We start from the raw sequence: 288,358 nt of genomic DNA on the forward strand, positions 1-288,358 counted from the left end.
GAAATAATACAAAGAGAAGGACTCACATGTTAGTGATTTCATTTACTACCTTTCAGGTTACTGAATCATTTCGGAGGATGTGTTTCCATAACAACCTTATTATAATCGCATGCCTGCCAGAGGCAAATATATAGACCCATGTTTCAACTTCCTGTAGTCACACACTTCTTGAAAAATACTGAATGTGCAATTGTCCCCATCATTTAAAATCATTTAATGACAAAGCAATGGTCAGGTGCCCCAAATGGTTTTTTTTCATACCCACTAGCAATATTTGTTAATATATTCTTTGCCATACGAACTTCTAAATGTTCACTTCAAAATAGCAGGGGAGAATAAGTATTCACATTTTATTCAATAGAAGTTTTAATAGGAAGCAATAAAATACAATAAAGTAAGTGTCTATGATTTAGAATGAGAAATACCTGCCTTTGAAAGCTCATTTACTAGCTGTCTGACCTTGGGAAAATTCCTTAATCTCTCTGAACCTCAGCTCCCTCAGCTTTAAAACAGAGATAAAAGTAGGTACCTAATTGGGTAGACATGTGTAAAACATAGCATATTGCTTGACTCACGTTGGAGACTCAGTGTAGCTGCCCTCATGATCCCTTGTTATTACTAAAATAGCAATCTGGAGAGGGGCGGAAGATGGCGGCGTGAGTAGAGCAGCGGAAATCTCCTCCCAAAACAACATATATCTATGAAAATATAACAAAGACAACCCTTCCTAGAATAAAGACCAGAGGACACAGGACAATATCCAGACCACAACCACACCTGAGAGAACCCAGCGCCTCGCGAAGGGGGTAAGATACAAGCTCCGGACCCGCGGGAGCCGAGCGCCCCTCCCCCCAGCTCCCGGGGGGAGAAGAGCAGGCAGAGCGGGAGGGAGACGGAGCCCAGGACTGCCGAGCACCCAGCCCCCGCCATCCGGGCCAGAGTGCAGGGCGCTCGATACTGGGAAAACAGGGCAGCAAGAACAGTGAGCGGGCACTGGAGGCTGGGCGACAGAGGACATAAGAAAAGTGCGCGACCATTTTTTTTTTTTTTTTGCTTTTTTACTGCTTTGTTTTGGCGAGCGCTTTTTGGAAGTCTTAAAGGGACAGGGACCCCAATACTAGGGAAACAGGGCAGAAAGACCGGTGAGCAGAGGCCTGAGGCTGGCACCGGAGAATAAAGAAAAACGAACGACCACCTTTTTTTTTTTAATTAAAAAAATTTTTTTTTTTTTTTAATTAAAAAAATTTTTTTTTCTTGTTTTTTTTTTGTGGTCGTTGTTTTGTTTTGGCGGGTGCTTTTTGGAAGTCTTAAAGGGGCAGGGCGGGCCACTTAATCCAGAGGTAGGGAATCCGGGATCTCTGGGCACCCTAACCCCTGGGCTGCAGGGAGCAGGGAGGCCCCTTACGGAGATAAATAGCCTCCCAGCCGCTCCTGCTCCAACGCGACTCCACCACTTTGGAGCAGCTGCCCGAGCCAGGCCACGCCCACAGCAACAGCGGAGATTAACTCCATAGCAGCCGGGCAGGAAGCAGAAACCCTGTCTGCGCGCAGCTGCGCAGCACAAGCCACTAGAGGCCGCTGTTCTCCCAGGAGAGGAGGGCCACAAACCAACAAGAAAGGAAGTCCTTCCAGCCGTCACTCGTCCCAGTTCTGCAGACTATTCCTATCACCATGAAAAGGCAAAGCTACAGGCAGACAAAGATCACAGAGACAACACCAGAGAAGGAGACAGACCTAACCAGTCTTCCTGACAAAGAATTCAAAATAAGAATCATAAACATGCTGACAGAGATGCAGAGAAATACGCAAGAAAAATGGGATGAAGTCCGGAAAGAGATCACAGATGCCAGAAAGGAGATCGCAGAAATGAAACAAACTCTGGAAGGGTTTATAAGCAGAATGGATAGAATGCAAGAGGCCATTGATGGAATTGAAATCAGAGAACAGGAACGCATAGAAGCTGACATAGAGAGAGACAAAAGGATCTCCAGGAATGAAACAATATTAAGAGAACTGTGTGACCAATCCAAAAGGAACAATATCCGTATTATAGGGGTCCCAGAAGAAGAAGAGAGAGGAAAAGAGATGGAAAGTATCTTAGAAGAAATAATTGCTGAAAACTTCCCCACACTGGGGGAGGAAGTAATCAAACAGACCACGGAAATACACAGAACCCCCAACAGAAAGGATCCAAGAAGGGCAACACCAAGACACATAATAATTAAAATGGCAAAGATCAAGGACAAGGAAAGAGTGTTAAAGGCAGCTAGAGAGAAAAAGGTCACCTATAAAGGGAAACCCATCAGGCTAACGTCAGATTTCTCAACAGAAACCCTACAGGCCAGAAGAGAATGGCATGATATATTTAATACAATGAAACAGAAGGGCCTTGAACCAAGGATACTGTATCCAGCACGACTATCATTCAAATATGACGGTGGGATTAAACAATTCCCAGACAAACAAAAGCTGAGGGAATTTGCTTTCCACAAACCACCTCTACAGAACATCTTACAGGGACTGCTCTAGATGGGAGCACTCCTAGAAGGAGCACAGCACAAAACACCCAACATATGAAGAATCGAGGAGGAGGAACAAGAAGGGAGAGAAGAAAAGAATCTCCAGACAGTGTATATAACAGCTCAATAAGCGAGCTAAGTTAGGCAGTAAGATACTAAAGAGGCTAACCTTGAACCTTTGGTAACCATGAATTTAAAGCCTGCAATGGCAATAAGTACATATCTTTCAATAGTCACCCTAAATGTTAATGGGTTGAATGCACCAATCAAAAGACACAGAGTAACAGAATGGATAAAAAAGCAAGACCCATCTATATGCTGCTTACAAGAAACTCACCTCAAACCCAAAGACATGTACAGACTAAAAGTCAAGGGATGGAAAAACATATTTCAAGCAAACAACAGTGAGAAGAAAGCAGGGGTTGCAGTACTAATATCAGACAAAATAGACTTCAAAACAAAGAAAGTAACAAGAGATAAAGAAGGACACTACATAATGATAAAGGGCTCAGTCCAACAAGAGGATATAACCATTCTAAATATATATGCACCCAACACAGGAGCACCAGCATATGTGAAACAAATACTAACAGAACTAAAGGGGGATATAGACTGCAATGCATTCATTCTAGGAGACTTCAACACACCACTCACCCCAAAGGATAGATCCACTGGGCAGAAAATAAGTAAGGACACGGAAGCACTGAACAACACAGTAGAGCAGATGGACCTAATAGACATCTATAGAACTCTACATCCAAAAGCAGCGGGATATACATTCTTCTCAAGTGCACATGGAACATTCTCCAGAATAGACCACATACTAGGCCACAAAAAGAGCCTCAGAAAATTCCAAAAGATTGAAATCCTACCAACCAACTTTTCAGACCACAAAGGCATAAAACTAGAAATAAACTGCACAAAGAAAGCAAAGAGGCTCACAAACACATGGAGGCTTAATGACACACTCCTAAATAATCAATGGATCAATGACCAAATCAAAATGGAGATCCAGCAATATATGGAAACAAATGACAACAACAACACTAAGCCCCAACTTCTGTGGGACACAGCAAAAGCAGTCTTAAGAGGAAAGTATATAGCAATCCAAGCATATTTAAAAAAGGAAGAGCAATCCCAAATGAATGGTCTAATGTCACAATTATCGAAATTGGAAAAAGAAGAACAGATGAGGCCTAAGGTCAGCAGAAGGAGGGACATAATAAAGATCAGAGAAGAAATAAATAAAATTGAGAAGAATAATAAAACAATAGCAAAAATCAATGAAACCAAGAGCTGGTTCTTTGAGAAAATAAACAAAATAGATAAGCCTCTAGCCAGACTTATTAAGAAGAAAAGAGAGTCAACACAAATCAACAGTATCAGAAACGAGAAAGGAAAAATCACGACGGACCCCACGGAAATGCAAAGAATTATTGGAGAATACTATGAAAACCTATATGCAAACAAGATGGGAAACCTAGGAGAAATGGACAACTTTCTAGAAAAATATAACCTTCCAAGATTGACCCAGGAAGAAACAGAAAATCTAAACAGACCAATTACCAGCAACGAAATTGAAGAGGTAATCAAAAAACTACCAAAGAACAAAACCCCCGGGCCAGATGGATTTACCTCGGAATTTTATCAGACATACAGGGAAGACATAATACCCATTCTCCTTAAAGTTTTCCAAAAAATAGAGGAGGAGGGGATACTCCCAAACTCATTCTATGAAGCTAACATCACCCTAATACCAAAACCAGGCAAAGACCCCACCAAAAAAGAAAACTACAGACCAATATCCCTGATGAACGTAGATGCAAAAATACTCAACAAAATATTAGCAAACCGAATTCAAAAATACATCAAAAGGATCATACACCATGACCAAGTGGGATTCATCCCAGGGATGCAAGGATGGTACAACATTCGAAAGTCCATCAACATCATCCACCACATCAACAAAAAGAAAGACAAAAACCACATGATCATCTCCATAGATGCTGAAAAAGCATTTGACAAAGTTCAACATCCATTCATGTTAAAAACTCTCAGCAAAATGGGAATAGAGGGCAAGTACCTCAGCATAATAAAGGCCATCTAGGATAAACCCACAGCCAACATTATATTGAACAGCGAGAAGCTGAAAGCATTTCCTCTGAGATCGGGAACTAGACAGGGATGCCCACTCTCTCCACTGTTATTTAACATAGTACTGGAGGTCCTAGCCACGGCAATCAGACAAAATAAAGAAATACAAGGAATCCAGATTGGTAAAGAAGAAGTTAAACTGTCACTATTTGCAGATGACATGATACTGTACATAAAAAACCCTAAAGACTCCACCCCAAAACTACTAGAACTGATATCGGAATACAGCAAAGTTGCAGGATACAAAATCAACACACAGAAATCTGTGGCTTTCCTATATACTAACAATGAACCAACAGAAAGAGAAATCAGGAAAACAACTCCATTCACAATTGCATCAAAAAAAATAAAATACCTAGGAATAAACCTAACCAAAGAAGTGAAAGACTTATACTCTGAAAACTACAAGTCACTCTTAAGAGAAATTAAAGGGGACACTAACAGATGGAAACTCATCCCATGCTCGTGGCTAGGAAGAATTAATATCGTCAAAATGGCCATCCTGCCCAAAGCAATATACAGATTTGATGCAATCCCTATGAAACTACCAGCAACATTCTTCAATGAACTGGAACAAATAATTCAAAAATTCATATGGAAACACCAAAGACCCCGAATAGCCAAAGCAATCCTGAGAAAGAAGAATAAAGTAGGGGGGATCTCACTCCCCAACTTCAAGCTCTACTATAAAGCCATAGTAATCAAGACAATTTGGTACTGGCACAAGAGCAGAGCCACAGACCAATGGAACAGACTAGAGAATCCAGACATTAACCCAGACATATATGGTCAATTAATATTTGATAAAGGAGCCATGGACATACAATGGCGAAATGACAGTCTCTTCAACAGGTGGTGCTGGCAAAACTGGACAGCTACATGTAGGAGAATGAAACTGGACCATTGTCTAACCCCATATACAAAAGTAAACTCAAAATGGATCAAAGACCTGAATGTAAGCCATGAAACCATTAAACTCTTGGAAGAAAACATAGGCAAAAACCTCTTAGACATAAACATGAGTGACCTCTTCTTGAACATATCTCCCCGGGCAAGGAAAACAACAGCAAAAATGAGTAAGTGGGACTATATTAAGCTGAAAAGCTTCTGTACAGCAAAAGACACCATCAATAGAACAAGAAGGATCCCTACAGTATGGGAGAATATATTTGAAAATGACACATCCGATAAAGGCTTGACGTCCAGAATATATAAGGAGCTCTCACGCCTCAACAAACAAAAAACAAATAACCCAATTAAAAAATGGGCAGAGGAACTGAACAGACAGTTCTCCAAAAAAGAAATACAGATGGCCAACAGACACATGAAAAGATGCTCCACATCGCTAATTATCAGAGAAATGCAAATTAAAACTACAATGAGGTATCACCTCACACCAGTAAGGATGGCTGCCATCCAAAAGACAAACAACAACAAATGTTGGCGAGGCTGTGGAGAAAGGGGAACCCTCCTACACTGCTGGTGGGAATGTAAGTTAGTTCAACCATTGTGGAAAGCAGTATGGAGGTACATCAAAATGCTCAAAACAGACTTACCATTTGACCCAGGAATTCCACTCCTAGGAATTTACCCTAAGAACGCAGCAATCAAGTTTGAGAAAGACAGATGCACCCCTATGTTTATTGCAGCACTATTTACAATAGCCAAGAATTGGAAGCAACCTAAATGTCCATCAATAGATGAATGGATAAAGAAGATGTGGTACATATACACAATGGAATACTACTCAGCCATAAGAAAAGGGCAAATCCAATCATTTGCAGCAACATGGATGGAGCTGGAGGGTATTATGCTCAGTGAAACAAGCCAAGCGGAGAAAGAGAAATACCAAATGATTTCACTTATCTGTGGAATATAAGAACAACGGAAAAACTGAAGGAACAAAACAGCAGCAGAATCACAGAACTCAAGAATGGACTAACAGGTACCAAAGGGAAAGGGACTGGGGAGGATGGGTGGGTAGGGAGGGATAAGGGGGGGAGAAGTAGGGGGGTATTAAGATTAACATGCATGGGCGGAGTAGGAGAAAAGGGAGGGCTGTACAACACAGAGAAGGCAAGTAGTGATTCTACAACATTTTGCTATGCTGATGGACAGTGACTGTAAAGGGGTTTATAGGGGAGACCTGGTATAGGGGAGAGCCTAGTAAACATAATATTCGTCATGTAAGTGTAGATTAGTGATAGCAAAAAAAAAAAGGGCAGTTCCTGTGTGGTAACCTCCAACGAGTTCTACACAAGGGTATAAAGGGCATATAAAAGTGTAGGCAAAGGGTCTGTTTGTGTTTATACAGAGGATCAAAGCCTAATTGGGCTACCCCGAAAATGAACTAAGATACGATATGAAAAAGAACTTCCAACATCTGCACTCTCTGGAAGACTCATGCCAGAAGATGATCATCAAAAAACCCCAACAAAGATCCACGCACTGCTACAGTTGTAGATGCACTCATCCCACCAGTTCCTGGACTTGCCATGGGAATGAGGAAGGAGATATCTAAGCTGGCCTGTGCATACAGTAAAACAACAAAATTGGACTGGATCTATACTGTTGGAACTCAACCAAGAATTTGGAGAAGTGCAAATTGTAGCGCTCCAAAGTCTTACAACTACAAACTATTTACTGTTAAAAGAACATATGGCATGTGAACAGTCCCCAGGAATGGGTTGTTTTAATTTGTCTGATTTCTCTCAGACTGTTCAAGTTCAGTTGGACAATATCCACCATATCATAGATAAGTTTTCACAAATGCCTAAGGTGCCTAACTGGTTTTCTTGGTTTCACTGCAGATGGCTGGTAATTACAGATATGCTTTGGTTATGTAACTATACTCCTATTATGTTAATGTGTGTGTGCAATTTAAGTAGTAGCTTAAAACCTATACATGCTGAAGTTACTCTACAAGAAGATATATCAAAGAAATAATCAATCTTCCCATGTTTTATTCCGCCTGCTACTTCTTTAGCTTTTCTTCTTCCTTCCTAATTACAACCCTTAAATAGAATTCGTGCCTCATATCAAATTTACCGAGTATCATAATTCTTCCAAGTGGTAAAGATACCTCAAGACAAATGCTGGGCATAGAAGCCACAGGGCATAAATATGCAAAGAAGTAAAAAGCTAACTTTTTCAAACAATAAGGCTTCTCTCTCACTTACCAACTTCACATTTCCCTGTATGGCCCCGGAAGATGACTGGTTAGCCAGAGACGGGTAAGATTCCTCAAGGGAGGAACAACCTAAGACAGGCACAGTCGCAGGGGGGCCATCAGGTGAGAAATTGGGGATCAACAGAGGTGAGGCTTAGAACCTCACCCCCCCGTTCTGAGAGAAATGTTCTGCATACGTGGATGTTTTATTGCCCTGGTCTAGCTTGGATTAACACATAGTCTACAGGCACACCCCTGATCATCTACATTTGCTCTCTTACAACACTAAACTATGTTTTCTACCTTTATCTTGTATCTACCTACCACTTCAGCATTTTATTAAAAATAATAATAATAAAGAGAGAAATGTGGTATCCACATATAAACCAAGTATAAAAACCAAATGAATATTCATATTTGAACTGACTGTTTAGAGTTCATAATGCATGAGCAAAACTGAAAGTTTCTGTGATGACTGCCCTTGTACTGTTCACTATGTAACTTATTCATTATGTAAGAATTTGTTCTACATGTAAAAACTTGTTTGTTATGCCTCAGAAGATTGGAGACTGACAAAAATTAGGCTTGGGGTGGATTAATGATTGTGCATTGAGCATTGACTCCCCTATACAGAATTTTATTGTCGTTAACAACCATTTGATCAATAAATATGAGAGATGCCCTCACAAAAAAAAAAAAAAAAAAAAAAAAAGGACAGACTTCCAATGGTAAAATAAATTAGTAACCGGGATGTAATGTATAGCATAAGGAATATAGTCAAGATATTGTAACAGCCTGGTAGGGTGATAGCTGGAACCTAGAATTATGTATATAAATGTTCTACCACTGTGTTGTACACTTGAAACTCATGTAATGTAATACTGTGTGTCAACTACCCTTCAATAAAAAATAATTATTTAAAAAAAAAAACAAAACAAAACAAAAATAATAATAATAATAATAAAGAGAGAAATGTGGTATCCACATATAAATCAAGTATAAAAATCAAATGAGTATTCATATTTGAACTGACTGTTTATAGTTCATAATGCATGAGCAAAACCAAAAGTTTCTGTGATGACTGCCCTTGTACTGTTCACCATGTAACTTATTCACTATGTAAGAATTTGTTCTCCATGTAAGAACTTGTTTGTTATGCTTCAGAAGATTGGAGACTGATGAAAATTAGGCTTGGGGTGGATTAATGATTGTGCATTGAGCATTGACTCCCCTATACAGAATTTTATTGTTGTTAACAACCATTTGATCAATAAATATGAGAGATGCCCTCACAACAACAACAACAACAACAACAACAAAATAGCAATCTGGTTAACTTCTGACTTCATGGCTAGTGGCTTATTGAATGCGCAGTTCAGGGGCCAGAGCTTAGGCTCGAGCCAGTAACACCTGTATTTGAATCCTGGGTGCTCTGTGAGGTCCAAGAAAAGCCACTCGACCTCTGGAGGCGGAGCCCCTTCCAATGGGAAGTCTGAATGTGAATGCCTACCTTGCCAGGTTATTTCAAAGACTGAATGAGGTCATTCTTCTGGCACATGGTAAACATTCACTCAGTAGTAACCCCTAGTATCAGTCTGATCATCACAGCAGTAACTGAAAATCAGACCACCATGTGGCTTGTATGCCTTGGAGTAAAATACCGTCGCACACGGGCGTGTTGGAAAGGATCATCTTCAGCCGCCAGGCGTGGCATGTCACACTAGGAGGCCAGGATTCACCAAATGTCTGCATGCAGGCAGTGTTGGTGATTGCAGAACCCGGAACCCAGCCTGTGAATATCCCCAGCACTCAAAGACCCAAAGTATCTGGCAGATACTACAGATTTTGAGAGCTGGAAATTTAAAGCAACCGCCTTTTGCTGTGTAAACTGTGTGGAAGGATAGAGTGTGAAGGTCCCCCCAGTCTCCAGATCTGCTGTTGGGCAAAGCACGCGGCCCTTGGAGACTCAGCTGCTGTCCCAGTCTGTCCTGTAGACAGTTCCGGGGGGCCTAGTTCCAGGGCCTACTGCAGACGAGCAGTAGGGGCCCTAACATATGTTCGTCCCTGTACGTTACAAGTGGCTGCTTTTAACACACATGCACAGAAGGCAAGAGCAGCATCACGTTCCAGAACGTCCTGCAGAAACCACAGGAACACGCCTGACATCTCGTTCATCAACAAGTTTTATTTCCTACAATTGAAATAGTTCAGATCTGAACTTCCAAAGCTGCAGCAGGCCGGCTTCCCCCGGAGCCCAGGGAAGAGGGGCGGGGGCGGGACGAAAGTGAACAAAGGTAGGGGGTCTCGGGAGAGGCGGTTGGGCCGCGCTCCCTGTTTTCTCCGACAGTCACACAGCAGGTCTGGTGACAATGCTGAGGGCAGGTCGGAGGTGTGGATAGAAACGACGCCGCAGAAGGACGCAGAGGCACGGAGTCATCAAGCCCCCGGCAGATGGGGGGGTCCTCCCGGTTCACCTCGGGGACGGGGGCACGATGGCGGGCTAGGGGCTGGCAGCGGAGGCCTGGGGCTGGGTCTGCATTTAAAAAAATCCTTTGGTTAAAAAGGTTTCCTGAACTATGCGCCTTTTCTTTTGCCTGGGTAGTGTTTGCCTGCGGGTGACCCTACAGCGCTGGGGAGCGGGAAGGGGGTTGGCCAGGGTCCCCGCGGACCTGCCGCGTGGCCCCGAGGTCGAAGCGGGGCCGACGGGCCGACGGCGCGGCGCCTTTCCGTCTCACGGGCAGAGCCACCAGGCCGAGCAGGGCCGCCGACTCCAGGGCGCCCGGCTCCTGTCCCGGGGCTGCAGCCGCGGGTGCGCGGGGGGCGCCCAGGACGCACCCTCCGGGCCCGGGGCGGGCGGCGGCTACGGGGCCTCCAGGCGGCGGGCGTCGCCCTCCTGTCCCGGCTGCGCGGCGGCGGCGGCGGCGTCCTCCACGGTCACGAGCAGCGGCTCGGCCGCCGGGCCGTCAGGGGCGGGGTCGGCCTGCGTTGCCGCCTCGTCGCGCTGCTCGTCGGGCGGCTCAGGCGCGGCGGCGCGGCCGGCGGCGTCCTTCTCGATCTCCCACAGCCCCTCGCTGAAGCCACGCCGCCTGCCGGGCTTGCCGAGGCGCTGCTTGTGCTGCTCATACGGGAGCAGCTGCCGGGCGCCCAGCAGCGCCGTGTCGTGGGTGCCGAAGAAGAACACGCGGTAGCGGCCGGCCGCGGCCGCCTGCTCCACCCGGGCGGGCCAGTGCGCGTAGCCCCGGAGCTTGGCGAACACCAGGTCCCCGCGCCGGTACTTGCGCCGACGGCAGCGCGGCATGGCGGTGGCGGCTCTGGGGCCCTATGGGTCCGCGGCCGGCGTGCGATGGCGGTTGGGGAGGGCGGGTACCCCGGCCGGGCCGCGCGCCCCTTGGGACAGCGGTGCCGGCGCGCGGCCTGCAGGCCCAGGAGCCGCCCTGGTGGCGGGGCGAGGCCTGCTCTGCGCGGGAAGCTCCACACCCTGCGCGGGACCGGGGCGCTGGCTGCTCGGGGACCCCGCAGGCTGCGCGTGGGGCCGGGACGTGGGGTGTCTGGGTCTGCCCTCACCTCCCCGCAGGCCGGCCGCGGGGCAGCACTCGTGGGAACCAAGCTCTGCTCCCGCCGACGTGCTGGGGACCCAGGTTTCCCAGGCCACGGACTCAGAGTGTCGTCGTGGCCCAAGGCGGCTCCAAGGAGAGAGGCTCGGGGCGCCCGGGCTTGTCACGGCGCTGCGCCCCGTCGTTGCTGCCAGCCGGGAGCCGCACCCCAAGGCCTGGGCCCCTGGACACACCGCTGCACAAAGGCCTTCCGGCGTCGCCCATGGGCGTGACTGGCAGACGGCCTTCCAAGTGTGACCCGCGCGGCCCGCGGGGAACCGGGAGGATCAGCGCTCCGCACAGAGGGGCACCGGGAGGGTCGGCCTGCATAGCCTCTGGGTTTGTTTCTGTGCAGGAAGGACCCACTGGACACTGGACACCCCCGGTGGTGGGTACCTGCTCGGGAGAAAGAAGTTATAATAGGATGCACTCAATCATTGTAAACAAGTTCTTTTAGCTTTTCTGTCACGCTCATTTCTTAGAATGTTTATCTGTCTGAAAATAGCAACAGTTTCACCACCACTTCATTCCCGATGTGACACTGCGCTACGAAGAAGCAGCATCTGGCACGTTCCCTCTGTCGGTGTCACATAAATACCATGACTCAAGAGCTGCACAGTGGCCGTAGGCGGTGGCGGGACCCACAAAAAAAAGGAGCGTGAGGTCCTGTAATGGTCCCGACTGCAGACGCAGCCTTCCTCCTCCGCAGGGTTCTGCGCCCTTTAACGGGTCTCATGCCCAGTTGACCAGGGAGGAGACGGTCCGGTTGGCATGTCCGGAATGGGTATTAGGCCCTCCCGTCGGTCTGAAATTATGAGCAAACTAAAAACCAGTGGCTCTTACTGTGTGATCCCAGGGAGAGGGTCCGGGCTGGCATAGCCAACGCGAGAGACTGTTGTTGGGCAGTTGAACCGCAGCAGGTGAGCAGCTGATGTGAGGGTATTTGGGGCTTTGAGGGCTGAGCAAATAACCAAAAACCTGCCAAAACCTGCAACAAAAAGTAAGGAAATGGAAGCAAAAGATCCGTAGAGAAGGATCTAGATCTGCAAAGGGTGATAGACATTCTGTCACCCAAAGGTGCATCGTTCTGCTATCTCTGTCCTTTGCCCACTAATGCACCATGTGGTGCCAATGGGCTGGGCTTTAAAATTTAATCTAAAGACATACAGCACCAGAGACTACATGAAAAGAAATGCAAGCTAGTCTTGAAAAGCTAAATGATGTGATCTTCACCTAACTCTGAAGGGATTCCAGCAGAAATCAGTGGGAGTACGGTTAGTAAGCTAATAGGAGGAAGAGTGGATATACTAGAATTCGGGAATCCCTCACTTGTTTACAAGCCTTGTAAGGCTGGGAGTAGACAGAAGCTTTCTGAGCCTCTGCTATATGATCTTAACGTGTTTAAAGTAATATATAGAAATTATCTGAGGAGCACTGTAGGTACAAAAGGCTAGACAATGGGTCTGGAAGCCCATGCTGTACTAACAACTGTGACGCAGAATTTCATTATGTGTAGGATTAGGCTATTATTATTAGGCTAAAGGAGGGAAAAGTGTGTCAGAGGGTTAGAGCCAAAGAAAAGGGCACTGGAGAAAGAAGAAAGCCCTCTGCCGGCTGAATTCCCCATTTCCTATGGAATCACACATCCAGCAGGACTTCTGTATGAACGAAATAAAAGTTTTTACTTGGGAGTATTATTTTTAAAAAACAGTTGTAACTCCGGCAAAAGGAAATCCCACGGCAAAATACCTTTGAAACCGACATCAGTCACAGGGAGAAATAAATTTAAGAAACGCGTTTATTGCTTACAAGCAACCTTCCCATGTCTCTCTCAGCCCAGATGCAGCACCAGAGCAAAAAATTCCACCCAGCGTTTCTGGTCCTTCGCTGGCCCTTGTAATTGCCTATTGACATGGAGATGGACCACTTCTCTCCACCCCGTGGATACACATATCGATATGGAGATGAACTAAAGCCAGCCGAGAGATTCTGGAAATACTGCAGTTTTACCCACAGTATTCCCCAGTTGAACTTACCACCTAAAGGCAGCTTATTCTAAAGGGAGCACGAGACGAAAGTGGTGCAAGCCGAATGGGTTTGAGGAGTGAGATAGAGACACTTTCACAGGTACGCATTCCTTTTATACCTGCATCTTCGGTGACATAATTAAATGTGATCATGGCTTCTTGTACCCTTGAAACTCGTTGCTTTTAAATTTATTGTCTCTTTTGTTCAAAGTGAGAAGAGCAGGGGAGTGCTGTTCGTGGTGACTTGGTTAGATCTAGATTTGGCTCTGATACAAACAAAGCCCTCATGGGCAAACTCCACCTGTGAATTCCCGGTAATGAGCTGTCCATGAGCTCAAATGTCTCTCACAAGTCAGGATGTTTTCAAAATTAAATGTACCAAGAACACCTGTTCGTAAAAAGGCCCTACTTTCAGCAGCAACGTACTTATCAAAGCCCCCTTAGACCCAAACACGGAACACTTCCTAGTTTCCTTTTCTGGAAAACTAATGATAGGTTTAAAAGCGGCTTGGCAACAATTAGGAGACATGGACACTAAAACAAGGTAATTGTGGGAGAGAGGAGAGATACCTAACTGATGGTTTCTTGTTTAATTAGTTTTAAATTCAATTAGTTTGGTATAAACTATGATTTAAAGTAATGTAATTATTTTCTATGTGTTTTTGTCTCCATTAAAAAATATTAGCTGCCTCTAGGCTTATACAACAGAAATGTTTATACATGATTGATATTTGGGCTAAGACATTTTTTTTTTTTAATGTTCTAGCAGACATAATTATACAGCTGATGACCTTTCCCCCACCTCTACCATAGGTAGAAAATCCCCCTGGTGTCTTTTTTTAAAAGTCACAGGAGGCGCACTACCTCTCTGTTTTGCCACCTCTATGTTTCATCAGGGTCCACTTAACCTTTAATGCCTCAGGATTTCTGAAACCCAAGGGGTTACTGGCTTGGACATAAACTCACTATCAGTGGGGATGTCCTGGGGCTAACGGGTAATTTAAGGAATGTTCCCAAGCAGCTGCATCATTATCAACTTGAAGAGTGAGTCAAATCTGTACCTGCCTTTGGTGATGGGATTTGGGGAGGGAGAGACAAGGGTATAGGTTTTGCAAGTGGTTATTGCGTCCCTGCAATTTGGCCCCCCCTTGACCAACCATTAATGCTATGGGGTGGCATAAAGGAGGGGCAAATGGACAGATCAGAATTGTTTGCAAAACTGCTGCTTTAGTGGCCCTGGGAAGAAAACTGCCACTATAAAATTAATAAAAGTAGTTGGTTAAGAATAATTATATTTCATTACACTGATGTGTTGGGGGCCTGAAGATTTTTAAAAATGCTCTTTGGGAAAAAATTATTTTAAATAAAATGTGTTGCAATATATGAATATTTAAAAAATTTGAATCTTGCATGATAATATATCCAAGCTCTGCCACATGAAAATGTATGAGTTATTTTTTTAATCTATATAATTAGCAAAGTTTAAACAAGTTACCAATGCTGGTGAGTATTCAGTAATTGGGGATTCAATGCATATAACATGGACCATTTACATAATTACATAATTAGATGGCCATATTTTGTGTCTTAAAGGTCTTTAACATACAATTAGTTGACCTGGAAAATGCTTACAATATGAAGTAGAGTGAAACGACAGAACAAAATGTATCTCCTATTTGAGAGAAAGGCTGTTTGAGAAAAACAGAACAGTATATGTCAAACATGTTGCCTGGCATCTATTAAGTGTTCAGTTACTATTAGCAAATACTATTAAAATCGCCAGTACTAGCTCTGTGTCGTTAAAAGGACAATCTATTTTTACATTACATTTTACATATTTTTTGTTACTATATTTTTTCCCCATAAATTGTTTCTGGCCCTAAATTTAGTTTGACAACTTGCCAATGTTCCTTTAATTTTATTATAATCATGTACTTTTTCTTATTTTTTGGAAAGGATGTGCTCTACACATAAAAAAGACACATTTTTGAGAGACTCGCGATGAACGACGCCGTGTCCGCAGCGAGCGCGGAGGTCAGCTCTGCGGCTTCAGTGTCGCACTTCCGCCATCGCAGGAAGACCTCGTTAAATGGTTAAAATGGCCAAAGGTTTCAGAAAGCCAAGCTAACGTTTTTGCTGATGTGACCTCAGAGGTCACCTCTGTTGTCTCTTACTCTTCCTTTCAAAATAATTACCAAAATACTAATATTTGGGAATAAGTGACTTATGCCATTTCCTTTTAACGAAAGCATCTACAATGGGCATGATAATGAAAAGGAGAGAATTTTTAAACAAAGATGCTGAATTTTGAATTTATGAAAACAGTGTTTGGAGATGGACCATAATTTTGATTAATCAGTTTTTTTTCTATTTCATTATTACACAGTGACTTTAATTTTTCACTTAATTTTGGTTAAAGATAACTTGTATTGAGTTGGTAGTGATCTTTCTCACCAAAGAATTATTGGAAGTGAATGGTTTTGTCTTTTTAAACACTAGGAAAGATATATTTAACCGTCAGAACAATTTAGGTTTTTCTATACTAGGGAATGTATATCATTTGTTGAAGTACATAAGTACTCTAGGGAGTTTGCTGGCTTTATATAAATTCAGAAACTCATAAAGCATGAAATAGAGACCAAGTAAAAGACTATCAGAGCAGTAAAAAATTCTGCATAACTTTCCTAAGCCATCATCTGAGCTCAGTGAGATCTCCAACAAGCAATGCCTCTCCCTTTAGTAGTTTGTTCCTTTTAATGCAGGGCTGGTCATGAAAACACACTTCTAAACGCCTCAGTGAAATGTCCTGTATAGCACAGACGATGACACTTCACACACTTTGCTAGCACTTGTCTCTTTGGTCACTCTTCATCGTGAAAACTCTTAGACAAAATGTAGAATTCTGGATACTTGTAAAACAAATATTTAAATAAGACAGGATAGCCTTCTCAAATAATGACTCTATAGCATCTTACTACGCTTATGGACAGTGACTGCAATGGGGGTTGCGACTTGATAATAAGGGTGAATGTTGAAACCACAATGTTGCTCGTGTGAAACCTTCATAAGATTGTATATCAATGATACCTCAATTAAAAAAAAGATTGTATATCAAAGATACTTCAATAAAGAATAAAAACAGGATGGTCTTCTCATCTTTGCTCTTGGAACTCAGATGACAAAAACCCATACTCTAGTACTACTTGTCAAGGTGTCACCATAATGAGAATATATTCAGAATAAGTAAAGCTACAATGAAGCTGCTACTTTTTAACTATAATTTATTGAGCACTTACATGCACATGCTGATAGAAACACTTTACGTCTATTTTCTCAACTCATTCTTAGAGCACTTTTCTATACTGCTTTCCCCCCACCACCACTTTTTCTTTGCCAGCCCACCTACTCATTGTGAGCACAGTCATTGAGGAAACACCACCTGTCATCAACCAGAGAAGCTGGTTAAGAGACAAGGAGGAGACAAGAATACTAAGAAAGCAGAAATGTCATGGGTCACAGAAGGGTCAGGAAAAGGAGATAGAGGAAACTGTCAGTCCCTAGAGCACCTTCAGTTCCCGAGCTTTTCCCTGCAATTTGAGTTGGGTTTACATGTATCCTTACATTAAAAACAGTGGGTCAAATGTGTATCTGCTTTCGATGATGGAATTTAGGGTGAAATGAAGGTGCTGATTTAATCTTAGGGGTGTCTGAGTGAACCTCTGTTTTTTACAATAAAATGTGTGTCAGCAGAACAGTAATTATCCTGATCATATATGATGGGCAAACATTTATAATAGTAAAATGAGATTAGCCACACATCCAGGAGTGTTGGCATAAACACGGTCTCCAACATAAATATAACTGATAAAATGCTGCTTTTTGGAATGGCCAGCCTTTCTTTTTCTCCTAGATATTTATAACTCTAAACTCTAACTATGTAAGAGAATTTTTAAAAGAGTTTTCAAAGGACATGTATTCTGATAATTTTATCAGCAGCTGTCTAGTTCCTCATGGGTGACCAAGCTTTTTCCTCTGTTAGTAATAATAAAGTTTTCTGTGGACAGATAAATTGCAAAATGCTTAAGTGTTAAACTGGATAATTAGTATTAATAATGATTAATAACACTTTAAACAACTATAATTTTGGAATAGTTAATAGAGTTATTTTGTCTTTACTAATTTTAGTTGCTTTACACACTTTCAATATAAGTGAAAAAAATGAAAGCATATTAACTTTTTTAAATTGTGAAAGAGACTAATTTGGTTTTGTTCATTTTTCTGCTTTTTCTTCTCACTGCTTTACAGGACTCCTGTGACATGACAGGCAGTTTTTAGGCTGCATATGTAGAAAACGGTGAAAAGTAAAATCCACAATTCAGTGTGTCTTTTAGGACAGCAGTTCAGTTTATGTGTTATCTGAGTGCTCGGTGTGTGCGAGTAGAAAGCTGGTGCTGCAGGGACGATGACACGACACAGAACCCTCCAGCCAACGGTCCCACTAGGTGATCTGTTATATCCATTCTTTGATATATTTTGAAATATTATTTGCGACTGGCTTTATAACTTACACATTATTTTTATATATACACTATATACTCAAGCAAGTTTATTGTTTTGCTCAGTATTTCCATATACTTGCTAATATTCTGTGTGCTTTATCTATTTATGATAAAAATGTCAAAATTTTCCATGTTATTTCTAGGTCTGTCAATTTCCTTTACATTAAGTTTGTTTCTGCTTTGTACATTTCAAGGCTCTATTGTTAGATACCTACATATTCTTTATTTTTGCGTTGTTTTACTTCTATGAGAACTTTTGTTTCATTAGAGTGACATTTCCCTATTGAAGGCTCTTGCTTTAAATTCTACTTGGTGTTAGCATGCTGCAGCAGCTTTTTGATTAGCGTTTGACTATTAGAGCTTTTTAATCTTCTTTGCCATCTTAACTATACCCTTGAAACCAGTATATGAGCAGATAGCTTTCAATCCGATATTAAGAGAATTTGATCTTTTTAACATTTTGTGATGAATTCTGTGTCTACCAACTCATTCTGTGATTCTGATTTACCATGCCTTTGCAGGGTTTTTTTTTCCAAGCTGTTCTGTCTTACTGTGGATTGATAAAGTTAGTATCATGATCATTATCATCCTCATATTTGTTCTTCTCCTTTGCTGGTTTGGTAACTCTCTTCCTCTAACATTATTGTTTAACATATATAACTGTACATGTTTCTAACCAAATCTAAAGACTTCAGAGTGTTCTAAACACCCCTAACACTCCCATTTGCAATTGCCTAAAATTCTACCTTTTTATGATTTCATAATGGTTATTTTTTTAAATTAGTATATTAGATTTATTCACACATTTTATCACTAATTTCTTATGCAGTCTTCCTTTTAATAAAGAAACATGTCACTTAGTAATTGTGCTAGTGAGGATATGGGGTAGTAGATAAATTCTCTGGGCTTCCTATAGCTAAAAATATCACCTCACAAAGAGTATATTAGCTGGGTATATAATTTATGTTTAAAATTGTATTCCTTCCAGTGTGACGGCATCACTGCACTGCCTCCAGCGTCCATCGCTGCGGGGCTGACTCCTCTTGAGGTGCCCTGTCTCTTTTTTAAACTATCAAGTCTTTCCTTTATCCTTGATATACTGCAGCTTCACAAAGACATGTAAGGGCTTTTTTCTATTTATTATGATAGATACATGGTGGAAACTTTTACTCCAAATTCATGTCTGTCCTCAATTCTAGAAGACTCTTGTGTTTTTAAAAATATTATCTCAGACACCCCCTCAATTATTTTGCTGGGACACTTATATGTATACGTATATTAAATTATCATGATTTATAGCCCATGTCTCATGTATGTGTTAAATTTCTACCAACTATGTTACACATTCTGTATAATTTTTCATAACTGAATTTGCATTTATTCTGTATCTGATTAAAGAGTATCCCAATTATCATATAAATACTAGTTTTCACTTTAAGAATTCCTAATTTTTTGTATCTACCCTTCATGATTTCATTTATATCTATTTTGGTTTCATAATTTCTCACTCTTCTTATGGGGTTATTAAATTCTCCATCCTTTCAGAGATTCTAAACATACTTATATTAAAACCACTGCTGACACTTTTCTTTAATTTTCATTCCATCTGGCATGATGTCATTTCCTACTGCCAAGTGGCAGCGTGGCTCAGGGCTGCCTGCCTGCCGGGACCGTCTGCTGCTTTGCGCCTCCCTAGGAGGCACCACTATAAACACCGTGTCCCCACAGTTAGCAAATAAGGGCCTTTCGAAGCTCTACGTCCAGTGTCAGGAGGCCCCCCACCACACAGCACTGAGACCAGCTCTAGTGTCCACTGCATTCAAGGGACCTTATCTTCTACCCAGGTCTCCACACACCTGCAGTGTTAGCTTCTCTTAACATTTTGCATTTCATTCCATTTCCAGTGCATTGGTACATTTAGTATTTCCAAGCCATTTAAATGAATCTTTTATATTTTATCTGCTATTTGCCATACGTTGAATCAGAAAAGGAAGGTCTGAAAACATGAATTTATAACATCTTAATCAGGTCTCAGGAAGTTATACAAAGTCACGCATACCTGTTCCCTTAGCAGTTTGCAAGTTAACTGAGGAGGAAAGAGTCTGTGCATGAAATATTTAGAGAATCCAAAACAGATTCTAATAAATATGAAAGCTTGATATTTATACATCAACAATCCAGGAGACTTTTTGGGAGTGGTAAGATTTGAGATTTTTCTTAAGGAATATGATTTGAATGAACAAAAAAATATATGAATTTTAACTTCCTTACAGATTCACTTTATTTTGTGCCTTAAAGATGTATTTTATGTCCCTTCCATAAGTGGTTTTGAGGGATACAAAGACAGTGTGTTAAACTGTAGAGCTCTGGGTGCATAATCAAGTGGGGATATTGAGAGAAAACTATTTGATTGAGGTCCTAGCAGTTTCATTAAATAACTTATCTTAGGAGTCATTTAGTTTTGGAGATGCTGATGCAGGAGATGAAAATATGTGCATGTATCTAAGTCCCCTAAGAAATATTAAGACTGTAACTACTGTATTATTGCACTTAAAGAAATATTTTTAATGTATTAGCAATAACTAGTTGGATCAGTACTGATTCATTTCCCAGAGAAATCCAGTATCTAAAGCTGAGAATATCTTATTTCCCTCTGTGCCTGAGTTCCCGCTTTAAGCTACTTCATCAACTTTTCATGCCCTCAGAAAAACCTAATAATAGTTGCACCGCATAATGCTCTAATACACCTCTGATGCCTGCTATTCAGGGCCCTTCCTAGGGGTTCGTGATATATTCCAAGAGCCAGTGAGTGATACTAACAAGAGGTAAGTCGTTCCCAAATAGGCTCACAATTTATTTAATGCCTCTGCTTCAGTCTCTCTTTTTCATGCTACACCTAAGTCCACAGAGCCATTTTACAGAAATAATAATTGTCATTGGTCCTGTGCCTGTTACTTCCAGGGGTTAGCTTGACTCAGTCTCGTAACATTCTAAGTGAAGAAAAACATGTGGCTCTTGCGCTGCGCCGAGAAGAGCAGCTTCAGGCTTTACCACAGGCACTGGTAAGTCTACAGACGAAAGACTCAGCCGTTTCAAGGAGGGCATGGAAAACGGGAGACAGGAAGATTAACCCACCAGACGTGTGTGTTTTAAGTCAACTTGACTTTCATTTATTGCAACCCTGACATTGGAATAAACCTGGTATATGTATTTTCAAAATGCAACCAAGTGGTAAAACATGATATCTTTCTTTAAAGCTTTTTTAATCGAATGCACCTGGTGCTTTTCTCTACCAATTTATGTTAAAGCCACACACAGGCAAGCAGAACCTAATTAACCACTAAAGCAATAAATAAAGCCTTTTATAAGACCAAATATTCTCTGGGTCAAGCCCATGAACTACATGAATTATAAATATGTGTATGTATGTTTGTATATGTATATGCATGTATATGTATATGCATGAATGTTTGTTTATATATGTATGCATGTGTATCTGTACATAAATATAAATGTAAATGTTTACAATACACACCCTATAATTAACCTTTGTTGTAACTGTCAACTTGTGTGATTGAATACTAATGTCATAGAGATGTCTTCTGTGCAGTGGTCTGATCTTCCTAAGTGATGAGAGGAAATCTCTAATTATATAAAGATTGGATCATATTAAGTTTAAAGTTAAGATTCTTTAAAATACATGAAAAATAATTGTTTCTACAATGGTCATTAGCTGAGTCCTCTCATTCCACAGGCAGCTGTTTGGATCACAAACACTGTTAAGAGACAGTTCTGATCAAACCCCCGCAGTCCCCACGGGACCTCTGGAGAACAGGGAGCTGGTGCAGAGGCTGAAGGCGAGAGCAGAAGGCCAACTTCACGCCCCCCCACCCGACACGACCGTTGTCAAAACCAGGGCCCCGGCGAGCCTGGCTGTTCCCGGCTCCCTCTGCTGCGGCAGCAGAGGCCCTGGGAAGAGAGACCTTGGGCTCTCGTGGTCTCTTCAACTTAGGAGTTTTGCCCCTGGAACCTGCACTCCGTGAATGTAGGGTGGTTTCAGTTCAGTCTCACAGAACTTCATTGAGCATTTACAGGTACAGGGAGTGCGTAATGAACTGACCCGAACCCCATCTTCCAGGAGTTTATGGCTAAAAATGCTCTCATCTTGCCTTTCCTCTTGATTGTCACTGCCATGGTGACTGCTGTCATCACAGACCACTGCAGGACTTGACCTCAGTGCGCAGTAGTTCCAGACGGGCCAGTATCTAAAGCTAGGAATATCTTATTTCCCTCTGTGCCTGAGTTCCCGCTTTAGGCTACTTCATAAACTTTTCATGCCCTCAGAAAAACCTAATAATAGTTGCACCGCATAATGCTCTGCAATTAAAAAAAAAACGGGTGTCCGGTTCTTTTGAAATGATCTCCTGTCTGTATTGTCTTGATTTCAAGCACATTTCTTTTTCTGTTTATTTTGGTCTCTGTTGTCCATGTTGGAGTCTTTCCCTCATGTGTCTGCTAGTGATGTCTGTCCGCCTTTGTTCCAGAATGAGGCCCAGAACTGATGCTCAGAAGGTCTCGAGTGGGCGTGAGGCTCGTTCTGGGGCGGTCTGCACTGCGGGGGGATCCTGGCGGCTGGCTGTTTTATTGGGGACTTCCAAGTGGCATTATCTGTCGGTCTCTCTTCTCCAACTGGTTAGTTTCCCAGAAGGGAAATGTCCTTCATGTTGTTTCAGGAGCGAACAGAGTAAAAAGTTAAGTTCCCTTTTTGCCATGCTGGTAAGTAATCAGCAAAATGCTAAATGGGAGTCTTCTATGGAAACACTCTCACATTTTAAAACAATAGACTTGAGATAAAAATGTATGAGTACCAGCCTCTGCTTGGTGTCTGTCATTCCACACATACTCAGTTTTTATGAGTTCAGTAGTTACATTATGATTTGATGGTTTTTCCCTTTCAGTGAAATAGAATGTCAGTGCTATTTTCAGTCTGAGTAAAATATATTGAAATTTGCTTTTCAATACCCGAGAACAGTCCTCTTCAAATCTGTACATTGTTTATGAGGAAATAATTGCTGAAGTGAGTGCCTTAGTTACGTAGATTACACTCACTTACGTAGATTAAAAGTGGTCACAATCTGGATCCGAAGTCTTTTAACTGAGTCTGCGTGTGTCAAACACACCTGGGCTAAAATCCTGTGGGTTAATTTCAAGTTTATTTCCAAAGGATTCTTATTTCTTCCAAATATTGCTCACACTTCCAAATGTGAATTTTACATACTTTCCTTCTGAATTTGCTGCTGAACATGTTATTTTGATTACTGTTGTCAGGAAGTATCTCAATATTTTTCCTCCTCAATTGCTTCTTCAGCAGATTCTCCATTAGTCGCGGCTGCAACAGTCCGTGCACGAAAGTGAGAAGAAACATGGCTTCTGTGTATTGCTGCAGTTTCCTGTTCTCTAAACCACTGCTCACCTGTGTCAGCGGGGGCAGGGCTGAGTCGGCCGCTCCAGGAGGGCGGATAGAGCGAAGCCATTGACGAGGCAACAGGGGCATGTCCGTCAACAGCTGTGAGCATGGGTTCCAGAGTCGGACCTACCTGGCTTCGAACCCCAGCTGCTCCACTTGTTAGTCTTGTGACCAATTACTTCATTTTTCTGAGCATAGCACATCCTCATCTGTAAGATTGTGGTAATAATAGAAATTCTCGCTCATATGCCTACATGTGAGTATGTGAAATTAAATGTAATAAAGTTTGAAAGGCATTTAACTTGTGCTTCAAATGTGGTGTGCACCCAGTAAACATTAGCAACAGCTGAAAAACACCAATATTACTACTACTGTATCAAAGTAGGGTACACATGGCTGCGGAGAGAAAATTAATCATGTAATTTATTCATACATTTGACATTTATTGAGCGCCTTCTAAGTGCCAGATGTTATTCTAAGCACTGATGTTATAAAATGCCTCCACCCACAGAGTTTACTTACATTTTAGTGGGAAACACAATAAGATATGATATGACAGGATATACAATGTCATACTGATAATACAGAGTTAAAAGGCTCCAAAGGAAAAATAAAACAGAATAAGGAATGCAGAAGGCTTTGGTGTGATGTATGCTCTTTATACAAGGTAGCAGGGAAGGCTTCTCGGAGGAGGAGACATTGGCATGCAGACTGGAGTAGACTAGGCAGATTCCTGTGGGAAGAGCTTTCCAGCAGTAGCCTGGGGTATGCAGAGGCCCAGCATGTGAGCACAATCGCGAGGTTAAAAGAATAGCAAAGAGGCCATGTGACTACAGCTGGGGAGGTGGTACCTATAGGCAACAGGGGCAGACAGACAGACAGGGGCCAGGAAGGTAAGACCTTGGACATGATAGAGACTTTTGATTTTACTCTAAGCATGATTAGAAACAATTGGCATATTATGCCCAGGGAATGAACATGTTTTGACTTATGTTACATGTACACATGGCTTAAACCCTCTGTGGGAATGTTGCTGAGCCCCTCAAGGTTGTTCTGTCACTTGTTCTTGCAAGGGTTAAAGAGACAAAGAGTATAAAAGCAGTAAACACAATGTTTGGCATGAACTACATGCTCAATATCCTTAAACACTAGAAATTCCTCTTCAACTCAAAGTCTAGGACAAGAAAAGACACAAGGCCAGTTTCAACCAGTGCTTCCTTTCCCAGTGGGTAATCTCAGCTCCCAACCTTACCTCTGTTACAGACATTCCTAGGAAAGCCTCTTTTTCCCCTACAGGACTCCTAACATTGTGCTTTCCTTAAGAGGCATTACTTACACTGGCATTGACTAACAGAGATCACTTGTTACCAGCCGGTGACACGTTGAGCAAATGGGGAACAGGACTTGCATTGTGACTGATGGGCTGGTAAAGGGAAGTGGATCTCATACGGGCCCCTATGCAGAGAGAACCCCTCATGGGCCCAGAAGAATCTGCACAATCTCTGGACCTGGGCTTGGAAAGAGACAGCTAGAAAACAGTAACCTGGGGGTGCGGATGAGTAAGATGCTGTCTTCAGAGGGTCCTACCCTCTGGGCCGGGATTCCTTTCCTTTCTCCACTTGTGAGAAGTCTGTGTCACACAGGGCACACACACAGTGATGGCACATTCATTCCAGAGGCCGAGCTCAGAGCCAAGCTCCTCTCTGATCCAAGGTCTGACACCGAGGCTTCCCTGGACTTCGTGTTTCGTTTTGGGAAGAGCATCTTCCAGTCTTGTTGGTCCTTCTTAGCTTCATCTTTCACTATATTTGTATCGGGCCACTGCCTTTCAGTGACTCAGCTCACGGAGAGCCTAGGCTATGGATTCCTTGTCTGTCTAACGCAATCAATTGTGAAAATCTAAGGGAGGCAAACAGCCTCCACAAAATATATACTTTCTTTTCAAAAATGCCTCCTATCTTGGACATTATTTAACTCATATATTACAGTAAGTGTTGGGAAAAATTGTCTAATGTAATTATACCTGAATCGCTAGTGAAATCTGTAACAAACTCTCATCATAGAAGTGTTCTCTAGGTCTGCTCCACATAGAAATCTATGTTACTTTTGCATGACATGACCTAGCATGTTGACAGCAGGTGTGGCTCCATGAGATGAAGTTTCAGCATAGACTGAAAGTCAGCATTCAGCCACCGGCTCTCCAAAGCTGAAAATGGATGGAAATCAGTCCGGACTCAGTCTTGACCTTGGAGGGATGGGTGCATTTCCACTCTAGCTTCGGAGACATGCACTTCTGCCTCGGTATTCTGAATTATAGTTCCAAACAGACCAACGGTGGTCTGGGAGGCATTATGACTTTCACATAATAAAGACTGATGCTCTACACCTCTCAAATGAGAGTATAGATGATATTTTGTTTTGAGTCATATGGGCTTATTCCCCAGGTTTTTTCTCTTTTTTCTTTCTCCACAGAAAAGTCAATGTTAGCTATCCACTGCTGTAAATTCTCCTGCAGCTATTCCAGTTAAGCTATCTAGGAAGCAGTTTTTATCCTTTTAAATATTCCAGATGCATCTATTCCTTTTTAGGTAATAGTTGGGGAATACATTATAAATAAATTAGAAAATAGTTTCCATCAGATATAGTCTCCCTCAATCTTGCTTGCTTCTTCCTGTTAACTGTTATATTTCTACTCATTTTTTCTGCATTCTGTTGGAAGGTAACCATTCTAACAATATTCCTCCTAATTTCTATGTCCAATGACCTCTCAAATGTTCCTGATTGTACAGTACATCTCCTCTGCATTTTAAAATGTTGGTCACTCATTTCTCCTCAGAAGTTACACCAGCCTTGGTTCCCTTGCCGCACTCAAGTATTCTGATGGTTGTTCTACATCAAGCAATATGGTGGTTGTCAAAAACAACTAAAATACAGTCATAAACTGGATGGAGTCCTCAGTCTAGCAAACAAACCTGTGCACCAACAGAAAACACAAATCCTTCTGATTTTTTATTATCCTTTCCTAATAATAAGGCAGACTTTGTCCTGACAAAAACCACTTAGGTTTAACCAAAACTATGTTGTGTAAACATCTCTTTACATGTCCTGCTTAATTGGCAGGAAAGCAAAGGAAATCCTCGAGGCCAGATAAAAGTGAAATTGTGAATCAAGAGAGGTAAACAAACTCTGGAAACAGTGCTTTCCTTGAAAGCTGCCAGATCTTGGATTGTGATGGCAGAACAGAAACATAATTAGGAAAAAAAACATGGTATGCAATCGAAGTGGATGTCTAAGCAGAGAAGGCCCCCCTATCTGCCCACCGTAGCCCACTCTCTGACTCCACATAAAACTTAAACTTCTGACATATAACTTCCTCATAAATACCCATTTTTTAAAAGAGGAAAATCTGGGGTACCCAGATTCACAAATTCCAAACAGGAATATGTGCAAGGAAATTGTCACTTCAACACAATGTAATGGGAAAAAAATAAAATACAAGGGAAAAAATCAGAAATAACAAATATCAGAAATGAAAGGCAGAAGGTAATGAAATAATATTGTAAAGATATCAGGAGAAAATACCTCACAATCTAGAATTGTATACCCAGTTAAACTATCTTTTAAACGTTATGGCAAAGTAAAGACATTTAGATAATTTTACCAAAATATATCCCTCATAAATATTCCTTCTAAAGGCCACTTTTAAGAAGAGGAAAAAAATAAGCCAGAAGAAATGGTGAAAAAAAGAAAATGCTACACATTTGGGTAAACACCAACAAACATTATATAAATCAAGAATCACATCTACTTTGTAGGGGTAATAAAAACAAGATTGAATTGAATACGTATTATAACATAGCATGTAAATCAGAAGGTGGTAATTGGAACTAAAGTATCTTAGTTTTATTATTCAGCAGGATGGAAATTATTTTTATTAATTTTAGCATTTGGAAGTTTCTAAGCTAGAGTAATAATTAAAATAGTAGAAATATAATCTGCAACTAAAAGACAGTAAAAGAGACTTCCACTCCTATCCAGGATAGAGTAACAGCAAACAGATTTACCTTCCTACCTTAAACAAAAACACAAAACCAGACAAAACATCTGAAACAAAAGTTTCTGCAACTTAGGCAATGAGAAACAAGAAAAAAAAATCAGGTAAGCCTTACAAAACCCCAGTTTACTGCCATGAGAAAGTTTTCAGACTGTGGCACAGGAAGAGATAAACTCCCTCAAAAACTCCCTGAACTGAGGAGATAAGCTGAGAATATAGGAGTCCAAGTCAGCCCGAAGTCTCGGAGCAGAGTAATGGACAAAAAAGAGCATTGTGGGAATAGAACTCCAGAAATCTGCAGCAGATCCCCCTTGACTACGGATCAGTGTGTGCATATGAGGAAACGGGAAAGGAACCACCTAAAGGAAATAGAGGCAAGAGTGCCTAGCATTTACACAGAGCTAGCAATAGTGCCTGTTACCACCAGCCAGACTGGAAAACCTCGTTTCATAGGGCATTTGGTTAGAGGCTTCATCAGGGTTCTGCCTCAGCAGTAGGGGAAAATCTGTCCTAGACTGAATACTGCTCTTATCCTACCTAACATATCTTAAAGCAAGATTTGATCAAAATGATTTTAAATTGCATCTGAGATTCAATTTAAACTTAATTGCACCCCAGACCAAAGCTCAAGAATATGTGTAGATATTTTTAAAATTCTCAGTACCCAATAAGATAAAAATACACTATGCTCAGTATCCAATAAAAAATTAATTAGCATGCAAAGAAATAGGAAAATATGACCCATAATGCTTATAAAAATCTCTCAATTGAAACAGAACTTATAGAGGTGTTAGAAATAGCAAAATATATTAAAGCATATGTTCAAAAAGTTAAGGAGAAATTTGCAAAAAAAAAAAAAAAGCCCTAACTGAACTTCTAGAGATGAAAACTACAATGATGAAAATAAAAATATGCAAGATAGAAATAATGGAAGATTATACATTGCAGAATGAAACACTAGCAATAGAAACTATCAACAATTAAACACAGAGAAAAAATAATTTAAAAATAGACAATCAGTGAATTGTAGGACCAGTTCACGCAGCTTAATATGTACATTGTTGGAGACCTCAAAAGAGAGAGGGGTGAACAGGAAAGAAATCTGAAGAAATACTGACTTAAAAACCATTCAATTTTGTAAACACCATAAACCCACAGATCTAAACTCAACAGAACTCAAGCATAAAAAAACATGAAAAGAATACACCAAGGTGCAGCATTATCAAATTTTTCAACACCAGTAGTAAAGATAACAGCTTTCTCTTCATGATAAAGGGCAAATATAAAAGTTTACAGGTAACATCATACTTATTACAGAAATACCAAATGTTTTCTCCCTAACATCAGGAACAAGACCAAAAGGTCTGCTCTCATCACTTCTATTTAGCATCATGCTGGAAGCATTAGCCAGCGCAGTAAGGCAAAGGAAGGGAAGAGAAGCACCCAGGTTGCAACGGGAGACATGGAACTCTTTATTCATGAACAGTATGATTATTTATGGAGAAAATTGAACGAGGTCAACAAAAAGGTTATAGGTAATGTGGGCTAAGAAAGGTTGCAGGATAAAAAGGTCAGTGAACACAGAGTCCTGGGCAGATGGTCAGATGGAGGGAGCCTGAATCTACCTTCTCGCATCTACACACTGAATCTACACCTGCACACAGAGCATTTCACCCTGAAGGAGAATGGAGACCGAAGTGAACACCTTCTATACAAGGAAGGACAGAAAGATCACATTTAAAAAAATGGCAGTAGAGACAGTGATATGGTATCCATGGGAACCCCGTGCCAGCTTGGTTCAAACCTTTATACCAGTTCATGGAGAAGTAACATTTTAAAAATATTGAGTCTTCCAATCCACAAATATATTACTTCCCTCCAGTCTTCTAGATTTTTATAATTCATTTTAATAACAATTATAACTTTTAGAGGAGAATAATTGTGCAACTTTTGTTAATGTTTTTGATATAATTATTAATGTAATTGCTTTTTAAAATTTACTCTCTATGGTTCCTTACTCCTAAATAGTAATTGCTTACTTTTACAGCATATCAAATGATCTTTTGACTTTACACATTATTTCTAATAGTTTATAGATTGTTTTATAAGTTCTAGATAACACCATCATTATATATGTGTTACGTGTTTGTTAAGAATTTTATCCTGAAAGGTGTTAAATTTTACCAAGTGCTTTATCCACCCTTTGAGTATTATTTTGCTTAGGAAATCTGCATTTATTACAACAGAGGGATGGGCCTGAAATTGTCCTTTTCTATAATATTCTATTTAGCTTTTGGCATGAAGGCTTTGTTGTCGGGAGTGATGTCTTCAGGATGGCGACAGCTCGCCCCTGACCTCAGTCCCTCCCACAAGAAGAACGAGCAGCTACCCACAGGCAGACACCACTGCACAAATCTCAGAACACTGGGGTGCAGCAGAACAACAGCCCCCTGCCCCTTCCCAGGAAACACGGAGACTGAGAGGGCTGCCCAAGAAGGGTGAGGGGACTGGCGACACTCACACATTGTCCCTTGCCATGCTGGCGTGGCCCCAGCAGAGCCTCCCTGGGCCTGTGGTTTCTCCAGAGAGATGAAGAGAGCCCAGGGTAGACATCCAGACCCCCCAAGGTTGCAGGATGCCTCGTGGGAGGCCCATGGGAGTCCTGCCTCACAGATGCTGTTAGAGGAATCTGTGGGGCTTGCCCACTGGAATTAGGACTAGGACAGAGACGGGGAGCAGAGCTCACAGCAGCCACCACTCAGATCTTGGCAGACCGAGTTCCTTCTCACAGAGGGGCTCCAGTAGAGATGCAGCCAGTGGCTCTGGCCATGGGCAGGGCCAAGCTGTTGTCCTGTCTGGACCTTGGTGTACATTTCTGCCTGACTTGGACCCCCGTTCAACAAGCCCTACAGACTCTGGAGTCTGTTCTACCCCTGGATCAAGTCTGTAGTCCTGCCCACTGCAGAATACAGCCCCCAGCCCTGTCCAGCCAGGAAGCCTAATCAGAGCACTCAGGAAGCACAGTAGCCCCTCCCAAGACCAGGGAGCTTGACTGACAGATGTGCCTCATTCTGGATCCCAATATAAGCCATAATAACCATGGAGCCTGTTCTACGACAAAGCTTAAGCAAGGAAGCAAATCTGGAGCCCCACCCAACTGCTGAGCAGGAAGCCTGACCAGAGAATCTGGGCCGCCACAGAACACATCCTATAATCGTGCTTCAGCAGGGAACCAAGCTGGAAGTCCTTCTGGCTGCTCCCAGCCAGGAGCAAACACTCTGCAGGAGAGCTCAAGCAGTGGCCTCGCCCACATAGAGACCCACCTGCCCAAGGACATTGCCAGCTGACCATCCAGAACCCCAGGCCAAGCTGGCTGGGGACAGACTGCCTTTGTCAAGGCAGACCTGTAGTGTCTGAAGAGGAAATCTCTTACTCAAATGCACAGACACCAACATAAGGAATCAAGGATCATGAGGCAGGTAAACAGCACACCACCGAAGAAAACTCATAAGGCTTCAATAACTGACCCTAAAGAAATAGAGGTCTGTGAGCTGTCTGACAAAGAAGTCAGAATAATCCTTGAGAAATTTAGTGAACTGCAAGGATGCAGACAACTCAACAAAATTAGGAATCAATGCATCACAAAATGAAGAGTTCAACAAAGACACAGAAACCACTAATAAGACAAGACAAACTCAGAAGTCCTAGAGCTGAAGAACACAGTGACTGAACTAAGAATTTAATAGAGAACTTCAAAAACATACTCAACCAATCAGATAAGAAGCAAGAAATAAAGGATCTACAAAACAGAAAACAATGAAATGTCAGTAGTTATCAATAATTGATTTTACATTTGTGGATTAAACTTTCCAAACAAAAGACATGGCATGGCTAAGTGGATTTAATAAAAAAAACTTTCAAGGATATGTTGCCTGCAAGAGAGTCAAGTTAGCTTTAAAGATTCACATTGGTTGAGAGTTAAGGGATGGAAATAATATTCTTCAATCAAGTGGTAATCAAAAGAAAGCAGGGAAGCTATAGCTATCTCGTACAAAATAGACTCTAAGCCAAAACTGACACACAGTTGTGCTGGTATTATAAACCAACTTGGGAGTGTTCCCATTTGTTTTTTTAATTCTCTGCAAGATTATGTGCAAGTTTGTTGTTATTTCATAGTTAAAATGTTTTGAAAACCGTACTGGTAACACCATCTGCCACTGGAAATTGTATATGTATGTGTGTCAGAAGGCAACAGAAGAGCAAGATTCTAATTATAGATTCTATTCCATTAATAGATACAGGATTATCTGCACTTTCTTTTTCTTCTTGCTTCAGAGTTGACAAACTTTTTCTAGCAATTTGTTCCGTTCATCTTAATGAATGGATGAAATATATAATCCATTATAATTAATCCAATATAATAATTATAATTATTCCAATATAATGTCCTTGTATTATATTTTCAACATTTCTGGGATCTTTAGTGGTGTCCCCCTTTTATTCCTGATGTTGATAATCTGTTTCTTCTCTCACACGCACACATCAGCTTTTTTTCTTGGTTAGTTTCTCTTTAGGTCTATCAATTGTCTTACTTTTCAGAGAAGGATATTTTGACTTAGTGGGGTTTTTCTGTTTCATTCCTTTCTGCTATTTTATGTTTTTTATTTTCTTTATTCTCTTAGGGATTAATTTATTGTTCATCTTTGTCTTGAAATAGTAAGTTCATCAAACTCCTGTCTTTCAAATTTTCTAATGTATGAAATGCAAAACTGCACATTTTCTTCTTAACTTAGCTTTTACTCCATCCCAGTCATTTAATATCTTATTTTCATTACCACATAGTCAAAATATTTATTTCCCTTTGGTTTCTTTTTTACCAACATATTATCTAGAAGTGGATAGCTTGATTTACTAGAAGTTGAGTACTTTTTGTTTATCTTTTGTTACTGAATTTAGTTTCATTAGGGTCTTGAATCCTCAAGATTGTAATTTTGTTCTCTGTTCCTGTAAGATTACCAAAATCTCTTTTTATTATTCTGCCTCTTAGTAGAGTCCATCTGCCCAAGCCTTCAGATCTTTAGTCTTTTGCCCTATATACAGAATCAGCAAATATCCTGAAGTTAAAGTGAATTTTCTCTTCTCTTCATGGTTTTGCATTCCCAGAGATTGTTTTCCCAAAAGTCTTGGTTGCCACAATAGTTCCCCAGGTCCTTCAAACAGATCAGTTTTCAGACTCAATTTTCCCCACTTTACTGGTTCTCAGTGAGAGCCGAGGTCTAGCCGAAATGACAGCCAGAATAAAAGCCTTCATTTTTTATTTTATATTTGTAAATTGCTGTTCTTAAGACCATCACCAAAATGGTATGTGTTTTGCCACCTCAAAACATAGAACTCCCTGTTTCCATCTCCTTCGTTGTTACTAGTGGCATACTTTGTGCCATTATCCAACTAGTGTGTAAGTTCTTGAAGGCAGGAGCCAGTATCTGGCTATAATTTCCTGTAGAAATCTTAGAAATCTTGGTATATATAGTTAAGGGAGAAATTTAAAAGGAAGTGGAAAGAAGCACTGAAAGAGAGATAGGATAAAATAAGCCAAAATGAAAAGAGGAAAATATGTTTTTCAGAAAATGACTTTTTTCATTTTACGTAGGGAACAATAAAATCTTATCCCCCAATCCTTCAGAGCCCTTCACAATTTCATGTCATGTCACCATATGTATCATCAACATTTGCTTGATTAATTAAGAAGAGTGGGAATGCCTCTGATTATTTTTCTTCTGGATTTCATTGATCAGCATGCCTCTTTCTTCCCATCACTGTATGTCAAAGAAAAATATTGAATTGCATTTCTTACCAAAAAGCAGTTTTTACTGGAATGTTCTCATTGAGATGCAGGGACTGATATATTTTTATCAGCATTTCCCCAACTAGTTACATCATGTTACTTTGTATACTTTCCCATTGACAGTGATGTTATGAAAAGCCATAGTGCATGCTGGGTAATGCAGACTTCAGGCATTCACACTCCATTAATTAATTCATCACCTAAAAGCTAAGTATTGATTTTTTAATGGTTTTACAAATCTATTTAAGCTTCTGTGATGTGATTAAGAGGATGTGTGTTTACTGTAAATTATCCAACAAATACAATAGTATTACTCTCAGAAACAGCAAACAGTTTAGATTCTGAGAGGACAGGGAAAAAAGTTAGTTAAAATATTTCTGAAATACCAATTATTTAATAGCTGTTATAAGCCATTAAAATATGGCATTAAAAATGAGCTGTTATTTCAAACCATGCTCACTGTTTCTTGATTTGTGGTAAAATGAAATCTTACAGTGATGATTTTTTCTGTAATCCTACTACAAATTATAATGAAATAAATATCATTTTTTAAATTTAATTATTAGAGTTGGTCAGAAAATTTTCGCTTTAGGTCTTATTATGAAATATGGAGGATGTGGATCATTTTGACTGTTGCCATTTTGATTCCTAGAAAATGTTTTGGCTTGTATGATGTTTTGGCTTTAAGCCATAGAGAAATGTATGTACTTGTAGTATTTCCTTTGTCTTTTATAATAATGGAAACAAAGTCATGCAATGTATTCTTTAATTATTAAAATAAAGAAGGTTTACCTCATAAATCTACTAAAACTAGACACTGTGTCATTTATAAGATAAATACATTTTGAATAGCAATATGGAAGAATACAGTGTTCTGGGAACCCTGGGAATTGCATTCAGAAGACATGATTTTATGAGTACATTTGGAAAAGATAAGAGTCATTTATGTATCTGCACGAAGTTAAACATTCTCTCCACTGATATTCAGCATGAACTGCCATATAAAGTATCCGATGATATTCAGCATGAACCGAACTGCGACATACAGTGTGACAGTGACATGTATGCTGTGGCTTATCTTGGGGGAATTTTACTACAAAATGCATAAAGATTCTGGAAATATTTTACCAAAACCCTACCATTTTTTCCTGCAATAGTGGGATACAACCTGAAAATCAGTTAACCTTGAAACAGTTCAAACAATGGTAGTACACTTGACTGAGGACTGCAGAGAACATTTTCTAAAATGGAAATGGGAAAACTGGTCATTAGATAATTATGTGGCTGCTTATTGTCTTTTACTTCATACTCTTGAGGAAGAGACTGCATTATTTTTGCTGGGAACAGTTGTTGCTATTACTCAGTTTTTAGATGATAACCAACTGGTAATGGGATATGGGAGGCTATTTGAAGCTGCTCATCGTGCAGAGATAAAAAAGGTTGCAGAATAATCGTGCGAGTCTTTTGATAACATTCATTAGCAGCAGAGTTATGGTTGGTATATATCTGTGACTTTCTTAAGTCAAAGTTAGTTTTTTATTCTCAGGGTCAAAAAATGGGGGAGAAACCAACATCAGAACCTCATATTTTATGAATAAGAAAAAGATGTTTTTGTAACTAAAACTAAGTATGTGCAGTCAGTTCTGACTTGAGGAAGGACATGCCCTTTTCTGAGGTTTGGCTGCTTCCTAGCTCTCCCCAAATAATCATCATTTGGCATTTCTTAAAAAGTGTTCATAATTAGGATTTTAAAAAGGGTTTTGTAAGTTATGGAGAAATCCTCTCATTTGTGGTTAACTTCAAATAAGTTTTTGGACGCTCAAAATGAAATGAAATAGTTACTTACATTTTCTGCACACAGCTTTTCCTTTCTGCATCTGTGTCTTCACATAAATACAAACCCACAATCCTACTTAATTATGTGGCCAACAGAGTGTCACCAGACCTCTACTACTTAAGTTCCCATTTTTTTAAAGGTACTCCATACAATGTACATTTCTCAATGGGAAATGGACATGGACCCCTACACAACAAGGTATCGTCTCATGAAGAAAATACCAGAAAATTCAGATCTTGGGGAAAGAGAAGATAATAAAATGTGCATTCCAATATCAGAATGTGAGAAAGACTAGTCAAAAGGAATTCCAGAAGAAATCCTTAGTGTCCAACATCCACCACAAGTGCTAAATATGACAGATTCTAGGGCATCCCCCCAGGTGGGAATGGTTAGTGTGATGGTCCAGCAAAGGCAAACGGAGGACATACAGAAGACATCTGGGTTCATAAACACGATTCCAGAATGGAGAGAGTCCTTGGGTGTGTCTGATTGCAAGACTGGAATGTGCTGCTCACCGGCTGTGAGATATACATATCTATGTATCTAAATCTATCTATTTACACACACACACACACACACACACACACACACGTATTTTTCCCCCTCATCTCCAGTTACACAGGTATAGGCCAGTGACTTCATAAATATTTTAACTTGTTCTCTAAGGAATTAATGCAAAATAGCCTTTTCAAATCCACAGTATCAGTAATAATTTTAAAAGCTATCTCATGAGTGCATGAATAGAGGGATATTCAAAAGGAGTAGATGGTATTTCCATTATTGCTCATGCAGTTGATTTGATAGACCTCAGGCTACTAATGGACATACAAGAAAAAGATCATTGTTAATCTTAAAGTATAAGCAGCCAGAGAAAACACTTTGTGAGATTCTTAAGGATAAGGTTCTGGGTAAATTATTCAATTGATGTTTATTTATTCAACGAGTGTTTTCTGAGCACTTACTATATATGTCAGGCACTATTCTAAGAACCAGGAAATGGTAGTGGATCATTCAGACAAAACCTCTGCCTTCACAGAGCTTCCAACTTAGTGAGGAGACAAGACAATAATCCAACAATAAAGGGGTGAATAGGGCAAATGTCTGGGGAGATAGAGTGGCGTACACTGTACAGCAGGGTAGCCTGGAAGACCTTGTTAAGAATTTTATTGAGCTCACAGAGGAGCACTTCTCTGCTGGAGACAAAATCCCCCTTACACAGCGGGGTATTTCTGTTACCCACACATTATCCGCAGGCAGCCCTTGACCTCATCCTGTCGCAGGGGACGACCTGTCCAAAACGCCTGTAATCATGCACCTGAAATCTGTAGGCTGAGGCCAATATGCAAATCCCAGGGTGGTTATCTATGAGCGCCTAGTCCTCCCCTAACTGTGGCCTGGAGCTGGTGATGGGTGCTGTCTGCCTCTCAGTCATCTCATCTTTACAATGGGATTGATAACACTCTGTGAGAACCGGGAGTATATCTGTCAGGAAGTTGGTGGGGACTAAATAAACTGTAGTAATTTGGCTTCATAATTATTTATAGTATATGAAAGGTAAAATGTCCCAATGAGTATGTTTTTAACGAATTTGCATCCTCTGGTCACTAAAGTAGGCTGTTGGGAGCTTGAGAAAAAGACAGATACTCCACCTGGGGAGCAGTCAGAGGGCTGGAAGTCACCTTCTCCAAATTAATAATTTTCTCCCTTCTCCTTGAAAGTCAGTGTTGGCAAGTGAACAATCTATTGAAAAGTATGTACGTGCCATGACTTGGCATCAGGGAACTGATTAGAAAAAGCGCCCTGGATCAGGAAGGGGCTTGCGCCGGACATCAGGCGCTGTGCGAGACCCCGAAGAGACAGAGCTGTCAGGCACGAAGGCCATTCCAGGAGGAGAAACCCTCCCACGGGGACATGCGAACAACGGGCAAGGGCCCGGGTACCAAAGCGGTGGGATGGGTCCAGCGGCGCGTGTTCCGAGGGCTCCGACAGCGGCTCCGGCTGCACCCCCGGCCCCGCGGCCGCGCCCCTCCATCCTGCGCGCTCCTCTCCCCTCCGGCAAGTCGGCCGACGCCCGGCGCTCCTGCCACCTCTCCGCCCGCGGTCTCGGCCAGTTGGGAGAACTGACCAGGAGATTCAAGGGCAAGCAGAGAAGGAGGCGGGCGGTTAGTCCGCACACCCTCCCCGTGCTTTGCACGCGTTCTCCGGAGGCAGACGCGCTCCTCCAGGGCCGAGGCTCCTGCTGGAGATCCAGCTTCCAGAGGCTCGGGGGGCCGGTTCCTCCTCCGGCCAGGAGCGCCGACAGCGCCCTCGCTGGGCCCGGGGGCCTCAGCACATGGCCCCGTCAGCCTGACCACCCCTCTATGGGTGGTTCGCTTGGTGATGTTTATTTTCAGCGAAATCCTTTCCGGTATGCTGTCTCCCTCCTGCACGGCCTTTCAAGATGTGTCCACTTTGGCCAGAATCGGTTCTAGAGCAGAATAAGAATTAAGCAGCACTCTTGATCATTGGGACACGACTGCATTCTCGTGGCGAACAGTTTTATCCTTCATGAGAACCGCTGACACCCAGCCTCTCCCAAAAATCTTGGCAAATGGCTGCTTAATTGGAAAGGGGCTGATAGACTCTATGCTCCGGAGTACTGCATGGGCCTCTGGGCGCTGCCCTCTGGCCAGAACAAGTGCCCGGCCGAAGGAAAGGAGCACAAGGGGCCTGGCCCAGCACTGCAAAGGTGCCCGGTCCTGCGACCTAAGGCATGTGGATCAGTTCTCAGGCCCGGGTGCTGCCTGCTCGAGAGTCTTGGTTGCTTATCTAGGTTTCTGGGAACTAGAAAGTAAAGAGAGCCGAGCATAGAGTCGGAAAAGGCCCTCAGGCAGTGGTCCAGGCTGGAGTTTATTTGTGGGTCGGGCTGACTGCGGCGATCCAGATGGGCATGTGTGTAGGGGTACCTGTGCATTCCGGAAGTCAGGCTCAAGAGGGGCTCCTCAAGAAATTTTGAACGCTAAGAAGTATTGGTGAACTATGAACAGTATCATTGAGTATTATTAAATTGGGTCATGTTAGAATCATAAAATAGAACAACAGTTCTGAGGAGTGTGTGCGAAATGAACACACATGTTCTATAGAGCAAAACATGCCGGAGAGCAAAAGCCGTTTACCACGCCTCACCGCACACACCGAGATTAAAACTCCTGTTCAGGAAAGGGACAGTGGGAGGCATCCGGCAGTTGCCGGTTTGCAGTATTATTACGGTGCTGGCATCATAAAGTTTCCTGAACTGGCAGAAGGGAGGTTCTGGATTTTGCATTTATCTCCACAGCTCTGGGTTCTGTTTTCCAGGCAAGGGGTCCATGTTCGTTATCGTCCATGGCTACATCTGAAGTGGGCATTAGGAGATGTGCCCTCCTGAAGGCGGGACAGCTTCGAAACACGCCCCTGCTTATGGAAGGGTGGGAATCAAGTGTCTTTTAACTTTTAACGAAGAGATTTTTTTACTCCCAGCTTTTGGTGTCTTAGGCAGTATGATTCCTGCAAGAATTTAAGTCTTCTGTCCTTTCTTCTAGTTAGTTCTAGGTGCCAATATTCACACACAGTATTTTCCTAGCAGCAACTCTCAAACCTGCCCTATTTCACTGCATCCTTCAACCCCAGCACACCTCTCTCCCTACAGAGTGGAGGCCACTTTGGAACTACCAACCTAGCAGAGCACATGGCAGGCTGACAGTGGCCAAGGGACTGGGGCTCAAGGGGCTCTTGTCTCTCAAGGATGGTTTTCCTCCCCTCGTTTCCTGCATCTGGGAGCAGTAAAATTTTCTAATTCTTCAAGGTCTCAAAGTTCTAGGCTTTTTCTGTTTCTTTTTGTTTCTGCTTACCAAATGGCCATTTTTCTTGTGATCTTCTCTTTTTCCTGTAATATGTTGCCAATTACATTGAACAGTAGCCAATAATCACTAAGAGTTCAAACATTTCCAACTACTTCTAGATGCCTATTAAGAGTAGAGTGCCTCGCTTCACTGAGTTTATAATCGAATTGGGGAAACAGGATATATATAAAAGCAATTGCAATTAAAAATATGAATTTCAGTATTAAAAGAGCAGTGATTGATTCAGAAATTAAGTTTTATTACAGTTCAAAGGAAGTAATGGTCACATCTATCAAACAATGGGAACCATTGTAGACTTTTGAGGGAGGAAACAGCATAATCATAAAAGAGTTTTAGAAAACTTCTCTGTCATAAGCCTATGTGCGTGAGATGAAAAATGTGATATGGGCAGTTTCTCAATGTACAGTTTCTCCTGGGGCTTCAGTGGTGTTTTGAGACGATGCTGGGACTGAGACTATCAACAGTACTTTAGAGACAGAGAGGATCCTCATGATGATCAGATTTCTCATTAGCTAAGAAATGTCGGACAGTCTGCTGAGGGAAAAGTTGGTATTCCTACACACTGCATGTACTTATAAATATCTACTGATACTTTGTCGAGCACTGAGAACTCACTGAATGATAGCTGTAATGAAGTGTGAAATAAATTATGGTCTTTGTTGGTGATAAAGAATATTGTGCTGAGCAAAAGATATATTTATTATGTAGCCTTAATACAAAGTACCTGCTGCAATGAGCAAATGAAAAACCAAACAACAAGAAGCCAAACATTCAAATTAATTTGTTGTTTACTTTAATCCCTGCTATGAAAATTAGCTCTTGTGGTCTTGTGTCATGATAGCTCATCATGTCTGCATGTCTCCCTGGTGACTAATGGTGTTGAGAAGCGGCCACGTGCTTTGAGCCACATGAATATTTCCTTTTGTGAAGAGCCTGTTCAAGACTTTCACCCTTCTATTGAGCTTGTTGTCTCTCTCTATTTTTTAATTGATTTGAAGGTGTGCTTTATGTATGTGGTATATGATTCCTTTCTCAATAACTGTGACATAGCATCTTCTCTCAATAGGTGACTTGCTTACGCATGCTTAATAGAGTTGATGCAAAGTTTTGTGAAATACAATTTATAGGATTTTCTTAGTCTGCTAGCGATTTAAAAATTTTTGCTACTCTAAAAACAATGTATCATTTTTTTTCTAGAAGAGGTCCACTGACTACAGTCCATCAACCAAATCCAATTCACCATGTTTCTACATGAACCATGATCTAATAATGGGTTTTACATTTTTTAACAGTTGAAAAAAATCAAAAGAAAACTAATACTGTAATGTCACACAAACATTATATAAAAATCAAACTTCAGTGTCCATAAATAATTACTAAATTATCATCAAGCCCATCTATCTACATACTGTCATTGGCTGTTTTCATGTTATAACATCAGATTGAGTACTTGCAACAGATAGTATAAAGCTCAAAAAGCCCAAAATATCTGGTACTTTAAAGAAAAAGTTTGCCAACCCCTGCTCCAGCAGGTTGATTTCTTTAGTGCTTACACTACATATATGAACCCTCTTGAATAAACTTTGTGAGGTAGAGGTCAAGGCTTACTTTTTATCCCTGGGAATATCTCACTCCATTGTCATTTACTCAAACACCTGTCTTCCCTCATAGATTTCATTAGCACCTTCGTCATAAAGCAAGTGACAATATATGTGTTCTATAATATATAGACTGCCATATATACATATTGTTAATAATACATGATAATGCATGTACTATATGTGATAAAGCATTATATATTATGTATCATATATTTATGTGATATTATAAATATTACAGTTCTGGACTTTATCCTGTTGCACTGATTTTTTTATTTCTACATGAAGATACCCTTAATGACTAGCTTTATAGCAAAACTTAAATCTGGTACTGTAAATCCTCCATTTGTTCTTGTTCAAAATTATCCTGGAAATTTTAGGTCCTTTGCATTTCCATGCAAATTTTAAAATCAACTTGTCAGTTTCTAGAAAAACAAATCTAGATTGGGATAGTTTTGAAACTATAGATTAATTTGGGGAAAAACTGTATCTCAAAAATATTGAGCAGTCTAATCCTTAAATATGGTAAATATTTATTTAAGTCTTCTAGGACTTCTCACTGAAATGTTTAGTAGTTCCAAATGTGGAAATTTTGTACATCTTTGATATATATTTATTTCTAAGTATTTGATGTTTTGTGCTATTACAAACAGTACTATTTTAAAATTTCATTTCCTGATGACATGCTACCAGTATATAGATATAATTTATTTCTGTGTATTGACTTAGTGTCATACAATCCTACTAAATTCACTTGTTAGCTCTAATGGTTTGTTTGCATATAACTTTTTCTCATTGTAATGCTTAGGAACATAGTTTAATATTGAATAGAATGAGTGTTAATTGTTCCACTTTAGAGAAAAAGCTTCAGTAGTCACCATGAAATTCATTATTAGCTGAAGATGTTTTGTAGATCATTTATCAAATTGAGGAAGTGCTTTTCAATATCTGGTTAGCAGAAGGCTTTTGACTATGAATGTGTTGAATTGTTTCAAATGCTCATTCCAAATATATTGAGATGATCATATTTTTTCCCTTTATTCTGTTAATGTGGTCAATGATGTTAAATTGTCTTCACCTTAATTTGCTCCTGTATGCCTGGAATAAATGTCACTACACTGTAATACTTTAGCCTTTTTATGTATCTATGGATTTGATTCACTAATGTTATCTTTAGGATTTTTGTATCTGTATTAGTGAGGGCTAGATTTAATCCAACTCATATAAGTAAATTACATTAAATGAAAATGGGCTAAAGATGACAATTAAAAGACAGAGATTAGCTGACTGGCTAAAAACACAAGTTTCTATCTCAAGAGACAGAGATTCTTGTACATGCACACCTAAGAGTCTGCTCCTCCCACCTCAAGGAGGAAGAGCTTTAGGGTGGGGTCTGGGATCACATCAGCAAATATAAATCAATTTGAATGACTGTAAAACTACCAAATGCCTTATTTAACAATGTACATTATTCAGCTATGTTTTTGTTCTCTAGATAGAAAAGCTCTTATAGGACTTCAGGGTTCTCCAATCTGCCTCTATTCTATCCTCTAATTTATGTTCTGCTTCCTTTCTATATGAATCTCTGTGTTCTCCATGAAAATTCAGCATCCCAGCTTATGTATGGCCTACAAGACCCCTTCATACAAAAGGTTAACTTCTACCTCAGTGCACTGGCTTATGCTATTCTAAATACTCGATCATATGCTCATTATTAAACCATTCCTCTTGAAGTTAAAAGGCTAGTTCCAATTCTCTCTTCATTATGAAAACATCCCTATTACATTGAGGTATCACTGGTTTCCATAAAGTCTTTAACTGATACCAGGTAGTAGGCATATTTTCTTGGTTAATACTGTACTTGCACCTGTCTTATGTCCATGTGAACTGTGTGTACTCAACAGAATTATCATGGGGTTAGGAAAAGTCATGGCACCACAGCTTTCAATATTATGAAATAATACATTTGCTTTGGTACTAAGTTAAACAAAGTACATATAAAGCTTTATGTAGAGTTATCTAAAACATTTTACCATATAGGACACATTGAATAGAGGAAAATAGTTTACATGTGTGACAGTGGTTACTTTAAATGGTGGAATTAGGTGATTGTCTTTCCCCTTTTTATTTTTGTACATTTTCAATGCTTTTCATAATAAACTTTAAAAAAAATCTTTCATCATAAAATGCTAACTACGGACAAGCTGGATGACGTGTATGTGTGGGTTGAATCTTGGTAAGTGTGTACGTTGGGTCTGTGGGTTTCTGTGTTTGTATATGTATATATGTATGTTTCTGCCTCGGGTAAATTTGCTCTTAAAGGCAAAAAGAGACCTTTAAGAAAAGTTATTTAATGTCTCCATTTTGTCTTCTATAAAAATGAGGATAACAATACAATTTCTTTCAGAGAGAAATATGAAGATTAAATAAGTTAATGTTTGAAAAGCATGAATGAGGGGCCAGACATGTAGAAAATGCTTGAGATATGTTCGGTTTCATTATTGCTATTACTATTGTTATTATTATTACATAGTGTGGGTGGCTTATAAATAGGAATATATGCAGATAGATACAGAGAGATAATAGCAAGATGACAGGTGATGGATCCACAGATTCCAAGTAAACTGAATTAAACATTAACAATCATTAACTCTCAGTGATTGGATTATAAGAAAAAATTCTCTTTTACATAAGCTTTTAATTTCCACTATTAGAAAAAAATAAAGTTTCAAATGGAGAAGTCCCTTTTCTTTGAAAAGTTCTCTTTTCTTTTCTTTGAAGTGAATATAGTATTTTGTTTGCCTGAAATGGTAATGACGTATCTAAGAGAGACATTTTAAGAGCTAGATGCCACAGCACAGGGGAAACGCGATGTACAGAGATCTCTCCTTTGCTTTCCACAGCTGCGTTCATAGGAGATTTACCTTTGGGATGAACTATTTTAACGTCTTGATTTATGGGGTTTGCAGGACAATATACTTTGACCTGTGATACTTGTGTGCAAAGGCAAAAAGAGGCCCAGCACACATATTCAGTTGACCACATTCAGTTTTGTGTCCAGGTCACAAGGATACTTTAGGTAAGTGTGGACTATGGGGACCCAGGGGGCTGTCACCAGAGGGCTGTCACTGACCTGATCCGGAAATAATTATGGTCTGTGGGCTCCTATCAGATGGAATCAGAGAAAAGAGTCACACGCTGGGTTCACTGGAGGAAGACCGAGTCAGGAGCAGAATTCCTCACCAGGTGGGGACTTGCAACCCGGAAGCTGCTGCCCTACACACAGCACGGCCGGCGGGGACACAGTGAGCCATGAAGGCACCTTACAGGCATTCCTCCTGGCACCCGAGGGGTAGTGAGGTATTGAAAAGTTCGTAGATGTTGGGAATGTTTCTATATGCTCCAGGTGGACTATGTTAAGATTCAGGGGGTACAATTGGCCATGGAATACTGAGAGAAGAGGACAGCACTTCCCTAGTTCAGAGAAAGCTTCCCAAATCCTAAAATGCACAAGTATTTGGCCGTGTGGCTGCTCATATGAGGTTACTGCGTCTCACTGGCAGATGTCCAGAGACTTACTGCCTCAGGAGAGTCAGTACCACCCTCAGTGACAGTGCATGTGGTAGCTCGCTGGGATGCCTGCAATGGCACCACGGTGGGCTGCCTCCGAACCCAATGCCACCCTCCGCAGGTAAGGGGCTCCAGAGGGTGGCTCGGAAGATCTAGTAATAATTTGTACCAAAAGAGTTCTTTTCTTTCCCCAAAGATTTTTATATATAAAAGTAATGGAGATGACAGGCCAGTGGCTGAGCCTTAACACTCCACCGCTTTGAAACAGATTCATTCAGGGGTGTTAGTGGGAGAGTCCAACCTAAGGCTGCCAGCAGGAGAGATGAAGGAGTTTACTGCAAATAACTCCATGGGGGCAGAAAGTCCAGTGGACAGCTGTGGTCCAGTATGAAAGGCCAATTAGTAGTGAGAAGCACTGTTTCTGAGAACATTTGTCACTAAGCTGTGTGTCCCAGCCCAGATCCTACGTAATAGAGCAGCATAAGCCTCAGAAATACTTGAAGGGATGGAGCTAGAACTTTTTTAAAGAGCTGTGTTTGCAGTTACCATTAAGTAAATGTGTAACACTATGCTATCTAAAGGCATTAAACCACTGCTTGGAAAACAGCCTGCCGTACACTCTGATAACTCCAGAGAATTCTGCAATGCTTTGGCAATAAGCAGCGTCTGTGTGTCTTAGAAGCGGAGAGGCTTCTTGCAGCCCAGGAGAGCTGCACAGAAGAGCAATATTACATAGCAGTTGGCTGGACCTGTTTTATGCTTTATCTGAGACATCTCCTGGATAAAACTTTTCAAAACTGTAGTTCCTGAAAATGTTGTGTGTGCATACTGGTAGAAGAGGGGAAAGCACAACACTTGCCAATGATAGGGTGTAAAAGATAAGAGTTCCACAAAGTGTCTTACAAAACTTAGCTTGTCACCAGAGTTTTCAGAGACTGACACCTTCATGTTCTATTTACTGCAGGAAAAAAATTCCAGTCTAAACTTTAGTTTATTTGATTTAAAAATGAGAGAAAAATTCCATCATTATCATCCATGTTGAAGATGCATTATCTGAAACAAATTGCCTCTGAAGAAATTAAGCCAGAAGCTACTATAAATCAACATTTTCATCAAGGAAGGCAATATCAAAGGGCCTATTTTCTTTGCTATAAAAGATAGGAAAGATAGTATGAAGAACTGGTCAAAAATCACCCAAACTTTTACTGAGTCAGGACGGCAGAGGGAACCATTCACTGAAATTAAGGTGCATCTTGAATTTTCTAATAAATACGGTCAAAATCACTCGGCTTCAGAAGTTATCATGAACAGACAGAGATAAAAGCAAAAACACTTCATTCATAGAGAGACTCGATGCCTATCTGTCAAACTCCTGCCGTCTGATTCTCCATGACTGTGTGGCTCAAGGAGATTATTTTTTCCAAAAGCAATTAGGTTGCCAGACACATTAACCTGCCTCTGTTCTATGATCTTTTAAGTGCACTTCTACTCATCTATAATCGTTCTCCAAAAGCTACTCATTTCTAAACTGTTCCATCATTTACACTTGAAACTGATTAAAATTGACAGAGGTCCAACATGACACCATGAATGATGGTATCGCCAGTAACTAACGCTTCACGCGAGTGATGGGCTGGCAGGGAAGGGGTCTTGAGATAGAAAAGTGGGATCAGAACATTTTCAAGACATAGGAAATCTTTCAATCTAAAACTGCAATTATATATTCCATTTTGCAAAACCCTCTTGAAAATAGTTTAATGAATAGATATTTTCTTCTCTTTAGTAGATTTTCCCCAGCCGCCAACTTTTTTGAGTGTGTTGTGAAGCCTTCTGTTTCATTTTCCCATATTTTTGAGCTCCTTTCTTAGCTCATGCAATGTCTCATGTGTACAACTCATTTTATATTTTCTGTAGTATGAAAATATGTCTTCCCCATAAAGTAGAGAGGTCATTTCTTCAGTGATGCAACTTCCTCAGCAAATACTGCTTATTCAGCTGCACTGAAAATAATCAACTTTCGAAATCGTTTTGGTTCATTATTTGAAATTAAATTCCAATTGTCTGAGAAATCCTATCCATACTAATTCAACAGCCTGAATCAATGCTGGGCTTTAATTCTTTCAGATGCCAGAAATGGGTTTACCCAGAAATTCATTGCAAAAAAATGGCAAACCATTGTAGTTTTTGTGATGTGAACACCTCATCTTTTGATTTATCTTCAGCTTAAAACACTTTGTTGTAGATGTATTCGGATATAAAGAAATGAAGAACATATAATATAATTTAGTGATTAAAGATGATGATTTGTTGGGTTTTATAACCATGGGAAAGAAGACTAGACCTCATAGGAAAGGTAAGAATAATTAAGAGATAAACTGTTTTATTACATCATATTACTGTTACCAGGTTTTTGTTCTTAATGAGTTTGATTCTCCCTGTAATAAGATGAGAGTCCGGCAGTATAAACTGCAGTCCAGCAGAAATTAGTTATTCTACAAAGAGACACAGCAGGGGGACCGAGTTTCTGTTTTGAGGCTGAAAAGGATGCTCTGGGTATCTCCCGAGAGCACCGCTCAGTGTGGGCAGCCAGTGCTGGGTGAAAGAAGGTGGCTGGGCACCCGGAGCGCTCTCCAGGTCACTGTATATGATCTGTATGTGTTTTTCTAAAGTTTGCAATTCACAACATAGAAAAACATTATTCTTCCTTTTGTGAGTTTAGCATTGATAGCAATCGGTTACCTTTCACACTCCTCAGATGAGTTGTTCTAGGGTTCTAAGAGGGGAGAGCCCTATACCTCATTGGAAATCCCAAATCTCTACTGTCAGAAACATGACATTTGAGGTGTCCAGTTGCCTGCCATCAACTCCAGTTTTTCTCCTGAACAATACAATTATACATATGCCTGAGTGCTTCTCTTCCCAGCTTTACCTGCCAAGGACAGCTGGCCTGACCTTGGCCACACCCAAGCTCCTTCCTCACCACCCCACAACATAACTGATTAAAAGATTCACAGTCAGGATGTATTCCCCACCTCCAGAATAATGTAGTTCCATTATCCAAAGGTACTGAGTGTACTTTGACATGGAAATGACATGATTAACTGAAGATACCCATTTTTGGAATATCACACACCAAAATCAAATCTAAAATAAGTTCCACTGCCCCGTCGTAATTTAATCTGGTCTTTGCATGTACATTTGGATTGTAGGGCAGAGCTGTGTGGCTGAATTATGTTCCAGAATACAGGAATCTTATTTCTACTTGTTTGATTTATTATTTTAAATTAATGGCATATTGTAATACTGAACTCTAAAGCAATGAACTGCAAAATTTTGCCTGTGTACTTTCAAACATTTTTTTCCCAGTTTAGTCCTTTACTGGACAGATATTCTATGCCTGCCTAATTGGAGCACATTTACTCATTCGTCATCAGACTCCAAACTTAACTAAGTTAACATATTTTATTTAATCTTCCCCAAAGGAAATATACTGAACTCTACTAAAATAGCAGGCATTTTTGGATAAAGAGGTTTCACAATAAATCACACACACAACTAACACTTTCATATCCTGTATATAAGTAAGAAAAACAACTACCCAACTAGTTTAAAGTATAATGAACCATAACCTTCCTCCCACTCATGAGTACTTACATTTAATTTCTTGTTACACCCTTTAAAAGAAACGTAAAAATACCCTTTGTCTTAAAATATCACTTTTAATATTTATTAAAGTATTGCATAAATGTATTTTGTTAAATGTATACGTTGGGAATAGAGGTTTCTTAGCTCACGAGGAGGCATGTGTCCAAAGCCAGTACTTAGTAGGAATGTAAGAAGTTTTAAAAACTCATGATTTAACATAAGGAGGAAAAGAAGGCAGTGAAGCCTGGCCCAAAGGGGGAAATACAACCAAATATATTTATTCTACTAAAAACTTGAGGACAGAAATGACATAGTTGGGATGTTCTGCAATAGATGTTTAGCAGTCTCCCATGTTTTTATTTAAAATGCTCATTAGGTACTGATGCAGCCTGGTTTCAGGCAAGGAAGAACTACGAACACGTGGTCCAGGGATATGAATTCTGAAAATAGAAGATGGACTATGTAAACAGCAGATGAGCATTTTAGAATAAACTGTTATAAGAACCAGAACCAAATTGAGGGATAAAACACCCATAACTCAACCACTAATTTTGACTCTTCAGCATAAAGCATATTTTTGTTAGAAGTTTCGTTCTAAGATGAAATAAAAATTTCATTTTTCAGGACCTCCTGTATTAAAACATTAGTTCTTGCGTGAGTTGACTCATACAACTTTTCTATATATTCCTCCTCATTGATTATTATCAACTCTTAGTTGCATTCCCTAAACTTTAGACATCAAATTTTCATAAACAGCCAGACTAAATTGTCAGCTGAGTAAAAAATAGCTGAGCTCGTTATTAATATTTCAGGTAAGAGGTTGCTATATTTGAATTTTCTAATGTGACCTCTTTTCCACAATCGTGTATTATTTAGGTGGTAGGTCAACTTTTCATTGTATGTATTTTGACAGCTTTTCTTCATATGTGCAATCCTAGTGAGGATCCAACCAGCAGAAGCTACTCACTTCAGGAGGCACAGTAGCGGAGGTGAGACAGGACGCTGTCCTCAAGAAGGAACAGGGAAAACAGAAAACACACACCATAAAATAAACGCACGTGAAGCGTCCCGAGGCTGTTTACAGTGGGAGTGGTTCTGTGCTGGTTGTGGAAGGAAGCGTGTGAACTGTCATGCCAGGTGACCACAGTTTGAATCCTGGCTGTACCCTTAGTAACTCTGTAGCTACGGGCAGGTTAGAGACTTCTTCAGAGCTCCAGTCTCCTCATCTGCAGAACTGGAATGACTATGTGAGTTACAGAGCTACAGTTAGGATTAGACATTGTGTATATAAGCTTCCTGACACGTGGCAGCTGTTGGGAGACAATTCTCCATGATCGTCTCATGTCTCTGCGCAGTCCAAGCCCTCTGAGAAAGGCGTTCGTGTCAATGTGCGCACAAGGAGACATTCCAGGAAAGTAAAGTCTGAGACATCTCCCTCCCCAGAGACACCCCAGGATGACAAGGGTAAAGGCCTTCCCCACTCCCCTGCCCCAAGCAGATCTGCTCACTGCCCCTCCACAGTAACTCCCAGAGGGCCTCCACCCTCTTCCCCTGGGGCATTTGCTTACATCCCATGCAAGGTCTCAACCTTCTCTGGAGGAGAGAATGGACACCTCGCCAGCAGCCCTACGTAAGACCAGAGCTTCTGGCTCTCGAGTTCATTTCCTTTGATGCATAAGGGATAATACACGGTGCTCACCACACCCTCCTGTGGGACTTGGGGCATGGGGGTGTCCACACCGAGGCATTGCCTTCCTGCTGCTCTGTCATGAGTAATAAACAGCTTTTGTCTCTGACCTAGATACATATAGTTGGTGGATAGATAAAGATAGATGATTGATAGATAGATGATAATACATAAACTGGAGGGTTAAATTTTTAGCTAGAAAGTACTATACAATTTCAAACCATTTACAATTTTTGGCTTTGCACTAGTTACTCAGAACTTCATCATTATCTTTACTAATATATTAGTAGTTTAAGGGGCATCATTATTATCAAAGAAAGCATCAAAGATGAGGTAGAATTTGAGCTGAGTCTGTAAGGATGCGCAGAACGAAACCTTGCAAAGGGAATGTGAGAAAGCACTTCAGATATCAGGAATAATACAGAAATGACTATATGCAGAGGAGGAATTTGCTGGGCTCACTGTAGAAACAGCAATTATTGATTTTGGTGAAGTACAGGTTACATAAAGTAACAGCAAAAGGAAATAGGTAAAGAAAGCTTGATTTGAGAGTGTGTGTTGCCTTATCAGGTAAAGAGCTTGAAAAACAGAGAGCAACGGAAAAAGAAAAATAATTGCACTTTCAGCAGAGAGAAGGACATTCAAATTAGACTTTGAAAAGCAACCCCATTAGTAGCATGTACCCCAGAGAACTGAGTGAGGAGAGACTGATGGGGATGTTTCCAGTCGCCCAAATGAGAAGTAACATGGCCTAAAACCAGACATGGCAGAGGAAATAGGACTGGGAGAGGCCAGGGCAGAGAGCACGCCTGGGTCTTCGCTCAGGTCAGGATTTTCCTGGCTTTTGTTCTAAATCTTTCGGAATGCACACAGTAGACCTGAGGGTCACACTGCATGTCGTTTTCTTACGGTTTCAGAATGAACTAAGTTCACAACTCTTAGCTTAGCAGAAGTGAACCAAGCTTTACAGAGTTTGTCAAAGTAAGTTCAGCTGCAGGTGACCAAAAACCCTTGTATAACAGTGTCCCTAAATGGCCTCCACCCCCCAAAGCCTGCAGTGTGACTCTCCTTACGGCCAGAGATGGCTGAAGTCCAGCCTTTTCACCCTCTTAGGCTGGACAGCAAGATGGAAATGGGGGTGAAGGAGGCACACTTTAGGTAGATCATGACGGAAACCTCCACTTAGGTCTCTCGAACAAAACACTGCCTGCGGTCTACACAGACCTCCAAGGAAGGAGGGGATATGTCATATTTTACTGGCAACAACTGCCCAGATAAAAACTGGTTCTGTTATTAAAGGCAGGGGCAGATGGGCATCTGGAAGGCAACTGTGCGGAGCGGCGCTATGAAAACCGAGTCCCCGCGGTCCTCCTGGGGCTGCAGAGAAGGCTCAGTGCTGGCCCCTGAAGAGTGGACGGGCACAGACCACGTTTCCACAAAGTGGCACCAAGTGCCCAATGGCCTGTCAACTCGGAACTCACCTTTGCCGACTCGTATTGCCTAGAGGGCCTAAGCCACCATTTCAGCAACTGGAGCGCTTCGTGACCAAATAAAATGTAAAGGGAAACTTCGAGGCTGTTCTATATTCATTTAATAATTTAACAAGCTTGGTTTGTTATTCAGAATCTACTTGGCGAATGTGACATCTCACAAGGTAAGATGGAAGGCGGTGCGCGTCATAGCCACGAAGGACGTCCCGGAGGACGAAGGAAGCTTTTAGAAATATTGGGAGGGGAGCGAGGCTGTGAAGAAGGGCAGGACTTGGGGTACACAGAGGTGGGAGGGGCGGGGGAGGGCATCGCAGGCGAGGAGAACACAGGCAGAGCAGCTGGGGGGCCTGCAGGAAGCAACTCCCGAAACATGGGCTGCGGGAGGAGTGCAGACGGCGAGCTAAAGGGCTCAGGACGGGGTCCCCAAAGGCTTCCCCCTGAGCCCCGGGGCCGGGTCACTCTGGGCACCGGCCCACCCTTCCTGCCAGAGGCTCCCTCCCGGAAAGGTTAGCTCTGGGCGGGCAGAACAGCCGCGCGGGGGGCCCTCTCCGACAGCCTGCCTCCAGGCGGCCCTGGGGGCAGATGGACTGGCAAGGGCGCCCTGGGCACAGGGCCCCAGCTGCGGGAATGGAGGCCCCCCCAAGGCTACCTTCTCTCAGCCGCAAGCGGACTGTCCTTCCACTTCGCAAACACTCCATTTCCCACAACTAATAGGACTGAAGGAACTGAAGTCCAACAAATGTTTTGGCTGCTAAGATACTATGTGGCTGTGCACATTGTGAAAGCCTCAATAAAATGTTTATTGGGCACATAATGAAATCTAATTACATTTAAAGCAAAACAAAATGTGTACACAAGACCACCGTGAGCCCTTCATATAAATTCAGACCTGAAACAAACTCAGTAAAATCCATGAACTGTTCTTTGGCAAGGCTGAAGTATGACTAAACGTGCTATTTTCACAAAAATATCTATAAATACAGCTTCGAATGGCTAGGAATAGGAGCAGATGGAAGATGAGTCTACTTTGACATATGACGGCATTTTTTTAAATCACATAATCTAAACAGAATGCTGGAAAGTAATTAAATGCTCAGGTAAATCAGCCACATCATTGGAAACTCAATTTGCTTTTATTTTACATGCCTTTGCATTCCCAGAAATAAAATAGCATAAAGTCCACTGCAGAGAGAATTTAAAATCACATGTGACCATTTTCCCTGTTCTACTTGCCTGTTTCTCCCACAAAACCTTTTGGTTCCAGTGAAAGCTAAAAACACAAGTAAAATTGCATCGGCCCTGCTCCGCCTATGTTCACCGGACACCAGGACATCCTTAGAAAGCAGAGAGCAGTTTCCTTCTGCCCTGGAGCTCTGCAAAGGCAGTCAGTAAATATCAGTGACTTCAGGGTTCCTCTCATTGTCTATCCCCAAACTCAGTTTGAGGTACTGGTTTAAGATGTCACCTTTTTAGCCTTCTCAGCCGAGGTACAGGGAAGTCATGCCATGCGGACAAACTCCAAAGACCCTGCTTTGCATTTTCAGACCTTGTTATGTTTAAACCCAATTCTCCAACCTCAGTGACACTTCCTCCAGTCCGAGACCTGCTGCGAGGCTCAGCTGTCCACTGCTGTTGATTTCTCCTGTCCTCAATGGTCCAATCACTTGGGCAGGTTAGATACATACCCGCCCTCAACAACAGGCCATATTCATATATGAACACATCTGTGACACATAAAAATATGTGCCAACTATAAAAATATGTAAATATAAATATATAAATGCACACAATACATACAATGTATACACAGACAACTTCCTCTTATGTGACGTGATCATATCCTTTGCCCCCTCCCTCCATCTTTTCCTCCTCTCTTCCATCTTTTCTGAATTTCTAATATCTGTTCTACATCTTTTAGCTTTATTTATAGAGTCTTCAGCATTTCATTATTTTTTTTTTCTTCATGGCTTTTGCATCTGTATCTTGATAAAGAACATATCCCAACACAGATCGTTTGTGAGCATATTCTTCTACATTTCATCCTATGATATTTATAGTGTTGTGCTTTTACATTGTGAATTTTCTGAATGCCAATCAGGATTATGACTTTTTAATAAAAAAGGACAATGACTTGTCACTAGGCTGTAGAATATTTCAGGTTGTTCCCATTTCAATGTTCTAAATTAGCAAATTGAGCAGATTCTCCAACTCAATATTAATGACCTTTTTGACGATTCTCATGCCAAAATGACAGAAATCTAATTCGGTCCATTCTTTGACATGTTTTGTTATCATCAGCACAAACCTGCTGTTGCCTACAACCACTTCTCCCTGTCAAAACTGTCTTGGCTGTTCTTGCACATTTTCTCATCCAAGTGAAGTTTAGTACCAACCTGTAACGTCATCCGAATAAAGCTTCAGGGATATTACCTGGGAGTGCTTTTATGAAAAGATTAATTTAGTGGAGAATTGGCCTAACAGATCTACTACATATAATCCAATTTTCCTGGTAGACCTATAAATACTGGGCTCCTAACCCCTGCACAGCTACAAAGCCCCTCAGCTCCTCGAGGTTAATGATGGCATGCGATCGAATTGGCACAGAGCGCCAATCTCTTGTATTTTTATAGTTCTCTGTGGGCTTACTGTGCTATTCAATCAGTGGTGTTTTGTACGTGTGCCTGCATCGTGATCCAGCCACAGGAAGGCTCAGGACCACCCCCATGCCGCTAGTGTGGACACGACGGTCACAACGTCTGACGGAGTCAGCACACACACCAAAGCTTTATGTCTTCTGCTCCTTCTCCTGCTTCACAGAGCTGTTAGCTCACCCTCTTAAAAAATACTAGAATAATTTGCTTTTTTTTCAATGAAAAGCTGGACCAGTCACTGTTGAGAGAGAATATATACAATCCACAAAATATTATCTTCAAAACGAACATGATATTGAACTGAAAGGACTTATAGGATGTATTGGGTAGCACTTCTTTGCTTTACCTTTGAAGAAATTGAGGCCGAGGAAGTGAAGCCTTCTTCAAGAGAAAATTGTATCTGTTTCAAGCACATGTTCTGACTTTAGTCTCTGGGAATTTCTCCCTGCTGAGCTACCATACCTAAAATAAAATAAAGTGGCTCTGAGGATGTCCACACCCAGGAACTTCCAGAGATGGAGTGAGAGCTTCTCCGAGAACTCACTGCTCTGCCGGCTCCCAGGGTTGGCACTGCCCGCTGGGGAGGCCCCTCCGGATCTCCACTAACTGTAGCACATCTTTATCCACCCGGATCACCAGGATTGACAATGTTCTGCTTTTAACCTGAAGGGACAGGAATTATGGCATGTTCTCTACCTACTAGTAATAAACAAAGGCTAAAAACATAGGAACCAGACTTAACTATGTTTACTGTCTGTGTTTGCTTTGGTCTTAAAGTGTGTTTTCTGAGAAGAGACAATTAGCCGCAGATTATGTTAGCACCTTGTTTTTTAGCTCCTCTTTAACTATCTTGGCAGCTACTTCTCTGTGCATTAATGGGTGGTGTTTAAGTCATCATCCCATCTGAGCCTTCCTTATTTTCAAGCTGGTTTATCACTAGAAAGGACAGATTTTGTCTAGGAACTGCTTCTCAAATTATCCAATTCTGTAGCACTTTCAAATATTTTTGTGCACTATGAAACCAAAAACAGTGTCACAAAGCCTTCCAGGTGTCTATCTTGCACACAATTTTCTTTTTATTTCTCAGTGAAGTTGTTTTTACAGAGCAAAATTAACGTCTGGTGACATAGGGCTGTTCTTCCATCTCGGACATGCCATCATTGGCTGCTAAGATGTATTTAACAGAAGGTGTCGATACGGTGTCAACACTTAATTTTGCAACAATCCAGGTAACTCTCTTGCCCCAAATCTTCCTCAATTTTCTTTCATTCAGACCCTCTCAGCAACCTCAGGCATGGATGAATCTAGCCTACACGGTTGCAAATGGCTAAAAAATATCACAAGATTACCCATATTGGTTCACTGTGATTCATGATTTCTAACCCCAGCTGGTCTTAGTTGTCAGACTGTCTGTATTTCCATGTTTATCTTCCCCTTTTTTTTCTTTGCTGTTTTAAACCTTTAACACCCGCCTCAGACCTTAATTTTTTGCCACCTTCTCACTCACAGGAGGTGATCTTGTCAGTTTCTTACCTAGGCAACATCAACACCCCCTGCTTCCTGCCACCAATTCCTTATTTTTGTCATTTTACAGTAGAAGATTTCCTGTCATTGTACAAAACCCAATCCTTCCCCTGTGCTCTGAGTCCAATCAACTTGAATTTGGTGCACATGAGCCTGTATGTTACTACACGTCCTTACGTGTCCTTCTCCATCACTAGCTCCCCATGGGTAGTGACCTTGTCTGTCATGTCCCCATTAGCCTAGAAGAGGCCATATGACACAAAAATAGGTGCTTTATAATGTTGAAGGTGAGAAATACTCAGAACTACTTTTTAAAGTTCTGTAACAGAATTCAGTAAATAGTTACACTCTGCTAAGCAACAGTACACATTCTCAGTATCTCTAAACTGGATGAAATGCTAATGGTATTCAGCCCCCAACTCATGAGGATTGTTTTGTCCATATAATCTGCCCTTCTTGACCTTCCTTCCTACTTTTGGCATTTTTTGAACCTGGCTTCTTGGCTTTGATTCTCCCTGGTCACCCTGCCTTCAGATTCTGGCTTGATCCACATTTACAACCTACCATGGAATTTCCCTGTAATGAGTTCTACAGCTTTCCAGGACCTGCCCACTTCAGCATCTGCTCATCACAGCCACACACACCCATGCAGACGGGCTGCCTCAGGCCTCCATCTCCCTGAACTGGGATTTTTTCAGGTCCACCACCCCCAAAAACAAACCAAACACAAACACCTTGAAAATATGCAGAGTATAAAACATGTACTGCAGGAAACGACAAGAATGGCAGTAATGAGGCCTTGGAAGGAAACAAAATCTTGCGAGTCCCTGGAGGCTGCTCTGCACTGTGACCAGAGGAGGAAGGCGGCTGACGCTACTCGGAGGAGGAACCCAGGATGCTGCAGGCCTGCTTTCCCCTTCCTGGGACCACGACCCTTGCATCTGACTGAAGGCCCGCCCTTGGGACGTCATGCAGACAGCGGAAGACCCCACTGGGGTAGGAAGATGGGTAAGAGTACAGGTGAAGACTGACTAGCATCTGACAATCTCTTCTCTGTCCCACACCTCCCCACCGGGGTCAGCGGGACACACTCCTCTTTCGAGTATGTTCCTCCTTGATGGTTTGATGGTGAAACAGGAAGAGCTTCTTGGTGGGGTGAAATGAAATGGGGGCTATTGATTCTGTTCTTCCAGCCTGGGGATTTCCATCCAAGGACCCATCCGTCCTTGAACTCTTAGTTCTTTCAGACCAAGTCTAACCTTAGGCATGTCCTGAATTTTCATTTCCAAACATAATAGATGATACTCCGGGCAAATGTATGTATGTTTAAGAAATCCCCAGACTTTCCTAAGGTTGAATATGAACTATCGATTGGTAAGGGCCCAGAATTTCATTCTAGGGTAACCCAATTTTCTACCAATGCCTCATCTTTCCAGAGTACACAAGGTGAGGTGCAGGACATGGGGCATATGATTATGGATCCTCAGGAATTCTGCACGGTTCCCACAGAAGATGGCTTATATTCACTCTGGGATGTGGAGCAAATATGCAAGAAACCATGTGGGAGATGCTAAAGAAGATGGGCAACCCAATCGAGAATAAGACTCATAGACACCCATCTTAACCAAGCCCAAACTACCAAAAAAGAAAGACTTTTCTCCTAACTGATATGTTTACTTTGCAAACACAATAGGCTAAAATAATCATTTTAAAGTTCTGATCCCAAACCCCTAATTTTAATCTAAGGACACTGGCCTAAAAAACTGGGACAAAAACATCACTATGGAGATGAAGTTAAAGCCTGGACATGCCTGAATAGATTCAAGAAAGGCCAAATAGTTTTGTTTGTGACGCCATGAGTTGCTTTCTTGGGAGATTTAGTAGAAGGAGGTAGTGAGCTAAAAGTACTGCATTTTAAAGATATAATCTTATTGGGAAAACAACACATATGAGGAAAAGTGTACAGGATACAAATGTTCAGGTGAGGACCACCCTAGTCAAACAAAGAAACTATTACCAGCCCCTAGAAATTTTATGAATTTTATGAATGTCCCAATCCTATCCTCTTCCTCCTCCTTAAATATAACTGCTACCCTGCCTTCCATACTAATCATTGTATTGCTTTACTACTTAAATACCCCTCCATTTACAATTCAGTAAGGGCTTTCTATAATCAAAATCATCCAGTACTTATTCCTTCAGGTCTTGTTTCAGTGGATCAACTTTATGTTGATTAAAACCCGTTGATGGTGGTGTTTATAACCTGCAGTTTGTTCATTTTCAACAATTCATCAATTATCCATTCCCCTACTGATGATATTAGGGTTGTTTTTACTTTTGTGATTGTTTTGGAAACTCTTCTACAAGTTTTGTACTCCTGTTTTCTGGTATGTGCGTGAATACATTCCTCCAGGACATACCCCTAGGACTGAAATTGTTGTATTATATGGGAATGCTCATCTATAGCTTCACCAGAAAAGGGAAAGCTGATTTCCAAAGAGGTTACACCAATTACAGATCCCACAAGAAATTCTTGAGCATCCCTGGGAAAGTGGCGGCAGGCTTCCTCGTGGTAGCCGTCTCCATGACTCCACCTTGGCTTTCCCGACGGTTAGGGGCCATGTGGATAGCCTCTTTAGGGACATCCTCATCAAGATAAAGATAACGGCCCACTTTTCTATGGAATCGCTCATTTTTTTCCTTACTGATTTGTAGTTTAAATGACTTTTATCAAGATCACATACTCAATAAATGGTAAAATTATGTCTGAAACTCTGAGCCAAATAAATGTTCTCGGTTGCTGTTGCCTCCCCCAAACACCTACAGAATAGCTTATGGAAAAAGCCCAATAATTATAGTCATTAATGAATACATGGTTCTGTGTTTTAAAAATATTGCAAGTTTTCAAATAAAACATATTAGGAGATACACACACACACACACACACACTTTAAACTAATCAAACAAATATTCATGGATTGTGAAAATAATCTCACTTACTAAAGAGGCAAATGAGCAGTTACTGAACATCTGTCCACTGCCTACCAAGTAAGACTAGTTGTATATGCATATATTATGTATCGTGGTGCTAAGCATATGTAGGTCTGTACTTATAAGGAATGGTAGATAGAATATAGCCCTTGAACCCTTTTGATCTCATATGAGAAGAGATTTAGTTAAAGTCATAACAGATAACTCAGATTCATTAGTGTGAGTGGATATTATATTCATACAACTGTATGTACGGCCATGATGATGACACAAAGCTATTGCTTTTTAACAACTGATTAAATTGAAAGGTTGCAATATGTGAGCAGAAAAATGATCTGAAGACATAAAAGTCATGAGATTTTATTTAAATGAACTCAAGTATTTGTTCTCTTGGTTTTTTCTCTCCTGTCCTCACTCACTCTCATCTCTTCTGTTTTTATTGTATGGATCTTGCAAAGGTGGAACTACTTTAATGTATAGGAAGTCGGAGCCTGCACGAGAGTGGCTGAAAGGAGCCAAGAACAGAGAGAGAGGAAGGGTTTTCTCTGGCCACTGGCTTGGGGTTCCACTGCCCTGGTCCAGGGGCACATTCACCTCCACCGCTCAGAACAGCAGACATGGGGAGCGAGGCCCTTGGTGAGGGCTGACAGAGAAGCCAGTACTGTTGGGCTGCAGGCGTGAGCCCTCACTTAGGGTGTGTCGTTTGTCTCTGTCAACACTAATGATATTTAGAAGCCTAAAGTGACAGGTACAGCAACTGGCTGGGGAGTTTAAAAATTAATACCTTCAAGTTTCACTTTCCCATCCCCTCCAGTCTCAGCTCCTTCCCTGGGAAGGTGAGCTGCAGGAGCCCCCCATATGCCAGCATATGCATGCCCAGAGACGAGCCCACACTCCAGAGGCCTGGCAGAATCGCCTTACAGCACGGAGAGGACTACAGCTCAGGTGCCCTTTTGAACTCCAGCAAGACAAACGAACCTGAGGTCCTGCTGCTCCAGACCAGAGCTGACCACTTTCCAGGCAGCAGTGTGAACGCAAGTGCCCACCTGCCCACCGGCATCTGCCGGGAGTGTGGCCATGGAGGGCTGAGATGTGTGGTCCACATGGGGCATGCTCATGGACAAAGCAAACGCGGTTTGAAGGAGACCAATCTCCAAAAACCATCATAAAGTATCTGCAAGATTTTATGTAGTGGGGCTGCATTTTTTTTACAGACGAAATAAACCATCACAAATCAACTGCATTTGGAATACGAGCCACGAAGACCTGTCTAGGAAGGCAGAAGTACGTGGGCTGATGTTTATATACAAATAAGAGGAGATGTTAAAATGATTCTTTTTTCTTTTAAGATTTGAAAACATGCTTTTTTCAACTCCCTGATTCTGTATGTTCTGAGTTACCCTGAAAGTTCCCTATAAATGATGTGAAAATTTGCCATGAATCAGAACCAAACCTTTGACAGCAAATCCCTGCTGGAATCTGAAAGCCCAGATTTATGTAGTAAAGCTGGAACACTGCCCACAACTTTCTTAAGGGCCATGATGTCTCAGAGGAAATACATAAACACTTTCTTGATTCTTTCCACCAATGCAGACAAACTTCGGGACAGCACACGAGGTATGGCTCTTTCTTCTTCCCATAGGTCCCTGAGTTCAGCCGTCTCTGCCCTCTGCTCAACAGGGTGTCCTCCTGTGCCCTGTTTGAACTCAGTCGAAGTTAGAACCTGCTTCCTTTTATCAGTTGGCAACAGCTCAGGTCAAGAGCAGGCTAGCTGGTACCTTGTTCTTTGAAAGCTCTTTCTGTGGTTTTCTTGGCTGTCTACAAATTCCTGCTGTAGTCCTCCCAGTAGAGCACCTATTGCAAATTCATAAACCTTGGCCCAACCTCACACGTCACTGCGTATCATTGAAGATGGACTTGCAAACAGTGTGAAGCCATCTCAGAACAAACACATTTTCTGCTCAAATCACAGAATTCAGCTCATTATGAAAACGCTTGTGGGCTTTTATAGGAGGGGAGTATTAAATGACACATAATTAAAATATTATACTGTTTCTTTTTAGCTTCTAGTAGAAAAAAATGCATTTTCACAAATCATTAACGGTAAAATAACCATCAATTTATCATCAAAATGAGGACACTTCTGAGAGTGAAAGAGAGTGCTGTTAATAATTACTCCAGGACAACAGGCATAAAGAGAGACTGTCCCAGGTGGTCCGAGATGTGTGTCATTCTAAACTAGGTCAGTTGGCCTACAAAATGGCTCTTGTTGGAAAAAAAAAAAATCAGGTAGCGGCTGGTGGAAAATCAGCTGGCTTACCTCGATGGTACTTCGTTTAATCCTTTTGAACTAGTGATGTGAGAGGAGTGGTATCAGTCTTCCAAACGCTAAGAATTGAACATGGCATTTTTTGAAAACATGGAAGGCATGAGAATGAGCCTTGAGAGAGGAAATCTACAGAGAGGTGATGATGCAGCTGGAGAAGCAGGTCATGGTCGGTGATGTCACCTCAAAGATTTGTGTAGGTCGCCTCGCGCGGTCGCCTCTGGTGTGTCTGTCCAGGCAGACAACCCGTGATGGTGCGTCCTGGAGACGCTCAGCAGAGAAGGGGTAAGATGGCCAGGAAGGACGTCAGGAAGGAAGGGTGAGCCTGGTCAAGCTGGTCTTACATGAAGCATTTCAGTGGGCAGAGAGGATGAGGGAGGAGCTTCCGGGGAGAAATAGTGGGAACGAGGCACCGAGTGGGGAGGTCAAGTCACTCCCGGTTCACGCTGGGCACAACACTCCCGGGCGGGCATGCTGGCGAGCGAACAGAAAGCCCAGGACCCTGGAATGAGAGAAGGTGTGTGATCCTGTGACAACTCACAGGAGGTGATGTGACAGGTGTCGGAGAACCGGTCTGACGAGAGTCCTCATGGGGAGCCCAGCCGAGCAGTCAGCTCAGCTCTACATGATTGAGGAAAGACCTGAATTGAGGTGATAATAATAAAAATGCAATATATATTTTAAAGTATTCTACAAATGCAATTAAGAGGAAATCCAGTTTATTCTTGGTGCCTAATCAGAGAAATTGGTCCAAAGACTAGCAGAATCAGAATGAAGCACAGCAGCAAATCGGAAGTTAGGAATGTCACCACGCTGCAGAGGCAGACGAGGCGTCTGCTCCCAGGGATGGTCACCTTTGAGGGGCAGGGCCCTCCCAGGTGGGAAAATACAGTCATCAACAGGGGTCCTGCAGGCAGATTAAAGGGCCAAATTTAGGTCTTTGGAGCTCCTTACACTGAAAGTGATCATCAAAATCTGAGAAAGTAGATGATCTCTGCAACGGAGCAGGTAACAGATAAGACAGGAGAGTCATGAGGTCTGTGCTAGGCAGGGAGGCGGGGGGCATGGGGGGTGCAGCGGACGAGCCTGTGGAAGAGGCAACGACGTGGGGAGGCGGGAGTGGTTAGATGGAGAACCGGGGTTTTGTGATTTTACAAAACCTAGATGAAGAGCTCTTAAACAACATTATGTTATTATCTTAAACCACAATATTTGTATTATTAAAAGGCAAAGAGGAAACAAAGGGAAGAATTAGTAAGACCATTGAATTCATTGGTCAGATTATTGTTTTAGCAAAAATCAAGCATAGGTGGAACTGAGAAGTGGCCACATCAGGGAAGTGGAAGCAACAGATGTAGTAAGCTCATTGAAAACATTTCATAGTGTAAAGAAAGCCAGACAGTATAGATGGCAGCTTCTGGGGCATAAGGCATCTCAAAACTCAGATTTCTAGAAGATGCTGGAGGTATTAGGAGCAAGAAGTATTTTGGTAATTCATAAACCGAAGGAAGGTGATGTGAATGAACGGAGAAGCCAGTTGGCATTTTCCTTAAATGAAGACAGTACATCATCCTTTCTGCATCTAGAAAGGACAGTAGTGGATACAGGTAAGACATTTAGATGAGGAGAGAAGTAACGTATGTGTGTGAGTTAACAGCACAATACCTTCCCAGAGGGCTCTGTCTGAGTGTATCTCTGATTCCCTTTTAACAGCTGTTTATTTTGTATCTGTTTCTTTTCATCTTTCTTCCACACTTCCCTTTTGATCTTACTTATGTATTTGTTTGATTCATTGATTGATTTTCCATCTTTCAATGCCCCTACTTATCTAGTGATACATAGTATTTGAATATATGGGTATTTATAACATCTTAGATATTTTGTATTTTCTGTTCATGGTTCATAAATTTTCCACTCATGGCTGTCAATTGGAAGCAAATTGTTAAAATCATCTCTGTTCTAGCCATGTACAAGTCAGAGATTATCATAAACTTACTTCAATGAGAAGGATTTTAAATAAAATAGTAAATCTTTTGATTTTTTATTTTAGAAGTGACTGATGTTTTAAAGTACTCATAATTTTATATTGTGAATTACTTAAAACTGAAAATAACATGAAGATTGGACTTCAGATAAAGCTTTATTTTACTAATAGTGAAGTGAGTTACAATTTAGCAAAATTTACACTGGATTCAAGAGAAAGTACATGTGCCAATTAAAAAGGGACCTAAAGCACTAAATAAATTCTGAGGCAGATTTTAAATTTTAGGTGCATCAAATTTATTTTTATATCTTGTAAGATGTCATTAGCTGTGGTCCAAATAGGACTCATACCTGTCAGGTTGACTTGTAGGCTATTGATGTGGTTCCAAATGTGTGAATAAAAGTTAAAAATAATCAGTTAATTATCTAGACATTCACAAACACCTAGAAGTTTGGAACTATGTAGAAAACATATTTTTGATTCAACTCTTATTCAAATACTACATTGCTGCAGCCCCTGGAATTGTCTTTCCATCTTCTGCCCTTCAAAAACAGAGTCAATTACCAAGTAATTTTCATTTTATTTTTCATACAGACACTTCATACATTCCCTTCCCTACTGGCACCAACCTAACATTTGGTGAGGAGAAATTACGTGCTAGGAACTGAAAAGGTATCTACATCTATCATCTCTGGTCCTACAGCCACTCTACAAAATAGGATCTGTTATCCTCATTCCACACGTGAGGCAAATGAGTTTCAGAAAGATTTGTAAGTTGCTCTAAGTTACATAGGTCTGCGTGATTCAGCCCCGGGTCCTCCCTCTACTGTGCCAAGCCACGTTTCTCCTATCACACTGGGTGTAAATCTCTCTTTGGAACTGGAGTGATTCAACAGCTCCCTCAATGGATCTCCACGTCCCACACCTCAACCCACCACCATACCCCTTTGCCACAGCCTTGAACGATCCCTCAGACACAAGAAACTGGAGCCTCGCAAGATAGTTTATTCAGTAACATAAGGTTAAAAAGATGAGAAAAATTTCTATTGTGAATTTACAACATTAGATTGCATGACACTTACAGAAATTTGTAGAGACGTTCTTTGCGAGTCGGCAGGCGGCTGGTATCTGCAAAGGCCCCTGTGTTCTCAGAAGGGCTGGCATCTTCTTTCTGCGGAGTATAGCTGATGTGAGTTTCACGTGCCCACTGGATCGGGTCTGTCGGAACAGGCCTTCCGTGCAGCTGGCCCAGGCTTTTACATCCTCACCCGGATTTCACTTCGCTTCCTGCGAGTTCTTGGTTTTGTTGATCCTACTATTGCTTTTTAAGATATCTCTGCGCATATGTACCTTGTGGACCCTGTTCCAGAAGCAGATTTTAGAATGGTGGCTGATACCCGTGCCTGGCAGTGAGGTTGAGGATATCACCGATTGGTTACGTTCCTGGTCACAGGCCAGCTCCATCATCCAGAGATGTGGTCCACACGCCGTTTACTACAGCCTGTCACATACATTTGGGGTGGAATAAGTGACTCTTTGAGATCCAATGCTCCTATCAGACCCTGCGAGGCACTCCCTGGGACCCTTTTTTCTCAGCCCTTTCAGGCTCCATGTGAGCTGGACTTCATGGGGCGACTGCCTACCTCTGGGCCCTGCTGCCAGCAGGCCCTTCCCTCCAAGTCCTCACACTTTCACACTTCAACTTCATTTCTGGTCCAAGGAGATAGTATCATGTCTTTAAGCCTTAACTATCTATGTAATAGTCTCCTTTCATATTTGTCTCCCCTTGATGCCAATTTGGAGCAAAGCAGCTATTTGAAAATGCATATCACCTGAACCAAAATTTGGAATATTTTATTTATAATATTATTTGATTTCAAGCATATATTAATTACACTACATATTGTAATGTGCTTGCATGCACATACCAATCACTGACAGACCATCCTCTCACAGAGAACTGAAGAGGAAACTGATTCTCATTGATGGAGAAAGACAGGCACCTTTGGCCCTGGGCACAGATGTGACCAGCAGAAACCCAGGCAGTTTCCCCCGTGCACCTCTCTGTGGCTTCCAGGACAGACAGCCCCTGGCTAGCTGGGCAGTTATGCTAGGATACACGTTCAAAACAGCCCCTCTCCTTCCGGAGCACAGTGGGGTAAAGACTGACGGGGAGGCTCAGAGGTCTCCCAGAGCTCCCCCCAACTCTAAGGCTCCTTCTAGCTCTGCAGTTTTATGGGCCTGTCACTAAGGAACAAAATCCAGGCGGTGAGCCCAGCGTCTCCATTCCTCACAGGACTGGGTGCGATAGCACAGGGCACAGAATGTGCTCTCGAAGATGCTGAGGCTGAAAGTACCATCAGAAAGAAGAACAACATGTTAAGATCACAATCGACTTTATGGAATCTAGAATTGCTGCCAGGGCGAGGGGAATGGGTCAAACTGCATCCAAGCTGGTGAAAATGAATACATCAAATCAGCAACTGAGAAATAGATGGTTTCTGCACAAATGTTAAGTCTGCATTTCAATTCCACAATGCCATGATTTTCAAATTAACCTCTGTTTTCAAAAGTGAAATGAAGATCAATAATCTTGGAAATGCTAAGATATGTTGTCCAAAGGCACACCTTCAATTTAGATGCAAGGACAGGTTTGAAAAGAATTCTGTTGTTAAACAACATGTGTTCCCCTAATGCTTGATGGACATATAACAAATAAAACCTTAAGCAAGAAAAGAAGATGATATTCTGTACATTTAACTTTCTATTGTGGATTGGAAAAATGGTCTCATAAATGGGATTTTGGAAAGAAATAGTGAAGGAAAACGTCTGTAAGGAAAAATGCCAAAGGAAATAAAGTTGCAATGAAAATTTTATGTGTGTATAACTTTCTCTTTTCTGGCATGAAAAAAGTACAGATAGGACAAAACTGTCCCCATTCCTAATATGTACATCTTAGGAAAGATGTGTATAGATTTGGTTATCCTTAAATAAATAAACTCACCACAGAAATTCCAAATTATTTTAAACATAGTTTATTTTTAATAATTAATATATTAATGTTTAATAGATTCTAGCTAATTCTGTGTAGAGTAAACTTAGTAGATATTCATCTGGATGTTCAGTTTCTGTTTTACTAGAACTTTCCAGCTACCCTTTTCTCTGGGGAACAATTTCATTTAATTAAAAAAATACCAACAACCGTCTGCCTTGCAGTATCTCTTGTACGTGCAGTTTTCCTGACCTGGTGTCCCCTTCACTTTAGCCGTCCAGCACTTTCCCTTTTGTTTAAATCTTTTCTCCTTGGGGACACGTGGCTCAAGCCCTGGCAGAGCCACACAACACACACCCCTCTCTGAAATGTGGACACCATGCACTGAAATTCAGGCAGATGAGGCAAATTATAATCACATGTTCTGTATCTATAGCAAGATGGTACTGTTCCTAATTTCACACAAATACCCAGCTCTATTAGACGGAACAGAAAGGACATAACTTTTTCATTAAGAGAGAATGAGCTGTTTCCAATAGGTAACCCAAAATACAACATATCTCACTGCCAAGTTTACCCTTCACTTCTTTTTGTATAATTCCCCCAAGCCTTCTTTCTGCTTCACTCTTTTCAGTTCTTCTATCCAGACAAATGCCATAGCTTTGTGACAGCACCGTAGGTTTCCCAAAACCAGGCCTGCAGGATTTTATATTGCATGTTTCAAGTCTAAATGATATTCCGTCTACAGCAATCATGAGTAAATGCTGACCGGAGGTGACTTTTTTGACCTGCACCCTCACCTCAAAATGCAGAGGCATCAGGTTGACTGACAAGCAACACAATAACCAACCTGCAGAGGCCTGGCCGCATCTAGGGTGCTGATGTCTGATGCCTTATTTCCACAAGGGCATGTGCAGGCAGGGTGATGGCCCTCAAAGATGTCCACATTTGAATCTCTGAGACCTGTGGCTGCATTAAGTCACATGGCAGAGAGGAGTTAAGGTCATGGTGGCATAAATGCTGCTACTCAGCTGACCTTAAGATGGGGAGATCACCCTGCATTAACCAGGTTGGCCCAATATAATCAGGAGTTACTTAAACATGGGCAAGAGAGGCAGAGCATGGAAAGGGGCCACAAGCCGAAGAAAGGGGGCAGCTTCCAGAAGCTGGAAAAGGTGAGAAAGTGGATTCTCCTGTAAAGCCTCCAGAAAGGGATGCCAACACCTTAATTTGACCCACAGACACCCACTTCAGATGTCTGGACTGGGAATTATAAGATAATAAATTTGTGTGGTTGAAGCCGTCAAGTTTGTAGTAATTTCTTACAGCAGCCATGGGTAACTAATACAGGACATTTTAAAGCAAATTCATTTCCAAATGGAAACTTTCTGCCATGTAAATGTTAAATATGCCCCAATAACATTACTTACAGGGATCCATCAATTTTGCTTTTCATTAAAATGAATTTTAACCGACTTTGAAAAAGATGTTTGTCTGGTAGAGGAGCCCAAAAACATCTTGACATAAAAGAAGCCGTGTGGCAAAGAGATCTGCTGCGTCACAGCGTTGTCATCAGTAGGTGTGTCTTGATCTGCAGGTGCATAACGAACGAGAGGATAAAAGAAAGAAAGAATAGAACGCACTACTGTTGACGACCCCACCTCAGGTTCTCTAGGGATTAGTTTCTGGTGCACTAACAAGTGTTACTCATGGAACATCAAATATTTGTAACAAATGTTTAGTGTGAGGCTTTGTTCTGCAGACAGAAACAGCATGTTTTATGTTCAGAAAGGAAGGTATTCCTGTGACTGAAATGCTCTAGAAAAGGCGTCTGAATGTGAGCTGCCCATTGATGCATAAGTAAATTACAGATAAAGAACGGGAACTTCCTAATTCCTGAAATGTTGTGGCAGGAAAACTTGTAAGCAAGTGCTAAAACTTGAGTATATATAAGCTTTCCTCAGCAGGCGATGCAGAGAGAGGTCAGGAATCGCGAGTGGTCCAAGACAGCAGAAAGACTATTCGGAGGGTGGCAGTGACGCACATTCATCACACGTGTCCCCAGTGTCTGCACCAAGTGCTAAAAAAATAAATAATAAATGAAAAACCGATATAATGAGAAACAAAAAGTAGTGAAGACACATTTTAGAGAAAGTCTTAAATACCAAGTAGAGGAACAAGGAACATAATCAAGGTGTAACCTATTAGTGAAGTCTACATAGGAAAATGACATGATAAAACCGGTTTTAGAAAGATTAACCTGGCAGTGTGCAGCTTTTACGGGAGCAGAGAGGAATGCTCTACGGCTTCACTGCTCTGTGTGGACACTTAGTGTTGCCTCCGTTTTCTTTCTATAAATGAGCAGAAAAGAAAGATAGTAGATCAACTGAGTGCCCACCTTCCACTGGCCACAGTCCCTTTAAGTGGGAGCCCCAGGATGCTCCTGCCAAACCTCACTCTGCCTTCCCTCAAATGCCTACAAATCCCCCACTGTCATCTGTCTAGAGCCCATCAGGACCCTAGTTCCTGCTCACGTTGGTCCCACAAGAAGCCCAGCACTCCCAGGTCATTCCGTGTCCCCCAGGGCTTGCTGCCTACCTTTTTATCTACCTTTTCTGATCCAGCTCCTGTTCCTTTCTGATTCCTGAAATGCTTCCGCCGTGCCCTCTGCAGGGCAGGACCTTCCATCAGCCAAGTTTCCTCCTGTCTCTGCCAGTTTTCTGAATGTCATCCTCTTATTCGACAGGACCAAACTCTCACACCCAAGCCCTCCCCTTCACTTCCAGAAACAGCTCTTTCTTTCCCTGTTCCATCACAGCTCTCATTCCATGGTCCTGGTGTCTCCATTGCCATGCAACACTGTCGCACAGAGATCACCGTCCCTCCTTCTGGAAGTCCCAGCCTCGAATCCCATGATGCTCCTCCTTCCGGTGGTCATGCATCCCGATTCCCTGCCAGTATCTGGGGTGGGCCCGCTGTCCCTCTTTCCAGCAACCCCCCATCCACACTCCTGGTGACTTGCGTATCCACGTGAATGAGCCTTCAGATCTGTCAGCTTTTTCCTTGACTTTGTTTCCTCCAAACATCATCTTCTACACTCCAACTACCTACTTTCATTCCCATAATTGAAATCCTATGCTTAATAATTCATTTAAATTCTAAACAACCCATAACCTTGGTTTCATGCATCCTGCTTCGGCCATCTCATATCTTTTGACACATGAACTCCGACATTCTTGGATACGACCAGTCCCTCAATACATGAATCCTACAAACTCGTCATAGCCACCCCCCTCTTTTACTATATCTACACCTTAAGTGGCTTAGCCCAGAAACACAGAATCCTCTTGGACCTTTATCTTTCTCTCTTATCACAGAATCAAAAGAAACCCGAACCCTACTACCTAGAAGCTTGGTCACGCTGGCCTGAGACGACATCAAGGCCACACACCAGCAGACTGTTGTGACAGCCTCCAACCTGTCTTTCGGCTTCAATAACCGCTTTCTAGTGTCAACCCAGAAGCCACAGGGATTATTTCAACATATAAATCAGAGCATGTTACTTTGCCCAAAACCGCCCAATCGATTCCTATTTCGGTCCAAATACAGCCCAAGTAATTCCAACAGGCATCAAGGTCTTACAAGATCAGGCTCCTTGTCGCTGGCGTGACCTCATCCCTTGATACCGACCCCCTGCTCTGTCCATTTGGTCACACTGCACCCTCTCTGGCCCTAACACATGGCAGATGTGGTCCTCCATGGAGGCCTTTGCTCCTCCTGTTTCCTCTGCCTGGAACATTATTCTCTCAATGTTTTCAGGTGTAGACCACTTAGAGACAATGATGATAGATAGACAGCTGGACAGATAATAGACGGACAGAGAAGATTCACTGTTGATTTGTTTTATCCCCACTAGGACATGAGCCAAGAATCGTTTGTCTTTTGTCTTTTCATAAAGACAAGAATTTTGTCTTTTGTTCACTGCTATATTCCCAGAACCTAGAACAGGGCCTGGCGCAAAGGTGCAGCTAATAACTATGTTAGTTAAGTCAATGTTTTTTAATGGGATATATAAGTAAGGAAGAAGATAATTCAGCAAAGGGTCATAAAAACCAACAGTATCAAAATAATACCGATAGACTGATCATGTTCTCAAAGGACCAAAGTCATAAGGCTCAGTAAATAATCTGGTTGTTTGTGAAACCACCTCATTCTTAACAATCCCTCCACTCAAAATTTCTTCTTATGACTTGCCATTCCCACCATTTTCTATTACCATCCATTTGACCTGCTAAGAAAATAACAAGATTCCAACTGCTTCCAAGGCTATTTCCTGGGACATGATTTGGAAAGTGTTCTGTGTGGAAACACAGAGGGCTTTTAGACCTGATGAAGACTTCAGGCCCTGACCCATCAGTGAGGATTTTAGGGATCCAGCAATCTGGAGAAGCCAAAACAAAGGAAAATTCTAGCATCTTTCAGTTCACACTAGGAAGAAGGAAGCACACTGCTGTGTAGGAAGCCTCGTTCCATCCCGGAAACATCCTATTCCACACCTGGGAAGAGAATTCCAGCTCACTGTGACGTGGAAGGCCCGCCCGCTGTGAGGGACAGAAAGGGGCTCTTCAGGAGGACCAGCCATCTGGGCCACGTGACATGACTGGCACTATGTAGTTAGACGTATCTGCAGTGGAAAACAGTTTGTGTAGCTTGTGGAAGGTCACACAAAGAGAATCATGACATAGAACCCTAGGGCTCCAGTGCGAGGTCATGCCACACACATCGGTGTTTTCCCACTGATGTTCCTCTATAAAAGAAACCAGCCAGAAGACTGAACAGGCTCTTCCAGGTGAGATGCACCTATTTTAAAAAGCAAATAGATAGAAACAGTGCCCAGCTACCCTTTGAGTACTGAGGCTGCCAGACTGTTGGGCCCTAGTGGTCCATAGTTGAGTCTCCCCCTGGGAATTGCCCTCAGGCAAAGAGAGTGGCCTCACCCAGGGCCACACACCTTGGCCAACGGCAGCCCGTTGGTGAATGCAGGGCTCATAGGCAAGGCCTCCTGCCTCGGTCTGGGACAGTCTGAAGTGACATCCCCGATCCAGAGCTTCCTAAAGGATCACCTGAGGCACCTGTTAGGACTTTATTGCAGCTCAAACCTCCCTTTGCCCAAACCTGCTTCCTTTTCTCTCTGACAACAGACATTTTTAAGAACACTGCTCTGTAAACCTCTTCAAAGTCTTTGTTTGCTAAGGAACTCAACCTACAATATATGCACGTATATGTGTATATATACGTAATATACATGTATATGTAAAACCATTCAAGACAGATCTCATAGGGATGGAAATGTAAATGATTTCACTTTTATGAAATCAGGTGGCAATGACATTAGGATAAATTGATGCTTATGAGGCTGTTTTTATCAATTCATGCTAACCATACAAAATATAAGACCTAGAAATACCAAAGCTGCTAACAATTTTAAGCCTTTGAGCAATTTTGTATCTTAGGTATACTTACAGAGTTAACTTAGATCCCAAACAGGACAAAAACTGACTTCTACTGCTGGCAAAAACAGCATTTTTCAACTGTCCAGGCCTTTTTCTCTTAAGATGAGTCATGTAGATTTAGTCCAAGAATATATCGACTGCCTCCAGTGCAAAATTTTTCATTCATTGGTCTTTTATTAAGGACTCTGTCTTTGTCAGGAAGACACTTTAAAAACACTATTAAAGTACAAGACAGTCCATATCCACACTTATAACATAAGGCCCACAAATTTTACAAGTGTCTGAAAAAGGTACACAGCTTGACTCTAGTACAGATTCAAGTCTATTTTCCACTCCACCGGGACTTCCTATCACAGCAGGGTGTCCGGCTGGACTGGGATTCTCGAGTCACATCTTCTCAGGTGATTAGCCAACGCCTCCATCTTTTGTTCAGAGCCAAGTGTTCTCCAGTGAATTCTGTCAACTTAGATTTAGTGTTTTCTTCAGGGCATGTGTGAGAAGTTCATTCCTTCCTACTCACTTTAAAAGATTTCAAAACAAGGGATTTTTTCTTTCTCTCTTTCTTTTTGTCAGTGTAAATACAACAGTCTAAGTGACCTTTCCTTCTGAATCTTAAGTTTTGTGAAGAAGTTTATTCAGGTTAAAAGCAGAGTTAGCTGAAGAGCCTCAGGTGGTCGTGATGTGGCTGTCTTCCAGTCCCTTCTCTGGAGGGGGAGAGGGAAGAGGCAGCCCTTCTGAAAAATGAGCAGAGAAAGTAAGGGGGAGAAAAAAACCACAAATGCCCTTCAAGGTCATCTGTTTTGTTCAAGGTCATCTGTTTTGGAGATTTTCTTATTTGGTCTCAGAGTTGTAATACAATCAGTAAAATGGGGCCTCATTCCACTGATACTGGGCTTTTCCCAATCACCAGAGGGTCACTGCCTAATCCATAGGAGATAAAGGAGCTCCATGCTCTGTCACACAGACAGATGCCATTTTTGTCTGTATCTGGCCTCTTAGAGCAGCAAGTAACACAGGAGTTCCATCTGTAGTGTCGCTCGCACGGGGTCGAGAGGAAAGCACTCCGTGACCAGCAAACGAGCAAAACCATCAGGTCAAAGCTTTACGAACAGGAACACTGAGCGTTTTGAATTCATGGTAATTAGCCTAGATTTCAGGAAGTGTAGTGATAAAAATATTGACCAGAGAACTATAAATAAGGTAAGTTTTCAGCCTAGAGAATTAGAACTGGATTCCTAAGGGAATTAGAATTACCGTTTTACTGAATTGCTATTTTAATTATTCACGATCAGACAACCAAGTTTTTTGCTGCCAGAAAGGCAAAGGTCAAATATTCAAGGACGATGTAGACTTAATTCTGTCTCTGATTCAGTGGTGCCATTTAGATGTAATCTTTGAGTTTAGTCTTCTACAAAGCCAGTACGAGTACTGGGCTTGCCAAAACTATGTGTTTTTAATTCATCCAGGCAATTAGATATTGAAAAATAAAAATGAGTGAGGATGAAACAAAAAACAAGAAAGTCGGGGTGATATAAAGTTAGTTTGTGAGGATTCCTGAGATGTTAGGTACCATTAAACACAACTCATGCTGTCATACAAATTCTACATTAATTATAATGAAGCATCATTTCTGGAGCCATCTAATACATCAGGAAAGCTACAGGGAATTCTCAGGGTGATGAGGAAGACATGTCAGTGGCTCGGTAACAACTGTAACATGCAGAAAACAAAAGCGCTGTCATTATTTCAGCATAAACTATTCAAATAATTCATATTAAAGAAATTTTTCATCATAGATTTGGTAATAATTTTTTTTTCAATTGGGCATGGAGAATAATGAATCAATGAACAAAACAGTTGGCTATCACTAATCTCTGACAGAATGACGTATTGGGCTGTATTTAAAGCACAGCATACCATTTATAAAACAGGATTTATGTATAATTTGTTATGTTCTGACAAAGCAGATGCCAGTAGAATACATGAGAAAATAATTCCTGCCATCCTTTGGGGTCAGTTATCTCACACACACAAAAACATGCATGTTGGCATAAGTGGGGCTGCCTTATGATAACCATATCTTTCAAATGTCATCGAATCAGCAATGTGACCAAATGCCTTGACCTACAATCCAGTTAAACTGCACCATCATCGCCAAATCCCTGTGTTTAAATTCCTTCATTTGGCTAGTTTAGTGCATCTTTATTCTTTTTACATTGCCTGAAAAGCCATGTAGTCCATATCTGCATGATGAAAACACATAAAAATATAAGCACTTAAAAATGAACATATCGATCCACCCTGTGTGAGGCAGGGGCTGTAAGGGGGCAGTCTGATCTCTCATGGCAAGGTGGACAACGTAAGGAGTGAGGAGTGAAGATCTGGCAGAAAACCTGTCCTGTGGTCTGGAATGGAGGGCTGCTCCTCTGTCTACAACAAGGACAAAATGTCAGGGAAAAAGTCAAGAGTGAATTCAAGTCATTAGCAGACACAGCACGGCAAGGCGTGGCCACCAGCCAAGCAGAATGGATCCCAGTTCCGTGGGAGTACCGCCCCACGTCCCTGACATGCCGAGGGACCACCCTTTGGCTGCTGAGTGACACCCACATCCAGGGGTCCTGAGAGAGGGGCTGTGGCAGCTGCAGGAAGTGCGGAACGCCTGGGGGGAGGGGGTCCTGGGATCAACAGCTTGTTACCAACTAGTGGGAAGTGCCTCACTATTTCAGTAACTGAGGTGGCCACATGGGTTGCAACTATCTGAATGCCAGTCTTGTTGCAGCTTTTAATCTCACCATCAGACACCAGGCTTTCCAGGCCAGAAAAGCGGCAGGTTCTAGGGAACGGGAGAAGTATCTCAGGAACATGCTTGTGGAGAGTGGGAGAGGGCACCTAAATAACAAGCTGCGGGGACCTTATCACCTTTGGGTCTGAACACGGGCTGCGACTCCTGGGCAGGACCTGGCATGGGTCTTCCTAACAAGAGTCAGGCCCAGACACTGAGCCGAGGACTCTGCCGGGCGCCGGCTGCTTTGCCTTGATGCCCCCACTCCAGATCGCCGGGCATGACTGATGCGAAGCCCCATTTGACAGCTGCCTGGAACGACTTGAGTATGCTTTGTCTAGAAGGTTCAGGGTGTGGAGGTCAGTGTGCCCATCTATGGCAGGTGTGAACAATTTTCCTCAGAAAATTGTCAGCAATTAAAAATTATCAGCAAACTTACTTAAAAGCACATATCTGCCTCATTCCAAAAGATTCATAATACTCGTTCCCTAACAGAAATTATCCACAATAGATACAGTAGGATATAAGCAAAAGGGTTGCTCTGAGTCTCCAATGAGACCACTATAAAATCTCTACCCTGATGCATAACTAATACTGCACAGTTGTTGCATCATATTCATGTGTGCATATATGTGTAATATGTATGCATATATATATATGTGTATGTGTATGCAGTCCGGGCTTGTAGCAAAGAGATTATGTGTGCATGTGTGTTTATGCTTCTCAGAATGGTCACTTTTACTGCAGAGGAATTCTAAGTATGTAGTTGATGAAACTAAATAATAATTTTTAAAAAGTGCCATGGGGAGAAAGAGAGAATCTCCCTGTTGAAATATGCACACACTGGTGATGTGGCAGTCCCTAACTGAGTAGTTCCGGGGCTCCAGGCCTTTGCATCATACTGCCTACATACATTAAACATGGCAAAACTGTGGGTGTCACTAATTCCAGAGATAATCTGTGCAGTGTTACATGTCATTCAACTGACAAACACCTGGCAGGTAGCTTCTACAGCAGCGAGATGGATTCTTGTACGGGATGTGTTGATTGCTTATGTCAGTCCCTTTGAAATTTAACAGCAGTTGTAATTAGAGCTGCAGATCTCTTCTAACTATAATTAGATTACTATTTATACCCATTGTCATTATTTTTTAAACAGCCTGAGCCGCTACTATGGAATGAGAAAGGGGGTGGGGGGCAATATAGCTTCTTTAAAACAATAGTCGCTGTTAATAATTATCTCATGCAGCCTTATGAGTTTAAACACTGAGTCTCAGGGAAAATATTGTAGGGAGATAGCTCGCTGAATCTTCAGTCTCTGAGAAGGAGGTGTATTCCCCAAAGAAACAGATCAGCTCTTTTCAGGGATTCCTTAAGATAGACCATGCAGTCAGAAGTCTTACATATCTATATTCAGGAGAACTAAATGAGACTAGAGAATGCCTGTGTCATAGAAACTGAGTTCTTCATTTTACATCTCATTAAATCTCAATGCTCTCTGAAAGCATCCTTTTACTGACTCTGTAATCCAATGAGACTATGGAGTAATGCTGGAAATACACTGCTCATTTGGGATGCTGTGAGGCTGCTGAAGGCAGTGGATGGGGTTCTCAACTCTCCTCTCCTCTTCGCAACCTTCTTCCAAGTGCTAAATAAAGCTTAGGGAGAAACCAGATTGGTTTCAACTTCAGGGATATTTTTGCAACTAACCCTTAGACTTTACAATAGCCAGGGGCAAAGAATCTGGCCACGAGATACAGTACGTGCAATTTGACACTTAGGATGTACTAGGTTCCCATCTCTCTCAAAAGGCTTTAAAAACTTGAAGTACATTTTATCCCCTTAAATTAAACAAGACAATTAATAAATGAGGCCAACTAGAATCATGGGATGCCCAGATCAAGATTTGCTCATTAAATGAAACAGAGGAATGACTGCAATAAGGGAGTGACCTCATGAACTGGAAAGAGATGTTCCTTCTGGCACCTGACAATGTGGCTCTTAAGAAGGACATTTCACTATTCTGGCATTCTTACATTCATTTCCATTTCCCCACCTTGAAAATGAGGACAGTATACTCGATAAACTTTACAGCATATTCTTTCTCTAAAACCTGATTGCTATCTCTAAATTCTGGGAATCCTTGTTTCTAGATTTATTGTGGTTAAAGTCTTCAAGCTGGCATATTTTAAGGAAATTAAGGAAAGTAGCTAGCCATGATAGGATTTCTCCATAGGTCAATTAGAGCAGAGGTTCCAAATACTGACATAAAAAGATTAAGCCATAAAAGTACTAGAAGAAAATATAAGTTATTTCTAAAAATATCATATTGGAAAATGGAAAGCCTTTCTGTGTATGGAAAGCTATTCTCAGTATAGCATGCAACCCAAAAGGCATAAAGGAAAAGCTGCCAAATTTATAATATAAAAAAGCTGCATCCTAAGAGTGGATGGCGGTATGTTCAGTCTTAGAGTTGGCTTGATGCTGAAAAGAGATGCTATGCATGGATCATTTAAGTGTTTGGATTTGCTATACTTAGAATCTCACAACCATTCATCAGTACTCATGAGGTCATAACGTATGTTCAATGTAATAAATCTTTAATAACAAAGAATCAAAGTCTATGAATGATATATGTTTTAATACAAATTAGAGCAATGGTAAGAGTGTATGTATGTTTTTATAATCATGCATTTGCATTCTTAGGCACATTACTTTTCTTGAGTAGGAAAAATGTAGGGAGTTTCAGCTGGGACATTGGGAATTTCACATCAGAAAGTGTTACATCAGTAAATATCATTCAACTTGTGTATTATGATGGAAAAAAATCTAAGCTGAATGCTGCTGCTTCAACACTTAAACAATCTGTGGATTTGTTTAACAGGAGGCAGACTACATCTAACAAGACTTTCAGACTCTTTCTAGGACAGGGAAGCTCACCAGATCTTCCCACTTCAGTTCATTCACTCAGCTAAGATACGTGCACAAACACCTCATTTTGCATGGGCCTATGTCTCTGGAAATGGTGTCACAAACTGACCCAGCTTTATGTGGCGTCACAATAGTGTAATCCCTAAGAGGGTGCATTTTGTGCAGCCAGAGATTCTCCCAGCTACACCGCATATCATGATCAACAAAATTGCCAAGGCTGTAGTGGTACGAAGGAAATGCTTGGTAATGTTGGCGAACTTCTGCCGATTCCTTACTGCCTATGATCGTCCCTTTGCATAATGGGCCATTTCTTGAAGGTATTGAAAGTTGCCAGGAGACTTGTAGCTTAACAAATATAATGCTAATCTCTTGTGGTAGGTTCAGCACTATTACTGTTTTTAAGTTTTATGGACCAAAACTGTTCGCCAGACACAAATGATTAGCAGGAGAGCTGCAACAGAATAAACAAAACTCACTGCAAATTATGTTTAACTCAGAAAATCCTGGAAAGCACTGATTGGCTGAGAATACACAACAGAACTTGGAGATTGTTGGCAGCTGAGAGTCAGAAATAGCTTCAATGTAATGAATATATGTCTCTATATAAACATAAGTATATTTATACATGGATATATATGCTATACGTAAGATTTGTTTTACATATATACTTTTCCAGAAACAAACACCATTTTAATAAGTCCGTCTTGTGCGTAGCATTGTTAAAGAGGCATTTATCTTTAATAATAACTCTGTGACTCTAGCAAAAGGTCTAATTCAGAATGGTATTTTGGAATGGATTATTTGCAAACAATAAATAGTTTATGAGAAATTTATTCATAAAATAATTAACAGTATCCCAGAAACAATAACCAGCTAGTAGATGATTCTAATTCTTCCTCTCCTAGGTTTAGGATAATCCTTAAAGAAGTGTGCAAGTAGGATTACCCACACCCACCATGCTGAGTTGCCTGGTGCTCGTTAAAATAATCTGGACAGTCCACACAGAGAGTAAGGAGATTTTCATCTAAGAACTTTTTTTAACCAAACAATCATTGTCATTAAAAATACCTAATACACATGATTACTACCTATGCTTTGACCAACGTTTATGCATGGCTATGAAACAGGCAACTTAGTAGGCCACTTAGCAACTTAGAGAAACCAAAACAAATGACCCTATAACCAGACTTATTTCTCCTGATACACGATGCCACCATACTCCAGGTGGCTGAAGCCAGACAAGGAGTCACCTCCGGCTTTATTTCCCCCACTAAGCAATCTGTCAGCAAGCTCTGTGGATCATGTCTTCACATAATATGATTTGTTCATTTCCTCTACCCGGACTGCCAGCTCACGGGCACAGCCGCCATCGTCCCCTCCCTGGGTCACCGCAGGTGCCGTCTGACTGCTCTCACTTTTCCTGTTCCTGCCTTTCTGTGGTCCCTTGTCCACAGAGCACCCAGTGATCTACGAAGCATAAAACAAGTCATGGGAAATCAAATAACTTTGCAAGTAGTTTTCTAGCACAGCTGAAACCACATCTAAGCCCCCCATCACAGCCCCGGGGTTCTCCTCTGATCTCATGGCAGGCATTTCCCATTGCTTTTTCTTGATGTCACTTTCCCCCAGCTCTTTTTGGGTAACATCTGAAAAGTTAGAATTGTGGTATCACAGAAGTTCTCATCCCTTCAGAAAAGGCAAAATTTGTCTACATATCTACAATTTTCCAAACTTACAAAAATCTTAGAAATTACCTGTGAAATAAAGAACTACATACTACTTTTTTCTCTGATGCAAGTATTTTAAAAGGCACTGTTTTCCATAGAGAATGGTTCTGGATGGCACTGTTTTTTTCTGGGTTCTTTCAGTTTTGACCACTCTAAGAATAGAAATAATGTCTCTGTTACCTTATGAAACCTCCTTTTTTTTTTTTTTTTTTTTTTGTGAGGGCATCTCTCATATTTATTGATCAAATAGTTGTTAACAACAATAAAATTCTGTATAGGGGGGTCAATACTCAATGCACAATCATTAATCCACCCCAAGCCTAATTTTCGTCAGTCTCCAATCTTCTGTTGCATAACAAACAAGTTCTTACATGGAGAACAAATTCTTACATAGTGAATAAGTTACATGGTGAACAGTGCAAGGGCAGTCATCACAGAAGCTTTCGGTTTTGCTCATGCATTATGAACTATAAACAGTTCAAATATGAATATTCATTTGATTTTTAAACTTGATTTATATGTGGATACCACATTTCTCTCTTTATTATTATTATTTTAAATAAAATGCTGAAGTGGTAGGTAGATACGAGATAAAGGTAGAAAACAGAGTTTAGTGTTGTAAGAGAGCAAATGTAGATGATCAGGTGTGTGCCTGTAGACTATGTGTTAATCCAAGCTAGACAAGGGCAATAAACATCCACGTATGCAGAAGATTTCTCTCAGAACATGAGGGGGGAGGTTCTAAGCCTCACCTCTGTTGATCCCCAATTTCTCACCTGATGGCCCCTCTGCGACTGTGCCTGTCTTAGGTTGTTCCTCCCTTGAGGAATCTTACCCGTCTCTGGCTAACCAGTCATCTTCTGGGGCCATACAGGGAAATGTTAAGTTGGTAAGTGAGAGAGAAGCCTTATTGTTTGAAAAGGTTAGCTTTTTACTTCTTTGCATATTTATGCCCTGTGGCTTCTATGCCCAGCATTTGTCTTGAGGTGTCTTTACTACTTGGAAGAATTATGATACTCGGTAAATTCGACATGTGGCACGAATTCTATTTAAGGGTTGTAATTAGGTAGGAAGAAGAAAAGCTATAGAAGTAGCAGGCGGAAGAAAACCTGGGAAGATTGATTATTTCTTTGACATATCTTCTTGTAGAGTAACTTCAGCATGTATAGGTTTTAAACTACTAATTAAATTGCGCACACACATTAACATAATAGGAGTACAGTTATGTAACCAAAGCATACCTGTAATTACCAGCCATCTCCAGTGAAACCAAGAAAACCAGTTAGGCACCTTAGGCATTTGTGAAAACTTATCTATGATACGGTGGATATTGTCCAACTGAACTTGAACAGTCTGAGAGAATTCAGATAAATTAGAACAACCCATTCCTGGGGACTGTTCACATCCCTTATGTTCTTTTAACAGTAAATAGTCTGTGGTTGTAAGATTTTGGAGCGCTACAATTTGCACTTCTCCTAATTCTTGGTTGAGTTCCAACAGTATAGATCCAGTCAAATTTGTTGTTTTACTGTATGCACAGGCCAGCTTAGATATCTCCTTCATTCCCATGGCAAGTCCAGGAACTGGTGGGATGAGTGCATCTACAGCTGTAGCAGTGCGTGGATCTTTGTTGGGTTTTTTTTTTTTTTTTTGCTGATCATCTTCTGTCATGAGTCTTCCCGAGAGTGCTGATGTTGGAAGTTCTTTTTCATATCGTATCTCAGTTCATTTTCGGGGTAGCCCAATTAGGCTTTGATCCTCTGTATAAACACAAACAGACCCTTTGCCTACACTTTTATATGCCCTTTATCATTGTGTAGAACTCATTGGAGGTCACCACACAGGAACTGCTTTTTTTTTTTTTTTTTAATCATTAATCTACACTTACATGACGAATACTTTGTTTACTAGGCTCTCCTCTATACCAGGTCCCCCCTATATACTCCTTTACAGTCACTGTCCATCAGCGTAGCAAAATGATGAAACCTCCTTTTAAAAATGGCCTATTTCTTTTTTCTTTTTCTTTTAACCCCCAGCTTTATTGAGACATAATTGACATACACCATCATGTAAGAGGTACAAAACATGATGATGTCCTACTGAAACGTGTATGACAATAAGGTTAGTTAACATCTCCATCACCTCATGTAACTATTTTCCTACTCTTTGGTGAGAACAATTCAGACCTACTCATAGCAGATGTCAAGGGCACATTACAGTATTATTAACTATAGTCCACATGCTGGCCTATCTCTTATATACAATGGTAGATCATTTGTTAAATGTGTTTGTAAAAAGCATGGGAAATATTACCTCTATGTGGCCAAGCCTCACTACTACATTATTTAATGGCTGCCATTCAGTCATTCTGTGGTAGCCCAACTGCGGTGGCCACCAGAAACCTCACTGTTTAGTAGTTAATGACTTCATGGAAAATTAAAGAAACAAAAGGAAAAAACAAAAACTCACATGCTTTCATTAAATTCAACTTCTTGGTTCTAAGGAGAAAAAACTAACTTGAAAAAAATCCACATAGATTAAGAAACTGGTGGGACACCTGGCAGCTCTTAGCAAACACTATTCCCATGAGTAAACGAGTCCCAAACACACAGCCCAAATCTCCCTCCAAGAACACAGAGGTTCAAAGTGGAAGCAGTGACACCTTTGAGGAGAAATCCATTATGGTTTCCACGACACCCAGAACAGTCACATGAAGGCTTGAACCGCTTCACACTCTGAAGGTACATCTGGGTTCAGCTAACTTCATGCAATTGCTTTTTCAATAAATAAGTGCTTCAGAATCACTTAGAATAGTTCAATATGCAAAATCTCATTTTTTCATCAGAAGAAATCTGTTTCTCAGATACCCAAAAGAACTTGAATATTTCTAGTGTATAAATTACTAAACATTTTTTGAAATACATAATAGAGAATGCTTGTTCATTCATTCTAAAATGGCAATTTACACACACATATGCAAACATCTGCCAGAGACAGAGACTGACTCTAAAGGAGAGGAATAGACATGTGCTCCTCTAAACCACTGGGTAGAGAAAAAAATCATACGGGGGCAAATTAATGGTAATTTGACAAACTACCTGATTTTAGAATTTGGGCACTCTTGTTTCATTTTGAAATGAATGTAAATATTGACTATGTATACCAAACTTAGAAAAATATAAAGTTTTGTTGGACTCAGATTATGAAATGCAGATTGTCGAAACAAAGAGTTGCCATAAATGGATATGCATGGTTATGTTGAAAATGAGGGTGAAGTCCCCCCTGCCCTTCAGTGCTGGAGCTTCCTAGATTTCCTAGAGAAACTTACAAGCCTACATTCCTCTCATTCTACTGAAATTCTCTCGGGGTAGAGCCGGCGAGCCTTTAACACTGAGCTTTCAGTTCTCTTTGGAATGTTATCCACAGAAAAAGATAATGTCATCTGCTCGCTCATTCTAACTTTATCAATCATTCTTATATAGTATTTGCTTTTTTTCCTTTTCCGAACAGTTTTGGGTCATTTCTGCACTCACAGCAAAGAGATAACTGCACCTTGAAATATGGGAACGATAGACGATGTAATCATTATTTATAGGCATTTCCATCTCTCAATCTACTGAAATTCCAGAAAGGCAGGAAACCCATTTTTATTGTTTGTCTCATTGTCGATTCTACTGTGCTCATGGTAGGAAGACAACAAAAGGACTTTGAAAGTGACCTCAGAATCAGCAGCCCACAGTGCAAGAATAAAAGGTTTGCTTGTGAACTGCGTTCTCCTTGCCATGCTCCCTCTGGCCTCCCCGTCCCTCCCTTGCCCTCCAGGGCTGTGCTTCCTGTGAATCCTTAAACTTCAAACCCGTGCACGTAGCCACAAGAGCTTGAGGTCTGGACGGCCAATCTAATTTTACTCTCATTTGTCCACAAGGAGCTTGAAATACCTGTTTTAATGAATTCTTGTCTCAGGTCTACAGAGAAACTTGAAGTTAAACCTAGTGGGGCTTTATTCAAAGGATCTGCATATTTGTCAGTGAGAGACTACACGTACTTCAGATCACATTTACTACTTAGATGTTTGCGTGCAAACCAGAAGTGAGTCTGATTTCCATGTGGAAGAAAGTAGATTTAATTTCACAATGAAAAGCCATTCTCCCAGCAATTCTAATGCTGCAGGACTTCAGATCACACTGGCATGGCATTTAAATCTAAACCTAGTAATTCTGCCTTAAAAATATGCTGTATTTCAGAAATTATATGGTGTGGGAAGAAAAGGGTCAACGATTTATAAAGCCTGGCTATACCACTGGCACTTTCTTGCTGAAAATTTGGCAACTGCCAATAGAAATTGATTCCATTGTATATAAACTAGCACAAAGCTTTCAGACACACTATTAGTTGATTGTGGAAGTATTTCTGTGTCTGCCCAACTGGGCTAACATACACCATGGACATACACTCCCAGTGCATAAACATCTTTTTTCCTTTATTTTGCAATATTTCCTTTATTTTCCTATATTTGTCTCTTCAGTCATCTTGGACTTGGCACTTGGGAAATCAAAGCCATGACATCTGTCAATCAGGAACCTCATCTAGAAACTACAGAACATGACTAAAACTTAACTTGAATTCGGAGATGAGAAATGTTAGTTTCCAAATGAGGTGGACGTACTGACCAGTGACTGAGTCCGAAGTCTCCTCTGACAAGCAGAGAATCTGGGAGGTAGGATCCGGGCTAATGAAAGTGGTCACGAGGTTCCACATAGAGACAAGTAACAACAGCTCACCACTCACATTCTCGGAGTCCCTTCTCAGCCTGGTTCTTGGGAAGTTTACACAGATGCACACATACAAATATCGAAGTACACAGAAAAATTAAAACTATACATTAGAAGTTTAGAATCTGATTCTCTCCATATTCTTATACCTGTTCTGGCTTCCTGGATAAGCAGCAGCCCCTTAGAAGTGGGTACCCACTGCTCCACTGTAGTTGAAGACCAGACTACAAGACAAAAATCCTTTTCCCGGGTTTTAAACCCAGAATATAATCTGCCCTGCTGATTTCTCCTGGAACATACTAATTTGATCCATCTGAGACCTAAGCAAAGCCAGATATAAGGCTGAAAGACAGCAAACCTCTCCCACAATACATATGCCTTTATTTTTCTAAATAGAACAAATTTTGCTATTGTCTAACTCAATAAATTCTTTTCCTTTAGTCTTATTACACAACTTCAGCTATTTTGCAACTTCTTTTAGACATTATAAGAAATGGACATTAAGAGAGTTGTTTTTTGTGTTAGTAAATTTTTAAAAAATGGAAGTTCTACTAGACTGTAGGGACCTATAATTCGAAATGTCACCATACATTAGTACCCAACCTACTTATGAACCTCTCTGTTCAGTTAAAATGCCAGCTGTCTATAGGCTATGAAGACAGACTGCAAAGAGTAGCATCCATTTCTGTTTTTTACACTCGGGCACATGGGAGAAATAAAATTCTCCAAGTAAATCCATTGTTCTGTGTTACCCAGTTATTTTGTTAGTAAGGAGCATAAAGGAATTTATCAAGTTACTGATATATAACTGAAGCTTCCTGGATCTAAGTCCTTTCAATCATTCTCAAAATAACATGCATATATTTCCTTGAAAGAATTTTTGACACTGGATTTTAGTCTCTCTGTAGGCTCTGATGAGGCTAAGATACTTAAACTAGGGGCATACCATGGTCTATTACATCAGAAAGGCCTTGCCATCAACTTAAAACCACTGGTTAGCTTTAAAGTATCAGTCATAGCTATTCGGTAAAAAAAACAACAAAAAAAACAAAAAACCTTAACATTAAACAACTTCTCTATTCAAAATACCTGCTGGCCACAGGACATGCAAGTGGAGTATGACTGTTTTTTCCTGATTAGGTGGAGCCCTCCATTAACACATGATTACTCAAAATATAAAACTGGGTAGTTATTCTAGAGTTAAAATAAAATAATATATATATATATATATATATCTGATTCTGTTCTACTCCTTGAGGGGAAGAATTTACATCCTGCTCTGGTTAGTGGTGATCAATGGAAACAGGTGCTGGGGCAGTTGTGCAGGATTCATGAACTGCGAGGAATGGGGCTTCCCTGGGACAGGATTCAGCTGAGGGAAGGAGGCAGGTGCTGCTGCGCCAAACTGTCCGCTCTGCCTAAAAGCTCATGAGAGCAAGTAAAACTGTTAAAGTATATTAATTATTGATAGAGAGTTATAGGCCAGTTGAATGGAACATAACACACTTCTTAGTATTTTAATTATTATGCTCAAGTAAATTACTTAAGAAATGTTTCTTCTTTTACTTATGTATAAAACATTTGTACTTAATGAGCAAATCTGAGGCATAACAATGCATCAGATAATCATTTATAATTCATAAGACACATTCCCTCCAATTCCAACTTTATGATAGTTAATGAACAATATATATAGCAAGGAAACAAAAAATAGAGTGAGATGTTCCTTACACTTGAGGACCCAGGGTTGCCTCTGTAATAAACCACGAGGTTCTAACTGCCCTGGCCCTCTACTTTGGTAAATCTAACAGTTAGATGCAGTGTTGGACTGGTACAGATAAGAAGAACTGATTTGGAAGGCATTTAAGATGGTGGTGTGAGAGGTGAGACAGAGGCTTCCTCCTAAAACCACATATAATACAAAAATATAATTAATACAACTAATCCTGAAAGAGCAACAGGAAGAGGACTGCACCAGACTGCACACACCTGGAGAAAAGAGCAGACCTCACAGAACAGGGTAACGTATCAAAGCTGTGGCCCAGCGGGACCCAAGCCCTTCCCCCACCCCAGCTCAACCACTAAAGACCCCGAACAGCCAAAGCAATCCTGAGAAGGAAGAATAAAGTGGGATGGATCTTGCTCCCCAACTTCAAGCTCTACTACAAAGCCACAGTAATCAAGACAATTTGGTACTGGCACAAGAACAGACCCATAGACCAATGGAACAGACTAGAGAGCCCAGATATAAATCCAACCATATATGGTCAATTAATATATGATAAAGGAGCCATGAACATACAGTGGGGAAATGACAGCCTCTTCAACAGCTGGTGTTGGCAAAACTGGACAGCTACATGCAAGAAAATGAAACTGGATTATTGTTTAACCCCATACACAAAAGTAAACTCGAAATGGATTAAACACTTGAATAAAAGTCATGAAACCATAAAACTCTTAGAAGACAGCATAGGCAAAAATCTCCTGAATATAAGCATGAGCAACTTCTTCCTGAACGCATCTCCTTGAGCAAGGAAAACAAAAGCACAAGTGAACTCATGGGACTACATCAAACTAAAAACTTTCTGTATGGCAAAGGACACCATCAACAGAACAAAAAGGCATCCTACAGTATGAGAGAATATATTTGTAAATGACATATCCAACAAGGGGTTAACATCCAAAATATATAAAGAACTTACACCCCTCAACACCTAAAAAGCAACTAACCCAGTTAACAAATGGGCAGAGGATATGAAGAGACAGTTCTTCAAAGAAGAAATTCAGAAGGCCAACAGACACATGAAAAGATGTTCCACATCACTGATTATCAGGGAAATGCAAATTAAAACCACAATGAGATATCACCTCACACCAGTAAGGATAGCCAACATCGAAAAGACTAAGAACAACAAATGCTGGCAAGGATGGGGAGAAAGGGGAACCCTCCTACACTGCTGGTGGGAATGTAAGCTAGTTCAACCATTGTGGAAAGCAATATGGAGGTTCCTCAAAAAACTAAAAATAGAAATACCATTTGACCCAGGATTCCCACTCCTTGGAATTTCAAAGAATACAACTTCTCAGATTAAAAAAGACGTATGCACCCTTATGTTTATCGCAGGACTTTTTACAATAGCCAAGATATGGAAGCAACCTATGTGTCCGTCAGTAGATGAATGGATAAAGGAGATGTGGTACATATACACAATGGAATACTATTCAGCCATAAGAAAGAAACAAATCCTACCATTTGCAACAACATGGATGGAGCTGGAGGACATTATGCTCAGTGAAATAAGCCAGGCAGAGAAATACAAGTACCAAATGATTTCATTCATTTGTGGAGTATAACAACAAAGTAAAAATGAAGGAACAGAATAGCAGCAGACTCAGAGACTCCAAGAATGAACTAGTGGTTACCAAAGGGGAGGGGTGGGGAGGGAGGAAGGAGGGGATTGAGGGGTATTATGTTTAGTACACATGGTGTGGGGGATCATGGGGAGAACAGTGTAGCTCACAGAAGGCAAATAGTGGATCTGTGGCATTTTGCTGCACTGATGGATAGTGACTGCATTGGGGTATGGGTGGGGACTTGATAATATGGGTAAACGTAGTAACCACAATGTTTTTTCATGTAAAACTTTCATAAGAGTATATATCAATCATACCTTAATAAAAAATTAAAGGAAAAGCATACAATAAAAGATGCTGTTCAAGAAAAAAAAAGATTTGCCTCCACCCTTCAGTATCATGAATAATATCTCCATTTTGCTAACAAAATAAGAGACAAATTTAAGTTGGTAGCATATATTGTGTCTACATCCGTTCAAAAAACACACACCTCGCAGGACTGTCGTTCCTGTGTCAAGAGCATTTGAGAGGATGAAGTGACTCAATAAATGCGAAGCACTGAGAACAAAGCTTGGCTTGCCACACAGTGAGATCTCAGTAAACATAGGCTTTTTTTGTATTATAATGACTAGAATGAGACTACAGAATCATTTCAGCTAAACCAAGTCAGATCTGCAATAAAGGCAGCATGGCACCGGGAATAAGAATTTAGGGGAAATTTCCAGAGTATTGCTGGGACATCTGTAACACACACCTCTCTCTCAGGAGCCTGACTTAATAAACAAGGGGATGACAGCCTGCTTCTTGACCCTGTCAAAGTCTATCATAAGATGCTCCTTTCATATCACACATGCTACCTGGCTAGTGTGTAAAGACTCTGTCCCCACCGGGCAGCGGTCTGGTGGGGCAGCGAGGGGCACGCACTCTGCAGACCTTTTGCCAGAGAACCACTCAGGGTGTGTCAGAGAGAAGGAATGAAATTTTCATGCAGCTTTTATGAACTGAACTTATCTTGAACCCACAGAAATTCCTGAATTTCATTTCAAGAATCACAGCATAACAATAGCACTTTAAACATTTTCATTAACCATTCGGCCTGTATCTTCCTTTTAAAGTGGTTACTGGTGTACTATTTATGATGATCAGCTGACATCATGAAATGCCTCCATTAGAGCGGGTTGACCTTAATTTAAAAAGCAAAACCAAAATGCTAGGGAGAAAGTTCTCCAAGCTGGAGATAGCAATACAATTACTGTGACTTTAAGGTCAGAGCTTGTGGCCTAAACAAAGGCATGCAGCGTTAACACCTTTTAAATAAGGGACCCTATTTGACTCTGGACCTAGGTTTTTTTACCCCTGAGATGGTTTGAAAAATCTCTGTTTACCATCACGTTCAACCTACCAGATAACACTGTAATCCTTAAATGTAAAACGCAACTCAAACATCCTAGTCTCCATTGAGGAGATAAAACAAAGAGACTGCATGATATAGTCTAAAAGGAACAAAGAAAGTTGATTTTTAACATCTAATATCTGCAGAAACAATGTCAGGCACATGCAAATGTTACTATATGGAACTCCCTAAAAGAATGCCTTAAAGATAGATATCACTGACCCCACCTTAGAAATTAGGAAACAGAGTCGCAAAGAGATTAAATGACATGGATAACTTTGCAGAGCCAGTTTGTAGCTTAAGTGCTGGGCTGAGATAAAAGAAGGAACCTCCCAGTTCTTCTATCAAGCACCTACGTCTTTGGAAAGTCAAATCACCTCCTTGGGCTTCCTGCCAGGAGGAACTCTGGCAAACAGTCCCTGGGGTGGCCCCGTGACCAAGCCCCGGTGTGATCCTCTCCCCCAGAGGGTGGACAGGTTCTGAGACTTACTGTAGCCAAGAAACCACAGCAACGGACATCCTGTGAGGAGACTCTAGGTGGGTTTAGAGAAGCTGAGACGGGGGCCACTCCATGGAAAAAGCCACTCAGAAAGGAGATGAGACCGGCCTCGGCCAACAGCAAGCAGAAAACCAAAAACCCTCGTAGCCCGCAAGGCACCCAAGGCTGGCCACAGCTACGTGAGCTTAGAACCAGATTCTCCCCCGGACCCCACACAGAAACTAGCCTTGGACGACACCTTGATTACGGCTTTCCAGAGGACCTGGAAAAGTCCCGTCCTGATGTCAGTCCATGAAAATCCTAATTCTGTTGGCTTTAAAAATACAGAAATTTAATCTCTCTCATAACAAAATGTGCAGACGTTGGGCTGTTGTCAATACTGGTTGGTGAAGCAACTCAGCATCAAAGCGACTCAGCATCTCTACCTTCGGTTCACCTCCCCCAGTGCTCACAACGTGTCCACAGTGGCTCCAGACTTCGCATCCCAGGATACCTAGAAGTGGAGGATGGGTCACCTCTTCCTTACATCCTTTTAAGAGTAAATCTCTCCCAAAATACTCCAAAAAAAATCCCCTCACATTGTAAAAATCAGAACTGGGTTACATGCCCACCGTCAAACCAGTTGTTGCCACGGGAATGGGGCCAGACAGCTGTGATTTGTTTATACTGATCAGGATTTATCTGTAGAATTGGGAAGCAAGGGCCACATTTCACTGTGTCCTAGTGGGGAGTCCTAGATATCAGTATCTCCAGGGTGTGACAGTCCAAAGGCAGACATAAAAAGTGATTTGGGGTGGACAAAAGTATGGGTGTGCCACAATAACAAAAGGCCCTTTTGGCTTTGACGTTTTATGATCTTATGAATAACCCAGGTGGAACACTACTTGTTTAACTGATGTTTTTCAAGTACCTCCCTGGTAGGGACTGTACTGTGTACTCAGTATACAGCAGTAGGTGAGACAAAAGCAGCCCTTTCTTTAAAGAATACCTCTAGTATAGTGAGGAAGATATGAATGAATAGGCATCTTGGTGCCAAGGGGGGCTAAGCCCAGACTGTTACGAGGGCTCCCCGCTGTGGGGCGACTTCCTGAATATCGGGAGGGCTCTCACAGATGCCTTTGGTGATGCTGTGGGGGGAAGGTGCAGTGTCTGTCGGAGCCTTTCATATCCTCCAGGAAACGAGAGGTGGATGGGGCTACGCGGAACATCCGTGACTGACACCCTAGGGCTGCCCTGTCCAATACATGAGTCAATAGCCAGCGTGGCTATTTAAATTTAAGAATGAATTAATTACAATAAAATCAACATTTTTCAGCTCTTCCACTGCATACACCTACATCATGTAGGGCACGTGTAGGTAGTGGCTACCACGTGGCAGTGCAGACACGGAGCATTTCTGTCACCCCAGGAAGTTGTATGGGAAAGCCCAGCCCTAGAGCTTTGAGGAAGCCCAAAGAAGCCCCAGCAGAATCTGTGAGCAGGGCGCCCCACATGCCCCTGCCCCCGCGGCCTCTGCGTGATGCTGTGATCACCAGCACTTTCCAGTCATCCCCAAAGAACTCTCAGCCCCAGGCATGGTTTCCACTGTGGGCTTTGTCCTCCTCATATCTGAGGCCCCTACTCACCATCAAGTCTTTTTCTACCAGATTTTCTTTTTTAAAGCTGGCAGAGGAAAATAAGTTTCCATGGGCACTCAGAGAACAAATGGGAAGGGCTGTAGCCACAGTGTGACAGAGCGAATTGAGGAGGAGTGGGGACGAGGCCACCTGGAGTCCTTTGGCAGGTCTGTCCTCCCGACGCACCTTTGGCAGCTTTCCCGGTGGATTTTATGTGCTGTGGGCAGGTTGGTGGTTAACAGCCCCCCACTCATCCCGAGGGAGGTTCCGGCAGCGGTGGCCAGCGCCATAAGTCATCGGGGGGAGGAGACGGGATTGCTGCTTACCTAAACTAGGCACTTAAGTCAAGACATACAGTGAACGGCAGACTGGCTGGGGGACCTGGTCAGGTGACCAGGAATGACTGTCTGCTGGCTTGGGGAGATCTCCGTTATGCTGAGGTTTTCTAAGATGCCGTGACTTTGGTTACTTTTTCCAGCATTTGGTAAACTGTACAGAGATATTTTCATGCTCTCTCATCATTCCATTTAGTGACCCAGAGCAGGACACGATAGAATTAAAGAATTCTATCACCTCGTCTTCAAAGCTCCTTAGCTCAAAATAATGTTGCCAGTTCAAATGAAGATGCAAATGAGAAAGATCAGAAAGTGACAATGCCTTTTAGCCAAAGAAGTCAGCATCTTAACCACCCGAGGTGGATGACAAGTGTTAGATGGAAGTTATAAAAATAAATGCAGGAAATGGGCAGAGGATGAGGAAGCTGTGCTGGGCATCACGGGATGTAGGTCACAGCGGACAGGCCTTAACAGAAGTTTCCAGAACATACGTATCTGCTAGGCTTCTGGCCTGAGAGAGTCAGGGAGTCAGTGAAGGAGGCAGGGGCAGGCAGAAAGTAAACGGCCCGTTATCCACTCCACGTGCCACAATCTCAGAGGTTCAAGTCAGTATCTAATGCATAGGAAGGTCAGACCAAAAACTAAATGGAAATAAGAAATGTAACCCCTATTTATTTTTATTAACTTTATTCTACTAGTCAGTGACCAGAATTAAAACCAGGTGCAGAAAAGAACCAGTACATTCTGGGACATGTTGGCATATTTTACACCCCATGCCTCGTGTGGCCGTATAATCCGAGAGACAAGCCCCGCCACAGGACACTGTGGAGGCGACCTGGGGGGGTCAAGAGCTCCCTTGTCTGGGGGGGTTCTCTGACCCAGACAGCTTTACACCTCCCCATGCATTTTCTCTTCTTTTAGCTAACCCTTGCCCTATCTTGGAATATATATATATATCTTTAGTAGAATTATATAAGGTTTAACAATAAATTGAAATAATGATGATGCTAGCAATGGAGGCTGCCAGGGCACATATTCAAAAACTACAATCATCTGAAGCCAGGAGGAGCCCAAGGGCTGCAGGCTGCCTGGGGTCGCCAACTACATTTCTGTCAACAGAAAGAAACTATTATAACAAAACCCAGGTCGACCGGGAAGTGTGACCACAGCGAGGGCCGTCGAGGTCGTGCTGCCTCATGAAGCGCCCTGGGAGCGCGCCCCGAGCCCAGGGGTGCCCAGGGGCCTCGCCGCCCGACTCGCCCAGAGCTCGGCCAGGGCCCGGGGGGCGGTCAGCACTGCCTCTGGCTCGCTGCCGCCTCCTTCGTTTTCTCTCTCGCATGTTAAGCCCTTTGCTGCGGACTTGGGTTCCCACTTTGCAGCTCCTACAACGGTCAGGCGCCTGGATTCGCGCTAGATGCATGACGGCCCTCCTGTGGCAATATCGTGATAAAGCTATTTACCAATAAACCAAAGGAAGCGTGACTCCCTGGGCTCTGCCTCCCTTCCTCCGGCTTCTGGAACGTTCCTTGACCTCAGAGCCTCCGGGCCTTGGCCGCCAAGGCCACGGGAGGCCCTACCTGCCCCAGGCTCCCTGGGAAGTCCGCGAGCAGGACTGGAGGGACGGACGGAGCTTGCCTCACGGTCACGGGCGTGAAGGGCCGCATCCACGCGGGCTTGGCCCGACTTGCAAGCTGAGCAGTCATTTAACATCTTACACCAGCACCATTTCAAGGGCTTTACCCATGTTCTCAATTTTCACCTTCCCACAGCCCTGTGCTCTGGGTTACACTCTGTCTTCTTACAGATGGGGCAACTGAGGTTCGCAGACTCCATGTGACTTGCCCGTGGTCACCTGGCCAGCATTAGACAGAGGCGGGGTCTTGGTCTGTAAACTGTATTCTCGCCATGCAGACACTCATGTTCTCTAAAGCTCAGCAGCTCACACTTCACTGTGCATATAAATCATGCACAAGTCTTGTTAAAATGCAGGCTCTGGCCCCTTAGGTCTCGGCGACGGGGGTGGGGGGCATCTGTAACATTCTCACCAATGGCAGCTGTGCGGTCCAGGCACCACACCTTGGATAATCAAAGCTTTAAAGAAAGTTTACAAATTAGGCCTAAGGCTGAGTTACCTGTTGAGAAGAAATGCTCACTAATTACTTGGGAACCTTTAGGACAAGGATCTAGGTGGAGGGGCCATTCTGAACTCTGGGAAAGTCTGTCTCCCAGGGGTCTCACTGCACGCTGCCTGATAGGAAAGCGGGATCCTGAGATCAGGATTCACAGTGGAGGTCTCTGTCGCATTTCTGTGATATCAGTCCCACCTCACAGAGGAATTCTAAATCATCAGAATAACGTGGGCTGTTGCGATCCGAAGGTCGGCAGGCAGTTTCCTACAAGAAGACGCACAACCACCAGACTGGCTCGTTTGCAGACGAGCAACGGAACCTTAGCCACACGTGCAGCTCTAACACTGAAGAATATCCAACACTTAAAGGCAAGAGTTCTTACGTCAGATGCCTCTGGGTCTCACTTTCACCATTAATTACAAGCTGACTCTGAAGTGCCTCAGTTTCCTCATCTGCAAATGGGAATAATAAATGTATTTGCCTCAAGAGTTGTTATTAGGGTCAAAAAGATGACATATTTAAAGCAACTCAGACATACTAGCTTTTTGGCTATTTTAGCAGATGCCAAATTGTGGAAGCATCAAAAATATCCAAATGTGTAAAAAAAAAATCAATTACACTCACTCTATTCTAACTGGAAACTTTAACATGTGCTATTGTTGTTACTATGAGGTATATTCACCTTGCGGTGAATAAATTCCTCACCTTGGTCTAAAAACGTTACAGCCTGCACAGCCATCTCATACAAGGGAACTCTTACCTGGCGTAATCTGCTTTCACTATTCCTGAGAACAAAGGAGAGTCGTAAGTAAAGAGAAATTCTCTTCTAGTTCATCCGAATGGACCAACGCAATGGCCTATGGAAACGGGACCCACTTCATAACTGCAGGAAAACCGACAATAAGCCACCAAGACCGTATGTACAAGAACCTTGCCTGCAATCTTTCAGAGAGCAAAAGTATTTGCATCTTGTGTCCTTTCTTGTTCTCCCATCATGATCCATCCTCACTTCCCATATTTAGCATATCATTAGAGCCTTTCCAGAAGAATACCGTAATGACAGTTCTGTGCATGTGCTGAGAGCAAATGTTCCGAGCCATGGAAAGCCTTGAAAATGTGTCCTGTTTTCTTCATGGAAATCTAAAACCAGATAGATGCAAAACCCAAGTTTTTAAGGAAAGAAACACTAAGAAAAATGCATGTGGTTTCTACAGAAAAAATCGTTGCTACAAGGGAAATCTCTCAACTCAAAAATAGGCAAGATAAAAGCAATACATTGTTATGCTGTCCAACATTGCGCGTGAGATTACTACAGCGATGAAACACACCGTCACAGTGCATGCCGCCGAGTGAGCTGGATTCAGGCGTTGTTCACAGTTTTCCATTCCTTTTCCTTAAACACAGTCCTATCAATCTTAAGCTTCAAGGGATGGACAAAATGTAATTACCAAGCTATATGATAAAGAGTGGACCAAACCTATAGGCAGAGACAAATTTTTAAATGTCAGCTGATCTTCAAAGTCTTTCCTAAAACCTTTCTTCTACATGCCAACCCTACAATGAAGAAATGAAGAAAATGTTGCCATTTCTGTGTCCTAATTTCAGCAAGAATTTTCTATCTGGCTTAATGTTGACATGGAAACTGACTTATTGCAAGGAGATGACAGGTGTTACCATTCAAGCCCACTGATGTTCTTAACCAGGTGCCCGCACAATGTGTTTCTCTTAAGTTATGGAGGACCTGGGCTGGGCTCCCTGATCCTGAGCTGAGCATGGGGCTGGTGTCATGGTCAAGAGAGGGAGCGATGCCTTCTCCATCTCCTTTTCTCTAAGGCTTTGTGGCCAAAGATGCCACCTGGCAGGGCCTGGTGGCTGTCAGCATGTGTGGTAACTGACTGATGGTCAGTTGGACGCTGACATGATGTGGCCAGGACACTTCACTGCAAGAAGGTTATTACAGTTTGCTCACAACCAACGTTAGTTTAATTCCAATCATTGCATCAGTTATTAAAGTGTTGCGGTTTATTAGAATTTTAGTATATCAGAAGGTTTAGTTTTATACATTCATAATTTTTATCTTCTAGTTCTGAAGGCAAAGAGAAAATCAACAAGTCAGACGATTCCACTGGGGTGAAGCACAGCAAATATTCTCTGCTCCGCGCTCACTAGAGCATCATCGGTTCTCAGTCTCAAGCTCAATTTAATGGAGCCTTTTGGGCTCTGAGTTTCATTTACTCCAGGCCAAACAAAACTTCCTTGTGGCAAAGAAAGAAAAGAAAAGGAAAAAGAAAAAAAAACAAGAGGGGAAAAAAAAATCAGAATGAAGGAAGAAAATCTACACAAAGATCTCTGGATAGTAAGAAGTCTCAAATAAAATGATACTTTCATGCAACATGTGAATATAAAACATATTGTATTGATTAAAATTGAAAATGGACTTCAATAGCTCTTTGGCCTAAAAACTACTTATCAAGTCTCTAATAGAAGCCCGAGGTACTAACCTCTCCTTTCTCATTTCCCTTCCAGTTCTCTTCATGGTACTCCTCTCTGAACATCTGCTAACCCCTCAACAACACCTGTCTCAGGCACGATTTATTAATACCTAATACATTGTCTGGGAACAGGAGCACTTATCAATGTGAACTTTCTCGAAATGAAGATCTCTAAGGTATGAGCAGAACGAGAGCGCAGTCAAGCCACAGTAACTCACAAGGTCTCCCTCAGGAGATTGAGATCCGAGGCAAAGAAGCAGACAGCATGCACGCGGCCCCCGGCACAGGCTCCCACTGGCTCCCAGGAGGGGTTCCCAGAGGGGCTCGAGGCGTGGCGTTTGCCCGCAGGGCTGGTGTGCGCTCAACGCCCTTTCCCGGGCAGACAGGCAAACACATCAGAGCGCTGCTGACATGCTTCTCGCTGGAAGTTGACCTGAATTCTAGGTGAGAAAGGAATCTAAGAGCATTTTCCTAACATAGAGCAAATTTTAACCGACTGGGTTTGCTGTCCAACGGTAAGCAAAGTGCCCTAAACCCTGGAAAGCAGCTTGTATTTCTTCAGAAGTCATCTCTCCCACTCACCCATGTTCTCTACCATCTACACCCCAGGCCCCATTCAACAAAACAATGAGACAGCCGTGTAAGCAGCAGAGAATTTCCTTAAGTCCACCTGGTATGCACCATGCGCCTGGATCAAAAGGCCCTAGGGCTTGGGAAACAGGCCGCATCTTGCCAGGTTTAATTGGCTAATAGAGACCCTCTTGTTTCTGGCTATCAATGCACTACACAAAATACCCAGTACTGCCTTCAGGTACAAGACCAAACGCCCTCCCCTCGGAGGAGAAAGTAACCTGGAAGCTTAAAATGAATTTTAATAAAGAGGAAAACCAACTTTAATGTGACAGGCAAAGAAAAAAAAAGTGTGAATAAGAAAAAATGTAGATGGCATATCCACAAACAGAATTAAATCCAAGAAAGTCAAATGAAGAAAGGTAAACTAGTATGAGCAAAATAATAGAAGAAAAGTGACTTTCTGAAGTCCAACAGAAATTCTAAAAGAAGAGTCTGGCTTTCCAGAGTGCTTTTATTTATTAATTTCATTATATTTCACTTTGGCAAAACATATAAAAACAGTATAACTACCTAGCCTGCAAGTAAAAATGTGCTGTCTCCACCCTTTGAAATGCAAAGTGTACAATATGAATCTCTGTATTTTTTTATATATGTTAAACAACTTTTCCATTCTCAGCCTATTAAACACAGACATATTCCTTTTCATTTTCTTTAGTTGTGAGAACCGTTTGATGGTAAAATGATCTCTTTTATGATGTTTTCAGTAGAAAATATTCAGCAAAGCTTAAAAATGACAAGGTGATTATGAAAGTCAAGAAAAGGAACCTGCCAGAGGAACAAGGCAACAATGAATGGTAAATGTTTCAAAGTCACACACTTCTTGAATTTACAATCTACTGGAACAGCTATCAAAAGACTTCAAAAGGCCTCGAGTCTCAAGGTTAAAAACAGCATCAGTGATTAACCTTGAGACGGTAGATCGAGCTCAGGGCTCTCATGCAACTGTGCTTCTAGGGTGCTTAAATTCCCCAGGAGCCCATCCCTGGTCACTCACAGCCTCCTCTGGCTGCTACCAGCAGGGTCACAGGTCAGGGGCTCTCAGAGCATGGTCACGGGGCCAGCAGCTCTGGGACCTCCTGGGAAGTCATTACAAATGCGGACTTTCACACACATCCTCCCCTCCCCTGAGTCAGACATGCTCAGAGTCGGGGCCCAGCAGTGGGCATCCCCCACACTTCCTAGGCGATTCTGATGTGCCCTCAGGTCTGAGAAACACTGGCTGAAGCAGAAAATACGGAACCTCTACAAGCTGGGGAATATAAACAAAGCAAAATGGGATGTAAAATACATGGATTAAGAATCGTGGGGAGAAAAAAGAAAACAATAAAGCACAATCTGAAAGGCAGAGAACAAAAAGAGATTCATATTTTACGAAAACAGACCACCAGACCCCTTGTTTTCACCTCTGTGACCTCATTACCTTAGGTTATTTAACTAGTTTTGAAGAAATAAGGTTGTTATTTTTTTCTTAGAGACCAAATAGTACATTTTTCTCAGTTAACATGATCTGAATAACATTAAGATTCCAAGTTGCTATGACCAGAGGTTCTATTTTCAAATCAACTGCTGTGAATAAGAACACTTCTGTTATCTGACTGTATCTGTGAACCAACTTGTTTAAAATAATATGCATGTCCTGTGTTCTTAGAAAATATGTATATCAAGACATCTTCAGTCTGGTAAAGTGGATTAAGAATATTCTGGAAAGATCCAGGCTTTCCATACCATTAGGGAGCTTTAAAAGTATTAGAGAACTTTTCTCCAGGTTTAAACATTTTAATTATTTGAGGAGAACATTATGCATAGTAACAGCACAGGTGGGTCACCCCAAATTTTACCAGGAAACCCAGCACTCAAACGCCATCCTGTCAGAAAGGACACTTCCACCAGACCAGTGAGGTCTCATCACAAACACCGGCAATTACCATTCACTCGGGAGCCCCAGATAATCCATGACACCTCACGGCTGCTGGACCCCCTTCCTGATCCATGTGTTGCTCAGCATTCCCTCATTACCGCTTCAACAGCTAAGCCATAGAGGGCTTCTCTGCTTAGTTCAATTGTTCATGGATTGTTAATCGTACACGTGTGAGTACAACATTGTGGCCCAGGCACAAATATGTCTAGTGTTGTGATGAAGCTCACAATTCATACCACGGCTCATTTCCCTGCCCTTATCTCACTGGAGAGGAAATAATTTTGTGGTGGTTCTGATCACTTGACTTTGGGGTGGAGCCTGGCACAGATTTGAAAAGCTAAATAGGCTAAAGCACAGAAAGACAATAGCCAGATGGCACAGTATTTAGAAGGCCTTCATGTTTCCACCTGGCTGTCGCTGCCTTTGGTGAGCCTTACCCTGTGACCTGGCCCCATGGTGAGCACTTCCGGACATGAGGGTATCAGCCAGACTGACCGCCTGTCCCCTTAACTATCCTGTAAGCTCTTTCAGCACCAATCTGTGTTTACCATGGTGTAGTTATGTGGCCTTAATCATCAGACCCCTGCTCACATAATTAGCTAAGTGAATAAGTGGATGAGCATATAAATGCATAATAAGTAAGCTCTGCTGTGGCTCAGAAAGCTTTTAAAAAGGAGGCTTCCTGCCGCTGTTTAACTGGATGTTAAGTTTCCAGATGTTTTCCTAAGTGCTGTGTCACTTGACATCATCATCAGGAACCTGTAACATTTCCAGTTGCTCCATCTCAACAGCATGACAAGGTATTTTCAGTCTTTTCAATTTTAGTAGTTCCAGAGTGTGTGTGTCTTCTGTAGGTCTTAGTCTGTATTTCCCTGTGGACCGATGATGCTGAGCCTCTTGGGTTCATGGACCATTCATGCATCGTCACTGGGGAAGGATCTATTTAATTCTTTTGCCTGTTGTCTCCTTAGATTTATACTTTTTGAGTTGTAAGTGTTCTTTATGTGCTCTGGATTCCAATCCTGTATCGAATGTGTGTCTTACAAATACTTTCTCCCATTCTATACGTGGTCCTTTCATTTTCTTCCTGATGTACTGCAGAGAGCAACTTCGTCATCTGATGAAGCCCAACTATTCATCCTTTCCTGTTATGTTACACACTCTTGGTGTGACATCTAAGAAATCTTGTCTAGCTCAAAGTCACAAAGATTTCCTTACAGAATTTTATAGTTTAAGCTCCTACCCTTAAGTCTATGATTCTTTTCTGTGACCTGAGAAATCTTTGTCTAATTCAGGGTTGCAAAATTGTTCTGTTTTCTTCCAATAGTCTGCAGTTTTGGCTTATATATCCAGTTCTATGATTCATATCAAGTTCATTTTTGTATATCGTGTGAAATAAGATTTGAAGTTCATTTTTCCCCTATGGATATAGATTTTGTTTCAGTATTTAAGGAAAAGACTCTCTCGAATTACTTTGGCAATTGAGCATATATATGTTCATTTATCTCCGGACTCTGTTTTATTCCATTGACTTGTAGATCCATTGCTACACTGTCTTTCCTACTGTGAAATAGGTCAGGTCCTTCAGTTTTGTTCTTTTATTTCATCATTTTGGCTATTTGAGGCCCTTTGCATTTTTATATAAATTTTAGAATCAGCCTGTCAACTTCTACAGAAAAGCTTGATGGGATTTTTTTATTGGAATTTCACTGAACTTACAGATAAATTTGGGAATAATTGGCATCTTAGAAACACTGAATCTTCTGATCCATGCACATGCCACTGCTACCCATTCATTTAGATTATCCAAGTTTTATAGTTCTCAGTGTAACAGGAGTTGTGCATGTTCAGTTATATTTATCTCTATTTATAATTTTCTCTACTGTAAATTGTTTCATCTCCTTAATTTCAAAGTCCAGTTGTTTGCTGCTAATATACAGAAGAGCAATTACCTTTGTATACTGACCTAGTACCCTGCAGCCTTGCCAAACTCACCTGGTAGTCTAGTAATGTGTTTTAGAGATCCCTTATGATTCTCTAAATAAATGATCATGCTGTCTAAGATCATGGGAATTTGATTCTTTATTTTCAATAAAATACCTTTTATTTCCTTTCCTTCCAACATTGCACTGGCTAGGGCCACCACGGCAGCGATCACCAGGAGCACGGGCCACCTCAGAGACGCTGCAGGTTCAGTTCTAGACCACCGTCATAAAACAAGTATCAGAGTAAGTGAGGTTTTTGGGTTCCCAGTGCAGAGAAAAGTTATGTTTACGCTATACTACATGAACACGTAGTGTTTACACTCTATGGTAGTGTCTATTAAGGGGTCACTGAGCCTGTGAGAGCAATGTACGTGACTTAGTTAAAACATATTTTATTGTTTAAAAATGTTAACCACTGTGCGAGTTGTAATCAATGATCCACAGATCACCATAAAAAAATATAATGAAAAAGTTTGAAATATTACGAGAATTCCCAAAATGTGATGCAGAAGCAAGAAGTGAATAAATGCTGTTGGAAAAATGATTCTCATAGACTGGCTTCTGCAGGGTTGCCACAAACCTTCAGTTTGTAAAAACTACAATGTTTGCAAACACAATAAAGCCAAACACAGTAAAACGAGGTGCGCCTCCAGCGGGTGTGAGCCATCGCTCCCTGTTCTCCTCCTTCCAGAAAACTGTTTTATTCGGTCTTCTGCCATAAGTGTGATGGTGCCTGTAGTGATTTGTGGGTGTTTTTCATCATGTTGAGAAAAATTCTTCTTTATTCTTAGGTTGCTGAATAGTTTTTACCCTGAAAGCAAGTTGACTTTTCTCAAAGCTTTGATGGTTCTGTTTTACTTGGTTTTTCCTTTCTTGAAATGACTGTATAGGTTCCCATTTGGTCTGCTAATGCGGTGAATTATTAATTTTTTAGATGTTAAACCAGGCTTGCATTACTGGGATAAGCTCCAGTGGTCATATTATTATCCTTTTTAAGCATCACCGGATCTGATTTTCTATTTTGTGATGGATTTTTGTAGCTATTATCATGAAGTATATTGATCTGCAAATTTCTTTCAGTGTATTTGTCCATATCAGAATAATGCTGGCCTGGTAAAATTAATTAGGAAATATCCTCTTTGTGTTAATTTTCTGGAGGAGCTTATTTAGTTTTGGTATCATATCTTCTTTTTGGTGACTACCAGTGAAGCCAACCACATGTAGATTTTCTTTGTGAGAAGAATTTTAACTATTAATCCAATGATATAAATCTATCCCTCTTACCTGTTTCTTTGTGGGTAAGCTCTGTATCTCTGATTTTATCTTTCAAAGAATTTCTCTTTTCCATAGCACTTGTCACAATTGACATAAACTTGTGTATAACATTTTTTCCTTATTTTATTTTTTGTAGGATCTGTACATAGGTTCTCACTTTCACTTCTGAGGTTGGTAATTTGTGTTTTCTTTTTCTGTATTAGTCTTGCTACATGTTTAGCAAGTTTATTAACCTCTGTAAAGAGCTGGATTTTAGTTTCTTTAATTTTTTGCTTGTCTATAGTCTATTTCATTAATTTCTGTACTTATCTTTATTATTTCCTTCCTACTTCTTACTTTGAGCTTTTTTTGATATTATTTTTCCCCTAAGGTAGGAGCTTAAATCATTTATTTTAGACTGCTTTGTTTTCTTACATGAGCATTTAATGCTATGAGTTTCATCTTAAGTACTATTTAGCTGCATTTCACCAACTTTTGTATTTTCATTTTCATGCAGCTAAAATATTTTTCATTGTAATTTTGTAATTTGTTTTTCATTGACCCATGGGATATGTAGAAGAGTGTTGTTCATTTACAAAACTTCAAGTATTTTGCAGATATCTTTCTTTCTGTTTTTAGCTTCTAATCTTATTTTGTTATGATCAGAAAATATAGTTTTTATTATTCTAATATTTTTGATATTTTGAATTTTTATCAGAATATGGCCTATTTGGTGACTGATCCATGTGTGCTTTAAAAATATGTATATTCTGCTTTTGTTTGGTGGAGCAAAGTCTATATAAGGACAATGTATAAATGACCTTTAGGTCAATTTAGGTAACAGTATTGTTCAACTATTCTATATCCTTACTAAATTCTGTCTATTCTATCATTTATTGAAAGAATATTGATAATCCACAACTTTAAATTTTAATTTGTCTATTTCTTCTTTCAGCTCTGTTAGCTATTTTTCATATATTTTGAAACTGCATACACATTTATGATTGTTATCTTGGTAAGATTTCTTCATCCTTAGGAAATTACTTTCCTTATCACTAGTAATTTTTCTTGTTTAGAAATCTGTTTGTCTGATATTAACATAGCCACTTCAGATTATTTCTGATCAGTGTTGATGGCCTTTGTCCATCCTTTTACTTTAAACCCATCTACATTTACATTTAAGGTAGGTTTCTTGTAGATGGCATATGGTAACAACTTGTCACCTCTTCTCTCACAGACTGGACAATCTCTGCCATTTAAATGGTGTTTTGTAACCATTTACATGTAACAGAATTACCAATATGGCTGAATGTAAATCTACCATGTTATACTTGTTTTCAATTTGTTCCCTATATTGTTCCTTTTTTCTTTGTTCTTTGGATTGAAGTTATTTTATTATTATTCCATTTTACCTTCTCTATTGACTTATTAAATCTACTGTTTTAATTTTGAGTGATTGCTTTAACATTTACAATATACTTCTTTACCTTATCATAATCTATCTTAAAATATTACATCTCTAATGCAGGTTAAAAGCCTTATAACAGTATGCCCTATTTCAGCCCTGCCATTCTTTAAGTTATAGATCCCATAACACAATGTTATCACTTTTGCTGTAGAGAATATTTTTATATGAAATTTACAAAGGAGGAAAATATCTTTCATACTTACACACATATTTACTATTCTTGATTTTCTTCATTTATTTGTACAGATCTGAAATTCTATTTAATGTCATTTCCTTCTACTTAAAGAACTTCCTTCAGCATTTCTTATAATGTAGGTTTAAGAAGGTAATTAACTATATTTACACTGGGTATAGAAAATCAATTTGACGTTTTACATTTTATTTTTCTTTCAGCACAATAAAAATGTCACTTCATTTTCTTTGGGCTTACATAGTTTCTGATAGAAGTCTTCTGTGATTCTTACTTTTTTTTTTTTTAACTACATATAGTAACTTTCCTGGCTGGTTTTAACATTTTATATTTATCTCTAGGTTTCAACAGTTTTATTATGATATTCATTTGTCTGTGTCTTCTAAAATATTTATTCTGCACTGGTTTACTGGGTTTCTGAAATATGGGGCCTTATCATTTTCATCAAGTTTAGAAAAAATTTATCATTTCTTCAAATATTGTTTGAATCACCATCTTGGCCTCCAGTTAGACATAGGTTATACTCCAGGATGCTGTACAATGGGTCACTTTGGGTTTTTGTATATTTTAATACAGTGTGCTTTATTTTGGATTTTTCCTATTGCTGTGACTTCAGTTTATTAATATTTTTGTTCCCAATGTGGAAACTGCAATAATTCCCATTCAGAGTATTTTTCATTTCACATATTGTACTTTTCATCTCTATAAGCTGTATTTGCATTATTTTTTAAATCTTCCATTTCTCTCCTCATCATGTTTATGGTTTCCTTATACCTCTTGCATGTGAGGAATATTTCCTTTTCTGTTTATTTTTAACATTTTGAGATCTGCTTTTATTAATTTATTTCCTATGATTATGTGTTATATTTTCTACTTCTTTCAAATGTCCAGTGATTTTTTTTATTGAAGTGCGTACATTTAGATTTTTCTGTTTCTGATCAGTTGTTTTTGCTGTTTTTTTTTTTAAATTTTGGAATTTTATCAGCAGGTAATTAAGTTAATTGTGGGCTAGTTTGATCCCCATGATATAAGGTTTTCAACTCTTCTGGGGCATTCCTAAAGTGAGTCTATTTAAACTCCAATTTAGCCCCACTCCTCAGTTGTACCTTAGTGACTGCTCCAGGTGTCTGTACTCTCTGCCTTGTGTGAGAGGGAATGCAAGAAATTCCCAGTCCTGTGTGAGCTCTGTGAATTTTTGTCTTACAGTAATGGTCATTTCCTTTGAAGTTATTTTTATCTGGCCTTGTGTAGTTTCAACCTATACATTTGCAAACTATGTTCGATCAGTCTCAAGGGGACCCTTGTGCACATCTCAGGATCTCTGTCTCGGAGCAGCTCCCTTCTCCCAGCACTAAACCTCACAGATTCCAGACTCCTTGACAGTCTGAACTCTAGCATTTGCCTCAACTCTGTGAGTTTGCTGTGTTCTGTTTGAGTCCCCCCTCCCTGCACGGCAGTCCAGGAATTTTACTGAGGCAGAAAGTACTCACTTCATTTGCATTGTTTAAGACCTATAAATAGTATCTGCTGGCAAAGACAAATTAGCTTTTTAATCACAATAAATAGTATACATGAGTTTCAACGGTGTGAAAGGTGTTTTGGGGGAGAGCAAGGGGTAGTGAGGGGACAGAGATGCATGTGAGAATTCTGCCATAACACTGGGAACACTCAGATGATTTTCTGAAATTTGGTTTCTCAGTTTCGGATAAATTAGATTCACAAATAATCTTTACCTTGCTTCAGTCATTGGGTTAAGGAATGAAAACAAAACATTAATAAGGCACTTTTCCTGAAGTACATACAGCAATGAGTATTAACTTTCTTCCTCTGATGGGGAAACTGTGGCACAGAGAGTTAAAAGACTCATCAAATGTCACACAGACAACATCACTGGACTCAAGAACAGGCCCAGTCATTGATTTTTATCTAAGGGTTTAACATACAGGCTCTAATCCTCACATGAAAATTTTCCCAGAATGTGTTATTTTGCTAGATGACTTCTGTTTCATTTTAAAAAATCAGGATTTTTATATCTTCTTAATGCCATGGAATATCTGTGTCAAAATTCAGCCTTTGGAGCATCACCCTTACTCAGAGTTTCGAATTACTAACACAGCATTCATCTTAACTGTTATTGTAAATTTAAAAAAAAAGTCACCCAAATCTTCCCAGGTCCCACAGCCTGAGATAAAATGAAATGTTGACTTTAATCTGAATTTCACAGGGTTACTTCTGAGACCTGAATATTTACAGGGCCTCACTGAGGTGTCTCCAGGTATTCTGAGACTGCCTCGAGGCACCTCGCATGTGAGTATCAGAGTCAGGATTTTCTGAGTATCAGACAGACACAGGCAGAACCCTGTTCTGCAGTATTCTGCCCTTCCTGTCACTTGGAGCAGGATAATAGCACCACCCTCTCTCCAAACTTCCTTTAGGCACTCACCGTGCACACATGCCCACACTCGTGTCTCATTCCACATGAACTCACGAAAATAGCCATCCTGGGGCAGGTGGGGGATCTTTGCATTCACCAAAATGGACCACTCTGTTAGAAATACTTTAAATCAATGGCTTCAAGCCTATCACTTTCACCAAGTATAATCCCATGAGTGACAGTTTCACTAGAATCAGTTTTCAAGAAGGCAAGCATATTTTTTGAAACCAAACACCCAGTTCAAATCTGCTTCCCAGAGATTCTAATACACCATTTGTTCTACTTCACTCCTACCCCCAACATGGAGAATTGCTACTGTAAATGCCATGGCTAAGGACTAAACACGAATACTGCCTATTGCAGGGAAAAGTAATTAGGAACTTCTATTCATTCATTAGAATCACATACATTCTCTGTTTTGAAGAATATAAAGTATATAATGATCCCAGTACTATGTTGAACTAAAAAAGAATGGTTTAACCCAACCTTTGATTTCAGCGTTGAGTTCAAATCAGGAGCAAAACCCATGTTCTGACCCAGAGCAGTCTTTTGGTTTCATGTGGCTCCAGCTCAGGAGGGAAACATACTTGGATTTATAGTTTAGCCCGTTGGTGGGATGACGCAGCAAAATGCCAGTGAGAGCCAGAATCCGGCATAAATTAAAAGATTCAGGTTTTGTAAAACTTCACTCCCACCGAGTCAGGCCTTAATGACTCTGGAGAGATTTGAGTGGGTTAATCATTTTTAGAATAGTCAAATTATGGATTGTTTTACAATGAGGTAACAGATTATAGGAATTACTAAATAACGAAAAGAACTAATTTTTGGAGACACAGTAACTTTCTTCCTTATGACTGAAGATTTGCCTAGAAATCTCTGACTATCCCTAATTATAAATAATAATCAATACATTTTAATTATTATAAGTTTTCTTCATATCCATGTATGATTATAAACGTATAAATTTTCAATGTCTTTGAACTTCATACATCACATATTTTGAGACAGATTCAATGTTTTCACATGCTGATGCCAATAATCAACCTGAAGTCTTACAAGAGCACTTGATTATCCTTCAGAAATAAACAAATAAACTCTATACTAATCTCTGGTTTTTGTATCTACAAAAAGGTAGATATATTTTATGAATGACTAGTATTTTGTCTTTAGTTGCAAGATACATTCATGAAAAAGATATTAAGGTGTTCTTAAGGAAATGCCCTTTCTGTCCAAACCCTATAAATGTAATTTTACTGGAATTCCACCAGTACATCAGATAATCTCTAGTGGCCCGTTGTAGCACTTGATTCTGCCATTTATATTACTTATGCAAATAAAGGCAGTGCCTCATTTACAATGGCTACTTCTGGTCTGTAAACCAGAAACGGACATATTCCGTGTGAACTTCGTGACTGTAAAAGAACAATGCTTCTATATATAATGCATAACAATCTTAGTCTATTTAAAAGAAGAACTACAGAACTGGTCAACATTAATTAAGGGAGGTATCTTCTCCTAGGCCTCAGGTTGTTTAAAAATATATCCCCAGTTCTTTCAACTATTCAAATCCTAGGATTATTCAGTGTGCCTCTCCGGTGCCCAAAGACTGCAGCTCAAAGCTCAGTTTATAGAAGAATGTGTGGCATGTCAAGTGGTTCAGTGTAAACAGACTTAGGAGGGGCAAATACACCGAATCTAGAGGAGCAGAACCAGACCGACCATCTCATCAGACTCCACCCCTCCCCTTTCTCTGACCATGTAAAACTGAGAAGTGTAAAAGCATCAGAAGAAATAATAATGAAAAATGACCCTCAGCAACTGTGGATTCTCAGTGTCTGATTACCCACCCATCCCATCTTATGCATCAAAGAGTAAAGGGTGAGGGAGACAGGGTAGTGAACAGGAAGGGCAGGAAATGAGAGATTTTTTTTTACTGGCCATCTGAGATCTAGTTACCAGTCTGAAAAATAAGAACAGATGTATTTGCATGATTACGAAATAAAATGCCTTTCAAATAACTTAATCTTCGAGAGTATTATAGTATATACATTTGTTTTTGATTCCCCAGGGAGAGGCAACAGGCTGTGGGAACCTTTGTTTCCCCATGGGCATAAGGATGGAAGACTCCTACGGACGATCTCGGGATGCCTGCCGGTGAACCGCATGTGTGGGAAGCAGGGGGATTACAGCATTGTCCTGCCATTGTTCTCTGAGCTGCGTCCCCTTCAACCTTCAGGAAAATCAAAACAGAAACGGGTCCAGGAGGTTATACACTGTTGCTGAAGTCTGCTTTCTATCGCTGATGTTGTCCAGGGTACAAGTTTGTTTCTTCAGGTTCTATCAAAAACCCTCCACCAATGTGAAAAGTATTAGTGGAGGTGAAATCACCCAAATGTAATTAATGTCTTCTCTCCCCTTGGAATCCATGTCAGCCAGGCAGACATAAAAGTACAAAATTTCCACCCTAGCTGAAGAGTTCCAAGCCAAGAAGCAAAATCTGTGGGCTCTGGAAAGGTTCATGGTTCGCGGTAGGTAATGAAGTACACAAACGCAGCCGCTCGGACTAAGTATAAATTTAGGGGAAGAGAGGACAGAGTGCGCTCCACCCCAGGCTGTGCTCTCCGGGGACGAGGCAGGCTCATTTTCCATTTGGCACAGGAGGGACCTGGACGCACCCCAGCGGGTCGTTAGAACAGCCCTCAAAGTTGTGTCCACAGGGCCCACCTCTGCCCGGAGCTCAGTGACCCTGGGCCAGCTGCCACAGGCTGGGCTTCGCCAGGAGCCCAGGGCCATCAGGGTCAGATCAGAGCGGGCTGACCGGCTCATCTGGTTAAACAACAGCACGAGGTTGCTCACTTTTTCCGTGCCAGGCCTGGGCTGGCCTGCGAGGGTGATGAGGTAATATTAATAATAACAGGGACAGCTATCACCTTTCAAGGAACAGTTTCAAAATGCTTTCCAGGGAAAGGCCGGTAGTTAATTCCCCAAGTAACAGATAAGAAAGCTCAGGGAGAAACAAAGGAAGTGATCCGCCCCAGAGCACACGTATGAGTTGGGGCAGAGCTGAAAGAAAGGGCTGAAGTCTGCCCCCCAGACGGAGCTTCTGGTCCTCGGAGCGCTGCTGGGCTCGTCGGGGCCCGCGCCCGGGCGCACCGACGGCCCCGTGCCCAGGTGTGCACGGAGTGGCCAAGGCTCCACACTCGGTGTATTGTTGTAAAACCTTCCTGTTGCACTGACCCAGCCCCTGATCCGAGCAGCCATGGAGGCTGTCTTCACTCCTCCTGGTGTTTTTTACATGCATCACAAACCTGCTGCATATGCAAAATGAGAACCCAAACGAAACGCAGAGCTAAGGAAATGGACACTCTCCCAACAGAGGAGGCGTTTATGCACCCATATCCACCCTCCGCCTCATCCCAAAGGCACAGGCTCTCATGTTCCCTTGAGTGATTTAAATAATAACGGAAATTTCTCTGGCCTGGGCTTTAAGTTGGATCAGGCAGCCAGACTTTCCCATCAAACCTGTCAGATACTATGTCTTCTCCATTTGTGGTCTGGGATGACCTTAGAATCACAAAAACACGTGGCCCTTCTTTCGAGGCAGTCGGCACCTCCCCCTACCCACTTACTGATAATGTCAGCAAGGCAGCGCAGTGCCTGGCGGGGTCTACGCAGCTGAGCTGCCCCCCGCCCCCCCGGGGGCGTGACCGCGGCGAGGCCCTCCCGTCTCTCCCCAGCTCTCCCACTGCAGGGCTGGGGCGGGAAGGCTCGCCTGCTCCCACGGCTGCCGAGAGGACGGAAGCGCCACCGCACGTGGAGGGCTGGGAACGGAACGGGGCCCGACAACGGCGAGCAGCTGCCCGCGTGAGAGTCCACCGGGAGCTTTCACTCGCTAGGACGCAAGAAAGGCTTGCGCAGTGGTTCCCTCCCGGGGGACACCACCGAAATGTGCAGTGGAAACAAAGGATGCATTCGGCGTGGAGTGTGGCTGAATGACGGTGCGTAAAGAAGACGGTTTGGGAGAATCGCAGTTACTCTAACCAAGGAAGGCTTCCCGGAGGAAAGCGATGAGGTTTTACTCAGAGTAGGAGGAAATGCTCCTCTTGTTTCCTTGTCATTCTGTCTCTCTGACGTGACATACCCACTAGAGTGGTGCTCCTCTAGGGAAAGGCTGCATTCAGAAATAATTATGCCTGTTTAATGACAGCTAAAAAAAAAACTCCACAAAGCAATTAAGAGACAATCAGAAGACTGTCAACTGATGAAAAACACCTTTGCTAGACCCCAGGTACTTCCTGGTACTTTAGGATAAGAACAACAGCAACTATTAAAGAAGTAGGATCTCTACTTTTTAATAACTGCACCTAAAAATAGCCTCAGTGTTCTGCCACGTTATATGAGGCCCTGCTGGGCCTGCTGAACCCTGGTCTAAGGCTTCCTTTTCATTCAACAGGTGTTTTCTATTCTCCCTACAACCGTTCAAGCACTGGCTGCTGGAGTGTGCAAATTTGGAAATAAAAGAGATAAATTCCTTGTCCACAAAGTCCTCCTAAACCAGTATATTTTAATTAATACGTTAATTTCTCTAATCATTTTCTTATATAATCACTTTTTGAAATTGGAAAGTCTAGAACATTGTGAAGGAGAGTAATAAAACATTCATAAATCCATCACACAGAGGTAACAACTCCTGCAGACGTCCTTCTGGTCTTTTTTGGAGGACAAACACGTAAATGCATGTGGATATAATTATGACTATACCACATGTGCAGTTTTTAGATCAGCTGTGTCCATCTATATTATAAAGCATTTTTTCTAGCCATTAGTATTTTCTTTAAAAGCATCATTTTTAATGTTACATAATATTCCATACATGGGTGGTCTATGAAATAATCATTTCAACTTTATCTAAACATTGAAGTAAAATCTTGGGCTAGCTGAAAACATTTTTAAATGGCTGTATAATCCACGGAGATGGTGTGATGGGAAAAGGAATCAATCTTTGGGAAAACAGGCCACCCTTACACAGTCAGCTGCCATGAGTTGCACTGTAGGGGCTGTGTTCAAATAAGCAGCGTCAGTCAGCCAGGACCGCTCACACGCCCATGGCTCCTTCCACTCACTCCCATTCTGCAACCTTTCTCCCCAAGGCCGAGAGCTTTCCTGGTTAAGCAGTGTTTCCATCTTCTGGACTTTTGGCAGGGAGAAGGCCACATACATGAGTAGCTGGGAAAATAATCTAAATTAAACCTAACTTCTCTGAAACTTGACACTTCTCTTTAATACAAACTAGCTAAAACTATGACTAAGACACAGTGTGGGGCTTTGCTGCTTGTACACAGCCCCTAACTTATATAACTCAAGGCTTTCTCATTCGTTAGCTTTTAGAGTCACTCCCCTTCAGGGACATGGAATTTAGTGGTTATATGGAATCAGTTGTCAAATTTGGCACTGCGGTCACAGTTCTATGCAGAAGGAATATGAGAAACTTTCGTTATAACTAATAAAAATGCTGTTGGGTTTATATTCAATAAAATCTCAAGCCAGCATAGTCCTATGCACCTCTCACAATAAGGCAACCAGCCGTGCCCTCCTCACATGGTACGTTCATTTCTAGACCACACCCACACGGTGATCTGAATTTCTTCATAGATAAAGAAAACAAATTTTATTGGGACAAACTGACTACATATTTTATTATATTTGTAGAAAAAAAGGGGTGTTTGGGGTATTTTTTCCCCTAAATTTCCCACATCTAGATATTTTATACCATACTTCACAGAACATAGAGCCTCCTGAAAGGTTACTTATAGCCAAATAATCTATTTTACAATTTTCTTATTGTCTTCCATTGGAAAATCAAATGTGAATTGCTGAAGAAAATTATGAAGAAATAAAAAAGTCACAAATAAGAATTTCCTCTTGTATTAGTTTTCCACTGTGGCAGGAAATGCTACATAATAAATAACCCTAAAACTCGGTGCCTTCAAACAGCAAGCATTTGTTCGGCTCATATGTCTGCAGGTCAGTGAGTCTGGCAGGCTAAGCCGGGCTGGGGGAACGGCCTGCCTGGGTGTGCCAGCTGTTGCTGATGAGGGTGGCACCAGCCGGGATGACTGGCACGCGCTGGCTTTCTTCCAAGCCTCACCTTCCGGCAGGCTGGCCTGGGCATGTGTGCATGGCGATTTCAGAGGTGCAAAAGGCAAGCAGAAACACAAGAGCTTTTTCAAGCCTCTGCATGTGCCACTCGGTTAGATGACATTCCCATTAGCCAGCTCAGGCTGCGAGTCCAGCCCAGATCCCAGGGACAGGGCAACGCGTTCCATCCCGTCAGTGACCAACACAGCTCCCCACAAACTTGTATTTTTGAATAACAGCAACAGTACAATAGAACATGATATTTCAGATTTTTGAGAGGTAATTGGGTTTACTATAACAAAATGCTACAGAAAAGAAAAGGATGACCGTAAATTAATAGAACAGAGCAGATGCTGAAATTCAAGAGGCTTTCTTCCAAAGCTTTCCTCAACATCCTGATGCAGGCTGCCCACCTCCTGGCATCTTAGCCCCCTTTTCCTTCAGTTAATGGGAGAAGATAATGGCAACAGAAATGCTGATCTGAATAAAACAGTAAAGAAGACAGAGAAGTAAACCAGGATTAGAAGTGTTAGCTTAACTATAGTCCTTAAATCAAGCCACATAGTGATGGTCTGTCTCTCCAAGCAGCTCAGTTGGGTGGAGTAGGAGCATAGATTCAAATATAGGACTGACTCCTGGGGTGACTCCCATTAGCAGTACTGCATTAGCTAGTGGAAGGTCCAGATCTTTAAGTTCTTGTCATAAGAAAAGAACACTGAGATTTGTGTGGTGACGAATAAGGAAACTTATGGTGGTGATCAATTTGAAACACAAATATCAAATCATTATGTGTACACCTCAAACTAATACCCTGCTATCTGTCAAGTTCATCTCGGTTTAAAAAAGGGAGAAAGACAATGTAGGGCTAACACGTGGAGAGGTTGCTTCCATGTTGCATCATCAGAAACAAGAATTTGAAATTGAGTAAATGTGTTCCTTCCACCTCAGGTGGTCATCCTCCCTCGACACCGAGCTGACACCACTTCCCTTCCCAGAACCTCTTCGGTTCGCAGAGACCCCCGGCTCCTCCTGGCCACGTGGAGCCCTCGCCGTGGGCGTCCCTCGGTCTTGCCCTTCTCCCAGTAGCAGGTCACAGATTCACATGTGTTCATGTGGCATTCGACTGCGAGCCCCTCTCACTAGACTGTCAAATCCATGGGGGCAGAGACCTTTTCTGGTTTCGTTCAGCTCGGCCCTGGGACCTGTCACAGCTACAGACATAAGATGTGTTCAACAGATGTCCAATGAATGAAGGAACAGATGAAAAGCAGGAAGGGGCACAGCATGTTGATTGCATTAGGGATAACAGAGCACATACAAGGCTGGGGAGACCCCAAAACAGCTCTATATAGTGAAGTTTTAGGTAATACATTTCTAAATGAAAAAACTACATCAAAAACACACATTTGAATGTTCCTAGGTTGAGTGTTCAATACATGAATGTTTCAGCACACAGAAACAACAGCGTTCATGTTTTTATTAGTAAGAACCATAGGAAGTCCATGTCAGAGACTTATCAAATAAATGCAGCCTCCCATAGGATCGGCCTCTCTTTTCCCAGCATTTTCAATAAAAGGGGAGGATGAAAGGGAAGATACACATTTTATATGTGATTCATAATCAGCTGATGCCAAAGTGAAGGCTCCACTGGGGCACTCTGCAAGTGTCTGGCATTTTCTGGAGACAATTTAGACTTGCATGTTTTTACTCATCACTTGCGGGAGCATTACGCACAGCATGTCTGTAAGAACAGAAGGTGTAGGACAGGATCGCTGGCTGACGCCTTGCTTGCCAGGCAATATATTCTTTTCTGGTAGCAAACCAAAGCATGAAGGGATTTCTTTTCCTATCCTGAGAGAATGCACCTAAGACAGGGCTTTTCTGGTTAAACTCACAATGGAATTGGAAACTGTCTCAGGAAGGAAACATTGGTGCCTGCCTGCCATGGCCTCTCTGGTGGCTGTTCCACAGCACCAGGGCCCTGGTGTGGGCGTCTTACCTGCTGGCCGCATGCAGCCCCATGGGGCTCTACAGTCATCGACTCCTTTAAAATTCTCAGAATATCAGAGGCTATGACACTAGATTAAATGCTACGATCCTCAAGACAAGACATTCAAATGGGGAAGGAAAGGCTTTTTCATGGTAGATTCAGGAACATCACGATAAAATTTTAAGAACAGACTTCAGAAGGGCAGTCAGCACAGAAGCCAGTGCGGAGCCGAGGGCAGCGCCTCATTCACCGCCTCGTGGCTGCCACGTGGCTGCCCTTAAGTGACTTACTGAACTGACACTTGTCCACTCATAAGTTCACCTATGCCTATGCATAATTCGTTGAGGAATAGCACTAACTATGTAATTATGAAGAAGGCACGATGCTTACTATCCGAAAACTGCAATAATAATTCAGTGTGAGCTTGGAAAATGAATGAAAGGAAGAAAAAGTGAGAAAATAGAGAGGATGGAAGAGAGAGCAGGAAGTAAGGGAGGGGGGAAGGAGGGGAGGAAGAGGAGGTGGGGAACAGGAGAGAGGTGTGTGTGCACGACGCTTGTGCAAACCGCACGATGAACACTGTCGTCTGGGCAAAGCACCTCACTGGCATTGCTTTCTATTGTCAAACTCCCCTGGGATAGAGCCTTTTCCCAAAATATTGTATTTCACTTCGATTTTTTATTAAAAGCATTCAGATATTTTGATAAAATATTTCCACTGCCCTCTCCTACTTTAATTCATCAGCTACTCTGAATCACATGGACTGGTGATGGGTCCTGGAGTTAGAAATTACTGGTGTTTGGTTTATTAGCTCAAGACACTGAGTTAAAAAAGAAACTCATGTAAATGAATCAACAGCTGTATTAAAGACTAAGATGGTAGGACAAATAAGATACTATTGTGGCACAAGAGAAGAAATTACCAAGTTCCTTGGGAAGGGTAACGGGGAGAGAGCAGAGGTGAATTCTTCACAGAACAGATGATGCTTGACCTCGGTCCCGAAGAGTCGGTAGAGATGCAGCAGACGGATGGCAGAGGGGGCGCATCACTGACGGTGAAACAGAGGTGTGACCACCTGACATGGGGGGCACCGGGGCATGGATGGGGGCAGAGTCGGGGCACAGGACAAGAAGGAGGCTGAGTGGGCGAACCAACAAGATCAAGCCACAGGAGACCGGGGACGGCAGGCACACATGAGGTCCATCTGTTTTGTAGACAGTCAATTTCAAGCACTTTTTACAAAGACTTCACTACAGCAATGTGGAAGACAGACTTGGAGACAGCATGGGAGGAAGATCGGTGAGGAAGCCCTTAGGAAGAGCCCCCGAGAGATGAGGGGGGCCTCCAGGAGGGCGGCAGCGCCGGGCTTGGAGAGGGGCTGATGGGCGGGGAGATACTAAGCGGGGAGAACCCCTAACATCCCGATCAGGTGGATACATGAGACCAGATACAGGCAGAAAGGGAGAAGTTTGTAATTCTGTTCAGATCTTGCTTGTCATATAAAAGCCAGTCTAGGGAGAAAGGTGATGATTTTGGTTTTCAGTGTGCTGACCTTCCTGTGGGGTATCCTGTCAGCAATCAACGCAGAGCCGAGCAGAGTGTGGAGCTCAGAGAGAGGCCTGCAGCGCGAATACAGGTTTCGGTCCCAGGCATCCAGCCTGCACTGGGTGCGTGAGCATGAGACGGTTGCCATGGGAATGCATGGAAGTGAAGGGGGGGTGGGAGTGGGAACCCAGGGGAACACATCTAACGGGAAAGCCAAGGCAGAGGAGATCGTGACGCTGAGGGAAGAGCAGCCGGGCCTCAAGGGGAACCAGGAGCGAGCGGTGCCGGGGACGCTGGCTCGGGAGAGGTGTCCGTGGGAAAGGTGGGGAGTCACGGACGGAGCCTCAGAACTCAGGCCAGCTTTATGTACAGATGTGGCTGGATTGCTTGTTTCTAAACATCATTTACAAACTGAACTTAGAGACTGTTTTAGAACCACAGTTTTTATCCACTCTAATAGCCATTCCCTTTGGTTAAGCTGATTGAACACTCGGGGGGCGGGGGGGGGGGGACTTTCTCATGTCTGCATCCTAGGAGCACCTGCCACAGAGTAACACACAGGAAGCAACCACATAATGTTTGAATATGAATATTGCTGGAGATAGTAATTAATCGATTCTCAGTTTTTAGCATATTTGCATCTTCATTCTGACAAAGAATGTGTTTTGAATTATATAAAATTCTAACATGAAATGACTGTGTGTGCATGCAAGAGAGAAAGGGTGGGGGGTGCCCCAGGTCTGAAGACACCCAGGTCTGAAGACACTAATTCATTCATTTCTTGTGAATCACATTCTCTCACATCCAGCAGGAGGAAGTCCTTCTGACAGGCCTGGGCAGGCTGAATTTGCTTAGCTTCCTCTCGTCGAGCGATTGCTTCAGCGGATCTATATTTTTGCCATTTCAGGCCTGCCTCCAGCCTTTATCAGCTGTAGCTGCATTTCCAGCCTCCAGTTTGCTACTTTGATGAAGTGAGATTCTAAACTTGGCACTTATGCATTTTCTGTTCACTCACAATAATGAAAAAGGTGATTTCTCCTTACCATTTGTGTCAAGTGAAAATCAGACACCGATTGCCCTGGTCACCCATCTTGTTGACTCAGGGATATTAGATGGAATCAAGATGTTGTTTGTTCAAGTCTGTATCCCTCAACCTGTGGCAAGTCAGGACATGGATATTATGAAGGACGCAGGCCAAGCCAACATCACAGAGCAGTCAAACTGCAGCAGGGTCCGTTCCAGGCCTGTCTGCTGCTCCAAGAAGAAACACAAGAACCAGTCACTAACCACACCGTCTCCCTCTCCCTGTCCTCACTGAAGTCCGTCACAGGCGAAGTCTGGGGATGCAGCCCCCACCAGGGTCCTCGTGGGGCCCAGGGGGACGGAGCAAGTCCGTGTGCTTAGAAAGTGCAGTGCTCTACGAAACGTCACGCGGGGCTTGCTTGCCAACTCAGCCACACCTCCAAATGCAGCTCTGTGTAGAGTGAGAGCGGGGCTCGGGGCACAGGCCCCAGGAGCTAAAGGCAAGCTAAGGGCTCAGAGCAGCAGACGCTCTGAGACAAAAGGGGCATGACCACTGCAAGTGGCCACTGAGACACACCGAGGTGAGCAGGACACAGGCCAGAAGGAGAGCAGCTGACGACTGGCACGGCCTCACAGCCACGCGTGGACATCCCAGTCAGAATGACAACGACTGGTTCTTGTGTTTCTTCTTGGAGCAGCAGACAGGCCTGGAAGGGACCCCGCTGCGGTTTGACTGCTCTGTGATGTTGGCTTGGCCTGCGTCCTTCACAATATCGATGTCCTAACTTGCCACTTGAAAGTAGTATCTTTAAGTCTTTGTGAAGCATCTATTCAGATGACTACCAGAAACTAATGTTCTATTAACAAAAACAATTGCTCTTCCAAATAAGGAAATCGTCGCATGCCCCAAATGTAAAATAATATTGTATTAGGAATTGTGCTAGAACTATGATTTTGTGCACCAGGAAAATATTTGAAAAGTCCACAAATTGCTTAAAACAAATAATAAAGAAATGGCTCATTCATGATAATCGCACTAAGGCATTGCTTGGATTTGGGATTTCTCTTGATACCAATTGTCAGTTAAGAGGCTGGTCTCAGGGACGTGGAGACACACCCCTTGTGCCTTACCTGTGTCTTGAAAAGCTAATTGACATAGTCTGGTCTGGACATCGATGACACATGCTCAAACTTTTTCATTGGAGGCTATTGTTCCAATTACATTTCCACTGTTACACAAAAGTCACATGTGAACATTTCAGTTTCCTGGAATCAAATTTATGATTAATTCAGTGATGTTAGCTCCTGCTAGAGACTACTGCCCTCTCCAGAGGCCCGTCCAGTGTGTACTTCAGCCGAACTTAGCCATCAAATGGGCGGAGATGGGGAGTCAAGATCTCAGAGCAACAGGCCCAGAAATCCACGAGTCACCTTTGGTGTTGAAGAAAACTGTTCCCCGATGTGACCAGCGCACTCCACGTGACTCTCACCATGAGTCATGCTCTTGTATGATCCTCTTTCCAGAATCCTGGCATAACCTCTGCCTCGCCTCTAACCAACAGACTACGGCAAAGGGACAGCATGTGGTTCCCAAGATTATGTTACATTATGTTAAGGCTGGGAGCAAGAGAGGACCCCCTGCAGGCTTTAAAACTGGCTATTGTGTTGAGAGAGGGCCTACAGGGAGGGTCGCATGGCACAGTGCTAGAGATGACAGCTAGGAGCTGAGAGCTGCCCCCAGCCAGGACTGCCAGGAAGGAAACTGTGATCTCAGCTCTACAGCGGCAAGGAGGTGAATTCCGTAAACGATCTGACAGAGCTCTGAAGTGGGTCCTTCCCCTGAAGAGCCTCTGATGAGAGCCCAGTCCTGGCCGACACCATGGTTGCTTCCTGGTAAGACCCGGAAGCAGGGAGCACAGCGGAACTGTGCCTGGACTTCTGGCCTACCAAAGGTCTGAGCTAATAAATGTGTCTGTGTTAGGCTCCAAATTTGTGGTGCTTTGTTGCACAGCACCAGGTAGCAAGGTCAGCTCTTTGTCAGCACTTCATTTATTGGTAGGACTGTAGAATGTTCCAGAGAAAAGAAGGTCCACAGTCTAGACAAGACTGACTAACTGGCAGGAAGCCAAACCACTAATTTAAGCAAAAGTGTGTTAATGTGTTTGGGGGTGTTGTTCCTTGGAGTTGAGGCAGACACCAGCACGGGTGAGAGCCCAGAAGCAGCCAGAGTGAGAGGCTGGGGTGGCTGGGCTGCAAACAGGTGGGGCTGCCACAGTCAAGGCTGAGAACCGGGCAGGCTGGAGCAAAGGCTTATGATCTCTGTGACCTTTAGCTTGTTACTTAACCCTCCACAGACCCATGTGCTCATCTAAAAGGCATGAAATAATAATTATTTCACTATATGAGGCAACTGTTCAATGAGACAATGTACATAAAATGCTCTAATTCTTCCTTAAATACTAGGTTCTGCACTGCCTGACTGATATTCACTCCACTATGGAGCTCGCTAGCATTTTGCAGTTATGTGTGACAACTCCCACGTGCCCTTAAATCCTATTTCCATTGCTCTTGATACTTACTGCTAATTAGAACCATTAATGGGATACAGTATCATTATTTATGCAACTCTGTTAATACAATGAGAATTTACATAAGAAACTCCATAGAATTTCAGTTAGTGTATGTTGCATTGAACTGAACCCAGACTGATGAAGAATTGTGGGTTGCAGACCATGGGCTTCTCTGTAATTCTGCTTGGCCTCAGTGTTATCCTCATGGCCAAACATATGCACTGTTCTCTATGGATGAGATGATACGATTCAGGCTAGTAAAAGGCTGGCTTACTGTAGAAAGCTACCGTTGGTATCAGCGTAAATCACACAGCACCAAATATAGCAGGGAACGCCGTGTGCTGGGAATTACGCTACCGGCCTTCCCAGCTCCACTTAAGTCCTATATCACTGCACGCAAACACCTTAGAAGGACAAGATATTTATAATCTAAGCCAGATGTTTATGCCATAAAGTGAAGCATGTAAGATCGATGCAACTATTTTGGCAATATATGATGGGTTTAGAAAACTTCTTGTGGATGTAAATGTGAATTTAATAAGCCAAGATGGTTACCTCAGAAAGTGACACTTAAAGTGGTTTGGGAGGACGTGGAAGACTTGTGAGAACAAGCTGATACTGGACTAGCTGGAGTCACAGACACATGGCTCAAAGGTTGTTTAGAAGTGGTATTTATGTCTCCTGGCCTCTCCTAACAGTATAACTAAAATGCCGCACATATACTGAGCTGTGTATTCTTCTTTAACGGGTCTACCTGGAAGGATATTCTACAACTTCCCTTAGCAACATTTTCTTCTGTCTCCTAAAGATCCAGTCACAAGCTTTATCAGATAGTGGCCTGTGAGATGTTGTCTTAGAGACCCAGAGCTCTCAGACATTACCAGTCCTTGTGCAGTGTGATCATGGACACTTTGACCATCATGTACCAGGGCCTAGGTACAATCCTCAGCCCTTCACACCTCCCAACTCACTGAATCCTCACATTGTCACCCCAGGGGGTGCCTGCTACTGCCCTCATCATCATTCTGCTTCCAAGGGATCAGAGCAGAGACATTAAGTACGTTTTCCGACATCCCTCAGCTAATGAGCTGCACAGCCAGGACCGACCAAGCCAGGGGCTCCAGGCTCCCACTCCTCGTTGCTGGGCCGCACTGCACCCTCAACTCAGAAAGGTCCCAGACGGGGGGGTTAAGGGATTTGGTTTGAATTCAAATTTCACCACTAATTAGCTATCCAAACAATGTGTGACTGAACTAGCTACTCATTTATACTTCAGGAACGACAATGCCACTATCATCAGGTTGGGAAGATTACAGAGACATATTTAAAGTCTTCTTGCACCATGTAAACTCTTAATAGGTGTTCAATGAATATTATTTGTATTTAAATTTGATTCCTTCGGATTTTTCTTACTAGCCTACAAATAAATTATTGGGATCTGAGATGCTTTAAGCCATAGCTCCATTAATGCCTGAGCATGACTTAGCTTTCCTCCAGCCAAGAACGCAGTGTTGCGAGGACCTGAGAATGAGGCTCGGTCTGGGTGGACCTGCAGACAGAGCCTGGGCAGGCATGGGCAGGGCGGGCCTGGGCTGGCCGCTGGGGGCCAGTGAGCCCTGGGTGGGTGACGAGAGAGAAGAGGTGCCAGCAAGCACACGGAGAGACCTGAATGCCCTTTGCCTGAGCAGGAGCTTGTTTAAAGTCTGCGGCTCATCCCGCAGCCCAGTGGAAGTATTCACCCAGCGTTGTGCCAGCAACGGGATCGCTATGAGAGACTCTCCTGGGTCCTCTTGCAGACATTCGTGGTGATGATGTATTTGCACTATTTGAATACTTTCCCAATTTTCCGTCTTGGCGCATGAAGGAAATGCCACAGAGCAGACGCTCACAGCTGGTACTTCCGCGGGAGCTGCTCGGGCTCAGAGGCTCAGCCTGGAAGGAAAGCGCTGCATGGGCACTGAGCGTGGGGACACTCGGGTTGCCATAGAGCCCCCAGGGCACTGCCCTTGGCAGTGGGCATGCTAGGCATTTCCACACTGCAGTGGGCAGAGGGGTTGTCAAAGCGCCCCAGGCCACAGGGCACGGCCTTAGCTTAGCCACTACACACCGAACCTCACAGAGAACCAGCGCTTTTTAATCACCATGCACATTAGAGAAGCAAAAGCCTTCTTAGAATCCTCTAGTATGTTCTTCCAGGGCCAGAACAGCCACGTGTTCCCCAAACCCGCACAAGGACGCTTGGAGAGTATCTGACTTTTCTCATAACTGTTGTAGAAATAAGTGAGAGACGGGGTTGGAAATGGACAAGCTGACCCACACAGTCTGCACAGGTAGGTAAACAATCATCATTCCCCTGACATACCAAGGAATTGGGGGCCTGGACAGTTAAGCATCATGCACACATTCTCACAGCTTGTAAGTGCCGTGCAAAGACCTGAACTCATGCTCCCTCCGTCCAGGGTCCGTGTACTTAGCACTGTCCTCTGCTGTGTCTCTAGGTGAGCTTTGCAGCGACCCTCTCTCAGAGCGCCCTGTGACTTTCCCTGACGGCCCTGACCATCATTTACAATTACATGTTTATTTGGGGTTGTCATTTGTCTAATATCCACCTACTCAGTGACATAGGAATCTCCCTGAGAGCCAGAACACTTTTTGTTTCGTTTATCCCTGCGTATGCAGCAAGGTCATGGTTTCTCACATATAGCCATTCAATTAATATTAATGGAACAAATGAATGAATTCAAACTACATGCAACTTGATGCTAACTCTGTGCTAACCAAGGGCTTGAGGAGTTTCAGAGCAGGATTTCCCACCAACTGAAAAGTGGGCCTGGAGGACAACCTTGGCTGCGAGCGACTGGAAGCGAGGCAGAGAGGCCCACAGTGAGAAGAGGTCAGTGTGCTTGTAAAATAGAAAGTTGGCCGACTTGATGAAATCAGAAAATGTATGCTGAGAAACAGGTACAAACAATTTAGGGATAGCTTTGAAAAAAGGGCAGAGATTTCAGTACGAATGAAGAGATTGGGGGTTTTTGTGAATGTCAGCAAAATCCTAACAGTGTCCGCTCTGGATTTGACTGGGGGCCTTAGGCCGCTCTCCCAGTGGCTGAGGCATCAGGGAATAGTGCGGACGGCCAGACGGGACCGCAGCGCTGGGGAGCAGAGGGGGGACGGTGAAGCGATCCCGCTGCGGCTCGTGGGCCTGGGGCCGCCGGGGAGTCGGGTAGAGACGAGCAGAGACACGTATTCAAACAGCACCGGGCTTCTGAGTTGGCTGACCAGGTAGAGATCTGGGGAAAGAGCTGCTTAGGAAAGAAAGGCGGTGGGGCCAGGGGTGGGGTTTGAGGGACTGAGAGACACCCAAGTAAACACGTTCACAGAGAGTCAGCAGTGGACAACTGGAAATTGTTTCAAAAAATGGGAAAAGCTGGATGTGCAGACTTGGAGGAGACCACAGAGAACATGTTAAGAGAGAAACAGACTCGGTCCTGCGCCGCGTGATTAACTCAGGCTGAGGAGGTAGGAGGCCTCTGGGGTCCCCCAGTTTCCGCCTTTCCCTGCCTCTGTGACCAGCAGCGTCCCGCTGGGTCCCGGGGCAACCGCGCAGCACAGCCCCCCGCACCCCCACACCAGCACCCGCCCCGTGAGCAGACGTGAACTCCGAGGGAAGCCCCTGACGGTTCACACCCAACGTTCAACTCCAGCCACCCCAGCTCGTCCTGACACAAGCAGAAATCCACAGCCTGGGCTACGGGAAACCACGGCATTTGAGACACAAAGATCATGGGGGAGAGGAAGGCAACGTGCGAGGTCTGCGAGAGGGGAGGACGGAGGCCGAAGCTGCCAGCAGGTAAAGCCACGAATATTCCCGGGAACAGCGGGTGGACACTGGGCTGAAAACTGAGGCTCACCTTTGGTACCTCCAGCAGCATCGAGAAGGTGGAACTTGAACGAAAAATTAGTTGTTGATAATCCGTGTTAACGTTTGAAAACAAAAATGTGAAACACTCCACATAAACGTGAAATGTGAACATACACAAACAACTTAAAAGCTAGTTTGATAAATAAAATGAGTGCTTTCCTTGGCGAGATGCAGTCTTCATGACCGTTCCTCACAGCTCTCTCTTTCTCTTCTGTTCGTTGTATGCACCATCAGCATTGTGTCCTACCAGGGGTCAGTAAATATTTGTTAAATTAACGAGTGAATAATGAATATATAAAGGAATGAAGTGTACATGGAAATGACTGAAATATTTAAATTAGTTAGAAACCTACTAAAGGATTTATGTGTGTATATTATTTACTCAGAGAGCAAAGACTGAGAATACCTATTTTCTAGTTTACATTTAACAAGAAAGTTGTGTAAAAGTTATATTCTGAAGTTAGTGTATTAGATTTTGCAATTTATGCTAATCCTCTAACAACATGAATGAGTTTTTGACCCATCTAATTGTGATAAGAGAAAATTCAATTTAACTTGATTCATTAGTGCTACAAGGGAAAATCTTTAGCTAAATGAAGGTTAGTGCATCTAAATACTTATATTCTTACCATATTGAATAGTTTTAGTACATATTTTCATAAGAGTGAAATAAGGAGAAAAATTTTTGAAGAATTGTATCTGTTGCCACAAAGCATCAAATTAAAGTAGGAGACAAATCGTTCATCTAAGTATCAGGAGGAATTTGCTAACCTGGGAGCTGACAGATTAAGAAAGGGCGTAAACAGCAGATTATAACCTTAGACGGGACGAACAGTTAAAACATGGGTCACTGAGAATCATCCTTCACCTGCAGGGGTGTGGATGGGCAGCATGATGGACATGGTGATACATGCTGCCTGGGTATGCAGGTGGGGCCACGAGAGACAGATACTTCTAATTACATCATTCCTGTGATACAAAGATCCAGGATGGACATAAATAGCAAAATCGCCATGAACCTAAAAAAACAAAGCACATATTCTTAGGTTTGTGTCCCAGCCACATTACTTACTAGCATATACGAATCAGATTCCCAGAAAGGAAGCAAAGCATTGAATATATTCATCTGCTAGGATAGAACATGAGCTGTGAATTACATAATTCAACATGCAGAGGAATCCTCTGGTAATTTGAGTGGAAAACAGATACAACTGGCTAACCATTCTGACGAGCTGCCTGTCCTCTTCTTTACCTATTTCGTAAATTCTAGAAATATTTAGTAAGTGCTCACTGTATGCTGGACATTGTCCTGAAACCAGATGGTCTCTGTTCTCCTGGAGTATACAGGCTAGTATTTGATGGGGTAGGAATGAAATAATCTATTGCTAAATTATGATCTATTTGCCTCTCCATTTTCTGAATTGAAGCAAGACATTTTTAGGTGAGAACAGTGCCTTATTCACCTTGACCTTCCGAGAAACCAGCAGAATGCATGACATACAGCAGAAACACAGGCTGTTTGTGGGGTGAGGAAGGGAATGAGAGGAAGGGTGAAGGGGGGAGCTGGTGGGAAGGAGACTATGGGTGATGAAGGTAAGTGATGCTGGTTAAAACCCCATGTCCTCAAATTAATAGAATGCCACTATTTCATCAGTTAAAATGAGACCTTCAGAAATAAAAGTTTTAGAAAAAATCTGTTTCCATCCAAAGTTAACTAACAGAATTTCAAAAAATGACTTCTTTCCATCAAAGGCCAAACATATACTTCCACTTTAAGCTTACATTCAAGAAACCAATATTTCATTCCCGCTCCCCTCTGAAATGATCTCACATGGAGGAATTATATATTTGTATGCCTACTTGTTTCCACTTATAAACAGTAATACTCTTTCCTAGTCATGGGTACACAGAATTAATTGACCCATGCAAAGCACACTAGGGGAAAAACACTAATTTCTACACAAGCCCAGTATATTTATTTTGCACTGAGAAACATGATGCAGACATTGACGTCAGGTGTCAGGCAGACCAGGGAGGGAGGGAGACAAAGTAACTCCTGCAAAGACACAGAACGTGACCTCCTCCCCAGGAGCCTGGGAATGTTGCTTTCATATGAACCTATGGCTCCATCAGCTAGGAAAGGTAGTCTCAGCCATTTCCTAGACTTAGCCTCCTTCCTCAGAAAAAAATGGGACCTTGGCCAAGCCACACAAAGCAGCCACAAGAGGTTGTTTGCTTCAAATTCACTGAAATATAATTATAAATGCAACCATAAAATTTTCTCAGCGTTGACCTTAAACATTGTTTTGTATTTCTACAATTACTCTGTGATCTGTGTTCACTACATTCCCCATGGCATCTTCTTGTGTATTGGACGTGCAGGGCTGACGGGAGAACCACACCCTCACCCTGCACATGAGAACCCGAAAGCTTCCCGTCTCCCCAGAGGGGTAAACAGCTGCCAGGGAATCGACGGCGGAAGCCACCCAAGGCCATATGGTCTCATCCACTGCACAAAGCAGGTAAATAACCAATCCATCTGAGACAACAACAGATGGTTTTGGCAAAACCCAACTGATGCCAACTATGTTAATGTGTCAGTGACCACAGGCATTTACCCCGTGCCTGCACAGCCAAGGCCCAGCGCACTCACGTTCTCATTTAATCCTCACAGCGACCTTGTAAGATGGGCACAATTTTTAATCTCCATTTTTCTGATGGAGAAAATGTAGTTCAGATAAATCAACTGGATGCTGGCTGATTTTATCAGCACCTGGGGGCTGAAATCCTCTGGCAAGGGTCACATCAAGCTGGAGGAAGAATGGAACAGGAGAGGGCACAGCCCAGCCGCTCCGGAAAGGGTGCTGACTCCAGCCTCTGCATGTCCCGCCCCAGAGCAGCATCAGAAGAAAAGCTCCATGTGACCCTGCCCCTCGTGTCACTTGCTCAAACTTCGGAGTCCGGGAGGAGCGGTGCTCAGGCCAAATCTCCGTGTTGGTCGGCCAGAGCCAAGGGTGCATCCGTCCCTCCAGGCCTATCCACATCTGGCTTCCTTCGTGGGAATCACAGTCTTCTTTTCCTGGGAGGATCCTCAGATTTCCCTGAAAATGGGGAGCCAGTCTGGACGGTGGGAATGTCGTCTATACCACTCTCAGCCGTTCACAGACAGGAATGTGACTGCTCTGTGCTTTTCAGTCTTATGAACTCTAACCTTCTCACGCTCTGGTCCTTCTCTTACACTGATTCTGATCCACGAAGCAACATGTCTCCCTAAAAGACTTGGGGAGTCTGGCTAACAACAAAAATAAAGTTTCCGCCACTTGTTTGTAACCTACAGCTTTCTTTCAAATGAGTTAGTTGAGATTAATAACTTTTCTCTCATTCTGTCTGGATCTATTCTTCAGTCAAATGGTAATTTCTCAGGAATGAATTACAATATTGTTTCTACCTGCTCATTTTCATATTGGCAAATTACTTCTAACCTTAATGAATGATCCACTAGAAAATTAATTATTCATTTTTTGAATATTTTATGTACCCCACTCAATAGATTTATTATTAACTGTTGGAACTTATAAATGTTAACATGAGATAATGCTATCCTCCAGCTCATCAATAATGGATTGTTTTATTTTTTAATGATATTTTTGTACCATTGATTATAAATGGGTTTGACCTGAGGAGCCTCAAGCTTTTTCTATTAAAATTGAAAGTAAGCAAGGGCTCAACGTAGAATAACACTCTTAAAACCCTCTCATGCTTGACTGTATCCTGATGATCTTAATGAAATGAGGTTGATGTTATCAGCCTCATCTACAGTGGACAATTATCCAAAGGATGAATTTGCAGAGGGTGTATGAAAAACACTTCTAAATAATTCCAAGAGTCAGCAATTAGAAATAATGATGTAAAATGAGAAGTGCCAAGTCCTACGATCACCTTCATCATGAACTCACTGTGAAACTCTGCTAAAATTCATCCACATCATAAGTCAATTCTAAATAAGAAACAGTATCATATAGTAATAAAAAGACCAGAAAGCCACAGAGTTAAGTCATCCCAGGATAAGTGCTGTGAAATAAAGGAGCATCATAAAAGCAAAGCACGTTGACCAGGAAAAAGGATAAAATGTTTGTATGAATAGAAAGATCAGCCCCATTTACGATTAGATTCGTCACTGTGGCAAAAAGTTAACTTCCACCCACCAGAAAAGCTAGTCATTCACCTGCAGTGTATTTCACCTTTATTACCATATACCTGTTTATAAAGGGGGATAGTAAGGAGTAAGTTTAGATTTAGCAAGTAGAAGTTCCTTTCATTTATTCATGAAAGCATCAAACATTCATGGAGCAAATGTCTGTATGAAAGCACCAGGGTCACCCAGGGGAGGTCTCAGGGAGGCCGGCTGCCTCCACATGCCTCTAGTCAATTAGAGAAATACAATCTGTAAATAACTATGTAAGTAGTAAGGCTATAACAGCAATGTTAAAAATACCAGTAAGTGCCAAGGAAGTTCAGGAAAAAAAATATTTTAACTCTGAGCAGGGTTTTCATTACAATTTTTAAATTAAAACCAAATTCTATATTGTATTGTGAATTGATATCTGCTCTCCTATGGAAATGATCTGGGTCTGGTTTATGCATTAACTTGCAACTATAAAGCATCAGAAATGATCAGTCTGGGGAGGTGGAAAACCTCATAAATTCTAAGGGTTTGCAAAACAGTTCTCAAGGGTGAAATCTTGTCCTGCAGCCCCTATATTATGATCCCACACAACCACTTTATGGCATGTGAATCTTAGGAATGGTAAGAGTATAAGGGAAGGTCATAAATTGCTTGATCCCATGAGACAGCCAGTGTCCTTGGGCAGACCTTCCTTTATCTCCGTTTTTCAACTGTAACTGAAGTGGGTGAAGCTCAGAATCTCCATGATCCTTCCAAGTCTAATATCCTGAGATCCTAAGGCTTTCCACATGGGCCATTTTTCATAAGACCAATTTTCACTACAAGGATAAATGTGGTTAGGTTACCAATTTCACGTAAAGGGGCCATACAGAAGTAATGGGAGAAGAAATATGCCCTACGTATGCCCCACGCCTCATAAATAGTCTACTATGTATTTGCAGATTATATGAAAAGAATGGAAGACTTGAAATCTTATTTGCCTCAAAACAATATCCTTTCTTATTAGAGATACACAAACGAAACTTATTTGCAGGCTGTTGACATAGAATAGAATGTAATCTTGAAAACACACCATTTCTTGATGAAAATGGGACTTGTACAAGAGGTCCGGGTACGTATCAAAACAGCAGGATGGCCAAATAAATTATAATAAAAGTGCAACATGAAACTTCAGGTTCGGTCGATTTACATGTGTCACCCGTTCTTCATCACCACCAAACCCTAAGCCATCCGCTGCCTGTGTAAGAATGTCTGTTCTTCTTTTCGGGGGCATATCATAGAAATCATAGAAGAGCTAAACCCCATAGAGGGCTGGTGATGTGGAACAATATGTCACAGTACACAGAGTGGCCAGGCGTTTGCAGGAACTCTCTCAATAACACTACCTTCTACTTTCCATTTCATGTTACGTGGAATCTTTGTTCTCCCACACTGTCAATTACTACAGAGAGGAATGCATGCCTGCTTTACCTTGTATCTCTTCCTATGTCTCTAACATTGCTACGTCTCAGTCAGTAGGTGCCCCCAAAATATTTCCTGAATGATTCATTAGACATACACTTATCTAAGCAAAAGAGAAGCAATGAATCCCCCGGTAGGAACCCAATCTAAATATGCAGTTCTCATGAATCTGACCCTAGAGGTCTAAACTCCTTTTGATTGTCTTTGAGATATTTTGATGCCTTTGAAATTAAGTCTTCTGTTTATGTTTTGTACGCTTATAAGGCTTGTCTGTCAGACACTGAAGGCTCAAAGCCTGGGGTGTTTCTTCTATTTAACTCAAACTCATCGGAGATTGACACTCAACAGAATGACTTTGGCTATACTAACGATGCTACTTGTCTGAATAAATAATGCAATTAATGTCAGACTAATTGTTCAGTCCTTGCCTGTTCCCTCTATAATCCTTCTAATGGTACAGAAAGCATTCCTTTCATTAGAAAGAAATGGGTATGAAAACAACTTTACCTTTAATTTTCTAGGTTAATGATAAATTTAACGCTATATTAAATGTAAGACAAAGGCATCGCTGATGATTTGGCATGTTGGCAGAGAAATTTTAAGTCACATTTTAAGCTTTTTTTGTTCCATGTTGATTGTAATTTGGGGTGGAAAATCACAACAGCACGTTCCTCCCAATTTAGCATACACATCAGCAAGAATATGTCTGGAAATCTCATCATCATTTCTCAGGGGACAGAAAACAAGCATCATGTATTTACACTATGAATCCTCTAGATCAGAATAAATAAATTATTCCTCTTCCTCTGAATTAGTTTATTCTTAGTTTATCCCCAGGGGCAAGCAATAGTTTCATGAAGACAGCTATTTTTATTTCTCAGTTCTTGATATGATCACATCATTGGTCAAGAAGAACATTACAGCAGTGATGTTTGAGAAAGTTAAGCTTCATAATTAATTGATTAACAGGTCTTACTTGTTCTACCTACATAATGAGAAAAGAGAAGGGAGAAAAATACCCCTTGGGATTTGTCCTGAACATTAAAATGATAAGCTTTCTCTTCTGCTCACACAACAGACCAAGGTGAGAGATGGAGAGTAGAGCCATGCAAACATTCACTTTGGAGAAGGTTCAGCAGGGTGTTGACTGTAAAACTCTTGGCAATGCCATCCCTGTTAAGGGCAGAGATCTAGGTAGATGGCTCTTTTCTTTAGGAAAACATCTACAGCATAATCAGAGAAAAAAAATTGTTTTGCAAAATAAAATAGGTGTCTTCTGATTTTAAGATGGCAGTTTATGAACATCTCTGCTTCCTTCTCTCCCATTTTTGATTAAGTTAACATAAACACCTTGAAAGTTAACATATACGACGAGGATTCAGATTGTCAGGGAAGTGGGACAGGGGTGAAAATGACACAGAGAAAGTGCCCAGAGCTGTGACCCGAAAAAGCGTGTGGGGCAAAGATGTTCTCAGCAAGTCGGCGTGAGGTAAGGGACCAGAGCAAAACTTTCTTGCTCAGAGTGAAAGGCCACAGTCAGGGGCTGGGCACAGGAGCACCTCGGACCCTGCTTGGTCCTCTCAAGATGGCCTGAATACAAGGGCAAACTATTATTACATGCTTTAAAACGAGCGCTAGGACACCCTGTATCCAGACCAGCACGTAACATGTTTGTAAAGTATCACTCCATCCAAACAAATAAAATCTGAGCTAAGTGAAAAATTAACTCTTCTTGAATCTGTCAGAGAAGCAAGGTTTCAGGGCAAGTGGCTATCCCAAAACTGGTGAGACCACCAGGCGGATAGAGAAGACCACAGCCTGGCAGATTAGCACCCTCTGTGGGGACGAGGGCGGGGGCACCTGAGCTGTGCCTGATGACCTCTCGGAAACTCCACGTGAACGACTCGGAGAGGCAGAGGTTCCAGGAGGACCCAGCCATGGGAGGCCCCCCTTTGCGGGAGTTTCACCTCTTGCATCTCTACTAGGTTCTCACAGTGAACACTGGAGAAAAACCCCTCCAGCTTCCAATAGGGTGAAGGAAATAGGAATAGTTTTGAAATACACCAGAGCTCTCTGTCCTTCTGAATGCATGTCCTCAGGCAAAACTGCAGAGAGGCCTGCCGGGGTTCTACCAGAGCCTAACTGGGCTGGGCAGGGAGACGCCCAACTCCAGCCCCCTCTGCACTGTCCCACCTGAGGCAGGAGTGGGGAGGACAGGGGGCACTCAGAGGCACATGTGAATCACACACTCCAGAGGTATAGGCTCACTGAGACTAAAATTTAATCCTAGGATCATAAAATGCCATTCCTCCTCCCACATCTCACCGAATTACTAAAGGCCTAGTCACAGCTCTTTCTCTTACCCAGTCATGCTTGATTATCAAGAAAAAAATGACAAGGCCAACTAAAGGGCAAAAAGCACAGTCAGAAGAGACAGAGCAAGCAACGCACCAGACTAGATTTGGCAGAGATGTTGGAATTCTCAGATCAGGAATTTAAAGCAACTGTGGTTAGTACGCTAGGGCTGTGATGGATAAAGTAGACAGCATGCACTAACAGATGCGCAACGCAAGCAGAGAAATGGAAATTCAAAGAGAAACAGGAAAGAAAGGCCAGAGATCAAAAACATTGTAACAGAAATGACAAATGCTCTTCTGGCCTTATTAGTAGATTGCACATGGCTAAGGAGAGAGTCTCTGAACTGGAGGATAACCCAGAGACAAAGCTCTAAAACTGAGAAGCAAAGAGAACAGAACTGGGAGAAAAAAAAAGATCAGAATATCGAACAACTGTGGCACAACTAAAAAAGGTGTAAAATATGTGTAATGGAAATACAAGAAAGAAAAAAGAGAGAGAAAGGAACAGAAAAAATACTTGAAACAATAATGACAAAAAATTCCCCCAAATTGATGTCAAACAGCACACCACAGATCCAGGAGGCTCGGCAGACACCAGATGCCAAGCAGGGTAAGTGCAAAAACAAGTGAACAAGCAAAAAACCATACCTAGGCATATCATTTTCAAGCTACAGAAAATAAAATATGAGAAGAAATCTCAAAAGAAACCAGAGGGAAAGAATAACTTATCTATAAAAGAATGAAGATGAAAAACTACATCTAGCTTCTCCTTAGAAACCATCAAACAAGAAGAGAGTGGAGTGAATAGAATATATAAGAATTGAGAGGAAAAAATCCACCAACTAGAACTCTGTACTCTATGAAACTATCCTTCCAAAGTGAAAGAGGAAACGGACACTAACACATGGAAACTCATCCCATGCTCTTGCCTGGGAAGAATTAATATAGTCAAAATGGCCATCCTGCCCAAAGCAATATACAGATTTGATGCAATCCCTATCAAATTACCAACAGCATTCTTCAACGAACTGGAACAAATAGTTCAAAAATTCATATGGAAACACCAAAGACCCCGAATAGCCAAAGCAATCCTGAGAAGGAAGAATAAAGTGGGGGGATCTCGCTCCCCAACTTCAAGGTCTACTACAAAGCCACAGTGGTACTGGCACAAGAACAAACCCACAGACCAGTGGAACATAATAGAGACTCCAGACATTAACCCAAACATATATGGTCAATTAATATACGATAAAGGAGCCATGGACATACAATGGGGAAATGACAGTCTCTTCAACAGATGGTGCGGGCAAAACTGGACAGCTACATGTAAGAGAATGAAACTGGATCACTGTCTAACCCCATACACAAAAGTAAATTCAAAATGGATCAAAGACCTGAATGTAAGTCATGAAATCATAAAACTCTTAGAAAAAAACATAGGCAAAAATTTCTTGGACATAAACATGAATGACTTCTTCATGAACATATCTCCCCAGGCAAGGGAAACAAAAGCAAAAATGAACAAATGGGACTACATCAAGCTGAAAAACTTCTGTACAGCAAAGGACACCATCAATAGAACGAAAAGGTACCCTACAGTATGGGAGAATATATTCATAAATGACAGATCCGATAAAGGGTTGACATTCAAAATATATAAAGAGCTCACGCATCTCAACAAACAAAAAGCAAATAATCCAATTAAAAAATGGGCAGAGGAGCTGAGTAGACAGTTCTCTAAAGAAGAAATCCAGATGGCCAACAGACACATGAAAAAATGCTCCACATCACTTGTCATCAAAGAAATGCAAATTAAAACCACAATGAGATATCATCTCGCACCAGTAAGGATTGCCACCATCCAAAAGACAAACAACAACAAATGATGCTGGCGAGGTTGCAGAGAAAGGGGAACCCTCCTACACTGCTGGTGGGAATGTAAATTAGTTCAACCATTGTGGAAAGCAGTATGGGGGTTCCTCAAAATGCTCAAAATAGAAATACCATTTGACCCAGGAATTCCACTTTTAGGAATTTACCCTAAGAATGCAGCAGCCCAGTTGGAAAAAGACAGATGCACCCCTATGTTTATCACAGCACTATTTACAATAGCCAAGAAATGGAAGCAACCTAAGTGTCCATCAGTAGATGAACGGATAAAGAAGATGTGGTACATATACACAATGGAATATTATTCAGCCATAAGAAGAAGACAAATCCTACCATTTGCAACAACATGGATGGAGCTAGAGGGTATTATGCTCAGTGAAATAAGCCAGGTGGAGAAAGACAAATACCAAATGATTTCACTCATATATGGAGTATAAGAACAAAGGAAAACTGAAGGAACAAAACAGGAGCAGAATCACAGAACCCAAGAATGGACTCACAGTTACCAAAGGGAAAGGGACTTGGGAGAATGGGAGGGAAGAGAGGGATAAGGGTGGGGAAAAAGAAAGGGGGTATTACAATTAGCATGCATAATGTGGGGGGTGGCACCGGGAGGGGTGTGCAACACAGAGAAGACAAGTAGTGATTCTACGACATCTTACTACGCTGATGGACAGTGACTGTAATGGGGTTTGTGGGGGGGGACTTGGTGAAGGGAGGACCCTAGTAAACATAATGTTCTTCAAAAAAATAAAAAAGTAAAAGAGGAATAAAAACTTTCTCAGAAAAACAAAAATCAAGAAACTGTGTTACCAGTAGACCCACCTTGAAAGAAAAGTTAAAAGTTCTTCAGAAAGAAGAAAAGTAATGTGTGTCAAGAACTTGAAAGTGCATAAAGAAAAGAAGAGAATCAGGAAAGGAATAAGTAAACAATAACTTAATTTTTCCTAGAGACAATAAATGGGTAACATGCCAAAAAATGCTAAATATCTAGATCCCTATGTTATCAATAATTCAAAGGTAAAAAACTGAGGGTTAGTAGCAATCATTGTTATTGAAAATATCAGTATGTTTAATCTCTACAGGCCGATCAGTCAAACTTGGTAAGTATATACAAGTGTTCTTTCTGTGGGCTATTTTTGTTTCACATTCAGTTTAGGCTCATTTTAGGTCTTAACTTTTATATGTTGCATTCAAAAAAAGATGAGTAATAATCAGAGAACAAGTGCAGCATGTAATTTTTTAAGTGTCTTCAAAATGCAAGAAAGCAATATGAAAAACAAATGGCAAAGAATGCTTCTGAAACATGTTTCTATAGGACACATTAAAATTCATGACCTAAGGCATCCCAAGAACTCAAACAAAATTAAGGAAAATACCAGGTCTATAAAATAAGAGATCACAACAGAGAGATAAGGATCAAACAAAGACATGAGGAGACATTAGATAAGGAAATGAAAAATTACTTGGCAGACCTTAAGAGAGAAAATGCAAATAATAAAGCTGTCACAAAATACAGTCCACATCGGAAGAAGCAAAATGCGGAATAAGAAATACTTAGAAGAGTTTGACAGAAACAAACAGATGATCCAGTAATTTCCAAATAAAATGGCATGTATGTAATACAGACAGAAGTGATTCAATTTAGGCATAATTAGTGCCTCAAAAAGGCAAGAAAATATGAATAAAAAAGGAAAAAATCATTCATAATTCTAGAAACTTCACAAACAAAAGACTATTGAATCTGCAGTTTTAAGAAGCACTTGGTATTTCAGGGGAAAAAATGTTACTGTACAATTAATAACCAGACCTAATAACAAAGCTACTAAACTACTAGATTTCACATATAAAGAAACAATCTTGAAAATCCAAGCAGGGAAACAAAGGACCCTTAAAGGGGAATATAATTAGCTCTCAGAATGTCTTAGAGCAGTTATGTTATGTATATGAAGCCTCAAGGCAGGACATCATGGTCCTAAATTACTATACCCAGCCATAGTATCATTCATTCTAGTATAAAATAGACATTTTCAGCTTACATGAATTCAAAGTCATGGTTTTCAGAAGGCTTTCCTAAGCGAACAAGTGGATTTCTCTTGCTGATGAGCCAGTGACCTGGCGTGGACTGAGGCAGCCTCCTCCTCCTCCACCACAATGCAGCACTGTGGTCACAGTGGTGGGAGGCAGATGTGGATGAGAGAAAGCATCATAGGAACCTCGATAATCCTCTGGGGAAAGTAGAAGGTGCCTGAGTTCTGGCACATATGCCAAGGACAGGAACAGAAACCCAGAAGGCTAGGAGCCACCACCGGGAACGAACGGCAGTAGGGGTTGCCTGCCACTCGTTGTTATTCCCCATGTATCACTTCAGTAACATAGCGGGGCACTCCTCTGACTCTGTGCGGTACAAACATAAACAATTAAATCCACAGCCATGTCATCCCAGCACCAGCCTGGAACAACAGGATGACCTGACAGCAGTGTTCCAGTCCTGAGCCTTTCCTCTCCTTACCACAATACCTTGAGGACTATGTGATTACAACTCACAAAAGCCAGTATTTGGGAGAGAGCAGTGACTAGGTTGAAGGTATGAGGAAATTTCCTAAGCAAAGGTGATATTGCAGGGGGAGGGCAATAAGAGTTGGCCATCTCTTTGGACTGCAGGACCAAAGAATCTTCTCCCTGAAACATGTTCCCTTTCTGAAATACTGCAGGATACAATCTGGTATTTTGGCAGTTTTTTCCCCCAAGAACACATTACTATACTAACCCAGAAAAATGGTCTCATGAGGAAAATAATGAGACATTCAAAATTAAGTGCTATTTTAAAAATTAAATAAACATAAAAAACTCTAACAGATGAAGTAGAATTGATATACTAGACAGAAGAACTTAAAAGAGATTATGGAAGATACTGCAGATAAAATATAGAAATGGGTCATCATTTGGAAAAACCAGATGGAGGCACTGGGTATGAAAAATGGAATAACTCAAATAAACAACACAGTGAGCTTCAATAACAGAATTAACATTGGTGAAGAAAGATGTCAGATTTCTGAAGTCCAGGTGGGGTGACTTTAAAACGGCACCAGAATATAAAAGAAGACAGGATTTCTAAAATAAAAATTAAGAAAGGAGAACAGAGAAGTGCAAACAATAGAAATCCCAAATACTAACAAAATAATGGAACGGGGGGCAGATTTAAGAAACTAAGGAATAAGATTTTCCCAGATTTGTGATGAATATTATCCTCAGATTAAAAGTGCTCATAGAACACCATCAGATAATTGGAAAAACAATCCCACAAGTAGGAACATTACAGAGAATTCTACAAATGTAAATTTAAAAATTCTAAAAGCTTCCAGAGTCTAAGAACAGATCACCTACAAAGACAAAATTAGACTGAAAGTCAGGTTTTGAAAGAAACCCAGGTCATAAGAAGACACTACAGTAATATATTCAAAGTGATGAGAGATAGAAGCTTCAAGACCAGAATTATACAAATAGCTAAGTATCACTTAAATAATAGAGTAAAACAAGTACATGAGGCCTCAGAGAATTCAGTCTACTTTTGAAAACAAAGAGAACCCTGTGACTCATAGGAAAAATAAGGTTAAGTAAATAACTCATTGGAGCTGTCAAAATAAGCATGGAAAAGTAATAACAGAAATATATTGTTAACAATCCAGAAATAAGTTCTAGAAGTATGGATATGGGGATTAATGGGAAAAAGCAGTAATAGGTGTATGCTAAGTGACACATTTTACTTGAGGGAAGATACAGAGATTATTAAACTTAAGAAATTGAGAACAGCTTTAATAAGTTATGTGTAAGCACCGGAAACTAATGGTAAAAAACTTTCAAAGTAATAAAAAATATTTAATGCATCCAGTGGAATGCAAGAAATGAGGGCAAAAAGGAATAATAAAAAAGCATAGCAATAGAAATACCAAACAGGGAAGAAAAAAGACTTGATGAGTCACCTACTCAATGACAATTTGTTATACCCTAGCAAAACACAGGCATACCGATTGCATTTTTAAGACAATAAAAAGCAAAAAATATCAACGAAAACAAGAGCAATCAACATACACATACAAACATAAAAGAGGTTGTTTACCTTATTAGCCTTATTATTTCCAGTTTTAATAAACACAATGTAGAATAAAAAAGAGGGTGCATTTACAAAGAGTTTAAACATTAGGGGTACTGTATATAAGCAATCCCAAATGTAAATACATTTGAAAATCTAATAAAAGGTATTCATTTCTAAAAATTTACATGCCAAATACTTAATATTTTAAAAAAATAGTGAGACAAATAAGTAATCTTTAAAGAAATAGTATTGTTTTTTACCAAGATTTTGCTATAAAACTTAGGTATACATAAACTATAGCTAAAAGGATGCATGAGAAATGGATAAACATGGTGTTTTCTGGGAAAGGGGGCTGGTTTTTGATGAGCAGGATGTGGATTTGTTACTATCTACCCTTTTATATGTTTAGAATTTTGTCCCAGGTACATGTATGACTGTTGAAAGTAATTTTTGAGTGATTTATTCAAGTCAAAAGTATATTAACAGTGAGGAAAATGATTAAAATTTCTGAAATGTGAGATCTCACTAATGTAATTTATATCAAAAGTTAGAAGCATTTGAAAAGAAAATTGGTGATATGAATTCCAGTCTCCTGAAAACATGCTGTTCTCTGTTTTTCGGGGGGAATGTAAATTGGTCCAACCACTATAGAAAACAACGTGGAGGTTACTTAATTCCACCTCTGGGTGTATGTCCAAAGGAAATAAAAACAGGATCTTTACTAGAAATCTTCACTTTTATTTTATGGCAGCATTATGCACACCCAAAATGCCCATCGATGGATGAGTGGGGAAACAGCTGTGGTATAGATACATGATGAAATATTATGCAGCCATGGGAAAGGAGGCCATTCTGTCATTTGCGACAACACGGATAGACCTTGAGGGTATTATGCTAAGTGACAGTAGGCAGACAGAGACTGCATGATATCACTTATATGTAGGATCTTAAAAAGTCAAACCATTAAAAAGGCAGAGAATAAAATGGTGGTTAACAGAGGATGGTTGGGTAGGGGGATAAGATTGATGGTGTTTAAGGGTACAAATTTGAAACGAATAGTAAATAAGCCACAGAAATCTAATGCCCAGTTTGGAGAATAGAGACAATAATATTGTATTATGATTACATAATGTGATAAATATCACTACAATGGTAATCATATTCCTATATAAATATATCAAGGGAACGTGCTGTATATCTTAAACTTATACAATATTACATGACAAATTTATGCAGCTAAGAGAAGAAAAAAATACACCATCCCCAGAAGCAGACCAAAGCATAAGTACCAATATGATTTTTACTTCCACTATGTTCTTAGAGAGTAATCAGAGGAAAGAAGTCAAGCCCAACATTAAATATGAGGGTTTAAGACAAATTCCAGCTGAGGAAGAAAGAAACAGAAAAACACTATAGGGAAGTATAATAATTCCATGGCTAAACAATAAAATAACTCGTAATCATTTAGATAAGGGGTTTGCAAGCTATAGGCCCATGGGCTGAATATGATCTCAGCCTGTGTTTGTTAATAAACTTTTATAGCAACACACTGCCATTCTTTCTCTCACATAATGTCTATGGCCACTGAAACAGCAGAGTAAGTAATTGTGACAAAGGCTGTATGGCCCAAAAGCCTAAAATATTTACTACCTGGCCCTTTACAGAAAAAGTTTGTTGACTTATGATGATGGGGAGAGGAAGGAAATGCATTGCTACCTAGAAAAATTCCTCTGCTGTAATATTACATAAATTCTGTGAACACACGATGACAATAAATAGGAGGAAAGAATGTCAGGAAACAACAAGGGGCTAAAAACAGCTGCATCGAGACGGTAACAGGGTAACTGCTCTCTGGTTCTCTCCGGTAACCTTTGACTTGGGAAAACATTGTTGCAGTACATTTCTGTTACTTGTATTTTTATCTTACAACATTAATTTTCCAAATTGTGAGAATATGGAGACCACCAAGTCAATAAAAGGAGACAGAAAACTTCCAAAAATGTGAATTCAAATTCAATTTCAAGATACGGCAGAATCTATCCACAGCATCACAAGCTTGCTGAACACAGCTGGCCTTTACATGCCATACAAGTCACCATCACCTGTGAAAGGCTGTTCGTGGTCACTAACCAGCAGAGCGCTGACGCTCCCTTGCCTCTGTGCAGGATGGCCTAGCTTACACACTCACTCTGTCACAGACTAGGAAGGTGAACTGTTGTTCTTTTCACTGGAGAAGAGACAGAAAGATTTCAGGTGTGCAGAGGAGGAACGGAGAGCAGGACGCCGTGGACACAGTCATCATGGCCACCTTTAGAAACAAACACAGGCTTCTTGGCTTCTCTTAAGGCAACTAGGACTTTAAACACTGGATTTAAAAAAAAATTAGAATATGTTTTTCCTTACTGGTTTGTTGAAATAATACTGAGTAAAATGATCTTACGCTCCCCTTTGTGTCGCCATTATTTTCAATTAAGCTAAATAATTATGAACTCAATTTAACACATGACACTTGTTCCTGAATTCCTTTGCAGTAATCATTTTTTAAATAAAATGATTATCAATCACTCCCTGGAAAATGAAATGAAGTCCATGTGGCCCATAACAACAAAGAACTCAAGTGAAAATAATCACATTGGAGTGTGGCTCTCTTGGTCTCATGTTAAGATACTGTTTTATTTAACTCCTTGCCATTTTATAGTAACACTGAAATAGGATGTAAAATGTCATTCTGCAGCATGCCAAAACTGTCTAGATCTTAGCATCAGCTCCGTGTGCTGACTGAATAGAGGGCAGGTGTCCGCCTCTAGGATTACCGTAACTCTCAAGTCTAAGGAGTAATATGAAATTCTCGATGGTCTCATAAGATAGAGAGTCCTTTCATTCTGCTCCTTAAGCTCGATACGCACAGTAAGTGTTATAATGGACGAGGCTTTCAGTGTCAGTAACCATGCTTAATTATTTGCTGGAATATTATTTCAAGAAAAAAGGTTAAGCTCCATTTCATTGTAAATAATATCTTCATCCAATCTTTTTTTCATTCTCTGTTTTGGAAAGCAATGACGCATCCCTGCTTGGGAAACAGCACTAAACAGGCCCTGGGGACCAGGGGGGGTCAGAGGCAGCCCTCTGGGGCTGTGGGCAGGCGGCTCTGAACTTCACCTTCACTCCAGAAGTTTCTTTGAAAGCACATGTTTAAAATGTAAAGTTCACGATAAGTTTATTTTCAGTTCTTAATATATATTTGTGTGAAATAATATAAAATTCAATTGCTTAAGATGAGCTTAAGTGCTGTTCCAAGATGATGGTGCTGTGGGACCCAGCGCCTCTGGAATCCAGGGAGGTGAACAGCCAACCCCACGTCAAACTGACTCCACGCCGAGGGCAAGGGCAGCAGGAGTGAACCTCAGCGTTTCAGCAGGAATGCAAAACCGTTCCTGCCCTGACTTCTGTGGACTGCTGTGCCTCAGCTTCCTAGATCGGAGCACAGCCACACGCCCCCAGATGCTGCCATGTCTCCCATCCGCCACGCCTTCCTCCTCGGGGTGTCTCTGCCTGACACACTCTCCCGGCACACTTGCCCCCAGTCCGGGAGACCACAGTCCAGCATGTCCTCTGACTGCCCCTGAAGGCTCAGCTCTCTCCTCTGTGAAATACTTCCTGATCATCCGGGCAGATGCCAGTGTTCCACAACTTCCACAAACATACCATCTCCATCGCAACGATTATGCTGAATCTCAACGTTTGTCGGAACGTCTGCTCTGCCACCCCTGAGGGTAGTGCGGTTCACGTCTTTAATCCCGACACCGTGGTCGGCACAGAGCAGGATCTCAAAAGGAATAGGGATGAACGGAGCAAATAAACTGAAGCATTGTTCCTTTGGGACTTTACATACCTCGGGTCCCTCAGTGAATCCTGAAATTCATTAACCACATCAGAGAGAATTCAAGCTAAGAAGTGAATATAAAGGCACAGTTGGCAGGTGCTAAATTTTTTCAGCCTTTCCTGGGATAACTATTAATCCATTCTACTAGGGGAACAAAAAAGATAAGATTTTATATAATATTTCCCTTGTCTTCCACTTTGAATCAAGTCACCATCCAAACACAAATGAAAAGCAGCTAAAGGGGCCCCAGCAGAGCTTGGCAGCCTCTGGCATCAAATAACGTCTAGACTCCACGTGATTTTCAGAATGGTGTATCACAATTCAACAATAAAAAAAGAGCTGAATGACTCCACAGTGATCCATATGATCACACCACAACATTCTCGAAAAATCTGACCCCAAAATAAACATGATGTCATTGCTACCTTGCCCAGAATTTAGGAGTTGACATTATGTAAATTAGCTTTTCCTTAATATAGCTACAGTATTATAAAACAGATTCAGTTGGCCATTTTTTCTGAGTCAAATCTCACTCTTTGACGGTGTAACATACAGTTCTGCAGATACTTATTTCTAGTTTAGGCGTTGTGGCTATTTATTTTTGTACAGATTAACTGGACACTAAAGAAAGACTGAATTTTAGATCTAACTGGTAACATGTAAATCCTTCATTTTATAGGTGGGAAAACTGAGGTTGGTAAGGTGTCCATACAGTCCAGGTGAGCCAGGCACTTACTTATAATCAGCACCAGGCTCATGACTTGAGTATCTACAAAGCTCATGTTTTTTTTAAAGATAATATGGCATCCTCCACTTTTACTTAGATTTAATCTTCCTATTGAAAATGTGATCTTCAATAAAGAGTAATGCAACTCCTTTTTAGTATTTGTGGTTTTTATATTAAAATCATTAAATTTGTTAAAGAATAAGCCAATTTTCTTTGATATATTTTCTAAAGTGGAACAGAATCTTCTGGCGGATTTGCCAGAGGTTCTATTACTGAGACATCTCCAGGACACTTCCAACCTTCCTTATATCAAGCATGGATTCCAGTGGGGCGAAAGATGGGTCCATGTGGGGAGGGAAATTGGCTTGGTCTTCATTAGGACGGGATATAATTGCTGGCACCCAGAAACAAAGGATAATAAATTGTCACTCAAAAGGACTGGTACTGTCATTTACGTAACAGTTTTTCAGAGTTAATTCTCTTATAAATTAGGTTAATATAACCCTGCTAGAGTAAAGTTTCTCACCTAGAGTGTCCTGACTCTTAGGGGTTGTCAGGAAACAAGCGGAAGGGAGACGATTTCTCGCTGGCAGGATGCCCAACGAGAGCCAACCACATGGAGTGGATTAAGTGGCCACGCATCCCGCCAGCGACGTCCCCCCACCCACAGGCCAGCAGGACTTTCCTGAGAACCGCTCACCACAAGGATTCCTCACTCTGGCTTTCAAAGGGGTCATCATTTCAGGCTAGTGAATTAAACAGTACTGAGGAAATTCACTCATTTCTCACAAATCTGTGGTTACTGATGAATATTCCTAAATTTACTACTAAATATTTTTTCTTACTGCATAAAGGATGTCTTTAAACTTTTCATTCTGTTTTTCTTGTTAGGTGATAAAGAAATGAGAGAAAATGAAAGACGGTTAATTGTTTAAGGCTTCGTTAAAAAAATTAATCTTGCTTTTGTTACCTATTGTTAACCATAAAAAAAAAAGAAGTGCTGCCTTGGAGTTATGCTAAGCTTTGCTTTACCAAGGGTTGTACCACAGCACTCGAGCAAATGGAGGCAAAGACCAGATGCTGATGTCACAACTTAAGTGAAGATTCAGGGGGAAACAAGCGGCAGAAAGCCTGCCAGTGACGGCAAACGCACCGAACAGTAACGGTCTCGGACGAGGGGGCCGCAGGCGCCTCTTGCTTTTCGCAGGAGGCGTTGGTAATTGAAGGCAGGTCTTGGGCAAGCTTCTGAGGTACGAGGCCAGTGACAATAAGCTAGAATCTCAGGTCATCATCACGGCCATCACGGGCCAAACATGCCCCCAGAAAGGATCCTCAGTCATGAGGGAACCCTCCTGCGGGTACAGGGGAGGAGGGCGTATGCTGGGGCAGCAGACCCCGGGGAGAACCCAGGTGTGACGAGGGTGCACATTGTACTTTGTTGGGCTTGTGTGGCTGAGTTAGGAAGGTTTGGGGTCATCTGGGGTGTTGCCTTATCACTTAGTAGTTTCCCCAAATTTATCGCCAGTGCTAGAATTAAAGAACAGAAATAATATATCCCTAGGAGGTGAAATGCCTTATGTCTTGAAACTAACTAAAAATAGATGGCCACCCCCACACACACAAGATGCAGCCTTCAGATGTGAGGGAAGCGTCCAGGACAACCAGGTCGGGGCGAGGGCGGACGTCTTCCCGGGTTCCACACGGTTTACCTGGTCTGCCTGCCGTGCCCTTTCATTTAAACCCATCAACATTTCCTCCAAGGTACTCTTCCCATTTCTGCTACTAACTCAAGAGCTATATGGACATATTGTACTTTTAATTAAAAGCTGTGCATCTGTTAAAATGAACTTTAATTTAAAGAAATGTCAAATTTGAGTATCAGTAGTATTCTAGGATTTTTCTCTCTTTTTTTTGCATGTTTGCTCCTCTCTGAAACAAAACCTGGTTTCCGTATCAGAAGGCAGAGCTGTGTGGACAAGGAAACGCATTTGAAACAACTCTGGCCCAAGACTCCCGGGGTCAGCTGTCCCGTGATGTCCATCCACGAGGGCTTCACACTGATGCATTTTTATGTGAAATGTGCTTACGGCATTCGGTTTCTATAAACCCACAGATTCCCCACCTACACTATTCGTTCATCTTCACTCACCTTGTGCCTCCACTGGAAGAGAGAAATAAGAGGTTCTTATGCTTTGAAAAAGTAGATGCTTGTAACTTTTATAATAGACTATTTCTTAGAGCAGTTTAGGTTCACAGCAAAACTGAGTGGAAGGTGTATTTTCCATATACCTCCGCCCCCACACAAACACAGCCCCCTCCACCCCCCACTATCCGTCCTTCAGGAGAGTGGCCATTGGTCACAGCTGGTAAACCTATAACGACATGCCGCCATCCCCTAAGACCCACAGTCACGTCCGGACTCACTGCTGCCTTTGTACATCCTGTGGGTTTGGACAAATGTATGATGACATAACGAGAATGGATCCACCATGATCCTAGCCTATAGATTTGTTTCGCTCCCCTAAAAATCTCAGGACTTACCACTTTTGATGCTGACTTTTGATAAAAACATATCTGTTACTACTAAATAAAGATTTTATAAGGTAATCGTTTTTTAGTGAGATATATTAATCCAATGTAGGTTTAAGGGCCCTGTTAAGTGATGTATTGTTTTGTTTTGCTTATCAAATGTCATTAGGCACATGCTAGTAGTTGCCTCATTCAAGTGGCCCTTATCATATATTGAGAGAGCAAGACAACAAGAATATAAGTACTGTTTGCATGCATAATAGCCACGGCTGGGAGATATTTCCAGCTTTGGGGATGGGAGCATCACCTGAGGGTACATTCTGGTGACAAACATAAAGCCGTTTTCATTATTTCCACTCCAGCAACACAAGTGCAGATGTTATAAATTCTTTCTCAGGGTGTTTCACAGACCTCAGATCCCATGGTATGTTCCCTTAAAATAAGATTCTGCGGTCAAATACATTTGAGAAATGATGCATACTAGAGTTTTCTTTTGGAGATATACAAAGAATATCAGCCATTTAAAAATTCTGTGAAGTCCCACACCAAATGGCTTGTTAAATTTCACTTAACCCAGCACTTTCCAAACTTAACTTACTGATGGAGCACTTTAGGAATTGTTAGAAAGCATAACACAGACTGGCTGGCTGCATCAAAATTATCAGAGGAGTATATTGGAAGTACAAAAACATTTTGGAACGTCCTAGTAAAACAAAATAAGCTAATTTATATTACCATCAAAATTTTAAAACAATGCATGTATAATTTATTGTTTGATAATTTGCTTTCCCTATATTACATTTAATATTATATTTGATGTTTTGAAATAGTGACTCATAACCACCATTTCCTTGCTTAATGAAGTTCCTCAGAAGTCTCACCCACTTTTTATTAATAGTTGCAATAAATTTGTGGGTAGTGAACATTCCAAAACTATGAGCAGGAACTCAAAAGCAATAACCTTCAGTTCTATTTACCTTAAAATATGTTAACACAGATTTAAAGAGGTTATGATCCCCTAAAATGCATATCCGGCAAGAAAGAATCTATTGAACCAAACAGTAAGTGTATAAAACAAATACAGAAATAAGATTACAGATTCCAAATATATGTTTTTAAAATAAAGGTGATGACACAAGGTACTTTGCTGATAAACTACTTACTTTCATCATTTCTGTAATGGGAATGATGTTACATACTTGGAAAGGTTGACAAGAAAACCCAGTTATATGGCATGTAATGCACCTCACCCCATACCTAGCATTTAATAATGTATCAAAATGAATAAATTTTATAAAACTTTCCCATTAAACAAATCATCAAAAAATTTGGTTTTATGTAAACTGTTAATCATATGTATATAGATGTATTTAATGTAAGGAACACAGATGCTCACAGTGGAACAATAATGACCAATATATTCCCAACTTTTACATAACACCTTCTATTCCCAAATGTAGCCATTCACATCAAGGCTTTGACAGTAACTCTTAACCCACAAAAGAGATTTTCTGTGGCTTTTCATAATTAGGATATGTATCCTAATTATCTGGTATGGTATTAAAAACAAATTAATTCTAATAAGCAAGTTAAAATACACACTTATGATTGTCTACAGTATTAAAAACATATTAATTCTAACAAGCAAGTTAAAATACACACTTATGATTGTCTACAATATTTACAACAAGGTGAAGTTATGAAAATAATTTAAAAGTACACAATTTGTTAGGTTTCTTCGTTCACACAGCCTCTCCTTTCCAATTCATGGATATATTTCAGCTGCTAATAATAAATTCTGAGTCTGGCAAAGGCCATCCACCCTCCAACACAGGATAGTAGGTGCATATGCATAATCTATTTCTCCACAATATTATGCTTGGGGGAAATGACCGATTCAACTGTAAAGACCATAATGAATTCTTCAGAATAGTATGACATCCAGAGAATGGCTTTCCTTTAAGATATCTATTTTTTCTTATAATACACTCACTAAAGAAATACAGGAATCACAGAAAGGTAATTAAAAATCATCTATAAGCAATAGTATAGATCAATGACCTAGTACAATTTTGGCTCATTGTGTGTGCGTGTGTACACATGCATCATGCACACACAATGAGGGTGTATCATATGTGTTTTTAATTTATATACATTTTTAACATATGATGTACATGCACTAACTTTTTAGAGTGGTGGAAATGTATAAATACTTTACAATATCAATTTGTCCTCTAGAAATACTATTCCATTTCCATTTATTGATTCCAACCAACAGTTTATTTTTATGTAAAATTCTGGACAATTTGGGGTCTTTATAAAATCGTTGCCTATTTGAAAAATGAAACAAAACAAAAAAATAACATCTCATTCTTGTCTTAATTTGCTTGGAGTACCAGGCCTGCTGCACAGGTTCTTGATATGATTCATAGACCTTTTCATTTTGTGGCTGCAAAGAGGGTCTTTCATTCCTGGAACCATGTCATATGAGTATCAGTAACTAGCACAGTGGCTCTCATCTGATGAACACGCCAACCTTTTATTATTTTTGTTCCTCATAGTCTGCAACATCTTAATTCAAAGGACACTTTTAAATAGCTTAATATGCAAGCCTTATAAAATAAGACAATTTGAATTTTTAAAAAATGTAAATTTTGGGGAGAAAAGAAAAATAAAAATGCTTTAAACATCAGGAAATATCCTTATTAATGGAGCACAATTTGGGTTCTAAGTTTTCTGGTAAAAAAGAAAATAGAGTGTGACAAGTGTTTTAATATTTTCTTTATAAAATGTAAAGTGTATTAGTTCATTTAGGTTGGCAATTTTTCCTAGAATTTAATTCTAAATCATCATACAGATCTTGATGCAGGAGGCCACAGAATGCATCCCTTCAGCCCCTCCTTCAAAGCGCTGGAGTGTGGAGCGTGCGCCTTGCTGAGGCTCTGGCCACAGCTGCGACGCCATTAATCTCTGGGTCCTGAGAACAAGTCCCTACTTTATCACTGAACCCTGCTTCAACCTATTTCCCCATCTGCCTTATTCAAAGTAGAAAACTTTGGAACAAAATTGTCTACGGTTTTATATTTGTGTTTCTTTTGGCTGCAAAAAATAGGAAACAATTCAAGGTAGATTCTTTCAAAATTGACTCACTAGAAAGATACTGGAGTATATTCCAAGAAAGTACTGAACACACAAGCTTCAGAAATGGCAAAATCAAGATAATTCTAGAAGCTTCCATATCAAGAGTTGCTGATTTTGTATATCTTCCTTCTAGAGCAGTGGACTGGACCCTGGCTACATTTTCGAACCCTCCGATTAAGATATTTTTTTAAAGGACCATACCCCAGGTCCCATCCTAAACCAATTAAATCAGAGTTTGGGGGGCCAAGGCCTCTCCAGTAGTATGTCTTAGGAACCCCAGTGATATTACAGTACAGTCCTTGGTGAACTGCTTGGAAGAGCTGCACCTGACCTAATGATGCTCCTCGTCTCTGCTTCTCAGTTCAGCATTCAGAATCCCAAGGACAGAGAAGGTGACTGGTCTGACCTCACAAAGATATACAGCCAGCTGAGTTGGTCCTGGCCCTGTGGGAGGCTCTAGGGCGTCCAGCAGTCCTGGTTGCCTGGGGCTGCAACTTTCCTAAGACATGAGACTGAATGCTAAAGCTGGGACATCCCAGCCAAACAGGGACAGCTGGTCACCCTCCCAGGGAGCCACACCTGCAGAGGGGGGAGTTCCAGGAGGGGGACCAGGTGCTCAGGCAGCTCACTAGCACCTCATCGCACAGTGCAGATCTCATGCTGTGGAACTCATGCCATTTGGGGTCCTTGGGACTGATATTTCGTGGGACAGTGAGGGATGGAGGGGCACTGGGATGTGGGATTGACTGTGGAGCTGCCTGGAGGAAAAGCTTAGCACATCACCACCATATTTCATGCTGTATATTTCAAAGAACAGATTAAACTGAGGTAAACTTGGTGATTTAGATTATAAAATCTCTTTATGAGTTTAGTATACTTAGCAGCAAAAAATCTTTTATATATATATATATATATATACACACACACACACACACACACAGTGGAAGAAATGAGTTTTCCTTTTCTAAATCCTATACTAATGCTCTAAGATACTTTAAGTCAACTTCATAACCAGAACTAAAAATTGCAAATGTTAGAAATGCAAAATGTGTCAGAAGTGTTATCTCTGACAGCCGAATGTCATCCTTTTCCACATTTTAAAATGAAAACATTACAAAAAGTAGGACATTTAAGCTTAAAAATGACATGCTATTTCCAGTGTCTCTGCTCTCTAATAGTCAAATTTGGCTGAATGATTTTTTTTTTTATTCTTGTTTTTAATTCAGTAGGCCAAGGGACTTTTTGGCCATAAGGTGACAGAAGAAGAAAAACACAAACACTCATACAGGAGATTCTTCTGACCAGGACAGCATATCTGGAAAGAGGAGATCACAGCAACACCTTAAATTATAAGCTCTGCGACGGCCGTAAATCATTTAATGCAATGGGCATCCTGGAAATCTGCTGCACAGCTTTTAGGAGAAGCTGTTAGGCTGGGAGGTCCCTAGGACTCCTGACCCAAATAAACAATGCCACCAGTACAAGGCATTTGGAAACCCAGAGTGTGATTTGTTATATATGAGAATGCTGGTTAAGTTGAAAATTCCCTTCAGCCATACAAAGGAGAGGTCTACAATAGATTTAACGCTGAGAGTTTAACACTGACTCAAGAAATATTCTGCAAAGGACAACCAGTGTCCTTGGAGCATGGAAAAAGAACTAATCAATGTAATACTGAACCAGCCTAACAGTGAACGCCACCCTCCTGACAGGGACCAGAGCTACGAAACTCCAGCTGAAACATGCACAGATTACAGCCTGTGATGCACGTTTTGAGGAATGCATCCTAAGAAATAATCTTGCTGTGTGAGTCTGAAAGCAGACAGGTCTCATGATTTTGGTGCCCAGAAAGAGGCTGTAATCATGTAGACAACAAACATTAAAATCTCAGATAAAGACTGACTACAGATAAAGAAAAACAAAGAGAAAAAGGACAATCTCCCTTCCATGGAGACGTAGTGGCTTTTCTGAGCTGGAGTTTCCTGCTTTGCCTACATTCTAAATCTTGGTCCCTTAATTAGGTGCAGAGAAATGGCTTCTATTCCTCAAAATATTCCAATGACCAATTAATACGGGAGGCGAAACACAAGAAGAGAAACCATGACAAACCTATTGCTGTTCTCTAGCTGAGATTCTGTTGATAGTGAAAAGGCCAGAAATAAAGTAGTTCGGAGTAAGTGCACATCGTATCGACATACAAATAACCTTTCTAGTTGGATTTCCTCTGATAGGCAGTGCTTATTACCTTGGCACTGACACAAGGGCACCGCTCACTCAGCTGCCCGAGCCCCCATGGGAAGGCTTCTCACGGAAAACCAGGGATCCCAGCGACCAGGGACATGAGGCATTTTCCATCTGCCTCTCGTCTCCGTCTGCCTGACCGGGGTCGCTCTGAGGGCTGCGCTGCCATCCAGGCCCCTCAGGTTTTGCTGTTGTTCCCTACTTTCTTTGGAAACGAGGCTTCTGTCAAAGTGGTCATTTGAGTCCTCATGTGGCACTTCCTTCCCTTTCTTGTGCCCACCCGTCTCTAACCACACGCGAGGCCCGGTGCCCAGGGCCGCCTGCTGTGCCCGATCTGTGCAGTGCCACACCCAGAACACCACAGCAGGCTGATGTCCAGGGCATCACTTGTACAGCCTCTGTGCCCTGACTGAGAGGCACAGGGTCATGGCCCCTGAAGGTCCACGTCACATGCAAAGATGGAGTAACAGGTTTTGTGGAGCTCGCCCTCGCATTCAGGTGCATTTCCCTGGTCCTGCACACAGACACGCAATGGCCATGCCACTGGCTCGCGAGCGGCCCTCAGGGTGACCACGTCTGTGAGCTCATGGTCCAGCTGTGTCTCGGCTCTGGGAGCTCAGATCCGTCCCCTTTAGGTTCCCAGCCCATCACACCCATGGACTCTGGGCTCAGGGATCCACAGGGAAAACTCTCAGAACTGAGGAACAAACAGAATCGCATTTTCTCTTTACATTTTCATTAGGTCAGAAGGAAAGGAATGGCTTGAAATCTCAGCATTCTTCCCCAGAAAAGCCCCACAACTAACGTGCATGACAACCTGAAGGCCTAATGCCCCTCCATGGCAAGCCCGTTCCAGCCCCACCGGCTAAGCTCTGAAAACTGGTAAGGAAGAGCGTGAAGTAGTCACATGGCCTCGTGCTCCACTTATTTACAATCTGCTTGGTTTCTGTGTCTTCCACCTGACTGACGTAAATGGAGCACACAGTGTGGAATCTCACAGTACTCTCCTAAACCCCCAAAGGGCTCTGGAGTTGTGGGCTGCCAGGGAGCCCCATGCTGCCTCTCTGCTCGCACACGGGGACAGGCTGTCTCTGGGGCCCTTCCAGGGCACGGGGCGGGCAGGGCCTGGCCTCTGCACTAAGCGATCCCACTGCAGGGCAGCACAGGGAGGCAGGGCTGCGGCAGGGCCCTAAAGACCCCAACCCAGGATCTTCAGCCAAAACCCTCGAAGCCCCTGAATGCATGCCCCAGCGAACCGTAGGATGCCCAGAAAGGAAAGCTAAAGGCAGCTTTGGGACGTGAAAGACGTGAAAAGCTAACTGAGGCTGAGAACCTGCCACCACTCACAGGAACAAACCTGCCACAGATAGTAGGGTCCAGGCGAGAAGACCCAGCTTGAGCACAGATGCTGTCTTCAGAGGAGCAAGAAGCAACCGAGTCAAATACCAAAATCTGCTCATGCCCTGGACAAAGGCAGTCAAAGCTGAATGACTGCATCGGCATTGTCGTCGAGACACATTGCACTTGTCTGTCTAAACATTTAGGACCGCTATAAACCCACAGCCGCACAACATGGTAGTCAAACAGCCTTCACATTAGCCACACGAGATACCATATTTAGGGGGCAGAAATCCTGCCACAAAATAATCAATCACCCCAAAACACCTGAACACATTCTCAAGGAGTGTTTGCAACCCCTAAAACAGAGATATGGTCCATGAAAGCTAGGCTTTCCCCAGCGAGGGCTTCAGGCGAGCAGCTTTTCCTAGAACAATGAAGGGAATAGGGAGGAGAGGAAAATATACACAGGGAAACATTAGGAGGGAAATAATTACCTTTTCAAAGACCAGCCCTGTATCTTAGGATCCCAGGGTAGCACGACCTGGAATGAGTCCACTGCACCGACCCCGTCCTTCCTCGCGACTCAGCGAACACAGACCTTCAACGAGGCAGGGCCTCGGGAGCTGGCCAGGACTGCACAGCCACGTGTGACTTGCGCACTCAGCGAGGGCTGACCGAGTCGCCATGGCCCTCTGGTCCAAGCAGGGTGACTCTGAGGGCTGGGCAGGTGGACTGGCCCCATCACCTCAGTCTGTGGAAACAAGCTGCCCTTTGGATGCACAAGTGGACAACCGTGAGCCCCTGAACCAATGGCATCCCCTTCACTTTTCATACACAGAATTGGACGAGGCTCACTATGTGTTCATGGACTTCAGCTCCAGTTGGTGAAATTCAAAACTGCTAAATCTGGGTCGCTTTGAGTAAACCTCTCCCACTCAGGCCTGTGTGAGTGGGGCTCCAGGACACCTGCCACCCTACCTCTCTTCACAGGAGAGCGATGGCCGTTAGACACCAATCTGGCGCCAACTCTCAGTGTTGAACAGGTTTAAAAAAAGAATCTGAAATTACGAAAGAATTCAGATAGGATTAGATCCATCTAAACACTGATGCTGGCATTCTGTCCACACTTTGTGTGGTGATCCAAATTGCTACAAAGGAGCTTGGTAGCTCTTTTTGTGCTCAACCTGAAAAACACCACTACCTTCTTATTGCCCTCAAAGCTGTGTTTATCTTATTGTTTTTAGAGAAGTTCTCACTTCCCCCACTTCATCACCAGTGCCAGAGGATGCCAATGTCATCTGGAAGCCGAGTCATTCCCTGGCTCTCAGCATCCCCGCAGGGTGACAGGCTCCATATCGGGGGGACGTGGCTGCCGGGTAACTGATGAGACCCACCAGCTCCGGCAGACCAGAGCTGTGATTTCCTGGACCAAACATACTAAAACAGAGACCTCTGTCATCACCTGCTCTCTGCAGGGCAGAGCTTCACCCTGTGGACCTCCACGGGGGTTCTCAGTGTGCTGAACTCAGTAAGAAAATTCAAAAAATTCACCACCCCTTTTTCAAGGTGTGAATATATTCCATCATTATCCACCAGTTACTGAGCACTAACAGCGTGCCCAGCACCCGTTTGACAGAGGGCATTTTCCCAGCAATTCTGGACATAAACAGCCACCAGCATGGCTTCCCCACCACTCCCAGGGAAAGAAAAGGCTCCAGGTGCCAACCTGTGTCAGAAAAGTTATTAGAATTCTGCCTTTAGCCCATCACTTACCTACAGACAAGAAACAACCTCTCCAGCGCTACAATGAGCTTGGTAGGAAACTTCACTTTTATACATAAAGAGACCCAGTTTAAGCATTTTCTTTCTCCAGATGTGTGTCTCCCCATGTTAACAGAACCACACCTATTAGAATGAAATAGTAAGATGTGATTCATATTACCCAATATAATTAAAACACTTAATTTTACATTATTTCTCCTACTTTTCAGATCAGCCAACAAAATGATGACTGATAACAGTCAAATTGGAGATTTAGGGAGGTTTAGTGGACACAAATGACCATTCCAACACTCAGACGCATCGACCGCAGCCCACAGCGTTCCTGTGCGTCCCCCTGTGCCTCAGCCCTCGCTAAGATGCTAGGAACGTTTCACAGTTCTGGAAGAGTCCTCACTGTTAGAGAAAAGTTTCATCCAATTAAATTTATGGATATATATAGAGAGAGAGACTGATAGACATTCAAAATGCAGTCAGTGTTTGACACATCAATGTCAAAAATTAAAATGAAATAGCCTGTAATCAGCATACACTAATCATAAAACAGAATCGCATTCTTTCATCTGTATTTCCATGTGCGTATTGAATAAATGCATCAGAACACAACCAGAAAAGTCTCATTTTTCAAAGGCATTACAGGATTAATTGGAATAAGAAGTGGCAGGTTCATACATATATATATCTGTATATGTGTTGGTATATACCTTCCCCACCTGCTGAAGAAACACATGTTAAATTTTTCTCACTTAAAAAATATTCTTTTTAAATAACTTTTTGCCATTTTTACCTATAACCTAATTGAACAGAAAAGAGTGAGATATCAAAACAATATACAAAATAAGAAAGAGAGGGGAATATTCATAGATACAAACGAAGTTCAAAGAAACATATAAAACCAGTTTACTGAATCTTACACACACACACACAAAATACGGATGAAATGTACAATTTTCCAAAGGGAAAATTTACTCTGGAAGTGATAAAATAGCCAAATAGTTCAAAATACAAATGAATCAAACAGGAATAGAGGAATTGCTCAAAGATCTAGTCTCCCTCCTTACAAAACCCACTAGGTCTACATGGTTTCATAGAGGAATTTTACAAACTTTCAGAAGCAGCTGATTCTAATCTTACTTAATCTGTTTCAAAGCATAGAAATGAGGAGAAACATGTAACATGGTCATTAAAACCCAGTAAAGATTATATAGCAAGGGGCTTACAGACAAGTCTCACTTGTGAACATAGTCCTGACCAAGTGAGGGCAGGAGTTCCAGAGAAGCAAAGCAGATCTGAGGGGAATCTGGGCTAGTCAGAGCCCCAAAAGAATGGCCAGGAGCTGTGACCAAATGGCCCCATAGTGTCAGTACCTGGCGTCCACTGGGTGTTCACAGGCGAGTCTTTGGAGCAGGGACACAGTAGCAGGAATTCCAGGAACTGCTTTTCAAAACACAAGACTGCAGATCGCCGGTCCAGCAATCACCTGAAATGCAGGTTACAAAGGCGGGTTCAGGACACAGCCCCAGACTCGCCGAGTGAGTGAAACTCGCTTAGGGCTGAGGCCCAGGACGCTGACTGTTCACCCTGATGGCTTCCCCCGCACTCCCGCGGAGCGTGAACCCCAGCCCCGCTCCTGCTTCCCGCCACTTGGAACAGCAGCGTGGCTGCCGTGCTGACTCTGTGGAGTGAGGCATCACGATCACCAATCAACCAGGGACGCTGTTTGCGTCTGGCCGGGATTCCTTGGGCTGCTTGTCATCAGTTACCCTGCTATTTTACAGTTGTTATTGTTTAATAAAAAGCTTCTAAGTATGAACTAAAATTACTATTTTAATATGCTTACTAGTTTTAGAAACCACCTCCCTAGCCTCTTCTCTATTGACTCATCTTCATTACAAAACAAACTGACCATTCTTTTGCTCAAGAACAAGTATTTATAGAGTGCTGACTGTCCAACTTACCCTATTCTAGGTGCTGTTTAAAACAATGCACTGTTTCTCCACCACATTTTGTTTTTCTTATATAAATAAGAAAGAATCTTAGTAACTGTCACACACTCTCACCTTTTAACAAAATAATCCTTTAGTCATTTTAAATGTATTGTCTTAAATAAGTTATAACTAATTGGCTAGAAAGATGCAGGCAAGAATCTCAACACTGTTTTACTTACACAAAGATTTTCTTTATTTGCTGTTGGGTAGATTATACTCAATCAAGTTTTAATAGTATAAAAACAGCATTTTACTGGCTAGACTTTACAGTCAAAAATTCATTTTGCTATAGAAGTAATTATTTTTCTTCATGCAATTTATTTCTTTTCCCATTTTTTAAAATAAGGAAGTACATTCCTCTTAATGTGGAGCCTTTTGTTCATTCGAATTAATCATTTAACATTACTATATGCTAGTTACTGTTGAGTGGTTAGGACAGAGAAGGAAACAAAATGAAGTACCTTCATGTAACTTACATATTCACTCTTATTTTATTAGCATATGAATAATTTTGGTTATTGATGTCATGAGTAATATTAGTAAATGCATTAATATTATTCAGGATATATTATTTATTGTCAAGGCAGTTGATGAAAATGATCTGATCTTCTTTATGGTAACAGTAAACTGAAAACAATAAAAGGTTGTTTCCTCCCTTGCATGTTGGGTAGGAAACACACACGCTGGACTTGATCTCCCCATAAACGATGGATGCTCTTTAAAAGGAGTTTCCCCTGATTTTCTCACTTGCCAACTTCTGAATCCCCCACCCTACCATTTCAAGTAGGACCAATATATCACAGCTCTCACTGAATCCACCTGTTGGTTTATTTAGAACACTACAGATTTTAATGACATTTGTAAGAGAGCATTTTTAAAACCAGTGCCTGCTCCCAATTTCCTCTTATCTTTTGAATGCATTACTTTTTCAAATTCAAAGCTTTGTGCAGTAAATCCTAATAAAAGTATATTTACCAAAATAAAAAAAAAATAGCAGATACAAAGCAGATTGTCTTCCAGTTATATTCTGCTTATTCTCACCATGCAGTGACTGGGTGGGACTAGGCTCCTGGTGAAGCTTCAGTCATAACATCAAGTCTTCTTCACTAACTCCAGTTAACATCCCCATGCACACTTTTATCCCTTGATTCTATTTAACAGTTCCTTTAATTAATGTTTTATATTGTTTTCAGTGTTAAGAATTATCAAGTGCATTTTACCATATAGAGAATGTTGTAAAGTACTATATTATCTATTTTATATGTATATGTATATGTACTCACACACATATGTAAAATGTTCCATATACACATATTAATAACTGGAATGTCTAATAAAATGTAAAAAATGATACATCTGACCTGTGTGATTCAAGCTGCATGTGTGTTTTGTTTAGTTCCCTGTAGTTTTTAATGTTCTGCAGAAAGTAGCATGATATACTTCTCACTGACAATTCGGTTTGTTAAGGTAAGTCTCTGATAACATTAGGTCCTGCATGGCGACAAGGTGCAGATGCAGTGGCCCCGTGAATAACACGGGCTTACTACACAGGTCCATGCATATGCAGATTATTTTCAATAAATGTATTGAAAAAAGTTTTTGAAATCTGTGACACTTTGAAAAAAATGTTTTCTTTTCTCCAGCTTACCTTATTGTAAGAATACAGCATCTAATACACATAACATAGGAACATGTGTTAATCAACTGTTCATGCTATTGGTAAGGCTTCTAGTCAACAGCAGGCTGTCAGTAGTAAAGTCTGGGGGATCAAAGTGTACGTGGACTTGACTGGGATCAGCGCCCCAACTCGCACTTGTTCAAGGGTCAGCTGTATTCCTACAGCTCTGCACGGTTTGCACTGATAGGCTCACAGGCTATAGGTGCTTGGTAAGAACACTGAATTGTATGGATTTGAATGGAATAGAAACACAACATTTTGTTATTATCTATGTTAATTCAGGCCAAACACACCTGGTCAGAACCTCACTAGGAAATCCCCCATCTTAACCCACCAGGCCTGTGGTTCTCACCTGGGAGGAGTTCTGTCTGCCCCACCAAGGGGAGTTTTTAAATGTTTTAGGTAATGCTGTTATTGTTCAATGACGGGAGTCAGGCACAGTGACATTTAGTGGGTGCTGGCCGTGGCGATTAAACGCACTGCAACTTACAACCTGACCACACAGAACTGTCTCACTCAAAATGCCAGGGGTCCACTGTTAAGAGACCGGGTTGGATTCAACATTTATTTATAATCTACTCACAAAAAATCAGTTAATTGAAAAATCAAGGCATTATGATCTTATCTTAGACCAGGTGCCCCCAGGTGTGTGACAAAGCAAAGGTGGCCTCAATTCTCTGATACTCTCCCCGCTGAGAAGAGGGTCCCCTTGGACAGTGTTGGCCAGTGGAGAACGGCAGAAGTGAAGTCATGCTGGCCTGTGGGCCTCACCTTCAAGAGAACGTGTCCTTTGGTCCTGTGCTCCCAGAATCCAGCCACTGGGTAAAAAGACTCCTGTGAGATCTTTTTACCTTGCCCTGAAGTGCCCAAATCAGAAGGAGAGACCCTGGGACAATGAGGTGCCAGGTGGAGAGGGGCACAGGATGTGGCAATGCCCACGGGTGCGTGAGCAGTACCACACAGGACGATGGGTTGGATCCCGTGTGGCCAAGAGGAGCTGCCCAACCAAGTCCTTCCTAAATTCCCGACCCACACACAGTCATGAGCAAACCAAGGTGGCTGTTTTAAACCATGAACTGTCTCCTTTCCAGTCCTTCTCCTTTGCTTCCTGGAAATTCCAAGTGGAGTTTGTGCTTGGATTTTGATGTGCTTCTGAAAACAAGTAAAACATTTTTTTTTGCAATAAACACCTCAAGTTGCCAAGTAGAGTGGCAAAGATTTCAGGCATTGCTCTCACTTTTGGAAGGGACCCTCTGTTTGATGCAAAAAACAGCCACAATCATCCACCAGCAACATGAACTAGAATGGGCATAAAACCTCCACTGGGCTGACAGTGAGTCATTATAAAATCAAATGATTAATTACACTCCACGACACAAAGTCAGTCACATGCACATCCCCACTCTTAACCAAAAACTCCATCAGGTCAGGGAAATGTCCATTCTTTGTGTCCACCATAAGGCACAATGCCATGCAACTGGGATGTTCAACAAATACCTGTAGATGATTATTACATAGTCTGTCACTAGAAATTAATTACTTCAGTTAAATTCAGCATCGCCTCCCTCGAGTCTTCTATTTGAAAACCCTAAAGCTCTTGACATAATTTTTGGTTTGCCACCATAGAATCTTCGCCTTTGAAAGATTTAATATGTCATCCCGTTAAGCATCGTTATCTTACAGATGAGGAAATTCACCAAGAGGTAAGCGACTTTCTCCAATGCAAGTTCATTTAGTGTGTAATAAAGTCATTACAAACTTAAAATGATGTCCTCTGACAGACTGTCGAGGGGTGGGCCGGCTGTGGCGTGTCGGGGCTCCCGCGAGGCAGAACGTCCCATGTGTAGGAAGCTGGTGAAAAAGGAAGTTGCAGAGACTTAAGAGAATCAGGGACCTCATGAGCCCTGCAGAGCATGAGCCAACCGGGGCCAGTATCGCTCATAAAATTTGAAGAGAACTCTAAAAGGCATAGATGCCCAGGGCGCTGAATGGATATACAAGGCAATAAAGGTTCCTTTCTTTTAATTAGTGGTATAGAGCAAACCGTAAAACCCAATCTCTCGGCTTTGAGGCTCTCCCGCACAGCGGTTCATCACACTGTGAACTGCCGCAGGGAGAAGCGTGCAGGGTGCTGGCCTCGTGCGTGTGCTTCCGCTTCTCAGACAGACTCAACTGTCAAGAACAGGAGCAGGTCAGGACGGGTAAGACAGTTGGCAGACGAGGGAGCAAACTCTCCCTCCATCTTACATTTTCATTGTGTAATTTTTACTGAGAATGATTAGGATGGTTTAAAAAACTAACTAATTGAAAGTCCAGGGGTAGATGGTATGCTCTCTGGGCAATTCCAGGAAAATCCTAGCTAGGTTCTATGTCTGTGACATAATAACCCCAGAAGGAGAGTGCACTTGAAACCTTTCTCTCCATGCAGAATCCAAAATGGACTTGAAGAGCTGTCTGTAAGGACACTGAATGACAGGCCTCATGCACAGCTAAGGAGAGCATCATTCATTGAGCTGCACCAGCACACGAATGGCAAAATAGCAAAAAGAAACCAGCCAGCTATGAAGCGCTGGGTAAAGGAAACTCTTCATGTCCTTAAGGATACAGGACCCTGCCCTGGAGTCACCACAAAGGAGAGTAAGTCCCAGGGAGTCTGACTAAGGACTCACAGAGGGAATCACCACCCACTGAGCATATGGCCTGTGCCAGACACCACAGGCCGTATACGGTCTCCTGAATCCCTACCACAACCCCCCAAGGCAGGTGCTGCTTCCGAGTCTAACAGAGAGAAACTCATGCTTGCAAAGGTCAGGTGTCTCTCTCAAGGTCCTGCAGCTTATTGGTGGTGACAGCAAAACCCTTTCACTCATCAGCCAGAATCCCTCGCCCACCAGCACCCGACTCAGAGGCGGCGGGCGGCGGGATCTGCCAGGCACCCAGGAAGAGGAAGCAAAATGAAAGTGGTGGCCCCACAGCATCGTCTCTGCCCCGTCGGCCCCCCAAGGAGAGCCTGGCAAGGCGACAGCACAGGCTTAGGGATTTGCAAGTGCACCCAGAGAACTGGAATAAATCTACTGGGAGGGAAAGACATAAGACATCACTACAAATCTACTGACTGAACTAAGAAAAGTGGAGGAAAGATAAACCACGGATGTCAGAAAAAATTTTACATATGATAAATAAATAAAGGGAAACCTACACATTAATGTGCAAAATGACCTTAAGTATTTTATTAAAGAGTCAAAATTATTTTTAAAAATTAGGACTATCTTGCTCTAGGACAAGAGTTTGTGCATCATTTCAGCATTCACTTTATAATCAAATCTCTCAAATTCTCCTTGTTATCTCCTTCCCTAACCGCGCTGGACAGGACTGCGCAGCGGGGCTGAGGGGACTCAGGCGCAGCCCCGAGCCTCTGACAGATGAGAAGAATAAAAGGGCCGCTCGCCTGTGAAGGAGTCTCAGGCGAGCCTGGAAGGACCCTCGGGCCTCCCAAGGGGACGCGCTGCTCTCCCGGGGCTGCGTACTGGCGCCACGAGGCGCGGCTCCCTGCCTGCCGCCTCCAGGTTCTGCCCGGCCGTGCGGGCAGGCAGCCCTCTACGCCGGCTCGGAGGCCTGCATGCAACACCTCAGAGCAGAAAAGCCCAGAGTGAAGACAGCAGACACCGCAGGCCTGCCAGCCCCGTTCGTCGCGTGCGTCGCTGCAGCGACGTACAGGACCTTTAACCTGAGCTGCCTGCTGCATGTCAGCCCATCTTGAGCGTCAGTGGCACCTGCCAAGGCGGCCAGCACCCCACGTCTGGGAGCCATCTCTGCCTCACTCAGTCCTAATGAACATTCTGGGATGGGAAACACGGTGCAGCGTAAGACAGAAATGCACTGACGAGCTTCAATGAGCCTTGCAGAAGTCAGAGTCCACACCGAGGGAGGGGATCCTCAGCTGGCTTTATCTTACTATGAGGACCCTGGGGAACTGGTGCGGGGTAAATCTTTTTCTGCAGTACCATCAGAGGAAACCATTTCCATCCTTAAAACCTTGCAAGCATACACTTTTTTTTTTCCAGAGCCTAGACCTGGCCTCAGAGGAAGTTCTGCTTGGAGAGATCTCATTAATTCCCGTGGTCTGATTCATCCAAAGACAATTTTGTGGTTCATTTATTTCTTCCTGTTTCTCCCCTAATATTTAAAAAAGGAAAAAAAAAATCTTTTCCCCATTTTGCCCCAAAATTAACATTTTCAGGAAAAGAATGAATTATATTTTCCTATAATTAATTACAGATCAAACCATGTTGTATTATTTTCTTTTCTGGAAAATAGGTAAGAAAGCACAGAAGTTTTCTCCCTAAAGAAGTTACAGAGCTACAGGTTTGGTAAATTAATTGCACCATTCTGGTGGAGACCTGGGCTATTAAAGGGCCCCACTTCTTAATAAGTTGGTAGTGAAATATTTGGAAAATGTTTCATGTTTCATTTCCTTTTTTACTGGGCGAAAAGAATGTCAGGAAGAAGAGTGAAATCAGCATTCTCCAAGCACCTATTTTGTAGATTTTCCTCCTTTATAGCAATAATCCAAATTCATCCCATTTGCAGGCCTTCAGGGTTAAAGCAAAAATGTTACAGGGAAGTCTGAATACAATGTCCTCAGGTACTTTATTATATCCCTTACTAAATTCAAGAGACAGGGTCCTCCCCAAGTCTGTAATCTTCCTTCTAGTACCTCTCTTCCTTCATTACATCCGATTACCGGGGCGTGTTGGAGAGATCCGTAACAATGCTTGGTTGCATGATGGATGCGTTAGACCATGCAACGCTCACCCCCAAACAGCAAGTTGGTGGACACCGTGCTCCCTACTGTTGGCACTGCCACCAGGCCTTATTAGCACGGTGACATGATTGTTCATCCTTTATGCTTTGCCCACTTGTAATTCTCCACATACCCAGACTTCAGAAAGGAAAGAGAAGTAATATGTTGCTCCTGGTGGCGGTGTTTGATTGGTTTAATATCGCCAAGCGTGCAGCAGGCACTACCATGATTACATGGATCATTCTGGACTTTTCTTCTTTTGCATGTATAAAGAAAATTCTCAAGGTTCCTCAGCTTCTGTGGAGTTGTTTCAGCATCTCTGCTGCGAATCTAAGGAAAAATTGACCCCTCAGCGCTGCCTCCACGTGGCGGGCCCAGTCAGGTCCAGCATCCCGCGTCCCGGGCCTGGGTGCACACAAGCCCAGAGCGGGGCAGCTCCACAGCAAAGCCCAGGCCTCCGGCTGCAAAGCTCTTTCCTCCCCTTCTCCTCCCCGCAGGTCCTTTCACCCAGGAACCCCATGTCTTTCAGCTCACAGACCAATTCCTGGTCCAGACCGACTGTAGGCCCCTCCCTCTGTGTCCAGACAAGTAGGTTTGGGGAAGGCCTGACCGTGCCTAGAGAAGGCCTTCTCGGGGATGCAGAGGCTGAAAGGGTTCTGAGCTCCTCAGGTGCACTGAGGTGCCCTGTTTTGTTCAGCTGCCTTATGCTAAGTGCCAAATCAAGATACGAGGAAGCATAGACCAAGACTTGCCTTCATGCTGTATATAACCTGCCAGGGCTAAATGCCCTCAGCTAATGATCTAACAGCAATGAGGTGATCTGTGAACAGACACCTAACAGATAGGGAAGTACTGGGGGACCCCCTGATGAAGGCAGAGTCAGATCTGGAAGATGAGTGAGGGCGGCTCTGGACAGAAACAGCGGAAGCGCCCCAGGCAGGGTCCTGCACAGAGCCTGGAACTGCGAGAGGCTGGCGCGCCCACTGTAGGTCTGGGTGGTTGCCTGCGGGATGCAGAGGCAAAGCAAGGGCCGTGGCTCGGCTGCTAAGTATGTTTGACTATTGTCCATCAGTGGGAAACCACTGCAGAACTTTGGGAGTTAGAAACAAGCATGAGCTGGATCTGTTCGTGCCTATGCACTGCTTCAGCCCCGTAGCTGTGCGGCAAAAGGCATGAGAGGAGGAGGGAAGGGGTCGGAAATGAACACAAGGTTTCTGACTTGGACAGTGAATGAGCGGTGATGCTATTTACAGTAACAGGCAGAGGGAAGAAGGTAATAAGGAGCTCAGTTTGGAACATCTTTTGTTTAAAGTGCCTGCCAAAGTAGCTAAGAGGACATGTGCCGCAGACAGCTGGAGCTCACACTGGGAATACTGACCTGGGAGTCACGAGGGCCTGGATGTCCGTTTGACCAGAAGCTGGCACACTGCAGCATGGGGGCCAAGCCTGCTTTCGTTTGGCCCTCAGCACGGCTCCCGTGTGCACAAACTGCGAGCCAGAGGCCGAGGTCGGGTGGGCCCTGCTCCCCATCTGCTAACAAGGCCTGACACCGGGCTGGTGGCCACCCCTCCTTCCCCTCTCCCAGCCCCTGTGCCCCACACGCTCCTGCCAGCCCACAGGCCCCACCTCCTGGGATCAGACAACGCTTCCAGCTGACAGCAGTTGTGTGCCAAGTGTGCCCACCACCCAGGAGGGCCCAACACAGACCCACAGGATGGCGCAGGGCAGCAGGGGTGGGTGGGGAGAGGGTAGCTTTCTCTCCTGTCACATATACGTACCTACACAATAGCTTCAATTTTGCTCTTGCCCACAAAGTCTAAATCTTGCACGTTAAAAAAAAAGTTTGCCAACCTCAGGTCTCAACTAAACTGTGATACTGAAAAGAACCAGCCTTTGTACGTTATGCCACCAGAGCACAATTCAGGTTAACAAACATATCCTCAACCCACCCAGAGATTTTAGGCTGGAAAACTGAGAACTGACAATGTGCATTACATTCCATAGAAGTTCAGGATTCCAGCCTCCCCTCCCTTTCAATCTGGAGAAAGAAAAATAAAAGCTAATTAATCAGGACAGCCAAAGCCCACCTTGAAGGTGATGTAGGATAATTTGTTCTGCATTTCATGCTCTGGGTGGTACTTTCTCTCAGAGATCCATCAGTGCACACTGTTTCCCATTCAAGTGAGCTTTTAGATACCACAAGCATATTAATTCATTTACAAGAGTAAGAAATTTGTTTCCACAATTCCGGACAGCCGGTATAGCCAGTGTCAGCCACATGGAAAGATGGGGGGCTCTGGTCTGGTGGCACCAGGCACTGGTGACAGTTGTCCGGCCTCACACGCGGTGCAGCTGGGCTGTGCAGACTGAGCAAAGGACCTGAGAAGCACGTGGGGCAATGACGGGACCTCACTGAGTAGCTGACGGCGGTGCATCCTTTGAAAGCATTTCCAAATACAGGAACCAAATTTGATCCTTTAAGTCTGCCTTCTCTTTAGGATGCATGTTTATTCGAAGAACAGATGGGGAGGAAAATCAAAAAAAGACTTTGGTCAACCCACATAAAACAGCATGCCTGAGTGCGGGCATGCGGGAGATGAGCTTTGGAAGGGCATTTGTTTGTTTGATGTGTGGAGATAGGCTTGGGAAGTGGGAAAACACTGGCTTCATTTCATCTCTCCTAGGGAGGAGCTTCAGAAGGCTCTCATAAAAGAAAGCTCCCTTAGCAAGCACACAGTCCTACGCTCTCACATCTTCAGTATTTTCCAGTATAATAAAGGGGAGAGGGGACTTCCAAGACTAGAGTTACTGGGCACTATGGATAGGTAGACAATTTAGGAAGGGATATAAACTGCCATCCACAAATTGAGCTTTTTTTAGGGTTTGAAAACTCCCAATTAATTTTCCTGAGCTGAGGTCGCGCCTGTTTGTGTGTCACATGCCTCCTAGATGGTAAAGACCAAAACAGAAACAGCAGAAAGCCTTTCTCTGAAAACAAGCTTAGTGCTGAAAGCATTATGACCTCCCTACCTGACGCAGAGCTCTCACTGGCCTCACAAGAAAACTGTGATTCTCTTGAGATGCCCAGATTGTTGTTGCATGTCAGAAAAGCTTGGGTATAAACAAGTACTTGAATCTGAGTGCAAGCTTTGATGGCGACTTAAAACAAACTGAGCTCCTAAATCCAAAGAGGTGTGCACCTTCGAACCACTGGCGTCAATCTAGAGCCCAACACAAGAAGTAACCAGCAGGGCGGGGGGTAGGGGATAAACTCTGGATGAGGATTCATAGTGGAAAGGAAGCGCACGCTGGTTGGTAACATTTCCACATGGACACAGCACAAACAGAAGATCAAAGAGCGGCACCAAGAAGGGTGTGCTCAGTCCCATATCTGCACACGTGTGTGGACGCAGCCTTCTGGGAGGGTGCTGCAGAGACCTGTCCTTGCACATGAGACTCCCCGGACGCCAGCGAGTGGGGTGCCTGACTGAACCTCAGTAGGCAAAACCCTGCTCTTTATTCATAAGAGATGCTACTGACTAAATGGTATGTCAGATCTGTAGTAACAGCGAACAGATGCTTCTTTTTTTTAGCATTGTGAAGCTTAATAGCTTCTACTCCAAAGCACAGAAAAGTGAATTAAGAAGAAATACAAATATATTTTTAGTGACTGTCAGCAATGATCATTAAAAGTACAACCAACATCCATGTTCACAAAACCGACCTCAGTGGGGAGGGGGAACGATAGATTGAAATTGTTCCTCGTGAAAGACACTAGTCAAAAAAATACCAGATTTCACAGTTAGCGCTGACAAAGGTTGGAGTATTGATGAGTTCATTCCTGCCTCGACTTCTCACTCGATGAAGGGGGTGCAAAATTCTTTTGGTCCCAGTGGAGACAGGCACATCTCTCTAATGAAAGACCCTTGACCCAGAAACTAAAAGGCAGAGAAGCGGGATTCCAACGGACAGACATCATCATTTAGAATGAACTCAGTGCCTCACAACTGATGCTGTGGGCTCTGAATTCAATAAATCCCACACACATAAAGAGCAACCTTTGCAAAAAATTTTGTAGGGATGCCTATAAATCTTTAAGGGCAAACACCCAATGTTCAGAGCTCTGCATGTCACAGCTGGGTTCCACATATGTGAAGATTCTCAGGAGGGCATGTGTGGTCAAGCACTATCAGCCCATTTTGTGGGGAAAGCCCATGCAAAAGAATTTTGCACCCCCTTCATCGAGTGAGAAGTCGAGGCAGGAATGAACTCATCAATACTCCAACCTTTAAGTGTCAGTGCTGTGAAATTTGGTATTTTTTTGACTAGTGTCTTTCATGAGGAACAATTTCAATCTTTGTAACTAGAGAAGCTCTCCCTAGGCATTGCTAATTCATGAACTCATTTGCCTGTTTCAAGAGTTTGATGAGCCCTCCTTCCAAAACAGCCTCACTCGGCCTTTAACTACACTCTCTCCCGACTCAAACATTTTCAACAGATTTTATATTTGGTAATAATGACACCTTGTTAGCCACGATTAACACACAGGAGAAAGGTACCATAATCACTAGAATAAATCATACTAGAAGATGCAGAAAAAGCATATGTATGATTGTTCAAGAAAGTGTTAGTCCAAATCACCACTTTTCAGGCCCTTCGATCATTTATTTCCTCGGGAAAATCAGCGGATGGAGCTTTGAAGGAGTTCCTCTCCTGCATTCAGAAAACAAAATGACCAAGACACGGCCCTCGGCACATAATTATGCTATTAGATTTAATGTTTGCAATTACCTGGGGTTTTACAGTTTCCAGGTGCTTTGTGACCTTTAATTAGTGCCTCTTCCAGCTCCAGCTCCTTTCAGAAGAGAAGGCTGAGGTTGGCATCGGCCCTCCTGCAGCCAAGCGGCTGGGAAGGCCAGTTCAGAAGCACCGAGTAAATCTCCAAGGCAGAGGTAATGCTGGGCGCTGGGCTTGGGGCCTGCTGTCCCTCCTAACGCTGGGCCCACCGGCGTGGACTTCTTTCTGGATGCGAGAGTGTGCAAGATTCATCACCAGTCATAGGATTGTTGTCGATCAACTTCTCCGTATATTCTCCCCTTCGCTAGCACTGCAAGCTGTTGTCCTTACCTCCCGGTTTCCTACCTCCTTGCCCGCACTCGGGAATACAGTGTTTGCTCTCACAATAATGTTAGGGTTTGTAGAATTGCTTTGATGGGGGTAGGGGGGGCGCGGGGTTGGGGGTAGGGGGGGTTAAGGCATGTGTGGTTCAGAATAGTATCAAATTCAAGAACTCCAGTTTGAGCAATTTTATAAACCTTGAAAATGTTATTTAAATTATGAATTTAATAGGGAGCTTTAAGAGAGAGAGAAGGTAACTGTGGGCTTTCTCACATGCCTTTTCCTGGCTCACCTCCCAGCTGCCATGCAGGGGGCGCAAGTGGTGACCAGCTCACTCGGAGCCCCAGGGCCCTGCGTCCCAGCTGCCAGCATCCTCACGGGGTCAGGGAGCAGGCGTAGAGCTCATCCATTTATAACCATGAGAAACAGAGGCCCCCAGGGAAAATCCGCATTCTCCAGTGCACAGCCCTGCGCGCTGGTCCAGCTGGGTCACAGCCGGGCAGGGGGTCAGGAGGCGCCCTGACGCTGTGTATCCTGACACATTGGAACGTCGTCTCTAGGAGTAGTGTGGTGCCTTGAACAGCCCACTCATCTGATCCAGCCGGGGAGACGGGATGCTTTTAGAAGCTTTCCCTTAAGTGCATCTGAATTCTATTGCTAAGGCTTCCATGAAACTGCCAGAAAGAAATGCTTTGATGTGTGTCCCCACCCAGCACTGTGCACAACTCAGAACCTCCTCGCCCAGCTCTGCCCTCCTGTCTGTCCTTGCTGTGCCCTCCTGCCTCCCGCCACGGTGCTGCTCGGCCGGGCTGGACGCCTTCCTGCTCATAGGAACAGCAGTTGCTGAAAAAGTGAAGCCAAAAGAAACAGCCAATAAAAACAAACAGCTGTAACAATTTTGTATAGCATGACCTTGATTTCCTCGAGTCTCGTGTTTTTGCCTCTTTTCTCTCACTCCTTTTCTTCTCTTTCTCGCTCCTCCTTCCGTATACAGCTGCTTCAGTGCTGGGACCTGAAATGAAGCAAGAAATTCTTTCCCCTTTTGCAAACCCTTGGAATTCAGAGTAAGACTGGTGTCCATTTCGAATCACCAGCTCTGAAGCACGCGGAGCTGAGGGGAGGCTGAAAGGAGGCCGTGAGTTGAGAATCCTGCCACCAAACACAGGTGCAAAGATTTTTTTAAAACAAAAACAACGGACCCTGCTCTCAGATTTGCTCCTGCTCACGCTACTGTTGTTAGCGGTGTGCCTGCTGTCCACGGAGCCCGCAGAAGCCATCGGCCTCCCAGCCTCCCCCTGTGCACTTGCCTCTCCAAGGCGACCTGTCCTGAGGGCTTCACTGGACTATTCTTCCCAGTAGCCTCATTTTGCAGCCGACTCTTCAAAACCCAGACATGCAAAAGTAGGTTCTCAATGCAGAAAGCTGCTGGAGGAATGGTACTGGTGGTTTCAGAGAAGACAGAACGGTTCCAAGCACTAGGCAAATGCGAAAGGAAAGACGGAGAGCAGGTGATGATCGGCACCTCCTCCTGCCCGTGCAGGCTCCCGCCCCCGGAGTGTTGCCTTCCTCGGACACAAGCTCCTTCAGGTGGGCTCCTGGGTGGTTTGTGTGTCCGGAACCCACATTCAGCTGAAATGCTCGCAGTGGGTGCCACTGATCTCCGATGGTCGTGAAGGCTCCTTCTCACCTTGTTTTTTTTGATGTGTTGGGGGTATGTGCTGTTCTGGTTCCCTCCGGCCGCTTCCTTTCTTTACCCCTGTTCTGGGACTGGCCCACGTCTGAAGCTGAGCTGGATCTAAGCATGATGAAAGTTCTTTCATGGTGGCACAGCCTTGTTTTCAGATGGTGTGAAGCAGATCTGTAGTTTGTTATTGATAATAGTAAGTGCATGGCGGCACGTCTTCAAAGGGCTGTGTGAACGTTAATTCTTCTGTGAGGTGGAAAAAACAGCAGCATCTTTTTAAGCTGAATCTCCCAGTCTTCTGGAGGGGGCAAAAAAACACAGTTCCAGCTAGAGATGAATGAATCAAACACGGAGGTCTGGGATCTGGGTCCAATTGAGGAGCACCGTGGAAAAAACTCAGGAGTTTTATCGGAACTAGAGTTCCAAATTCTATACTCTCAAACTCTCAAGGAAGTCTTTCGAAGACCAGCTATGGTATCCTTGTTCCAGGAATAAAACAAAGAGAATAAAACAGAGAAAAATAGAGCGGGATGGGCCTGTGTTTTCTGCACTGTGGGAATGTGACCTGAGGTCTCTGGAAGAGAGCGTTATCCTCAGCAGCTTGGCAAGGCCTGTGCTTCACCTTCTTTTAATAAGTGATTTCCTCATCAAAGTCACAGCTGGTATTTAAAAACTGACAACAGCCCATTTTGCAAAAACTCAAAAAGAGAATTCAGGGGTCCCATCTTCCACTGGAATTCTCAAAGTGGCCCTTTAGTTTTTCTTACATTTGAAGGCTTCCCCCCACACACACACTATTTTACGAAGTAGAGCACCTAAGGCTTACAAAGGAATTCATATAATGCATATGTACATTATAAGCATAGTTATAAAGGGAAAACTGATAAAACCACTGCCTCAGTGAGGAGCTAGAACATTGCTAATGACCTGGAAGCCATCTGTACGTTCCTTCTCTCCACTCCCTGCCTTCCTGACAGGGTCACCATAACCCTGAATCCTGTGCTAAGGGGTTCTGTGGTGCACTGATTGCGTTAATAGCCCGATTGATGTCCTCCATGCCTTCACCCTGTGACATTCCCTTCCTTCCCTTTCCGATCCCACACTTGGTAATGTCACTTGCTCTTACCAATAACATGTAAGCAGATGAGACACAAGTAGAGCTTTGGAAAGCACACTGCCTCTCACCCCTTTGCCAGATTTTCTTCCTTGTCCTCTCTCTCCAGGCCTGGCCTTGATGGCTGGGTTAGCCGGCTGGAGGATAACAGACATGTAAAGCAGAGCTATGTCACACTAGATCATGGTCATCCTAGATTAGTCAATAACCAAAAGTACCGGTCAGCCAAGATTCCCAGAACCACCTGGCCAACCTGTTCTTTGCTCACAGAAGCCAAGCACTGGTAAGATCAGATAGATGAAACAGACTTGAGAGCCATATAATAGTATAAAGACCTCATATGACTCAACACACACACAAAAAAAACAGATAATTCTGTTTAAAAGGGAGCAGAGGAACTGAACAGACATTTTTTCCAAAGAAGACTTATAGATGGCCAACAAGCACATGAAAAGCTGCTCCACATCACTAATCATCAGGAAAATGCAAATCAAAACCACAGTGAGATGTCACCTCACACCAGTCAGAATGGCCATTATCCAAAACACAAGAAATAACAAGTACTGGCGAGGATGTGGAGAAAGGGGAACCTTCCTACACTGCTGGTGGGAATGTAAAGTGGTGCTGCCACTGTGGAAAGCAGTATGGAGGCTCCTAGAATAGAAATTCCACATGAACCAGTAAGTCCACTTCTGGGTATGTACCTGAAGAAAACAGAAACACTAATTTGAAAAGACATATGTGCCCCTATATTTATTGCAGCATTATTTACAAGAGCCAAAATATGGAAGCAATATAAGTGTCTACTGATAGATGAATGGGTAAAGAAGATGTGGTACAGATACACAATGGAATATTACTCAGTCATGTAAAAGAATGAAAGAATGACATCAATAAAATTTTGCCATTTGTGACAACATGGATGGACCTAGAGGGGTATTATGCTAAATGAAATAAGTCAGACAGAAAAACAAATACCAGGATTTCACTTATATGTAGAACCTAAAAAAACAAAAGAACAAACAAAACCGAAGCAGATGTATAAATACACAGAGCGAGCTGGTGACTAATTGCCAGAGTGTATGGGGGTGGTGGGGATCAAAAGGTACAAACTTCCAATTACAAAATAAATAAGTCATGGGGAAGAGTAGCATAGGGAATACAGTCAATATTGTAGTGGCTCTGGATGCTGACAGGTGGTAAGTACACCTAATGTGGTGTGCATTCCATGATGTGTATGACGGATGAATCACTACATCATACACCTGAAGCCAATATAATATTGAAAGTCAACTGTATTTCAGTAAAATTTCTAAAAATAGAAAGCTAAAAATAAGTGTTTTTTTTCTTTAAGCCACTGAGTTTTAGTGGCTGTTTGCAGTATTATTTTGGTAATAGATTACTTATACAATTCTTTCCTTTTAAAAAAAAATTCACAAATGCATACAACATTGAAAAATCTATTACTCAGTTCTGCCTTTTCACTTCTCTCTCCCTCTTTTTAGTTTTTTTATAATTTTATCACAACATATATTTTTCTTTGTGGCTTGTTTTTTCACTTACCATTTTATTTCTTACTTTCATCTATGGGTTGCATGTAGTTATGGTAATTAATTTTCACTGTCACTTAATCTTTCTGTTTTTCCACTTTTCTGTTGATGGACATTGGCCTTCATATTGATGGATGTTTGGACTGTTTTTAGTTTGGGGTTATTATAAACAGTCAATCCACTCATACACGTCTCCCAAAGCACATCAACACATCTCTAGAGTGAAAAGACCTGCGGCTCCAGTAGGAGGGCTGTGGAATATGAGAATGTCAGAATTTTGGAAGCCAATGCCAAATCACTTTCCAAACTGGTAGTAACAACTTGTGTACCCACCTAAATGTATGTTCCAAGGTTCCCCCACCCATCTTTAGAAGCAGAGGGAGCACAAAGGGGCCTTGGGGGACTGAACAGCTGATCCTGGAAATGGAACGTGTCACCTCTGGGCACATGGCACTGGCTTAAACTCAAACACATGGCTATTTCCCTGCAAGTGCCCCTGGGAAGTGCACTCCAGGAAGAGCAGGAAAGGGGCAGGCCACCTAGTTGGCCTCTGGCCCAGCTTCTAATCCCTCTAATGTTCAAATGCTACTTTCTACTAAATGAGCAACCCACGGCCCATAAAGCGCGGCTGTGTAATGTAAGGTCGCTTACCTTCTCACACCTATCTGCTCGATAGGGAAATTAGATCAATTATCACTATCCTCATTTTATAAGCGAGGAAACCAGGGCTCAGAGTGGTTAAATGACTTGCCCAAGGTCACAAAGTTAGTAATTTGCCAGAGCCAGAGTATAATCTCAACTCTTTTTCCCCAAAGTCTTGTCCTATCTCTGCTGTCATTAACCTTTCTTTTCCCAAATATTCGTCCATTCAACAACTGAAATTAACTTTTTATAGCTACTACATGACTATTGAACTATGTTTCTTTCCAAAACACACAAAAAAAGATCACAACATCCAGCCAATACAAGTCCACAATTTTGAGTTTTCTGTTATCTGCTTCCATCTGCCTGCTATCTCCATTTCCCCACTTTGTATTCATACCTCAACCTACTCATGTTAAGTTCACCAATAATTCCCTGGTCAATAATACAGTCGTTATAGTTCTGTCCTCATTGTATTTGAATGTCGGCATATCACTCCAAATTGTGACCCTTCTCTTTGTACTGCTTCTTTTAATGCCCATGATCCCACACTGTCATAGTTAATTTAATAATTTAAGTTACTGCTCTCTTGTCCTCCCCTACCAATCTCTGGATATAGAGAATATCCTAACTCTGCCTGCCCAAACCAGATTTTTCTTTAAAGACCCAACTGAAATGTCACCTTCTTTGTGAATCTTTACCTAATTCCCAGGCAAATGGAAATATCGCCTATGCTTTACAAAACTTTATTCCTACCTCTTTCACAGCACTGACCGCATCCCACCTTACATTAGCTGTCTCGCTATCATCTGAGTCTCACCCGACTGAACTCAGTTCCTTTAAATTGCAGTCCTGGCATGTCACCTCTGTATTCTCATTTGGGCTAACAGCCTTTATCAATGCTTTTCCTTTACCTGGAAGATTCTCTCTCTCTCTAACCTGGTTAATTCCTAGTTATCTTTCAGATCTCAGGAAAAACCTCTTCCTCAAAGAAGCCTCTTGTGACCCTGCCACATGCCCCTGTCCCTGTTTTGTGCACACAGACCCTGTTCTCTTCCATCTTGACATTTTCACAGTTGTGGTGCAACATTCAACTGTGGGCTGTTCACTTCGCTTCTGTGTACTCTATTCACATTGAAATCCTAAAAGCACAGTGTCCACATGAGCGCTCTTTACTGCTGTGCACTCTTTGCATACAGCTGGACTTTGCTAGATGCCTGTGAAATGAAATGATTGTATTACTACAGAGTAAAAATCTCTGAATTTTTAGATGCCACCTTGAACACAATTTGCAGTTGACTAAAACATTTTTTTTTCACCCTAACTCTTGTGTCTAATTATTTGGAGCTAATTACAGAAATGTAAATGCACTTTGCTTTTAAACACCATCTTATTAAACTGAAAGTCCATTGAACTTTTGTTTGTTATTCAACATATACTCTCCCTCCCACTTTCATTTTATCTGACAATGTGATAATCAATTATTGACAAAAGTGCTCTACAGACAGGACTCTGACACCTGCCACCTGGAACTACTTCTTACGAGAGCATTATGATACTTGACCAGAGAAGTTCAATTTCTTAGCTTTATTATCTGATCATGGCTGATTTTAAGGACAGTGTACAAATCAAACATCCTTACACTGCCTATGAAAAGCTAATTTCTATCTTAAGGTCCAAAAAAAAATGTCACCTCCTGAGTAAATTTTTACCTGATTTCTCTAGACAGAAGTATTATCTTTCTCCTCGATGTTTCCCAGTCTTATTCTTGCCGTTTGGATTTCCCTGACCATATTCTAGTTCACATGATAGTTAACAGTGTGCATAGCACCAGTTCCCACTACTTAAATTCAGTTCCTTCTGGGCAACCAGGCTGCCCCCTGCTGCACTGAAGTCCCTTCCCACTGAGTCCCCTCCATGCCAGAAACTGGTGTCTTATGTACACTATTTTATTTAATTCTTTCAGAGGTAAAGTTATAGCTATAAGCATTTCAGAGTCGAGGAAACCGGATCTCAGAGTTGTTTTTTTTTCAATGCCTTGTTTGGCAGAGGTCTTTGCTCAGTACATACATTAGATGAGTGACTGTCAAACTGAAGGATGAAGTTGATTTTGATGGCAATTTATATAGAGATTCCACCTTCTCAGGGACTATGGTCCTGAAATGATATTAACATCTCGGATGAGATGACAACTGGACCACTCTGAACTGCTATTCTAGATAAAATTTCCCTAATGCATTATTAATTTTCTCTTTCAAAGGGAGTATGCATTCTATATTGCTTCAGGCAATTAGAGAGAGGACAGATGTGTTATTTGGAAAAGTACTGTTGCAGGGAACGAAGGTATACAAATCACACTTCTTCTGTATGTACTTCAAGCCCCGTTTTTAAACTGGGGAACTTCTTCAAGATGACATATGGACACTTTGAAACAACTTCTCTCATTAGAGTACACTGACTATGATTTGGGCGTTTAACCAGAAGATCAAAGAGATGAAAATAGTATTCTGAATGACACAGTTGTTATTTCTACCAAGAATGTTTTTCTAAAATGCATCTAGGCAAATACACTGTGAGACAGAGCAGATAATGAGGAGGTAAGTGATTCAAACAGGAACCTGCCCAACAAATCTGTATTTTTCTTTTTGGGAAAAGACACAAAAATGCAGCTCGGGGTCATGCCTTGTGTAGAAAGTTACACGATCTTTGGTAAAGTAAAGTAGTTTTCTAATCTAATTTCCTTATATAGACTGATATTACAGCCCTGAGTCTGAAGGCTGCAGGCTAGAAAATGCAGCCCTGAAGAAGTGAAAATGAGTTTCCCCGAAGAGCAGTTATGGCAGAACTTAGACTGGAGCCCAGAGTCTGGTTTCAGAGTCCAGTTGTCCCACCTCTGCCCTCTTACCACGACCTTGCAAATCAGTACCCACAGTTCACGATCCGCCTGTACGACTCCCGAGGCGCGACCCTCCAGATCGCGGAGGGAGTTTATGTCCTCACGGGCCTGTGTGATGTTGACGCTTGCATGACAATCTTATTTAAGTTGTCGAGACAAACCTGCTTCAGTCTAGTCACACCATCTGTGCGTCCCATGGAGGGATGGGCCAGTGACTTCCCTCCAGCAAGCTTGACTGGAAAGACCCCTGTAACACAAGATGCAGCATGTCGCAGCAGGCGGGACACAGCTCGGACTTTGGACTCTGATATCATGGCTGTCAGCCATGCTTCTGTTTTACCATCTGCGCTAAGTGTCACAATTTCTTAAGCTTCCTGAACCTCAGTTTCCTCACCTTTAAAGTGGGAGAAAAATAATTACTGGCATTGTTGTGATGTGGATCAAATGAGATAACGTGTGAACCGTGTTTATCACACGGTAGATGATGAATAAGTCAAGGTACTTCGTCTTAGGTTTTGGCCAGAAGGTCCCACCAGGTTTTCTGACTTCTCATCTTCAGAGGCTGCTGTTATCAGAGCATATCCTTTCCAGAGCAGTGGGAAACGATCAGAGGAGAGTATGATGGGAACAACATTCACCCAATAAACTATCCTCACACAAGCAGAATGACAGGCACAGACAGGGGATGTTGAAGGAAGTGGAAAAGCATTCCATACATTGCCTCCACCCAAGACATTCTATTTTTATCGTTTTTGTCATTCCAGGAAAGCAGTAGGCTAAATCCAGCCCACCTTTGACAATAATGTTGAGATGATGCTCAGGGGCCTCGACCCCCACCTCAGGCTTCTCCAGAGAAACAGAACCGAGAGGAGACATGCAGGAGAAAGAGAAAAATGTATTTTAAGGAATGGGCTCACACGGTTGTGGCGGCCGGCAAGTTCACAATCCGTACGTAGGCTAAGCCTGGGGACTCAGGCAGCAGCTGATATTAGTCTTGAGTCTGAAGGCTGCAGGCTAGAAATTCAGAAAAGGTTTCTATGCTTCAATCTTGAGGCAGAATTGTTTCGCTTTGGGAAACCATGGTCTCTGCCCTTAAGGGCTTCAAGTAATTGGATGAACCCACCCACACTACAAAAGGTAATACCCTTTACACAAAATCTGTTGATTTAAACGTTAATTACATCTAAAAAACCCCTCACAACAATGTCTCCGTTGGTGTTTGGACAACAGCTGGGCGCCACAGCCGAGCAGCATGAACCTCAGGGCAAGGCCCACCGCCGGACCTTGGGCCCCCAGCAGCGGCGAGCGCTGGATACAACAAGCCTGTAGGTGCATGTCAGAGCTTTGGGGGAACTAGAAAAGGACCTCTGCGGCTCTGCGAAATACATTACCATCCGTGTGCCTCTCAATTTGGAATAGAATACCGGCTGCCCGTGCCACCTTCATTACTTTTGAAAGGAAATAGAAATCAACAGACAGCCTCCCACGTAATCATGCTCTGTGTGTTGGTCTGTTCAGGCTGCTATAACAAAATACCACAAACTGGGTGGCTTAAAACAACAAACATTTACTTCTTACATTTCTGAAGGCTGGAAGCCCTAGAGGAGGGTATCAGCATGGTTGAATGCGGCCTTCGTCCAGGTCACAGATGTGTCATTGTGCCTTCACATGACGAAGAGGACGACCTAGCTCTCTGTGGTCTCTGCCCCCAGGGCACTAACCCATTCGTGCGGCCTCCACCCTCATGACTTAGTTACTTCCCGGGCCCCACCCCCCAGTACCATCCTCCTGGGTACTAGGCTTTCAACACACGGGTAACACAACCTTCTGACCATCAGTGAGGAGAATAACTGGTCTCAGGTGGGCCAATTCTTCACCCACACCTGGTGCCCTGTGGTGCTGACTGTCCAGCCTGCACGAGGACCAAGAGACGCTGGCTGGGGTTCTGGGATTACAAAGTCCTCAACAACATATATGAGTATTTCCTGGTTCCTTCTTGGTTATTAGCCAGTTTAAGTAATTCTCCATATGTGTTCCCTATTTGGAAAATAGGAGATAATTACTGAGTTCCTAGACAAATTACCACAAAATCCAGGTTGACTGACATGCAAACACCAAGCCTATGGATACAAACAAAGTCCTTTTGCAGGTAGAAAGCTTAGAGAGAAGAGCTCGCAAGACCACACCCACTTCTTTTTTGTTGTTGAAGAATAACTGACACACTACTGTGTTAGTTCCAGTTGTACAACATAGTGATTTGTTATAGACATCATGAAATGTAAAAGACTGCACCCACTTCTTAAGCATTTGCAAGTTCAAGGACCCCAAGACCATTCTTGAGTTCAGTAGATAGATAGAAGGACTTGAAGAACTCACAAAAGCCACTATACTCACAATTATGATACACCTACATGATGCAGACTAAAATCAGCCAAGGGGAAGGCAAACAGGACAGAGGCAGAGAACGCGTGAAGCGTGGAGCTTCTGGGTGTCTTCCCGCAAAGGGCTCATGGCCAGCCTTCTTTTCCCAGCATTAATGCATGACAATATTCACAGAGTATTTCCAAACAGGGACACTCACTCAAGACTCGGTGTCCAGAGGTTTTACTGTGGTTTCATCAGCGAGATATTGCCAATGCAGCTGATCTCATTCTTCACCCCCTCGACAGGTCTAGCTAACAGGGCAACGGGGCATGCCGTATGGCCCAAAGCTTTCACTCTAAATCACATTGTTACTATCTTGCTGGCCAAAAGTTTCTTGGTAAACAAAAGTCCTTTTCAATGACAACTTTTCTCAGATGAAACTATCTAAGGGCTTGGAGATTCACCTCCCAGGAGACAAGAGCAAAGGCCAGCACTCGCTCTGGGTACAGGTGAGTTTCTACTGCACAACTAGATGGTTTGTTTTGCTTCGGACTGTTTTCCTGTTGTGACTTCACAGTAAGAACATGGGTGAGTATGGTTATACGTGAAACACACTGTTAAGCATTTATTTTGTCGGGTCCTTCCTGAAATATTTCTTCCAGTACTGTCTGCATTAATCCTCCCTACAGCCCTATGAGGTGGCACTATTTTTAATGGCATTTTAGAGAGAAGAAAGCTGAGGCTTGCCTAAAATTACACAGCTAGTGAGTGGTGGAGATGGAATTAAACAGGAGCTACCTGGGACCCAGAGTTCATGCTTATAATGACCATAAAGAAAGCATACTACCTTTTCCATTGAAGGGGATGTTCACAGGTACGTGCCCAGCCAAAGAAGGCAAGGGAGCCAAATGAAAGCTATCCAGTCCACAATTCTGTTCCACAATATCTACAGAATGTCACAACATGCAACCCTTGTTACTATACATCTAACAGGAATAAATACAAGGCAGAAAGACATGCTCATGGTGCCTTGATCAAAGGAGGCTGAGTCGACAACAGTATTTCAAATGGTCTTTTTGTGTGCCATCCCAGAGGTCTGCATGCCCTGGAGCACTGCACAATCACAAGATGCTGGATGACTGTAAGACATGCCTTTCTCTAGAAAACAGGAAAAGGGAAATTCTGAGAGGGGAGGTGGGAAAGAAGACCAGCACTTGAGTCTTCAACTACAAACACCTTCTCAGAGAGAAACATTTAGAAAAGAGAACGCATGGGTGTTGAGATTATAAAAATTGTTTCCCTTAGAACTCTCCATGTAACCATACCTCTTGAGAATCTTCATGTGCCCTGGGACACCTTGGTTTGGTAACAAGTAGTAGGAAAAGATGATGCCAGCAAGAGCAATACAAATGACACAGCTATGACAGCAGTTCAGGATGGCGGTACACCAAGACCCCAACCTCACAGCCTCTCACACACACAGGAAATTTACTCCTTCATATAGAGAAATTCCTCTTTGTAGGAACTGCGGTCTGACTGAACAGTTTCTGCACAGCAAAGGAAAGAGGGGCCATGCAGAGACGGGCAGAAGAGACGGAGAGACAATGACAAAGGGGGCACCCACCCCCAGTGCCCCGGCCTGCAGTAGGGAGGGTGTCACTGAGGGGCCTGTCCACAGACTTGCTTACTTTAGGGCACAGCAAACTCCAGTGGTAGAGGGCAACTAGACTACAAGTGAAGGAAATCCATTTGGCAAACACAGAGCATCTATCAAATGGGGTGGGGGGGACTGTTGGAGCTGTCTCCAGGGTTGGAGTCCATGGCAAGCACCATTGCTTATGTTCCCCTTGACCGTGACAGTGCAGACAGGAGTAGGATCCAGGTGCTCTGACCAGCCTGCCAGGGCCGCCACAGCAACCCCAGGCCCCCAGGCCATACCAGTGTGTCACAAATGAAAACACAAGACAAATCCTCAGAAAAAGACTGAATGAAAGAGAGGTCACCGATCTATCTGATAAGGAGGACAAAGTAATGGTTATAAAGATGTTCCCTGGGCTTAAGAAGAGTGGATGAACTCAGGAAGAACCTCAACAAAGGGTCAACATAAAAAGTAACCAAGAATTGAAGAATACAATAACTAAAATGAAAAATACTTTAGAGGGAATCAGCATCAGATTAGTGGATGCAGAAGAACACAGCAGCAATCTGAAAGATAGGGGATTGGAAAGCCTCCAAGCTGAACAGAAAAAGGAAAGAAGAATGACAAAAATGAGGAGAGGTTAAGGGACCTCTCTGACAACATCAAGTGTTCCAACATTTGCATATATGAGTCCCAGAAGGAAAAGGGGTGGGGGGAGGGAGCAGAAAACTTATTTGAGGAAATAATAGCTGAAAACTTCCCCAGCTTGGGAAAGGAAACAGACATTCAGATCCAGGAAGCACAGAGTCCCAAACAAGATAAAGCCAAGCAAATCCACACCAAGGCACACAATAATTAAAATGGCAAAAATTAAAGACAGACTCTGAAAAAGCAGCAGGAGAAAAGCAACTAGTTATGTACAAGGGTAACCCCATAAGGCTATTACCTGATTTTTTTAGTGGAAACTTTGCAGGCCTGAAGGGAGAGGCATGATATAGTTAAAGTGCTGAAAGGAAAATAACCTAGAAACAAGACTATTCTGCCCAGCAAGGTTATCATTCAGAATTGAAGGAGAAATAAAGAGTTCCCAGACACACAAAAGTGAAAGGAGTTTAGCACCATTAACCAGCTTTACAGAAAATGTTCAAGGGACTTATTTAAGTGGAAAAGAAAAGGCCATAATTAGAAGTAAGAAAACCATGAAAGGAAATACATGGTAAAGGTGGCAACTCAATCACTCATAAAGCTTATTTAAGGGTTAAAAGACAAAGGTAGTAAAATCTGTTATATCTATAAAAATTAGTTAAGAGATAGGCAAAATAAAAAGATGTAAAATACATAGTCACATACATAAAACATGGACAGGAAGAGTAAAAATTAGTGCTTTTAGAGTGTGTTGGAATATCAGCAACCATCAACCTAATATTGACTGCTATATACAAAGAAGGTTATATATGAACCTTATGAACATCATACCCCAAAACCTGTAAAAGATACACTAGAAATAAACTGAAAGGAATCCAAGTATAACACTAAAGAGAGTAATCAAGCCACAGGGAAGAGAGCCAGAGAACAAGAAAGGAACAGAGAACTACAAAACAACCAGGAAACAGTTAACTAAAAGACATAAATACATACCTATCAATAATTACCTTAAATGTAAGTGGACTAAATGTTCCAATCAAAAGGTAGTGGGTGACTGAATGGATAAAAATCAAGACCCATCTATATGCTGCCTATAAGAGGCTCACTTCAGACCTAAAGGCATTTATAGACTGAAACTGAAGGGATGGAGAAAGATATACCATACAAGCAGGAATGAAAAAACCTGGAGCTGCAACACTGATATCAGACAAAATAGACATCAAAACAAAGAAAGCAACAAGAGACAAAGAAGGACATTACATAATGATAAAGAGATCAGTCCAATAAGAGGATGTATTAATTATAAATAACTATGCACCCAAAATAGGAGTATCTAAATATTTAAAGCAACATTAACAGATATAAAAGGAGAAATTGAAGAAATTGACATTAATACAATAACAGTAGAGGACTTTAACACCCCACTTCCATCAATGGACTGCTCATCCAGGCAGAAAATTAATATGGAAACAGTGGCTTTGAATAACACATTAGACCAGATGGATTTAACAGTTATGCACAGCACTTTTCATACAAAAACAGTAGAATACACATTCTCCTCAAGAGCACCTGGAACATATTCCAGGACAGATCACAAGGTTTGGTCACAAAACAAGTCGCAGTCAATTTAAGAAGACTGATATCATTTCAAGCATCTTTTCTGACCACAGTGGTATGAAACTAGAATCAATTACAAGAGAAAAACTGGATAAAAACACAAATGCATGGAGGCTAAACAGCATGTTACTAAACAACCAGTGTGTCAATGAAGAAATCAAAGACAAAATAAAAGAATACCTTTAGACAAATGAAAATGGAAACACAATGGTTCAAAATCTTTAGGATGCAACAAAAACGGTTCTAAGAGGGAAGTTTATAGTGACACAGGACCACCTCAAGAAACAAGAAAAATCTTAAATAACCTATCTAACCTCACACCTAAAGGAACTAGAAAGAGAAGAATAAGCAAAGGCCAAGCTAGTAGAAGAAAGGAAAGAATAAAGACCAAAATGGAAATAAATGAAAGAGACTTTAAAAACAATAGAGAAGATCAATAAAAGTAAGAGCCATTTCTTTGAAAAGAGAGAAAAATTGATAAACCCTTAGTAAAACTTTTTCTTAGAAAGCAAGAAAGAGAACACACAAATAAGTAAAATCAGAAATGAAAAAGAAGTTACAACTGACACCAGAAATACAAATGATTATAAGAGACTAGTATGGAGAACTGTATGTCAACAGATGCAACAAGCTAAAAAAAAAAAACTGTATAAATTCTTAGAAATATCCCACCTGCCAACACTGAATCAGGAAGAAATAGAAAATTTGAACAAAGCAATAATGAGTAACGAAACTTAATCAGTAATGAAGTTTCCCAACAAACAAAAGTCCAGAACCAGATGGCTTCATTGGTGAATTGTACCAAACAAGATATAACATCTATCCTTCTCAATCTATTTCAAAGCAAAACAAAACAAAAAAGAAGTGGAAAGATTGCTTCCAAATTCATTCTACAAGGCCAGAATTATCCTCAGACCAAGACCAAAGTTACTACCAAAAAAGAAAACTACAGAACACTATCTGAGATGAACAGAGATACCAAAATCCTCAAAAAAATATCAGCAAATCAAATTTAACAATACATTAAAAGGCTCATTCCCTACAATGAAGTGGGATTTACTCCAAAGATGCAAAGATGGTTCCATATCTGCAAATCAATTGATACAACACATTAATAAATGAACAATAAAAACCATATGATCAACTCAATAGGTGCAGTAAAACACACTTGACAAAATCAACATTCATTCATGATAAAAAACTTTCAACAAAGTGGGTATAGCAGGAACACACCTCAACATAATAAAGGCCATATATGACAAACCCACACCAATATCATACTCAATAGTGAAAAGCTGAATGGTTTTTCTCTAAGATCAGGAAAAAGGCAAGGATGTCTGAAAAAATAAGAACTAAAAAAGGTATTCAGTAAAGTTGTAGGATACAAAAGTAATACACAGAAATCTGTTGTGTTTCTATGTGCTAATAATGAAATAGTAGAAAGAGAAATTAAGAAAACAATCCCATTTACATTTTTAAAAATACCTAGGAATAAACAAAGGAGGCAAAAGACCTGTACACAGAAATTTATAAGACATTCATGCAAGAAACTGAAGATGACAAAAATACATGAAAAGATATACTATGTCATGGCTTAGAAGAATCTATGTTAAAATGCCCATACTACCCAAAGTGATCTACAGAGTCAATGCAATCCCTATAAAAATCCTGATAGTATTTTTCAGAGAAGTAGAACAATAGTTCTAAAATTTTGGGGGAACACAAAATACCCTGAGTAGCCAAAGCAATCTTTAAAAAGAAAAAAGCTGGAGGAATCACAATTTCGGATTTCAAACTACACCACAAGACAATCATAATCAAAACAGTATGGTACTGGCACCAAAAAAGACACAAAGATCAATGGGACAGATTAGAGAACCCAGAAATAAACCCACACTTATACAGTCCATTAATCTATGAGAAAGGAGCCAAGAACAGATGGTCTCATCAATAAACGATGCTGGGAAAACTGGAAAACTACATGCAAAAGAATGAAAGTGGAGCACTTTCCAGTACCACAGACATAAATAATTTCAAAATGGATGAAAGACCAAATGTGAGACCTGAAACCATAAAACTCCTAACAGAAAGCATAGGTAGTAAAGTCTTGAACACTGGCTGTGGCAATATTTTCCTGAATCTGTCTCCTAAGACCAGGAAAATAAAAGTAAAAATAAATATCTGGGACTATAAAAGCTTCTGCACAATAAAGGAAATCACTGGCAAAACAAAAAGGCAACCTACTGAAAGGGAGAGAAGATGCTTATAAATGATACATCTGATAAGGGGCTAATATTCACAGTGTACCTAGAACTCATACCACTCAACATCAAAAAGCAAATAATCCAATTAAAAAATGGGCAGAGGACCTGAACAGACATTTTTCCAAAGACATACAGATGGCCAACACATACATGAAAAGGTGCTCCACATCACCAATCATCAGGGAAATGCAAATCAAAGCCACAATGAGGTATCAACTCACACCAGTCAGGATGCCTATCAACAGAGACTAGAAACAACAAATGCTGGCAAGCATGTGGAGGAAAGGGGGCCCTCCTGCACTGCTGGTGGGAAGGAGAATTGGTGCAGCCACTGTGGAAAAACAGTACGGCAGCTCCTCAAATATTAAAATGGAAAAGCCATATGATCCAGTATTTTCAACTCTGGTATTTACCTAAAAAAGTGAAAACACTAATTTGAAGAGATATACACTCCCCTGTGTTTACTGCAGCATTATTTATAATAGCCAAGATATGGAAGCAACCTAAGTGTCCATCAGTACATGAATGAATAAAGATGTGATACATACATATAATAGGATCTTACTCAGCCATAAAAAAAAATGAAATCTTGTCATTTGCAATAACATGGATGAACCCAGAGGGTATTACATTATGTAATTATTATGAAGTCAGAAAGAGAAAGACAAATATGATGTTTCATTTTTATGTGGAATCTAAAAAAAAAAGCAAACAAAAAACAGAAACAGACTCATTGATACAGAGAACAAACTGTGGCTGCCACAAGGGAGCAGCAGGGAGACAGGTGAAAGAGGTGAAGGGGATGAAGAGGAAACTTCCAATTATGAAATAAATAAGTCGTGAGGATGAAACATACGGCATGGGGAATGTAGTAAATAACAGTGTAATAACTCCATATGAGGGAGGGTGGTAACTGCGCTTAACCTGGTGAGCATTTCCTGATGTATATAATTGTTGAACGATACATCATACACGTGAAACTAATATAATATTGTATGTCAACTCTACTTCAGTTAGACTTTTTTTTTTAATTATGTAGTTACAGAAGAGTAACACAGGCTAGTTCTAAGCAGCAAAATGTGCTTAATGGGACAGTGGATGTAAGCCCCCTCTTAGTTCCTCCTGGAAGAAGGGAAGGAGCTTGAACCCCTTTCTGGAAGCAAAATGGTGAGCATGAGGCATGGATTTAGAGTCATTTTTATGACCGTATGGTGCCTGCCTACCTTTCAGGTGGGTGGCCTTGGAAACATCAGTTGCAATTGTGATTTTAATGAAAAATTAAATACAGATGTTTTCCATTTTACTGCCTTTAGGTTTTATAAACAGGTAATTGTGAAAGTTAGTAAGTAAAACTGCCTTACTCAGAGGATTATTTTACTATGATTAAAAAATACACAATCTTTAAAGAAATTTGGCCAAAACCCTGTCAGTGCTTCACTATACCTACGCTCCACAAATACCCCGACTTTGTGTTTCTAGTAGAAGTAGAAAGGCATCAAATTCACATCAATATGAGTTGAAGAGTTAAAATGTTAGTTTCTTAACCATTGCACCATGCTTATAACAGTAAACAGAACTGCTCTGGGCTTGGGGGTCATGTGCTTCTGGAGCCGGGTGACCCCTTGGACTGACAGAGCCCCTGACTGCTTAGCTTTGTGTCACTGTTGCCCAGCCTTTTTAATATACATAGTCCTTAAAATTTGGGGCTCGAGTGGTCCAGAAACCTGTACCCTCTCCTGGTACTCCTGTTCAAAGCAACTTTTCAAACACTTAGTTAAGAGGAGAAAGTGTGTTCCCCATTCCCAGGTCAGGAAATGTCCAATCATGGGGAATCCAGCACCGACAGGTACAGCTCAGATAAGGTGGAAAATAAGATAAAAAGAGGGCTGACTCTCAGCACTTTCCTCAAAGAAGGGGTGTGTGTTCAGCTTCCTTTTTATTGGCACTTATTATTAATATTGACCAAAACGCATTACAGGAGCACGTGGAGGAGAAAGTCAGCAGAGCAGGAGGAGAGGCGCCAAGGCCACGGGTGGGGGTGGGGGGAGCAGGAAGAGGAGGGTGGGAGGGTTTCAGCTTTTATTTGAAAGAATTTGCTTTTGTTTCCAATTCCAGGGCCTCCTTTAGCCATGACATAGTATAAATAGAAGATTGAACTTCAAAAAAATTAATTAATTAAAGAAGGCAGCATAGTTCTGTCTCTGCAAATGCCTTGGACAAAGCATGTGTTTCTCTTTAATACTGGATAAGCTCCAACTGATGTCTAGGTCCTCGTCGAAATGTTTACTTTCTGCAGGATGTATTTCCAATGGGGCCTCATGAAGCCAGGGCCAAGCTCCAGGCTGCAAAGGCGCTGCCAGCCTCCCTTGGAAAGCCATTGTTTTACCCCTTGCCCTGTCCCCATTCAAATGAAATCTTAGCTGTTTTTTTTCTTTTTAATCATTTTGCGTGTGAAAAAGATCAGTCTTGGTACAAAGCCAGAAGAAAGCTGATGAGGAGTTGAAGGAAACTCACCAGAGCAACTACCGAGACGAGAAATATTGAGAAAATTGATGTTTGTTTCCCCTGGGATACCCTGCATGGTGTTCTGCTGTCGTGTAAAACAAATGCAAAAATAACTTGTTTTCCTTTCAGGCAACTGTGAACTACTGACTTCAGTGCAAAACCACCTCAGAGGGAAGTTGGACAAGAAAATGGAACTTTATACAACCTTGGTTATATGTTTTTATTGGTTATTTTATTCAACTCCATAGGCCTCTATAAGGTAAAATATGTATGCCAGGAATTATAAATATGTCAAGACAATAAATGAATGAGGCTGAATGGTTTTATCTTTCATTTCTACTAGAAAATTTAACCCATAATAAAAGCCACATACTATGGTGCAAGAGACTTTGGAACAAACATGAAACTAGAGAAACAATGTGTCCATAGATAAGAGCTATTTACTAAAAAGATAAAAGCACTTTTTGAAAGAAACTAAAGCCTGTGATAATCACTGTAAAAGAATTTGATTTCTCCCTTCTCACTTTTTAAAGTCGTTTACATCATTTTTCTTCAGCTTCTGGATAAAATGCCACTTTTGCATTCTGCGATGGAAGCTGATGTTGGATCCTGAAGGTCTGGAACCGGACCTGCCTCCTCTACCTTAGGATGGCGCTTATATGTTAGTGCTGGCTGCTTAGCAAACCTCCAGACAAGTGATTAGAGCGACAGTCAGTCATTAGTCCGTGATTCTGGGGGCCGTGGGCTGGTTCTACCCCGAGGCTGTCTCTCTGGAGCTGCCTGATCTAAGAGGACCCCACCCACGTCCGCAGACCGGTCCCGGCCTCTGCGTGTGGTGGCAGAAGGACCTCCAGCAGGAAGAAAGGGAGGGCAACATGCACTTGCCAGTCCTCTCTGTGCTCCGCGTCTGCTCTCGTCCCACTGGCCAAAGGCAGTCACGTGAGCAGACTCAGTCCAAGTGGGGGTGGGCAGCACAAGTAGACAGACTCTGGGAGGGTTGGACAATGTGGGAGGTATTACTGTCAGTCTGCCACTCTATTCAAGTCAATTAACCTCTCTGCAACTCATTTCCTACACCCCTAAACTGGAAAACACACCAATTTGCATTCCTTAAAACACCTGGAAAATTAGATGAGAAAATACATATGGAAACTTTTGAAAAATGCAGAGAACTCTGTATTTCTGAAATACTATTGTTTTGACAGAGAAATCGGTGTTGTTCTAGGTCGTTTATTCTACATGAAAGTTGTTTCAAGTTTTTATAGGTGTCTCTCAATGAATTAAAACAACTGGCCCCACAGAAAATAGCTTAAGATTTTTTTTAATATTGCAACTAGGCATTTGAATTGTCTTCATCAAGTTAGCAGAAAAACGTGACATTGTCTAATATAACTTTTATAGAACCACAAGTTTATCTACACAGTGCCCAGATATCTGGCCAGTCTGACAAAGTGGTCTTTCATATGGCAGCTGCATGTTTCATCTACCGGACACTGAAGTTTCAAAATCTCTACTGTTCAATTGCACCGTTATTTCAATTTGGTTTTTTATAGGGTCATGTATCTGCCTGCTTTTTTTTAAATTTTTTGGTGTCATTAATCTACAGTTACATGAAGAACATTATGTTTACTAGGCTCCCCCCTTTACCAAGGCCTCCGCACAAACCCAATCACAGTCACTGTCCATCAGTGTAGTAAGATGCTGCAGAATCCCTACTCGTTTTCTCTGTGTTGCACAGCCCTCCCCGAGCACCCCCCCCAATACACATGCTAATCGTAAGGCCCCCTTTCTTTTTTCCCGCCCTTATCCCTACCTTCCCACCCATCCTCCCAGGTCCCTTTCCCTTTGGTAACTGTTAGTCCATTCTTGGGTTCTGTGAGTCTGCTGCTGTTCTGTTCCTTCAGTTTTTCTTTGTTCTTATACTCCACAGATGAGTGAAATCATTCGGTACTTGTCTCTCTCTGCCTGGCTTATTTCACTGAACATAATACCCTCTAGCTCCATCCATGTTGTTGCAAATGGTGGATTTGTTTTCTTCTCATGGTTGAATAATATTCCATTGTGTATATGTACCACACCTTCTTTATCCATTCATCTACTGATGGACACTTAGGTTGCTTCCATGTCTTGGCTATTGTAAATAGTGCTGCGATAAACATAGGGGTGCATCTGTCTTTTTCAAACTGGGCTGCTGCATTCTTAGAGTAAATTCCTATAAGTGGAATTCCTGGGTCAAATGGTATTTCTATTTGGAGCATTTTGAGGAACCTCCATACTGCTTTCCACAATGGTTGAACTAATTTACATTCCCACCAGCAGTGTAGGAGGGTTCCCCTTTCTCCACAACCTTGCCAACATTTGTTGTTGTTTGTCTTTTGGATGGTGGCCATCCTTACAGGTGTGAGGTGATACCTCATTGTGGTTTTAATTTGCATTTCTCTGATGATTAGCGATGTGGAGCATCTTTTCATGTTTCTGTTGGCCCTGAATTTCTTTTTTAGAGAACTGTCTATTCAGCTTCTCTGCCCATTTTTTAATTGGATTATTTGCTTTTTGTTTGTTGAGGTGCGTGAGCTCTTTATATATTTTGGATGTCTGCCCTTTATCGGATCTCTCATACTGTAGGATTCCTTTTTGTTCTATTGATGATGTCCTTTGCTGTCCAGAAGCTTTTCAGCTTGATATAGTTCCACTTGTTCATTTTTGCTTTAGTTTCCCTTGCCCGGGGAGATATGTTCATGAAGAAGTCATTCATGTTTATGTCTAAGAGATTTTTGCTTATGTTTTTTTCTAAGAGTTTTATGGTTTCATGACTTGCATTCAGGTCTTTGATCCATTCTGAAATTACTTTTGTGTATGGGGTTAGACAGTGATCCAGTTTCATTCTCTTACATGTAGCTGTCCAGTTTTGCCAGCACCATATGTTGAAGAGACTGTCATTTCCCCATTGTATGTCCATGGCTCCTTTATTGAATACTAATTGACCATATATATTTGGGTTAATGTCTGGAGTCTCTATTCTGTTCCACTGGTCTGTGGCTCTGTTCTTGTGCCAGTACCAAATTGTCTTGATTACTGTGGCTTTGTAGTAGAGCTTGAAGTTGGGGAGTGAGATCCCCTGCCACTTTATTCTTCCTTCTCAGGATTGCTTTGGCTATTCGGGGTCTTTGATGGTTCCACATGAATTTTAGAACTATTTGTTCCAGTTCGTTGAAGAATGCTGTTGGTAATTAGATAGGGATTGCATCAAATCTGTATATTGCTTTGGGCAGGATGGCCATTTTGACTATATTAATTCTTCCTAGCCAGGGGCATGGGATGAGTTTCCATTTGTTAGTGTCCTCTTTAATTTCTCTTAAAAGTGTCTTGTAGTTTTCAGGGTATAGGTCTTTCACTTCTTTGGTTAGGTTTATTCCTAGGTATTTTATTCTTTTTGATGTTATTGTGAATGGAATTGTTTTCCTGATTTCTCTTTCTATTAGGTCATTGTTAGCGTATAGGAAAGCCACAGATTTTTGTGTGTTAATTTTGTATCCTGCAACTTTGCTGAATTCCGATATTAGTTCTAGTAGTTTTGGTGTGGAGTCTTTAGGGTTTTTTATGTACAATATCATGTCATGTGCAAATAGTGACAGTTTAACTTCTTCTTTACCAGTTTGGATTCCTTGTATTTCTTTGTTTTGTCTGATTGCCATGGCTAGGACCTCCAGTACTATGTTGAATAACAGTGGAGAGAGTGGGCATCCCTGTCTTGTTCCTGATCTCAGAGGAAAATCTTTCAGCTTCTCGCTGTTCAGTATGATGTTGGCTGTGGGTTTATCATATATGGCCTTTATTATGTTGAGGTACTTGCCCTCCATACCCATTTTGCTGAGAGTTTCCATATATTGCTTGATCTCTATTTTAATATGGTCGTTGATCCATTGATTATTTAGGAGCATGTTGTTAAGCCTCCATGTGTCTGTGAGCCTTTTTGTTTTCTTTGTACAATTTAGTTACAGTTTAATACCTTTGTGGTCTGAAAAGTTGGTTGGTAGGATTTCAATCTTTTTGAATTTATTGAGGCTCTTTTTGTGGCCTAGTATGTGGTCTATTCTAGAGAATGTTCCATGTTCACTTGAGAAGAATGTGTATCCTGTTGCTTTTGGATGTAGAGTTCTCTAGATGTCTATTAGGTCCATCTGTTCTAGTGTGTTGTTCAGTGCCTCTGTGTCCTTACTTATTTTCTGTTTTGTGGATCTATTCTTTGGAGTGAGTAGTGTGTTGAAGTCTCCTAAAATGAATGCATTGCAGTCTATTTCCCCCTTTAGTTCTGTCAGTATTTGTTTCACATGTGCTGGTGCTCCTGTGTTGGGTGCATATACATATTTATAATGGTTATATCCTCTTGTTGGACTGAGCCCTTTATCATTATGTAATGTCCTTCTTTATCTCTTGTTACTTTCTTTGTTTTCAAGTCTATTTTGCCTGATACTAGTACTGCAACTCCTGCTTTATTCTCCCTGTTGTTTGCATGAAATATCTTTTTCCACCCTTCACTTTTAGTCTGTGCATGTCTTTGGGTTTGAGGTGGGTCTCTTGTAAGCAGCATATAGATGGGTCTTGCTTTTTTATCCATTCTATTACTCTGTGTCTTTTGATTGGTGCATTCAGTCCATTTACATTTAGGGTGATTATTGAAAGATATGTACTTATTGCAATTGCAGGCTTTAGATTCATGGTTACCAAAGGTTCAAGGTTAGCTTCTTTACTATCTTACTGTCTAACTTAACTCGCTTATTGAGCTATTATAAACACTGTCTAGTGATTCTTTATTTCTCTCCCTTCTTATTCCTCCTCCTCCATTCTTCATATGTTGGGTGTTTTGTTCTGTGCTCTTTTGTGTTTCCTTTAACTGCTTTTGTGGGTAGTTGATTTCATTTCTTGTCTTTACTTAGTATTTGCTTGGTCTTTCTTTGCTGTGATTTTATTTTCTCTGGTGATGTCTGTTTAGCCTTAGGAGTGCTCCCATCTAGAGCAGTCCCTCTAAAATACCCTGTAGAGGTGGTTTGTGGGAGGCAAATTCCCTCAACTTCTGCTTGTCTGGAAATTGTTTAATCCCTCCTTCATATTTAAATGATAATCATGCTGGATACAGTATTCTTGGTTCAAGGCCCTTCTGTTTCATTGCATTAAATATATCATGCCATTCTCTTCTGGCCTGTAAGGTTTCTGTTGAGAAGTCTGATGATAGCCTGATGGGATTTCCTTTGTAGGTGACCTTTTTCCTCTCTGGCTGCCTTTAATACTCTGTCCTTGTCCTTGATCTTTGCCATTTTAATTATTATGTGTCTTGGCGTTGTCCTCTTTGGGTCCCTTCTGTTGGGAGTTCTGTGTGCTTCCGTGGTCTGAGCAACTATTTCCTCCCCCAGTTTGTGGAAGTTTTCAGCAATTATTTCTTCAGAAACACTTTCTATTCCTTTTTCTCTCTCTTCTTCTTCTGGTGCTCCTATAATGCGGATATTGTTCCTTTTGGATTGGTCACACAGTTCTCTTAATATTCTTTCATTCCTGGAGATCCTTTTATCTCTCTCTGCATCAGCTTCTCTGCATTCCTCTTCTCTGATTTCTATCCCATTAAAAGCCTCTTGCACCTCATCCAGTCTGCTCTTAAGTCCTTCCAGAGATTGTTTCATTTCTGTAATCTCCCTCCGGACTTCATCCTTTAGCTCTTGCATATTTCCCTGAAGATCCATCAGCATGGCTATGACCTTTATTTTGCATTCTTTATCAGGGAAATTGGCTAGGCCTATCTCCCCCGGCCCTCTCTCAGGGGTTGTCTGGACTATTTTGGACTGGACTAAATTCTTCTGTCTTTTCATGGTGATAGAGGTGGCTGCAGGCCAGTAGCACGTGTGTCAGCTGGGAAAACAAAGTCCTTTCCTGCTTGCTGGTCGCCTTGCCCTTCTCCACTGCCTGTGTCAGTTACCTGCAGTCCTGGAGCAGCTTCTAGGTTAATCCCCTAAGCTGCTGTGGGTGGGGTCTCTGTCAGAGTAACACAGAACCCTGCTGGGTGTGGCAGGCATGCCGGGTGCACTCTCCTGCGAAAGTGTCACCCCTGCCGGGCAGCTGTATGCCAACAGCAGCCTTTGGGTCTGGCCCGGGCATCTGTGTGCTAGGCTGAGCAGCTGCTGGGGATGCAGCTGCTCCTGGGCTGCTCCTCCGCCACCACTGCCGGCTCCCGCGGGCCTCTCCTGGGCCCCTCCAGTGCAGCCACCACCAGTGTGCACGGGCCACTCCCAGGCCGCTTGGTTGCCGTTGCCGCACGTTCATGCAGGCCGCTCCTAGTACCCTCTGGCACTGCTGCTGTGGGCTCATGTAGGCCGCTCCTGGCCCCTTCTGGTGCCACCGCCGCCAGCCCATGCAGGTTGGTCCTAGACCACTCAGGCGCTGCCACCGCGGGCTTGCGCAGACCACCCCCAGGCCCCTCTGTTGCCACCACCCCCAGCAGGTGTTGCCGCTCTCCCACCACTGGGCTAGTGTGTCGGGGTCTACGCCGGTTGGGGGAACAAATGGCAGGCTGCTTATCGCTGTGAGGGGCTTCAGAACTGCGCTGCCGCCCAGGGGGTTAAGTCACCTAGAGTTCCCTGGATTCCAGGTGGTGGGGTGCATGTGTTGGGACAACTTCGCCCAACCGTGAGGTCCCTGTCCCTTTACGACTTGCAAAAAGTCTCAGGGGCACCGGCTGCGGGGACCTGCTCGCAGGTTTTGCTTTTCCGTTTCTCTAATATCCAGCACCCCGTGCACTGTGTGTCTGCGCTCCTGGTGCGGATTTCTAGAGCTGGTTGTTTAGCAGTCCTGGGCTTTCACTCCCTCCCTGCCCTGACTCCTTTCTTCCCACCAGGTCCTGGGATAGGGGGGCGTTCGGGTCCCGCTGGGCCGCGGCTTATATCTTACCCCCTTCATGTAATGCTGGGGTCTCGCAGATGTAGATGTAGCCGGGCTGTTGTACTGTATCTACTGGTCTCTCTTTTAGGAACAGTTGTATTTGTTGTATTTTCAAAAATATATCTGTTTTGGGGAGGAGATTTCCACTGAACTACTCATGCCGCCATCTTGGCTCCCTCCCCTTGAATAATCTGCCTGCTTTTTGATTACTCTAGAATATGCCCTGAGATTAAAATGTCTTTTGCTGAAAAATGAGACTTTTTCTACTGCGGCCAATGTGTCTCTTTTGCATCACATTTCCTTGGGCAGAATCAATGGGTCACAAGACACCAAAGAGAATAAAGATAATAAACAACATTTTGAGTGACAGTTGCCGTAAGATCGTTCCTCCTGCTCCTGCTCCTCTCTTTGAAGCCTGTGAAACAGGAGCTCACTGGCACAGTCACCTGAGGCTAAGGAGAAAGGGGCCTGAGAAAGCAATGTTTTAGACCAAGTAGAGTCAGACCTCCTTACCAGATTCATAATTTGGTCCCAAAGTACAAAGGAGCAATAAGGATATTTGTCACACTTCTCATATTTTCGATTTTTTTAATTTTTAGAAATTTTTCTTAGTGATATACCACTGATTTTTAGTTTTTTAATGCCCACCATCCCCAGGAAGTATAGAAAAATTTATATACTGGTCCTTACTATTCTTGCTATCTGTAAAAAACATTAGCAGTGGGCACATACACAGACTGTTCATTAAGGCGCAACTGAGGAGGTACTACCTTTTTTTTTACCCAACACATGCCAACATACCCAACCTTTTTATCCCTGTGTTTTCCTTTCTTCTCTTCCTCCAGCTACTGCTTTACTCTCCTCTCTTTCTTATCTTTCTGCCCCCATTTTATTTCTCTATGGTGTCATCAGCAGCCACAGAATTTCTTAGCAAACATGGTATATTTATTGCAAATTAGAGTCATGTTCTATGATGAGGAATACTTTTAGATATCAATCAGAATTATAAAAGAAACACTGCAATTGGTTAAAAAAATTTAAAGAAAAACCCTTGGATTATCCTTAAGATATATATATCTTCAACTACAACTTTTTACCTTGATGGGGAGTTTTAGATAGGTATGTGTGAGGCCTCACTTGTGGGTATAAAGTTTAATACTTAGGAAATATAAGCACTCTTATATTCCATATACAGAGGGAGACTACCTTAGTACATGAGTTATAATGAAGGTTAATCACAGCACAATTAAAAGCCAAACAAAATCACAATTCTCTAATTTGCTGCTATTACCAGCTTATTAATAGGCTATGTTTGGTTATTTATTTATTTATATATTTATTTGAATCACAAAATTAATAACAATCAAATTTGGAAGGAATTAATATTTAATTACATCTGATGTAACTTTTGGCTTCAGGGTAATTCCTGGCATTCCAATTCTTTGCAAATGTGTAACACAACTAATCAACAGCTTATTTACAACCACACCATGAACTGAGAAGAACAGCTCTTCTCATTTAATTTTTTGATCCTACTCAGTGAAATTAGATTATACTAATTATCTAGTCAGACAATGGTCATTATATCTTTTAAAAATCTAATCACAGTCTGCTCCTAACCCAAACGTTCAGCTTTTATCTTCCCCCCAACTGCCTCCAAGCAACCTGTCTGTGAGGCGGGGGAACCTGGGCTGCACCCTAAGACCTGGCGCGGGAACTCTGCCCCGGACGAGGCTGTGGAAAGCGCTGCTCTGGCCTCCGCCGCAAGGGCCTCACCCCTCTGGGCCCGGACCCCGGGGTTCCTGCCTGAGCTCTGCGGCCAGCACGAGGAGGCCTGTTCCTATGGCAATGGGTGCCCAGCGTTCACCCAGAGGCTGCCCCGAAGGCCACTCCGACTGGGGACAGAGCCGAGGGTAAGAAGGGAAAGGGTGGGGCCACGGGCTGGGCGTCCACGGATGCTTCTGCACGGCCCCGTCGGAGTGGACCTGCAGAGCCTGCAGCCCCTCCAGCCCACCCGGCTCCCCTGGGCCCGTTGGGTGCGCTCCTCCCCAGGCCTGGGCTCCTCCCCATCGCCCCTGGACATGCCCCCCACATGACATGCCCTCCAGATGACATGCCCTCCAGACGCATTGCTGCTTCCTCTCTCAACTATTCTCATGACTTGTCTAAACAGGTTGGCTGTTTTCTCCTTTAAGTCAATGGAGCATGTTTTAATAACATTAACCATAGAAATTAACACATCTAACTATAATTATTTGTTCACATATTTGTCTCCCTTTTATGAAAAATTTGAGGCCAGCAAGTCTTAAATTCAAATAGTGATGCTTCATAAATATTTAATAAATGTGTGTTGAATTAAATGTATTAAATACATCATTTATTTATAAATTGGCTATCAAGCTCATTTCTCATGCTAAAATTCTTCAGGCTATGTCATAGGATAATATTACATTTTTATTAGTGTAAAGCAATAGAATGGCAAACCCAAAATTAGTTAAAATATTTTCCAAATGAGGATAACTCCAAAAATTCCATCTATAAAAACAAATTTTTGACATATAATGTAATTTTCAATAAAAACTGAGCTATAATTAGTATGGCTTTAAATGGAAAGAAATGTCCACAACCAAATATAACCAAGCAAATATGTCATATACATTTGTCGGAGGTCATCCATTAAATCAACTGTTACTAAGTGCATTAGGGTCAAAACAGAATGTCTCAATCCCAGAGAAATTCAAATTGATATATTTTGCAGTCTGCTCTTCTGCAACACAGAGAAATGGGAAATGCTGTCAGAGGAATCTCATGATCATCTCTCAAAGCACTGACGTATATACCAACATAAATCACATGGCGTACAGAGTAAAATAACAAAAAGCCTCTATTTCTTGCTCAAAATTCCAACAAATGCTTAATAGCTTACCTTCTGTACACCATTACTAGGTACTGTCCCAGGCCCTTTACAAGCAGTGAATTGTTTAATTCCTACAAGAACATTGTGAGGTAGAAAGTGAGGGTCAGAATAGCTAAGAAAGTTGTCCAAGGTTGTGACCATCTTGGAGGTGGAAGGATCAGAATCTGGAGTCACTGAAATACACATAGTAGCTGCAGCTACAGGGGCAATGGCGGGCAGCGAGCGGCTGGTCGGTCAGCGTGGAAGGCACTGGACAAAGGAGCCCGGAGAGGTGGCACCAGGGAAGTTGAAGAAAAAACAAGAAAAGTGATGGTCCAGAAATCAGAGGAGGGAAAAATTTAGCTAAACATTTCCAGAGCATATGCAGACATCATACAGTTGACCACACAGAGGTCCCTATTTGTATCGAGGAAGTCTTTGTCCAACCAAATCCGATTAAAGCCAGATCTGGTGAGCTAGCGAATGAATGGAAGGTGATGTAGGAGTGAAGAAATTTGTCTCTCAAGGGTGCCGAAAGGGAAGACAAACACAGGGCAGAAGTCCCAGAGATAAAATCCAGAGTTATTTTCAACGAATGCATTTTTCCACTTTGGAAAATAGTCCAAGCAATTTTAAGTAAGGTAAAGTTCTACTTGCTCAAGCCAGGGGCTTACTAAATCTCTCCAGCAGAATCTAGGTAGTGCTAGATCCTTGATCCTCAATGTTTGATCAGCATTAGCATTTCCTGGGAGTTAGTTAAAAATATAAACTCTGAGACCACAACCCACCCCAGAATCTGTTTTAACCAAGAACCCCCCCATTACTCAAATATATTTTAAAGTCTGAAAAGCATGAATCTAGACTACACTACACATAAGCAAGGGGCAACCTTACCTGTTAAAGTGTAGTTTAAAATTGTACTTGTTGGCTTTGTATGCACACCAGAGTTTACATCTAATTGGTTGGCAAATATCAGCAGTGCTCTTTTCAAAGCCAGTAATCAACTCATTTCAAGTTATTCTTTCTATCTCAAGTAATGAACACCTGACTCTTGAGTCAGAATGCTGTCACATCACAAACGGTGTGGACTCCCTTGCGTGTGGCTCCCCAACATGGGCAGATGTCTTAGCCTTCTCTAATTCAATGCGATTCCAAATTCCAAAGATAAGTGTTCTGTGGCATTCTCTCAATAATGAAGGATATTTTCTTCAATCTAGCTTATATCATAGACACATTGTAGGACAGTAAATAAAGAGCTACAGGGGTTCTCTTTATGTGGGATGCCTCAGTAGCAATGATAGCAGAGAATGGGAAATGATGTGAGGGCCAGAGAGAAGATCCCAGAAAAGGAAAACACACACAGAAGCAATCTGTCTGCATGATTCCAACAGACACAGATTTCAGCTACCCTGGCTTAGTGAAAAACACCATTCTCCAACAACATGGTTCAAACGTCAGTTACCACAGTATACCAAATGTGAGTGACCAGTTAAATCATAAATTTGGCTACTAGCTCTTGGGTCCACAAATCACTATGTAAAGAATAGATGTGCACCCTATTCAGTGACCAATCACAGCACTTCTTTCGAAGTCTGTTGGTGACTGGTCACTGTGCATGTTACTCAAACATCCACAGGCAGAAACATAGATCTTAGTGTTGTCCCCTTGTCTCCAAGTGAAAATCCAACATAACATTCTACAAAACGGACAGTCAAAAGGAACTTGGACATGTGGCCATAAAAAATGGCAAAAGAGAACTTATCAACATACACGAGGAGGGCGGGCGTGATGAAGGGATGAAGCTGGCTCAGAGGAAGTGATGTCAGCAGAGAATAAACCTCGCATTAAAAGAATGTCAGGGAGCTTTCATGATACTGAAAGGCAGGGGTCAAGGGTCAGAAGGTGGTTTAACACTCAGAGAGAAGCGCGGGGGTTTGCCACGGCCTGGCAGATACACGCCCCAATAGCACGACCAGAAGGCGAGCATGGTTCCTGCTACTCTCAGCAAATGTTCATAAAGAAATAAAACACTTTCATTCTCAGTGTTTGTCTTTTAAATTATATGAATAAATAAGAGTTTTATTGCTTTTTCACTTCCCTATATTTTATGACTGAAAGTAAGAGAGTTTTCAGTGTTCTAAAGAAAAATTGTAAGGGTTGCTAAAGAAGTATATTTTTTCCTGTTGATTATTAAAATTGCTTTATGCATTTTCATCTTGAAGGTCGTTTTTACAATCCTGCCCTACTGTGTGAGTGAGGATAGGCAATAGACAGAGATGATGATAGATGATAAACAGAAAGACACACAGAAGGAGAGATGACATAGTGAGACATAAAGAGAAATAGAAAAAAATGGTCAAAATGAATTAGACATACAGTCACCCAGACATAGTTCAAGGCTTTAGACTTCAAGGATTTAGAACATTACTGATGTTCCTGAGAGCCCAGGTGAATAAGGGAACATATGCTTGCATATGAGGCACTGGTATCCAATTACAATATACACACACATAACATGCAGATTTTGGGTAGGAATCATCTGGGATTTATCTTTTAACTTGAGAGTTCATTTATAAGAGACAATTTTATGAGAGTTCTGCCAATAACTCTGTATATACCAATAAGAGACTCTTTTGCAAGTTTACTTCACTATATGTAATACATGTAATCTTAATTTGATATAAACCCTATTCTTCTGAATTAAAGCATCCTTAAACTCACAAAGGAAAATTTCTAGAAACAGGATATCAGTATTAGATCCATAAAATAAAAAGCCTACATAAAAATATATAATTGTTTTTATTTAAACTTCCCGTGGATCTATAGTAATTTACATTAAGTCAATAAAAATGAGGTTGTTTCATTGGGTTGTTCTTAATTTGTAAAGCACAGAGTTCCACTGTATCAGAACAATGAAAAGAAAGATATTGACTGGTTCTTAGAGATTATCCAATTACAACGTGAAAACCAATTCATAAAAAGGGTAGAAAACAATAATATATGTGTGCTAAAGGTGGAGGCGTGAAGTTCACTGAACAAATAACAAAACTGTCCCTTGACCATGAGTTACTTTTCCTTAGAAAATTCACCTTTATTTCGCAGTTTCTCTGCTCCTGAGGTGCTGTCTGGCAGTGCCTCGGTGTGGAAGCCCCGCACTGTGTGGGTCACACGGATAGTTCCCACCAGCGGACTATGAGAGGAAGATGGTTCTAGCACTTCCAGGTCAGGATTGTTAGGAAGCCAGCACAGCCTCCCCACACACTCTCCCCCCTTCCCTCTAGCAGCTGGAGGCAGGACTCTGAGGACTCAGAGCCCACCAGAATCATGACTGCAAGTAGCCGGACGTCCACCACACAACGCTGCCTGACAACTGGGGACACCGATTACAGCCTAAACAAAGGACATGACAGACACTCATCAGGACAGAAACGCGGGGTTTGTTCTTGACTATGCATCATAGTACCTGTGTAAAATACTGTTTCCTAGATACCATAACCACATACTTTCTAATCAGGTGCTGTACAATACAACTTCTGTCATGATGGAAATGTGTCTGCTTTATCTAGTGTGGCTGGACACAAACCTCACATGGCTATTGAATGGATGTTGTATATTAAATTTGAGTTCATTTTAATTTAAATGTTAATAATCATGTGTGGCTAGCAGCTACCTAAATAGGAAGTTCAGTTCTCATATTAAGTGGTAATATCCCAACCTTCAGCAGGATACAAGACTGTTTCCAGTATAACTTCCCACCCACTGGTAGCCTGTGGTTCCTGAATCTTGAAAAGTTAGAAAAAAGTATGAATTTTGGTTAATTGTATTTGTTTTTCTAAAATGAAGGAGGATAGTTAACAATTATATACATCTATTTTTTTCCAGTGTATATTTTGTTTTTCCTTCAGAAGGACCACAGTTGGGCAGAGGGCCAGGTTTATCAGTAAAGTCGGGAGACTCATATTTTCAGCTTCTTAGGGTCAACAGATGGATATCAACAGAAATCAAATACCCAGTATTGGATAAATATTACAATGTACTCTCTTCACTCACCTTATCAATAAAACTTCTCAAGCCATCCAGTTATCCAGAGCTATACAAGCATAGATTCTTATGTTTAACTAATATAGGTGGACTATGAATCAGAGTTCATAGAAATGCATATGGCCAAAGTCTCCCTCTACTTTTTATGGTATTCCCACAACCAGTACATTGAGAGCTCCTGTATGCTCCTGAGGTATAAACTTAGGGTACCTCCACTCCCTACAGAGCCCTCACAGTGAGCACACCCTTGATGCTGTATTCATGTAATTCACTCCCCATTCATTCTTCCACACTGTTTGAAGGGCTACCATTTTGCCTAAGTCACACCCATGCCCGGAGGTCCAGCACAAAAGGAGCATTATTTGCACCTGGCCTGAGTGGGAGTACATGAAATAGTATCTGTCATCTGGCAAAGGCTGTTACTATCAAGAGAAAAATGGAGTAAAGCAAATCAAATTTTCTCCAGAGACACAGTATAAAATACCAGCTTTTGTATCAAAAGAACAATGCAATGAGAAAATTCTTTGGATCTTATGCTTCACAATTGTTTACTATTCTTTTTCTTGGCAATTTCAGCAGGTATAAAAAAGAAACCATTTATTTTAAGATTTTAAGATTTTAGCATTTCACTGCTTATAAAAATACCTAGCAAACAAATCTAACCAAGAGACTATTCAAAAAGGAAAAAAACAGATGAGACCCTTGTCAATTTTTAATTGGCAAAGCAAAAGCACACACGAATAAAATTTAATTAAATCATTAAATATTTAAAATGAATTTCTAACTCTAGCTTATTGAACAGATTCCCTTTTATGTATTTGGAGCCCTATTATGAAGTCTATCCATAAAGTAAAATCTAATGTAAAACCAAACAAGTTAATATATTCATCTCAATCAAAAATTCCATTTCATTTATTCTTCGAAATCTAAATCACCTCAGAACACTACATCACAATTTATATGTCCCTCACATCAGGAAACACGCAATAAACTACTGTTATGCACACATCACCCACAAAGTGGCCGTACCTTTTAAAGTGTAACTCATTCATTTCACATGTTTCATTTCACTTCAATAATCACGTTGGACAACGTTATCCAATTTACAATGAATGTTAAATTTCTGGTAGAAGATATAATGGACATTAACAACTTCATTTTGTATCCCTCTCACAACCACCTACACACACGTGTTCTCAACATCCTTTAGACAAACATTTCCACAGTGAGCAGTAGGTATTCACCTTTGTAAGAAAGAATTGGACGTGATTAATTTCTTTGGTAAAAATTCAGTATATCAGCTTATTAGTACCTGGACTTGAATACATCTTTTGGGCAACCACATGTCCTACATCATACAACATATACTGAAAGCTTAACATGATGATGTTAGGCCACCAAAGCTACAAGCACCAATAAACAGCCAAATACATGACCCAAAACACCCATGTCCTCTGGGCTGGAAGAGTGAGCACACACTCCTGTGTGCACTTCCACTAACACCCACATTAGGATGTTGGGCAGGACGCAGGAATTAGAGCATGTGCTGGACCCATACTTCTGGAAGTTTGGAGATCGTTTCTCCTTCGAAACTTTCACACTTCCTTCGAGTGACAGAAATGCTGTAGACGCTTTAGCCTGGCAGTAGAACCCCAAGCAGGCCTATTTCCAAGCCACTGGCCTCCCGTCTCCCTGGTCTGTCCACTGTTCTCTCACCATCCAGTTGCCCAGATCACAAACTGGAACCAATGCGTTCCTGCTCCCTTCAATTGTCCAAATCTGCCAATTCTACAAACAATCTTTTGAACGTTTCTCCAGCGCGTCCCGTCCAGCCCTGCGATCCTCTGTGCCTGAGCTGCACGCAGCCTCCTGGTCTCTCCCTGGGTTTGCCCCTCTCCAGGCTGCGTTATGTTTTAAATCTGTTTAAGAGCCTGTTTTAAACCTGCCTTTTCTCAGTTTCTTCAACAGTCTCTTGGGCACTCGTGCAGACAGTGTGATGGATAAATCCTTGCAATGGGGACTAAGGCACAGAACTCTGCTTTAGCTGGTAACCCACCAACCTACCACTTCAGGCAGCTACTTTGCCTTATAATGAATGATTAAAATGCAAGAAAAACTATACACAGTTTCTTTTCTCTTATTCTCGGCAGCCATGGTGTTATATATAAGGCGATGGTAGTTCAGACGTCAGCTTTACTGCCAAAAACTCAGTCTGTAGCTAACGCTTTAGGGTGTGCTTGCCTGTCAGATGTATCAGGAAAAGAATCCTTGGCTTTTATTTTGGCCCTGATAATTTCCTTACCTCCACACTGCCTTCAAAGTTCACCATTCCTTAAAGATACAATCTAAACTCATTAACGGGTCTCACAACTCCCTTCACCATTGTAGCCTGCATTATCTTTCACACCCCATCCACCTGCCCAATAGTCTAAGCAAAGGACTATTAGAAACACGTGACTTTCAGCTAGTCTCTAGATGAGCTTACCCGTGCACACCATGCTTTTGACATGCTGTTTCTAAGAATTCTAAAACTGCTCAATTATTCAGGTATTTCTCAGATTTCATTTCCTGGAAATAAGATTTGCTTAAGGCCCTGGTATTATACTTTAAAAGCAAACAGATCTGCAAAATAAAGAATCATTGTCAGATGAACAGAAAAAAGGCCCAAAGGGAAAGTTACGAAATCATGAAAAATCTAAGTGTGTCATTTGAAAACTTTAAGGGGACTTTGTATCCTCCAGTTTTATAAAATGAAAATACAGATTTTAAATGTACATTATTATCTATTTTCCCTTTACACATCTATACTGAGTTTTATAAAGACAGGATGCTGTTAGTATCCACTGCTGCTGTTTTACTTTTCTTAAGGCATTCTTCTTTGGTCTCTACAAAGGAACTTTAACTGTGGTAAGGATGAAGGAAAAACTGATACTGCGACATTGCATAAGTTTATTGTCCGAGATTAATCATTTCAACAAATAACCATTATAAGTTCATTATCTAAGACAACCATTTCAACAATTATATTCTCTAAATGTATATAGATAGGAGTTCTCTTTAAACTACCTATATTCTCTTCTCTGGTCTTTTAATCTAGTAAATTGAAATAGCCTGTTAAAAGTTTTCCAGAAACACATATTTTTAATAAAAACTCATTAGTGCTATTCCTTGACATCAAACGTGGGAGACGATGCACCAGCCGTCCTGGTCGTGCACGGCTTCGGCAGAGTCAGGCGGAGCCTGCAAACCAGCTGACCCCTCCGAGGGGACAAAACCCCGCCCACAACTGGGGGAAGGAGAGCCTTGACTGGCTTTTGACGATGATAAAAGTATAAAAAGAAGGGTTCACATTAGGTTATTCCATGTTCCAGAAAACGGAATTGGGACTCTAAGTCAGTGATAAAATTATTTTTGTAATTAAATTAAGAGTTAAAAATCACCAATTTAGCTGAAACACATGGAAGCTTACTTTCCATTCGTCAGACTTGATGGGTATATTTTATACTATGCTATTCAACTGAAAAGAATATTTAGAAATGGAGTCAGACATAACAGGCTTCTGTCCATGCTGCACTGCCGAACTTCAGGTAAGACATTTAAACCCAAATCTGTACCCCAGTTTCTTCACTTATAAAATTAATGCTTTTATATCTACCTTACCATACTTGCATCAGCCTAGGTATATTATAATTAATTATGCCTGTGTGTTTTCCCTCATTAGACAGAAAATCCCCTGACAGCTAAGGTCACGTCCGATTTATCTTCGTCTTCCCCAAAGGGGACAATTGCACAAATAGCACAGAATAGTCAAGAACTGAACATTTTAATTCTAATTTGGGGTTATAATCTCTCAAAATGTGAATCAAAAGAGAGCTGTGAATTCCAAACAGGCTGGCTTTAGGTATCCCAAATTCATTTTGCTTTCTGCCAGTTAAGATATAATGGAATATTCAACAACTGGTGTTGTCAAAACTGGACAGCTACATGCAAGCGAATGAAACTAGATTATTATCTAACCCCATACACAAAAGTAAACTCAAAATGAATCAAAGACCTTAATGTAAGTCATGAGGCCATAAAACTCTTAGAAGAAAACCTGGGCAAAAATCTCTTGAATATAAACATGAGCAACTTTTTCCTGAATGCATCTCCTCGGGCAAGGGAAACAAAATAAAAAATGAACAAATGGAACTACATCATGCTAAAAAGCTTCTGTACAGCAAAGGACACCATCAGTAGAACAAAAAGGCATCCTACAGTATGGGAGAATATATTTGTAAATGACATATCCAAAAAGGGGTTAACATCCAAAATATATAAAGAATTCACATACCTCAACACCCAAATAGCAAATAGCCCTATTAAAAAATGGACGGAAGATCTGAACAGACACTTCTCCAAAGAAATTCAGATGGCCAACAGGCACATGAAAAGATGCTCCACATCGCTAATTATCAGGGAAATACTAATTGAAAATCACAATGAGATATCACCTCACACCAGTTAGGATGGCGAACACGGAAAAATCTAAAAACAAATGCTGGCGAAGACACGGAGCAAGGGGAACCCTCCTACACTGCTGGTGGGAATGTAAACTAGTCCAACCATTGTGGAAAGTAGTATGGAGGTTCCTCAAAAAACTGAAAATAGAAATACCATTTGACCCAGGAATTTAATTTCTAGGAATTTACCCTAAGAATGTAGGACCCCAGATCCAAAAAGACAAATGCACCCATTTATCACAGCACTATTTACAATAGCCAAGAAATGGAAGCAACCTAAGTGTCCATCAGTAGATGAATGGATAAAGAAGAGGTGGTACATATACACAATGGAATATTATTCAGCCATAAGAAGAAAACAAATCCTACCATTTGCAACAACATGGATGGAGCTAGAGGGTATTATGCTCAGTGAAATAAGCCAGGTGGAAAAGACAGGTAGCAAATGATTTCACTCATCTGTGGAGTATAAGAACAAAGGAAAACTGAAGGAACAAAACAGCAGCAGAATCACAGAACCCAAGAATGGACTGACAGTTACCAAAGGGAAAGGGACTGGGGAGAGTGAGTGGGAAGGGAGGGATAAGGGGAAAAATGGGCATCATGATTAGCACACATATCATAGGGGGAGCATGGGGAAGGCAGTAAAGCACAAAGCCAAGTAGTGACTCTATAGCATCTTACTATGCTGATGGACAGTGACTGTAATGGGGTATGGGGTGGGGACTTGATAATGGGGGGACTCTAGTAACCACAATGTTGCTCATGTGATTTTATATTAGTGATACAAATAAAAAAAAAGATATAATGGAATGGTTTGGCAAAGTTCAAGGCACTGTCCTGTTTACTAGTAAATGTAAGTTGACCATTAGGATTTGGTAAAAGCACTGTTTATAATTTCATAAGGGACCCCCTCTGATCTGTCACCCAGAAACATTCAGGCAGGAATGATGTGTCTTGGGTTTAAAAAATTTTCAACCTATGAGTCATATACAGAACTATGGCAGAAACTATGCTAACTGGGATGTAAATAGTGATCAGTAACCTTGTGCTGACTTTTCTTGCCACTCCAGCCCGAGAATTCCAGACCCAGTGTTTCTGACGGCGGCAGCAAACGGTCAGGAATCACCCCAGACGCAGTGCCATGTGAGCCCCTCATTTCTGCCTCCCTGGTGAGCGCCTGAGAAAGGCCGTCTGCACAGCGACCATAGGAGAAGGTGAGGAACGGGTGGCCTCCCCGCCCCACTCGCCCTCTCCCCGTCAGTCCACACACCCACTCGCTCTGCCTCTTTGCTCCCAGGCTCCCGCGAGTGGCAGACTTGGTTCAAAGCCTGAGTTGTCCGTGGCAGGTCGCTCTCACCTGACGTCTGGGGCGAGTGTGCACACTTCCCCACCCAACACATGAAGAAATGTGAAGCTCTTCCTGCAGCACCCACAGCCACAGCTGGGAGTCGGTTCCAGGCAGCTGGGATTCACAACTTTGAATTTTCACCTAGCTTCACCAAAAAATAGTTTCATTTTTTTGAGAACTGACTTGTGAAACATTCCAAGAGTCGCTGCAAATAGCATCACATGCGGCATCTTTATTTCTTTGAGAAGGAACAGGAACTCTTGGTGCTTAGTGAAAATGTCACTTGCAGTGATTTTTTTCCCCTAAAAAATATTCCTTTTCATTCTAAAATTTGAAAAGAAACAAATATTGCCAAGTTATTCTGTCTTAGTGAATCTCATAGAGCCTCCCAGAAGTTCAGCATTCCGTCGCCGGTACTAACATCCAAGTTCATCTCTCAGGTAAACTACAACATCAAGTCTTCTTCTACAGCCATGAGTCCCTTGAACATTGCCGTATTTCCCAGATGCCTGGTTCTGCAGCCATTACCTAAGAAATCCCTTCCTCAGAGTCTGGGAGACATCGCAGAAAGCTCTGAGCTCATGCACGTACACGGAGTAAATGCGACCATGACAGATTGGCTTCATAAGGAAGCAACGAGGAGGGGGAGGTACGGCTGGCTGAATGTTCCTGTTAACAAATATCCTCAAAGGCTGTCACTGTTGCTATTACACAAGAGACACCACAAATGCTGTACCACAGCTGCCTAAATTAATTTGGAAACCATGGGATATCCATGTGAAGTTACAACATGGATGGAGGTAACAAGAAAAATAAGTAAATTCCACTAATATTCAAGTTGTATTAGAAAGCAAAGGTCTGCACAGCAACTGTTTTTTCAAACATTACCAGTAAGAAAGCCAGGTTCGTTGAATTCCAGGAAGACTGTCTGACCCAAAATCTCCTTCCAGAGCCAAACTGACACCAGTTAAAAGCAGGTGATTGGCGGGCAGCACATTCTAGATATCGATCACTCCTTAAAATGTAAATCACACCGCAGCGCCCACTTTCCCACCACCTGCCAGCCTTAGATATCTGTTTCCAAGTCTTCAGTGACTGGCCCTCCTCTCACTGGAGATGCCAGAGACGTAAGGTCTGCAGGAGGAAGGGAGGGAGGTCTCTGCGTCCCCCGCTGTCTGGTTTCAGGCAATCTGTAATCTTTGCAAAGTGCTAACAACTACAGAGATGTTCTTAGATATCAGTAGGAATGAGCTACACAAAGCCACAGGTCCAATGTTTGTGCTCCTATTAGTTGCCATGTTTGGTCTGGGACTTAATAAACTCCACTGGTTAACTAATTACTGACAACATAAATCAAATTCACCTTCCACATGCAAACATATTTATTTCTTCTTTTTCCTTGACTGACATAAACAAACATAGTTAACAGAAGCGACTTACCTCTTTCTTTTTGGCATTGCTTAGGCAAAAGTAAATACCCAAGTAATATTGTGACTTAAAAGCAATCTTTCAGGAAAACTTAAGAAAAATTAGATGACAAAAAATTACTTTAAATCTTAACATAAAATGTGAGATGAAAACTAAAAGTAGTTCATGATTTCACAGGAGGGTTACAGATGATGTAACTTTTTCAAAACATGCAGCTATAGCCCTAAGCCATCCTTAGCAGTTTTCAAAATGCTATTTTAAAATGTATGTTCTGTTATTGCAAAGAATTTAGTACCTTTCAATCTTTAGCTGCCAACATTGTGTTCACGCTTTGTCAGACACACGTGGGTTCTGATCCGGGTGCTACCACAGACGTGCGTGTGACTTAGGACAGGTGATTGGATCCCTCGGACTTTCTGTTTCCTTAAAAACTTTCACATATTCAGTAAATGTTTACTGAATGCTTACTCAGAGCCAGATTCTGTGTTACTAAATGAAAATACCTTGATAAATAAGGTCAGTGATTTGATTAAGATCATATTCTAGAGGAAAAGAGATGTTTGAACAAGTCATTGCAGTCGTGAAAGGGGGGCAGAGCAGGAGCCCCTTGTGCAAAGGGTCAGGAGCCACTGTCTGAGGACCTGACATGCCAGCTAAAAATCTAAAGGGTACATGGGAGAAAGCTGAGGAAATTACAGGAGAAGATGCTCTAAGCAAAGGGAAATAAGAGAGGGCAAGACAGTGGGGGATTGTGTGTGCTCAAGGGCCTAACAAGGTCTGATGTGGCTGGAAGAGGATACGGCGTGAGGCCAGACACCGGGGAGCCCCACGCGCCATGTTACAGGAACACGGACCCGGTTCTGAGGACAAGAGGACGCTATGCAAGGGCTTAAGGGGGGACGCACACTTCAGTTTGTATTTTTAAAGCAAAGTCTAGCAGCAGAGCAGAGCCTGTATCAGAGGAGGCAGAGTGGACCCACGGATGCCCATCAGGAGAGCCTGCTGGTAATGCCTAAGAAAGGTGGGCCCATCTGTGGTAGATCAGGAAGAAATGGACGAATCTGTAGGAGACTTGGGAAAAAAGAATGGTTACAACTCTAACAAATTATATACAAGAGGGCTGAGGATAGCAAGTGATAGATTCTCCAGCTATAAAACAAAGATAATAACTCTTGCCATGTGTTGTTGCCTGAACAAAAATGCAAATGTGACAGTGCTCTCTACATATGCCCAACAGTGCCTAGTCCATACAGAGACTCAGCAAAATGGGAATGGCGATTTGTAGAGAGAAACCAACTTTCCTGCTTCTCCTACGTGATGCAAGTTGGACTTTTCTCTGGGTCAAATCCCAGGTCCTTGAATTCCTCTCTCGTGTGCAGAGACTGGAGCACACGTTAGTGTGGCAGTGGGACACTCTTCGGTCACTATGTGGGAGGAGCCTATGGTAAGTCCTCCAGATCATGAAATAACCTTAACATGTTATATGTTGTATGAGAACAGACCCCAGCCAGTCTGGGAACATTTCTATTAAGCCTGAGGGCCGTCAAGGCCATGAGCTTGCATTCTCTTCCAGGAGGTCTATTCTTACTGCTTGGGTTAAACTCTCAAGGGACTGAACAAAATCTGGAGACAGTGCACAGCTTGCACCCCACAGTGGCCAAGACAAAGTTCTGGGGGCCACAGAACTGCAGTTAGACTGCGTACAGGTACGTGTGCCCTTCTGCCATTGGCCACATGTTGTCCACCATGTAGGACAGGGCACAGGAGAACAATCCCAAGACAGGAGAAGCCTGTTTTATTTCTTCAGCTAGAGACACGACCACCACTACCATGAAGGAGGAGCACGGCCTTCCTACACGGCATGTTAACGTGCACACATTTATACTTCACATGTACAAGGCTACAGTTCTAATCAGAGAACAGGAATTGAACATTTTCTAAATGGATAGGACCTGCATATCATTATGAAAGTTATTATTTTGTTTTTGTGTATTCTGTTGTGCCATACAGTAGGGTCACATCTTACTCAGCAATTAAATCGGCGGGGGGAAAAATGGCATAGAAAAAAAGTTACTCTGTAATCTTCTTTAAATTACCCACAAAGAACAGTATGCATGGTTTCATATGCACTTTACTGTCCTACAGGGAGGCGTACATGGTCAGCTTTTGTTCCAGCATTGGAACAAATTGCTGTTTCTTCAGTTGAGAAACCAGATTAAACACCAGGCCTGCATTTAGTGGTTATACTGCAAAAAATATATTTTTTGTCTATTTTCTGAATTTTTTCAAACAGTAGTTGAGAAAGTTAAAGCCATGTAACTCTACTGCCTACAAAAGAAAATTACTTTTTACCCATTTTCAAAATTGACACTCAGATAAAGCCCTACTCTAAGTACTGAAACTTTCAAGAACAATTTGAACAAAATGCATTACCTAATTTAATAGTAAATTAACCCTTTTCTCCATGTCCTTAGAAACAGTGAAATGGCACTGACCAAGTTATTTGTGTTCCTAATGAACAGGGGCATTAAATGTGCAGGAAAAAAATCAAGTTTAAGATTTTTTCTCTTTACTTACATATATACACACATAATCCAAAGGGATTCCAAAATCACCTCACTCTAGCTCTTTCACTGATTCTCATTTAGTTCTAGAACCAGGAGCTGAAGATTCTCTGCCATGCCAGGCCCCTTCTATTCGCTCCTCCAGATCCACTCTCTGCCCTTTCCCCCCATGCTCTCTGCCTGCATGGCGTGAGCACCGTGGACCACACGCATGGGCCATGTCACCTTCAGGCTCTCCGCTGGGATCAGGGAATAGAAGCTGTCATACTTGAGGGTTTCAGCCCTGGGCAACTTCACTATGGATTCAGTGACAAGGGAAGGTTCCTGGGGTAAAAGGTTTATACCTGGCTTTATTCTCCAGCCAGTAGGTTGAGCCTTAGAGTGAAATCTGCATTGAGTGGCCTTCAGGCCTGTAATGCACCTCGTCTCTGCCCCCGCCCAGAGCACTGGGTGGGGCTCCTTATACAGTGACTCAGTCAGTAACAGCTCATTGCCTACCGTGTGGAAGCAGTAGCCTAGCAACAGGCCAGTTACTTCATCAGGTAGTTTAGGGTCAGGTGAGGATCCTGGCCACAGGAACCTCCATTTTCCCCACAGAAGCCCTGGCAGGAAACGGAGGAAGGTGGAGTGAGGCCGGTGGCCTTCCTCCCCTGGCCTCCACGCACAGTGTCCACCCCAGATGCAAGGTGCTGCCTCTCCAGGGAGCCCTCCACAGAGTGTTCAGGTCCAGGTACACCCCATCCTCCCTCCCCTGGGATCTAGAGAGGTAACAGTTCATCTAATACTGCCAATGCTTACACCTAGTTAACAAACACTCCTTGAAATAGTCTAATCTCAGCATGGCACCTGCTTTGTTCGAATTCTAAATAATACAATTTAGTTTTCCAGGTGAAAAAGCAGAATCTGAGAAAAGTCAGGTGGCAAACCCAGAGTGACACAACCACTTAGCCACTCAGTGAGTGACAGAGTGGAAAAAACCCAGAACCCTCAGTTGCCAGGAACAGAAACTTCTCTGAAACTAATTAGACAGACAGAAAGGCAGAGATGCCCACTGGGTCACACAGCTGAGATGCGCAGTGGATCCGCCCTCACGCGTGAACAGACATGTCACCAGGAGTGTGTCTCCTGTCTTCCCAGCCCCGTGCTTCTCCCCCATCAACTTCATTCTCAGGCAGGCTGTCCCCACAGGATGGAAAACGCACCTGCAAGAGGCCATGAGATTGCGCCCCTGACAGTTCTGGTAAGCGTCCCACAGATGGGTGGTTAAACTAGCATTATTCGCATGCCCACCATGAGCTGATCGCAGCGAATTCTGATTGATCACATTGATACTGCTGGCCGACCCTGGGGTAATGGAATAGGGTCAGCCCTACCCAGGAAGCATGGACTCAGGTAGGGAATAGGAGATTTCTGAAAGAAAAGAAAAAGAAGAACTTTCCAAGAATCCAGAGTGAAAGGGGTGCTGCAGAGGCAGAACCCACAGACATGTGGTATGCCAACGAGGGCTTAGGACCCATCATTCTGAACCCCATTCACTTGGGTTTCACTGTCACACATACTAAACTGAGTAACACTGATGTAAGCTGAATCTTATTTCATGGAAGCAAAAGAAAGTTTTCAAATCATAAATCCAGTGACTGACATCAGTGTGGTAGTTACAAGTTACAGTACATTCTCACATGTGTTACCTGATTTAATTCAGTTACCCCAGAGTAGGAATTCCAAACTCCCTGCTTATAGCATTTTTCAAGGTCAAATGTTTGTAAATTTTATGAATCCAAATATTATTAAAATGCTTCAATTGTGTCCACATTTTAAGAAACTACTGTAAACACTTGAGAAAAGCTCATGACTGTCAGTTTATTGTACTAAGAATCGCTGTGGAAATCCGGCCAGAGACCCATGGAGATATATTTCTGGGCCAAAGGCCAAAGTTCCTGCATTGGTCATGTCTTCTATTTTGCAATCTGAGATTTACCCAGGACCCAGGGGTCACTCTAATCCTAAAAATATGGCTTCCCAATTCTCTTTGAAAACAACTTAACCAAGACTTTCACCATAATCTTGCAGAAAATCATAGTATGTATATGCACAAACCCAGAAATGTGCAGTTAGTATAAAAATCTCAAACAAGTGATCAAGTGGTCAAGGCTGGCAAATTCCTGTGATGTTTTGAAGCAAACTGTGGGTTTGCTCTGGTGAAATTTAGTAGTCAGAGAGCACGTGAGAAATACTCCATGACGAAGCATTTAATAAAGTGGGAATAGAACAAAATGTATCTGCACCTCAGTAAATTGAGGGTGACAGACTTGACTCATGAGGCAAGGATGAACCCCGGACATACCAGCTTGAAAGACTGAACAAAGTTTTGCCTTTTCTTGATAAAAATAAAAAGTCTTTAATACAAATAACCTTTGCTACACACACACACACACACACACACACACACACACACACACACACGTATACATGGAAGTTTACATATATATAGCTCATATACATTTATATAAAACTATGTACACAGTTTCAGAGAACTTCTAACTCTCCGCAAAAGGACAACAGATGGATACTGAGGGGACTCCAAACTGCAGCTGAGACTCAGACTTTGTGATGGTTTAAAACGTGCCTTTCCCAGAAGTGATGGTAACTATTGGACAAACCCAGTTAGCAGACTTAAGGTCACTCAGTCCCAGGACAGAGTTTATTTGGTGCTGTTAGTTAGAAAAACTGAAGTTCATGTGTCTGTCAAAACTCAGAAACATTTTCATAGCATCTGACCTGAGAGTCCAGGGAAAACCCCCACTCCCTGGAGGTAAAGTCTGAGAGAACCGGGGAGTAACAGGATACGAACACGAACACGGTGGAGGGGGGGAGCAGGGGCGAGGGTCCACGCGCCTCCTGCGTGCGCTCGGCAACGCCCAGGGAGCCCTGTCCTTTCCCACCAGCTGCACGACGGCAGGAGAGAGCCGCGCAAACCTGTCCGCCCTTCACGTCAGCGCCCTGCTGCGCGGAGTAAGAGGGACCGTTTCAGAGGGCGCAGCTTGATTCTGCAGAGTTGGAAGGCACGCCTTACCTGAGGGGATGACCTAAAGGTGAACACAAAGGGCTCTGATCAACATCCTGGAGGAAGTTCTGGAGTTCACGTTGAGACGAAATGCAGTTCCGGTAACCAGGGTTCAGTCTGGGATGAGTCAGGCCCAGAATCAAGTTGGACAAATACCTGAGTGCATCAGGTAGCGTTCCCCCCACTGGGTCAACAGGCGACTCTGCGGTATCGTTTAAAGCCCACAATTCAGTTTCATCTCAGTCTGTCACATGAACATTTCTGGAAAAAGGTTGCAAACAAGCACATTTATCAGTGACTAAGAAGCACAAAAAGACCCATTGTTAAAGGAACATTGCCTTGCCTGACCTTTGACATGGTGTCGAATAGGTTAAGACAAAATTCAGAAGCAGATCAGGTATCGCAATGTAATCCCTGGGTCCCTTGTTTTGAGCTGTGCGGCCTGACCATAGACTTTAAAATATCACAGTTACCCATTTTAGGGATGACGAACAGTTGGCAGAAGACCCTTCCATCACCATATGGTTAATATTTAGTTTCTAGCACATTAGATACTATATGTATGCTACAGGTGTCAAGTAGGCATAGACATAACTCAGTAACAGCCTACATGCATAAATGCACAAATAAGGCTACATGTTCTCATGTTACCAAAAAGCACGTTCAACATAGAAAATGTAGTCCCATCGCCAAAAGGTTGCATAATATAAAGATTATCAGAGATAATTATACAATTAAAGATATAATTATACTGTACCTAGGAGAGTGACAGCCATACAATAGGTCCTGAACGTGTATTAAAACAATGGGAAAAAAAACAATCAAAATAAACCAGTTTTATGGGACTAAAAGATTCTAATGTGTTGATCCACATTATCTCTCATTTTATGTTCTTCCTAAAATGCTATTCATCCAATACATGGTCAAAAATGTACATCCCAAAGGCACGGGGTGGCAGAGCATATGCCACTCTTGTGACCTACGTGTGCAAGAGGATCACAGGTGCAGGCCATTAATAGGCAGCTTGCCCTGCGCCCACGGTCCCTGGGGGCCTGTCAGAAAGCAGTGAAGAGACATCCGAGATCCCAGTTCAATCACACAGAATTAAGCAGAGAAAAGTTATGCACCCTGTTCTCATTTTCCCCATTTTCTTTTGAAATCGAGAACACACATAGGATCCACTTTGAAGTCAGGGCGGCTTGAATGTGATATTATTGATTTCCATAACATGTTTTTGCTCTGCAGTGCGGATGTGCATTTTTCAAACATATTAAGCAAGCCTTTGATCTGATTTGTTCCACCAGGATGCTGTATAGAAGCCGAAAACCATTTCTATATAAGGGTTTGCTGTGCTGGGGGAAAACTGCTCTAGCTTGAGAGTGGTTGGAAATATCCCATCTGAAAGCTCTTTTCAGTCCTCTTCAGCCTAAACATTTTACTGAGAGGGGTCAAAGGTCACCAACTGTCAAAACAAAACCAAAATTACACAGTGCTCCTGCAAGGAAGCTAAGCAGAGGGGAACTTGGAGTTCACCAGCAAGACTCCTTAATGCAGCACAGAACAAATGGTAAAAATGCCCTTAAAAAGTATCAGGTATATTCTTCTAAATCCTACTGAGTTTTACAAATTGTTCAGTAAGTTTAAGAGACCAGCCTCTTAGGCATCAATGTTGAGACTGAACTGAACTATTCTTGTGGGGGTTCTGGGGGCCAGTCCAAACTGTGAACTGTCAGAGGGGCCCCCCTGCAAATGCAAAGTGCCAGATGGCTTCCTAAGCCAGAAGGTTCATAAATCTTCCTTTAAAGTTTCCAGTTTCAAAAAGAGATTGTTTTCTTTGTGGGGTTGTGGAGTGGGGGAAATTTTTGCCATTCGGTATCTGACCCACAAAACCCTGATAGCCTCCTGCAACTTTCTTGCTGTGCAAGCTGGAGTCGACCAGAACACAGACAGAGCCCACCCAGAGCCCGCAGGCAGCTGCCCACAGGTGCCCCTGGAGAGGAGACAGTCCTGGGCTCTGACTTCGTAACCCTGACTGGACATTTAAGGAAGTTCTAAGACTTTGAACATTCAGTGACCGAGGTGGTCTACTCACCCTTCGGTCAGGAACTTTAAAATGATCCTGATTTCTTTTACACAACACAAAATTTTCAGCTTCTAAGTCCTATTTGGAAGTGCTCAGAAAAATAGGGGGGGAATGACTTCTCAGATGTCTACCTGGATGGAGGTCACTTCACCTCCGTGTGAGCCGACTGCACCCCCAGGTCTTAGACACAGAGGTGTCAGAGCTCCTCTCTCTCCACTGCCTACTGGGCGGGAGATGGAGTGGGCAAGCGAACAGAGCACAGGAAACTAGAGGGAGCAGGGGGAAGACCAAAGAACGCGCGGTGGCCACAGCGCGGACAACCAACTCTTCCCAGCTATGAACACTGCGAGCACACCCTGAGGGCAGCACACCTGTGCACAACACGGGCACAGAGGGACGCGGGGTCTGTCCGACCAGGCAAGGGCCTGCCAAAAATTAGGGGCCTTGATTTCAATAAGAACACTAGAAAATCAGAAAAGGGAAACCGTTCTAAGCAGATACGGCTACCTTATATAGCTTGGCGGCCCTGCATCATTTGAGGCCGGCTGATCCATCGCCTATTCATGCTAACACTTCATTTCACATTAGCATAACTTCATCCCCCTCTCAGATTTCTTCCTTTCTGGTGTAAGCCTATGGGCAACTATCTCCCTATTTATTACAACATCCTTGAAAGGCTAATAAAAGAGATCAGGATATGAAAGCACTTTGTGTACTCTGAAGCTATAGAATAATTTAAAATTATAAGTATTAATGTATATATCCTGACATATACAAAAAATAGGGTGGAAAGTAAGATATGTGTGAGATGTTCAAAGCTTAAAATTACTTACCTTAAAGAAAATTAGGTCCAAAGTCATTTGATAACTACATTTAACTACATTAGGAATAATTAGAGTAAGGAGGTTTTCAGGCTGTGTAAAACAGGAAAAAAAACCATGAGATAACTTAAAGCTTCAAGGCATGTATGAAAAGGAATTCCAACACCCTGGATGGTTGAGCCCTGGGACGGGCGAATCACTGCAGGAGACTGTGCTCTGACTTCCCGGGACTCGTCAGGGAGCAGGATGGGCACCGTGTGAGGCGGTTCCTGCTTGGTCACCGAGCAAAAGCAGTGAGAGAGGTGAGACCACCCCAAACATATTCTACAGCTCCAAAATGGTAAACATATTTTTTAAACTTTATGGAAAGTCCCAATAACTTTAATGTAAACATACACATTTTTAAAAAATGAAATCTCCTGCTAATTAGAAGAGCAGTTTAAAATTCCATCTATTATGCTGACCAATAATATAAATATTTTACAAATAAAGTATGCACCACACAAAAAGGGGAAACCTTAACAGCAGCAGTCTCAGATGAGACTTCTGTTTCCAAGAAACTCCAAGGGGTTCAAAATTTTATCACAGGGGTGGAAATAGCAATACAAGAGCAAGTTTCTCTGTTTTTACTTTCATACCCACAAAGATTTTAGAACCTGAGGTGCCCAGGAAAAAAAATAATTTGGGCAAATTGAAAATTCATATCCTTTCAGGGACCATTCTTCATGAATAATCTCACAGCCCTTGCAGACAAGAGTTAATGGCACCCCTGTAAGATACCCCTCAGCTACACCTTATGTGCCTGCATATAGTATATTTACATACATGCATTTTATTGTTTCTTTGAATTATTTATTTATTTTTAAGAAAAGAAGGGGGAAGCTCACACACCTCAAAAACCAAAAAGCAAATAACCCGATTGAAAAATGGGCAGATGATCTGAACAAACAGTTCTCCAAAGAAGAAATTCAGATGGCCAACAGACACATGAAAAGATGCTCCACATTGCTAATCATCAAAGAAATGCAAATTAAAACCACAATGAGATATCACCTCACACCAGTTAGGATGGCTGCCATCCAAAAGACAAACAACAACAAATGCTGGTGAGGATGTGGAGAAAGGGGAACCCTCCTACACTGCTGGTGGGAATGTAAACTAGTTCAACCATTGTGGAAAGCAGTATGGAGATGCCTCAACAAACTAAAACAAGAAATACCATTTGACCCAGGAATTCCACTCCTAGGAATTTACCCTAAGAAAACACAATCACAGATTCAAAATGACATATGCACCCCTATGTTTATCACAGCACTATTTACAATAGCCAAGATATGGAAGCAACCTAAGTGTCCATCAGTAGATGAATGGATAAAGAAGATGTGGTACATATACACAATGGAATATTACTCAGCCATAAGAAGAAAAGAAATCCTGCCATTTGCAACAACATGGATGGAGCTAGAGGGTATTATGCTCGGTGAAATAAGCTAGGCAGAGAAAGACAAGTACCAACTGATTTCACTCATCTGTGGAGTATAAGAACAAAGAAAACACGGAAGGAGCAAAACAGCAGCAGACTCACAGAACCCAAGAATGGACTAACCATTGCAGAAGGGAAAGGGACTGGGGAGGGTGGGTGGGAAGGGAGGGATAAGGGGAATAAGGGGCATTATGATTAGCACACATAATATGGGGGGCACAGGGAAGGCAGTATAGCACAGAGAAGACAAGTAGTGACTCTATAGCATCTTACTATGCTGACAGTGATTGTAATGGGGTATGGGGTGGGGACTTGATAATGGGGGGAGTCTAGTAACCACAATGTTGCTCATGTGAAACCTGAACATTAGATTGTATATCAATGATACCTTAATAAAAAAGTTAAAATTTAAAAAAAACAAAAGAAACGAAGGGGGAGAGTTAAAATTCATTCCTGATTGAAAGGTTGTGGTGCTATATTTTCACTCATATATTACAATGAAAAGAGAAATAAACAAAAACTCAAAATTTTAGACCTTCGTGTAACAGAAAGTGGACTCTTAACTTCCGGTTTTCATGCCAACAGCAGCTTCATTGTGGTGTGTATGTGTGTGTGTGTGTGTGTGTGCATGTGTAAGTGACATATATGCAAGCACACAACTTCCACTTCTGCTCAAGCCAGCCTAAAATAATTAATTTCCACCTATCTAGTCCTGATAGGAGGAGTCTGGCTTGGAAAACAAAACCTTTCCCTTCCATTTCCTCAGTTTTTTCAATCTCCTCAAAAACACAAGTGAGAGAGGAGATGGCTTTTCAAGTGATAAGGGACTTGGGCACTTCTGGAGACAGGGCACCCAGTTATACCAGTGACCATTTTAAAAGGAGGCTGGCCTGTTGATGGGCCTGGAAAGAGAAGACACCTACAAAAGTATTAGAAAGACAGAAAACAGGGTCCTATTAAAACTGAAGCAGGTTAATGAGGGACTTTTCCATCCACTATTAACTGCCTGCATATTAACCCTTTTGACTATATGGTACTTAAACCATCAAACTACTTTTTGATTCTGCCTCTCTCAGTAGGTGTTGGCAAGAACAAGTTCTTTTTTTCCCAGCAGAACACCGATACAAACATATCAAATGTCACAGATAGTGAACAATAGGAAGAGTAAGAGATTTTTATTGAAGAATTGACAAATAAAATTGTGAGATATATAAGTATATAACATGATGATGTGATATATGAATACTGTGTGAAAAAATTTCCCTTTCTACTGAGTTAACACATTTATAACCTCACATATTTGTCTCTTTTAAGTTCCATTCTCTTAGAGAATTTCAATTATACTATACAATCTTATCAGTTTTAGTCATCATGTTTTAAGTTCTCTTAAACATGTCTCTTTTAAGTTCCATTCTCTTAGAGAATTTCAATTATACTATACAATCTTATCAGTTATAGTCATCATGTTTTCCTTTAGATAGTCAGACCTTATTCATCATCTTATAACTGAAAGTTTGTACCACCGCACCTTCTCCCTATACCTCCCTATCCCAGCCTTTGGAAAGCACCTTTCTACTCTCTGTTTCTATGAGATAGGCTTTTTATTTTTTAGATTCCACATGTAAGTGATACTATGCACTAGTTGTCTTCTGTGTCTGGCTTATTTCACTGAGCATAATGCCCTGTGCTTGCTACAAATTGTAGAATTTCCTTTTTTATGATTGAATAATATTCCTTTATATATGCGTGTGTGTCTGTGTACACACATCACATTTTCCTATTTGCCAGCTAAATCAAACAAAAAGCAATATTCTTCAACAGACCATAACAAAAACACAATATATCACATACAGTGCCAAGAGTGCAATAGAAAAGTAGTTGACATAGGAGAAAACAGGAAAATGTCACCATTATCAAAAGAAAAGACAATTAGCAGAGCTCAATCTTAAAATGACTGAGGTGTTTGAACAAAAACAAGCTGTAGAGATTGGAGCCAAGATGGCGGCGTGAGTAGAGCAGAGGAAATCTCCTCCCAAAACCACATATATCTACGAAAATATAACAAAGACAACACTTCCTAGAATAAAGAACAGAGGACACAGGACAACATCCAGACCACATCTACACCACTGAGAACCCAGTGCCTCCTAAAGGGGGTAAGATACAAGCCCCGGCCCGGCGGTAGCCGAGCGCCCATCCCCCCAACTCCCGGCGGGAGAAGAATAGGCAGAGCAGGAGGGAGATGGAGCCCAGGACTGCCGAACACCCAGCCCCAGCCATCCGGGACAGAGCCAAGACACCAGAGTGAAGACACAGTGTGTGCACAGAGGGACCTGGATACTAGGGAAACAGGGCAGCAAGAACAGTGAGGGGGTACCGGAGGCCTGGCGCCGGGGGACATACGAAAAGCAACTGGCCATTTTTTTTTTCTGGTTTGTTTTGGCGAGCGCTTTCTGGAAGTCTTAAAGGGATGGGGACCCCAATACTAGGGAAACAGGGCAGCAAGACCGGGGAGCAGATGCCTGAGGCTGGTGCCAGAGAATAAAGAAAAACGAGCGGTCATTTTTTATATTTTTAACTTAAAAAAATATATATATTTTTTTTGTGGTCATTGTTTTGCTTTGGTGGGTGCTTTTTGGAAGTCTTAAAGGGGCAGGGCGGGACACTTAATCCAGAGTTAGGGAATCCGGGGATCTCTGGGCACCCTAACCCCTGGGCAGCAGGGAGCAGGAAGGCCCCTTAAGGAGATAAATAGCCTCCCAGCCGCTCTCCCTCCAACGCGACTCCACCACTTTGGAGCAGTTGCCCAAGCCAGGACACGCCCACAGCAACAGCGGAGATTAACTCCATAGCAGCCGGGCAGGAAGCAGAAACCCTGTCTGCGCGCAGCTGCGCAGCACAAGCCACTAGAAGTCGCTGTTCTCCCAGGAGAGGAGGGCCACAAACCAACAAGAAAGGAAGTCCTTCCAGCCGTCACTCGTCCCAGCTCTGCAAACTATTCCTATCACCATGAAAAGGCAAAGCTACAGGCAGACAGAGATCACAGAGACAACACCACAGAGGGAGACAGACCTAACCAGTCTTCCTGACAAAGAATTCAAAGTAAGAATCATAAACATGCTGGCAGAGATGCAGAGAAATAGGCAAGAGATATGGGATGAAGTCCGGAGGGTGATCACAGATGCCAGAAAGGATATCACAGAAATGAAACAAACTCTGGAAGGGTTAATAAGCAGAATGGATAGGATGCAAGAGGCCATTGATGGAATTGAAACCAGAAAACAGGAACACAGAGAAGCTGACATAGAGAGAGAAAAAGGATCTACAGGAATGAAACAATGTTAAGAGAACTGTGTGACCAATCCAAAAAGGAACAATATCCATATTATAGGGGTACTAGAAGAAGAAGAGAGAGAAAAAGGGATGGAAAGTATCTTGGAAGAAATAATTGCTGAAAACTTCCACAATCTGAGGGAGGAAGTAATCGAACAGACCACGGAAATACACAGAACCCCCAACAGAAAGGATCCAAGAAGGGCAACGCCAAGACACATAATAATTAAAATGGCAAAGATCAAGGACAAGGAAGGAGTGTTAAAGGCAGCTAGAGAGAAAAAGGTCACCTATAAAGGGAAACCCATCAGGCTAACGTCAGATTTCTCAACAGAAACCCTACAGGCCAGAAGAGAATGGCATGATATATTTAATGCAATGAAACAGAAGAGCCTTGAACCAAGGATACTGTATCCAGCACGACTATCATTCAAATATGACGGTGGGATGAAACAATTCCCAGACAAACAAAAGCTGAGGGAATTTGCTTTCCACAAACCACCTCTACAGGACATCTTACAGGGACTGCTCTAGATGGGAGCACTCCTAGAAAGAGCACAGCACAAAACACCCAACATATGAAGAATCGAGGAGGAGGAACAAGAAGGGAGAGAAGAAAAGAATCTCCAGACAGTGTATATAACAGCTCAATAAGCGAGCTAAGTTAGGCAGTAAGATACTAAAGAGGCTAACCTTGAACCTTTGATAACCACGAATTTAAAGGCTGCAAAGGCAATAAGTACATATCTTTCAATAGTCACCCTAAATGTTAATGGACTGAATGCACCAATCAAAAGACACAGAGTAATAGAATGGATAAAAAAGCAAGATCCATCTATATGCTGCTTACAAGAAACTCACCTCAAACCCAAAGACATGTACAGACTAAAAGTCAAGGGATGGAAAACATATTTCAGGCAAACAATAGCGAGAAGAAAACAGGGGTTGCAGTACTAATATCAGACAAAATAGATTTCAAAACAAAGAAAGTAACAAGAGATAAAGAAGGACACTACATAATGATAAAGGGCTCAGTCCAACAAGAGGATATAACCATTCTAAATATATATGCACCCAACACAGGAGCACTAGCATATGTGAAACAAAATACTAACAGAACTAAAGGGGGAAATAGACTGCAATGCACTCATTCTAGGAGAGTTCAACACACCACTCACCCAAAAGGATAGATCCACCGGGCAGAAAATAAGTAAGGACACGGAAGCACTGAACAACACAGTAGAGCAGATGGACCTAATAGACATCTATAGAACTCTACATCCAAAAGCAACAGGATATACATTCTTCTCAAGTGCACATGGAACATTCTCCAGAATAGAACACATACTGGGCCACAAAAAGAGCCTCAGTAAATTCCAAAAGACTGAAATCCTACCAACCAACTTTTCAGACCACAAAGGTATAAAACTAGAAATAAACTGTACAAAGAAAGCAAAAAGGCTCACAAACTCATGGAGGCTTCACAACACGCTCCTAAAAGATCAATGACCAAATCAAAATGGAGATCCAGCAATACATGGAAAGAAATGACAACAACAACACTAAACCCCAACTAATGTGGGACACAGCAAAAGCAGTCTTAAGAGGAAAGTATATAGCAACCAAAGCATATTTAAAAAAGGAAGAACAATCCCAAATGAATGGTCTAATGTCACAATTATCGAAATTGGAAAAAGAAGAACAAATGAGGCCTAAGGTCAGCAGAAGGAGGGACATAATAAAGATCAGAGAAGAAATAAATAAAATTGAGAAGAATAAAACAATAGCAAAAATCAATGAAACCAAGAGCTGGTTCTTCGAGAAAATCAACAAAATAGATAAGCCTCTAGCCAGACTTATTAAGAGGAAAAGAGACTCAACACAAATCAACAGTATCAGACACGAGAAAGGAAAAATCATGACGGACCCCACAGAAATACAAAGAATTATTAGAGACTACTATGAAAACCTATATGCTAACCTAGGATAAATGGACAACTTCCTAGAAAAATACAACCTTCCAAGACTGACCCAGAAAGAAACAGAAAATCTAAACAGACCAATTACCAGCAACGGAATTGAAGTGGTAATCAAAAAACTACCAAAGAACAAAACGCCCATGCCAGATGGATTTACCTCGGAATTTTATCAGACATACAGGGAAGACATAGTACCCATTCTCCTTAAAGTTTTCCAAAAAATAGAGGAGGAGGGGATACTCCCAAACTCATTCTATGAAGCTAACATCACCCTAATACCAAAACCAGGCAAAGACCCCACCAAAAAAGAAAACTACAGACCAATATCCCTGATGAACGTAGATGCAAAAATACTCAACAAAATATTAGCAAACTGAATTCAAAAATACATCAAAAGGATCATACACCATGACCAAGTGGGATTCATCCCAGGGATGCAAGGATGGTACAACATTCGAAAGTCCATCAACATCATCCACCACATCAACAAAAAGAAACAGGAAAACCACATGATCATCTCCATAGATGCTGAAAAAGCATTTGACAAAGTTCAACATCCATTCATGATAAAAACTCTCAGCAAAATGGGTATAGAGGGCAAGTACCTCAACATAATAAAGGCCATCTATGAAAAACCCACAGCCAACATTATATTGAACAGCGAGAAGCTGAAAGCTTTTCCTCTGAGATCGGGAACTAGACAGGGATGCCCACTCTCCCCACTGTTATTTAATATAGTACTGGAGGTGCTAGCCATGGCAATTAGACAAAACAAAAAAATACAAGGAATCCAGATTGGTAAAGAAGAAGTTAAACTGTCACTATTTGCAGATGACATGATACTGTACATAAAAAACCCTAAAGACTTCACCCCAAAACTACTAGAACTGATATCGGAATACAGCAAAGTTGCAGGATACAAAATCAACACACAGAAATCTGTGGCTTTCCTATACACTAACAATGAACCAACAGAAAGAGAAATCAGGAAAACAACTCCATTCACAATTGCATCAAAAAAATAAAATACCTAGGAATAAACCTAACCAAAGAAGTGAAAGACTTATACTCTGAAAACTACAAGTCACTCTTAAGAGAAATTAAAGGGGACACTAACAGATGGAAACTCATCCCATGCTCGTGGCTAGGAAGAATTAATATCGTCAAAATGGCCATCCTGCCCAAAGCAATATACAGATTTGATGCAATCCCTATGAAACTACCAGCAACATTCTTCAATGAACTGGAACAAATAATTCAAAAATTCATATGGAAACACCAAAGACCCCGAATAGCCAAAGCAATCCTGAGAAAGAAGAATAAAGTAGGGGGGATCTCACTCCCCAAATTCAAGCTCTACTATAAAGCCATAGTAATCAAGACAATTTGGTACTGGCACAAGAGCAGAGCCACAGACCAATGGAACTGACTAGAGAATCCAGACATTAACCCAGACATATATGGTCAATTAATATTTGATAAAGGAGCCATGGACATACAGTGGCGAAATGACAATCTTTTCAACAGATGGTGCTGGCAAAACTGGACAGCTACATGTAGGAGAATGAAACTGGACCATTGTCTAACCCCATATACAAAAGTAAACTCAAAATGGATCAAAGACCTGAATGTAAGTCATGAAACCATTAAACTCTTGGAAGAAAACATAGGCAAAAACCTCTTAGACATAAACATGAGTGACCTCTTCTTGAACATATCTCCCCGGGCAAGGAAAACAACAGCAAAAATGAGTAAGTGGGACTATATTAAGCTGAAAAGCTTCTGTACAGCAAAAGACACCATCAATAGAACAAAAAGGATCCCTACAGTATGGGAGAATATATTTGAAAATGACAGATCCGATAAAGGCTTGACGTCCAGAATATATAAAGAGCTCACACACCTCAACAAACAAAAAACAAATAACCCAATTAAAAAATGGGCAGAGGAACTGAACAGACAGTTCTCCAAAAGAGAAATACAGATGGCCAACAGACACATGAAAAGATGCTCCACATCACTAATTATCAGAGAAATGCAAAGCAAAACTACAATGAGGTATCACCTCACACCAGTAAGGATGGCTGCCATCCAAAAGACAAACAACAACAAATGTTGGCGTGGCTGTGTAGAAAGGGGAACCCTCCTACACTGCTGGTGGGAATGTAAATTAGCTCAACCATTGTGGAAAGCAGTATGGAGGTACATCAAAATGCTCAAAATAGAAATACCATTTGACCCAGGAATTGCACTCCTAGGAATTTACCCTAAGAATGCAGCAATCAAGTATGAGAAAGACCAATGCACCCCTATGTTTATCACAGCACTATTTACAATAGCCAAGAATTGGAAGCAACCTAAGTGTCCAAGAGTAGATGAATGGATAAAGAAAATGTGGTACATATACACAATGGAATACTACTCAGCCATAAGAAAAGGGCAAATCCTACCATTTGCAGCAACATGGATGGAGCTGGAAGGTATTATGCTCAGTGAAACAAGCCAAGCGGAGAAAGAGAAATACTAAATGATTTCACTCATCTGTGGAATATAAGAACAAAGGAAAAACTGAAGGAACAAAACAGCAGCAGAATCAGAGAACTCAAGAATGGACAAAGGTACCAAAGGGAAAGGGACTGGGGAGGATGGGTGGGAAGGGAGGGATAAGGGGGGGAAGAAGAAGGGGGGAATTAAGATTGGCATGCATGGGGGGGTGGGAGAAAGGGGAAGGCTGTACAACACAGAGAAGGCAAGTAGTGATTCTACAACATTTGCTATGCTGATGGACAGTGACTGTAAAGGGGTTTATAGGGGGTACCTGGTATAGGGGAGAGCCTAGTAAATATAATATTCGTCATGTAAGTGTAGATTAATGATATCAAAAAAAAAAGTCAGTTTCTGTGTGGAGACCTCCAATGAGTCCTACACAAGGGTATAAAGGGCATATAAAAGTGTAGACAAAGGGTCTGTTTGTGTTTATACAGAGGATCAAAGCCTAATTGGGCTACCCTGAAAATGAACTCAGATACGATATGAAAAAGAACTTCCAACATCAGCACTCTCTGGAAGACTCATGCCAGAAGATGATCATAAAAAAACCCCAACAAGGATCCATGCACTGCTACAGCTGTAGATGCACTCATCCCACCAGTTCCTGGACTTGCCATGGGAATGAAGAAGGAGATATCTAAGCTGGCCTGTGCATACAGTAAAACAACAAATTTGACTGGATCTATACTGTTGGAACTCAACCAAGAATTAGGAGAAGTGCAAATTGTAGCGCTCCAAAATCTTACAACTACAGACTATTTACTGTTAAAAGAACATAAGGGATGTGAACATTCCCCAGGAATGGGTTGTTTTAATTTGTCTGATTTCTCTCAGACTGTTCAAGTTCAGTTGGACAATATCCACCATATCATAGATAAGTTTTCACAAATGCCTAAGATGCCTAACTGGTTTTCTTGGTTTCACTGGAGATGGCTGGTAATTACAGGTATGCTTTAGTTATGTAACTATACTCCTATTATGTTAATGTGTGTGCACAATTTAATTAGTAGTTTAAAACCTATACATGCTGAAGTTACTCTACAAGAAGATATGTCAAAGAAATAATCAATCTTCCCATGTTTTCTTCCGCCTGCTACTTCTATAGCTTTTCTTCTTCCTTCCTAATTACAACCCTTAAATAGAATTCGTGCCTCATATTGAATTTACCGAATATCATAATTCTTCCAAGTGGTAAAGATACCTCAAGTCTAATGCTGGGCATAGAAGCCACAGGGCATAAATATGCAAAGAAGTAAAAAGCTAACCTTTTCAAACAATAAGGCTTCTCTCTCACTTACCAACTTTACATTTCCCTGTATGGCCCCGAAAGATGACTGGTTAGCCAGAGACGGGTAAGATTCCTCAAGGGAGGAACAACCTAAGACAGGCACAGTCGCAGGGGGGCCATCAGGTGAGAAATTGGGGATCAACAGAGGTGAGGCTTAGAACCTCACCCCCCCGTTCTGAGAGAAATCTTCTGCATACGTGGATGTTTTATTGCCCTGGTCTAGCTTGGATTAACACATAGTCTACAGGCACACACCTGATCATCTACATTTGTTCTCTTACAACACTAAACTATGTTTTCTACCTTTATCTTGTATCTACCTACCACTTCAGCATTTTATTAAAAATAATAATAAAGAGAGAAATGTGGTATCCACATATAAATCAGTATAAAAATCAAATGAGTATTCATATTTGAACTGACTGTTTATAGTTCATAATGCATGAGCAAAACCAAAAGTTTCTGTCATGACTGCCCTTGTACTGTTCACCATGTAACTTATTCACTATGTAAGAATTTGTTCTCCATGTAAGAACTTGTCGTTATGCTTCAGAAGATTGGAGACTGAAGAAAATTAGGCTTGGGGTGGATTAATGATTGTGCATTGAGCATTGACTCCCCTATACAGTATTTTATTGTTGTTAACAACCATTTGATCAATAAATATGAGAGATGCCCTCACAAAAAAATAAATAAATAAATAAAGTACACACTTCCAATTGTAAAATAAATAAGTAACCAGGATGTAATGTATAGCATAAGGAATATAGTCAAAATATTGTAACAACTTGGTATGGTGATAGCTGGTACCTAGAATTGTCATGTATATAAATGTTGAATCACTGTATCATACACCTGAAACTAATGTAATGTAATACTGTGTGTCAACTACCCTTCAATACAAATAATTATGTAAAAAAAAAAATAACAAGCTGTAGAACAATTATAACTATTGTCAATGATACGAAGATAGATATGCTTACTATGTGAAAGAGAAAGAAGTCTCAGCAGAGAGACAGTACAAAAAAGAACCAAATCAAAATTCCAGAAAAGTACAGTACCTATTTTTTTTAAGTAACAGAATGGAGATGACAAGGTAGAGTCAGTAAACTTAAAGGTAAAAGAATAGAAATGATCTACTCTGAAGAACAAAAAAAAAGAAAATATGAAGACAATATAAGACAATAAAATAGGTTCAATTTACATTTAATTGATGTCTTATTAGGAAAGAAGAATATGGAGCATAAATATTTTAATAAACAGCCAAAAATTGTCAGATTACTGAAAATAATAAATGTACAGATACACGAATCTCTGTGACATGCAAATAGTACATAGTCAGAGAATATCATGACTAAGCACATTATAGTCAAAGCATTTGACACTAAAAATAGAAAAATCCCTGAAAGCCACAAGAAGAAAACAAAGATATCGAAAACAGGGGACTAATGCTTAGTTGACAACTGACTTTTCGTCTAAAACTATGGATGCCAGAAGACATTGAAATGATATAAAGTGATGAAGAGGAAAACATGTATGACTTAAGAATTTGATATTGAGCAAAGTATCACTCCAAAATAAAGACAAAAAGAAACATTTTAGATTTTTAAAATGAGATAGTTTGTCAAAAGCCAACCTGTAATATAAGAAATGGTAAAGGAGGTTTTTCAGTCTAATGAGAAATGATAGCAGAGTAAACTTGGATTTCTAGAGAGTAAGGGGAGACACAAAAAATGGTATGTTTCTTGGTAAATATATAATGCTATTTTGTCTCTTAATTTTTTTATAATACATATAACTGTTTAAAGCAAAAATTGTAATTTTTTGTGAGTTTTATAATGTATGTACATGTATTGCATAGGAGAACTATATTGCATAAAGGATGTAGAGAGGAATAAATGGACCTATAGAGTTTCAATGTTCCTGTATTTTACATGACTGGAGCACTATTAATGCTAACCAGCCTGTAAGAGATATGAATGCATATGTCATCTCCAGAGCAAGTCCTAAAAATTTACAAGAATTCAAATGCCATAATAATTCATTTTCAAGACTTATTGTCACCTTAATCAAATTTAAGGAAGTAAATAAATGTAAGTCCAACAGAACAGTCATAGCATTACACTCTTAATAAAATGACTTCTACATTGTTTCTTGTCAATATATTTAGTGTTTGTTATAATTATGACAAGCAAATGACAAAAAGACAAAATGGCAGAAATCATAAAAAGTCAAGGGTATCTTTCAAGGGCTGATTTAGTTACAGTGCTAACTAGATTCTGATTTCAATTCTATGACTGAGAGAATTTTCTATCATGGTTTCCCATCAAGGAAACGACACAAACTTTTGTCAGAGTATTGTTTATAGTGGGAAAGGAGTAGATGTGTTCTGGACCATCAGATGAATAAAATGACGCATTCAGTGGAGTATCATAATGGAGTCAGGTGCTGCAGACTAGAGGTACACACAGCCAATGGGCGCTGCAGACTGGAGGTACACACAGCCACATGGGTGCACCTTCTAAATAGAAGAGTGAAAAAAACAAGTCAAAGACCAGATTGAAATATCTAAGACCACACCTTTCAGGTAAATTAAAAATGTATACTCACTCAACAGCAATGTACCTCTTTTACAGGAACACATACTAACTAATTAGTATAAACATGCTAGAAAGTTTGTTTACGGAGAAAGGAAAGGGAATGGAGAGGGGGAGACAGAGATAAATGATAGTAAAAAAAGAAATAATGGGAGTAGCTATGCAAAGAACAATAATGACAATGTGTCATGAAATAAAAAGAATAAATAATCTACCTCTGTACCTAACTACGGTCTGTCCAGAAAAGAAAGTATTAAATTTTCTGATCATCATTTTTTTTTCTTCTTTATTTTCTGGCTCTAGGTATCCAGGATTCATTTCCACCATTAGTTTTATAATTTTTACTGATGACCAGTTTTATGACAGGCCCATCAAATCATGCTGTGGTAATTCATTGCAATTAAAATCAAGAACAACAGAATTATTTGCAGTGATTGGTATAAACTCAGGGTCAGAATACCTCTACATACTAAAACCACATGAAATGTGATTCACAGGCTTTAAAATATTTGACAGCTACCGCTGTCTAAAGCTTTAGCAAAGAAGTGACAAACTATAGCTTACAGGCCAAAAGCAGCCAGCTGATGAACTAAGAATATTATTTATATTTTAAAATGGTTATATAATAGCCTTGATTTACGTACAGATACATAGATATCCTGCATAGTATGTGTGATATCCTTGGTTTTGTCTCTTGGCTAGCAAGGCCTAAAATACTCTCTGGCTCTAAGAAAAGGTTTGCTGACCCCTCATCTAGACTCTGGAAAGACAACATAATCATTTCTAATATTCTTTCCTTGCAAGACATGTGTTCCCAGATTATAAAAAACAGTTTCAGAAACAGTTTTTGGGCCAAAGATGGAATGTGTCACTGCCTGGCAACCCCTGAAGTAGCATATGGGGAAATGTGTGACTAGCTGAGTAAAAAGTACTAATTAAATGGTAGACATCAAACGTCATTTGCAGGATAATTTAAAGAATAAACATATCAGAATAAAAGCATAATGATTACTGCAGATTATATTTTCCAAGATGGAAAAGACAGATCTTCCATTCTACACACTTTTATCAATGACTTCTTGACTCCCCTCCTGTTGATGGACGGGTCTTCCACGCCCTTGAATCTAACCACGCCCTTGGAACCCAGCCTCCACGCTGCGAGAAAGCCCAGCCCACACGAAGAAGCCATGCGTGGGTGCTCTGCTGAGCAACCCCAGCTAAGGTCGCAGCGGACAGCCACCATCAGCTGCAGCCCAGCCATCAGACATCCCGAGTGAGGCAGCCTTTGAAATGCCTTTGGCATTAGCCACCACCCGACTGCGCCCTGCCTGACAGGCCCCACCCAAGAATCATCAGCGATAATAAGCCGATCATTATTGTTTTCAGCCACCAAATTCGGAGACAATATTCTTGCAGCAATAGATAAGTAGAACTATCATAATTTCTTTTACTAAAGATTCAAAGAATTTTCTTAACATTTTCAATATATCCTTGAATCAGTCGTGGGCAAAGAGGCCACTGAGTTACGCAGCCTATCTGACTTGGTTAGGATTCAGCACAACGGGAAGTTGCTGACCAGTGCTGACTTACTGGGCTTCGTGAACAGAAGGGAATGTGCAAAAATCCAGAACGTTCACAAGCCATGACAGATCATATTCATAAAATTTGGTAATGAAGTAAATATTTGTCACAATCATGTAGGTACAGCTCCAGTAAGCCAGAAATGAAGTCAATAATAATTCAAAACCCCCTTTCTTTACTCAGTAAGTTATACCTAAGTCTCTATCACTCCTTAACAAACAATGACATACAATTTGTTCCAAGGAATAAGCATATTTTTTCATCCAAAATCTTGGAGCTCACTCCCAATAACCCTTTGTAAAAAGATACGCCTTAAGATGTAAACTAGTAATTTGGGGTTGCAATGAAAGTAAAAGTTTAAAGTCCCCTTCTGTGAGTTGTGCTGACCTGTGTCAGTCAAAAGGGAGAATACATATCATAAAGTCTTTTGTAACATTACAAAACAATGTTTCCAGTTTCAGGTTTGGGATGTTAAAGTTTCTGATGCTCAGAATGACACTGGGGTGAACTGCAAGGAAAGACCTGAGGTTTTTTTTGACAAGGACCAACCCATGACATTTTCACAAATCCTTCCAGTCTTACCCTTGGAAATCTGACTGCTTAGCATAAAAGCAGAGAAAATGAGCAGGAACGCTCCAAAGGTGGGCTGCTATTATCAAATGCAAATATATTCATTAAGGAATTGGCCAACAGGAAGGTATATTCCACTTTTAATGAATTTTTTAAACACACAAATATTCTGCAGGTGTGCATTTATAATTTAATTAACCTTTGAAGGAAGCAGTGGTTATCAATGGAAATGAGGCTGGGTGATAAAATGCTGACTGGACCTAAGGTTTTCACCTTTTATTTTATATACATGCTATATGAAATTTTAAATGCATCAAGGGTTGACTTTTTTCCACTTTTGTGTCCTTACCCTTCCTGCAGAGTCACTGAGAGCTCCAACGGCATTATTTTGGGGGGATTTTTCTTTTGACTAGTATTGCTAGAAACTGCTCATGTAATAGAAATACTACACATAATTTTTAAAGATACTTTCTATAAAACCTTTAAAAAACTGTCGAGAAATTAAAATATACTTTGCAAGTAATATGTTTTTGTAATCTACAGTGAGATTGTGACAATTATATGAGTAATTCAGAGCAGAAACACAAACACATCTACTGCCCACCACCAAACACAATGAATAAAGTGATTTATCAAATTTTTAGAGTTAAAATATTCAAGTAACAGTGATAAAGTTTACCCTTTCGAGAGCATGTTATAGTAGTCTAATCAGAACACTCAAAAAAAACGGACCACTCTTCAATCATCATTGGGGTCATCAAGGTATTTGAAAGTTAAAATTATTACCTAACAATTCCTTAGGGTCTACAAAGCCTACTAAACAATTTGATTGACTGTTTTACACTATCTGATTTGCTCACATGTAAACAACAATTTTTAAGTTTCTGAAAAAAAAAATAAGATGCAGATTTACACTAGCAAATGTAATGAGTTCTTGTGCAAATTGCTTGAAAAAATAATGGAAAAAAACATTCTATCTTGACATTTGAGATTCCAGTTCTCTTTAGGTTGAGTCATATGATTATTATGTTATTTTTTTTAACTTCATTTATATATATAAGGGTTTGGAAGATAAAGTTAGTTCACAAACTTATCTCCAAAAAAATTCTTAAATGTAAACTGTATGTTCCTATATAATTGATGTGACCTTAATGAGAAAGAGTTCTATGAACTAAACATGAAAACAATCTTACAATTACATAGTTGTTTCCTACCTATGCATCCATGATTGTCATTTATCCAAGTGGAAATTACATCTATTTTCAGGCAGTGCCAAAAGTAAAATCTATCTCTTATTCTACCATTATTAACAGAAACTTAGAGCTTGTGTTCATTCTCTTTCTTTCCCTATGAAATGAATACCCCTTTCTGGAAGAAACACTATTTCTCATCTAGTAAGTTAATCTTATAAGGTCTGAGTACAGAATGGCCTGTAGAGGAGAGAACATTCAAATGCCACATCACCTCTAAAGGTAATAATAATATGGCTTCTCGCCAGTGGTCGACAGATAACCTTTTATTTTTTTTAATCTACAAGAAGTCTTTGACTTTCATTCCACTAATGATGTAGAAGTGACAAGTAAAAAAGTTAAATGAGGGTTTTATGACATATGCAAGACTCATATTAGTGAAAGAATTGTTAGAGACCAAAGTGGCAGATAAACCAAAGACCAATTTGAAGAAGAAATAAAATTAAATAGCTTCATTCCTTATCTACATAACTCATTAAGAAATATTCTAATGAATGTGCTGTTTTTATAACATGATTTAGAATCACACTCAAATCCTCTTTGACAGTGGCAGTGTTTACTCAAAGGTTTCAAAGTGTTTAAAGACATTCTACTTCTCTCTCCTCACTCTTTGGGAACTCTATTACTTTGGCATTTTTCCTTGGAGGAATGAACATATCTCAATGTGTCTTCAGGTTACGACTGTATCTCCTCATCAAGACTTGCCATCAGGCACATCGCTGGGTACAAGTCTAGGAGGTAAGAAGAAATACTACCTGCATGGCAGTCTTAAGTTCCAAGGCCAGTTCCGCCAATAATTACATATGTTTACTGCATTTCTTCACCTACAAAATGAGATTATTCGTTTAGACTTCCTCTCTGGTTCCTCTGATCTCAAGTACTATAATCTAGACAAATTAGAGATCATTCAGAAGGTACCCATTAGGGGGACTGATGATCTTGATGGATAAGCAGATTGAAATTAAAATGGAAGTGGATTTAGGTAGGGAAAAATAGAAGTTACTATAAATATCCAAATCAATACCTGGAGAGAGGAGAAAAGGAAATTTTATGGAGGTTATAGAGACAGAAAAATGGCAACATAACAACTGGTTGAGTGAGAATTTAAAAAAAAGAAAGAAAAGGAAATAAACACAATTCTGAGAAGTTTAAGTGTGAGGGACTGAGGAGATAGCAGTGTAAGAGAAAAGCTGACTAGTCACACAACTTGTTTTACTAATTTAGAACATCTTGGTTGAAGATGTAGAGGCTGAAATGTCTGGCAGGCAGGTAGCAACTCAGAAGAGAAGTCAGGGAAAGAAACACGGAGTTGGGGATCATCTCCAGGAATGTGACAGGAGGAGTCATGACACCAGATGTGACAGCCACTGGGGAGAACACAGGGTTGAATGACAAAATCATGTTGACATAGCTGAGGACTCAAGGAGATGCTCAGTTCAGCAACTAAATATTCACTGGTGACTATTAAGAGAACACAAAACAAATTGAACTACTTATATATTCTTACTGCCATGTGTTCTAATTTTTAGAGAATTGTTACATTTCATTATGGCCAAGTATAGTGTCATTAATCATACATGTTTCATAGGTGTTTTGGTACATATATACATGTCATCCTCTGCTCATGCGTCTTGGCTAATTTCCCCGTGCATTGTCTCACTCCATGGTTTATGTTTTGGATCCTACTATTAAATGCATAGAGATTGTTGATACCCTTGTCTCCACTGCTGACTGTATACAATATCATCAAACAGAACCGCCCTTTGTTTTATCATTTTGCCTTAAATTTAGACTTGTCTATTCATAATTTTATTACTACGGCAATTTTAAATACTTTGCTTGATGTGGGTTTTTTGTGCTTACACTTTAACTTCTCCTAGCCACACCACTAGATCAGGGCTTTGCAACATTGGAGACTGATGTTCTGGCTGGCATAATATTTCCCTCGAGTCATGACAATCAAAGGTGTCTTCAGACATTGGCAGATGTCCCCTGGGGGTCAAAATCAGCCCTAAACCCCCGTCCTTTGAGAATAACTGTTTGGATATATCACTCTATCCAACATCCAATTCTAATTAGGATGTGCCCCTTTTGGAGAAACTGAGTCATTTTTGTATTTTTTCATAAGTAAACTTGTCCTATTATATGTATGATGTTTGATCTCATGCTGTCCTCTAATTTTGTATATATATTTGTTGTTTATGCTTCCTTTGTTTTCTATATGTACCTAAATGAATGCCTTATATTTTGCATGTGAGCTTATGCCTAATCTTTTCTTTTTCTGAGAAGTAGGTTTATAATCTATTTTCCAATTTTCTGGTGGTTTTAATGTTGCATCACCTTTTGATACCTTTCCTCTTTTTTTTTTAAATCAGTTTAACTACATCTATTGATTCCCAGCTCTGAACCATGAAACAATTAGTATCTTTACACCTTTGACAGCAGGTATAATTTTGTTTGATTTTTAGCTTACTTCCTGTTCATTTTATTAGAACTAGAGAGAGCCAAGATTCTGTGATCTCCTTATCTCAAAAATCTTCATCATCCCTTTGTACCTTTACTTTATCCTGTAATTTATGAGTATATGCATACTTTTAAATGCATGTACTTTTATACACATATATATACTAGTATATATCTACCTATCAATATATAGATACATATAGAAAGACAATGAGTATCGAATACACATATATGTGTGTATGTGTATGTGTATATATGTATATACATATATATTTCTTTTGGCCAATTAAATATGCCATCAAGGAATGAATTCCTTTTTATATTTCCACTGCAAATGATTAAAAACCTTTGCTAAACAATTGTCACTTAATTGCCTCAAATGTATAAAATTACAAAAGCAAGAAATAGTAACAAAGGCTTATCAAAATTAGGAGGCAAATATCGAAGGAAGCATTGCAGGGGTTGGGGGGAGACAGGAGAGACAAGCCTCATAGAACTATTTAACACTTTAAATCAAGAGAATGTGTAATCCTGATAAAATTAAAACCAACTAAAAAGTAAATAAAATCCCTGAGTCCCTGAATATCAAAGTAGTTATCACATTCATAAGACACTTTGCATTTAATGAATAAAGACGAAGAAAAGATAGATGGACATGTCACAGCTAAGATACGTGTGGCAAATTCTAGTAGGAAGTCACATTGAGGATGACGAGTGTATAGACTGGACCTGGAGAATATCATTTCCTGTGAAGGACCTGCCTTACTCCTCAATCTGAATTCTTTTAACGTACTAAGAGATTGAACGTCAGAGGATGGCAGGGGCTGCGGGGTGTCAGCGCTGGCATGATGGTGCCACGAGTCATCACACAGCACCGGGCTCCCCAGGCCAGCAGGGCAGCACTCTCCGACCTCTGAGGGCCCTGACCCCCAGCTCTCCCCCGGGGCCCAGCTGCCCCCACGTGGAACACTTAGAGCTGTCTTGTGTCCAGGGGCTCAGGGAGGCTGTTTTATTGCTGTGGCTTTCTGCTCTGTGTAGTGGTGTCCATGCTGATTATAAAATTTTTAATTATCCCTGGAAGTAGGCATGGCTCAGAGTCCTACTTATTAGACAAAGACCCCCGCCCCCGCCCCTCTCTCCATAACACACACACACACACACACACACACACACACACACACACACACACACACAACACCACAGTTTGAAGAATCTTTCACAGGGAAAGTTATCTGACCCACTTAGTATTAGCATACAGCCAAATATTTGATACTTTTCCTTGAGAAAATGTGATCTCAAAGAGTGAATCTGTGAAGTTCTGAGACACATCACCCTTAGATGATCTTAGACATATCATCCTTAGATCTGGCACTGTCTTATATCAGGTATTAAAATTTGTCCAAAGGTACAGATGGTTCAGAAGAAGCATGTGACAAGGAACTCAGAGAACTCATAGAACTGGATCAGGGGAAATACGTGTCATATCAGTGGGGAAAAGGGAAAAAAAGGCATCACGGGAAATTTCCAAATGCTCCCCCCATGGCTTTCTGACTTAAAGTGCCAATGCATTCAGGACATTGCCAACAGACTAAGAATCTGGGATCCGGAGCTACTTAAGGAAGCTGATGACCTGCAAAGCCCTAGTAAGAGATGAGAATTGAACAGAGGCACTTACAGGGAAAAAAATGCATGTCTTTTAATATGCATGAAGTCAATGTTAAACAGTAGGATGTCAATAAATCATTTCTTTTGCTTATCCTGAAAACAGCTCAATTCAAGAAAGTATCATTGTGACTGATCCTTTCTCCAAGGCGCCCTTTATATTTTCTGATATTTTGTATCAAAAACAACATATATACTCCATGATCTTTCAGCTCGATGATCTTTCAGACCAAGTTTTGTAAAGGGCTATTTGGAATCTTTAACTCCATAAACAATACACCTTTAATCATTTGCAAATTTCACTTTGCTAAAGGCAATTCATCACTAATATAAATTGATATATTCATTCTGATTTTTAAACCTCTTAATTCTTTCCCTCTTTAATATTTCCCACTCTATCTTGTAGTAGACATCTTTCAAGTTATGGGAGCCATTTTAAATATTTTTGCATCACAAATGACAGAAGAAAAGGCAATATTATTCTAAATTTAAAAATACATAAGCAAAAGAAAATATAAAGAAAGTACAAGCTCCATTCTTAACTGGAAATCAAAGCAACCTGAGGCTTCTAATCTTAAAAACCAGAGTCATTTAGAAAAGACGGAGAAATTGTCTGTTAAGTTTAGGTACTGAAAATATCATGGAGGCTTTAACATCAATTGAACTATTTATTCAGCTACCTGACAGAAATCAGTCACCAGCTCTCAGTTTAACCCTAAACCCTCAGACCAAACATGGCAAACAAATCATTGTAAATAAAAACAGATAATTCCATCCTTGGTGAATTACTTTGTTGCTCTAAATTAAGAGCAGGGTTTCATAGAGAGAAAGATCTGCAAAAAAGCACATAAAAAATTTAAGGTGAAAAGTGGGGGACATATGTAGCAGGAAAATAGGACAACTATGGCTTTTTGCATACAATATGCCTTTTGCATTATTTTGATACTGCAATAGCCCATCAACAGGGAATGTGAGGCTGTAAAGCAGGAAGGAGGCACACCAGAGATTTTCCAGAGAAATATGTACCTCTTTGGAGTCATATAAACCAATTGTCCTCCACTGAATAATCACAAGTCTGGTTTTCTTAGGTGACTCTTTTCCTGTCTATGTACAAAAGCTGCAACACCTTCACATTTTAAGATTAAGCTGTCCATTTTTATGGCAGATTTTCTTACTCTTATGTTTCTAGGAGAGAAGGGAATGTAGGGCAGCTTTCATTTCTCTACCACACGTAGCTGCTATCTTAATAATTCAGATTTTCCCTGTCCAGGGGAGAAAATGGACACCTAGTGCACAGAAGCCTCGCCCAGCTTTCAACTGAGAGAGCCTCTACGTCATCGCATTTAATGCATGTGATTCAAAATCTAGTATTGTTTAAGCTGAGGCAATAGGAGAGCAGTTTTTAAGTGACGTTAGTCTTTGCTGAGTTCCAGGTCTCCATGAGAGCACTTGGATAATCGCTAAAGCACAAATGTGGCATAGCAACTCCAGAAAAAGTCAATGCCATAGAAAGGGATTTTTTTTTAATTCCCTCACCCACCAGTTTACTGTGAGAGATGAGGTGAAATGGAGACTAAAGACCGCAGGCTGCTTCAGATGCAGGGGCTTGAAGATCAGGGAATGTCGTCAGCAACTTAGTTCTCATTCATTATAGTCATTTAATTTAGGAAATGTCTAAAAAGCAGATGGAATTTTGAGCCCATGGAAGATGAATCTGTGTCACCCTAGTCCTAGAAAGGCTGGGGGGTCAGAGGAATCATGTGATTGCAAGGTGATAGCAGTCAATCCACCTGTCCCCCAAGACAGAGGAAATGATTGCTCAGGACTGTGTTCGTCTTACAGGCAGGTGCATAGTGGGGTTGTTGAAGGACTCACTTCCAGGCCTGCTTCGCACCCCACCTGATGGTCTACATGGACCTATTACTTCTCTATCCTTAACATCTACTCTCTCCAAGCCTGTTTTTTAATCTGTAAACTGGGGAAGATAATACAACTTTACATGTATGTTAAAATCAAAAGAAATAGACACACAAAAATGCCCACACTGAAACAAAGTGCCAAACAGATGTGTCATTTTAAGAAGAACAAGACAGAATGTGTAAACTGGAGACAAAAATGAGAGACATGGAAAGAGAGTATAAGGAGGACATCAGAGTCCTACTTTCTGATCCTTTTTGTATATTTCCTGGTATGTAGTGGGTAAGTTTTGAAATCTTGACTACACCTAGCAATTTTGAATGAAAAAAAGAAAACCCCTTGATAAAATATGACACACTTAAGCACAAGTGATGCCATCCACATTCAAGAAACTGCAGGGAAGTGGAGGTAAATTTTAAAGTAAATGACGTATGTAGTTTTACAGATCCTCTAACCCAGAATGGTCTCCCGATCTCCTCTTCATCAAGTCTCTCATTTCCTTTTGGTGTAATTAATCAAAATCCTCTGAAGGTTGTTCATTCATATGAATATGAATAAGGAATGAAATGCCATTCGATGTTTGAAATTATGGGGGCTATTTTAGTGACGGAAATAGACGAATGGCAGCAGACTAGAGAACGCCTGATTACACATATTCATGAAGATGTCAAACGCTTATAAACCCAATATCTGGGACAGAGAAAGCTGGAGGACTAGCAGATCTTCTCTCGCAAAGTGTGTTTCTCGAAATCATCATCACCGCCATGGACAAGACAGGGTTGTCGCAGAAAGGTAGGCGCAACAGCTCGTGGAATTGTTGGTTTTATCAGCACTTGTGGGTTACTGGTTTGAAATGTCATCTGATATTCTCTCAGAGAGAAGTTCCAGGTTTACAGAGGTCAGCAGAGCTATTGAATAAAAGCAGTCATGTAAGGGCACAACAGAAGAGAACAGTGGTTCTCAAATGGGGGAATCGCCTTCTTCCAGAGACATTTCGTGAACGTCTGCAGGTGTTCTGGGTGCCTTAATGTGGGGCGGCGATGCCACTATTACCTAGTGGGTAGAGATCAGAGATGTGGCTAAAACACTACAATGCATATAGGTCAGCCCGCAGGACATGGAGTCACCCAGCTCCAAACGCCAGTGCTGTCAGGCTGAGAAGCCCTGGGAGGGAGTAAGGCTGTAAGTGTCTACAGGTCCCATCATCACAACTCCGGAAGGCAGAAACTAACACTTTCTGGTTCCCGGGCCCCTAACATGGATCAGCCAAGGTGAGTCAACCTGAGGACACGTTCAGCTCGAAGCCGCAGCAGAGACGTCAGTCGCAGAATCGCCTCTCACGACTCCTTGCTGACTGGGTCTAAGCCATATGACATTTCAGAAGGAAAAACAGGCCAGTGGTAACTAACCATCTCCACTCTTTTGGTTGACATTTGTAAGAAAAAGGAACTTGTACCAACCAGAAAGCCTATTTTACGAAATGAAGAACAAAAACATTACTTATTTTATCTCATCTTAGACAATGAAAGTCCTAGAAATGATAAATGTACAAGTAAATGTAGTCAGTTAATGAATTATCTATTCAGCTATGTATTTCCTAGAACATTCTAATTCCTCTGTCAGCAAAGCACTTTTTATTTACATCTAAAGTTAAAGAATCCATTCAGCTGCAACACACGACTGTGAGGTACCTAATGTAAACTTTTGGAAACACCATGTTTTTGCAAAATTAAAAGTCTGTTACATGAACCATCTTACAAGATTGATACCTTTCATTCTGCAGCTAAAACTTTGTTTAGTTATATTCTATACCAAACGAAATTTTTAGATATTTTTAGGTATTTAGGCTTAGATATTTTTCACACATAAATCTTTAGGGCTTGCTTACTTTCATCATGGACATTTCCGATTACATTTCCTGAGCTTCCATAGGAGCTTAGTTTTCTGATAAACAGATTTTTATATCAGATATTTTTTTGGAGAAGTTCCACTCACATTAAAAAGTGATGTTAATACATTCTTTCCTTTGAAAGTGTAAATTATTGATATATCAGAGGCCCATATCTGTCCATCTGCTGAGGTGTCAAATTAAGGACTGACCCATTTCTGCTAATTGTCAAAGATACTCAGAGTGAATGTCTTGTGGGCAGAGCAGAAGAAGTGAATAAAATCAGCTTCTGAGGGCCACCATCACCACGCCCTCAAAGGCCAGGTGTTGTCCTTCACACGCGGTCGCAGTGACCACACACGTGCTGCGCCACCAGGGCCCCTGCTGCCCTCGAGACCCGCGCGAGACAGAGAGCCTGCGGGCGCGAGGCAGCATGACAGGCTATGAGGACAGTCCCGGCGGCCAGCCGCCCTGCCTGCTGGTCACAGCACTGGGGAACCCACTTAGTCTCCTGAGCCTTCTGCTCCATCAGTACAATTTGATGGTAACAAGGAAGGCCAAAGCCAGCTCACAGCGTTACTGTGAAATTTAAAAAAAAAATTTAACACAACACGTAGGGCTATTAAGGCAAGTGAGCAGATGTAGGCTACAGCATCATTTCTATATTAGAATTCTCTGCAGACTCAATAGTAGCAATCAGTCAAGCATGGGATTATTCTTATCAGGCACGAGGGCAAAACGAACAGATCAACTACACTGTTCTTGCATTTCAGCAGCTGACGTGCATGTTTCAGTTAACACAGGGTTAAAATATCACAAACTCCTTGACAGCCCAGCTGTTAAATGTCTGCAGAAACTCCCAAGACATTAAGCTATCTTGAGAGAATGACCTCAACACCCTGGCTCAGAATTCATTTAGGCTCCAAATGTTTGCAAAGGACAGAGCACTTCTGGGAGCAGCACAAAAATGCAGGGAACCCAGTTCTCAAACTGTGTAACTGTGCAAATACAATCATACCTCGGTTTGCACAGCAGGTGTTGACTCTTGCCCGCCCCGGCTAGGCTGGCCCCAAGCCTGCTGAGGCTCACTGGGGCAGGGCCCTCCCGATGGCCTCAGCTGGACAGATCATTTCAGAGCAGCTCGTGTCTCCCTCCAGCAGGGTCACTCGTGCTCCTACTGCTGGCGTCAAGTCTGCTTCTGTGCAAGAGCGCAGCCCCCCTGCCCATCTGCCCCAGCGGGGCTGTCAACTGCCAGGTGTCCCTCCGAGACCTGTTTGACCGCGCCGTCATCCTGTCTCACTACATCCATAAACTCTCCTCAGAAATGTTCAGCGAATTTGTAAGTGCCATATTTCTCACTTCTTCCAGAAGGAACCCATCTTGTGAGGGACAGGGCTGTACAGCACACTTTCAACAAGAAAGCTGAGCCAGCTGACTTTCAAACAATACACGCTGCAGGTAAAAGCAGCCATCAGTTAATAAAATGTACAAGAAGAAAGGGACAGTTTCTGAAATCTCAAAGATTCTTCAGAAGTGTAATAGCTTTTTAAATTTCTTTTAAGTCGTTTTATGTTTAAAAATTTCCAAAATATTTTAAGCACCTGTATTAGCCAGTTGGAGCTGCCATACAGAATATCTGGTCTGTAGCTTAATCAACAGAAATTCATTTTCTCACAGTTCTGGGGGCAGGAAGTCTGAGATGGGTGTTCTGATAAGCGCTCCCTTCTTCCCATCTTGTCTTCTCCCTGTGTTGGGGGTGGGGGTAGGCTTGGTAGAATGTTTGGTGTCTAATCTGCTGGATCAGGGGCTCCACACCTGTGACCTCATTTAACCTCAATTACCCCCATAAAGGCCCCACTGGGGTTGGGGTTTCAACATACAAATTTTGGGGGAACACAAACATTCAGTCCATAACAACACCAACATAAAGCACTTTGGGGTAGGGCTTAGGAGAGGGAAGCATGTTGATTTCTTGTCCTCGTACGTGGGCACGTTCCCTAGGCATTCTCCACCCCACACACTAGCCATCCCGTAAACGAACAGAGCAGTGAATTGGAAGGACTGAACAGAGTCAAACAAAGCTGAACCACATCAGGGAAACAAATAAGCACTAATAGCTTTTTTGAAACCACAAAATGCTACAAATAGAACTGTTCTAAGATTTCCAGTGTATGGATTTAGAACTACAGTAAGATGGTTGGCTTAGAACTGGAAACAATTATTCTCTTCCTGCTTAAGGTACTTGGAAAATTATATCTTAACTCATTTAGGTCAACCAAGGAGCAGACAGTAGATTAGAGCTTCAATAAATCAAAGGGTCTCCATAAAGAGTGTCACTGAATTTTGCAATAAATGTATATTTATGTCATTTTTTTTCACTCAATAGCTTTCCTTTTATCTTCCATTTTTGACTGGTTACCTATTGTCTTCCAAATCTTCCTGGCAATGTCTTCAAATTTCCAGTTTTTGCTAACAAGTGGTTTTTCTCTGTCAATGTGTTAGTTTCTTTCTTTTCTGTTCTTATTCTCAGTCCATTGCCTAATATTTCCCAAAATTTCCTACTGTTTTTCTGACTTAACATTTTATCACAATCAACAAAATTGTATTCTGCATCTATGATGAACATGATAAAGTACGGTTGTATGGATTCAGGGATTAGTCAGAGGAAAGTTAGAATTTTATAATGCCTATTAAGGGAGCATTTCTGATTGGACTCCCAGTAAACAAGAGATTAAATGGCTAAATATAGCTGCATAAGCACACGTTTGGTTCAAATACTAGAGAAAGATGATACTTAATAAAACATTTAATGTTTCTTTTTTTTTTGTATTTTATGTGTTTGCTTTCCAAATAGTAACTTGTGGAAAGGGCAAAATTAAACAAGGGAAGGGAAAAGGTTGGAATTTAGAAGAGTTAAATGAAAAAACATGCATTTATAGAGATAATAGCAATAAAAGAGGAAAGGTGACTCTCTTAACTCTTTTGACTCAATTTTTATGTAGCTCTCATTTTTAAAGAGTTATGCACTTATCAAATGTGCTAATATTCTGGTGTTGGGTCCATTTACTCAATACCCAAACCACCTTGACTAATTGCATTTGCCTGGCCCCTTGCAGGATGAACGATATGCCCAGGGCCGGGGGTTCATTACCAAGGCCATCAACAGCTGCCACACTTCATCCCTCTCTACCCCTGAGGACAAGGAGCAGGCCCAACAGATCCGGGTGAGTCTTTTCTCCAGGTTTCTCACCAGAACCGGGAGGCAGCAGGCTGGGGTGGCCGTGCTGTGGATCTTCAGAGGCTCTGTAACAGGCAACGGTAATGCACATGCAGAGAAACATGGAGGGAGAGCAGATAAGGAGAGAAATTACATTATGTGGCTCAGGGGTTACCAGTAAAACCAAATGCTGATGGAAGATCGCAGCAGCACAATAAGTAACGCGTCTATTAGCTGTCCATGCAGACGACGTTGTTTTAGCCCTTCCTTAGACCCAGGAGTGCACCTATCACAGTGCATGGAAGCCTGAGCTAAGGCGGCCTTCCATGTGTAAAGGGTAAGGTTTCCAGTACTCACCGACGTGTAAGAAATGCAAATAGAGTTTTGCTCACTACATACCACGCGCGGCCCCTGCACTGACAGCAGTAACGCCGGTGGCACCGCTCCATTTGCACCATCTCTCCGGGACCGTCAAGGCTCGCCGCCTGACACCTACTTCTCTCTTCGTTCTCGGCTGACTCTCTTCACCTCCTACTTCTTCACTGCATGTCTCCTCCCAAATCGGATTCTGTGATACGTTACGTTCTGCTTCTCATGATGGCGAGTATCGCTCTATGCTGATGGTAACGGGGACCATGTTTCAAGCCCCCATCATTTGACCTGCCTCTGATGGGTTTTAATGATTTTAATCTCTTCCTTCTGATTCTCTGCCATACCCTCTGTCTTAACATGGCTTAAAATAAGCATCTTCACTTACATACCTCATAAATACAATCTGTTCTCTCTTCACAACTTTGCTAACAGTGCCAGAACTCATTCCTTCTGCTAAACTCATTAATAATATTGACGACGATAAAATAAAGGAAAAGGCAAAGGAAGAGGCGGGGAGCTGCAATGTCCTGAGAGCTACCGCAGTGCCGGACAGTCTACAAAGCCATTTCTGTGAATCACTGTCTTGACTCCTCACAAAAAATCCTCTAACAAGGCACTGCTGCAATTGCTGAGAAAAGGAGACAGGTCTGCAGAGATATGGGGTGTGCCCGGCCACCCGGTGGTGAGCAGGGAGTCGGGGCCTCACTGGACGCAGACCCTCACCCACCGCCCACCGGCGGCTCTCGCGGCTCCCGGCGCGGTCCTTGTGCGGCCCTTCTCCACCCCTCCTTTCCTTTGCCTCCGTTGGGAGACCTGTGGTGCTGTTAGCAAGGGAAGCATGTGCCCGCTGATTCACCGGCGTGTGTCCACACGCAGACACTCTGGCAGCGGCCAGTGCGGGTCGGGGGAGGGTGTGTGTGAATCCGTCTTCTTCGCTCTTTGTTCCACCATCATGAACTGCAGGCCACAAATTAATACGTCACTGAGCTGTGTGATTCACTATTATGACCGGATCTTTGGGTGAAAACGCTCTGGGCTCTCTGTCCTTGACACGGGTGGACTCTCTCCCCTGAGCCACAGGCATACTGCGTTCCGGCAACACACTGCTTCCTCCCCAAGGACAAGCTGAGCAAATACAAAGCGACGCACTGAACGGAAAGATGGTAGAATTTCAGAAGGAAAACAAAATTCTCCGTTACAAGTTAGAACTCTCATTAGAATAAGTAGTTGAGTAAGTCAGATTATTTTAGATTGCTTTAGCAAAGTATAAGCCAGCAGCTTAAGTTCTATGCTTTTGCAACTTGAGCACCTACATTTTACATACACACAGGAGTAACAGAGAGATGCTCTGGGTCAGCCTCTGAGCCCAGATCCTTTTGTCTCACCATGCTCACCCAACGGGCTTGTTCTGTGCGGCCGCTCAGCACGAAGACCTCCTGAACCTGGTCCTCGAGGTGCTGCGCTCCTGGAACGGCCCTCTCTACCATCTGGTCGCGGAAGTGCGCGGCATGCAGGAGGCCCCCGATGCCATCCTGTCGAGAGCGATAGAGATCGAAGAACAGAACAAACGCCTCTTGGAGGGCATGGAGAAGATAGTCGGCCAGGTGAGCAGCCCCTGGACCCTCCTTTTCCTCATTAATGAAAGAGGTGACCTCTGGGATGAGGCATGAGTATGAAGCACCTCACTTCTCAGGACAAGACTTCAGGTACTGTATATCCTAGCTTGCTGTTACACAGAGCGAGAACAGAATAGGTCACAGTGATAGACTCTGTGGTCAGTGCTCCCTAGAACCCCACTGCGCTCCTGGAACGGGCGGCCTCCTCCACGCTTGCACACCAAGGGCTCACCCCTGCTCGGGGACAGGGCAGTAACATACCTTTGAGGGAAAGAAAACTGGAGAATAGAATCCACAGCCAAATGTTCTCCTCAAAGTATTCCAGGACATCCACTCATGGAATTCTCACATTCTTTCTCTTTCCTCCCCACACCAAAGGATGACAGTGGAAAGGGAAAATAGAGGAAATCGAAACAGACTGACTGATGTGTCTCCCACCCCCATGCCCACCCTCTCAGGGAGCCTAGGAGACGGAAAAGATGAGGTCATGGTAGCAGCGCTGTTCCATACGCACAAGATTTCAGTGGGTCACAAAAGAGGGTGGGACACCTTCCCTGGAGTTTACTTTCCAATTTACAGAGTTGTCTAATCCTAAATTTTGTTTTGAGGGTAGCTTCAAAATCAAAACTTTCATCGTTGCATTTAATCTCCCCAAATAATTGGTCATATTTAGACTGAGTTAGTATTTGCAATAATATCTTCACTTGGGATAATTTCAGTATGAGTAGTAACACCCAAACAGCTTTCTGAAGTTCTTGGAAATAAAGATCATGCAATGAAATACATATGTGATTATACTTATAACAGGAGCAATTTTATATTTCTCTTACTGGGAATAAGGCACGTTATTTGCCATTTCCATCTTTTTCATGGGAGAAGATTCTATCCAACACAAATACAGAGCACCTAGGGCATATGAAACAAACACTTAGATATCCACATTATTTTCTTCACTACTATGGACCTACTTTCAAAAGTCACTAACTTATTCTAAAATGTTTCATTTTGTTCTTTTTTTCCCACTTATTTACTTATTCTTGTTCATATCCCTATCTCTATTAACAGTAGATTTTGTCTACAGGGTTAGGTGCCATAAATAAATGTAACACAGATCAACAAACACACACAAACCCACACACGCTTTACATCCTCCTGGAGAGTCCCAGGCAAAAACAATTCTTACTCTGCAGGAGAGTTTAGCAGGTCAGGGCCTATGGTCAATCCACATTCATCCCTAGTAGCTCTCCACAGCAGCTGACCTCGTAGGCGCCGAGCCACCTGTGGTCTCTCAGATCCAGGGCATCTCAGCATCCCCACAGGTCCTTTCCCAGCATCTCTCGCCCCAGAGTCCTCACACAAGCAGCCATTCCCCAGAGGAATCTGTGGGTTGTCTGTCCTGGGTGGATTGAGAAGGCCTCCTGCTGGTCACTGGCTGGCTACCTGCACTTCAAATCTTCAAGCACATCCTCTCACTTCTAACATCTTTAGTTAATACACTTAGATGGACAGTAGCATCAGTTCAAAGCAGGAAAACTATCAAGGCCATTACAGTCAAAAGAAACAAAGCACAGAGTGCGTGTCAGAGACAAGATCCAGGCGGGAAATGGCTCTTCAGGTGAGAGAATCAAGGCGAGTCCCCCATGGCCTCCCAGCCGCTCCCGCGTCTGCATTCAGACAGCAACTTAAGGGTTCTCTGTCCATCCACTCCCTTGTGAACATACTTGGTCTGGGGTCACACACGTGCTGGTGAACCCCCCTCCCCAAGATCTGCCTCTAGTTTTCAGATTGCTCGCAGATTTCTCACACCCTGGCACAAGGGCCCAAACCTGCCTGGAAGGCTTGACATTCGTGTCCCCGAATCCAAATCTGACAGTTAGCAAAGGAACAGAGACCAGCCAACACCAGTGACAAGTCACTCCCCTTTTGGCAATTAGGTTCACCCTGGAGTGAAAGAAAACGAGGTCTCCTCCGTGTGGGCGGGACTGCCGTCCCTGCGGATGGCCGATGAGGATGCTCGCCTCTTCGCTTTTTATAACCTGCTCCACTGCCTGCGCAGGGATTCGCATAAGATCGACAATTACCTCAAGATCCTGAAGTGCCGCATCGTCCACAATAGCAACTGCTAAGCCCACATCCTGCCCACCGACGTCTGGGACGGCCCGTCATGAGCCATCCCGTCACGAGCCATCCGTGGTAATTTCTTTCAGGCTTACTGCATTTGAATGCATGCTTGGGTGGAATGGGTCTCATCTTAAAAAATAAAAACTGATGCCTAGAGACGCCAAAATCAGAAAACGCAGTGTGTCAAAGTTTCTTATCTTCATTTAATAGAAAATCAAAAGAAGACCCATCACTGTCATTGAGCAGTTCCTATAAAAACTTCTCACAAAGAGCAGAAGCTAGCATGACAAATCAGACCATTAGCAGCTTACTTAGAACCACAGTAATTATTAGGGTCAAGTTATTAGAATCAAAGAACTAGATAATTATTAACCATGCTGGCTACCCAGAAGACTGAATTCTCGGAACCCTTCACGCAAGCCTGCTACATGCCACCAGCTGTCGGCCTCGGGGCAGGTGGACAGGTGGGGCTGCGATGCACCCAAAGAGCGGGAGGTTTGCCTGACCGACTAGGAACTGTGAGGTGACTGTCTCAGTCTGTCCGGGCCACTGTCCCAAAGTATCGCAGAGATAAACAACAGGAATGTGTCCCCACAGCACGGTCAGGGGAGGGCCCTCCTCCTGGCCAGACCTCTCCCGAGTCCTCACACAGGAAGGGACTGGGAGCCTGCGGGTCTGCTTCAGGAGAGCACCGATCCCTCTCGTGAGGCTCCACGCTCATACCTAGGTTGCCTCCCAAAGGCCCCGCCAGCTAAGCCCACCACCTTTCAGGATTTAGGATTTCAACATCTGAACAGGGGAGGGGGGCACACAGATATTCGGACCACAGCCGAGACAAACACAAAGTGACTCATGCAGTGGCCATGTTCACCCTGCTCTACTGAGGTCCCACCTGCTTGGCGTCACCCTGGACACATTCCATGTTCCCACCACTCTGAGTCAACCAAGCCCAGTTTCAGTTCCATCTCATATTCTGCCGATGTAGCTGCTGCTTCTCCCTTCTTGTGGCTCAAAGGACCAAGCAGGAGAGCCCAGGTGGCCATTTTCTGAGAGGTTTCTTTGCTCGCCCGCGTCTGCACATCCATTCATCTGGCTCTGTTGGGATGGTCCGGACCGACGTACAAGGTGCTCTTGCTGGCCTTCCATTGCCCACGGGGACTAACCTTGAATTCCCTCTGAATGGCAAGTGTCTCCCATAGGTGAGACCCTATGATCTCCCAGGACATCCACAAGTGGGGACACCCCACTGTACAGTTTCTTTACCAGGGGAAACGTGCTGCTTGATTCTTCATTCCCCCCATGGCTCTGCCACCAGCAATGTTCTCAGCAGGCTCTGCTGCTGATCCCCTCGCCCTGGAAGTGTCCTCCTGGGGAAAAGCGGTTCAAGGTCAGCCACCTGCTAGCTGACCTGCAGGGAATCACTCAAACCAATGAGTGCCAGTGGTCCTGTACTGGCTGCTTCTAACCCTGTCCTGGGCTCTCTTGACAATTCTGTTCCCTTCCTGTTAACATGGACACAGAATGCACCAGAAAGTTAGGGTCACAAGCAGACCTTAATCTGAAAAGTGAGTTGCCATGCTCCCCTTCTTCAGAATCACTGGGTAATTATGTCTGCCAACAATTCTGAGAGAACTGGCCTCAGCGACATTGCCTACCAGGCCCCGGGGTCACGGTGCTCGCACACATAGTCGTCTGTGTGCTGAGACTGGATGCGCTGACCCACAGGGCAGCTCAGCTGGCTCGCCTGCCCCTGTGCCACTGGCAGTGAGGGCCAGTCCTTTGCCTGCCCTCCTTCTGCAGCAGTTTTGTGCTTTAGCAGGAATTCCTAAACAACAGATGACAGGAAATATCCCACTTGGCACCCTGATAGATGTGCAACAGGAAGTAAAAGGGAAGGAGCATCAAGAGGACGGAAGAGGAGGGAGAAGGAAGAATGGGAAACGAGGGGGAGAGGGGGCGCGAGGGGGGAGGCTGGGCTGTTTCAGACGCTCTGTTCATGGAGACCTAAACCTGTTGCCTTGATTTGCATATCCTGAAGGCAAACAGCATCTCATATTCTCCTTTTATGTCCCTTTCCTCTGCTCTCTTCCTTTTCTGAAAACTTCCTTTGTATTTAGACTATTTCTTGTCCTACTGATTGACTGGCAATAGCTCCAGAGATGAGCAGAATTGGTACCTCTGAAGATCAGAACTTTCAGCAATTTTTGTCCGCCAAGAGTAGAAACCTTTCCCACACTTATAGGGAAGTTGTCCAACCAAACGGGTCTGCCCCTCAGAGCCGGGTTATTTTTGTCTGAGTGCTCCTGCCTCCGGCACTGACGACCCAAACCTTTCAGGATAGCACAGGATGCTCTGCCGCAAACCAACGCTTCGGTCGCTGTCTTTGCTCCTGTCTGCGTGCAAAATGCCAGCTTTCTCATATTTCTGCTTTCTTCCTTTAAAAGGCACGAGAGCATGGGAAAAACCTATGCACTCCCCTTCTAAGTAATTGATTGATGAGAGCATCTAATTGTATTGTGTTTCCGACTTCCTTTCCTTCAATTTCTAGATATCTCCAACAGAGAGGATGGTATTTATCAGGGGTGAAATTTGGCGCTAAATGGACAACACAATTGTATGAAACACAAGTTCACCTCCAGCCCACACAATCTTCAAGTATTCTTCTAAGCCTTATTCCAAGCACAAATCTAAGACTTAAGAAAAACAACTGAGGTGGTGATATGAAAAGGCCTCTCAAGCTTGACTGTGACATATAAGCTGAATACTGTCACTTTCAGACAAAATTGAGTCAAGCCATAGGCGTTCGCGCAGTCAGCCAGGGGTAGCTGAAAAGAGGGTTTTGGGGAAGAATATAACAATCTCTCCTCTGCCAATCAGAGTGAGTCTCTTTTCTTTCCTCTTTCACGAATTTCCATGTAAGATCACGCTGGGAGAAATGGCCCTGCTGCAGCGACAATAACAGCAGAAAACAAACCAATGAAAATCCCTTGAAATGCACTCCTCTCTCAGGTCAGTAAATCACGTGTCTGGGCATTATAAGGGCTAGAAGAGAGGTTTAAAAATACCTCTGTCTCTGAGAAGTTTGGTCTCAAGCTGAGGAGAAACAGAGGGTGATGTAAACATGCAAATCACTATTCTGTATGGTGGAGGAAAGCCAATACAAAGTCTTACAATGAATTCAAGGACAGCTGGGGGACACTGGAGGTGGGACAAGGAAGTTCTTCAGAAGGGCCTGGCTTTGTGATGGAGTTCTAGGATCGAACTCCTAGAATGTGGGAATGTGGGACTGGTAGAGAAAGTGCAGCAGTTCGGAAACAAGCTGGAACATTATTACAACACTCTAAAAGAAAACAAGAGGGCTCTGCCCCGGAGAAAGAAGCGAAGGACATGAGCGATAGGGAGGCAGCAACAGGCCTCAACGACAGAGGGGACAAGGCAGATGCAGAGTCAAAGAGGCATCCGGGGACACGAGGCCGGAGGAAACCGTGGGCGACGGCTGGAAGGAGAGATGAGAGGAGCAGGTAGATTAAGGTTTGTCCAAGGCTTCTGAGCTTTATTTTCCTGTATTTCATTGGTTGTATACCAGGAATCATTAAAAATGTTGTTACTTTAGTGAATCACAGAAAACACTCAAAAAGCCTCTGCTAGATTATATCAAGTACCAGAACCAAAGCTTTTATATTACCCAGTAAAACAAGTGGTAAGTCACTAGCCTTTTTCAACACTTAAGACGTACATTGTAAAGCAGAGATGAATAAAAAAATGAAAACAACCATTTCTTTACAAAGCCAGCACCACACAAACCTAAACAAAGCATAAGCAATGTTCCCCTTCAAGATTCGTCCACTTTCCCCAAGAGTTCCTCATTTTTCCTCTTGAATCTACTCCTGTTTACCACTCCTTCCTTGTCTTAGCTCAGCAGATGGTCAGTTAATAACTAATCAAACATACAGTTAGAAAGTGCTCCTAAGATAACATTCTTATTTAAGGACTCTTGAAACTGAAAAGCTTTCTAATCCCCTGAGAATAAAACTAACAGTGAATGACCCCTCTCAACATCTTTCCAACATGCCTGGTAGGCATGCAGACACTGCTCTGCTATTTGGAAACCTTCTGCACTATTTATAACCTATTTGGACAGGAAAAACAGGGAAGACAAATGAAGTGATAAAAGAAATTTAGAAAGCAATGCGTAAACAAGTAGAAAAGACAGCATATGTTTTAAGAACAGACCCATGGCTGCCTGACATGCCAGAGGGACGGCCACAGAGCACCAGCGAGGGCTCACTTCCCTGGGTGGAGGCTCCGTGCGCACTGACTGTTATTCAGCTCAACTCTCTCAACATGGTTCTTTGGTTCTAAGATGCAGAACCACTGTCCCACTTAACTGCACTGTCAAAATATACATACATACTTATTGCATAATTGAAATTTGCTAAGGAGGTAGATCTTAAAAGTTCTCATCACAAGAAAAAATCTGGAAACTGCATGGTGACAGATGATAACTAGACTTAATGTGGTGGTCATGTCACAGTATAGATGATAATGAATCATTACACAGTACACCTGAAACAGACTTCATGTTCCGTGTCAATTATACCTCTAATTTTTCTCTAAGTCACCTTTCAGCTAGCAAAATCCATCTAAAACCTTACCTCCTAACATAGTTTATGTTTATGCAGAGAAAAAGAACGGAAGAGTGTCCTGACCTTGTAGCTACAACTGCTAATAAAAATCCCTAAATCCTAAAACTGATAAGCCAGCCCTGTACTCTGCTATTGGTCAAGTATTTAACGAATATTTAGTTAATCCCCACTTGACCCAGGGACTACTGGAGGTGTCTGGTTTACACTGTGAGAACAGCAAGCAGACACCTGGCCTCATGAACTTATATCCTGGCTGGGGAAAGAAAGACAACTCACGAACATGGATGCAAGTCCATGATATAGTATGTTAGTCGGTATCTGTGCTATGGAAAAAGAAATCGTAAAGCAGGGTAAGGAGTTTAGGGGGCAGAGATAGAGAAGGGTAAGCAATTTTTATGGGCAGATTAGGCCCCCGTGGAAGCAGCAATAGGTGACTTTTCCTGTTAAATCATGCAGATGCACTCTCTTGCATCCCAGGTCTAAGTTTTGTCCCGTCCACTCAGATTTCTTTCTCTTGTGCACAACTTCAAAAATGTTTCTTCCTCTGAGCCTCTAAGACTGATGTGTGTGTTCTGCAACACTATCACTTTACACCCAAATCAGTGCCCTGAATTATGTAATTTTCAAAATGTTATGCATGTATGGCTATTCTGTTATGGCATTTTAAAATATACACAAGGGTGGATAAAGTGAAGGTTACTGTGGCCAGGATTCTCACCTGGCTCTGGCTGGCTAGCTCACTACACACATGTGGGCAATGCATCGTTATTGACTCTATATAAAGAGCTCTGCCCAGTGCTCCCAGCGACATGGTGGCATGGCTGTAAGAGAGCAGAGCAGAGGCTGGAGTGGTGGCAGTGCTGAGGACAGAGGCCCAGAGGACAGCTGTGCAGGCAGAGAGGCCCCAGAGGACAGCTGTGCAGGTAAAGAGTCCTAGAGGACAGATGTGCAGGCAGAGGGGTCCAGAGGCAGAGACCAGCTTGCTGCATGCAGACTGGCTCTGAGTGGAGATAGAGATTTTGGTGATTGACCTGCAACCATGGAAATAAAGTTGGGTATAACCCTTTCACCCCAAGAATGTTTTACTATCATTTCTTTGGTCACATTGAATCCACAGTGAACTTGCCCAGGGCTGAAACCCATTGGCAAGACAACAAGACATAAATTAAAGGACGATGAGATAAAAATAAATAGAAAAAGAAATCCTAACATTTTCTTCCCAAAAGGAGGAGGACACTCACTTTTAAGCCCATTGAACTAATGGATACTGTATAGGCACATACACAAATATACCACAGTTTAACTACCATAATAAAATAACTTATTTTACATACAACTTAAATCAAAGCACTCAGAATGCCACAAGGGGCTAGGAATAAAATTACAAGCGACTGTCTCTCTTCATATGCATATCTAAAATTTTATAAGCTCAATAACCACTATTAGCCCTTTTACTATTCCATCAATTCATTCACTGCTAAATAATAATGCAAATTATATAACAGATTTCTTTTCTTCAAGGGTCTAAATCCCCAGGAGTGCCAAAGCCGTGCAAGAATAAACCCAATGTGGTATGGTTATCACTTTATGTATCCATTTGTATAGAGAATTAATAAAGAAAACAAAAGACGTACAATTGGATGAAGCAGAAGGCAGACTCACGCAGAGATGATGTGCTTGTCATCTAGGGCAGTTCTCAGCCACCCAGGGCTTCCAAAGTGGCTGCAGGCTGTCCACCCCTTCTGCCTCTGTGCAGGCTTTTCCACCTCCCATGACTTCCTTCAGGAAGATGTCTTCCTGAGTGTAAAACAGACCTGGACTTCTGATCCAGACAAGGCAGCACAGATCTGCCTGTGCCTTCTCCTTGTCCTGACAATGACAAGAGGCCACTACAGGGGGTTGTGAGAGCAGGTAAGATAAAGGCGATCCAGTGTGGGACCCAGAACCTTGAGGAGCACCCAGCAGTGCCCAGCAGGAGGCAGCACAGGCCCAGCACCTCCTGAGTCCCAGCCTAGCATCAGAAGCAGCCAAGGTCGGGCCACTCGTGCCACAGAGGCCCAGGTGAACACCAGGTGGGCAAGGCCAAATCAGCAAGGGGCTGCATCAGGAGAGGCGCTCTCCTTCTCGGGGGTACCCCAAGGCTGCCACCAGCACAGGGGGGACCGCACGTGCAGCTGGGTTCTGGAAGCTTCTTTGTCCTTATGAGCCCGCCACTCCACTTGAAGGGCCCCTGTAAGGGATTCCACCATGACAGGCAGCCCAGCCTGGGACAACAAGTCCTTGGCCAAGGAAGTCTCCCTGAGTCCTTTCACACTGGCGACACCTAGGTGGGTGGGAAGAACCAGCAGAGGAGCGTCAACAGGCAGCAGGGCCTGAGAAGTCTCCTCATCTCCCACAGCCTAAATCTCCTCCTCTGCCAGAGAGAGCGGAGCAGCCGCGGGGCATGGGCAGGGGGTCAACCCACACGCGTGCGGGCTCGGGAAGCCTCCTTTTCCCCACAGGCCTGGGCCGCCTCCTCTCACCTCAAGATGCCCCATGTCCCAGCCCGGGAAAACCGCTTCTGCTTCCTCAGGAGACACCACTAGGGACCGTGGGATTCCGAGCTGCTCAGTCAGTCAGACAGACCAAACTAACAAGGAAAAGGCTTTGGAAATAAAACTGCCAGTGGAACCACAGCCCACAAAGTAGGCCAGGAACTATACGCTGAATATAAACAGGGCCACTTTCTGCTAAAGCAAAAGATACAAGTAAATAGGATCCCAGTGCCTTCTAACACATGACAAAACGTGCAGGCCACAGCTGAGAGGGACTTGGCATACCAAGAGCCCAGGAAATGAAAATCTGTTTGAGAAACCACCCCATGCCGACACAGAAACTTATCAGATGGAGCTGTCTGACAAAGGTCTGAAAGCAGCCATTGTAAGAACACTTCAAGATAGACTACAAATTCTCTTGAAACAAATGGGAAAAAATCTCATCGAAGGAATGAAAGTTATAAAAAAAGCAAATGGAAATTACATCAATAAAAGATACAATACAAAGAAAACAGACTCAGAGAGTGGAGATGACAGAGGAGAATCAGTATACCTCAGAACAGATCAACAGAATTCATTCATTCAGTCTCACAACAGAGAGAATATAGACAAAATTTAAAAAAAAAGAAGACTAGAGCCTCGGGGACCTGTAGGACAACTAATACTCCAATATTCGTTTTAACATATTCCTAGAAAAAAGGAAAAAGAATGGGGCTGAAAGATGACTGAAAGAAATAATAGCTGAAAACTTCCTAAATGACGGAAAAGATTCAAAAAGCTTAGCAATGGATAAATCCAAAGAAATCCACACCAAGACACATCGTATTTGAATTTCAACAAATGAAAGACAAAGAAAAAATCTGGAAAGCAGCCAAGGAGAAATGACGTACTACCTGTAAGGGACACCAATTCGTATGTCACTGGACTTCTCTAATAAAACTATGGAGGTTATAAGGAAGTTACAAGTAGTGAAAGAAAAAAAATGTTTATTACAAATTCTATATCTTGCTCAGCTGTCTTTCAGGAATGAAAGGGAAATAAAAGCATTCTCAAATGAAGAAAAAACTGAAAGAATTTGTCACTAGCAAATCTACTCTTAAAGATTGGATAAAGAAATTCAAACAGAAAGAGCAATAAAAGGAAGAATCTTGGAGCATCAGGAGGAAACAAAGAACAAAGAAAAAAACTGAATATATACAACAGAGTGTATTTATCCTTGTGAATTTTATAAATCTTATTTAATAACTGAAACAAAACTTATAATACCACCTGATACTCATGAGAAAGGTATTTAAAAGTGGTGAAAGCAGTAAATGGAAATGAAGTTTTCACACTACACTAGAGATAGTAAAATGCTGATACCAATAGGCTGTGATGAGTCTGAGATAGGAAGATACGGATGACAAGAAGCAATGCTCAAAGAATAGAGAGAACATGAAATAAATTATTTTACCTCTTTCATAAATAAATACACAGCATTTATTCTGTTATGTTGAATATTCTGTTATGCCCCTTCTGGAGGGGATTCCAAGGCTGTCACACAGCATAGGCAAGAGACCACACAAGCAGCCAGGTTCCAGAAGCTTCTTAGTCCTCATGAGCCTGTCACACCCTTCTAAGGACACCTATCAGGGGATTCTACATGATAAGCAGCCTAGCCTGGGAAACACTTTTTGTCCTGTTAGAACAGACAGAGAGAATATAGACTAAAATACATAAATAGATTAAAATGAAATTTTTCAAATGTTCAAATAACACAGGAAGTCAAGAAAAGAGAAACAGAAATGAGAACCAGGACAACAAGCAGTAAACAAGTAATAAAATGGCAAACTTAGACATTAACACATCACCAGTTACCTGAGACATAAACGACCTAAATACGCCAATGTAAAGACAAGAGATGAGCGGAGTGAATAAAAAAACATGGGGCACTGCATGCTGTTTCAGAGAAAAGCACTTCATAAATATGTCAAAAATTAAAGGTTGAGAAAGGATATACCACACAAACATTAATTTTTTTAAAAGAAAAGCAGGAGTGGCTATATTAATATCTGATAAAATAGACTTCAAAGTAAAGAAAATTCCTAGAGACACAGAGGAACTTAAGGACATTACATAGAGATAAAAGGATCAACCCAGCAAGAAGCCATAATAATATTAAATACGTGCACACCAAACATCATAGTCTCAAAATGTGTGAAGCAAAAATTGATAGAGGTAAAAGGAGACACAAATAAATAAATCCACATTTGTAGTTAGGGATTTCAACACCTCTCTCTCAGAAACCACTAGAAAGAAAATCAGCAAGAATATAGAAGTTATGAGCAACACAAACAGGACCTTAATGATACATACAGAACACGCCACTCCACAATGACAAAATACACATTTTTTTCCAAGTGTCCATGGAACATCATTAAGACAGATCATATCATGAGCCATAAAACAAAGCTCAACAAATTTAAAAATACTGAAGTCATACAGAGCATGATTCCAACTCTAATGGTAAAAAAAAAAAAAAAAACAGAAATCAGTATAGGATAAAGACAATAAGAAAATCTGTAAATGTGTAAATTAAATAACACTTTTTGAAATGATCCATAGTTCAAAAAGGAAACCTCAATGAAATTCTTACAATACTCAGAACTTAATGAAAATGGAAGCACAACGTGGCAAAATATGTGGGATGCAGCTAAAGCAGTGCTGAGAGGGAAAGTTATAGCACTAAATGCTTACATTAGAAATTAGGAAAGGTCTGAAACCAGTAATAGAACTTCATACCTTGAGAAACTAGAAAAAGAATAAAGTAAACACAATACAAGCAGAAGGAAGGAAATTAAGAAAAATAATAAAAGTCAATCAAACAAAATAGGAAGAAAAAAGAAAAAAAATCAATGGAACACAAAGCTGGGTCTTTGAGAAAAAGCAAGGAAATTGATAAACTTCTAGCAAGACAGACAAAAATAAAAAGAAAGAAGGCACAAGTCACCAATATTAGGAATGAAATAGGGGATATCACTACAACTCTTACAGTTCTTTAAAAGTTAAAAAAAGAATGATTTCATAAAAGTTTCATACTCATAAAATTGACAACTTAGAAGAAATGACTAGTTCCTTAAAATTCACAAGTTGCTACAACTCAACCAAGAAGAATTAAGTCAACTCTCAATAGTTTTCTAACTTTTGAAATTTGTAATATAAAAGCTCCTGAGAAAGAAATCCTTTTTCTTTGGTTTTACTGCAGAATTCTACCAAACATTTAAAGAATAAAGATCAGTCTTACATAACGTCTTCAAGAAAACATAAGGGAAGGAAAGCCTTCCCATCCAATCTGAGGAGGCCAGTATCACCCTATAGCAAAAGCAGACCAAGGCAGTACAAAACTACAGACCAGCATCTCTCCTAAATTTAAATTTAAAAATCTTCATTCTCACACACACAAATCAGCAAAAAGAGGCCATCAATGTATAGAAACAGACCTTGAATTGTTTGTGGTCCCTCCAGGTGTGGCCACACTACCTATCTCTTCAAAGGGTTTAGGTAAGTGGGGATGGTCAGTTTGCAGCAAGAATATTATCATTATGGCAATACAGTGACAAAGTCTAGATAAAATAATGACTTTTCCCATTAATCATTTAAGAATCATTCTAAGTGTCTACCAAAACCACATTCAACTCCTTTTTTTATAGGATGAAGAAAACATTCCTATAGCATAAAATAATGGATACTCTCGATGTTCCCTATTAGCCCCTTTGATCAAGAACCATCCCTGACCCTTTTTGATCCTTTGGGGCTGAGCCAACCGGGCTGCATCCCGCTGGCTCCCCCAGAATTTGGCTTCTGCTTGAATTCAGGCAATGGTAGACACCAGCAAGAGACGCAATGTCACCAGAGAAAGAGATCATCGTATTTGCTCTCTCCTCTGACTCCCTGCCTGCTGGGAAGTGGCCAGGGCTCTCCACTGAGCCCTGAGCTCTGGCCAGAGGCCCTCTCCTACGGCCACAGCCCCTGCACCCTCGATTCCAGGGTGCACTCTCCCCCTTTGCTCTGCAGGCCTCAATGTGTCAGTGTCTCCCTGCTTGAAGATTTTTGCCATTCTTTTTAGGTTACCCTTAACTCTGACTGCAACATCCCACTAGCCCCCCAAAGTCTAACTAGCTCATGAGGCTCTCCTTATTTCCTGCATTTGAGTGTGCCACTGTTTCTGACAGTGATGGTGGCTACAGAGACACTGCATGAATACCGCCCTTCAGCGTCTGTCAACATCAAGGACCTCCCTGATGCCAGAATCAGAAACACAGAAACACCTACAGGTGCACCAAGATCAGCCAAAACTAATTATAAAAAATCAATTATCTGGATATTTTTTCTTCACATAAAATTTTATAAATATTGGAGCAAATAGTCTTGACATAAAAAAGGGATTTCTTATATAGATAATTACCCACTTAGCTTCATAGGATATTTTTAAAAGGAAGGAATCTTGGAAATCAATTAGATGATCCTCTCATTTTAGAGATACATAAATAAAGCCAAGAATGATTAAGTCCTTCAACTAAACCCATAAAACTAGATGGTAAAAGTAGAAATAGAAACTAAGTTTCCTTATTTCAGTCAACATGGGTTCCAATAAACCATGCTCTCTCTCCAAACTGTTCTTTTCAAGTAAATGCAGGTTTGACCATGAACTACTGCCAATCCAGCTCTCTCCCATGAATCTCTGTGCCTCAGAACTTTAAACATGCTATACACATATGACATATGCTTTAGAGGCAAAACAGCAATGAGCAAATAAATGTCATACCTTAAGCAGCCTGGAAACAAGAATTCAACTGCAGATACTGACAAAGGTCACATTTTTGCCATGGCTACCTGGGGCCCAGCAAATAGCATCTTTTGGAAATTACAAAAACTGAAGAGCTCAGCTATTTCTAAAAAGTCTCATTCATTTTATTAATATCTTGCATTAGTTTCATTCCTCGGCTTTAATTACCAAGTAAATTCTTCTATATGACGATTAAGTTTCCAAAGATCCCTAAATGTCTGTGTTGCTGACAATCACTCTCTTCCTACGTTATACAATTACCAGGAAGCTACTTCAGACACTGTCATATATCATCCACGAACTCAGCCAAGTATCACATATCATATGTCAACATTTTTACTTATGTGCCCTGAATGTTTTTTTTAACAATTTTTATTTGGAAGCTAAAATGACTATCAGTCAACATATCAGAAATATCTCCTTTCCTCTGGGCCTTATGCCTGTGTTTATAGATGTCCCTCCATACTTGAACAAAGAGGAGAAAATGTACTTTTTCATGGTAGTAATTTTTTCTTTTCCCTCCATTTATTAAGCTGGGAATGGGAAGTGAAAAAATACAAGCAATGGCGTTGAACCTCCTATACACTATGCCTGTTTTTGGTAGCAGCAGAGCCGGGTCCCGCCCTTACAGTGGCAACGGGCGAGGCCGCTGCCTGGGTTTGCTCGCTGCTCGCGTGAGCGTGTCGTATAGTGCATCTCTCCAAAGTGGCAGCAAAGTGCATGGGCGATACAGGAAATAGAGCAGATGCCAGCAGCAGGGTGAACCCGAACTAATCGGATAACATTGCCATAATTTTTCAGGTTGTTCTTTATAGGGCTAAGCTTGCCTTGAGTGAAACCTCATGGATTTTCAAATCCTATATTCTATCCCAAAGTGAGAAACAGGGACATCTCATGAACCTGCGGGGACCAGTCAGCCGCAGTTGTGATGGAGCAGAGGGTGTTGTTAGGGACTGAAGGGACGTGACTCTGAGGAGGTAAGTCCTTGCCCCCTAAAAAGAGGTATTTGAACGGAAGTTGAAAGAATTCCTTACAGCGGTGTGGAAGACCTGTTTGGCATCCTGAAAACTGAACTCCATATCGGGTACTCAATTACTGACTTTTGTATTATTCCAATAAGATGGAAAACAGAGAAAAAGGGATATATAGCTTTTACTGGAAAAATAAACCTGAGGGCCTAAAAGGCAGGCTGCCATGGGAAGGTGGGGGTGCAGAAAAGCAAAGAGGAGGGCGCAAGAGGGAAATCGCGTGAGCTCTGCAAGGCAGACTGGCCTGGTTCCGAGCTCCAGGAAGGAGAAACACGTGCTTCTGCGGACTCCCCCGAACCCGAAGGGGCCAGGACTCAGGGGAACACCTGAAGGGTCCCTTTCAGCTTTAAGAATGGGAAGGAAATTCTGTGAACTGGCATTTGAACCTAACCACCACACAGAGCTCTGCTTCTAAGACAAACTGAGTTCAGAGAAGCTTATAAATGGACTTTTGGAACAAAGCCTTTCCTAGGTAAGAGATTTTCTATAAAGAGGCAGAGAAGAGGGTCCCAGCAACAAGTTTTCCTGTCCCCAGGGAAACCTATAAAGTTGTAGAAAGAGATAGGTTAAAATTTCAACTTTCTCTGAGCCTCCAAATCACATATTTGTTGAGATTGTTTTAGTCCTATATAGGGATGCATTAGCACATTCTTTACAGCCTCTATTAATTTAAACCTCACCATTCACTAACACCAGATGCACAACTGCATTTCAGTTTATGTGATTTATTCCCTTGTTTATGGGTAGGTAGTAGGGTTACGAAAGAGGCCTGAAAAATAAATCGCTTAACTTGTTAATCACTTAAAGTGCAATTAACTCTTCTGATTTTAATGACAACATTCATGTCTATCATGACAGTAAAATTACTGACTGCCTGATTTCCCAGGGTAAGTCTGAGGAGAGGAAATCCCATGGCAAAATACCTCCAAAAACCAAAATCAGTCAAAGGAAGACATAAAGTTTAAAACCTGTTTATTGCTTACAAACTGCAGTCCAGCACCATCTCTCTCCCCTGGTGGGAAGTAGCCAGCAAGCAAGCCCCTCCCCTTAACCTCTCAGGTCAACCACAGACATGGAGATGAACTTCTCTCCACCCCTGAGGATATGCAAATGCACCAAAGTCAGGCAAAATATTCTGGAAATGTTACAATTTTACCCACACCCCGTTTTAAAGTATTTTTAGGACTGCCCTAAATTTAACTTTTTAAAAGTTATTTGTTAACTTATTCGTTTATTATCTGCTTTCCCTGATTTAGAGTGTATATTCCACCAGGTCAGGCACTTCATACTGTTCATCGCCATATATCCAGTACCTGAAGTAGTTCTTGAGGGAACGAATGAATGAATGATACATAAAAATGACTTTCCTACACACAGCTTATTCAGGAAGTATAAATGTGAAAGCTACAAAATGGGATATTTGCATCTGTGGTTAATCTGTTAGTAAACACAGAATAAGCTTAGATTCTAATTATTTCCAAGTATCTTTTTTTTATTCATTTTGATATCATTAATCAACAATTACATGAAGAACATTATGTTTACTAGGCTCCCCCCTTCACCAAGTCCCCCTCAAATACCCCATCACAGTCACTGTCCATCAGCACAGTAAGATGCTGTAGAATCACTACTTGTCTTCTCTGTGTTGCACATCCATCCCCATGCCCCCGACTTTATGCATGCTAATCATAAGGCCCCCTTTCTTTTTCCGCCCCTTATCCCTCCCTTCCCACCCATCCTCCCCAGTCCCTTTCCCTTTGGTAACTGTTAGTCCTTTCTTGGGTTCTGTGATTCTGCTGCTGTTTTGTTCCTTCAGTTTCTCTTTGTTCTTATACTCCACATATGAGTGAAATCACTTGGTACTTGTATTTCTCCGCCTGGCTTATTTCACTGAGCATAATACCCTCTAGCTCCATCCATGTTGTTGCAAACAGTAGGATTTGTTCCTTCATATGGCTGAATAATATTCCACTGTGTATATGTACCACCTCTTCTTTATCCATTCATCTACTGATGGACATGTAGGTTGCTTCCTTCTTGGCTATTGTAAATAGTGCTGCGATAAACATAGAGGTGCATATGTGTTTCTTAAACTGGGCTGCCACATTCTTAGGGTAAATTCCTAAGAGGGGGATTCCTGGGTCAAATGGTATTTCTATTTTGAGCTTTTTGAGGAAACTCCAAACTGCTTTTCACAATGATTGAACTAATTTACATTCCCACCAGCAGTGTAGGAGGGTTCCCCTTTCTCCACAACCTCGCCAACATTTGTTGTTGTTTGTCTTTTCGATGGTGGTGATCCTTACTGGTGTGAGGTGATATCTCATTGTGGTTTTAATTTGCATTTCTCTGATGACTAGTGATGTGGAGCATCTTTTCATGTGTCTGTTGGCCATCTGAATTTCTTCTTTGGAAAACTTTCTGTTCAGCTCCTCTGCCCATTTTTTAATTGGATTATTTGCTTTTCATTTATTGAGGTGAGTGAGCTCTTTATATATAGTGGATGTCAACCCTTTATCGGATCTGTCATTTATGAGTATATTCTCCCATACTGTAAGGTACCTCTTTGTTCTAATGATGGTGTTCTTTGCTGTACAGAAGCTTTACAGCTTGATATAGTCCCACTTGTTCATTTTTGCTTTTGTTTCCCTTGCCAGGGAGATATGTTCATGAAGAAGTTGCTCATGTTTATGTCCAAGAGATTTTTGCCTATGTTTTCTCCTAAGACTTTTATAGTTTCATGACTTACATTCAGGTCTTTGATCCATTTTGAATTTACTTTTGTGTATGGGGTTAGACAATGATCCAGTTTCATTCTCTTACATGTAGCTGTCCAGTTTTGCCAGCACCATCTGTTGAAGAGACTGTCATTTCCCCATTGTATGTCCATGGCTCCTTTCTCATATATTAATTGACCATATATGTTTGGGTTAATGTCTGGAGTCTCTATTCTGTTCCATTGGTCTGTGGCTGTTTTGTGCCAGTACCAAATTGTCTTGATTACTGTGGCTTTGTAGTAGAGCTTGAACTTGGGGAATGAGATCCTCCCCCCACTTTATTCTTCCTTCTCAGGATTGCTTTGGCTATTCGAGGTCTTCGGTGTTTCCATATGAATTTTTGAACTATTTGTTCCAGTTCGTTGAAGAATGCTGTTGGTAATTTGATAGGGATTGCATCAAATCTGTATATGGCTTTGGTCAGGATGCCCATTTTGACAATATGAATTTTTCCTAGCCAGGAGCATGGGATGCGTTTCCATTTGTTAGTGACCTCTTTAATTTCTCTTAAGAGTGTCTTATAGTTTTCAGGGTATAAGTCTTTCACTTCCTTGGTTAGGTTTATTCCTAGGTATTTTATTCTTTTTGATGCAATTGTGAATCGAATTGTTTTCCTGATTTCTCTTTCTATTAGTTCATTGTTATTGTATAGGAAAGCCACAGATTTCTGTGTGTTAATTTTGTATCCTGCAACTTTGCTGTATTCCGATATCAGTTCTAGTAGTTTTGGAGTGGAGTCTTTAGGGTTTTTTATGTACAATATCATGTCATCTGCAAATAGTGACAGTTTAACTTCCTCTTTACCAATTTGGATTCCTTGTATTTCTTTGTTTTGTCTAATTGCCATGGCTAGGACCTCCAGAATTATGTTAAATAACAGTGGGGAGAGGGGCATCCCTGTCTTGTTCCAAATCACAGAGGAAAAGCTTTCAGCTTCTTGCTGTTCAGTATGATGTTGGCTGTGGGTTTATCATATATGGCCTTCATTATGTTGAGGTACTTGCCCTCTATACCCATTTTGCTGAGAGTTTTTATCATGAATGGATGTTGAACTTTGTCAAATGCTTTTTCAGCATCTATGGAGATGATCATGTGGTTTTTGTCCTTCTTTTTGTTTATGTGATGGATGATGTTGATGGATTTTCAAATGTTGTACCATCGTTGCATCCCTGGGATGAATCCCACTTGGTCATGGTGTATGATCCTTTTGATGTATTTTTGAATTCAGTTTGCTAATATTCTGTTAAGTATTTTTACATATAAGTTCATCAGGGATATTGGTCTATAGTTTTCTTTTTTGCTGGGGTCTTTGCCTGGTTTTGGTATTAGGGTGATGTTGGCTTCATAGAATGAGTTTGGGAGTATTCCCTCCTCTTCTATTTTCTGGAAAACTTTAAGGAGAATGGGTATTATGTCTTCTCTGTATGTCTGATAAAATTCCGAGGTAAATCCATCTGGCCCGGGGGTTTTGTTCTTGGGTAGTTTTTTGATTACCACTTCAATTTCTTTGCTGGTAATTGGTTTTTTAGATTTTGTGTTTCTTCCTTGGTCAGTCTTGGAAGGTTGTATTTTTCTAGGAAGTTGTCCATTTCGTCTAGGTTTTCCAGCTTCTTAGCATATAGGTTGTCATAGTAGTCTGTAATAATTCTTTGTATTTACATGGGGTCCGTCGTGATGTTTCCTTTCTTGTTTCTGATTATGTTGATGTGTGTTGATTCTCTTTTTCTCTTAATAAGTCTGGCTAGAGGCTTACCTATTTTGTTTATTTTCTCAAAGATCCAGCTCTTGGTTTCATTGATTTTTGCTGTTGTTTTATTCTTCTCAATTTTATTTATTTCTTCTCTGATCGTTATTATGTCCCTCCTTCTGCTGACCTTAGGCCTCATTTGTTCTTCTTTTTCCAATTTCGATCATTGTAATGTTAGACTATTCTTTTGGGTTTGTTCTTCCTTCTTTAAATATGCCTGGATTGCTATATACTTTCCTCTTAAGACTGCTTTCGCTGCGTCCCACAGAAGTTGGGGCTTTGTGTTGTTGTTGTCATTTGTTTCCATATATTGCTTGATCTCTATTTTAATTTGTTCATTGATCCACTGATTATTTAGGAGCATGTTGTTAAGCCTCCATGTGTTTGTGGGCCTTTTTGCTTTCTTTGTGCAATTTAGTTCTAGTTTTATACCTTTGTGGTCTAAAAAGTTGGTTGGTATAATTTCAATCTTTTAGAATTTACTGAGGCTTTTTTTGTGGCCTAGTATGTGGTCTATACTGGAGAATGTTCCATGTGCACTTGAGAAGAATGTGTATCCTCTTGCTTTTGGATGTAGAGTTCTATAGATGTCTATTAGGTCCATCTGTTCTAGTGTGTTGTTCAGTGCCTCTGTGTCCTTACTTATTTTCTGTCTGGTGGATCTGTCCTTTGGAGTGAGTGGCATGTTGAAGTCTCCTAAAATGAATGCATTGCATTCTATTTCCTCGTTTAGTTCTGTAAGTATTTGTTTCACATATGCTGGTGTGCTGTGTTGGGTGCATATATATTTATAATGGTTATATCCTCTTGTTGGACTGACTCCTTCATCATTATGTAATCTCCTTCTTTATCTCTTGTTACTTTCTTTGTTTTGAAGTCTATTTTTGTCTGATACTAGTACTGCAACACCTGGTTTTTTCTCCCTTTTGTTTGCATGAAATATCTTTTTCCATCCCTTGACTTTTAGTCTGTGCATGTCTTTGGGTTTGAGGTGAGTCTCTTGTAAGCAGCACATAGATGGGTGTTGTTTTTTTATCCATTCTATTACTCTGTGTCTTTTGATTGGTGCATTCAGTCCATTTACATTTAGGGTGATTATCAATAGGTATGCACTTATTGCCATTGCAGGCTTTAGATTTGTGATTACCAAAGGTTCAAGGTTAATTTCCTTACTATCTAAGAGTCTAACTTAACTCACTTAATATGCTGTTACAAACACAGTCTAAAGGTTCTTTTCTGTTTCTCCTCGTCTTTCTTCCTCCTCCATTCTTTATATATTAGGTATCAGATTCTATACTTTTTCTCTATCCCTTGATTGGCTTTGGGGATTGTCAATTTAATTTTGCATTTGCCTCACAATCAGCTGCTCCATCCTCCCTACCATGATTTTACTACCTCTGGTGACAGCTATCCTCCCCTAGGAATACTTCCATCTGTACCAGTCCCTCCAAAATAGACTGCAGAGATGGTTTGTGGGAGGTAAATTCTCTCAGCTTGTGCTTCTCTGAAAATTGCTTAATCCCTCCTTCAAATTTAAATGATAATCTTGCTGGATAAAGTAATCTTGGTTCCAGGCCCTTCTGCTTCATGGCATTAAATACATCATGCCACTCCCTTCTGGCCTGTAAGGTTTCTGCTGAGAAGTCTGATGTTAGCCTGATGGGCTTTCCTTTGTATGTGATCTTATTTCTGCCTCTGGCTGCTTTTAACAGTCTGTCCTTACCCTTGATCTTTGCCATTTTAATTACTATGTGTCTTGGTGTTGTCTTCCTTGGGTCCCTTGTGTAGGGGGATCTGTGGATCTCCATGGCCTGAGAGACTATCTCCGTCCCCAGATAGGGGAAGTTTTCAGCAACTACCTCCTCAGAGACACTTTCTATCCCTTTCTCTCTCTCTCTTCTTCTTCTGGTACCCCTATAATGCGAATATTGTTCCACTTGGATTGGTCACACAGTTCTCTCAATATTCTTTCATTTTTAGAGATCCTTTTTTCTCTCTGAGCCTCAGCTTCTTTGTATTCCTCTTCTCTAGTTTCTGTTTCATTTATTGTCTCCTCCACGGTATCCAACCTGCTTTTAATACCCTCCATCGTGCTCTTCAACGATTAGATCTCCGACTGGAATTAATTCCTGAGTTCTTGGATGTCTTTCCATACCTCCATTAGCATGTTGATGATTTTATTTTGAACTCCCTTTCAGGAAGAGTTACAATGTTCATGTCATTTAAATCTTTCTCCTGAGTTATATTAATTTTACTCTGGACCAGGTTCCTTTGGCGTTTCATGTTTGTATATGGCGCCCTCTAGTGTCCAGAAGCTCTATTCTGGAGCTGCTCAGCCCCTGAAGCAATGTCGGGGGTCACAGGGGAGCGGTACTGGGGGTAGGAAAGAGCTGTTCCCCGCCTCCCGGCTGCTGTGCCTGTCTCCACTGCCTGAGCCAGTGGGCCGAGCACACAGGTATAAGCTTTTGTCCCAGAGCAGCCGGATATGGATCCCTGCTTTCCACAAGCAGCCAGAATCCCAGTGTCCCCAGGATCTCTGCCTGTATTAACTTTCCAACCCCGTAGTTATGCGAGTCTCATGAAAGCACCATGAAGTGTAGGTTTGTGCTTCCAGTGCAGATTTCTGGAGGTCAGTATTCAGCAGGCCCAGGCCTTCCACTCCCTCCCTGCTCCATTTCTCTTCCTCCCGCCAGTGAGCTGGGGTTGGGGTGGGGCTTGGGTCCCGGGAGCCACAGCTCCGGTGCGTTACCCCGTTCGCTGAGGTCTGCTCTTTCCTCCAGGTGTGTGCAGTCTGACGCGTCCTCTTTCCTGTTGCTCTCTCAGGATTAGTTGCGCCAACTATATTTTCTAATTGTGATCAGTTTTAGGAGGAAGCCTCTGTCTCTCCTCTCACGCCGACATTTTTAATCCTCTCTCCCAAGTATCTTTTATCAAAAAGTCATTAGCTTGTAAATTTATTATAAATATGGTAACTATTTTGGTCTTTACACACAATTTCAGGTTCAAAAATACTATTCTAAATATTATCCTATAAGGAAAATAGTTCATTAGGTGAAATAAAGTCCAACACCATCTAGTAGTGAACAGCTCTTGGTGGAAGAGTCAAGATATGAAGATTCTAGACTAAACATTTCCTAACTAGTTTGTGGGAATTTGTGGAGGCATTAGGCCTCTCCTCATCTATAAAATGTCAAAATTGGATATGATTTCCAAGACCTATTTTAGCGTTAAACATCTAGCGGGGTACTAACTGAAATTGTTGGCTAGGGGAAATTGTGCCATTCCTATTACATAATAGTAATAGATATGCACCGCTCTTACCAAGTGCCAGACACTCAACATCAATTAATACCTGACATGTTCACCAACAAGACTGTGAGGTAGCTTTTACCCTCTTCACTGTATAGGAAGGGAAACTGAGACCAACACGTGCTGGTGACATTCTCAAGGCTGCAAAGATAGACACAGCTGAAGACTCCCAACAGATCTGCCTCCACCTGCCTTTCACGCTGCCGGCTCGCCTCTCCCAACACGTCTGCACTCAGTCATGGGACTCCTGGACCTAGGCAGGCAGACCGGCTCCTGTCTGCGGTCCCTCGCACTGGCTGCCCCCCTCCCTGGCAGGGTTCCCTCCCCAGATCTCTGCATGGCTCATCCCTCTGTCACTCAGGTCTCACATCAAAGATCTCTGACCTGCCCTGACCCCTCTAACCAAAGTCAGCACCACAGAGCCAAGACCACTCACAGCCACTGAAACTTTCTCATTTAGTGGTTTATTAATTCATGCAAGTTTATTTGCCTTCCCCAACTAGAGTATAAGTGCCACAAGGGCAGAGATTTTGAATTGTCATTACTCTCTCTCCAATTCCTAGAAGAGTACAAGGGACAGAATAGTTATTGGCTGTGGGAATAAACAGACGAGTGAATAAATTACAACCCAGTAAAAATGGTTTTACTGTATGCTTCAGTGCTATTCAGAAAGTCTGAATGCTACAGCTTCTCACAGGACTTACAGGATCTCTTCTTTGCCATCTGAGTAATCAGTATTTTCAGACAAAGGAGAATTGAATTTACTGACAATATTTAGTACTAGCATTTCTCAGAATTTCTACTTTACTGTCAACTCCTATCAAAATAATTAGGTAAACATTTTGTTTTTATATTAAATAAGTGTGTTCATGTCAGAGAAGAGTTCAGATCTCTTACTAAATCACCCAAGAGACTGAGTGACAATATGACTCATCAAAAACATTAAGCTTGCAGAATCCAATACTTCCGAGAAAACTTAAATTTTATATTAAGACTTATACGCTTAAAGAGCATAGCACAAGTGAAATGCAGAAACAGAAGCGACAGCTACCATGTTTCATGTCTTCCCTGGGGAAGGTGGTGAAATACTGGCTCAGTACAGAAAAGCCTGCAAAGGGAACAGTGCGCAACCTCAAGTTCGGGTTGATGGCACATGGGGGCAGCTTGTAGGGTGCAGGGGGCCCTGGACTGGAAGGACGTCAGAGCTCTCACTGTTCTCAAAACTCTCAGCTTCTATGAATGATTTAAGGTAGCTTTGGAACTCCACACAAGGTACTAAGAAACGACAAAATGAAAACTGAGAGGATAAAAAGTGGAGCCAAGAGAAAATGGCAATTGTCAAAATTAGCTGAAGTCAGGATGGAAATGAATCAACAAGCTACCTGAGGGTCCGGATCCTTGCTGGAAAAAATCCGCAAGCTGACCCACCACTTGGGGCATGCAGTGCAAGGGGGGCTGTGGGGGACACAAATCAGTGGTCCTGATGCGACCCGACCAGGTATAGGATTCACAGCACAGATGGGGGTGGGGGGATGTGGTCCAGGACAGGCGTTACTATTTTTGAAATCTCAGAGAATCTGCTCCCATGTGCCCTCACAAAGATGGTCCTGGATGATGAAACAAACTCAACAGTGTTCTTATACTGAAGGCAGAGATATGCTTCATAAGGCTGTTTTTTATAAAATTACTCACCATAGGCCAGGGCACCACACTGAAGAAGCAATTCAATAACAGCAATTATATGAGGGACCAGTAGCAATAAGCAGTCAATTACTGCAGTTCCTGGCTGGACCACACATCTTTCCTGTGTGCGTGTGTGTGTGTTTATGAATATGCTTTTGTTCAGATGAGCTTTCCATAGAAGTAGAGCAGCAGGGAGCTCAGGGTAATGTCTCCTCACAGTCACCAACAGAGCAGTTGTCCTGTGGTCTGCCACAGCTGAGAGCAAGATCCCGAGTGGAGACAGAGTAACATCCTCTTAGGCAGTTGAGGTGCCTGCCCAACAGGACATGTGGTGAAAAGACAGCCCCCCAGTTCCTGAGGGAAGAGGCAGGGGGCTCCCCGGATGTACTTTTGGGTATGCAGATGAAGGGGGCAGCTGGTCTTTAAGGTTCCCCAGCGGAGGGTACATGGCTGAGAAACCGTCAGCCTGACGGTCACAGACGCAGGCAGGCCAATCACACTTGCCCCTTCACGTCTCTTCAGTGTGTCAGGGAAGCCCCTTTGGAATGGCTCATCTTGAACAGGGTCATCTCTGTATATCAGAGGAGAACTCGTTGCAAAGCATGTAATTGGTAACAAAATGAGTTGACCTACTTCATAAGAACACACGAATTATAAGCCAATTGTCTGTGTGGCTGGTCTGTCGAGAATCAGGCCTTTTGCTTTGGAGCAGTGCACTGGATCCCCTCTGCCTGGCAACAGGTGACACGAGTGGGGGCACCTCAAAGCCATTCCCGGCCGAAGGTCCTTACGCCATGCACAGCCATGGAAAATAAGTTTATCGCTCTATTTTCTGCCTTGCTGCAATATGCTAAGAAAATATTATATATATTTTAATATTTAGTATATTTATATTATATATAAATATATTTAATATATATATTGAGTGTATATTTATCATGTTTATATAATTTACATGTATTAACATAAATATCATATTATAATAAATAATCCTTAAACATTTAATATATAATTTTTAAAAAAACACCCTCTAAACAGGGTATTATGATTAGTGCACATGGTGTGGGGGGGATCATGGGGAAGACAGTGTAGCACAGAGAAGACAAGTAGTGACTGTGGCATCTCACTACACTGATGGACAGTGACTACAATGGGGTATTGGGGGGTAGTCGATAGTATGGGTGAATGTAGTAACCACATTGTTTTTCATGTGAAACCTTCATAAGAGTTGTATATCAATAATACCTTATTAAAAAAATTTGTAAAAAAAACACCCTCTAAACTTTTCTGTAGGAATCTCATGAAGGCCATCGTTCTTTACATTAGTCTCTTAAGGAGAAATCTTGCCAAGAAATTTCTTTGTAGGATTAGTACACAAAATAATTATACCTCTTGAGTAATTGGTCTACTTTTAGACACAAACGCTGTGAATTATAGAATTGTTCAGGTTCGTAATTTTTCAGTTAATTGTTAAAAAGCTTAGTGATGATGTTTTGGTCTATTTGTACCAACTGTTTTTATAATATTCTTACCATTGTTTTCCTTTACCTTTTTAGGTTTATTTTTAATTTAATTTACTTCGAGTAATCTTAAGAGTTTCTTGGTCTGTTTTAAGTCCATTTTAAATCTACAACAGAAATAGACTTGCTGACCTGTTATCTCCCCATGTACAATACAGAATTAGTATTGGGAAAGTAGTCCTGCTTTCTTTTTTAAAAAATCTTTAATCAGATGACTAATAATCTAATCAGTCTAGATTGGAAGAGGAGAAAAATAAATGTATTGTGGACTCACATTTTTATTACTTTGGAACAGAACTGAAGTGAGAGTATAACTCCCAAACATCCTTAAAGTTTGAAACCACAATTGCATTATTTCCCCTAAGGTGCTGCATTTGTGGGTGCGCTGGGGTGGGAGATGTTTCTGGTTGTTGCTGTTTTATCCGAGACCATCCAAAAAGTCTAATTGTGAAATAAAACTTAATCCATAAATTGTAGTACAAAAATAAACTAACTTCATGGGGTTTCTGAAGTCATTTGCTATATAATTTGGAACTTCTGTGCAAGTATTTGCTCTATCTTAATTTTTTTGCCCTACGTCATGTAAAATCATTTTTTTCAAGAACTGTATCCCAAAATGCCCCTCAGCAGACTTATCATAATCTTACTCTGTGCTCGGCAGCCACTAAAACATAGTAGAATGAATGAAACAAGGATATAAACACAGCGATATTGTAGGTCTTAGACCATAAACAAATCTAGAGATGGAGAAAGGGCTGTTACCATAGTCTTGTCCACAGAGCAGTGGTTTTGGGGCCTAGAAAACTGATGCTCCCCAAAGAAGGAGGGAAAGAGCAGATACTCTAGAAACGGGCGGTAAAGAACATGCAGTTTAGAATGAGATCGGGAACAACCCAAGTGAAAGAAGACGAGCCGGCGTCAGTGAATGCCACAGAAGCTGATTGTTTCAAGAAGCAGAAAAAAGTCAAAAATATTAAAACCTATAGAGATTTTAATTCTGTGTGGAGAATGAATACTGGGCCAAAGCCATCACATGTGGTTAAAAGACTGTATTAACAATATTGCAGAACGGTCTCAGTGGAGACACAGCCAGTAGGGCATATCATAAAGATGTAAAGTGCACATACAGATGTGAGATGCTAATCATTCATTCTAAATCTGTGGGGAGCACATTCCAAGACCCCCAGTGGGTGCCTCAGGCTGCAGAGGGTACAAACCCTACAGATCCTCTTTTTCTTGTACATACATACCTATGGTGAAGCTTCACTTACAAATCAGGCACAGTAAGAGATCAACAACAATAATTAATAATTAAACAGAAGACTGATACCAATATACTGTAATAAAGTTATGTGAGCATGGTTTGTCCAAATATTTTATTGGACTGGACTCACCCTTGTGCTGATGTGAGAGGATAAAATGCCCGTGTGACGAGATGACGTGAGGTGAGGGATGCAGGCGCTGTGACATAGCACGGGGTACCACCAGCCTTCTGACAGCATGTCAGAGGGATCATCTGCTTCCAGACCACAGTTGACCACGGGAACTGAAATCACAGAAAGCAAGACCAGAGATCAAGGGGCCTAATGTATGACGTTAGGGTGGAAGCTACATTCAGATGAAAACATGTCATCGTGGGGCATTATTCACATCCCTCCTCAGTTTGGGAAAATTACCTTTGCCCAAGATGTATCAGCTATTTTTTTACTTATTTCATGGACTTTTTACATTTAATACTGTTATAAATATAATACTCTGTGCTATTCAAAAATATGCAATGGGACTTGCTCATCTAAATATAGTATGAAGTCCAAAACAGCAGGCCATTTTAAAAATAGAGCACTTGAACTACATTGAAAGGCAATTCAACAACTCTGACTACCGTGTAATAAATAAATATCTAGCACAGGTACATGCTGCTTAAATAATCTTCACAACTAATTACAGGATGCTCTATGAAATACTGTGCTTTGCATTCTCTTTTTAAATTCAACTCAGGAGTTACGTATACTTCTATTGAAATACCATAAGTTAAAAATGCATTAAAGAAATTGCACTACAAATAAAATCCAAAGAATTTTTAAATTCTACTTAAAAGGCATTGTACAACATGGTTAAAAGAAACCCTTCATTTTACAATGAGAAATAAAATAACAAATAGTCCTAAAATATCTCTAAGGACCCAGCTTGCATGTCTATTATGCAAAACCATGGATTCTGATTTCTCTTTGTAAGAACTTGAACGTTAAAAAATCCTGAAATTAGGGTGAGTGGCCATTTAATGATTTTTTTAAATGAATAGTCTCATTTTTGCTCTAAGTATACACTGATGTACAATACTCTAAGAGATATATTTTATTCTCTATTCGACTGTCATGGCAGGGAGGGGAGGGGACATGGTGGGCAGGCGGCAGGCACTACAGAAGGTGAATCATAGTCGCCCCATGACATTTGTCGCTAATGATAACAATCATCTTCCCAGACAACATGAAGATAATGATACTCAGTCAAGAGCAAGTACTCACAAGCTCCTCCCCAGGACCCACAGCTCCCTCTGATTCAGCTCCTGTGTCCTTCTCCAAGCAGGAATCAGATTGTTCTTTCTTGAATTTGTGCTGAACCATCCTGTAACCCTTGTCTACCATTGTCAAAAGAGCTCATTGTCTTGGGACTGAGAGCAACCTGTGAAAAAAAATGACAAATGAGGAGAGCAAAGAAGGAAAGAGATCTTCTGTGCAGACGAGGAAGACGCCCATGAAGAATAAAAGCAAAATGCAGACCTGAAAACAACGGCTTGTCATCTAAGAGACACACAGCAGGGGCCCAGCTGCGGTCCGCCTCGGGCGGGGCCGCGGGATTCCCAAGGCGGCACACACGAGAGAATTCCACGCCTTCTCCTTGAACCCTAAATACGGCGGAAGCTGCCGATTTCGGTGCCAATGTTTAAGTGGAAAAACACCCCTAAAAACATAATTATTGAAGACTAGACAAATAACACTCTAAACAACTTTGTCCTCAGTTTTCCAGTCCAACTTTCATGTACTGTTATATGTATACAAAACATGTACTCAAAAACATGTACTCAATTTTAATATGCATTTTATAATAAGGCAATTCTTTAAATATATACTGCAGATTAACTGGATACCTTAATTAGGCTTGAAATACCATATTGAAATACCATGATGCCATAAACGTATAGACTAGGAAAAAGCTGTGTTCTGATTTTTGGCTGAAGAAGTACAGTCGTTACAGACACTGACCATATAAGGAAATATATAATAATGCTGACCAGAGGTTCTCATCTGCAGTGAGGACAGATCAAGATAAAGTCAGTTTAAGTTGCAGCAGGTATGTTTGGAGAAAATATAAAGAAGAAACTTTGACATGTCATGAAAACCTACAAAGGGAATTAATGGATCGCGACTGGCCCCAGAAACAACAGGAGCCGCCCTTGCCGCCGTGACTCTCGCCATCCTTCGTCTCCGTCCTTGGCAGTGTCGCCAATGTCAGTATTTGTTTTCAAAATCCCTACACAGTTCTGACATCATAAACAATACCGTATGTGGGGTAATTCATCTACTGGGACTTGTTCAAGTGAAACAATGATCAGAGGCAGGGGGAGGTCCAGGTGGCGTGGGACTCAAAGCTGACACGTTTTGGTGGCCCCACTTTAAGAAAAAAATACAAAATTATACACAAAACATTTTCAATGAAAAAACAAACTGCAATAGATTTCAAAATGTCAAAGCTTACAACACAAACAAGGAGAATGAACAGGTCTATTAAGAGTCTGTCAGACCACCTCTCCAGCAAGTTCTGCCTACATTTCCTCAACCTCTTTGATCTTTTGTAAAGACAGGAGATGGTTAATGCAGTCTCTCCTTGAGCCTGGCTGATCAAAACTTAGTTTCTTTTTATTACTGATAGTTTGAAAATGATTCTTTAAGCTTCTTGAAGCATTACTAGTAATTTAATTAATTGAAATATTTATTGATAACTTGAGAAAACTTCTATCAAGTCTTTGTAACATGTAAATGTAAAATTTAGAACAATTTTCCATAAAGTCCTGGATCAGGATATTCATAAATTATAAACCTTATTTTTCCTTCATTAGCCACATAGATCCACGCTCAGTGCCAAAGGACATGTTCATATGGCCTTAAGACTTCCTACCAGGATGCTGATGAGAACGGTAGGCAGGAGAAGTAATTCCAGAAGCCATCATAATGACCAGCATGGCTTAGCTATATATGGAAGAGGCTATGAATAGCATAACTGAGTCCAGTAACCCCAAACTAAATATATCTCTAGCTCAACTTCTCTTCATGTGATCCCTAAAATGCCATTTGACTTGAAGAAATGTTTGGAGCTAATGAATATATTGATTACTTATCTTGATTGTATATTGGGGCATATATATACATCAAAACATATTAAACTGTGCACTGTAAGTATGTGTAGTTTATTGTATGTTGATGACAAATTTGTTTTTATAAGTAATGTATCTAATCAGGGTACAGAAAACATGCAGTAATTTGAAAAAAGAAGTTGTGATATAAGGAAGAATTAACTACTGAGTCTGTGAGCGCTCCTCCCTGTGGGTCTGAAGGGTCAGCGTACGCCGCACGAATCCACGGCATTACACAGCTGACTCATGAGCCTCTTATGAATAAAGTTTGCATTAACTATAGAAAGGAATAATATAATGAAGAGACATAAAAAAGATGGAAATAAAACTCTAAGGAAAAAACATAAGTTTGAGGGAGAGCGCTCATGGAGGAGCAAAGGTGGAAGAGGGTGCCCTTCCCAAGACTGAATGAAGACCTTACTGGAAAATTGATCTAACAGCCCCTCCCATGGCAGAGAGGTTTGCTGAGCTACCTAAGCCAGCACTGGGTTGGGGGTGCTGAGCAAGCAGGAATGAATGAATGAATGAATGAATGAACGGCTTCTCCCAGCTGCAGGACACACCACGCTGGTGGCGAGGCCATGCAGGAGTGGCACCAGGAACACAGTGGCCGGTAGGGTGGTATGCAGCTGGGATGCAGCATGGCGTACCAACAGTGGGAAACAACCCCACAGGGAGCAGATGGGCCGAGGCTGGTGGGCTGCTGTACAGAGGAGGTGGCTGTTGGGAGCCTCTTGACCAAAAGGGCAGAGCAGCACCTGGAGCACATCGTGTCCACGTCAGCAGGGCCCAGTGGGTGCGGCAGCCAAGGCAGAGCACCTGAGGGATGAGTTCTTGGGTGCGGCCAGGCAGTGGGATGCTGACAACCATACAGGGGGAAAGAAGTGGCCTCGAACAGAACGATGAGGCCTGAAACCACACGAGATCTGACATGTCACCATGTATGAGCTGGCAAGTTAGCCTGCCACAGGTGTGTGTGGATATGTATATGCATATGTATGTGTATTATATATGTGTATGTGTATATATATATGCACATGCATGTATGGGTATGTGTATGTGTGCATATGTGTATATATGTGTGTGTATGAGTATGTGTATATGCATATGCATGTGTGTATGCACATGTGCATGGACATGTGTATATATGTGTACGTGTATGTGTGTATGTTTATGTGTGCATATATGTGCGCATGTGTATGTACATGTATGTGTACCTGCATGTGTATATGTATGTGCACATGTATATGTATGCTTGTGTATATGTATATATGCACATATGTGTGTATGCATGTGTACACATGTATATGTGTATGTGTGTGTATATACACATGTGTATGTGTATACATTAGATGTGTATATGTGTATAAACATGTGTGTATGTGTGTACACATAATATACGGGTGTGTGTAAAACCCCTTGCTCAGAAACAGACCTTATATTCCTACTTTGGAACATAAACAAATGTAAGCAAACAGCAGTAGAGAGATAAATCTATGTATCGCTCCAGTCATCTCTCTCTCTTTATAGTTCTTATTCAATCATCCTTTAACTCAGGTGCCAGCATTCTTTGCTCAAAAGCCCTGGCTGCAAACATGTGAAATATACAAAGAGCATGACTGATGCCCAACAGGAACCAGGAAGAAAAAACTCCCCTTTATAATGTCCTCCAGTGCCTTCTATTTACAAAACGAATTATCATGCTTTCTGGAATAGAGAAAATGCCTAAAGTTCCATCATCAGAGAAGGTAGAGTGAATTTGGAGCTGAAAGGCAATACATTGATAACTAGGACAGCTAATAAAGGAATATTATAAACTCTGTGCCTGTGAATCTGATGATGAGATGAAAGGGGCAAATTCCTTAGAACACATGAACCACTACCACTCAAGAGGAAGTGGGTAATATGTACACTACTGTATCTATTAAGAAATTAAGTTTGTAATTTGAAATGTTTCACAAAGAAAACTCCATGTCTAGATGGTTTTATTGATCAATTCTATCAAACACTGAAGGAAGAAATGAAACAAAATCTTCTAGAAATTTGAAGAGAAGGTGGTACTTCCCAACTCATTCTATGGTAATATCATTACTCTGAATTCAAAGTCAGATAAACACATTATAACAAAAGATTATACCCCAGTATCCCTCATGAACACAGATGCAATTTTTTTTTAACATCTTAGTAAATAAAACTCAACAATACATATTTTTAAAAGTATAATGCATCCTAACCAGGTGGGGTTTATTCGGAGAATATTTGTCTGGTTTAACATTAAAAAACAATCAATGTCATTCACTATATTAACTGACTAAAACACACAAACACAGTAGAACAAAAAGACATCCTATAGTATGGGAGAATATATTCATAAATGACAGATCCGATAAAGGGTTGAATGAATGAATGAATGAATGAATGAATGAATCCAAAATATATAAAGAGCTCTCACATCTCAACAAACAAAAAGCAAATAATCCAATTAAAAAATGGGCACTGGATCTGAACAGACACTTCTCCAAAGAAGAAATTCAGATGGCCAACAGACACATGAAAAGATGCTCCACATCACTAGCCATCAGGGAAATGCAAATTAAAACCACAATGAGTTATCACCTCACACCAGTAAAGATCACCACCATCCAAAAGACAAACAACAACAAATGTTGGCGAGGTTGTGGAGAAAGGGGAACCCTCCTACACTGCTGGTGGGAATGTAAATTAGTTCAGCCATTGTGGAAAGCAGTATGGAGGTTCCTCAAAAAGTTCAAAATAGAAATACCATTTGACCTAGGAATTCCACTCCTAGGAATTTACCCTAAGAATGCAGCAGCCCAGTTTGAAAAAGACAGATGCACCCCTATGTTTATCGCAGCACTATTTACAATAGCCAAGATATGGAAGCAACCTAAGTGTCCATCAGTAGATGAATGGATAAAGAGGTGGTACATATACACAATGGAATATTACTCAGCCATAAGAAGAAAACAAATCCTACCATTTGCAACAACATGGATGAAGCTAGAGGGTATTATGCTCAGTGAAATAAGCCAGGCAGAGAAAGACAAGTATCAAATGATTTCACTCATCTGTGGTGTAAAACAACAAAGAAAAAACTGAAGGAACAAAACAGCAGCAGATTCACAGAACACAAGAATGGACTAACAGTTACCAAAGGGAAAGGGACTGGGGAGGATGGGTTGGGAAGGGAGGAATAAGGGGGGAAATGGGGCATTATGATTAGCACACATAATATAGAGGGGGGGGCACGGGGAAGACAGTATAGCATAAAGACAAGTAGTGACTCTATAGCATCTTACTATGCTGATGGACAGTGACTGCAATGGGGTATGTGGGGGGGACTTGATAATGGGTGGGGTGAGGGAGAGGAGGAGTCTAGTAACCATAATGTTGTTCAAGTAATTGCACATTTACGATATCTAAATAAAATAAAATAATAAAAAAAACACAAACACATATATACACATAAAATTTCAATAGATGCAGAAAAATCATTTGGCAACACACAAACCCATTCTTAATGTTTTTAAAAAATGACCTCTCAGGAAAGTAGCATGAGGAGAAGACTTCAACACAAGGATGGACAGCTACAAAACCTGTACAGCTAACATTATACTTAAGAAACACTCAAATCTGGAACAAAGGAATACAATCTTCCTGCACCACACCTACTCATCATTTTACTGGAGTTTTAAGCTGGTATGATATTCTTAAAACATGCACAGTTTGTTGTATATCAATTGTACTTCAATAAAACTTTTGAAAACTAATTTATACTTTTCAATTAAGTGACTTTTTAATATGTGCACCCATAGATATATAAGTGCCTGTTAGCTATATTTAACAGATATTTGTATTCATAAAACAGAACAACTATTATCACCATTTTCTGGTTCTCATCACAAATTTACACTAGTACTTTATAAAAGATGAAATACTTCCACATGTGGAGATAGTCTTCCAAATGTAAAAGCAGTTTTTGGTGGAAAACAAGCAACTTTGTGTGCTTGAGCCTGCATTCCCCACTGCCTGGCTTCGCTCAGCTGGAGAGGGTAACAGCCAATCGGCCCCCAAAGGTCTCCTGTCATCACCGCCGACGGCCACATGGCCGTTGCTGCTGAGGGTCAGCCAGGACTCCAACCTACGTTTTGGAAACGTAAACTCCCATAATTTTATCTGTGCTACAAGAACATATGAAATAAGAAAATAGCATCTAAAGAAAACCCTTTCTAAGTGGGGAAACCAAAGCCAAGAAAGATTAAATGACTGATCCAAGACTTGGTAATGGCAGAGTCATGTCTAGAATCCCAGGTTTCTTGTGACCAAATCCTGTGTCTTTTTTTTATTATCCCAGCACCATCCTTTGAGTATTCCCCACCTCAAATACCCACTAATCATATCCTTAGAGAAAAGCATCTTCTTACATTTTGCTTTTAGGTACATTTTTGTTTAACTATAATGAAAAATACCCCTGCAATCTTTTCTTTTGTCAAACCCATCTGCAGACTCCAGATTTGACCTTTCAGAAAATTAGCTATTTAATTTATACACACTGGGGACAATGTCCCCTGATTTTGTCCCTATCTCCTTGTAACTCATTTTTCATTATCCATGTGAACACAATAGTCTCTGTCCTTCATCTGGAATAATTGTTTTGAAACCCTCTTTTAAAACAAAAGTACCAGGTTAAGAGTAGTTTCTGTAACAATAGGCTCTTTAAATATGAGAAAAATATGTAAAATCCCAGGGACCTCTAAATCATATTACTGCAATTCAGGAAGAATTAAATTAGTTTAATTTTATATTTAAACATTCATTTCTTCTTTCTGATTTCAAAGCATTTTATATTCATTAAAGACAGTGAAAAATGCTTTAAAAAGATACAAAAAAAATCACCCACAAATTCACCAACCATGTATAACCACTATTAATATTGGGCATTTTTTTCAATTTTATAAATAAATACATACATATCTAAAGATTATTTAATTACCTAAAAATCTATAGATATAACTGTAAAGATAGAAGTCCTATATATATAATATACATTTTGTATCTTTTTTAATTAACATATTATAATTCTTTTCTGATCACTAAAATTGTATCATTCTTAAGAAATGCTTATTATTCAGCTATATTGCTATATTATTATTTAATCCTTCCTCCATTGCTGGACATATATGTAGTCTGTAAGCTTTTCATTATAAACAATGTGAGGTCAATTACATGCATGTCAATCTTTGTTAGTGTCTGTTTTTTTTCAAAGGACAAATTCCTGGAGTGGCAGCATTGTTTTAAAGTTTAAAACTTAACAATAATAGATGATCATATAAGCCGAGCCTACATTGTTTTTCTTTAAAAAGACTGTGTGCCAAGTACACTAGGAAAATAAGAATGGAATGCATATAAAATGTCTTTTTCCATGCATAAGCAGCTAACCAGAATAGCAGCTATCTAATTTTAAACATTTTGCTTTATTTCCCTTTATAGTAATAGTGGAATAATATTTGCACACAAATTCCCAGTATCTGGACATTATGGTGGATTTGAAAGTGAAAAACTGTCATTTCCTAAAAGACTAGTTCCTAGAAGATCTATTTAAGATAAATTTTTAATAAAGGCACATGCGCATGGTGTCACCACGGTGATGAAAGGAAGCTGGGAATACTGTCTGATGGAATATGGGCTGAATAAAAACTAGGCTGGTGATACAGTAGAAGAGGTGCAGTCAAAGAAAGGCTGGGAAACGAAAGCAGAGGATTGTTCTAATGAAGGAAAAATGAAGAATCCTAGAGGCATTAATTTATGATTAAACCATGTAAATGTCACATTTAGTTTCCTTTTCAAGTTTGTGCCTACTCATCACACCGTGGGGCTACCTAATCGGTCCACAGCACATATTCCTGGCAATCAGTGGGCTAGTCTCAAAAATGAGACAAAGCCGTCCTTTCCAAGCATGCTTCTCACAGGGCACCAGGCGGCTTCATGGCTCCTGAATGCTGAGCCCGCCGGGGCAAAGGGGTGGACGCGGCGAGCCCGACTCTCCGCCTCCGGCTGCTGTACCCTCATTCTCAAAGGCTGTCACGAGGCCCCCACCGAGAGGCAGAGCGACACAGGGCTTCAAAGAAAGTAACGGTTCTTTCTCCCTGCTCGTGCGTGAGGCTGAGAAACTGCCTGGACGTTGTTGAGGCGTAAGGAGCTTGGAGATGTTCACCATCCTTCTATCTCTCCTTAGAAGGAGAGGCAGGAGAGTGGGGTGGGAGAACGGGGGCCTCAGCACTGCCAGGCCTCTCGCTTTGCAGAAACGTGTGATCAAGACAAAGGTATTTAATTTCTCTGAGGCTTAGCTTCTTCATCTGTCAGATGATGTCACTACCTCACAGAGATGTTGTGAGATTACCTACTAAACACCTGGTAAGTCACAGTAGTTGCTAGTGTTGTTTATGGGTTCACTTGGGAGATACAGAAATATTTCCTACGTATCACTAATATATATTCATCTGGTAGAAAGTGCACCAAAATCTTAAACATAATTACTGCGGGGGAGGGGAAGGACATCTTTAGGTCAGTCATTGGTCTTTTCTTTAAATATTCTCTTTAAATATTTCAGTTAACATCGCTTTAAACACATTTATCAATACATACAGCAACTTGCAGACTGAGAATTCTGCTGCAATTGAATTTCAAACCCTGGAATGGCGCCATCTTTCCCGAAGTAATTCACGTGCCCAGACTTGTATTCAAGGTGACGGACTAAAGCAGGACTGCCCATACATTAAGGTTCCTCTGAGGCCGCCCAGGGATCCTGGTACCACACAGACTTTGATTCAGTGGGTCTGGGGTGGGTCCTGAGATTCTGCGTCTTCAGCAAGTTCACAGGCCCCTGATGCCAGCAGTGCTCAACCAGGGACAGCACTGTGCCCACCCGAGGTGGACATGTGGCAACGCCTGGAGACACTTCTGGCTATTACCATGGTGGGCGGGGCTGCGGGCATCTGGTGAGGAGCAGCCAGGAGGCACAGGCAGCCCAGCCACAAAGGATTACTGCCCCCAAAATACCAATCATGATGAGGCTAAAAATCCAGGACTAAAAAAATCAAAGGATCTTCTGCACTTACTACAAACATGTAGTAATTAGGAACAAAATATATGGTGTTTTATTCATACCTAGGCTCAGAAGTCAAAAAAAAAGAGGAAGTGGAATGCCACAGGCATTAAAAATGTGTGTTTACACCTAAATAATCCACCACACTGGAAGCTATGGGTCACCCCAACCTGATACACCCCTCAGGGCTGGGGTGATGGTTCTAGCACGTGATGGTGTTGAGACCACAGATCCTGGGCAGAAGTGGGGGGCAGGTGTGAGGTCCACAAAGCTCCCTGCCCTGAGGACACCTGGAGAGCTGCCTGAGGATAACAGAAACATGGGACCTGCAGATCCCAGGTGTGGGCCGGTGTCCCCACTACCTGGAGGGCAAAGGCCAAACCCGACCCCAGGAAAACGTCTCTGCAAATGAGGTGCATGCATGCGGTTTCCCACTTGCCCTCCCCAAACTGGCACTCTCCTCTACTGGCATTTGGCCAACTATTTTTGGGCAAACTACATTTTGATTGATAGGATGAAATCTATCAAGTCTATTGACAGATTATTTTTTCCTGTGTTTTCATCTAGATTCACTAGGAGTTCGTTTTTATAAGATGCCTTGAAGATTTCACCCAGATATTTTCATTAGTAAAATCGTAATCGACACCAGCCACATTCAGACCTTAACTGCCCCACTCGGCTGATCGCTCAGGTAACAAAATGATTTTACCTTGGGGTTAGAGAAAGAAAAAAGAGAGAGGCTGAGGTTTAAACAGGAGACAAATCAAAATTAGAAGGTTTATTATTTCTAAATGGTATGGCCAATATTCTTGGAAAGAAAATTAGCTAGTATTCTAAACGCTAAACTAATCTCAGGGAAACCTGAGGGCTAACTTGCAGGGAGGGACATGGATCAGACATGGGGCCTCCGGGACATTCGAGGACAGCAGTCTCCACGCCCGCGGGCGGCTTCTCCATCAGAAAGATGAGGTGCACTCTTTGGGTTTGATGTTTAGTGGGATCCCAGGAATAAAAACCAACTAGTCCACATATATCTTAGTATATATACAGTGGACACTGTCAACTATAGGCCTTTTGCAAAATGCTCTAATTTCTGCTTTTTACTTAAGATCAAAATATTTTTAAAATAGCCTCAAACACAAAGAAGAATATCAAAGGAATTCAGAAATCAGGAGACTGACATTGTGTGTGTGTGTGCATATTTAATCCAGGTTAAAGATTCTATCTACAAAGATAAACTTCAGTAAGGTACAGAAAATATGAAAATGTTGTCCCCTTCATATGCTCTGAACTTTCTCCAATTTCCAAGTCAGTTTATCAGTATTATTAAAGCACATATTATGTTGCATAATGAGACCAGGTTGGTGAGCAAATGTTATGATGGGAAAAGGACTGAATTCCTTTTAAATGACACAAAATGAAGGTCCCAGGAGTAAATCACCCTTAATGATTTTTTTTTAATCTCCTGAAAGGGAGTGATTAGCACTCGGGGAAGCCATGTCGTCCGCCTTGTGTGGTTAACGGCAGTGCAGAAATCGCTTTACTGTGGGATGTTCGATGCACTTACCCTCACTGGCTGATCACAGTTACAGGCAGTCTCCCAAACCAATCCAGACCTCACAGTAGAAGAGGCGAAGAGAAGGAAGCTGCACACTTCAGAAGCAAATGCCCCCCTCCTGAATGTACCACCGACTTGCTCCTGTAGACCTGGGCAACGTCAAGTCCGACCACAGAGATTCATGACTGAGGAACCCCTCACCAGGGACACAAAAACTTCTTTAGAAAGGGAGATTCTCTCAATCCCTATTAAATGTGTGTTCATCTCTCCCCATCCACCACCTAGCTCTCCTAAAATGAAATCAAGACTGCAGAAACAGTCTGAGGCTACCCTCAGATTCTAAATGAGTTCCTTAAGGGTTCTTTGAAGGAGAATGCTGCTTTTAAAAGAACAGTTATAGTGAGGTGGCCTCACCGTGTTTACACGCTGGGAGACCAGGTTTAGGGCGGTGTGTCAACACCATTCATTGTTCCTGTTAGGGTGCAATTTTCATGACATTTTTTAAGAATGCAAAATAAAGTTAGTTGCAACGTGCTACTCTAATCCCTTTCAGTGCTTATCACTCTTCAAACATTCAATAGCCACCCTAATGCCATTACCTCTGGGACGACTTTTGGGGCCCCTGCAATCCGACAACACAGGACGGAGAGAAAGGCTGTGGTTTAAAAGCCTGGTTAAAGATTAACACAAACAGTAATAAGAAGGTTCTTAGGGAAGATTCAGGACAGCTGCCGCTGAAGCCCAGCTACCTGCTGAGAGTTGCTAGGCAACTTGGGCCTCCCACTGCCCCAAGGGTGTTTTACTTCACAATTAGGATTTTTGAAGCGGAAAAGGGGGAGAGGGAGCCAGTCCTAGTGAAACTGATGGAGAGCCATGCGTGTAGATACGTGTTGTCGTGCTTTGTTTTGTTTTTTTATGGAGAAATGGTGTCACTCAGTCCTTTCAAAGGTAGAGCTCACTATAAAAGCAGATTTTTTAAAAATGTAACTGACAAAAATCTAGCAATAACATGGAGTTTTAAAAGTGACAGTTTGACTCTAAGGGAGGAATTATTTGCAATTTGTTTTGAACAGAAGCTTAGTTCATGTCAGATGTGAACCTCCAGACAATCATTACTTTAAACTGCCTGCTATGTGTTTAAAAATTTCAGTCAATTTAGAGCTGATCTGAATTGCAAATGTGATGGTAATAAGCCATTAGGGGCTGCATACCTTTTTTTTTTTTTTTGCACTTACAACCCCCTGTTTTAAGGAGCTCCAGCTACACTGAAATATGAAAATATCATTTTCCGCATGCACATGGACAGACACAGAAAGGCCGGAGACTCGGAGCGAGAAAGCAGCATTTTGAGGCTAAACCCGAGAGGCTGTGACCAGGAAGGAAGGACACATAAAACCTTTACTTTAAATTATAACAGTAGTAAGATTTTCCAAAAACAAATATTCAGTTTTGTTTGTAATGTAACATGAATCTCCGAGCTCAACATCTGGATAAAATTTATTTTCTTTGGATTTTAGAATTAAAGGAAGTTAGCCCAAACCCTTTATGAGGTCACTTGGGAAATCAAGAGAACTGCGTCTATGGTTAGATTGCAGCTTGCCATACAAATAACAAGCTTTTAAGGGTGCTTATCAATAAAAAACTCTTCTGTCAGCAGCTTATCTCAGTTTTCTAAAATACTACATGTTTCCATAATCTCAAAACCACCAGTGTCAAGAGGGATTTTATTCTCTCAAAGATGTTTCAGAAACTTAGACATTAGCACAAAAATGAGATGATGCAAAATTTCAGTCAATCCTTACATTTACCCACTGGCAGCTGTATATTAAATTGAACGGAGGAGGATAAAATTTGAGAAAAAAAAAGAAGAGCAGTGAACTCCTCATATCTCCAGTGCATAAGACATATTTTCTTGATTCTTAGATGCTTATTTCTTAAGCCATTTGGTTTTAAAGTTAAGCAGCCATTACAAAGGAAGGGCTGGTGACTGATCAGCTGGCTGTGACAATCCATTAGCCTATTTCTGTCAGCCTTGTACAACACCCATTTCTTTCCCTTTGAATTCACTAAAATTTGGCACTTGGCTTTGCTTCAACTATATTATTAGGACCCCAGAAGTTCTATCTCTGCCACTTGCCAGAATCTTTGGGAAATATGGAAACTTATGAGTAATACATTCATGACATGTTTTCTCTCAGCAAATTAAATATTTGCTAAGATAAAGATAAAGTGTAACATCATTGGTAAATACAGCACGAAATGATAGAGTTTGAGTCCCAGGGGAAAATCTTAGTTAGAATTTAACTCCAGGGGGCCTTAGTCATCCACAAGGTCAGGCCACTGCCCGATCTCAGTGTTTGTTTATATCCTTGAGAATGAAAGATAAGGGCATGAACTCCGTGATGTCAGTTATACTGGGGAAAAGGGGACCTGCCTAGGGCCACTTTTACACCATGTCTGGACTCCAAAGAAATAAAAAATAAAATAATTGTTAAAAAAAAAAAAATTTCTCAAAAATTAACAGCCCTTCTTTTTTCCACAGTGCATTGCTTCACACGCCTTCCGATCGTGGTGCCTCTCCGGGCCATCACCGTTATGACAGGGAGAGGCCCCAGCTGCCTCCAAGGCAGAAACACACAGTGGGCATGGAAACAGCTGTGCACGGGAATGAGGGGGGTGGGCTCCGGTAAGAGAAAGGGGCCCTTCCTCAGCCTGCTGCATCTTTCCTTCCTCTGTGCATCCACCCGGCATACATTTACCCCCTCCTCGGAGGGCATGCAACTGTGCTAGGCCCACAGGAACTCGAGGGCGAGTGAGACACTGAACCCTGCACACCTGGGGTTCGTGAGGGCGGCCAAGCCATCACACGGAAACCTGTGACGGGAGGCGGAGGTGAGGGGTGCCCGAGCGGGCCCAGGGGAGGTGCTGGGGGTCGGCAGCGGCGCACCCATTTACTGGCTGTGTTCATGATTGTCTCTCATGAGAGAGGCTCGAGGCCGGGTTGTCCTCCGTTCTGGAGACACCGAGCAATCTGCACCGACTCCACAGGTCTCAGTTTCCCCATATAGAAGTAAGAACTGCTCGACAAACCATGCGTTTCCCAAGTCAGCTTTCTGTCTTCTCCACAAGCTGTTTTAAATCTCAACTTTCGGGGCATGTCGGACTCACCTACCAGTCTTCCCCCCTCGCAGCCGATGACCTCAACTCCGATCCCGCAGAGAAAAGGGAATCCACCCTCCGGAAGGCCACCCGGCCCGGCCCAGCAACGCACCCCGCAGCACCCGAGCCCGCCCGCCCGCCCCGTCCCGCCTCCTCCGGAATCGCCGGGCATCTTCTCCCGCTGGAGCCCACGGGCCCCCCACCTGCGCCTCAGGGCCGGCCCTCAAGTCCCCACTTCTGTACCACGACTTCAAACGCTCCCTTTGGCCGCCTAACGCCCGTCAGCGCCTAAAATTGTGCAAGTCTTTATATCTTAAAAACAACAAAAATTGAAGCCCCCCCCAGTACGCCTGTAAATCCCATGCTCTCTGCTCTCTCTCATGTCTAGGCATAAGTGCTTATTTCAATTAAATGAACTAAAACAAAATTTAAAATTCTCTGCCTCAGTGGCACCAGCCACATCTCAAGTCTCTAACGGCAGCCAAGGAGGACAGCGCAGACCACAGCCCTTCCCTCGCCTCGTAAGTCCTGTTACTGTGTTTCCCTTGCACTCCTCCTGTCCGGGACGACACGCCGTCCTCACCGCCTCTTTGCCCCTCAGCTCCTGCCACCCGGCTCGTCCCCACTCCTGCACTGAAACTGTGCACGCCGGTGTCGGTGTCAAGTTCACAGCAACGAAGGAAGACGTGGGCACGGGAGCTGCGCGGCTGCTTTCCTGACACGTCACTGGCTTCAGACATCAAGGACAACATTTCAAACACTCACATTCCTTTCCCACCGGCCCCACGCTCTCTGGCCTTTCTCCCTCCCAAGCTGCCCCTCCGTCTTTGTCACGGACCCTGCTCGTGCTGCCCGACGCACAGACACTGTTGTCCCCCAGCACTGCCTCATGGGCTCTTCTCTCTGGCCTACCCGGTGGTTCCCGGATCTCACCCCTCCCGTGTCCTTCAGTCACGATCCATGGCCTCACGACTCCCGGATTAGACCCTCCACTCAGCTACACACCCTATACCCCTGAATGCGTAGGACATGGGAGCCACCCATTCAGTATGGCCCCCAGTTAAACTCACTTCCCACCTGCTCCTGCTCAGATCCGTTCCTTTTCCTTTGAAACCTCCGGCCCTGAATGGCATCACCCTCCACAAGCTAAATTCCAGGACTACAGCCTTGCACACAGTCATTCACAATTCCAGTTGCTTCTTTATCATGTCTATTCATTCCCCTTCGTCCCTGCTGATTCATGCCACCCTCCCCCTCACCTGAATTGCCGCTATTGTCTCCTAATGGGCCACCCTTCCACCTACCATGTGCTCTTCCACAGGACTGTCCCATGGCGGCCAAATTCTCTTTACACAAGCAAACCAAAGCATGACCAAATCTGACCTTCCTCTGGCTCGCCTGTAGCCTGGACGGCTCCTGATCCCCGTAGGTCAAAGCCCACGCACTCTGCACTGCTGCGGAGTCCTGGGGCCCTCCCTCTCCTCTGGGGCACGGTGCTCAAGCTCCCCCTGCCCCTCACAGTGTGTGGGCCGCGGCCGCTCTCTGCCCCTGAGGTCTTCCACCGTGGCACTACCGCCAGACCCTTGCCCTGCGGATCCTCCAGGCCTCATTGGGATGCTAGTTCTCCGAGGAAACCTCCGCAGCCCCGCACGCCCGCTTGGAGGCCCCACAATGCTGGCGTCTACTGCTGCAGAAGGGAACACCCCAACTCGGTGTCGTATGGCAGCACTTCGTCTGGCTCACGATTCTGTGGGCCCAGAACTCAGGAAGGGGCGGGCAGGGTGGTGCTCGCAGGAACCCTCATGTGGGTGCCATTGGAAGGTGCCATCGCTGGAGTGGGGGGAGACATACGGAGACTGAGGGCTCGCTGGGCACCTCTCTTCACACAGGCCCAAGAACTATCAATGTGAGACACAGACACAGAGACAGAGACAGAGAGAGCTCTTCACGTTGCCTGGCACTGGGCTAAGCATTTTGTATGAGTTGCTTCTCATAGCCCTCATGACAACCCTGAGAAATACTATTATCATCATTTCACAGATTTGGAAACTAAAGCTGTGAATGACGCAAAGGTCTGGACCAGGCCCCACAAACAGGAAGTGGAAACCCCGGGTGCAAACCCTGCTGTCTAGCACTACAGTCCTCAGCGCTCCCCA

At 41.9% G+C, this 288,358-nt stretch overlaps 1 protein-coding gene and 1 long non-coding RNA gene across 3 annotated transcripts; one reads left to right on the top strand and one right to left on the bottom strand.

Annotated features, from left to right (window-relative positions):
* Positions 1–11,442: 11,442 nt before the first annotated feature.
* LOC130681337 (uncharacterized) lies at positions 11,443–153,584 on the bottom strand. The gene is made up of 3 exons (XR_008994411.1): positions 153,175–153,584; positions 12,279–12,423; positions 11,443–11,831 (listed from the first exon to the last, which is right to left on the bottom strand). It is a non-coding gene; the product is annotated as an uncharacterized LOC130681337 (long non-coding RNA).
* An 83,845-nt stretch (positions 153,585–237,429) lies between these two features.
* Positions 237,430–246,508, top strand: PRL (prolactin). Of its 2 annotated transcripts, none has more exons than XM_036877005.2 (5): positions 237,430–237,457; positions 239,711–239,892; positions 241,670–241,777; positions 243,567–243,746; positions 245,693–246,508. In XM_036877005.2, the coding sequence occupies exons 1-5, from the start codon at positions 237,430–237,432 to the stop codon at positions 245,882–245,884; spliced, it is 690 nt and encodes a 229-aa protein (XP_036732900.1). In that variant the 3' UTR covers positions 245,885–246,508. The 2 variants fall into 2 exon arrangements, with proteins under 2 accessions (XP_036732900.1, XP_036732901.1); XM_036877006.2 differs by having other exon boundaries at positions 239,714–239,892.
* The last annotated feature ends 41,850 nt before the right edge of the window (positions 246,509–288,358 follow it).

Source organism: Manis pentadactyla, chromosome 16, assembly GCF_030020395.1.
Source record: "Manis pentadactyla isolate mManPen7 chromosome 16, mManPen7.hap1, whole genome shotgun sequence".
Classification (NCBI taxonomy): domain Eukaryota; kingdom Metazoa; phylum Chordata; class Mammalia; order Pholidota; family Manidae; genus Manis; species Manis pentadactyla.

Excerpts from the sequence above, each read along its gene's own strand:
- PRL (XM_036877005.2), top strand. The coding sequence starts at position 237,430 with ATGGACAAGACAGGGTTGTCGCAGAAAG. Across the intron at positions 237,458-239,710 it reads GACAGGGTTGTCGCAGAAAG|CAGGGTCACTCGTGCTCCTA; the intron begins GTAGGCGCAACA and ends GTCTCCCTCCAG. Across the intron at positions 241,778-243,566 it reads AGCAGGCCCAACAGATCCGG|CACGAAGACCTCCTGAACCT; the intron begins GTGAGTCTTTTC and ends GCGGCCGCTCAG.